General features: G+C 41.7%; 3 protein-coding genes across 4 annotated transcripts; all 3 read left to right on the forward strand.

Moving 5' to 3' along the window:
* The first annotated feature begins 1,553 nt into the window (after positions 1–1,553).
* cdc14ab (cell division cycle 14Ab) lies at positions 1,554–146,800 on the forward strand. Of its 2 annotated transcripts, XM_078218227.1 has the most exons (16): positions 1,554–1,922; positions 2,104–2,194; positions 2,472–2,547; positions 8,597–8,689; positions 45,078–45,157; positions 71,454–71,520; positions 76,326–76,388; positions 76,883–76,970; positions 78,931–79,161; positions 84,454–84,592; positions 97,279–97,441; positions 127,463–127,578; positions 129,831–129,878; positions 132,968–133,093; positions 139,151–139,472; positions 144,702–146,800. In XM_078218227.1, the coding sequence occupies exons 1-16, from the start codon at positions 1,877–1,879 to the stop codon at positions 144,729–144,731; spliced, it is 1,779 nt and encodes a 592-aa protein (XP_078074353.1). In that variant the 5' UTR covers positions 1,554–1,876; the 3' UTR covers positions 144,732–146,800. The 2 variants fall into 2 exon arrangements, with proteins under 2 accessions (XP_078074353.1, XP_078074354.1); XM_078218228.1 differs by lacking the exons at positions 139,151–139,472; positions 144,702–146,800 and adding an exon at positions 138,471–138,594 and having other exon boundaries at positions 1,746–1,922.
* Positions 146,801–164,747: 17,947 nt separating this feature from the next.
* gpr88 (G protein-coupled receptor 88) lies at positions 164,748–165,761 on the forward strand. The gene has a single exon (XM_078219185.1). It carries the CDS (start codon positions 164,748–164,750, stop codon positions 165,759–165,761), a length of 1,014 nt encoding a protein of 337 aa, XP_078075311.1.
* A 43,174-nt stretch (positions 165,762–208,935) lies between these two features.
* On the forward strand, positions 208,936–215,794 carry LOC144497255 (vascular cell adhesion protein 1-like). Its single transcript, XM_078218229.1, has 9 exons — positions 208,936–209,057; positions 209,484–209,762; positions 210,042–210,338; positions 210,443–210,709; positions 210,806–211,069; positions 212,150–212,413; positions 213,076–213,339; positions 214,167–214,421; positions 214,516–215,794. The coding sequence occupies exons 1-9, from the start codon at positions 209,000–209,002 to the stop codon at positions 214,668–214,670; spliced, it is 2,103 nt and encodes a 700-aa protein (XP_078074355.1). The 5' UTR covers positions 208,936–208,999; the 3' UTR covers positions 214,671–215,794.
* The last annotated feature ends 32,468 nt before the right edge of the window (positions 215,795–248,262 follow it).

Consider the following 248,262-nt stretch of genomic DNA (forward strand, 5'->3'; position numbering starts at 1 on the left):
TCTTGCACGTTATACAGACAAAGCTTACCGTTCATAGAGAAGGAAATGAGGGAATGCAGAATGTAGTGTTATAGTCATACCTAGGGTGTCGAGAAAGATCAATTTAATGCAAGGTAGCCCATTCAAAAGTCTGACGGCATGAGGGAAGAAGCTGTACTTGTTTCAGTTGGTATGTGACCTCAGACTTCGTATCTTTTTCCTGACAGAAGAAGGTGGAAGAGAGAGTATCCGGGGTGCATGGGGTCCTTAATTATGCTGGCTGTTTTGCCGAGGCAGCGGGAAGTGTGGACAGAGTCAATGGATGGGAAACTGGTTTGCGTGATGGATTGGGCTACATTCACGACCTTTTGTAGTTTCTTGCAGTCTTGGGCAGAGCAGGAGCCATACCAAGCTGTGATACAACCAGAAAGAATGCTTTCTATGGTGCATCTGTAAAAGTTGGTGAGAGCTGTAGCAGACATGCCAAATTTTCTTAACCTTCTGAGAAAGTAGAGATGTTGGTGGGCTTTCTTAACTATAGTGTCAGCATGGGGGACCAGGACAGGTTGTTGGCGATCTGGACACCCTAAAAACTTGAAGCTCTCAACCCTTTCTACTTCATCCCCATTGATGTAGACAGGGGCATATTCTCCTCGACGCTTCCTGAAGTCGATGACAATCTCTGTTGTTTTGTTGACATTGAAGGAGAGATTATTGTCACCGCATCAGTTCACCAGATTCTTTATCTCATTCCTGTACTCTGTCTCGTCATTGTTGATACCACACAAGAACATTTCTGAGTCCAAATTACTTTTGTATATGTGAACACCATTATTCCCAATAAGACTATCAGCAGGACACTATTTCCCACTTTTTGAGTCTGAGAAACTTCCTTTAATTCCTACCCTCAGTTTTATGTTTTGTTAGCCACTTTTCTACCTACTTTGATAGGCAGGGACAGTGCATTTTGCCATTAGTCTGTTATATGGCACTTTTCCTCAAGCCCATGTATAAAACATGTTTGCCATTTCAATCATTCATTCAAAGAATTTAGCAAGGTTATTGAAAGATTACCTTTATTTTGAAACAAAGGTAAAATACAGTGGATGCTGGAAATCTGAAATAAAAACAGAAAATGTGCAGGTCTGGCAACAGTTGGAGGGGAGAGAAATAGGGAACACTTCAGGTCAAGGACTTTTCTTCAGAACCCAAGGACCTTCCGAAATCACTGATGTTTTTATTGCCTCAGTCTCTAAATTTATAGATCTTTCATCTATAAAGAAACTAGCAACTAGTCTTGAGCAGATGCCTCGCGTTCACGACCTGGTTATCAGGGGCTTGGGAGCTGCTGTTGGGCTGGTGCCTTAGTGTTAGGCAACCGTGTTTTGGGCTCCAGTGGGGGGACTCATCCAAAAGGCAAGAGGCGGCGCGTTGCCCAGGTGGCGCGCCCCCTGCAGGTCAGCACCCGCCAAGAGTTCGCCGTCGCCCCGCCCTTTTGTGGAAGTTTTCCGATCCGGCGATTGGTCGGGCGACTGTCATGGTAACGATAGACAGCTAGCATGTGACTTGCTGTTGACTGTGTGTGTGTGTGTGTATAGAGGAGGGGACGATGTGCGGACTGGCCTGAGCTGACGGCAAAGGAGTCGCGGAGGGGGGGGGTAGGGAGGGGGTGACAAGCACAGGCTAAGCGGGCAGCCCACAGTTCAGTAGGGTGGCGAACTACTTTCCTGTGGTTGGGAAGAAGTCCCGGAGCCGGGGCACTGCGAGCTCGTTGGGTCTGCGATCTTGCTTAAACAGATTTGAAATTGGAACCGTCCCGGGCGCGCGCTGCTCCTGCTGGCCTCCACCGCGCGCCCTCCTGACACCCCCCCCCCCCCCCTTCCCTCTCCTCCTTAAAATGGCCGAGGAGCAGGAGCTGATCAGCGCCTCCGAGTTCAGTAAAGGTGAGTGTAGTAGTTGTAGTACTACTACTAGTAGCAACAGCAGCATTGGTCTCGGGTGAGAGTATCCGTATTGACCCGCCGCCGTGCCATTGGGCTTCGGGTTGTGGAGATGCGCTCTGTTGCTGACATAGATTTAATCATTTTTCTCTCCCCCCCCCCCCCCACTTTTTTTTGAATTTAGATCGTTTGTACTTCGCAACTCTGAGAAACAAGCCGAAAAGTACAGTCAATACACATTACTTCTGCACTGACGAGGAACTAGTTTATGAAAAGTAAGTTTCTGGTCGGGGGGCAGTTTGTGCAAGGAGCTCCTGTAACTACACTGCATAATATGAGACCACAGCTTGTTAATGGACTTCTAGAAGCACAAGGGAAATTAAGAACACAGTACACTATTCTTATCCTGGGGTAGCTTTGATTATTCAAGAATGATAGTATATCTGATTGATTCTTATTTATTTATACCGGCCGCAGGTAAGTGGTAGAGGATAAGCTTCTCCACTTGAAACAATAATTGAATCTTTATCTCTCACTGCATATCTTTTTCAGTTTCTATGCCGATTTTGGACCGCTCAACTTGGCTCAACTGTATCGATATTGCTGCAAACTTAACAAGAAATTGAAAGTAAGTATGGTGGAAAATAAGTTATTGTGTGAATTTAAGATGGAGGCTGTTAATATTTAACCTATGACAAATATGTGGATAAACCTGCTGTGAAATCATAGTGATATGTTTGTCACTTCTCAGTAAAAGCCAGAAAATTAAAATAATGTGATGGAATGATTAGAGATAACTGCTGAAGGTTTGAATTGATGGTAAGTCAGTGATTTTTGGGAAATAATTCTGAAGGAAAGTTATATAGTTGAAAGATCAGATCATTTGTTATGGTGGATGTATGATTAAAGAATATTATCCAAATAGTGGGCCAAGATGAGGGGTTTCAAGTCTTCTGACTGGCTCACAATCAACCAATGGGGATGCAGAAAGTGTGTAAGTAGACAATTTGGGTTAGATTTACAGATATGACATGAAAAGTGGAACTGAGATGACAACTACAAAGGCATTTGGTCTAAGTTGCAAGGAGCTGGGTTGGTCATGTGGCTGGTATAATGGAGGACTGAGTACTGGTGAAGGAGTTTTGGGACCTCAACCAGATTTGATATTATTACCAGTTTAATCATAAAACTTTGTCAATCCATACTAGCCCATCTGTTTTGATGTCCTTAGAAAAACATAGAAACATAGAAAAGCTACAGCACAAACAGGCCCTTCGGCCCACAAGTTGTGCCGAACACATCCCTACCTTCTAGACCTACCTATAACCCTCCATCCTATTAAGCTCCATGTACTCATCCAGGAGTCTCTTAAAAGACCCTATTGAGTTCGCCTCCACCACCACTGACGGCAGCCGATTCCACTCGCCCACCACCCTGTGTGTGAAAAACTTACCCCTAACATCAAAGACTATTTCCTCGGGTGGATGGAGCTATTACAAGGGGGCATAACTATAGGGTTCGTGGTGGGAGATACAGGAAGGATATCAGAGGTAGGTTCTTTACGCAGAGAGTGGTTGGGGTGTGGAATGGACTGCCTGCAGTGATAGTGGAGTCAGACACTTTAGGAACATTTAAGCGGTTATTGGATAGGCACATGGAGCACACCAGGATGATAGGGAGTGGGATAGCTTGATCTTGGTTTCAGATAAAGCTCGGCACAACATCGTGGGCCAAAGGGCCTGTTCTGTGCTGTACTGTTCTATGTTCTACCTCCCCTGTACCTACCCCCCAGCACCTTGTTAAAGACTCTTGAATTATGGTTCTAGCTGTTCATTGCAGATCATCTTTGTGATACTCTTCACTCAACCTCATGTAATTCTGGGCTTCACACTGATGAAATATATTAATTATGACTTTGAGAACCAGTTGCAATATGTGCTGCTGAATTGAATACAACGATTAACCAAGACTGATGTATTAGATGACTTTTCAAATAAATATAACTTAAATGAAAAACCAAGCAGATTGTCCATCACCTAAAATTTGACTCCTGAATTACGCTGGAAATTGAACAGGGGAGATGTTTTGGAAAAATAAATCTCAGAGCAATGTCCAGGAAATAAAATTAGCAACTAATATCTTTACTGTTTCTCTGATTTGAATATTAGTGTTCTCCTGTCACTGACTCATAAGTGACAAAATGGGATACAATGTAATTATCTAGGTCATCAATTGATGCCTTTTTAATGATACTGTCACTGGATTGTTTACAATTTGAGTTGTGCTTTTAAAAAAAAAATAAAAGGTAGCACTGTGAAATGGCTAAAATAAATGTTTGACGAAGAGCTGAGGAGCTATGAAACAGCATCAAGTGTGCATTGTTCAGATATGCTGTTGTACTTAATATCATTTTCAGTTTAGATTTTTAAAAATCTAATTAGCTTGGTTTTCATTTGCAATTTAGTAGATTGGGTGGGTGTAATATTTAAGATGGCACACTTTTATTTGAGTTTAAAAGGGTCACAAAAACTCTTGGCTGATTAGACAAGGGAAAAACAATCTTATATAATTCACATACTTTAGATTGACTTTCTGTGTTCATCTTTTAACCATTGTACTTTATGCCACATGGCTTTGGAGCAAGGGCATACTTGGCATCAACATTTTAATTGCTGGAGCAAAATTCTTTGTAAAGCTATGTTAATGCTTTGACATTTGTGAAGAATGGCAATAAAGTAATTAGTTTTATAAATGACACAGGTGTGGCCATATTTGAAATGAAGAATGGATTGCTCCAGCTGTTAAGAAAAAGATCCTACATGGGACATCAACCTGTGGTTCAAAAGAAGAAGAATGACTTGGGTGTAAATTTGTGAGCTCTTGAACAGGAAATGCTGGAAGCTGTGTAGCCTATGGATGTGTGAGGAGGGGTAAAGAATTGATACTGTAATTAAATCAAAGCTATTGTTTTGCTACTTGCACACATCACTGAAATGAAGTAGTGCAGATTACTCCTTTCAAGTAAATGAATAACTTCTGTAACTTGGTGTGATCTTTTTATGGGGGAAGGTGGGTTGTGTTTATGTTGAGTTTGTTTAGATGAAAGTTTCTATGGTGATGCATCTGTAGTGGAATTCTGTTAATCCTGCTTTGGTTAATGTGCCAAGCCTTAGCTAAGAACTGGCTTAAGCAATAAGGTTACTGTGTTTTGGCTGTCACCAATTGTATAACAAAGCACAGGTGATTTACATCAACAACAAACAGTAACCCTGGCTTAATTCTGACATTTAGTGCTTCAGTTATGTGCATTGTACGGCTACAGTGAACATTTGGCAAACATCGTTAAACATCCATATTTTGTGTGTTTTCAACAGGAGTTGTAATGTGGAAAGGGAGAAGATTTGTGCTCGAGTATTCAGCTTAGATGATGGCTGAGAAGTCATGATTCTGTAAATTCTTTTGAAATCCATTTAATTTTTAGGACAGCAGAGCTAAACTATTTACTCTTGGACTCCTAGGTTGGTTTTATTGTGGAAGGTTGTAGTCCATATTAAAATATACTGATATTTGGGAAAGAGCAAAATATTGTGGATGTTGGAAGTCTGAAATAACAACAGATATGCAGGAAATATTCAGGCCTGGCAGCATTTGTAGGGAAAGAAACGTTTCGTGTTGATGACCCTTTGTCAGCTGGGAGTACTTGGAGGTGTAACAATTTTTAAACAAGATGGAAAGGAGTGCAGGAGGTAATTTAAAAAGGCAAATGGAATTTTGTCTTTCATTGCTAAAGGGATGGAGTTTAAAAACAGGGAGGTTATGTTGCAGCTGCATAAGATGCTGGTGAGGTCACATCTGAAGTATTATGTACAGTTTTGGTCTCCTTGCTTGAGAAAGGATATACTGGCACAGAAGGAGGTGCAGAGGAGTTATGGTGAGTGGGCGGGTAACTGGAGCTGAGTCCATGAAAAGATCAACCAAGATCTTATTGAATGGCGAAGCAGTCTCAAGGTGCCAGATGGCCTATTCTTGCTCCTAGTTCTTATGTTATGAAATGACCAAATAAAAAGTCTTAGTGGAAAGTGGGAGAGATTAAATGGCATAAGGGATGATGGTGCAAGACAAGCAAAGAAACAAGATCGGTCAAGAAGTGCTGTATATGGGAACAACAGAGTCATTAACATCTGGTCACTAAAGAAAAATAAATGGTAGCAGAGGCATTGTTGAACTTTATGTTTTAGTCCAGAAGGCTATAAAAGTGCCTAGTTAAAAGGTGAGGTGCTGTTCCTTTGAACCTCAGTGGAACAATTTAGGAGGCTATTATTTTGTCACAAGTCACACTGCAACAAAGTTACTGTGGAAAACCCTCTAGTTGCTACACTCTGGCGCCTGTTTGGGTACACTGAAGGAGAATTTAGCATAGCCAATGCACCTAACCAGCATGTCTTTCAGACAGTGTGAGGGAAACCAGAGCACCTGGGAGAGTGTGCAAACTACACACAGACAGTGACCCAAGCTGGGAATTGAACCTAGGTCCCTGGCGGTGTGAGGCATCAGTGCTAGCCACTGTGCCATTGTGAATTGAGAAATGTAAGGTGATATGTTTTGGCTGATAGTAATGGTGCAGTTCTAAAGCCTGGGGGTTCACATGCAAAGTGACAGGACATACAACCAGAGAGTTGGCAAAACGAATGAGATCTTGGGATCCACAAGTACAGAAATAGGGAGATTTTGCTGAACTTGTATGAAGCATCCTGTTCTGGTTGGCGCACTCTAGGAAGAATGCGAGAAGCAGCAGATGAAATTTACCCGGGACGAGAGAATTTAGCTGCAAAGATGGGTTTGATGGTGGGGAGATTTGATAGAAGTATACCAGACTATGACTGGTTTCCGTGGACAAGGGAAAAACTGTTTGCCAGTAGCTGTTGATACTGGACTATGGAACATATTTAAGCTTTTGGCCAATAGTTGTGAACATTTTTATGTAGCATGTCATAGTGACCAGGATGGTGGTTATAGAGATGATTAATGGAAGTTGGATATGCGCATTGCTGCAGGAATGGAACAGGAATAATTGGTTTCCTCTACAGAGAACTGAATCCATTTGATGGGCAGAAAGTCATTCTGTTGTAATGAGTGTAGCTTGATAATGCTCTACCTTAATTCTTCTTCACCTCTTTTGATCCATCCACTGTCTGTCAGACTGCTTGCCCAACTTCCAGTTCTGCATGAATTGCAGTTTCTTCCATCTGGATTCCTGCCATAAACTTTACTCTTGCCTTACCCCACCTCAACTATTTTTGCAATTTGAATCGGACTGTTTGCAACTTATTGATTTTGAGTTAGGTTTCAGACTGGCTTCCTCCCATCGTAAAGACCGTCTCTTTCCAAACCCTATGTTGTCCTGGCTGACCTTCCATTCAGCATCCTGTATAAATTTCAGTTCACACAAAAAGCTGCTGCATTTATCCTATTCCACATACTTTATGCTGCATCATAGATGATACATTTAATGTATTCTTTCTGAGATGGTACTTCACCAACCACTGTGGGATTATGCATCATGGGGTAGAAAACACAAATCTAATTGCTCACTAATTTTGCTCTTGTTTTCATAAAACCACTTGTTTGTAATATGGAGCAATTACAGCAGGAAACACAAAGTGGTGTCCAGAGCAGTTGGATGCTAGGTGTGCTCTGGTTGGGATAGATCATGTCTTCCTGTCAAGAAAATATATATATATTTTTTTGCAGGTGGTAGTGGAAAGGTTATTGTTTTTGCAGTCATGGTTTTTTATTCATTACTGGCTGGCCAGCATTTATTCCCCGTCCCTAGTCGCCCTTGAGAAGGTGGTGGTGAGTTGCCTTCTTGAATCACTGTCACGCCACATGCTGTGGGTTGACCCACAATACCGTTAGGGAGGGAATTCCAAGATTTTGATCCAGCGACTGAGGAACGACTATCTATTTCCAAATCAGGAGGGTGAGTGGCTTGGAGGGGTGCTTGCAGGTGGTGGTGTTCCCATGTATCTCCTGCCCTTATCCTTCTAGATGGAAGTTGTCGTGGGTTTGGAAGTTGCTGTCTAAGAATCTTTGGTGAATTGCTGCAGTGCATCTTGTAGATAGTACACACTGCTGCGACTGAGCGTCGGTGGTGGAGGGGGTGGATGTGGTACCAGTCAAGTGGGTTGCTTTGTCCTGAATGGTGTCAAGCTTCTTGAGTGAATTTTGAAGAACAATAAACAAAAGCAAATGATCAGTGAAACAAAATAATCAAGGAGGTTGGCAGCCTAGTGCTATTTAATTATGTGGAAATATAGTGAGGTAAACACGTTTTATCTGTTACCTTGTATTGGACAATTGCTGAGTTGGAGCCTTTTTCGTATTGTACAACTGTGTCTTTGGTTTAAAATGCCAAAATGGTTACAGTAGTTAATACGCACAGGTTCTCTGGGAAGGTTAATTTGATTTTCCAGACCTGAACTCAAAAGAGACTGTTAATGTATAAGACATGTTATGGGGAATCTTTGGAAGGTTTTTTAAAATGCAGACTGACAACCCATTTAACCAAACTGCATCGTAATGTACTTGCAATGGCCAAGTTCAAGGTTTTGCAATTTTTAGATGTTTTGTTACTATATTTGTTTGATTGAACATGAATAATTTTTTTTCCTCCGTAGTCATTTACTTTGTCAAGGAAAAAGATTGTCCACTACACCAGCTTTGATCAACGAAAACGAGCTAATGCAGCATTCCTAATTGGTGCCTATTCCGTAAGTGATGGTTTTATTTATATTTGCACTTTCATTTTCTGATTTGAAGGAGTTGACTGGCAAACCTTGTCAGTGTCTGCAGATGGGGGTTTTCAACACAAAATCAGTATACAGCTTAAATACTGAAAAATCCAAAGCACCTTTTAACCCTTAACTTTTTATGTACTCTTTGTTCATTAATTGCTTCACTTCTAATTTTTTTTTCTAAAGTCTGGTCTATTGAATATTTTACCTCTTACCCCAGCTCAATCCACTTTTCAGTTGCTACACTCCAAATTCTGTGGTGAATTATTTTTACAATTCTACCGTGCTCTTATTTTAGGATCTTTCTATATATTTAAAGGAAGCAAAGGTGTAAAGTTCTCCAACTTATAGCTCATTCACTGAGCGTGGACTTTGCTGGCCAATAGTTCCCATTCCTAATTGCCCTTGTGAAGGTAGTTGTGAGTCGTCATCTTGACATCTGTGCAACTTACTAGACTATTTCAAAACAGAGTTAAGAGTCAACCATATTGATTTTGGTATGGAGTCATGTTGATCAGACTTGTATGATAGATTTCCTTCCCCAAAAGTGAGCCTGATTTTATTTTTAAATGAACTTTTAAATTTAATTAACTTATGTTCCAACTGCTTGGATTCAAACTTTTAACTATTATATTATTAAACTAGAAAGAGTGCAGAAGAGATTTACTAGGATGCTACCAGGACTTGATGATTTGAGTTATGAGGAAAGGCTGGATAGACTGGGATTTTTTTTCCCTGAAGTGTAGGAGGCTTCGGGGTGATCTTACGAAGATCTTTAAAATAATGAGGGGCATAGATCAGTTAGATAGTCAGCCTCCTTTCCCAAAGGTAGAGGAGTCTAAAACTAGAGGGCATAGGTTTAAGATGAGAGGGGAGAGATGCAATAAGATCCAGCGGGGCAATTGTTTTCACCCAGAGGGTGGTGAGTGTCTGGAACAAGCTGCCAGAGGTAGTAGTAGAGGCGGGTACAGTTTTGTCTTAAAAACATTTAGACAGTTACATGGGTAAGATGGCTATAGAGGGGTTAAACGCTGGCAATTGGGACTAGCCTAGTGGCTTTAAAAAAAAAGGGGTGCATGGACAAGTTGGGCTGAAGGGCCTGTTTCCATGCTGTAAATCTCTATGACTCCAAGATAACTCGCCAGTAATGTAACCACTGTACTACCATACAGCTGTTACTTGATTGGTATTGGTCTGAAGATGGTGACTTGTACAGGAATAAGGTTTCATAAGCAGTACTACAACATTTTGTATATATCTGGTATCTAATAAAACATCTCAAAGCACTTAACAGGGGTGGAGAATTTTTTATGGAAAGAACTCCATAACCTAGAACACTGTGCATTGTCTATCTCATGCTATACTGGTGGCACATGAGGTAATCATTTCTTCCACTGCTTTTTGTCAGAACAAGAATTTTATGTTGAATGTCATTAGGGCCCATGTATGTATGTACCATACTTGATACTGCCTCAGACACACACACTGTTTCTTTCATTGCTTGCCTTGTACAAAAATGCAATACTGTACAACACTTTGTGGTGTTATGAACTTGCTAGCAGAACTATTGAGCATCAATTAGACTTTTGTTCCAAACTGTTGCAGTAAAGTTTTGCATTTCACTTTTGAATATCAACTCTTCTCTTAATGCTTTTTTTTTGGCAGTTTTTCGTTTCAAAACTGCTTTTGATAGCAATACTTCAGTTAAAAATGTAATATCTGTTGGTTTACAAATTAGAAACTTGACAATTCATTAAATAACCTGTATATCTCTGCTCTTCATACCTGGAGAAGCCCCAGGATCAAAATCTACTCTTGGTTCCTCATTCTTCTTTCGCTAAGGCACCTAGATTTGCTTTTGTCAAAAGTAAACCCATATTCCTTTTAACAAAAGTTGACATTTCCCTCCAGAGCAGCAGAGTTCCTGATTTTTAAATATTATTTCATAAGATATGGATGTTACTGATGAGGTCACCTTCTTGAACTGCTGTGATCCATGCATTTAGGTAACACCCACAGTGCTGTTGTAGAGAGAGTTGCAGGATTTTGACCCAGTCAAGTGAATGAACAGCTATAATTTCAAGTTGGAAGAGAGCTTACATGTAGTGGTATTCTAATGCATCTGCTACCTTTGTGGTGGGAGGTTTTCAGTTTGGAAAGTGCTGTTAAATAAGCCTTGGTGAGTTGCACCAGTGCATCTTGTAGATGGTACAAGCTGTTTCCACTTGTGTGCTGGTTATGAGCGAGTAAATGTTTTAAGGTGAGCATGGGGTGTCTGTGTCGAGCTTCTTGAGTGTTTTTGAAGCTGCTCTCGTCCAAGCAAGTGGAGAGTATTCCATCACACTCCTGACTTGTGCCTTGTATAGAGTGGGCAGGCTTTGGGGAGTCAGGAGGTGAGTTACTGACTGCAGACTTCTGAGCCGCTGACCTGGTCTTGTAGCCACAGTATTTGTATGACTGATACAGGTCATTGATGAAGCAGCTGGAGATGGTTGAGCTGAGAATGCTATCATGAGGAATTCTGCAGCCATGTCTTGGGGCTAAGATTGACCATAACCATCTTTCTTTGAGCCAGGAATGATGTCAACCAGTAGGGGCTTTTGCCAATTCCCATTGACTTTCTATAGGGAAGGCGATGGCCGAGTGGTATTACCGTTAGACTATTAATTCAGAAGACCAGCTAATGTCCTGGGGACCCGTGTTCAAATCCCACCATGGCAGATGATAGAATTTGAATTTAAATATATATATTTGGAATTAACAATCTACTGAAGACCATGAAACCATTGTTGGTTGTCATTAGTGAATCCATCTGGTTCACTAATGTTCTTTAGGGAAGGAAATCTGTTGTCCTTACCTGGTCTGGCATTCTTGTGACCCCAGAGCCATAGCAATGTGGTTAACTCTCAACTGCGCTCAGGCAACTAGGGATGGGCAACAAATGCTGGCCCTCCAGTGACTCCCATGTTTCACAAATGCATTTTAAAAATCTTCAATTTCGCTGGTGCTCCAGGGATGCTGCACTTGATCAAATGCTGCCCTGACATCCAGGAGTCACTCTTCCCTCAGCTCTGATATTTGTCTCTTTTGTCCATATTTAGACAAAAGCTGAGTACCCCTGGCAGAGCCCAATCTGAACACCTATGAGCAGGTTATTGCTGGGCAAGTGCTGCCTGATAGTGCACTGTCTCCGACACCTTCCACCCTTTTGCTGAAGGTTGAGAATAGAGTAATGGGGCAGTAATTGGCAAGATGAATTTTGTCCTGTTTTTTGTGGGCAATTTTCCACGTTTTTGGATAGATCCTGTGTTTGTTTTTAAACCCCCCTTCCAGCCTGTTGTCAACTTTGTGGTTAAACCCCTGAGCAACCAATATTTATGGGTGATTAGTGCTCAATGTTGCTTGTAGAATCAGAATTTATTTATTTAGATTACCTGTTTGGTGAGATTTAAGGCTTCCGGCGTGTTTACAATAGCAATAACTATCCTTGCTGGGATGCCAAATAAAGAGAAATTCCTAGCTTGAAGACTGATATTGGATAAGCTGATGGCAAGAAAGTGTAAAAATCTGCTTGCCATTTGTCACATTTGGTATGTTTGTCTTTGACTTGACTTTCCAGCCTTGGAAAGTGACGTCACTGTTCCTGATCCAGATCTGATCTCTAGACAATTGCTTTTCCACCTGCCCTGAGAATTCCTGTAGAGATAGTTTGTGTATCTCGAGATTTATTGTTCCTGAGTGCACCACACTGATTTTCACTTGACCTTCTCTACACTTGGGCTGGATTGGCCCAAGTAGGTTTGTTAAAGACTTTACCAGGTGTGTTTTTTCCAGTGTGTTAACTTGTCATCACCTTTCAAGGTAAGTGTACTGCAATGGATATTCACTATATTTTTATGAAATATTTATATTCTGGCTGTCACCTTTTGAACAATAGAAGCTAATCTGGAGTATCGAAGAAATTTGTGTCTGTTATCTTTAAAAAGATGCTAATTGCCCCGGTGGACTGCAAAACCAAATTCAAAGGGAATTGTACAAAGGCTACCTCAAGTCTGGCCAACTGGAGCCAAATCGTCTGCCAGAACTAAGTGCAACCTTCCTTTCAAATTCTTAATGGTTGGAACATTAACAATCTCAGGAGTCCAGACAAAGGAATATACATCCTTTTGTCAAAGCCAAAATGGGAAGGTGGGAGTCGTGTGACATGACCTCCCCAACTGGGAGAAACCGCTATATTGTCTTGCTCTACAAATTAGTCTGGTATCTTTTCATCTACCAAACAGCTGTGCAGAAAAAGGCGCTCTGTTCAGGTTTGAAAGCCTAGCCCCATCTATACTATTTCCACTGGAACTTCTGTACCATCATCTGCATGACTGATTCATCTCTGCCCATTTCATTATGGAAGTCATCTCTACTGGAAAATTGAATTATTCAGTATCAGTTTTCAACATGCCAACTTCTGTGAAGGCATAAACCTGACTTTGATTCTGGACTCGCATCATTTTAATTCTTCTATGTCCTGCCTTGTAAATCTTTCTTAGTTTATTGTATGAATGCCCGGTGAGGGGGCTACAAAGCAACACAGCACCCCTTCCCTTGTTTTTGAGTGCATGTGATTAAACTAACCTTCTTGAATAAAATGACCCCCAAGTTCACCTTTTCTCGAGGTTGCTAAAGTGCCTTTAATAGAAATTGGTTTACACCAAAACTGGTATTGGTAAATATGCCATCGTTTGGAAAGGGGAAAAATCAAAGCACCGCCATAAACTCATAGCTCAATGCAAGAATAGGTAAAGTATAATCAGCTTTCAACCAACTGAAAATGATATGGAACAGTAAAAGCTGGGAGAAAAGTAAAGCTTGGGTTCTACAATGCAAATGTGCTCTCCACTGTCCTATATTGTTGGGAGGCTTGGAACCTGAAAAAATGCCAAGAAAGGGAACTGGATACCTTTGATACCAGACACCACCTGGGCATATGCTGGTGGGACTTTACACCCAACACTGAATTACGAAAATGCTCATACAATAGGAGAAAATAGAATGCTTTGTCTGCCTTGCACAACTTAGACTTGAGAGTTTCTAAGTCATGTTAACAAGTTATAATGTTGGGACATTTTTTAACTGGTAGTACTCTCCACTATCTTGTTTAAGGAAGAGACCATTTCAAATTTTAAAGGACAGGTCAGGTAGCTGGCAAAAAGCAAGTGGCTTAAAGGGATATAGAAAGACAATGCACCACCAGTGTAGACAAGCCAGCTTGTATTGGTGCTGGTTCCAAGCCTGCATAGTACGGAAGGATTAGCAGCAGAAAGGGCATCCAGCAGGAAAATTGACCACCAAATGATAGTTGATGTGAACAGAAGTAGCACCATCGTACAGGCCTTGCCCTGTAAGCAAAGTCCAGGTATCCCTGCCGGGACCCTGTGAAGCATGTGGTAAAGGTTGTCTTCCAAGTAGGGATGACAAGTTGAAGTCTAAATGTTGGTAGCCTGACGGGGAGAAGCAGCGAAACACCCTCATCTACAAGCAGAAGGGGGAAGGGGATAAAATTGGCAACCCATTTCACTATTGAACATGGACTATAAAATTTCTAACCAAGGCCATCATCCACCCCGACCAGACCTGTGCTGTGGCTGGCAGGAAGATCTCGGTGACAGCCTCATGCTTCTCAGGAATATGTATGCCTGATTACAGGACAGGAGGATAGACAACTGCCTTGTATCAGCCTGAACCAAGACAGAATGTTTCACACCTACATGATGGATGTGCTCTCCAAAATGGTGTTCAGGGAGGGAATCTGCAATTGGATCCAACTGCTCTACTCGCACATCAGTAGTACAGTTTCAGTCAGTGGGTGGGAATCAAAAATTTTCAGATCGAATCTGGTGTCCGGCCTCTCGCCTCTGTCCTGTTTGTGTGTGGTATAGTCTTTTAAGGAATCCATCAGGAAGAATATGGCATAAGAGGAGTGACTAGCTTTTGACATACCTCCTGCAGCGGAGGTATGGGTGAAGCTTCCCTGTACATGGATGATGTCGCCATCTTTTGCTTGGATCCATCGTCAGTGCGTAAGCTCCTAAATGTTTGACCAGTTCATGAGCCAAGGTAAACCGTGGCAAGAACTGTCAGTCATTTGGCAGAACACTTCTTCACCAGAACGTTCAAACCAGTATCAAGACTTGGCTTTACTGGTGGTGAGAAGGCCACATTCCGTCAGATCCTTCATGCATGCCTAGAGTCTCCGCACCACTGCAAGTTTGCCACCCTCAAAGGCTGAGTAGTTTTGGGGGGGGTGGGGGGGGGGAGAAAGGAGACAGTCGCATATCACCTAGTGGCATATGCCTTTGCAAAGGTCTGGAGAGGGATGCGGTGGTATTTGTCGAGGTTCATCCCAAACACCTCTGACGCAGGATTCTCTGCTTTGTGGGTGATCTGCCACTGCAAAGAATTGTCCTTGACTGGGTGTTGCAGACTGACGCATTCCAAGATCTGGGACTACATGCTGAGGGGTGCACTCGAGCTTGGGGCAGCTGCCACCAATGGGGAAAAGGCTGCTGTGTAAGGCCTTTCAGCCAATATACACAGGCAAGTACCGGGAAAAACCCCTTGGACTGTGTGTAACTTTATGGAATAACCACATAGTTTGTCAAGAATTTTGCGCTCATGAAAATGTTGAAATATGTCGTGTTCTTGAACTGAAGCACCTCAGCGAATCTTGATCTTTGGAGAAAATGTAAATTTCAAGGTAATTGGACATGTTTTGTCATGTATTTCAGATTTTATGAATAAAGTATAGTTTTGCAAAAAAAACCCACTTGGAGTACTAACAACTCTAGAAGGATTTTTTTTATACCGACATTTTTACCATGGCATTCGTACTGTATTAATTTTAGCTTGGACATTGAAACTGAAAAGTCACCAAGTAATCATAGTAGTCTGTCAGGTATGTTATTAGTTAGAACCTAAATTTCAATCTGATTTGAATCAGCAATAAATCAAGTAAGCTTAGCCGAACTTTAACCTCTTGATATTGCCAAGTACCTGCACTATTTTGATTGCCTGCAAGATGGGTGCCACTTAAGTTTTCTCATTGTTAGTCAGTGCCTCGTGGATCTAGTTCTTCAGTTACAACTTTAAGCTCATTTGCAGTCGTAATTTTTCTTGTTATTGTAGGTTGTAAATGTAACACTCTCCCGACTGCCTTGAATGTTGCATGTACATGTGTGATTGATGACAAAGGTTTTGATGTCTTCCAAAGTTACTAAATTAATGCAAAAGATTATTTGAAAATTGAGTTACTTGTGAATCTTTTTAGTTTCTACTTTTTTGAGCAGTGCAAAATAAATTCTGATATGGGAATTGCTGTGAGCTGAATATGCTGTAGTAGATTGTTATTTATTCGTCACAAGTAGGTTTACATTCAAACTGTAAAATCCCCTAATCGCCACACTCCGGCACCTGTTTGGGTACACTGAAGGAGAACTTAGCATGGCCAATTCATCTAACCCGCACATCTTTGGACTGTGGGAGGAAACCGGAGCACCCGGGAGAAATCCACGCAGACACAGGGAGAATGTGCAAACTCCACATAGACAGTGACCCAAGCCAGGAATCGAATCTGGGTCCCTGGCACTGAGGCAGCAGTGCTAATCACTGTCATAGGAAAAAAAATCATAGAAACCCTACAGTGCAGAAGGAGGCCATTCGGCCCATCGAGTCTGCACCGACCACAATCCCACCCAGGCCCTACCCCCACTGTGCTACGATCTTAAGGAAAAAATATCTTTGCTTCTGTGCCTCAGTTATCAGTTTAGATTTTTTAGTACTGGAAAGCCACTGTTTGAGCCATGCTGTTGAGCACAAGTTCAAGAGGTAGTAGTAACCTTTCAAAAACTAAACTCCCAGAATAATAAAAGCTATGAAATCACATTAAATCTTTGCCTGCATTCTGCATGAGATATACTGGGAAAATGGTCTTGACATTTTAAACACTTTAGTCTTTTGTTTATAGCATCTGCAGTGTAAAACAGAAGAGCTTTTCATAAAGCACAAGAGCACGTGAAGGAATGAAAATCTTTTTGTGATTGTTTATCATAATGCACAAAATATAAAATATTTTAGAATATCAAAACCTATTGTGTAACAGGCTACAAGAAGTACAAGGTATTGATTTTAATTTGATGATCTAACAATTAAAGTTATCTGGACGACTTCCTCTATTCCTGAAATAATATCTGCAATTAAAGCCAATAGAGAATTTAAATAATGGTTGAATTAACTAGTCTGTAAGAAACATATTATATCACTAGCTGAGACACAGGTTTATATTGTTATGACAATGATTTCAGACACATCATATCTTTTATTAGGACAATTTAATCAGAGGAAAAATGAACTTATGAATATTAGGACTCTTCAACATCCCAGGCATGCTCTGACATTTCAGTTGGATTAAGCTGATTGTTTTAACTCCATTTAACTGCCTTTGCTCTATAATTATTTAAATCTATCTCTCTGCCTTGCAAAGGGAGAAAATACTTCCGTTTTCTGCTGCTGTTTGTGGTTTTAAAAAGTACTTTCTGGTTTTGCTTTAATTGTAAGATTTTTGCCTACCTGAGAGTGTCGTTTTAGATGTGTATTGTTTCATCACCAAGACCATTAAATTCTTCCTGAGGTGCGATGGCCAAAACTGAATGTAGTACTCCAGATTTGGTCTGAATAATGTTTTTTGAACTGAAGGATAATTTCCTCTTTAAATTTTAGTTTCCCACCCCCCTGAAATAAAGACTGATTCCAGGTGTGGAAGGTCCAAAGATAAGCAGGTTCGGTGGATTGGCCATGTTAAAATTGGCCCTTAGTGTCCAAAGATGTGTAGGTTAGGATTAAGGGCTGAATACATAGGGTTGGCCATGATGGGTAAGATGCTCTTACGAAGCATCAGTGTAGATTTGATGGGCCGAATGGCTGCCTTCTGCATTGTAAGGATGCTATGGTAATAGGGAAGGCAAATGGAATTCTGGCTTTTATTTCGATATGAAAGTAAAGAGCTGTTGCTGCAATTCTACAAGGTATCTAGTGCGACCGAGACCACACTTAGAATGTGGTGTACAGTTTTGGTCCCCTTATTTAAGGAAAGATGATGGATTATGGAGGCAATGCAGATGAGGAATACTAGGATGACCCCTGATATGAAAGGAAAGATTTTAAGCAGGTACTACGTGGTGCTCAGAGAATGAGGTGAAATGATTGGGGGGTTAGACAGGACAGGGTAACTTTTGGGAGGATGTTTCCACGTGTGGGAGTGTGTAGGACCCGATGGCATAGTCGCAGAATAAGGGGGTGCTAATGTAAGACGGAATTGAGGAAGAATTTCTTTTTGAGTGGTGAATGTTTGGAATTCTTTACCCCAGGAAGCAGTGGATGCTGAGATCAATGGGCTTTTAATCCATAAGGGAATTAAAGGGTTAAAGAGATCATGCAGGACTTGGTGAGTGTTAGATCAGCCATGATCTTATTAAATGGTGGAGCAGGTTTGGAGGGCTGAATGGACTCCTATTCCTATTTCTTATGTTGTTTATTCTTTTTGATTTGTATTTTATCTGGCTTCTAGCATTTAAACTATGTCCTTGGAAGTTCAATCCATTTGTTCGACTTGTTGTTAGTTTCTCACCATTCAGAAAGCCTTTTTAATTTATCTATTCTGGATCCAAAATGCACAATTACGCATTTTCTCACATTTGAATTCAGTTTCCAAATTCACTTAAGAAATAGGACTATGAGTGGGGCAATACGGCCCATTGAGCCACCTTTTATCATTCCAGAAAAGCATGTCTAAGCTTCTATATCAACTCCCTGTTTCCAAATCCATTGATTCTCTTAGTACCCAAAAATCTATAGACCTCCTACTTGAGTATTCTTATCAAATGAGCATCCTCTGGGGTAGGGAATTCCAAAGATTTACAGCCTTTTTGGTAAAGAGATTGCTCGTCTGTGTGTCTTGCTGATTTCTTACCCTGAGACTATGATACCTAGTGTTAACCTCTCCAGCCAGGGCAAATATTTTTTAGTACCTACGCTCGAGTTTTTACATGTTCCAATGAGATTGCCTCATGCTTTTAAAATACAGAGTATATTAGACCATTCTGCATGATATCACTTCAGAAACACTGTCTCATCCCAGTATCAACAATATGAACCTCTGCATCCCTTCTAGGACAGGTATAAAACTCAATGGGTAAATAAACCAAAACTGTGCATAGTACTCCAGATGTGGTCTCACCAAAGCCCCGTATAATTGCAGCGAGATCTTTCTCATTCTTCTCTCTTGCATTGCAGGCTGACCTGTTGTTTTCATTTCTGTACCTGCATGTTGCATTTGTGATTCTATACCAGCAAATCCCTCTGAATACCAACATTTACCAATCCCTCACTTTAAAAAAAAAAGCTTTTCTAATTTTCCTACCAAAGTGAATTATTTCACGCTTCCCCAGATCAGACTCCATCTGCCACTTTTTTGCCCAGTCGCTTAACTGTTTTGTATTTTTGCACCTTCTCACAAATTGTTTTCCCATTTTAACCTTGTATCATCAGCAACCTTGGATATGCTGGCCTCAGACCCCATATCTAAGTTACTGATACAGATTTTAAGTAGCTGAGACCCAAGCACTGATCCTTGCAGCACTCCTAGTTATACACTGCTGTCTCAAAAATGACCCATTTGTTTCTTTTTAGGTTAATCAATCCACATTTGATATTAGACCTCCCCAGTTCCTGATACCATGAGTTACAATCGCTAAACCAATAGGGTGGTAATAGTAGGGGACTGCTTTCCCAACATTGACTGGGACAGCCATAGTATTAGTGGCTTGGATGGAGAGAAATTTGTTGAGCGTATTCGGGAGGAATTTCTCATTCAGTATGTGGATGGCCCGACTAGAGAGGGGGCAAAACTTGACCTCCTCTTGGGAAATAAGGAAGGGCAGGGGACAGAGTGTTAGTGAGGGATCACTTTGGGACCAGTGACCATAATTCCATTAGTTTTAAGATAGTTATGGAGAATGTAGGTCTGGCCCAAAAGTTAAAATTCTAAATTGGGGCAAGGCCAATTTTGATGGTATCAGGCAACAACTTTCAAAAGTTGACTGTGGGAGTCTGTTGCCAGGCAAAGGTACGCCTGATAAGTGGGAGGCTTTCAGAAGAGTGTTAACCAGGGTTCAGGGTAAGCGCATTCCTTTTAGGGTGAAGGGCAAGGCTGGTAGAATTGGGAACCCTAGATGACTTGGGATATTGAGGCCCTGGTCAAGAAGAAGGAGACACATGACATGCATAGGCAGCTGGGATCAAGTGGCTCCTTGAAGAGTATAGAGGGTGTAGGAGTAGAGTTAAGAGAGCAATCAGCAGGGCAAAAAAGGGACACGAGATTGTTTTGGCAGATAAGGCAAAGGAGAATCCAAAGAGCTTCTACAATACATAAAGGCCAAAAGAGTAACTAGGGAGAGAGTAGGGCCTCTTAAGAATCAACAAGGTCATCTATGTGTGGATCCACAAGAGATGGGTGAGATCCTAAATGAATATTTCTCATCAGTATTTACTGTTGAGAAAGGCATGGATGTTGGGGAACTTGGGGGAAGTAAATAGTGATGTCTTGAGGAATGTACATATTACAGAGAAGGAGGTGCTGGAAGTCTTTAAAGCGCCTCAAGGTAGATAAATCCCCAGGACCTGATCAAGTGTATCCCAGGATGTTGTGGGAGGCTAGGGAGGAAATTGCAGGCCCCCTAGCAGAGATATTTAAATCATCAACAGCCACAGATAAGGTGCCTGAAGATTTGGAGGGTGGCAAATGTGCCTTTAAGAAGGGCTGCAGGCAAAAGCCTGGGAACTACAGGCTGAGCGCCTAATGTCAGTAGTCGGTAAGTTGTTAGAAGGTATTCTGAGAGACCGGATCTACAGGCATTTAGAGAGGATGGACTGATTAGGGACAGTCAGCATGGCTTTGGGAGTGGAAAATCATGTCTCGCAAATTTAATTGAGTTTTTGAAGTGGTAACCAAGAAGTTGGATGAGGGCCGTGCAGTTGATGTTGTCTACGGGACTTTAGTCAAGCCTTTGACAAGGTACTGCATGGTAGGTTGTTGCATGAGGTTAAATCTCCCAGGATCCAGGTTGAGGTAGCCAAATGAATACAAAATTGGCTTGATGACAGAAGCCAGAGGGTGGTTGTAGAGGGTTGTTTTTCAAACTGAAGACCTGTGACCAGCGGTGTTCCTCGGGGATTGGTGCTGGGTCCAGAGATATTTGTCTTTAAAAACTGGATAAAAGCAAATTACTGCAGATGCTGGAATCTGAAACCAAAAAATAATGTTGGAAACTCTCAGCAGGTCTGGTAGTATCTGTAAGGAGAGAAAAGAGCTGACGTTTCAAGTCCAGATGACCCTTTGCCAAATCCCCTTAGGATTTACCTACCTTGTGCTTTGACAAAGGTCATTTGGACTCAAAATGTCAACTCTTTTCTCTCCTTGCAGATGCTGCCAGACCTGCTGAGATTATCCAATGTTTTCTTTTTTGGTTTATTTGTCTTTATATTGATTTGGATGAGAATTTAATAGGCATGGTTAGTAAGTTTGCAGATGACACCAAGATTGGTGGCATAGTGGACAGTGAAGAAGGTTATCTAGGATTGCAATGGGATCTTGATTAGTTGGGCCAGTGGGCTGATGAATGGCAGATGGAGTTCAATTTAGATAAATTTGAGGTGTTGCATTTTGATTTATTAATATAACATGTATTGGTATACAGTGAGAAGTACTGTTTCCTGCACACTATAGACAATAAGAAGTTTAACAACACCAGGTTAAAGTCCAACAGGTTTATTTGGTAGCAAAAGCCACACAAGCTTTCGAAGCTCTAAGCCCCTTCTTCAGGTGAGTGGGAATTCTGTTCACAAACAGAGCTTATAAAGACACAAACTCAATTTACATGAATAATGGTTGGAATGCGAATACTTACAACTAATCAAGTCTTTAAGAAACAAAACAATGGGAGTGGAGAGAGCATCAAGACAGGCTAAAAAGATGTGTATTGTCTCCAGACAAGACAGCCAGTGAAACTCTGCAGGTCCACGCAACTGTGGGCGTTACAAATAGTGTGACATGAACCCAATATCCCGGTTGAGGCCGTCCGCGTGTGTGCGGAACTTGGCTATCAGTTTCTGCTCAGCGACTCTGCGCTGTCGTGTGTCGCGAAGGCTGCCTTGGAAAACGCTTACCCGAATATCAGAGGCCGAATGCCCGTGACCGCTGAAGTGCTCCCCAACAGGAAGAGAACAGTCTTGCCTGGTGATTGTCGAGCGGTGTTCATTCATCCGTTGTCGCAGCGTCTGCATAGTTTCCCCAATGTACCATGCCTCGGGACATCCTTTCTTGCAGCGTATCAGGTAGACAACGTTGGCCGAGTTGCAAGAGTATGTACCATGTACCTGGTGGATGGTGTTCTCACGTGAGATGATGGCATCTGTGTCGATGATCCGGCACGTCTTGCAGAGGTTGCTGTGGCAGGGTTGTGTGGTGTCTTGGTCACTGTTCTCCTGAAGGCTGGGTAGTTTGCTGCGGACAATGGTCTGTTTGAGGTTGTGCGGTTGTTTGAAGGCAAGAAGTGGGGGTGTGGGGATGGCCTTGGCGAGATGTTCGTCTTCATCAATGACATGTTGAAGGCTCCGGAGGAGATGCCATAGCTTCTCCGCTCCGGGGAAGTACTGGACAACGAAGGGTACTCTGTCCACCGTGTCCCGTGTTTGTCTTCTGAGGAGGTCGGTGCGGTTTTTCGCTGTGGCGCGTTGGAACTGTTGATCAATGAGTCTAGCGCCATATCCTGTTCTTATGAGGTCTAGCGCCATATCCTGTTCTTAGAGCTTCGAAAGCTTGTGTGGCTTTTGCTACCAAATAAACCTGTTGGACTTTAACCTGGTGTTGTTAAACTTCTTACTGTGTTTACCCCAGTCCAACGCCAGCATCTCCACATCACTATAGACAAAGCATACAGTTCATAGAGAAGGAAATGAGAGAGTGCAGAATGTAGTATTCCATTCATAGCTAGGGTGTGGAGAAAGATCAACTTAATGCAAGGTGGTAGGTCCATTCAAAAGTCTGATGGCAGCAGGAAAGAAGCTGTTCTTGAGTCGGTTGGTACATGACCTCAGATTTTTGTATTTTTTTCCCGACGGAAGAAGGTGGAAGAGAGAATGTCCGGGGTGCATGGGGTCCTTAATTATGCTGGCTGCTTTGCTGAGGCAGTGGGAAGAGTAGATAGAGTCAATGGATGGGAGGCTGGTTTGCGTGATGGATTGGCTACGTTCACGACATTTTGTAGTGTTGTACCTGTTAATTCTCAGATACTTTCAACCAGTTTACTTACTCCAAGGTTTTACCCCGGTGCCCTTATTTGCAAGGTGGACAAAGGACAAACACAAGTAAAGATTCAACAAGTTTATTAAATAACACTATTAACCCTTAAATTACCCACATAAAACAAGAGGATACCCCAGCCGATTCAAGTATACTACCCGTAAAGATGGCTTGGTTAAACTGCAGGCCCGATTCTCTGAGTCCCTCTGGTCTGTTGTCACGAAGGTGAGTCTCGATGGCTGCTTCTTCCTTCCTTCCTTCTCTGGTCAGTCTTCCGAATGGACACGGCTGTCTCCCCTGTCGAGTCTTCGCTCCTTGTGCCTCTGAGTGTGTCCCTTTATCCCCAGCCTGCTTGCCTTTCCAGAAACTTCTCTGGCTTCTGGCCAATGAGGTCCCAGGAGGGGGTTCCAATACCCAGTGGGTTTCTTGATGTCTGCCTGACAGGACACCAGGGTCCGCCCCCCAGGTGTCCATCTCCATGTCGTTAAACTTGTTATCAGGTAAGGTTTCTACAGGATCTCTTGGTGACAGAAAGTCTGGCCCGATCTGGGCTTCTAACAATAGACTGATGCATTTCAATGAGGTGCCATGATCTCCTGCTAAGTCTCAAGTAGAGTGTAATGACCTTTTGATGGGTGGTTGATGGGTCAGGCCCAGACACATTTGTGTATTGTACAATTGGCCTGCCTGCGGTTTGACTGTGTTTGATTTCAATGTGCCCAATTCTTTAATTTAGGATATCCAATTTTATCAGCCTTAAAACTAGGCCCTGTTTATATCACCACAGTAGTTTCTTTCCGTCTTGGGCAGAGCAGGAGCCGTACCAAACTGTGATACGGCCAGAAAGAATGCTTTCTATGGTGCATCTGTAAATGTTGGCGAGAGTCATAGCTGACATGCCAAATTTCCTTAGTCTTTTGAGAAAGTAGAGGTGTTGGTGGGCTTTCTTAATTATAGTGTCAGCATGGGGGGACCAGGACAGGTTGTTGATGATCTGGACACCTAAAAATTTCAAGCTGTCGAACCTTTCTACTTCGTCCCCATTGATGTAGACAGGGGCGTGTCCTCCACTACGCTTCCTGAAGTTGATGACTATCTCCTTCGTTTTGTTGACATTGAAGGAGAGATTATTGTCATCGCACCAGTTCACCAGATTCTCTATCTCATTCCTGTACTCTGTCTCCTCATTGTTTGAGATCCAACCCACTACAGTGGTGTCGAATGGTGTTGAAGGCTGAGCTGCAGTCAATAAAAAGGAGGCTGACATAGGTGTCTTTGTTATCTCGGTGTTCCAGGGTTGAGTGCAGGGCCAGGGAGATGGCATCTACTGTGGACCTGTTGCAGTGGTAGGTGAACTGTTGTGGATCCAGGCAGTCCAGCAGGCTGGAATTGATTCATGCCATGGCTAACCTTTCAAAGCACTGCATAATGATGGATGTCAGAGCCACCAGATGTTAGTTATTAAGGCATGCTGCTTGGCTTTTCTTTGATACTGGGATGATGATCATCTTCTTGAAGCAGATAGGGATCGCAGATTGTTGTAAAGAGAGGTTGAAGATGTCTGCGAATACCTCTCCCAGCTCAACCGGGCAGGATTTGAGTGCTCATCAAGGTACCCCATCCGGGCCAGTCGCTTTCCGTGGGTTGACCTTTGAGAAAGCTGTATTAACATCTGCAGTGGTGATTTCTGATCTACCTTTTGGTAGATTGAACCAGGGCAGGACTTGCCCAGTTAATGGTAGGGTGTTGGGGAGAGTTATAGAACAAAGAGATCTAGGGATACATGTTCATAGCTCCTTGAAAGTGGAGTCACGGGGGGCAGAGTGGTGAAGGCATTTGGCATGCTTGGTTTCATTGGTCAGAACGTTGAATACAGGAATTGGGACGTCTTGTTGAAGTTGTACAAGACATTGGTAAGGCCACACTTGGAATGCTGTGTGCAATTCTGGTCACCCTATTACAGAAAGGATATTATTAAACTAGAAAGAGTGCAGAAAAGATTTGCTAGGATGCTCCTGGGACTTGATGGTTTGAGTTATAAGAAGAGGCTGGATAGACTGGGGCTTTTTTCTCTGGAGCGTAGAAGGGTGATCTTACGGAGGTCTGTAAAATAATGAGGGGCATAGATCAGTTAGATAGTCAACATCTTTTCCCAAAGGTCAGCGAGTCTAAAACTAGAAGGCATAGGTTTAAGGTGAGGGGGGAGAGATACAAAAGGGTCCAGAGGGGCAATTTTTTCTCACAGGGTGGTGAGTGTCTGGAACGAGCTGCCAGATGTAGTAGTAGAGGCGGGTGCAAATTTGTCTTTTAAAAAGCATTTAGACAGTTACGTGGGTAGGATACGTATAAAGGGATATGGGCCAAGCATGGGCAATTGGGACTAGCTTAGTGGTTTTTAAAAAAAAAAGTGGCATGGACAAGTTGGTCGAAAGGGCCTGTTTCTATGAGACTTTGATTTGTGTTTCTTCCATTTCATGCTTCACCTCTTTGCTATTTATTGACCCTCCTAATTTATTTCTCTGCAATCCTGACAATACAGCTCTAATCCTTTGCACAAGTTATTAATAAATATGATAAAGTTGAAGCCCCCAGACAAGATCCTTGGGATATGCCACATTTCATATTCTGCCAGTTAGCATTTATCCCAACTGTCTTTTGGTCCTAAATGTATTCAAAGTAACAAACTATAAATATTTTGTTGCAAACAAATTATTTTGTGTAAAAGCAACTCTTTTTTGTTTTGTGCCCTCAGTCATTCCCACTTAATATCATTGTCTTAATGGCACGATTAAATTATATTAAATGGAACTTTATCCAGTGGCTATTGAAAGTCCATACATGCATCAAATGCACTGCCTGCAGAAACCCTTTTATTAATTCATCCAGGAATTCTAATATTAATTTGTCTTTTACAAATGCATGCTGGCTTTCATTTATTCATGCATATCTTTTCCAGCTATGCCTCAAGTTGCAGCACTCTATACTGCTGTACTGTTCTATGTTCTATGTTCTATAATCACCTTCAGTACCTGCAAATTAACTTTGGTTCCTGTGCCTTTCTGCACCACAAAATTTTGTAATCTTCCATTTAAATAATATACAGCTTTTCTGTTCTTCTGCTAAAGTGGACAAGTTCACATTTTCCCATATTTCCCACATTTTCCTGTCTGCCAATTATTATACTTCATCATCTGCCGTTTTTGCCTGCTCAACCTTTCTGAATTCTTGTACACTTTATGATCTTCTCACAATTTACTTTCCTACCAGTCTTCATGTCATCAGCAAATTTAGCTATCATACATTTGGTCCCTTCATCCAGCTCATTTATACAGATTGTAAATAGTAGAGGCCCCAATACTGATCCTTGTGGCACCTGCTAGTTCCAGCTTGCCAACCAAAAAATGATCCATTTATCTTGAATGTGTGCTACCTGTTGGCCAACCAATCCTCTATCCATGATGATGTTACCCCCTACGCCATAAGCTCTTAATTTATGCAGTAAAAGTAACTTATGAAAAAAATCCCAGTATCATCTACAGGTTCCCCTTTTATCCATATCGCTCGTTATTTTCTCAAAAAATGATTTCCTTTTCGCAAAACCATTTTGACCTGCCTAACTGCATTGAAAGTTTCTAAGTGGCCACTATAGCCTCTTCAATCATAGGTTCTGGTATTTTTGCTGCTTTGTGCCTTTTCTTTCTTGAATAGAAGAGTTACATTTGCTATTTTCCAAACTGATGGAACATTTCCAGAATCAAAGGAATTTTGGAAAATTAAAACTAATGCATCCACTACTATTTTTAAGGCCTAGAATAAGGTCCATTGCTTCCTGGTGACTTGTTGGTCTCTCGATCTAATATTTTTCTCAGTACCTTAATCCCTTGTGATATTTCTCCCTCCCTTTCACCTCCATGATTAACAAGTATTTCTGGAATGTTATTTTTGGGACGTACAAGGAAGATGGACACAATTTCTGTTCAACACTTACACTATTGCCTTATTTTGCATTAATTCCCCAGACTTACCACCTAAAGGATTGACACTTGCTTTAATTTTTTTTCCTATGTAAATACTTAAATGTCACTTTTTTTCGAGCTGGCCTTTTCTCCCACCTTTATTATTTTTAAGTCATTCTTTGCTGCTTTTTAATTCTGACCTACCATTAATCTTTGCAGAATTGTGCTCTTTCTCAATTGATACTCTCTTTATCTTCCTTAGTTGGCAATGGATGGTACATTTGTCTCCTAGAGTCTTTTTCTCATTGGAATGGATCTTTGAATGGTATAAAATATCTCCTCAAATGTTGCCACAGCATTTCTATTTGCCTACCCCGAACTATTTTCCAAGTTCACTTTAGCAAGCTCCATCTTCATACCCTTGTAATTGCCTATCTTTAGGTCTAAACCACTAGCCTTAGACCCACTCTTCTCTTAACCAATGTGAAAATCAAATCATGTTATGATCACTGCTACCTAGAGACTTCTTTACTATAAGATTATTAATTAATCCTGCCTCATTGCACACTACCAGGTCTAGAATAGCCTGCTCTTTGGCTCTAGAAGTTGGTGCTTTAAGTAAAGCTTGATGGACCAAATTAACTTTCCTCATTTCACATTTTTAAAAATGTATATTGTTGCATTAAGACAAGTGATCTTTTTTCAGAGCTGTGCCCATCATTTGCAAACAAGTAGTTGTTTTCTTCCTTTTGTGTTTAAAAAGTTTCCTTTGGAGGAAATATGTCATTGTTTGGCTGCAAAATGCTTTTCCATTACATTTCTTCAGGGTTAGATTTCTATTTGGTAGCTGCCATTTGACATTCAGACTCCTGAATAGATCATGTTTATACAAGCACCAGAATCTCATTGACCGACTGTAATTCAAGCTATGCAACAAAACTTTTTAATATAGTAGCTATAAATAATGTATTTGCCGAATATGAGAAATAAAGCTATTGTTTGTCTGCTATTTTATGTTGATCTTCCATTTGTGAAGGAGAATTTAGTTCTTTAATCAAGTTCGTTTTGTTTGGTGAACTGAATTTTGTAATGGATAGTATGTGTGTCTTTACCAGCTGTTAATGCATGATGCAAGCTGATTGTAACTCAGCTGCGCACTAGAAAAGGATGGGAGGAAGCCAGTATTTCTATTGCAACAAAGATGTTTCTTCTGTATGGCTTCCTCTGATTTTGCTTATCCTTTAGTATACAATCCAATTGCCCAATGCAAATTTAACAAGTGATTGCTCAGTTTGTTATGGTATTAGGAAATGGGTATATTTTCACTATTGAAGCTAATATGGCTGTTTTTAAAATTCTCTAAAGGGAATCGACAGTGTAACCACAACAAGCTATTTTACCTCATCCGGAGCAGAGGTGAATTTCTTTTGGGGGCGATTTACAGGTGCTATTGGTGACATTTTAAACTAGCCTGACATGGGTGTGGGAACCAAAAGACAATATTGGAGAGGAATATCAAGATGCACAGGATAATTGGTGCCACAAGTCCTTTGCTGCCCCTATAGGGATTCTATGATTCAATGTAAGAAAGAGCTAAGGTATTAAGTGGAGAGAAAGAGGAAATGGAATAAAGTTAAAATTAGGGTTATAATGCATCCCTGGAGTGTGGTAAATAAGGTTGGTGCGCTGCAAGGAAATATGATGAGGCATAGATTACAAAAGCAGGGAAGTCGTGTTGGAGTTGTATAAAAAATTTTGGTGCCGCCACAGCTAGAGAACTGTGTGCAGTTCTGGTCGCCACATTATAGGAAGGATGTGATTGCACTGGAGGGGCTGCAGAGGAGATTCACCAGGATGCTGCCTGGGATGGAACATTTTAAGTTATGAAGAGCAATTGGGTAAGCTTGGGTTGTTTTCGTTGGAGCAGAGAAGACTGATCGAGGTGTACAAGATTATGAGGGACATGGACCAAGTGGATAAGGAGCAGCTATTCCCTTAGTTGAAGGTTCAGTCACAAGGGGACATAGGTTCAAGGTAAGGGGCAGGAGGTTTGGGGGGATGTGAGGAAAAACTTTTACCCAGAGGGTTGCCTCACATTCTTTAAAAAGTATCTGGATGAGCACTTGGCACATTATAGCATTCAAAGTGTTGGCAGATGGGATTAGATGGGAGCTCAGGTGTTCTAATGTGTTGGTATGGACTCGATAGGCCGAAGGGCCTCTTCTGCACTGCATGATTTTATGATGTGGTAACAACAGACCTGGCTCAAAGAAGGAGAAAACTAGGTACTAAATATTCCTCCACACAAGGTGTTCAGGAAAGTTCAAGGAAAGGAGTGGTAGCAGTATTGATTTAAGGAAAACATTACAGTGCTGAATAGTAAGATGTCCCAGAGGGATAGGTACCATTACACTGCTTGATATGTTCTATAGGCCACCAACTCGTGGGAAATCTGTAGAGGAACAAATTTGCAAGGAAATTATAGAGAAATTAAAGATGTATAGAGTAGTTATAATGACTAATAGACTGAAATAGTAATGGTGTAAAGGTCAGAGGGGCCAATTTCTAGAACATGTTCAGTTTTTTTACATCGGTATGTTTCCAGCTCAATGAGAAAGGAGGCATTGATATTTCATGTGTACATGGATTTCTAAAAGGAAAGGCATTCGATAAAGTTCCACAAAACAGACTTGAGGTGTGTGTTACAGAAAACAGTAGTGATATATGGTTGGTCGTTTTGAACACTGGAGAAAGCTTTATAGTGGGACTCACCGAGGTTGGTGTTAGGACCCTTGTTCTTTCTAATGTATAGTAATTACCTCAAGTTTGTACTTGGCCCAAATTCAAAATTTCTTAATTATAAGAACAAAGTACATTACAGGAACAGGTCCTTCGGCCCTCCAAGCGTGTGCTAATCATGAAGCCCTAACTAAATTTTTTTTAAAAACCTTCTGCCTTTACTTGGTCCATATCTTTCTATTCCCTCCCTATTCATGTACCCACCTAGATGCCTCCTTAAATGTTGCTAATGTGCCTGCTTCCAGCACCACCTCTGGCAGTGCATTCTAGGCAACCACCACTCTGCATGAAAAACTTCCCCCGCACATCTCCTTTTAACTTCCCCCCCCCCCCCCCCCCCCCCCCCTCACCTCGAACCTGTGCCCTCTTGTAATTGAACTTCCACCCTTGGAAAAAGCCTCTGGCTATCCACCTTCTCTATGCCTCAATTATGTAGACCTCTATCAGGTCTCCCCTCAGCCTCTGTCTTTCCAGTGAAAACAATCCTAATTCATTCAACCACTCCTCGTGACCAGACAACATCCTGGTGAACCTTCTTTGCACTCTCTCTCCAAAACTTCCACCTCCTTCTGGTAATGTGGTGACCAAAACTGCATGCAATATTCCAAATGCAGCCTCACCAAGGTTCTATATAGCTGCAACATGATTTCCCAACTCTTGTACTCAGTGCCCCAGTTGATGAAGGCAAACATGCCATATGCTTTCTTAATCACCTTGGCCATCTGTGTTGCCACTTTTAGTGAACTGTGGACCTGGACACCCATGTCCCTCTGTTAATTTTCCTAAGGGTTCTGCTACTTGCAGTATAATTTACGCCTACATTTGATCCTCCAAAATGCTTCACCTCGCATTTGTCTGGATTAAGCTCCATCTGCCATTTCTGTGGCCAAGTCTCCAATCTATCTATATCCTGTTGTATCCTCTGACAATCCCCAGCACTATATCAGCAACTCAAATGATGCAAAACTTGAAATGATTGTGAGGAGTTAAACCTCAAAAGACATAAACAGGTTAGTAGACATAGGTTGGTGGAATGGGTGGACAAGTGGCAGATGAAATTTAATGCAGAAAAATATGAAGTGATTCAGTTTGGTAGGAAAGATGGGAGAAAGAAATGGTTCAATTCTAAAGGGGTGCAAAAGCAGAGGGACCTGGAGGTATACTCTTTTAATAAAACAGTCGTTAAATTAAGCAAATAAGAAGGGGTGACATAATGGGGCACTATAACTAAAATAAAACATCAAAAAGCAACTTCACTCATTCAAATTAAAATGTCATTCCTGGGGGTGGTGATGCACCCCAAGCTCCTCTGTGCCATCAGTCGCAAAAGGACCTGGAGGTGTATGTGCACAAATCATTGATGGCGCCAGGCCAGTAGCAAAGCAGTAAATAAAGCATATAGCATCGTGGACTTTGACAATAGGGGCATTGAGTACAAAAGCAAGGATGTTATGGTAAACCTGTATAAAATGCTGGTTTGGCTTGGCTTCAACTGGATAATTGCATCCACTTTGGGCACCATACTTTTCAAGAATGATGGAAAGACAATAGGGAGAATGCAAAAAAGATTCACGGGAATGAGGAACTTCAGTTATGAGGACTGGATAAGTTGGACCTTTGGGGCTCTTCTTGGAGAAGAAAAAACTGAGAGGAGGTTTGATAGAGTTGCTCAAAATCATGAGGGTGTGGGCAGATAGGGAGAAACTATTCCCATAGGTGTAAGAATTGTGACGAATAAAACCATTTTATGCAGCAAGTCATGAGGATCTGGAATGCACTACCTGAGCGTGTGGTGGAAGCTGTTTCAAACACTTTCAAAAAAGACTTGAATCATTCTCTGAAGAGGAAATATTTGCAAGATTATGGGAAAAGACAATATTGCATTGGTCTTGCAGAGAACTGGCAAGGACATGTTGGGCTGAGTGACCTCCTTCTGTACTGTGGTTAAAGTGGGAAAGGTTATTTGAAAACTAATTTGTTAAACAATATTTCAGTGAACTAGTGGTCAATCTATAGAACCAACTCTCTAGAAAGAAAATTGAAGTAGTTGTTGAGTCCTTTCATTTGAGATTTCTTTTACAATTTTCCAGTAGATCAATATCTAAAATATTTTCTGCAAATGTTTTCTGAATATACAATAAAAACACCCTGTCACACATGGAAATAATCTGTTCTCTAGGTTCCCTCATCTTTTGGACTTACTTTTATTGTCTCCAAACAAAATTTGTGACTCCTTTAGGAAAGGCTAATAGTAAAAGCTCTGTTAATATGAATGGATTTGAAATCTGTTTATTTCTGGTTCAAAATCACATTTGAAGTTAAATGCATACTAAATTTCTATATAATGAAATGATTAGACTTGCATGATATTTCCTGTCACATTTTGAAATTGGAATCATAGAAAGGTTAGTGCAGTAAGAAGCCATTCAGCCCATCATGTTTGCGCCAACCAAAAAAGAGAAGAAAGAAACTAACCATGCATTTTAATCCCATTTTCCAGCACCTGGTCTGTTTTTCTTGACTATTAATTATAATGACATGGTGCATTTGCATTGCAAGCTTTACATCAGTGCAAGGTCATTTTGGCTTTGAACCAGCACCATAAATCTGGAGATGTGATTCAAACACTGATTTGAAACCCCCTATTGCAGTGTCATCTTGGTTCACAAATTGAGGACAATGGGACCACCTGAGTAATTTAAATTTGTTACTTCTGTTCCTCAAAAGTTTGAGATTTCTATATGTTGGAAGAAAATGCTAAAAATCCATGTATTTGGGTCCACATACAGCTCTTCTGGACAGGGTATTGTGCTCCTGCCAAACGAGAGTGGAACAGTGCAAGAACTACAGCTAATGTTCTTAATTTGTACTCTGGTGCTGTTCCATTTACTTTGAATTAATTCATTTTACGGATGTGGGTGTTGTTGGTTGGGCCAACATTTATTGCCCATCCCAAATTTGCCCTCCTAAGGTGCTGCTGAGGTGCCACCTTGAAACTTAGTCCCTTTGGTGTAGGTACTCTCACAGAACTGTTAGTGAGTTTATTACAGGATTTTGACCCAGCGACAGTGAAGAAATGTTAGAACCATAGGTTACAGCACAGGAGGAGGCCATTCAGACCATCTTATCCATGCCAGCCTGAGGACACCAGGTGCCCTTTTTCATCTCACCTTCCTGCACCTGGCCCATTGTCCTGTAGCTCACAACACTTGAGGTGCAGATCCAGATACTTTCTAGAGAGTTTAGGGTCTCTGCCTCCACCACCAACTTGGGCAACAAATTCCAGACACCCACTACACTCTATGTAAAAACAAAAAACCCTCTACATTTTCTGCCATTTATCTTGAATCTATGTCCCCTTGGTTCTAGAATTTTCTGCCAAGTCAAACCATTTTATCCTGCCCACTCTTATCTCTTCCCCTCATAATTTTGTACACCTCAGTCAAGTCACGTCAACTGCCTATCCAATTTTTCCTCATGTTCTTGCAAACCTCCTCCGCACACTCTCTCCAGAGCGATCACGTTCTTCCTGTAGTGTGGTGATCAGAACTGTGCACAAGACTCCAGTTGTGGCCTCACCCAGTGTTTTATACAATTCCAACATTATATCCTTTTATATTCTATACCTCTGCCAATGAATGGGAGTATTCCTTATGCCGCCTTTATATCTTGTCTACTTGAACTATTGCCTTTCGGGACCTGCATACGTCTTTGCCAAGATCTCTCACTTCCTCTACCCCTCTTGGGGAATTGACATGCCTAAATGCATGACCTTGCACATGTGTTAAAATCCTTCTGCCACTTTGCCCCCCCACTCCACCAACCCATTAATATCGTTTTATAGATTATAGCTATCCTCACTATCCATTACTCGACTAATCTTTGTGTTGTCTGCAAATTTCCCAGTCATGTCCCCCACATTCAGGGATATCTGTTCTGGGACCCTTGCTATTTGTCATTTTCATAAATGACCTGGATGAGGAAGCAGAGGGATGGGTTGGTAAGTTTGCCGACGACACGAAGGTTGGTGGGGTTGTGAATAGTCTGGAGGGATGTCAGAAGTTAGAGGGACATAGATAGGATGCAAGACTGGGCGGACAAGTGGCAGATGGACTTCAACCCAGATAAATGTGTCGTGGTCCATTTTGGTAGGTCAAATGGGGTGAAGGAGTACAATATAAAAGGAAAGACTCTTAGTACTGTAGAGGATCAGAAGGACCTTGGGGTCCGGGTCCATAGGACTCTGAAATCGGCCCCGCAGGTGGAGGAGGTGATTAAGAAGGCGTATGGTGTGCTGGCCTTTATCAATCGAGGGATTGAGTTTAGGAGTCCGGGGATAATGATGCAGCTATATAAGACCCTCGTCAGACCCCCACTTGGAGTACTGTGCTCAGTTCTGGTCGCCTCACTATGGGAAGGATGTGGAAAAGATTGAAAGGGTGCAGAGGAGATTTACAAGGATGTTGCCTGGATTGAGTGGCATGCCTTATGAGGATAGGCTGAGAGAGCTCGGTCTTTTCTCCTTGGAGAGACGAAGGATGAGAGGAGACCTAATAGAGGTGTATAAGATGTTGAGAGGCATAGATCGGGTGGACTCTCAGAGGCTTTTTCCCAGGGTGGAAATGTCTGCTACGAGAGGACACAGGTTTAAGGTGCTGGGGGGTAGATACAGGGGAGATGTTAGGGGTAAGTTTTTCACAGAGGGTGATGGGCGAGTGGAATCGGCTGCCGTCAGTGGTGGTGGAGGCAAACTCAATCGGGTCTTTTAAGAGACTCCTGGATGAGTACATGGAGCTTAATAGGATGGAGGGTTATAGGTAGGTCTAGAAGGTAGGGATGTGTTTGGCACAACTTGTGTGCCGAAGGGCCTGTTGGCGCTGTAGTTTTTCTATGTTTCTATTCACGTCCAAATTGCTAATATATAACACAAACAGTAATGGTCCCAATACCAGGCCCTGTGGAACACCACTTGAAACAACTTTCTATTTGCAAGGACATCCATTGACTATTACCCTTCTGTTTCCTTATACTAAGCCAACTTTTGATCCAATTTGCCACATTACCCTGTATCCCATTGGCCAAAAAGTAGAAGTCAATCTGTCATGTAGAACCTTGACACAGCATCCACTGCACTACTTTTATCAACCCTTCTCGTCACTTCCTTGAAGAATTCAATCAAATTTGAGGCAAGATCTTTCTTTATCAAATCCCTGCTGACCAGTCCCTGAACTAAATCCAGACTAAATCCCTGCTGGGCGGCACGGTAGCACAGTGGTTAGCACTGCTGCTTCACAGCTCCAGGGACCTGGGTTCGATTCCCGGCTTGGTTCGCTGTCTGTGTGGAGTTTTCACATTCTCCTCGTGTCTGCGTGGGTTTCCTCCGGGTGCTCCGTTTTCCTCCCACAGTCCAAAGATGTGCGGGGTAGGTTGATTGGCCATGCTAAAATTGCCCCTTAGTGTCCTGAGATGCATCGGTTAAAGGGCTTAGCAGGTAAATATGTCGGGATATGGGGGTAGGGCCTGTGTGGGATTGAAGTCGCTGCAGACTCGATGGGCCGAATGGCCTCTTTCTGCACTGTAGGATTCTATGACTTCTATGACCATCCCTGATAGTCCATGCCATTCTAGCTGGCATATGGGCATTTCCTTTGATCCCTTTTTAAACAATGGAGCTACGCTTGCATTTCTTCAGTCCTCTGGTACCTCTGTATCTAACATCTGCTATCTCCTCAATGCCTTCCTTCAGCAGTCACGGAAACAATCCATCTGGCCCTGGCGGCTTATCAACTCTGAAGGATTCCAATCCTTAGTATTTCCTCTCTTGATTATCCTGTCCAATATCTGTGTTCCTCCTGGACTATATCTGCATCATCGCCTTCCTTTGTAAACAGAGACAAAATATTCATTTAAAACCCTTCCCACAGCCTCTGCAAATTCATGCAAGTTCCCTTCTTCATCTCTCTGAAGGTCCCATTTTTTGCTTAACTAACCATATACCATTAATATATTGGTAGGACATCTTTGGGTTTTCTTTAACTTTACTTGCTAATCGTTTTTCATGTACTTGCTTTGATTTCCTTATTTCCTTTTTTATTTCATCCCTGCAGTTCCTATATTCACCTAGGCTATCTGCACTGCTTAGTTCTTTGTGACTATCATTGCTATCTTCCCCTGTATTCCTCTAGATATGATGTGGAGATGCCGGCGTTGGACTGGGGTAAGCACAGTAAGAAGTCTCACAACACCAGGTTAAAGTCCAACAGGTTTATTTGGTAGCAAATACCATAAGCTTTCGGAGCAATGCTCCTTCGTCAGATGGAGTGGTCTCTGTTCTCAAACAGGGCACAGACACAGAAATCAAATTACAGAATACTGATTAGAATGCAAATCTCTACAGCCAGCCAGGTCTTAAATGCACAGACAATGTGGGTGGAGGGAGCATTCAACACAGGTTAAAGAGATGTGTATTGTCTCCAGACAGTACAGCTTGTGAAATTGTGCAAGTCCAGGAGTCAAGCTGTGGGGGTTACTGATAATGTGACATAAATCCAACATCCCGGTTTAGACCGTCCTCATGTGTGCGAAACTTGGCTATCAGTTTCTGCTCAGTGACTCTGCGCTGTCGTGTGTCGTGAAGGCCGCCTTGGAGAACGCTTACCTGAAGATCCAAGGCTGACTGCCCGTGACTGCTGAAGTGCTCCCCCACAGGAGGGAGGGGATTTGTACATTTAGGATCTCACTTTTTAGTGCTGCCCACAGGTTTTCCACAGTGCTTCCCAGTCCACCTCAGCCACATCTGTTCTCATTCCTGCAAAATTTGCTGTCTCCCAGCTCTTACTTAATCTCTGTCTTTTCTATGGCAAATCTAACTGAACTGTAGACACTATCCTCTACTTCACCCACTTGCCCTTCTTTGTTCCCCAAAATTAGGTCTAGAATATATTTCCAAGTCAGGATGATGAGTGACTTGGGAACGCCACCACCTGAATATTCCCCTCCATGTGACTGCTGACCTTGTCCTCCTTGATGGTCCTGGGTTTGGAAGGTGCTACCTAAGGAAACTTTGTGGGTTCTTGCAGTGCATCTTGTAGGTGATATACACTGCTGTCGCTATTCAGCAGTGATGAAGGGAGTGAATGTTTGTGGAAGGAGTGCAAATCGAGCAGGCTGCTTTGCCCTGGATGGTGACTAGTTTCTTGAGTGCTGCTGGAGGTGCACTCATTGTGATGGTGGTGTGTCTTTAAGAAATGTATTTTTAATCAAGTTCTCTGCAATTGTAAGCAGGCCCTGGGCTGTCTGCTTAGAAGTTATTTTTATTGTTGCTTAAATGGTTTAAATAGAGTTTTGTTTATTATTACTCTGGGCCTCATGCAGTGTCCAGGATTTTTTATGACCCTGAATTGTTGGAGAAAGAATGATTGACAGGTCAGGTGACAAGAGTTCTTTCCCTTTTTAGCATTGGGTTGCTGGCTGCTGTTTTTAGTTCGAAGAGTTTTCACACCAGGCTGGATACAGGCAGGCTTTCTCTCTCTGTCCCTCGTATTATAGATTCTGTTGGCTAGCTAGAAGCAGGTCCCCTTGCTTTCCTGGAGTGAGAATTCTGACTCTTGCAGTGGTTTGCTGGCTAAAAACTAGAGGCCAGCAATGGCATTATCTCTACCTCGAGGTCTGTTGGGAAGTCAGAGTTCCAATTCCCCAACCAAAGGACTAAAGTTCCAGCATCATGTGAGCATCCTTATTTTCTGTGTTTAAACCTGTGGCAGGTGTATGTTTATAGGGAAATTTGTTTGGTTGGAACATTGCATTTAGTTGTTAAGGTTTATACAATATCATGTTTTTTTCTTGTTTGTAATTGGTTAAAGTTATTGCTATATGTTTATTCTTAAATAAACTTTGTTTCATAAAAGCTCCCTAGTGGGTCATTTGAATCATACCTGAAGTGAAACGTCTCATACTTACCCTAGCTTAATGCAAATTACAAAACTTCTGATCCAGGCAGACTTCATAAAACACTTGAGCTTCTGACCTGGATTATAACATCATTCAGGCAAAGGAGAGTATTCCATCACACGCAGTTAAGCATCATCTACATTGTTTTTGGTCTGGAGTCAAATGTAGGTCAGACCAGGTAATATTGGCAGATTTGATGTCCAATCGACCATAAAAACATAAGAACGAGGAGCAGGAGTAGGCCATCTTGCCCCTTGAGCTGACTGATCTTTTTGTGGACTTGGCTCCACTTGTCCACCCGCTCACCATAACCCTTAATTTCTTTGCTGTTCAAAAATTTATCTATCCTTGCCTTAACATTTAATGAGGTAGGCGCAACTGCTTCATTGGGCAGGGAATTCCACAGATTCACAACCCTTTGTGTGAAGACGTTCCTCTTCAACTCCGTCCTAAATCTGCTTCCCCCTTATTTTGAGGCTATGCCCCCGAGTTCTAATTTCACCTGCCAGTGGTAGCAACTTCCCTGCTTCTATCTTATCTATTCCCTTCATAATTGTATATGTTTCTAAAAGATCTCCCGTCATTCTTCTGAATTCCAATGAGTTTGGCCCTAGTCTACTCAGTCTCTCCTCATAAGCCAACCCCCTCAACTCCGGAATCAACCTAGTGAATCTCCTGTGCACCTCCTTCAGTGTCAGTATATCCTTTCTCAAGTAAGGAGACCAAAACTGTGCACAGTACTCCAGGTGTGGCCTCACCAGCACCCTATACAGCTGCAACATAACCTCGCTGTTTTTAAACTCCATCCCTCTAGCAATGAAGGACAAAGTTCCGTTTGCCGCCTTAATTACCTGCTGCACCTGCAAACCAACTTCTTGTGATTCTTGCACAAGGACACCCAGGTCCCTTTGCGCAGCAAGCTGCAATTTTTTACCATTTAAATAATAATCCATTTTGCTGTTATTCCTACCAACATTGTTCTCCATCTGCCAGACCGTCATCCATTCACTTAGACTATCTATGTCCCTTTGCAGACTTTCAGCGTCCTCTGCACACTTTGCTCTGCCACTCATCTTTGTGTCATCTGCGAATTTTGACACATGACACTTGGCCCCAACTCCAAATCATCTATGTAAATCGTAAACAACTGCGATCCCAACACTGATCCCTGAGGCACACCACTAGTCACTGATCGCCAAGCAGAAAAACACCCATTTACCCCCACTCTTTGCTTTCGGTTAGTTAACCAATCCTCTATCCGTGCTACTACATTCCCCGTAACACCGTGCATCTTTATCTTGTGCAGCAGTCTTTGGTGCGGCACCTTGTCAAATGCCTTCTGAAAATCCAGATACACCACATTCACAGGTTCCCCATTGTCCACTGCGCATGTAATGTTCTCCAAAGAATTCCACCAAACTAGTCAAAACATGACCTGCCTTTCATGAACCTATGCTGTGTCTTACCATTGGGACAATTTATATCCAGATATCTCACTATTTCTTCCTTGATGATAGATTCAAGCATTTTCCCTACTACAGAAGTTAAGCTAACCAGCCTATAGTTACCCGCTTTTTGTCTACCTCTTTTTAAACAGTGGCGTCACATTTGCTGTTTTCCAATCTGCGGGACCACCCCAGAGTCCAGCTAATTTTTGTAAATTACCACTAGTGCATTTGCTATTTCCCCCACCATCTCTTTTAGTACCCTGGGATGCATTCCATCAGGGCCAGGAGACTTGTCTACCTTTAGCCAACACTACCTCTTTCTTGATAGTTTCTAGATCCTCACCTGCCATAGCCTTACTATCATCAATTTTTGGCATGTTATTTGTGCCTTCCACTGTGAAGACTGACACAAAATACCTGTTCAATGCATGAGCAAGAAAACTCCTGCTAATTACTATCTACTGTTTTCCCCCTTCCCCCCATAGCTGATGAATTAGTACTCCTCATGTTGAACATTATTTGGAGGAAGAAGGGCACACAGTACACTTTTTGGCTGGGGGGCTGAATGTCCATCACCAAGGGGAGGTGGTGGTATTGTCAAATGTGGGATCACCACATTATTAAGTTTTTCATCCGACAGTATAATGTGAAAATTCTCCATCAGCATTTGTCTTTGTGTAGTATTTAATTTTATTCTTTATTTGCAGTGGCTTTGTAATTGAAACCTGCTGTTCCTTCATCAATAATTAGTCTATGCCAACCCAGTGCTCTTTCAGCTCGCTGGGTATTTTGGCGTATGTTTCTAATTTTGGTTTAAGTCTCCTAACAATGTTATTTTCATGGTGCAGGGAGTGGCATACTCCATGCACTGAACTTTCAAATAGTGCCTAGTAACCTGAGCGTTGTTTTATTTGTAACTCTGGGTATGTTTGTAATACAATTAGTATTTCATGTGGTTTTGTCCCCAACTGAGAGTTAAACATTCAGACTCTTGGGTCTTTGTCAAATTGCATGTGTGCTGCCCATTTACAATCTTGCCAAATCACAAATAATTCTTATGTAAAAAGTTTCTTCTTATTGCTTGAGTATTGATTGCTCTGCCCATTTTTCAAAAGCACCCATTCATTGCATGTCTGTCTTGAGCTCAGCTCTCTATCATCCATATTGTCTATACATCATATCAGTATACATTTCAAACTCAAACTGATGCACTGCCCAAAGCTAAATCACCACCATTTCCAAGTGAAAATGCCAGACGAGGAGCTATTTTAATTTGTCTGTTTCTCTTTTTTTGTCTTTCTGTCCAGGATACAATCTATTTTTCAAAAACTGGTGTTGAATTCCATTCCGTTTCCTTTTTGCCAAGTTCTTAAAATTGTCATGGCACCTATGAGAGACATTTATACATACCAGTTCCTTGGCTTATCATTACCATATCTTGACTTGCACCCGTTTTTTCATGTTTGTTGCCTGTTGCTTTGATCATATGTTATAGTCCATTGCTACATTGAACAAAATCAGCCGAGTACACTGCAATGACATTTTTGCTTAAATCCTCATGCTCCCGAACAAAGAACAATACAGCACAGGAACAGGCCCTTCGGCCCTCCAAGCCCGCGTCGTTCCCTGGTCCAAACTAGACCATTCTTTAGTATCCCTCCATTCCCACTCCGTTCATGTGGCTATCTAGATAAGTCTGAAACGTTCCCAGTGTGTCCGCCTCCACCACCTTGCCTGGCAGCGCATTCCAGGCCCCCACCACCCTCTGTAAAATACATCCTTCTGATATCCGTGTTAAACCTTTCTCTCTCTCTCTCTCCCCCCACCCCCCCCCCCCCTCACCTTGAACCTATGACCCCTCGTGAACATCACCAAAAAGCTTCCCACCGTTCACCCTATCTATGCCTTTCATAATTTTATACACCTCTATTAGGTCTCCCCTCATCCCCTCTCTTTCCAGTGAGAACAACCCCCCCAGTTTACCCAATCTCTCCTCATAACTAAGCCCCTCCATACCAGGCAACATCCTGGTAAACCTCCTCTGCACTCTCTCTAAAGCCTCCACGTCCTTCTGGTAGTGTGGTGACCAGAACTGGACGCAGTATTCCAAATGCGGCCAAACCAACGTTCTATACATCTGCAACATCAGACCCCAACTTTTATACTCTATGCCCCGTCCTATAAAGGCAAGCATGCCATATGCCTTCACCACCTTCTCCACTTGTGACGTCAACTTCAAGGATCTGTGGACTTGCACACCCAGGTCCCTCTGCGTATCTACACCCTTTATGGTTCTGCCATTTATCGTATAGCTCCCCCCTACATTAACTCTACCAAAATGCATCACTTCGCATTTATCAGGATTGAACTCCATCTGCCATTTCTTTGCCCAAATTTCCAGCCTATCTATATCCATCTGTAGCTTCTGACAATGTTCCTCACTATCTGCAAGTCCAGCCAATTTCGTGTCGTCCGCAAACTTACTGATCACCCCAGTTACACCTTCTTCCAGATCGTTTATATAAATCACAAACAGCAGAGGTCCCAATGCAGAGCCCTGCGGAACACCACTAGTCACAGGCCTCCAGCCGGAAAAAGACCCTTCCACTGCCACCCTGTGTCTTCTGTGACCAAGCCAGTTCTCCACCCATCTAGCCACCTCCCCCTTTATCCCATGAGATCCAACCTTTTGCACCAACCTACTATGAGGAACTTTGTCAAACGCTTTACTAAAGTCCATATAGACGACATCCACGGCCCTTCCCTCGTCAACCATCCTAGTCACTTTTTCAAAAAACTCCATCAGGTTAGTGAGGCATGACCTCCCTCTCACAAAACCATGCTGACTATCGTTAATGAGTTTATTCCTTTCTAAATGCGCATACATCCTATCTCTAAGAATCCTCTCCAACAACTTCCCTACCACTGACGTCAAGCTCACCAGCCTATAATTTCCCGGGTTATCCTTCCTACTCTTCTTAAATAACGGGACCACATTAGCTATCCTCCAATCCTCTGGGACCTCACCTGCATCTAGTGACAAGACAAAGATTTGCGTCAAAGGCCCAGCGATTTCATCCCTCGTCTCCCTGAGCAGCCTTGGATAGATTCCATCAGGCCCTGGGGATTTGTCGGTCTTTATATTCCCTAAAAAACCTAACACTTCCTCCCTTGTAATGGAGATTTTCTCTAACGGTTCAACACTCCCCTCTGAAACACTCCCAGTCAACACATCCCTTTCCTTTGTGAATACCGACGCAAAGTATTCATTTAGGATCTCCCCTACTTCTTTGGGCTCTAAGCATAATTCCCCACTTTTGTCCCTGAGAGGTCCGATTTTTTTTCCCTGATAACCCTTGTGTTCCTAATGTATGAATAAAATGCCTTGGGATTCTCCTTAATCCTGTCTGCCAAGGACATTTCATGACCCCTTTTTGTCCTTCTAATTCCTCGTTTGAGTTCTTTTCCTACTTTCTTTGTATTCCTCCAGAGTTCCCTTCATATTCTCATGTTTGTTTTTGCAGTTTCTAAAAGCCTCGAGTTATTTTCACCTAATTTAATGCACACTTACAGGGACAGGTTTTAGTGCAGATACCTGCTACACGTACTGTTTGAGCTCTGTGTTGGTTGCTTTGATATGTAGATCCCACCTCCTTTACATAATGGAATAAACCAACGGTCCAATATTTACTTGTATGGTGGCACTCTCAGGATGTGAACCAAACATTTCATATTTGACGTGTGACCCCATTCGGGTAGACTGGTAAAGCCTCTAGTCAGACAAGGCTGATGAATTGTTAAACTGTCTTGTTTCGCAGCAGTTGAGCATAGAACAAAAAATATGATTGACATTTAATTTAATTCAATCAATGCAACTTGTCATTCTATATTAAATAATGAACATGTTATGTTTTTCCCTCAGAGCTGGGGGATGCATGTCATGCTTCACTTCAGTTTCTTCTGTGGTAAAATGGTCAAACCAGATCTCTCTTTGCTAATTGGAGCTGCTTTTCTGGGTACAATTCTAAAATCTGGGAGAAACTTTGAAGTATAAGTATATGAGTCAAGCAGGGAAAAATGCTTTTTTTTCCCCAGCAATTCTTTCAGAAGTTCTTGAACAGGAAAGTTTCTGTTGTTTGTACCAGGTGAAAAAGGTGAAAGGCCTAACTGGAGGAAAGGGTACTTTCACGAGCGTGGAGAGAAATTAAATTGGAGAAGATTGAATAGGCATTTGGCAATTGCTCCTCCAGTAGTAAAATGAAGAGTTTAAGTAATGGAAACTTCCCTGTAAATTTATTGCAATTTCAATGAGCAATGAGGGAATAATTTAAGAACTCCAAAAGCAATGATTTGGTTGACATTTTATGGATAAATGTTTGGACTGGTGATAAATAGGATGTAAAAAAATTGACCTAAAGGATGTGTGGCAATTTGTGGCTTCAAAAGAACTGGTTGTGCTGACTGGATCTACACACTGTGATGCCTTAATGTTAGTTTAATTGAACTACTTTTGTGCATCTCCAAAGAACTGACCGGCTGGAAAGAAGTGTTACTTGTGACCTAAAACAACTCATCGATTTGTTCCCTTAGCAATCAAAAATAAAGTGCTAAATGTTCCCATAATAGTAAACCCATAACTGAGTAACATTACAGAAGAGCTGTGATTGGGCCTTTTTAATGAAATTTTCTTAGTTTTTCATCTATTTTGCTTGTGTGGAGCATAAACACCAGGCTGTCTCTATTAGCCCAATAGCTAGAGGAAATTTTATTCTGTTTAATTTCAGCGAAACTCCACACACCCACAAGAAATAGGAGCAGAATTAGGCCACTCGGCCCATCGAATCTGCTCTGCCATTCAATCACCCCCATTTTCCTGTCTTTTCCCCATAACCCCTGATCCCCTCATTCATCAACCTATCTGGGTTAATGGTCTACTCAATTTGCATGCTGTGGTCTGCCTTTAAACACATTTGTATTTGGATATCTAAGAACTTTAGCATTCTGAGCTTTCTGTATTTACTGTTCTTAAAACATTGGTCAGTGGTCAAGATGTGGTCGTGTTAATTGTGTAGTTAATTCTGCACACTTGGTGAACATTAACTACTGAAATTGTAGCTATTAGGTTATAATGTGTAGCTTTAAATAAAAGCTTATGAAGTACTTAAAGTTTAGGTTTTATCCTTCAATACCTGGCTTTCTGGAATAGAACAACTGGTGCTCATTTGACCCCAAAGAAAACTGCCCACAGATTTAGAGGCATCTGTCGTAAATACTTCCTCTTGTTGATGCCAATTTAATTCTGGAATCCAGGAGCAGTGAAGTCATGAAGCGGGCTGATTTGACAATCCGATTGAAGAATTCTCACAGACAGCAACAAGTGAAGCAAAAAAAGCATTGATCTATCATTTTACAGGGAGCAGAATAAGACTTGGACCTATATATGGGATTAAGGTAGAACTATGGGGGGGCCTGGAATTTACAGCCATCATGACAGTGAAATGGTCAATTGTTCACCATCATAGCTGTGCAAAAATGACAGCAACTTCTGTTGCCAGCACTCGCATCAGAAGAGATCGATAAAATGATTACAGAATGCCACATGAATGCAATGGTTTTTATTTGAATATACTGATCGATAGCAAATGTTCTGATCTGTTGAGGGCGCACAACCCCAAGTTTTTGATCTTTTAATACTGACAACACATTGGTTAATGCAGATTTGTAAATCCAGGACTGAATTTGTGCAATAATTACAAGGACTGGTAGATAATTGTGAATCAGACGTATTGTGTTCTTTCTTTAACAAGGTCATTTACCTTCAAAAAACACCAGAAGAAGCCTACAGATCTCTGGTAGCGGGAAAGAACCCTCCTTATCTGCCATTCAGGTACGAGTACCATGTTGTTTAACATGTAATTTTTCCATGGTCGTCTTATTTTCTGATTGCATTGTTAAAAAGATTGGCAATGCTATTTATTTCATTCTTTCACCCCAACTCCAAGGATGCCACAAGACCATGCAATGGCTATGCCTATGCTTGGAAGGGAAGGTAAACAGTTCCTGCAGGATTGTTTCATTGGGATAAAAAAAATAAGAATGGTTCAAATTGTTTTCTTTCCACCCTTGCTATTTCCTGCTTGGAGACACTCCTGCCTTTTACCAGGTATTTTCCCACAAAAACAAGGACTCTATATCTGGAGCGCTGTAAAAGTAGTGGCCGCCTTATTTAAGGAAGGATGGAAATACATTGAAAGTAGTTTGGACAGGTTTACTAAACTAATAGTTGGAATGGGCAAGGCTGTCCTGTGAGGATGGTTTGGGCAGGTTAGACTTGCTTCAACTGGAGTTTAGAAGAGTAAGAGGCGACTTGATTGAAACGTACGAGCTCCTAAGGGATCTGGACAGGGCAGATCTCCTCTTGTGGGAGAATCAAGAACTAGAGATCACTGTTGAAGGCCCAAGTGGCCTATTCCGGCTTCTAATTATGCTAGTATTTATTTAGTGTCTTTAACACTGTTAAATGTCCCAAGGTAGTTTGCAGGAGTGTTCTCAAACAAAATTTTACACTGAGCCTTATAAGGACATATTGATCAAAAGCTTAGTCAAAGAGTTGTGTTTTAGGGAACATCTTGAGAGCCAGCAGGGTTTAAGGAGGCGTTGTGGGGAAATTTGAAAGTGGCCAGTTGTGTCTCAACTTAGACAATTCAAAAACGTAACATATTTATTAAAAATAAAACGAACATACAGCTGACTGGAGACTTCCAAAGGGTTAAACAGCTCTGGGAATAGAGCTACGGAGCCACTCAAAGATCTGAAGTACATGGTCAAACACAGATTAATTATAGTTTTTCCTAATCAATAATTCTGCTTTTCATTAGCTTAAAATCAATTTCATTTACTAGTCATACATCAATACAGATCTCTGTCAAGTACCTCAGCCAACCATATGATACTTAATAGCATGGTGATATTTTATTTGTCCTTCAAATCCAGACGTGAGCACCCTTCTTGCTTCTAACTACATCCCTGTTGCCTGGTAATGTCAGACACGACCATCAGGTCAAAGTGAACATTCCCACCGGCTCACTGCCAAGTTGAATAGACATGTGTTCCTGCATCCAGGGGCATATCCATCCTTGTGTCTGGGCAGTGAATGCATCTATTCATAAATCTTGTAGAATACGTTCCCTCAAGGGAATCCTCCCGATAACACTACTACGGACTAACCGGTTCCCAGACCTTTGGCTTTAAATTATTGACATTTATCACCATGCCTTTCGGTAACTTTGCTTCACCAAAGTGAACAATATATTTAAAATATTAGCATATATGTTTTAAAAATCATAACGACTTGTTTTGATTCACTTACTGCATTCACATATGTGTAAACTGTTTGTGTTAGCTTGCCTAATACTCATTACTGATCCCTTGTTCTCTTAAAGACTGCATTCTGCCTATGAATCATATTAGTTGGTTAGGAATCCCCCTCTTCAGGAGGGGATTTTAGAGCTTGGGACCTTGGCAACTGAAGACATGGCTTTCAATGGTAGCATGTTTAAGATTGATGTTCAAGACACCAGAATTGGTGGTGCGCAGGTACGCATTTACATCCTTATTTCCTCAGGACATTTGCAACCAAATACATAGATGTTTAGATATACACAAACTAATATATAAATGTGTCTCAAATGTTTGATAAAATACTTCCTTGCAGACCCTGATTGGTTTAATGTTCCCACCTAATTTATTTCAGTTATAAACAATCCTTTGAATGTGGTTACTTTTGCTATTGTGATGCTTGGTAGTTTGAAGTGTAAATTGATTTATGAATTAAGTTTTAGAAAGTATTTCTCAAATGATTTTAACATTTTGAATGGACAAACCAGCAGTGTTTTTATTTTGTCACCGACGGTGAGACTTGCATCTGTTGTAAAGTTTTCATAAATGCTCACGCGCATATTCAAGCAGAAAGAGTCTGTTGTAGTTACATTTTGCAATTTGTAAAGTGTTTGTCATGAATGTTTACAGAGTTCTACAATTACACTACATCAAAATTCTCTATGCATTCATGTAATGTAAACTGTTTCAGAAAATAAAGGAGTTGGATGAATAGCTTAAGTGAACTTGGCAACAAAAGGTTATCTCCAGGATGCACAAGTTGTTGCTATGCTGAGAGAGTTTTTGAACTTCCTGTTCATGCGATTTGAACCTAACGTGTAAAATCTGCATCAAATGTTGCCATGCTTGCTTGCTTTCCAGGTTTTTCAAGTTCACGTTCTTAACAATGTTATGCTTAGTCAGACCAGGAAGTAATTTATAATAAGTGAAATGGGCATGTTGAAACTTGCTAATTTCATACAACTTGACGTAAAAGGGCATTTTTCATTCTTGATATCCATGGAGTGTCTGTTATTTTCCATGTTTCACAATTGTTTAGTTAAAGGTTTCCTTGGTATCCTTAGAGAATCAAGAAAATGGGATTACTGGTCTGCAAAAAGTACTGAATTTTAGGATATACTTACAAAATCATAGAAGCTCACCAGCATAATTAAATAAGTAATTTAATCATTTGAAGAATGATGATGGATTTATGCTACTTGTGGCATTTATCTCTCCCTGTAATTTGGAAAATTGTAATATTACCTATAATTTGTCATGTATCAAAAGCCATTCAAATGTACCTTTTACCATTTTGTAAAACTCTAATGTAAGAATAGGACATTGAATTAATGGTAGTTCTGAACATTGTCTCTGGACCCCATGAAGTCTCGTGGTACCATGGGGAAGGAGATCTCCAGCTGATTGCAATGTACTGTTTCTACCCTCAGCTGATGAATCAGTACTCCTCCATGTTGAACACCACTTGGAGGAAGCAGTGAGGGTGGAAAGGGCACAGAAGGTATTCTGGGTGGGGAACTTCAATCCATCAAGTGGCTCAGTAGTACTACCACAGACCGAGCTGGCCAGTCTTGAAGGACATAGCTGCTGGACTGGGACTGTGACAGGTGGTGAGGGAACCAACAAGAGGGGAAAAACATACTTGACCACTTCACCTGCTGCAGATGCATCTGTCCATGACGGTATCGGTAGGAGTGATCACATCACAGTCCTTTTGGTGACGAAGTCTCCTCTTTACATTGAGGGTACTCCCCATCATGTTGTGTGGCACTACCACTGTGCTAAATGGGACAGACTTCGAACAGAGCTAGCAGCTCAACTGGGAATCCATGAGATGCTGTGGACCAGCAGCAGCAGCAGAATTTATATCTCCCTTCCCCCTGTAGAGTTCAGGAAGACATGCGGAGCAACAGCAGGCTTACTTAAATGAGCTGTTAAACCCGGTGAGACAACAAAACGGGACTATTTGAATGACAAACAGCATAAGCAGCAAGTAGTAGGCAGAGCTAAGTGATCCCACAACCAATGGATCAGATCTAAGCTCTGTAGTCCTTCCACATCCAGCTGTGAATGTAGTGGACAATTGAACAACTCGCTGGATGATGGGGCTCCACACACATCCCCATCCTCAATGATGGAGGAGCCCAGCACTTCAATGCAAAAGATAAAATTGAAGCATTTGCAACAATCTTCAGACAGAAGTGCTGAGTGAATAATCCATCTCTGCTTCCTCCAGCAGTCCCCAGCATCTCAGACATCAGTCTTCAGCCAATTTGATTCACTCCGTGATATCAAGAAATGGCTGAAGGCATTGAATACTGCAAAGGTTATGGACCCTGACAATATTCCAGCAATGGTACTTAAGACTTGTGTTCCAGAAATTGCCATGCCCCTAGTCAAGCTGTTCCAGGGCAGCTACAACATCAGCATCTACCTGGCGATGTGGAAAATTGCCCAGATATGCCCTGTACACAAGAAACAGGACAAATCCAATCCTGCCAATTACTGCCTCATCAGTAAAGTGATGGAAGGAGTCATCAACAGTGCTATCAGCACCAACTCAGCAATAATCTACACTCAGATCCTCAGTATAGGTTCTGCCAAGGTCACTCAGCTTCTTTGAAAGAATGCAGAAAAAATAAATAAATATCCAGTAGCTCATATGCATTCAAAGCTTTTCCTTTTGTCTTTTTACTGTGCTCCCCTTTTTATGATAAGAAAGTTAACATTTTGCAGTTTTGTTTCTCATCAGTATCATGAGGATTAGAGGCATTTTAGAAGCAAGGGGATGGGGGAGTTGAAACTTGTTCTGCAGGCTTTGAAAAATGCCAAGTAGAGTAATAAAGGTTTTAGATTGAGATTTGGATGAATTGGCATATGTACTTGTATCTCCACTGTCCAACATTGGAGCCCTCATTGTAATAGAATAACACCTCATCAACAGACCCATATGCCGGAATCATACTCCCACGTTAAAAATGCATCCATGGTGGTATGATGTGAGAATAGCATGAAACATGACTGGTCTGAGAAAGCATGCACCTGGCAAGCAGTGCCCTGTGGAGCTCGGAGGTGAGCGCAGAGCTCGGAGAGAGTTGTGCCAGTATTACTGAGTGGTGCCAGCTTGATGTCAGAGGGTGCATCTGGGTGAAGATTATTTTCTGGTTTGATAGTGGTGCACTGTGATGACATTTTAAAATGATGCCTGGATCATCAGGCCTCTGATTTGATGGCGTGGTGGGCAAATCCGAAGCTGTCTGCCTGGAACCCATACCTGCAAAGTGCCACACTAGGTGGAAAAAGCCACTTTTCCTGCATGACATTGGCCTTACTAATATTAGAAAAAAATCTCAAAGTTAATGTTTCCAGTCAACTCCGAAGATGTCATATTGGACCTCGATGTTAACTGTTTCTCTCTCCAAAGGTGCTACCAGACATGCTAAATTTTTCCAGCATTTTGTTTTTATTATAGTAACCTAGAGACATGTACTGGGGAGTTTAAATTCAGTTAATTGAATTAAGCTGGTATTATTATGTAATTACTGGATTGTCGTTAAAACTTATCTTCACTTCACTTGTGTCCTTTCTCAGGGAAGGAAATTGACTCTTGAAGGGTTGTGGTGAACCACCTAAGGGCAAATGGGGATGGGTGTTAAATGCTAACCTTGCAGCTCTGAACATTTAGCTTATTTTTTATTTGCCCACTGACGATACTATGCCTTTAAGAAATATGTTTGTCCTGTCTCTTGTAGACGGCCTGTTTTATACTTCAGCTCTGATTACAGTGCCAATAATCTACAACTGGCAGTCCACAATCTGAGCATGCAGAAGAATAATTGCTCCTAATTATTGGGCTGTTTGTTTTGATCTGTGTTAGTTAATGCAATTTTGTTGTTTTTAGGGTTGCCTCCTGGGGTTTCAGAATAGGGTTTAATTAGGTTGATTGACAAGAACAGAGTCATGGGACGAGGCTAGGCTTACAGAACATGCAGTTGCTGTTTGAATTTGAAAGGAGTAGCAGCCCTGTCTCTGTTTCTCTCCCTCTCTCTGGAAATTGAAGTCTGCCAGAAAATAGGTACCTTTCTCCAGAGATCTGCAAAAGGCAAGAATTTCTCGTTCTCTTGCGCTCTCATTGAGTGTCAGAAGACCGGTGTCTCACTCTGTCCAGAAGTGTTATAAGGCTTGAGGACTGGTAACTCATGTAAGCCTGTGTTTTTTTGCTAACTGAATTAATAGAGGTAGCTAGCAGTTAAGAATTATATCTTGTGTTGATTCAATTGGTAAAAGTTATGCTAATTCTTTTGTTAAATAAAGCCAGTGAGCCACCAGCACCTGCGAGCTTTGCTTATCAAGGGGAGCAGCTGCAGGGATGTCTCAACCCTCTGGCCAGGGCTGGGCAGGTGAGAGCGAGGCCCTCACTGGTGGGCGCCTACCTTGTCACCATGGGGTGTGGTGTGATGTCACAAGGGGGGCCCCTGCAAAAAGGGAGAGCGTAGGGTTCCCAAAAGTGTAAGTCAACCTCTGCCGTGAGGTAAATTTGGCAGTTACTGAAATCATTGTAAAGTGGGTCTTTGATTAGTAGTTTACTAATTATTTCTTGGTGCAGCCTTTGGGAGAGGGGTGCCCATGCTTTAAAAATAAATCTTGTGTATTTTGGGGAGATCAAATCTATATTTGCAGGCCTGAGCAGTCACCTGGAACAGTGTAAATGATGGAGGGATCCAACTGCACCCCTGTGGTGTAAAATGCTATAAGAATATCAAGAAACGTTCTGATGCAACAAAGTATATTGGCTAGTATACAATTTTTCCTGTCATATATGGGTATCAATATTCAGTAAACTGACAACCACAATGAGTTAAAGTTTAACAAATGAAAGATGCATAAAGGCTGACAGTATTAATCAAATCTGATATATTTAGCTCTGAAGTTTTGATTTTTGAAGCCAATTTTGGGGGGGTGGGGGGAGATGTAGATTGAAACGTAAAAAGTAATTGTTAATAGCATATAAATTAGTGGAAGAAATTGTGGAATTGATCATGTAATTTTGCTGGATACTGATACCGATAGTAAAATCGAAGAAACCTATTGCAGCATGCACATTTAGCTTTTCAATCTGCATTTTTCCCCCCAATAAGTTTAGTGATCAAGCTTCAAAAACAAAAAAATCATACTTAACTGTACCAGATAATATCTGTTGGTACTGTTTTAGTTTACCCCTCTTTGAACAAAGAATATTTTGATGTGATGTTTTGTTTAAACTGCAGCAAAGAAAATCTCTAAATGGTACTTAAATTAGGCTAGTGTTCTATAAATAAATGAATGAATGTCCAGGGAGAGCACTTTAATTTCAGTTACTTTTGGCTTTGTAAGGCAGGAGGTTTTTAAGTGCAAATTTTACACTTGCAGGGAGGAGTTTTGTTCAAGTGCCATTACATACCTGCTGCATTCTCAAGGTGGCTCCAGTTTCTAGCAGAACTGCTCAAGTTGCTCCATGTAATTGATGCTTTGAGATGGCTTAACATACACACAACTAGTTTGTGGTATGAAAACTATGATTTTACATCAAGAAACTTGGGGATAATGATTGTGGTGGGTGGGTGTGGGATTGGGGTAGTGAGTAGGAAAACACATGTTTTTAAACTATGGATAAAAGCAAATTACTGCAGATGCTGGAATCTGAAACCAAAAGAGAAAACGCTGGAAAATCTCAGCAGGTCTGGCAGCATCTGTAAGGAGAGAAAAGAGCTGACGTTTTGAGTTCAGATGACCCTTTGTCTTTGAGATTTTCCAGCATTTTCTCTCTCGTTTTTGTGTTGGGAGAGAACTGAAACCCTTGTAAACTTTCTCTTCCTGTCCATAATTGATGTGTGGTGGGAAAGGAAGTAAGTTTCTCAATCTGCTCCTCCACATCCCTGCTACTATTGGGCGGCCTATAGAAAACACCCAATAAAGTTATTGACCCCTTCCTGTTGCGAACCTCCACCCACAGATTCCGTAGACAATCCCTCAGTGGCGTCCATCTTTTCTACAGCCGTGACACTATCCCTGATCAACAGCGCCACTCCCCCACTTCTTTTTTGCTTCCTTCCCTGTCCCTTCTGAAACATCTGAGACCCGGCACTTAAAGTATCCCGTCCTGTCCCTGAGATAACCAAGTCTCTGTAATGGCCACCACATCACACTTCCAAGTAGTGATCCACGCTGTAAGCTCATCCATTTTGTTCACTAAACTCCTTGCGTTAAAATAAACACATCTCAACTCTTCGGTCTGAGCGCTCCCCTTCTCTGTCACCTGCCTATCCTCCCTCTCACACTGTCTACAAGCCCCTTTTATTTTTAAGCTAACCTCCTCTCTCCCAGTCACCTAATTTTGATTCCCCCCCCCCCCCCCCCCCCCCCCCCCCCCAACCATTCTAGTTTAAACACCTCCCCAGTAGCCTTAGCAAACCTTCCCGCGAGGATATTGGTCCCCCTGGGATTTAAGTGAAACCCGTCCTTTTTGTACAGGTCGCACCTGCCCCTAAAGAGGTCCCAATGATCCAGGAACCTGAACCCTGACCCCTGCTTCAATCCCTCAGCCACGCATTTATCCTCCACCTTATTCCGTTCCTTCCCTCACTGTCTCGGGGCACAGGCAACAATCCCGAGATTACTACCTTTTGCGTTCCTTCTTCTTAACTCCCTACCTAACTTCCTATATTCTCCTTTCATAACCCCTTCCTCTTTCCTGCCTATGTCAGTGGTACCAGTATGCACCATGACCTCTGGCTCCTCTCCCTCCCACTTCAGGATTTCTTGGATGTGGTCAGAAACATCCCTGATCCCGGCACCAGGGAGGCAAACCACCATCCGCGTTTCTCGACTTCCTCCACAAAAACGTCTGTCTGAGCCCCTCACTGTAGAGTCCCCTGTCACCACTGCCTTCCTCCTCCTTTCCTTACCCTTCTGTGCTGCAAGGCCGGACTCCGCGCCGGAGGCACGACCACTGCTCCTTCCACCAGGTGGGCTGTCCACCCCAACAGTACTCAAACAAGAGTACTTATTTTTAAGGGGCACAACCACTGGGTACTCTCTACCACCTGACTTTTCCCTTTCCTGACTGTGACCCACTTGCCTGCTTCTTGTGGCCCCGGTGTGAGCACCTGCCTATAACTCCTACCACCTCCTTGTTTTCCCTGACCAGACGAATGTCCTCAAGTTGCAGCTCCACTTCCCTAACTCGGTCCCTTAGGAGCCGCAGCTCGACGCACCCAGCGCAGATATGCACTTCTGGGAGGCGAGGAGACTCCACAACCTCCCACATCCGGCACTGAGAACCGCAAACTGGCTTCACATTCATAATGCCCCTTTTCCTCAGATTCCACAGGGAAAGAACTGAGATTTAAAAGTTGAAAATTAAAAAAAAAAATTTTTCTTTTCCTTCCCCCTTTCTTTAAACCTACCCTCCCTCGACCGTTTCCTCTTAAGCCCGTTGAGCCAAAGCCCTTCAGCTCTCACTCTGCTACCTGCTCACTCCGCTGCCCGCTACAATGCTGCCCGCTGAATAGTGCGGCCTGCCTATTAAAACCTCACACGCTAAATGACCCCTTCCCAGGTCACCCCGCGGCCTACTTCCACTTTTACCGTTAAAAGTAATAAACTTTTAAAAACAAAAACCCCCTAAAAATCAGATACAGCAAGTAAAACTCTTACTAGTAAAAAGCTCCCTCCACAAGTCGCTCCTCTCAGCTTGCTCCGCTCGAAACAAAGGGGTCAATTTTAAATATGACCCCTTCCCAGGTCACCCCGCGGCCTTCCTGTAATGAGGCAACCAGAACTCCAAGTGGGGTCTGACCAGGGTCCTATATAGCTGCAACATTATCTCACGACTCCTAAACTCAATTCCTCGATTGATGAAGGCCAGTACACCATACGCCTTCTTAACCACAGCCTCAAACTGCACAGCTGCTTTGAGCGTCCTATGAACTCGGACCCCACGATCCTTCTGATCTTCCACACTGCCAAGAGTCCTACCATTAATATTATATTCCGCCATCCTATTTGACCTGCCAAAATGAACCACCTCACATTTATCTGGGTTAAACTCCATCTGCCACTTCTCCGCCCAGTCTTGCATCCTATCAATGTCTCGCTGCAACTTCTGACATCCCTCCACACTATCCACAACACCTCCAACCTTTGTGTCATCAGCAAACTTACCAACCCATCCCTCCACTTCCTCAGCCAGGTCATTTATAAAAATCACAAAGAGTAAGGGTCCCAGAACAGATCCCTGGGGCACTCCACTGGTGACCGACCTCCATTCAGAATATGATCCATCTATAACCACTCTTTGCCTTCTGTGGGTAAGCCAGCTCTGGATCCACAAAGCAATGTCCCCTTGGATCCCATGCCCCTCACTTTCTCAATAAGCCTTGCATGGGGCACCTTATCAAATGCCTTGCTGAAGTCCATATATACTACATCTACTGCTCTTCCTTCATCCATGTGTTTAGTCACATCCTCAAATTCAATCAGGCTCGTAAGGCATGATCTGCCTTTGACAAAGCCATGCTGACTATTCTTAATCATATTATACCTCTCCAAATGTTCATAAATCCTGCCTCTCAGGATCTTCTCCATCAACTTACCAACCACTGAGGTTAGACTCACTGGTCTATAATTTCCAGGGCTATCTCTACTCCCTTTCTTGAATAAAGGAACAACATCCGCAATCCTCCCATCCTCCGGAACCTCTCCCGTCTCCATTGATGATGCAAAGATCATCGCCAGAGGCTCAGCAATCTCCTCCCTCGCCTCCCACAGTAGCCTGGGGTACATCTCATCTGGCCCTGGCGACTTATCTAACTTGCTGTTTTTCAAAAGCTCCAACGCATCCTCTTTCTTAATATCTACATGCTCAAGCTTTTCAGTCTGCTGCAAATCTGCACTACAACCACCAAGATCCTTTTCCACAGTGAATACTGAAGTAAAGTATTCATTAAGTACCTCTGCTATTCCGGTTCCATACAAACTTTACCGTCACACTTGATGGGTCCTATTCTTTCACGTCTTATCCTCTTGCTCTTCATATACTTGTAGAATGCCTTGGGGTTTTCCTTAATCCTGCCTGCCAAGGCCTTCTCATGACTCCTTCTGGCTCTCCTAATTTCCTTCTTCAGATCCTTCCTATTAGCCGTATACTCTTTTAGATCTCTAACATTACCTGAACCTTTTGTAAGCTTTACTTTTTCTTTTCTTCTTGACTAGATTCATTACAGCCTTTGTATACCACGGTTCCTGTAACCTACCATAACTTCCCTGTCTCATTGGAATGTGGCTATGCAGAACTCCAGACAAATATTCCCTGAAAATTTGCCACATTTCTTCCGTACATTTCCCTGAGAAAACCTCTTTCCAATTTAAGCCTCCAATTTCCTGCCTGATAGCCTCATAATTCCCCTTACTCCAATTAAACACTTTTCTAACTTGTCTGATCCTATCTCTCTCCAATGCTATTGTAAAGGAGATAGAATTATGATCACTGTCTCCAAAATGCTCTCCCACTGAGAAATCTGACACCTGACCAGGTTCATTTCCCAATACCAAATCAAGTACAGCCTCTCCTCTTGTAGGCTTATCTACATACTGTGTCAAGAAACCCTCCTGAACACACTTAACAAACTCCTCCCCAGCTACACCCCTTACTCTAGGGAGATTCCAATCAATATTTGGGAAATTAAAATCTCCCATCACGACAATTCTGTTATTATTACACCTTTCCAGGATCTGTTTCCCTATCTGCTCCTCAACATCCCTGTTACTATTGGGCGACCTATAGAAAACACCCAATAAAGTTATTGACCCCTTCCTGTTCCTAACTTCCACCCACAGAGACTCGGTAGACAATCCCGCCATGGTGTCCATCTTTTCTGCAGCCGTGACACTATCTCTGATCAACAGTGCCACTCCCCCACCTCTTTTGCCTCCCTCCCTGTCCCTTCTGAAACATCTGAAACCTGGCACTTGAAGTAGCCAGTCTTGTCCCTGAGTCATCCAAGTCTCCTGTAATGGCCACCACATCATATTTCCAAGTAGTGATCCACACTCTAAGTTCATCCACTTTGTTCACAACACTCCTTGCGTTAAATAAACCTTCGGTCTGAGCGCTCCCCTTCTCTATCACCTGCCTATCCTCCCTCTCACACTGTCGGCAAGCTTTCTCTATTTGTGAGCTAACCTCCTCTCTCCCAGTCACTTCAATTTGATTCCCACCCCCCAACCATACTAGTTTAAACTCTCCCCAGTAGCCTTAGCAAACCTCCCCACCAGGATATCGGTCCCCCTGGGATTCAAGTGCAACCCGTCCTTATTGAACAGGTCACACCTGCCCCAAAAGAGGTCCCAATGATCCAGAAACCTGAATCCCTGCCCCCTGCTCCAATCCCTCAGCCACGCATTTATCCTCCACCTCATTCCATTCCTACTGTCGCGTGGCACAGGCAGCAATCCCAAGATTACTACCTTTGCGGTCCTTCTTCTCAACTCCCTTTCCAACTCCCTATATTCTCCTTTCAGGACCTCTTCCCTTTTCCTACCTATGTCATTGGTACCAATATGTACCACGACCTCTGGCTCTTCTCCCTCCCACTTCAGGATATCTTGGACGTGATCAGAAACATCCCGGATTCTGGCACCAGGGAGGCAAACTACCATCCGAGTTTCTTGTCTGCATTATAGTCTTTCTTGCTCTATTAGGCCAAAGAATGGGACTACAGGTTTGGTGTGATTTTCACAATGAACTTCTTGATTAGTGAAGGTTGATTTTTGCTTCCTTTCAAGGTTATTAAGAAAACAAAATTACATTTTGTTTTTCTTGTTAAGCCAAGGCACTATTGTGCATGTAGTGTTTTACTACTGAGCATAGATGTGGTACACTGGAAAGAATTTATTGGCAGATATAACCTCATTAGTACTATGCTACAATGTGGGGATAATTTTATTTTAACATTCAGAGATGTGAACCAAGTAAGCAAATCACTTAAGACACAAAATCATCAACTTTGATACTGTAATTCATGCAATTGGATAATGGATGCTGCTTTTTGACAGTTTTAAATGCCTGTCCATCCTTAACCAGTTGCGGTTTCCCTTGCTGGAGACTGTAGAACCATAGAAACATTATGGCACAGAAATGGGCCATTCAGCCCATTGTGTCTGTGTGGCCGAACTGCAAATTCTAATTCCACCTTCTAGTACCCAGTCTAAACCTTGCAGGTTACAGTGTTTAAGGTGCAGATGCAAGTATCTTTTTAAATAAGTTTCTACCTTCACCATCAGACATAGCCCCATATCCCAGGCAACAAATTCCAAGCACCCACCATCCCTGGGTGGTAATTTCTTTTCCCGTGTCCCATCTAATTCTTCTACCAATCACCTTTATTCTTTGCCAGCCGGGAATTGACCTTTCCTGGAAGGGAAAAGGACATCCCTGTCTACTCCTTCACCGCCTCAGCTTCAAGGAAAACAGCCTATCCATTCTTCCCTCGGCTGTGTTTTTCAAACTCTGGCAGCATTCTCGTAAATCTTCTCTGTACTTTTCCAGAGCAATTTTGTCCATGCTGTAAGGTGATGAACAGACTGTGTGTAGAAAACCCCAGCTGTGTCCTGTACTTTAAAAAGGACAAACAAATCAGGGGAAGGAATAAGTGAGCATGGTTAATTGAGAGTCGACGCAGTTGTTGGGAATGAATGATAATTGCATCTGATCTTTTGCTCATTTGTGCACTTTCCAGCTGTGGGGGGTCACACTACCTATAACAGCAATCCTACCTGATTTATTTTGATAGAATCTCTATAAAATCCCTACAAAGAGGCCATTTGGCCCATCAAGTCTGAACTGAATCACCGAAAGAGTATCTTACCCAGGCCCACTCCCCCACCCTATCCCCATAACCCTGCGCATTTGCCAAGGCTAATCCACCTAACCACATCTTTGGACTGTGGGAGGAAACTGGAGCACCTGGAGGAAAACGGCACAGACATGGGGAGAGCGTGCAAACTCCACACGGTCACCCATGGTCAGAATCAAACCCAGTTTCCGAGCGCTATGATGCAGCAGTGCTAACCACTGTGCCACCATGCTGCTCGTTTCTTCTTCTACCAAAGGATACAGACTAATTGGATTGTCCTTATTATCACACTGCTTTAGCTGCTAACTATGGATAGACCACGGATTTATTCTAGCACATCTGATCTGTATTTGCCTCATTTTACATGCCCTAAGCTAGGAGTGTTCAAACGTTTTGTCTTGGGCTGTTAGGGGGGTTGTGTGAACCTTGTGCTGTAGCAACTACATAAAAATCCCAATTAATTTTCATATACTTCATTACTGATACCAACTGATCTTTGTTCTTTGATTTAGGATTTATCTAACATAAAGTTATATAAAAATGAGCCGATATCCACTGATTTTGCATTTTGTTTGCTCTTTTAATTTTTCCCTTCTAATTTGACTTGCAAGTTTCAATGCAGTTATCCTTTTTGTAGAATTGTTGCAATGTTTCAAAATGTTTTACTTGGACAAAACTTTGACTTCTGATTATGAAGAAATTGTGCTTATACACTTTAATGCATAAATTATGATTTAGATCTCCTGAATATAATCATTCATTTGTGGGGGGGGGAAAAAATCTTTTTTTTTAAAAGGTTAACTTGCTAAAAATTATTATTAGAGGTATGACCTATAGGAAAGCAGATGTGCAAGTAAGAGACACGTTAGTCATGATTGAGACTGGGAAGGAACAGTGCAGTGACCTGTGGGTGTTAGACCAGCAACAGTGAAGTGTAGTGCCTGGGTTGCAGTGGTAACTGGGAGTAACCAGAATATGTCACAATGGTTACTATCTAATTACGTATTTGTTTGTGTTGTGATGAAGAATGAAATGCAATGGTTGGTGCCGTGTGGTTGCTTGTCTTAGAACTCTAGACTTCAGCAGGATAAGATGGACTACTTTTGGTTAGATGGAAACTGAACTCTCAGGATGTTTTGCAAATCACTTTTCCATTCTCCCAAACTATCATTTAAAGCTATTGTAATAAAGATCGTAGTTTTCAATGTCAGGCTCTCAAAGGCTAAATGTTTCAGTTTGTTCATTGGTTTAATTTGATTTCAACTACAGGCAAAATAAATTGACCCATAAAGAGCAAGCAAGAAATGCATGAGCTCTGATTACCCAAACTTTGAATTTAGGAAAATGAGATTTAATCCATGTCGCAAGCCATAATTTGTACTGCTGGTTTAAGACCGAGCCTCTCATCTGATTTTCCACCGCAATCTGAAGCTCAAATTTGGGTTCATTTATCTTAAGTAGATCTTGTACTGAGACCTGCTCAAAAGCAGAGCACTTTAAATGCTTGCTGAATATTGTTACATTTTGTTTTCTTTCCAGCTTGTACAGTAATGGAGAAATACATGTTCATGCAGAAAGGAAAATGAAACTAGTGATGCTGTTCTGATGAGTATTTCAAGAAGTATGAAAAAAAAATCACCACTGAAATTAATAAACTTGTGTTTTTATCGGGTAATGTGGTTGCTAATCTGAACATAAGGTCCCACAAACATTAGAGAAATAAAGATCATCCGTTTTAATTACACTAGATAAGAAATAAATGATAGGCAGGAAAGTTGGAGGGCTCACCTACTATTCACATTATACTATGGGATCTTTTATATTCACATGAGAAGATAGGCCTTGGTTTAATGTCACGTGTATAGCACTATCTTTTTAGGATTGCATGAAAGTGTTAGTGCTCTATTCTCTGTGCTATCACTGAAACGCTCAGCCTTTCAATGAAGATAGAGGTTCCCGAGCTTTAAATATTGCATACCTCTTTTCCGATCTATCAGTTGCCCGTGTACCCCTATCAACATACAGGTTTTAATATTTTTATCTCTCTATTCCTAAGAATGTTTTTTTTTAAGTTTATTAGTGTCACAGGTAGGCTTACATTAACACTGCAATGAAGTTACTGTGAAACTCCTCTAGTTGCCACACTCCAGTGCCTGTTTGATTACATAGAGGGAGAATTTAGCATAGCCAATGCACCTAACCAGCACGTCTTTCGGACTGCACGACAAAACCAGAGCACCTGGAGGAAACCGAAGCTGACATGGGGAGAACGTATAGACTCCGCACAGACAGTGACCCACGCTGGGAATTGAACCTGGTCCCTGGCGCTGTGAGGTAGCTGTGCCACCTATGAAATGTATAAATGATAGTACACAACCTATTGGCTCTATAGTTATATTTGTTATTGATGTGATGAATGAGTTTGTTCACACAGGTGCACAATGTTTTGAGTGATAGGTAGTAGTTTGAGTTGCAAGTTGCTCAACAAATTGGACTTTGTAGCATAACGGCATTTTTCTGCGTGAACAATACTTTTGTTAACCTTCTGCACTTGTGCTTTCCCCAACCCCTACTATCCCTCACCTTTAACTTTCAATCACAGTTTTCAAAGTGTTGCCACAGTCCTACTATGTAAATGTTCACTTTTCTATCACTGCACATAACCATGCTGTGGAAGAGATTAAGTGATTATAATAACCTCCATTCCTGTACAATCTTACAGTACAGCATGAGACCTCAACCCAAATCCAGATTATTTATATCTTTAAAAAAAGTGACATCGTTCTCACAAGTCAGAAAACAGTTGTTCATTATGGTATTTATTCCTTAGTTAATTGCATACTCAAGTTTCCATTGTCCATTTAATCCCATGTATTCATTCAATTCTGCCTCTGTGCGGACTGGTTTGATTGGTCAGTTTAAAGGATGAGCATGTTGGTGGGTTTGTTTGGTAGTTGGTGCATAAGGAGGCACCCATGATGGTAGTTGGGGGGTTTGATGAAGAAAACAGTGAAATATCAAGCAGATCCAACAACAAACCTTTGCTGGATAAGTTATTTGTGTGAGGGAAGGGATTGATGGGATGGCATGGGAGGGATGCAAAATAGTGGATAGTTATTTGATGCAAGTTATTTGATCATATTCTTTATGCTAACAATGAAGATTCACTGAATTAGAATGAAAAAGGTTGTTGGGTGAATCAAAACAATACATCAGCATCAATAAGTAGGATGATAACAGGCTATATCTGCCAGAGTTTCTATACAGTCTAATTACGAGGAGTATGTCACTGTACAAACTTAGATTTAAGGAAGGAGAAATTATAATATTGCCACAAAACTTGGATCCTAAACGTGACGATGTCATGGACAAAATTGATAGGAAGCTGTTATCTGCAATAATGTTTAAGGAAATAGCATGTTTATTCTTTGAATACTGTTGAGCTCATCAGATGTATAATTGCCGTTTCAACTTTGTGTGACAGAGGGGCTGCAATAGTTCCAAGCTCTCATTCTATGACTATAAACAAGTGACAAAGCCAGGCACTTCACAAAGTTTGTATTCCCTCATCTATTTTTACACACGGGCCTGAATTTTTAGGATGGCGAAGTGCTCAACCCCTGCCATCCAGAAATTTGGTGGGGAATGCATGCCTGCTAACTCTAGGGGGGACCTCCTATCTGAAGTAAACTTCAGAAAGAGGCACCCCCCCACTGTCCTGCAATCGAACATGAAGACTTTTTCTGTTTTGCACCCCAATCCAACTGCTGCCTGCCAGCCTAAAAATTGATTTGGGACAGGAAAAGGCCCTTAAGTGGCTAGGGACATGGATGGGCTTCTCATCCGAGTCCCTGCCTCCTCCATTGTGAAATTGCGACTGGGTCAGGGCATGTGGTATCCCAAAGGTAATTCCATCCATGTGATTTTATGCCCCTCTTACTAGGCTAAACAACTTTTTCCAAACTGAAGTTTTAATTCTGTTAAAGTCTTGGATGAAAAGAATAAGTAGAAGTCATGTATACTGTTTTTTTTTAAAATTGCAAACATTTTGTCTTAATTCAGCAAACAATTCAATTGGGATGGTCATAAGTTGATGATATAGGCATCCAAGAATCATCCATTTGCAGAGTTAAAATTGGGCCCAAGTTGTCTTTAAATCCATGTCAGCCTTGCCTTATTAACCCATGTTTCTTAAATCATTGATTTCAGTCTCTTTCCAAACCACCAACTTGGACTGAAACAAAATGTGAATTCTTCTCACTCTATTCAGCCCCTACCGCCTGCCTCACCATTAGTAAGATCATGGCTGATCTGATCATGGCCTCAACACCACTTTCCTGTTGCCTGAACCTAGCCAATGACCCAGCCTCCACAGCTTCTGGTGTCAAGAATTCGAAAGATTAGTGACTCTCTGAGCAATTTTTCCTCATCCCTGTTTTAAGGGGGGGATCCTTTGTCTGTTCCCCAGATTCTAGATTCTCTCACGAGATGAAACATCCTCAACATTTACTCTATCATGCCCCCCGGTATCTTTCAATAGGATCATCTCTCATTCTTCTAAACTCCAACCTGCTCAAGCTTTCCTCACAAGACCACCCCTTCATCCAAGGAATCAAACTAGTCAATCTTCTCTTTACTAAAATAAGGCGGCCAAACTGTGCACAGTACTTGAGGTGTGGTCTCACCAATGTCTTGTATAGATGTAGCAAGACTTCTCTACTTTTATATTCTATTCCCGTGGTGATAAAGACCAATATTTCATTTGCCTTCCGGATTACTTGCTAGCTTTTTGAGATTCATGTACAAAGACAATTGGATTCCTCTGAAATCCAGAATTCTGTAAACATCCATTTAAGTAATATATTGGTTTTCTATTTTTCAAACCAAAGTGGACATTTGCATTTTCCAAGTTATAGTAAATTTGTCAGATTTTTCCTCGCATGCTTAATCTATCTGTATCCCTTTGCAGACTTTTGTGTCCTCACAACTTGCTTTTCCATCTATCTTTGTGTTATCAGCAAATTTGGTTACAATATACTCTGTCCCTTCATTTAAGTCATTAATATAGGTTGTAAACAGTTGAGGCCACAGCACTGATCCCTCCCTGTGGGACCCACTAGTTACAGTTTGCCAACTTGAAAATGGCCTATTTCACCTTTCACCTAACTCTAATTAGTCACTCTTCTATCCATGATAATCATGCCCAGCAACATAGCAATGGGCACTTTGTCAAATAACCAACATTCATCTGTTGATTTCCCCTTTATCCTGCTTGTCGTTACATCCTCTTTTCAGAAAACCATTTTGACGCACTCTGCCTAATTCCTTAATAATGGATTCCAGCATTTTCCCAATGACAAGATTATAGGCTAACTGGTTCATAATTTTCTGTTTCTTCCTTTCTTGAATTTGGGTGTATATTTGTTTTTCTTTCCAATTTGCTAAAGCCAGGGAATTTTGAAAGATCGCAACCAGTGCATCCACTATTTTGGCAGGCCCATAGGATGCAGGCGTTCATATCCAGGGACTTGTAAACCGTTACTTCCATTAGTTTCCTGTGATTTTAAGCTTCCCTATTCCCCTTGATTTTCTACTATACTTTGGGATATAAAATACTTGCTTAAACTTTGTCATTTCCTTTTTCCCATTATTAATTCACCAGTCACATACACGTTGGACAAGATATGCACCACCACAAGTAGCCTTGAGATGAAACACCCCGATGCCTTGTTCATCATTGCTGGGGACTTCATTCAGGCCAAGTTCGAGTGTCCTACAAAGATGCCACCAAACATCTCCTGTTCCACCAGAGGCCCAAACATTCTAGACCACTGCTGCACAAATATCAAACATGCTTACCGCTCTATCGCCCGCCCACACTTCGGCAAATCGGACCACAAGGCTGTGCTCCTGCTTCAGCTTACAAGTAAAAACTGAAATGGGAGAATCTGTTAAAGTTGTGCAATGTTGGTCTGAGGAATCGGATGATCTACAATGGGACTGCTTTGAGTCAGTAGACTGGTCAGTAATTAAAAACTCAGCGACCACTACAGTAACTGACTTCATTAGTAAGTGTGTAGAAGATTGTGTGCCAAAGAAGCAAATCTGTGTGTTTCCCAACTGGAAACCATGTTACCAGATATCCACTGCTTGCTGAAGACCAGGTCTGAGGCGTTCAAGTCAGGCGATCCTGATCTATACAAGAAATCCAGACGTGATCTACGGAGATGCATCAAAGATGCCAAAAGACATTACCGGACCAAGCTAGAGACCCAGGCTAGCCACACGGACTCCCACTGACTATGGCAAGATCTGCAAGACATAACAGGTTCCAAGTTGAAGGTGTGTAAAATCGCTGGCATCAATGCATGCCTCCCTGATGAGCTCAACACATTCTATGCCCCTTTTGAGCAAGAGGTCAGTGAGAGCACGCCTTCCACCCCAGAAGCCTCAGACGTACCTGCATCCGAGGTCACCATCGCAGATGTCAGAGTAACCTTCTCGAAAGTCAACCCATGGAAAACGACTGGCCCCGATGGGGAACCCGGGCGAGCACTCAGATCCTGCATGGACCAGCTGGCAGAGGTACTCGTAGACATTTTTAACCCCTCTCTACACAAATCTGAGGTCCCTATCTGCTCCAAGAAGATGACCATCATCCAGGTACCGAAGAAAAGCCAGGCAGCGTGCCTTAATGACTATCGTCTGGTGGTTCTGACATCCATCATTATGAAGTGCTTCGAAAGGTTAGTCATGGCCCCCCAGAAAGCCTGGATCCACTACAGTTCGCCTATTGCCGCAACAGGTCCACAACAAACGCCACCTACCTGGCCCTACTGAGAAACACCTAGATAACAAAGACACTTATGTCAGACTCCTATTCATTGACTATAGCTCAGCCTTCAACACCATTATTCCTACGAACATGTCTTCAAACTCCATGGCCTGGGCTGGGCTCCTCCCTCTGTGACTGGATCTTAGTCTTCCTAACCCACAGACCGCAATCAGCTAGGATAGGCAACAACATCTCTACAATCATTCTCAACACCAGTGTCCCACAAGGCTGTGTCCTGAGCCCCTTTTCAAATTTGCTGTTGACATCAACCGTAGTGGGTCGGATCTCAAACAATGACAGGACGGAGGACAGGAAAACGAGAATATCATGAAGTGGAGTGACGACAATCTCTCCCTCAATAGCAACAAAACAAAAAGGAGATAGTCATCGACTTAAGGAAACATAATGGAGGACATGCCCCGTCTACATCAATAGGGGCAAAATGGAAATGATTGAGAGCTTCAAGTTTTTAGGTGTCCAGATCACCAACAACCTGGTCTCGATGCCGACGCTATAGTTAAAGCCCACCAACGCCTCTACTTTCTCAGGAGGCCAAGGAAATTTGCCATGCCCACTATGACTCTTTCCAACTTTTACAGATGCACCATAGAAAGCATTCTTTCTGATATCACAATTTGGTATGGCTCCTGCTCTGTCCAAAACTGCAAAAAACTACAAAGGCTTGTGAATGAAGCCCAATCCATCACTCAAACCAGCCTCCCATCCAATGACTCTGTCTACACTTCCCACTGCCTTGAAAAAGTAGCCAGCATAATCAAGGACCCCATTCACCCCGGATATGTTTTCTTCCACCTTCCATCGGGAAAAAGATACAAAAGTCTGAGGACGCGTACCAACCGACTCAAAAGCAGCTTCTTCCCTGCTGCTATCAGATGTTTGAATGGACCTCCTTTGTATTAAGTTGATCTTTGTCTGTACCCTAGTTATGATTGTACCACATTCTGTACTCTCTCCTTTCCTTCTCTGTATGGTATGCTTTGTCTACATAGCGCGCAAGAAACAATACTTTTCACTGTATACACTAATACATGTGACAAATCAAATCAACATACCCTAAGGGATCAACATTTACTTCTGCTTCTTCAATCCTTTTTACATACATGTGGAAGCTCTTGCTGTCTGTTTTCATACATATTACCAGTTTACTCAATTTTTCTTCTTATCCTTTTACTGGTTTCTAAAATTTTCCTGCTCTTCAGGTCTTCACAGCATTGTATGCCTTTTAATTTCATATCCTTACAGAGCGCATTCTTCATTCTTTCTCAGTTGAATATATTTACTAGTTATGAAAGATCTGCCATCTTAGCTTTTTAACCTATTTTGCAACCCACAGTAGCCAGTTCTATTGTCATAACTTTGTAATTGCCTATTATTGAGGCTGAAACTAGTACTGTAAATTTCTCCCCCTCTGGCTGATTGAAATTCTAGCATGTTATGATTACTCTTTCCTAAAGGATCCTTTTCCTATGAGTTCTTTAATCTGCCTCTTTCTGTTCTACCTTGTCTAAAGTAGTCTAGTTCTTGGCTGGTTCCACATGGTTCTAAGAAATTGTCCTGAATTCATTCTATGAACTCATCCTCCAAGACTGACTTTGCTAAGGGGAGAGAGTGGCAATGTCACTAGACATGTAATCCAGAATCCAAGGCTTAATACCCTAAGGACACTTGGTTTGAATCCCATGACAGTCAAAAATCTGGAATTGAAACTCAGCTGCCTCACTAATGACACCTAATTTGGGTTGACACCTAATTGTCCTCTGAAATGGCTGGTACAGAAAAGTTAAAAAGGAATATAACTGAACAGACCACCTGGCATTAGACCAGGATGCTCCAAAATCTTCCTTATTAACATTTTGGGGCTTCTGATAAAATTGGGAGAGTTGACCCAAAGATTCATCAGGCAGCAGCCTGACATAGTCACTCTTTCAGAATTGTAACATACAGCCAATGTGCCAGTCACTAACAGGACAGATCCAGCACAGATGAACATGTGAAACGGGAACAGAACAGACGAGGCCCATCAAGCCTGCTCTGTCAATAAGATCACAGCTGACCTGTTTGTGTTTTGAATTCCACATTTCCATCTACCCTGGTTGTGATACAGTGGTATATAGGTGAGAGCAATTTGCTCAACATTGTCCCTGGACCTCCTGAAACCTCAGGGCATCAGATCAAACATCAAACAAGATGACTTTTTTGACCCTAGTATAATAGGTTCTGAGATGCTGTTAAATCCAACGTGCGATTGCTCTCACCACGAGTGCTCAGGGACATTTCTGTCTGACTGGGCTGCAGCAGGTGATGTAAGAGCCAATATGAGGGAAAAACCTGCACCTGCAGGCTACCAGTCCAGGTACCTCTGTTGAAGACAGTATTGGTAAGAGTGACCATTGCAAGTCTTTGAAGTTTATGTCCCATCTTCACACACAGGATAACCTTCATTGTGAAGCAGTACAACTGTGCTAAATGGGATAGATTCAGATCAGATTTAGAAGCTCAAAATTGGGCATCCATAAGGCACAATGGGTCACTAGCAATAAAATTGCATTTAACTGCAATCTGTGATCCCATGAGCATGTTGCTTACTCTACCATCACTATAAAACCAAACTCTAGTTAATAACACTGTAGGAGCAGCACTAAGTATGCCTAAAAATGAGATGTCACTCTGATGAAGCTACATACAGCACGGGGCAACTTGCATGCCAAATAGCAGAAGCAGCATGTGATAAACAGAGTTGAGCAAACCCACAAACAATCTATCATATCAGAGAGTTAGACAGGGTAGATTCAGAAAGAATGTTCCCAATGCTGGGGGAGTTCAGAACTAGGGGTCATAGTTTGAGAATAAGGGACAAACCTTTTGGAACTGAGGTGAGGAGAAACTTCTTCACCCAGAGACTGGTTATTTGTGGAATTCACTACCACAGAATGTAGTTGAGGCTAAAACGTTGTGTGATTTCAAGAAAAAATTGGGTATGGCTCTTGGGGCTAAAGAGGGGGAAAGGGGGAATCAGGATATTGAATTTGATGTTCAGCCGTGATCAAAATGAATGGCAGAGCAGGCTCAAAGGGCCGAATGGTCTACTCCTGCATGTTTCTGTTTTTATCAAAACCCTGCAGTGATGCCACATCTAATCCATGAATGGTGGTGGACAATTAAACAACTGATTGGAGGAGAGGTTTCCACAAGTATCCCCAGCTCAATGATGGGGAAGCCCAACATCAATGCAAAAAACAAAGTTGAAACTTCTGCTACCATTTTCAGCTAGAAGTGCTCAGTGGAAGGTCCACCTTGATTCTTCCTGAGGCGGGGTTGCAGGCATTACCCTAAACATGACAACCGCGCCCAAACCTCCACATCAAACTCTTGTTAAAGAAAATGTTTAAAGAACAACGTACATTGTGTCAAATCCACACAATATTACTTTATTTTGTGCTTACAATGGCCATTGGGAGTGATCAGAAGGATCAGCTCAAAGTTGTCCTGTTATACCCGTCTTTTATACGGTTCATACAAGCATATTCAAGTCTGTACAGATCTAATCGTATCAGCTGTCTTTTGTACAGATCTAATCAGACGAGTGTCTTCAATTCCGTAATGGTCTCCAACCGTTATCTTGTAATTGAATTTGTGTCTATATATGCCCTGTTTGTGAACCCAACTCCCACTCACCTGATGAAGGAGCAGCGCTCCAAAAGCTCGTGCTACCAAATAAATCTGTTGGACTTTAACCTGATGTTGTGAGACTTCTTACTGTCCACAGATGCTGTCAGATCTGCATTTTCTGTTTTCGTATTGCCAATCCCTGATTGATTGTGAGAAGATGGTGGTGAACTGTTGCAGTCCATGTGGTCCAGTTATATGAAAAGTGCCATTAGGAAGAGATTTCCATCATTTTCATCCTGCGATAGTGAAGGAACGGCAGTTATAGTCCGAAGTCAGAATGCAGTGTGATTGGAGGAGAGCCTGTGGGCAGTGGTGTTTCCAATGTGTCTTCTGCCCTTGTCCTCCGTGTTAGAGATTGTGAGTTTTGAAGTACTGTTGAAGAGCCATGGCAAGTTGCTGGGGTGCTTCTTGTATATGGTGTATGAGTGCCAATGGTGGAGGAAGTGAAATTTTGAAATAAAATGTTGGGAACCTGAATTTTTGGAAGCTCTTTATAGTTCCTTAGTTGATTTCTAATGTTAGGGAGAGCAAGATAAATCAGTTTTCAGAGTTTGAAGAAATCAGCAACAATATTGTTCTGTAATATTGTCTTGAGTTTGCATAGAACCCTGGGGGTTGGTTAGCTCAGTTGACTGGACAGCTAGTGTGTGGTTCAGAATAATGGCACAATACTAGGTTCAATCTATTTTTTGGCTGAGGTAGAATTGGGCGAGAGGTGGACTTTCTGCCCTGTAGTAAATTCATTGCCTAAGCTGTGGTTCAATGACCCTGGAATAATTGAGAATCCTACTTTTGAGAAAACTAGAGATGCTATCTGTGCTAAGCTAAGAATGTAAAAACGCAAATTCATATTTTAGTAAGATTTTTCTGGAAAATACCTTTTACTAGTTTTCCAACCATTGAAAATGTAATGTTGTTATTAATGTATACTCTCTTTTTTTTACCTCTGGCATTGATTACTCTGATTTAGCGCAAAATGTTTGCCTTAATTTAACTTGTGAAAATTAACCAAGGCACAAACTGTTTTTATAAGAACTACTTGATTTCCCATTGGGTTGTTCATGTAATAGAACATAGAAAAGCTACAGCACAAACAGGCCCTTCGGCCCACCAAGTTGCGCTGAACATGTCCCTACCTACTAGGCTTACCTATAACCCTCTATCTTTCTTCCATGAACTTATCCAAAAGTCTCTTAAAAGACCCTATCGAATCCGCCTCCACCACCACTACCGGCAGCCGATTCCATGCACCCACCACCCTCTGAGTGAAAAACTTACCCCTAATATCTCCTCTGTACCTACTCCCCAGCACCCTAAACCTGTGACCTCTTGTGGCAACCATTTCAGCCATGGGTAAAAGCCTCTGAGAATCCACTCTATCAATACCTCTCAACGTCTTATACATCTCTATCAGGTCACCTCTCATCCTTCGCCTCTCCAAGGAGAAACATCTTGGATCTAGATCGACCTAGGACACACTTTTGATTTTGGTTGATAGCCTGACCTGTGCTTATCCAGATAATTGCAGGTGCCGAATTGGACTGATTTCATTTTTTGACAATTATTTTGCATTTGTAATGAAATATGGTGCAACAGAAAATAAAAATAGTGATGGGAAGTAATCAGGATTGGGAGCATCTATAGAGAGAGAAACAGTTAACATTTTGAATCAGATTGAAGATGTCAATTTCAGCTCTCTCCACAACTGGTGCTGAATATTTTTAGCACTGTTTTTATTTCAGATTTCCAACACCTGCAGTATTTTTATTTTATGGCTTTAGTTCTATTGGATTTCAATTTTGCACTAAATTCCATTTTCATTTTTTTTCCTTCTGTCCTCTCCTCTCCTGAAGTTTGTGCCTCAAAGTATCATGAGAACTGGAAGTCTTTTGATACTTGGTCATGCTTCACATAAGTCTGGACATTGGTAGGTGAAGAGACATTTGGGGAAAACATTGCTGCTCAAATCTGATCCTATTATCACCCTAGATTGACACATGCCCATTATCCAGCAGGGTTTATTGGATAGTGAACAGGGAATCCCAACTGATTGTCATATCCAGACAGTACCCTCCATGATCAGCTGACTAAACTGAATTGTTTTGAACCTGAGACATTTGTGGTCTGTTTAAATTAGTGCTGAACCTATGTTGCATTTGCTTAGAGTCATCAGGTCAACACTGAATTCAATTCTTCTGAATTTTATGACTGATAATGAATAAGCTAATGGAATGTTGGACCATAATGCGTACTTTTCTTGACTCTATATGAGCTACTTGACAACTATTTTGAAGTCTCAACTGTTTCTGAAGTAAATTGATGACATCATTATAAGAATGTTGCTTAATTTTTCTTTTATTTTGTAGGGATGCCTCCTTTGGAAATTCCACCTATCACCTAACCATTCTCGATTGTTTACATGCAATCAATCAGGTAAGTGGCCCATCATTTCAGGCGTGGGCAGCTTTTTTTTGTTTCTCATCAATTTCATCAGTTAAGTAACTTGGACTCGGAAAGAGGTGGTGATTGATCAAAAATAAGCATTTTGTGAACAACCCAGTGGTAGAAGTAAGCTGAAAACAGAGTACCAGTACCATTTTTTTTTTTCTTTCTCCAAACATGGAACTTTCAGTACTGAAGTCCCAGTTTCCTGATCTTATTCTCATAGTCCTGGGCTCTCAGCTATGTGTGGTTTTAGTGTTTCTCTTCCGAACTGTCTTTGGGGCCATGATATCCCACCCCAACAGGAAGATCAAAACTGGATACCATATTCTAAATTCAAACAAAACCTTGCAGTAAGCTGGGTATCCTCTATTAAGTGGTATTAAAAGACCTAAAATTATTAATTGGTTTAAAGTCTAAAGCTTTGTTTTCCTACTTCCACAACGTTCAATTGTACATCTGCGAATTTGAGATTAGCATGTTGTTTCCTCTTCAAACTGGCAGTGATGTTCTCCCATTTGTGTGTGAAAGATGCATATTATTCAAAAAAAGCCAACTAGATGCCTTTTAAAGTAAGTTTGAGTTGATAAGCAGGAGAACAGAGCCATGGAGTGCTCCTCCTGCTATATGTGGGAAGCTGGGAACATTTTCAGTGCCTGAGGGCAGCATGTGTGCAGGACATGTCTCCGGCTCCAGCTCCTGGAAGTCATGTTTTGGAGCTGGAACAACCGCTGGGGACACTGGAGCATCCGCAAGGCAGAGAGTATTGTGGATAGCACGTATAGAGAGGTGGTCACCCTGCAAACTCCAGAGACAGGAAGGGAATGGGTGACCACCAGGTAGAGCAAGAGTGGCAGGCAGTGCAGGAATCTCCTGTGGCCATTCCCCTGGAAATGGATATATTGCTTTGGATATTGTTGAGGGAATGGCCTCTTGGGAAAGCAGCAACTTGCACTACTATTGGCTCTGCTACACTGAAGAGGAGTAAAAAGCATGGGAATGCAATAGTTATAGGGGATTCAATTGCAAGGGAAACAGATGGGTGTCTTCTGTGGCCACAAATGAGACTCCAGGGTGCAATGTTGCTTGCCTGGTGCTAGGGTCAAGGATGTCTGAGTGACTACAGGACATTCTGGAGGGGGAGGTCGAACAGTGGTCCTGATGCACATTGGCACAAACAGCATGGGCTTTAAAAAAAAAGGTCCTATAAACAGAATGTAGGGAGTTAAGAAGCAAAGTGATAAGTAGGACATCAAAAGGTAGTGATCTCAGGATTATTACCAGTGCCATGTGCTAGTCAGATCAGAAATAAGATATAACAGATGAATATGTGGCTGAAGATAAATGCGAAGGGGAGGATTTCAGATTCTCGGGACTTTGGGACCAGTACAAACTGGACAAGTTGCATCTGGACAGGACCGGGACTGATGTCCTGGAGGGAGTATTTGCTCGAGTGATTGGGGAGGGTTTAAACTAAAATAGCAGGGGATTGGGAACCTATGCAAGGAGTCAGAGGAGGGGGAATTGAGGAAAAGTACAAAAGGGAATAAAAGAAAAGTGATGGGCCAGAATCAAACAGGGCCACAGTGAAAAATAATGGGAATGGGACAAAGAACGTTAAAAAGATAAGCATTCAGGCTGTGTTTTAATGTGTGGAGCATTAGCAATAAAGTGGTGAACTTAATTGTGCAAATAGGTGTAAACCAGTATGATATAGTTGGGATTATGGAGACATGGTTTTAGGGTGACCAGGGACAGGAACTGAACATTCAGCAGTATTTAGGAAGATGGTGGGGTTGCATTGTTGGTTAAAGAGAAAATTAATGCAATACTGATGAAGGATATTTGCTCCCAATGATATGGAATCAGAATGGGTAGAGCTGAGAAACGGAGGCAAAAAAATATTAGTGGAGGTTGTATATAGACCCCCAAACTGTACTGGTGATGCTGGAAGTGGTGTTAAACAGGAAATTAGAGATGCATGTGATAAAAGAACTACTGTATGTGTTGACTCTAATTGGCATATAGATAGATTGGGCTAATCAAATTAGTAACAATGCCAGAGAGGAGGAATTCCTGGACTGTGTAAAGCCACCATAATCCCAGATGACCGTAAGATGCTCTCCCCTTTTGAAGGGGAGAGCTGACTGATGGTAATTTAATCTGAGGATCACCTTGAGAAGGTGGAACAACTTGGCAAGTACAGGAATTGAACCCACACTGTTGTTGCATCGCTCTGCATCACTAACCAGCTGTCCAGTCAACTAAGCTAAACAGTGTGGTTTTGTGGACCAATACGTTGAGGAACTAACTGGAGAACAAGGCCATTCCAGACTGGGTATTGAGTAATGAGTAAGGGATGATTGGCAATCTAGTTGTGCGAGGCCCCTTTGGGATTAGCAACCATTATATGATAGAATTTTTCATGAAGATGGAGTGTGACGCAGTTGATTCTGAGGCTAGGGCTCTGAATCTAAATAAAGGAAACTACGCCGGTAAGAGGCACAACTTGGCTATGGTGGATTGGAGAATGTTATTTAAAGGGATGATGGACAAGCATTAGCAAATAATGCTAATTTGCATGGGTGAACTGCAACAATTGTTTATTTGTCTGGTGCAGAAATTAAATGTGAAAAGTGGCCAAAACATGGCTTACAAGGGAAATTAGAGACTCTATTAGATCCAAGGAAGAAGCATACAAATTGGCCAGAAATAACAGCAGACCTGAGGATTGGCAGAAGCAGGAAAGGGGGACAAAGGGACTAATTAAGAAGGGGAAATGGAGTATGAGAGTAACCTTGCGTGGGAGACAAAAACTGACTATAAAAGCTTCTAGAAAAATGTGAAAAGAAAAAGATTGGGGAACAAAGAAATGGCTGGCCAACTAAATACATTATTTGTGTTTGTGAAGACAGAATCAATATACCAGCGATGTTGGGGACTGCTGGACTTAGTGGGAGGGAGGACTGAAGGAAATCAGCATTAGTAGGAAAATTGGTGGGATTGAAGGTCAATAAATCCCCAGGGCCTGGTCATCTACATCCTAGATACGTAAAGAAGTAACCCTGCAAATAGTGGATGCATTGGTGGTCGTCTTCGAAGGTTCTATAGACTCTGGAACAGTTCCCATGGATTGGAAGGAAGCTGATGTAACCCTGTAACTTAAAAAGGGAGGTAGAGAGGAAACGGAGTTATGGACAAGTCAACCTAATGTAGCTAATGGGGAAAATGCGAGAGTCCATTATAAAAGATTTAATAGCAGAGCACTTGGAAAACAGTGGTAGGATCAGACAGAGTCAGCATGGACTTAACAAAAGGAAAATGATGCTTGACAAATATACTGAAATTCTTTTGTTGTAACTAGTAGAGTTGATGAGGGGGAGCCAATGGATATGGTTTATTTGGATTTTCAGAAAACTTTAGGCAAGGTCCCACAAAAGAGATTAGCATACCAAATTAAACCACCTAGGATAGGGGATGGTGTATTGAGATGGATAGAAAACTGGTTGGCAGTCAGGTAAGAGTAGGAATAAATGGGACTTTTTCCAAATGGCAAGCAGTGATGAGGGGGGGATACCACAGGGATCAGTGCTGGGGGACCCCAGCTATTTACTATATATAAATGATTTAGATGAGGGAACTAAATGCAATATCTCCAAATTTGCAGATGAGACAAAGTTGGGTGGGCTGTTGAGCTGAGAGGAGGATGCAGAGATGCTTCAGTGTGATTTGGACAAGTTGAGTTAGTGGGCAAATGCATGGTGTAATGCGGATAAATGCGAGGTTATCCACTATGGTAACAAAAACAGGAAGGCCGACTATTATCTGAATGGCTTTAGATTGAGAGAAGAATGTACAGTGTGACTTGCGTGTCTTTGTACACCAGTTGCTGAAAGTAAGCATGCAGGTGCAGAAGAAGCCACATGGTGTGTTAGTGAGAGGATTCGTGTACAGGAGCAGCGATGTCTTGCTGTATTTTGTTATAGAGCCTTGGTGAGACTACACACAAGTTACAGCATGGGAGGCCATTCAGCCCATCTTGTCCATGCTAGCCCTAGGACAGCAGGTATTCTTTCTAATCTCACCTTCCTATACCCAGCCCATAGCCCACATCTTACAGCAGTTAAGGTGTAGATCCAGGTAATTTTAGGATCTCTGCATGCAGTTTTGGTGACCTTATCTGAGGAAGGATGTTCTTTCAATGGGGGGGGGGGGGGGCGGTGCAGTGAAGGTTTACCAGACTGATTCCTGGGATGGTGAGACTGATATAGGAGAAAAGATTGAGTTGGTTAGCATTATATTCCCTGGAGTTTAGAAGAATGAAGGGGGATCTCATAGAAACCTATAAAATTCTAACAGGATGAGAGAGGGTAGATACAGGAAGGATGTTCCCACTGGTGGGGGAGTCCAGAACCAGAGGTCACGGTCTGAGGATATGGGGTTAACCATTTAGGACTGAGATTAGGGGAAATTTATTTCCCCAGAGAGTGGCGAATCTGTGGAATTCTCCACCACACACAAGCCGTTAAGGCCAAAGCATTGTTTGTTTTCAAGAAGGAGTTAAATATGGTTCTGGGAGTCAAAGGAATCAAAGGATATGGGGGCGGCGGGGGGGAAGCTGGAACCATGAATGGCAGAGCAGTTTTGAAGGGCTGAATGGCACACTCCTGCTCCTGTTTTCTAAGGTTCTATGTACTTTGCCCAGCACACTATGCTTTTATATTTATGTAGCAATCTTATTTTTTTGACTTGTTTAACATTTGAAAGATGTATAACGATTGTTAACTATTTTTCAGGCTCTCCAACATGGCTTTCTTAATTTTGAAAAATTTGATGTGGATGAATATGAACACTATGAGGCAAGTACTCCTCCTTATGGTGTACTTGATTAATTGTAGTTTTATTTCTGTGGAAAATTAATTCATATTTTATTTGTTTGAAGGAAAATGTTGAATTAATGGTGGATGTAATTTATTAAAGGGGACTAGTGTAATAGGGACTAATCCATCTTCTCTCTGGATGGGCTCCCAACCTATTCTTGGGGCCTGTACAGAACTACTTTGGTTGTGGCCCGTCTTGACTATGTACTAATATGTTCTAGACCTCATGTTTCCACTTAACCTCCCGACAATGCCTTTCCTCTGAACAGTATATCATCGATCAGAAATTCTGTGGAAATCATAACTGGTGTAGCTAATCATTCTGGCTGCTGAATGTCAAAGTCAGTGTTTCCATAATACATATATGTGTACCTTCCACTGGATTTGTGTTTCTCACATGCAACACTGAGAACTTTAAATCTCTAAGCGACGTCACCTAAGCCTTGTTCGTGATGAGAATTTCTTCTCTGCAGCGTGTAGAAAATGGTGATATTAACTGGATCATCAGTGGCAAGTTTCTGGCTTTCAGTGGACCCCATCCAAAAAGCAAAGTTGAAAATGGTGAGGAAAATATTTTTTAAAACAGTCTTGAAGGTTGTATCAGCCATTTTTTGTTGTTGCAATAATCTATGCACAAACTGTAAATATTAATATTTTGCAAACTACTGAATGCTGTTCAAATTTGAACAAGTTAATTCTTCAAAACATTTTTCATATTCTTCAGCTTTTTGTGTTTGTAAGGCTGTGTAATATGTGCAGGTCACATGTGTGAGGGGATATGGAACTATTTAAAAGGCTAGATTTTATGATGACTCTGCTGCAATATGTAATGGTTTGCTTAAAGTGAAAAGATTGTGATTAGGTGTAGTTAGTCTGGTTTGATGGGATTTGGGTTTGGGTAAGTTTTCTGTTTATACTATGGATAATTAAATTCAAAATCTATGTGCAGTTTAAAATGAACTAGACATTGGGATTATGATGCTGGGATAATGATGTTGTGAAATTCCTCTATTGCTATTTTTGTTATCGTTTAAAAATAGAGGTTTTCTGAAGGTTCTATGCCTCAAGTTTAAAACTGGTTTGTCACAAATGTAATGAGTCAATTTTGAGTTTAGTTTTAGTTTTCTGGCACCAGGTGGCACTGTTGAATAGGTAACAGGCTTCAGTGTTCCAAAATAATTGGTTTCTATTAATATTATGCTAAGGTTGGTTTAAACTTAAGTCTTTAAAGTGTGTATATAAGAAAATGTATACAAGGAGATTTGACACTTGAGGAAATTGTACTTTCTTGTGTTTAAGTATGTTTTGTCACATTAGGGCAATGATTGTCCATTTTATGTTAATTTAAAAATACAGTTGTGTGGAATTTAGCCACTAGTTGGTGCAAGAATATTTTGGAACTTGAGGTAAAATCCATTTTAAATTTGATTATTTATTTATTCTTGGTACATGGCTGATGCTGGCAAGGCTGTGCTATTGGCCAAGAACATAGTGGACCAGTTTCTTGAGTGGTTATCATAGAATCCCTAAAGTGCAGAAGGAGGCCATTCAGCCCACCGAGTCAGCACTGACTCTCCAACAGAACATTCCACCTAGGCCCTTTCCCGTAACCCCACTTATTTACTCCGCTAATCACCCTAACCTACATGTCTTGGGACTTGGAGGGGCAGTTTAGCATGGCCAATCCACCTAACCTGCATATTTTTGGACTATTGGAGGAAATCCATGTTGGCATGGGGAGAACGTGCAAACTCCACACTAATAGTCACTTGAGGCCAGAATTGAACCTGGGTCCCTGCTGCTGTGAGGCAGCTGTGTGAACCACTGCCACCAGTTTTGTTTTTATAAATGAGCAGCTTGCTACCTCAGAGGGCATTGAGCCAATCACAAGGCATGGAACTAGAATAGCTTGTTGGCCGAAGGATGGGAAGTTTCTTTTTATGAAGGGCATCTGAGAACAATTTGGGCTTTTATGAACCAGCGACTCAACTATTTGTTTGGTGCTAGCTTTAATTTGTATGAATTAAAGTTTATTGAATTCAGTTTTTCAGTTTGCTGCTGTGGTATGCAGATTCAGTATTTTAGCCACTGCACTGTTGTACCAAACGTGTTTAATATGGGTGAATATTGCCATTTAAGTTATATTGGTAGTATTCTCCGGGCACTGCAACTGTTTCTGATGTACAGAAAGACGTTATCAAAATAAATATATCTTTAGTGTTAAGGGATGCTGACCCTTGCATATACAGTAAGCAGAGCTCACTGTATATGCAAGGGTTCACAGGAGCTGGTATGCTCCTGTGAACATCCCCTTCTGGATTTTTCGTACTCATTCTAATCTGCTAATTGGATTCATCTTTTAACACTGGCAACTCCACTAAAGATCAATTCAATAGAAAGAAGGCAGGGTGCTTTTTCAGGATATGGAAAAATATTATTAATCCACAGTATTATTATACAAGGTTTTGATCAACTTTTTTGTATTTGTATTAATTTGGGTTCTTTTTAAATAACTCATTAGGTTATCCTCTCCATGCACCAGAAGCATATTTTCCATACTTCAGGAAACATGGTGTTACCACAATCATAAGACTTAACAAGAAGATTTATGACGCTAAACGTTTCACGGATGCTGGGTTTGAACACTATGACCTTTTCTTCGTCGATGGGAGCACACCAAGTGACTCCATCGTGAAAAGGTTTTTAACGATATGTGAAAATGAAGAAGGAGCTATCGCTGTACATTGCAAAGGTATAGCTTGTTGAAGTGATTCCATTACTCTTTTTTTGGAAACAACAGTTAGGTTAATTATTTCTCTGACGACTGTCTCTGTCTTTGGTTGTAATGGTATGATAAGTCTGCAGGTTTCTTCCAAGGCCATTACAATGCTGCCCTATAAAATAATATAAGGCAATGCTGCTTGTTCCATTGTGTAGAATGGATCTTATTCAAATATACAGAATAATTGTAGAATACCAGTCCCATAGGTGCAGGTAATAATCAGTGATTCAGTTTGGTGTTTTCATTTGGGAGCACTAACCATTATGTGGCAGGAAAAGCCTAATCAAACTGACAATGGAGTTATGGAAATAAAAGTATTATTTCAATATAAACAAAGATTTGCCAGAAGTACTTAATATTATGTGCTAACTTGCTTTATTACTTGCACTATGTAAAATCTACTGAAATCATCACTATACTATTGAAGTGACTTAGTGAAATGTATACAGTTTTGACTGGTAATCTTTTCAGAAATTGAAATGACCTAATATCATAATTTAAAAGTAGCAAAAACCCTGTTTTCACCCTGAAAGTGCTGAGATCTGTTTTGAGGTGCTCAAGACTGTTGTTTACTGATTGGGAAATACAGTAAAACCTGCATAAACATATGTTTATTAAGAAACCCAAGTAACTTGCATGTTAAAAATCTATAAATACCACTCTGAAACCAGGGACGGTTGCAAATTGCAAACTAAGGACAGTCTTCAATGTACCAAACCTCCCTTTCTTTTTTTGTTTGTCCTGCCCTTGTAATGTTGGTAGATGGAACTGAGAAACACTGATCATTACTGAAGTTGTACTCTGTTCCAAGAGTAGCAGTTACTTAGAAACAAAGAAAATGGGAGCAGGAGGAGCTTCAAGCTTGGTATGCCAATCATGATCATGGCAATAGCCTGATCCCACATTCCCTCCCATATCTCTTTGATCCCCTTCTCTCACCCTCTCCCATCCCCCATGTGCTATATCTAACTGCTTCTTAAAAACATACAACCACTTCCTGTGGTAGCGAACTACACAGGCTAACCACTCTCTGGGTGAAGAACTTTTCCCTTATTTCTGTCCTAATCTGTCTACCCTTTATCCTCAGACGATGACCCCTGGTTCTGGACACTCCCACCATCAGGAACATCTTTCTTGCATCTACTCTGACTAGTCTTGTTAGAATTTTAGATTTCTGAGATCCTTCCTCATTCTTCAGAACTCCAGCGAATACAATCCTAACTGACTCAATCTCCGATTCTTTTACGCCGTTCCTGCCATCCCAGGAATCAGTCTGGTAACCCTTCTCTGCACTCCCTCTAGAACAAGAACATAGTTGTTAGAGACCAAAACTGCACACAATATTCCAGGCGTGGCCTCACTAAGGTGCTGTATAATTGCTGCAAGACCCCACTGCTCCTGTACTCGAATGCTCTAATATGAAGGCCAACGTACCATTTGCCACTTTTTATGCCTGCTGCACCTGCATGCTTGCCTTCACGGACTGGTGTACAAAGACACCCTAAGTCACATTGCACATTCCCCTCTCCTAACTTATGGCCATTCAAATACTAATTTACCTTCCTTTTTTGCTACTGAAGTGGATAACCTCACATTTATCCACATTATACTGCATCTGCCATTCATTTGCCCACTCACTCAATTTGTCCAAATCACACTGAAGCATCTCTGCACCCCCCCCCCCCCCCACAGCTCTCACTGCCACCCAGCTTTCTGTCATCTGCAAATTTGGAGATATTACATTTAGTTCTCTCATCTAAATCATATGTAGTGAACAGCGAGTGTCCCAGCACTGATCCCTGTCGTACCCTACTAGTCACTGCTCGCCATTTGGAAAAATATCCATTTATTCCTACTGTTTCCTGTCTGCCAACCAGTTTTCTATCCATCTCAATACACCACCCCCAATTCCATGTGCTTTAATTTTACATGCTGACCTCTTGTGTGAGGTGCAAAACTGTTAAACGAACATAACTGTGAATGCTAGCAAGGAGGGGCATTCTTAACAATGTTGTAGCTGACTATAATCTCAGCCAGTTGGGAAATTTTTAGTCACCCTTTTTTGAAAATTAGGAACCGGCAAAAAAGAGGGGGCAATGATGCCTGTTAATGTGTCAGTAATTTACAGGTTTAACTATATTGCTTTTTAGTTTTTAATGATTAGTTTATTCATGAACAAGTGGGATTGCTTTCATGATGTATCTATAAATTAATATATAATCCACATATTTGAAAATCTTGCATATCATATTTCTTTCTATAAAGCCTTGCATCTATTGTCACCTTTTTATGTTTTCTCATTATAAATTCCTGTGCTAATTTTATGAAGGAGGCTTACTATAATTAAGTTCTCACCATTGGTAGCATAATCGTGCCTCTCTGCATCTTCCAGCTCCTTCAGGCTAAGGGGGAAACAGCCACATTTGGTGAACAACATAGCATGATTTTGGTAAAAATAATGATGACTTGCTAAGCAATAAAAACAGCGTGACCAAGGTTATAATAAATATTTAAAAGATATTGGTACTCATGGCAACATTTGAGGGGCCAGAGCTGAAGTTTATCCTGTTGGAATCAGGAATAGATAAATCTTTTCTATAGTAAAATAAATTTGGTGGGTAATTATCATTTAAGCAGATGTAGCAATGAAAAACTTTACCTAGTTAGTGTGAGACAGCTAGCATTAAGTGCAATAAGTAAGTTATGTGAAATGTCACTTTCCGCCTCCACCCCTTTTTCTCCTGTTTTGGGATATGCACATATAAGCTTATTTTTCGTGTCACAAGTAGGCTACATTAACGCTGCAGTGAAGTTACTGTGAAAATCCCCTAGTCATCACACTTTGGCACCTGTTCAGATGCACTGAGGGAGAATTTAGCACAGCCAATCCACCTAACCAGCACGTTTTTTCTCCTTTCTCCCCTACCCAGGATGCATGCATGCACCATATTTTCTCTGTTGGGCTTGTTGTACCCACAATGCTTTCTCTGTTGGGATTGATGTTCCCCCAAACTGAAAAATAAAATAAGCATATTGTTATAAGAGTCAAACCATCTGAGTTTGTTCACAGACAGCCTTTGCTCTCATTGAATTGAAATATTGCAGATTTCTTCCCACCAGAGACTCGCGATTTAGGTGGCTGCTGAGGAAGGCATTGTCTAAGGTGGCCTCTTTTTGATATTTAAAATGAGGACCCATCTGTCCTATTAATTGGACTTAAAGATTTGGTGGCACTAGTCAAAGAGGAGAGTTTTGCCTCTGTCCCACCGAATATTTATCCCCCAATATTGCAAAATGCTGGAAATCAAATTAAAACAGAAAATGGTGGAAACACTCAGAAGGTCTGGCAGCATCTGTGGCGTGAGAGACAGAGTTAACATTTCAGGTCTTTGACCTTTGATCAGATTGTGATGAAAGATAACAGAACTGGAACTTTAACACAGTTTCTCAGCCAGAGAAACCAGAGATTAATATTGCCAGATCTACCAGATGTTCCCAGCATTTTCTATTTTTAGTTCACTAAAACAAGTTATCTGATCGTTACCTAATTGCTACTTGTGATATCTTGCTGTGTAGATGTTGATGTTTGTTTTTCCCAGCATTACAACAATGAGTACACTTCCTCAAACAAAATGTTCATTGGCTGCAAAACTCTTTTATCATGAAAGGTTTTCCTTAACTGCATGTCCTTTCTTAAGCTAACGTTATCAGCATTGTTCTGGAGCCCTATCAATCCATCAATAATTAGATTAATTCCCAGAAAGATATCATGACCAGAGGCATAAAATTGCATGTACAAAATTTGTAAAAGCAGTTGTGCTTAAAATGTGTATTGTAAATAGCAAAGTAACTTTCATTGCTTTTAATGGTGAGAAGTGATACAGACATTTTGTGGAATACACATTATTCAAAACTATTTTTAAAAAATACTTTGCTTTATTTTTGCTCAGAATCCATTAAAGATTGCAAAATATATTTGCTGTATTTCCTATTACTCAAAATACTGAAATGACCTATGATTGCTGGATGGTTTTGATTGGCACGGGGGTCAGAAAATAATTTTTAAAATCTTTCCTTGTTTTTGCCCTTCATTACACTTGATGGTGGAGTGAATGAGTGTAGTCATGATGCTTTAGCCATCATACGTGAGGGGTTGATTTGATAGACCAGCTAGTCGTCTCCTGCCTGACAATTTTATGTTTTCATTGAATTATACTTGTTTATGTTGAGTGTATGGAAATTTTAGTTGAATCCATACAAACAATGACTTTGAAGTCTTGAGATAATCTATTGGTTTTATAACGCACCGTTTTTGTAGAGATCCTGTATTCTTGTGCACATTTGCACCTCAAATGTAACCTAAATGTATACTTCAGCATTTTGTGTCTGAACACTAGATTTGCATTTATCAAGAGAGGAATTTCCACAGTGCTTCCCTAGTTGCCTGCTGTAACTTTGGCAGAAATGACATAATGAGGAGTGTTTCTGCAATGTTCGAGCAGGCAAAACCTGTGGAGATTACAAACATTTGTTCAGTTTGTTGATGGAAAGCCAAAACTACAATGCAACAAGTGCTAAACTTGGACTGCAAATAGTACCTTTCATAGAAGTTTATATGTTGTTGTTGGACTGAAGTTTTATATGAACAATGATGACTTCAATTGAATAATGAACATTTAAATATTGTGCCTTGTTTTAATGTTGTACTGCATAGCATTCAGGATTGAACCATTCGGCGAACAACAGTCGCCACACAAGGAGTGTTCCCCTTAAGATGCATGGTGGTGCAGCAATGTAAAAGGACCATGTTGTCCAATTTGCAGGCCATGGACACGAAATGAGAGGAAGGATTGCTTGCGATGTACTATATATGGTCAAGTTCTTGAAAATGCACTTCCTATTGATCAGGAATTGTATGATTAGTTTGAAACAATGCCTTACCAAAACTTCAAAAATCCTTGGATCCAAGTAGTTTAGTAAATTACTCCCCAACTTTGTTTGTAAAAACATTATTTCCCCACGTTTTTGGGATGTATTGCAAAACGTGCTATTCATATTATGCTGTTTCTGACATAATAGAGCAGTTGCCATGACAAATGCTTGGTGGTGGTATTAACTCTTTAGATTTGAGTTTCACAATAAGCTGCATTAATTCAAAATCAAATTTCATATAATTTGGTTTAAATCAATCCTAGTTTAGCAATTGTAAAATAACTTGCTTCTCAAATATGTAATCACATAACCAATCTTCCTTCATTTCAGCTGGTTTAGGAAGAACAGGTACATTAATAGCCTGTTACATAATGAAACACTACAGATTCACTGCAGCAGAAGTCATAGGATGGATTAGGATATGTCGACCAGGATCTATAATAGGTCCACAGCAGCACTTCTTGGAGGAGTAAGTGACGAGTTTATCTTGTAATTGAGAACGTTATGTAGCAATGCAGAAAGTATCATTGTATAGATTGAGAGCACTTTTTGCTCTGAAGGCAGCAATCAGCTCAAGAAAACAACTGAATTTTGCAACAAAAGCAAGGATTTCATTTTTAAAACCTGGGTTGTAACAAACTCAAAGACGCAAATGTAATTTCTGAAGCAGAATATTATATTAAAAGTTTTTAATTTGAAAGATGTTTTGGATTGTTTGGAATTAGTTGCATCAGTTCATCCTTGTGCAGACTTATTCCAACCCCACAAATATATAATGGTGTTGAGAAGACTGACTTTTGTACTGTACTGCTTGCTCTAAAGCAGGAACTTTAGAGGAGCCATGACTGGATAAAGCAATTTCTTGTGCAAATGTTAAAGCATGTTCAAGATTGCAATTGAGCTTTCCCAGATCTTTCAATGTATTTGTCCACACCTATCCTTGGATGGCCATGGAATTCTCTCCTTTTGCAAATGTTGGAGTCTGAAATCCAGGTAGTCATCTCATGTGATTTTCACAGAGCAATCGGGAGAAAGCCAATCCTGTTGTTATTGAGTGAGGGAAATAAAGCCTAATTATCCTGCGAGTGCCGCAATGATCATTTCTGAAAATTCTATCACTTTTTTATGTGAGTTTTTTTGAATGTATCCTAAAATTTTAATGTTAAAGGCATTAATGTTTCTTGGAGTGTTCCGTTTTAGTAGATTGTCTTCTCTATTGAGTGAAGCTGTTGAAAGGATATTGGCATTGTATTTTCAGTTTGTCAGGTACTTTTTAGATGTTACTGGTTGTGGTTGAACCTTTATGCCAATTTACCTAACCAGTGAGTTGTTGGCCCACATTTTAGGGAGGGAGGTGACCGACAAGTCAGAATATTGACCTTGACAAGGAATGGGTGTTTCTGGTCACTTTTTGGGCAGCATGCAGTTCTTGTTAGTACTGTACTGAAAGTCTTGCATTCTGGATGCTGCTTTAATGAACTGAAATCAGACTCCCTGTTCCAATGTTCAGTTGGACTTTGAAGATGCCACAATTTGACTATGCAGTCCTACTTAAAATTCTTTCCTCTGTCAACACCACCAAAATAAATATCCCTGATTAACTGGTCATTTACGTTTTTGCCTGCTTGTGGGTATTGCCAGTGCAGAAAGGCTGCAATTTTCAAAGTGTTTTGAGATTTTTGTTATCATTGATTATATATGCGAGTGTTTATATCTTTTTATAACGTTTACTTTATTGAAGTGTTAGCAAATCAACTGGTATGTGTTGATTTGAACCTATTTTCCACTTTTCCATTACAGAACAATTGGCTGGTTTTTATTAACTAACAATAGATTCATTTCTGACTAAAGCACTCTGAAAATGTTTGTGCTTTAAAAATAAAAATTGTCCAAACATCTGAGTGGCATTCTTCCAGTTTAAGTTAGTGATGCTGCATAACTGGTCAGTTGGGAGTGAGCTGAATTAACTAAAACCAGTACTCCCTTCTTCAGTTACTCCTAAAATGGATCCAGCCAAATGGATTGCGTTTAAAATACACTTACCACTTAGACAAAAATTACCCAAAATGTGGGAGATTTAATATCCAAAATCAATTACATCTGCCTTGATCACCTGAAGTCTGTGAAATCGGTAAGCTGAATTCACCAAGGCAATATTTTAAGGTGGAGGTAGATTCTTGTTGGGCAAGAGCATCCAAGGTTATGGGGGGTAAATGGGGAATGTGGAACACACAGATAAGCCATGATCTTGCTGAATGGTGGAGCACGCTCAAGGGGCTGAATGGCCTACGGACTGTTCCTATTTACTACGTTTGTATCTTGGTTACTGCAAGATTCATTAACATGGAGGTGTAGAGTTTGAAACAAGTTGCTTTGTGTGATTCCTTGCAACAGAAATTACAGCCTGGAATTGTTGCCTGTGAACCCGTGCATTTCCATTATTATTGAAATATATTGTCAGTTTAGTGTATACATGACTGTTGAGGACCAGAATCCTAAACTTGGTAAATAATTTGTGCTTTTCTATTTTGGTTCAGCATTCTAATTACTTTTTCGGTTCAACAATGATTGCACATCTTAAGAGCTTATTCATAACCTCTAAATCTCGCTCAGCTCCACCCTTGGCTATTTTAACATCATGCACAGAACAAATGTTATTTTTCATGTTAAATTATACATGCTATTCTGCCCACAAGCTATTTTATCTAACTCATTTTGTAGGTCTCTGCCAGTGCCTCGAATTCAGTATCTCTCCCAAGTTTGGTTTCCTCGTAGTTTGAATTGTTCCTGAATTCAGGTTGTAAATATAAAATAGAAACAGTTGAAGCCTCGAGGACTTCATCCCAATTCCCTAAGAAATCCAGTCCACCTCTGACATTGTTCACCTAACGTGACACTGCTGTTTGCTTCCAAGTGCACTGAACTTGGGTACTTCTGTCACAGCATTAAGATTGCCTGATGTTTCCTAGACTTGTAGAGAGGTTCAGATACATAGTTAAGACATGCTCATATTTGCTCTGTTCTGTATGGTGGGTTTTAGTTATGCATCGGAAACACAGATGTTTGCTACCAAAACAGAATTATGGTGTTCATGAAAGCATTAGTTCCATACACACTACTCTGGCACTTCAATAAGTGTATTTGAAAGGTTCTTCTCTGGCAATAAACTGTGGTGTTTATTTTACATTAATGCAATGACTGTACCATTGCAGACATATCTTTGTTTTAGTTTTGTATATTGACTATGTTAATATTGCCACACAATGCTGGTATCAAATATTCTGTGGAATGCAAACTTTTCGGGCAAATGTGAAAAAATAGAAAACCACAGTAACGATTTGTTCAGTTTTTGCAATATAGATTAATGTGAAACACTTTAGGTATTTTTTGTGAAACTGCTTATGGATATTTATTACATTGTAGCATACATTAGGGGTGATGATCGCGCATACATTAGGGGCAGAGGAGGAAAGAAGAATGTGATATCGAAATTGGCTTACAAAAGGGTCCTTTCAGATTAATTTTCCAGCTGGGTGTTTAATGACATCATATGGCCTGATTCCTTGCAGTGTCTTCTCTTTGGGCTATGTAACAGGGTGACACAGTAGTTAGCACTGCTGCCTCAGTGACAGGGACCCTTGTTCAGTTCAGGCCTTGGTGACTGTGTGGAGTTTGCACACTGTCCCTGTGTCTACGTGGGTTTTCTCTGGGTGCTCTGGTTTCCTCCCCTAGTCCAAAGATGTGCGGTCTAGGTGGATTGGCCATGTTAAATGCATGGGGTTACTGGGATAGGGTGGGGAGGAGGGCCTGGGTGGGATGCTCTTTTGGAGAATTGGTACAGACTCGATGGGCAGGATGGCCTCTTTCTCCACAATAGAGATTCTATGGTAACTGCACTAAAATGAGGAAAGTTGTCAAAAAGATCTGTGGAATTAAAAAAAAAGTGATATCCTATGACAACTTTAAGTGATTTGTAGTACTTTGCATGTCCTGCTTTCGGTCTTGTGTTAATGCGATGCTACAAATGCATTTATTTTGGCTTTAACATTTCTTTATCATTTGGTTCAACTTCTAAGTGCTCTCATTTTTAATCTTTACATTTAAATATTGTATGTAATGATTTACACATTAAGGTAAATTGTACATTGTTTTTATTATTAACTGTCTGAATTACTGTTATTTTCAATGATTCTCCAGAATGCCAGAATTGAGGTTTTAAATATATCATTGCTAGTACCCTAACCATTCTATTTGCAGTTCAGTTGGGAAGCTTCTTAAGACTATGAAAATTGCAGTCAGCAAGCTGAATTTCTTTGTTGTGCACTTTATGTTCTGCACTTTACATCTTTAAGATTGGAAACCTGGTGGTTAGCCTCTGTTTTATGGTAACATATTCTCAATCTGTCATACATTGCCCTGAATGTGACCATTATGTTAGTGGTAAATTTGGTTGGAAAGAACTTAGAAATATTTATGTTTGACTTTATTTTTGTTTAACGCCATTTATTGATTTCTGCTCTGTCAAAAATTCAGAATACTGCAGTGTACCCTTTAAAATGTTCTTTTTAAATCTCTTTACTCTCATCCTGCTATCATGTATCTTAGAAGGCAAGCACAACCTCTCTCTCACCCTAAGTACTATGTGCAAAGAATTTGGATGCAGAGTTTTGGCACTTTTTATTGGCACTGGTTGGTACAATCCCAGCTGATATTATTGAAGGGTCAGAATCGAACCCTGGCTCAATAGAGCGTAACTTTTATTTTTTTGTTTAGAGATATGGACGAATGGTGTCACAGGACTGCCAACTAACATTTAACAAAATAATATAACATTTTTTTCATCTGAAAAAGATTGACTATAACAAGATATTCTTTCACCCCACCTATATCTTAACAAATGCATACAGATTTTTAAGGATAACACAAATTACAAAATATATCTTGTACTATAATGTTCTCAGTAAGTACACAATCTATGTAAACCAACTGCGGTCAACCACACCACACTCTGAAACCAAGTAGCAGATGCCACCCAATAGAACTTCTGTGGGTTTCTCATCAAATGCCTCCCCAAAGTGCTCGTCATGCTGTGAGCCAACTGGTCTCATTGGAACTCTGACTTTCATGCTGTTTTCAAACTTCATCCTTTAAGAACACACTTTGAAATCTTCTCCCCCACAACGCTTTTAAAGTGCGTTCACCATGGATCCACTTCCAGGATTTCAATCTCTCCCATTCCTCTGCTCTAGATTGCTACATGCATTCATGTTTCCACACAATCTTACCCAGCTATGCCACTGCAGGCTGTTTTAAGGTGCCACCAGCCTTGGTGTTACTTCAGATGTCTGGCTTCTTCTTAGCTGACTTCACCAGTTCTGCACCTTTCAGCTCTGCCTTTAACTAGGAGCCTCTTTCTTCAGTGAACAGTATATTGTTCAGATTGTCTCTTTGACTTAGCTTTCCTTGGACTTCTCTTTTCATTCCCTGGTTTCTAGAACTATCTGTTCTTCAGCTTCTGGGACTTCTCTTGTTTGTTTTACCAGTCTGCCAGCAGTTTTCTTTGAGAGCTGCATTCTTCTTAGGTACCTGGTTCCAACTGAACCACAAGTGCTTATCCTTTTCCAGTGAAGGCCCATGGTTGCTAAGCAGCAGCCTAGTCTTCCTTTAAATCTTGTTTGTTTTCACGTCATGAACCCTTTAATAATAGCCCAGGCATAGTTTAAAGTGACCAAAACCCAATGTACAGTTGCTTTTTTAACATGAAGATAGCTAAAGTTTCAACCCTTTCTTACATAAAAACATCAAATTGAACTTATTTAAAAGTTATACCTTGTTTCTAATTGTCACAAAATACAAATATGGATGAGTTAAAGCTAGCTCTGTTTCCAGACGCTATATTTGGAGCTGAACTATATTTTGCTGCTGGAGACTGCTTTCCTTAATGTTGCTTTGAGTTTGTTCAGTGATATAACACTTTGGCATGTTATATCACAAAGTCACATTTGCCTCTACTGCAAGTTATTTACCCAAGAGAATGTGGTCTGATGTATTATCACATTTCATTAGGCACCTTAGTGTTTCTTACCTTGCACTATTAAATTTTCTTCAACATAGCATAGTTCGAATATTACAGATGAGTACACATTAAATTTTCCCCTCTAATTCAAGAAGATCAACTCTGAGAAACAACCTGTGGCTGCACTGTGAATAAAACCATTTTAAAATAAATTTAATCCATTATGAGCTTCATATAATTTTGACTACATATTAATCTCCTGTTTGTTCCATTACATTCTGATTTTGGTCATATGCTTCAGATTCTGTTCATTTGTTCTATTTGCATCTAAAGTATCCTCTCTTGGCCATCCCCTTTCAATTAACTTGGTTACCTTGATAATATGCCTCGTCTTGCTCTGTTACTGTGAAGTATTCCGATGTTGGAGTGAATTTTCCCCTGGGTTCTGAAACTACTCCATCACTCCTATAATTAATAATTGTTAGTGCAAGAATTGTCTCCATGTAGAGCTCCTTTTGTATGTTGTATATATTCTATTTTAATGTAACTCTGTCAAGTCAAGAGAAATAGGTGGGTACTCTGCATAGAGTGGTGGGAGAGATGAGAGAAGATAGCCAGCCTGTCTGTTGAGAAATTGTCCTAATTGCCATTCATTTATCCCATATGGTAGCTACACTTGATCCTAGCCCGAATACATTTTAGAACTATTGGGAATATCCAGACTGCTGATTCTCTTTCTAACTTAAAAATAGAGAGCTTTTCAGCTATTAAATATTTTTATACTTACTCCTTTTTGCTGCTTCCACTTTCTGTGTGCGTGCGTGTCCATGTCCATGCAGGGAAAGGTGGGGGGTGTTGTTGTCTGTTTAATTTCCCCTACATTCCTCCTGAGTGGTTATAAATCTGTGCTTCCCCATCAGCAGTGGCTTAACCTTATCTGCTATACATCCTATCTAGTTTTTCTTTACCTAAGGACCAAAGAATATATGAACACAGATAGAAAAAGATGTGAGAAAATAAAAGTTGGGGAATTGGGAAATAGAAGAAATTGCTTCTTGAAAAAGGCAAATTTTGCATATTCTGAGAAGAAAGGAATCTGCCATTTGGCACCAAATTGAAGCACCTATGCTTGCGGTTAATGATTTCATCTCCTCATTTGCCTGACTAATTCTATTTCTCACGGAGCAAACCTTTTGCACATTGGATATGTCAGCTCAGCAACTTTTTCCAAAGAATACTCTCTGTATAAAAATGTTTAATGTAGAAAAGGTATTGATTGAATTTATTGTCAGGAACCTTTTAGTCAGTCATATCCAACACAACTAAATTCACAAATTAGTGGTAGATGAAGATGGCGGTCAATTTCTCCCCTTGATTTACAGGTGTGAAACATGATTTGGTTCTATAAAAATAAGTAATTCAAAGTTTGGGTAGTTGCCCTTTCCCACCCCCAAAGAAACACATTTAAAATATGAGCTATTTAAAAACATACATTTCTTGCTATTCATTTAAGCAATTCAGCATTCACAAAATTCCAGAAAAGGAAATTAAAGGCAGAGTTGTAAGAGTTAACCTAGCAATTAAACAACATTATATCCTGAGTTAGCAAATACACAGTTGTGTATCAAAAACATCAGGATGGATATTTGAAGCAGTTGCATGGATGAAGCAAAGAAACAACATTACATTACCTGCTGTTTTACCATCACAAGCATACTCTAGACAAGAGGTGTGCAATTAATAGATATCAAAGCAATATCTCTTGAGAAAATTGAGTATTTTGAGTCATCGTTACAGCAGGAAATGAAAACAAAAACAATATCTAAATTCATCTAAGCAAAAATTCTTTGTTCAAGAAAAGAGCAATACTGCAAAACCATTAGCATCCATAAAAACATATAACAGGTCTAAAGGTAACTTATTTCCAAGTTCTCTTCCAACAGACTATACCAGTTTGACAGACTCTACCAGTTTGGCACATAACCACCACAGTGGAAGATCGCAACAAGGATCTGAGAAATGCCAGTTCCAGAACATGAAGAGTACAACATTCCTAAGCTTGAGGCTTACTGACTGCAGTTTCCACAGGCAAATTATGTAACCAATCTGAGTCTCCTAAATGCTGCAAGGAATATAGTTAAATCAATAGAAATAAAGATTAAGTAAATCCAAGTTCAAAATCTCAATTCTGCTGTAGTGCTATGGATATGCTGAAAAGTGCTCGTGTTTTCACTAAAAATTATTATTTGAAGGTTGAATTCTTAGTGGTAATATTTGTGTTCGCCATTATTTATTACTTGTAGTTTGCAAAAGACTAGGCTTTGATTTTGTTTTAGTGCTGGTACATTACTTCTTGAAAGGATATTATACACCATCTGTTAATTTCTTGGGTAATAATACCTCTTTCACTTAATGTTGAGCATGGCTGCTTAGACTGTACAGCATGCACATTACAATATAATACATTCTTTCCAGTTATGTAGCTGCACAGAAATGATCCAGCTACTCCCCAACCCAAGTGTGTGCAAAATGCCTTCTACAAATACAGGTATGCTTATCTAATCTGTATGCTAATCTTTTATTAGTCTACAACGACCCAGACATGAGGGAAGGAAACACCAGTGGTGGAAAGATTTGGGAACCATGGGTCTAAAGTTATCTTATCACTTGCAATGCTACACTTGCCATGTGTCATGCCTTCCATTACTTGTGTATCCCAAAATATTATTGTAATTAGGCAATGAATTGCTATCAAATTCTCATTACTGTATATTTCTGATGGAGGAGGTTGCTTTTCTTAATTCTAGTGCAGTATATTGTGAGATAACCAAATAAAATTTTCAGTATTTATTCAAAGTAGGCTGTGAGAACACAATTTGAGTTCTGGTGCTGGTTTGCAATTTTATGTTAGCTGGCACAGGGATGTAGTGTTCATTGTAAATCTTGGTATCTATCCAATTTTCAAATTGCCTCTACTGCAACTTGATCATTTAGTTTACACTCGTCCAGATGTTTAGTCCCTTGGTGCCATGGGCACTATATAGCATCTGATCATATGTTGGTTCTGAGTTGATAAATTATTCCACAGAAATTTTAATAGACCGGGATAATAGCATTACCACTAAATACATACATAGCCATGCAGATGAATAATGGAAGATTGACCATATTTTAAATGGAAGCTATAAAGCAGTTACTGTCTCTTTAAACTTGAAAAATGAAGGTAATGTGGAACTATCATAATTCAGCGTGGTGAGTTTTTAAAATATCTTAATTCACCTACCTATCTAAATTTGGTATCACTGAAAGCTCCTATATAAACTAGTTTTTATGGGAAATATCCATTGCAAAAAGAACCCTAGAGCGGCATGGTGGCATTGTTGCCTCACAGCGCCAGAGACCCAGGTTTGATTCCCAGCTTGGGTCACTGTCTGTGCGGAGTCTACACATTCTCCTCGTGTCTGCATGGGTTTCCTGCGGTTTCCTCTCTGTCCAAAAATGTGCAGGTTAGGTGGATTGGCCATGCTGAATTCCCCCTCAGTGTATCCTAACAGGCACCATAGTGTGGCGACTAGGGGAATTTCATTGTAGTGTTAATGTAAGCCTACCCATGACAAATAAACTATGTTGGAACTTCCAATGCGTTAAGAGGTGTTGCACGTTTTCTAAAACACAACACTCAACCCATCATAATGTTAACTGCCATGCAGAGTATTCCTGTATTCTTCACAAGTGCTTTCTGAAAACAACTTTTCTATAAACTAAAAAGTGCAAACAAATAAAATTGCATATTTCACAAGATTAAAGATATCTGCCAAATTGTCTTCTGAGGCTTTTAAATGTTTCATGAATTGTTTTACTTGAAGACTTTTACTCTTTTCTAAATAATCTGGGTTCAAACTTGACTGAATTCAGATTCTGCATCACTTTCACACAAGATGCAAAGAACAGTACAGCACAGGAAACAGGCCCTTCGGCCCTCCAAGCCTGTGCCGCTCCTTGGTCCAACTAGACCAATTGTTTGTATCCCTCCATTCCCAGGCTGCTCATGTGACTATCCAGGTCAGTCTTAAACGATGTCAGCGTGTCTGCCTCCACCACCCTACTTGGCAGCGCATTCCAGGCCCCCACCACCCTGTGTAAAAAAAAAAAACATCCCTCTAATATCTGAGTTATACTTCGCCCCTCTCACCTTGAGCCCGTAACCCCACGTGATCGTCACTTCTGATCTGGGAAAAAGCTTCCCACCGTTCACCCTATCTATCCCCTTCATAATCTTGTACACATCTATTAGATCTCCCCTCATTCTCCGTCTTTCCAGGGAGAACAAGCCCAGTTTACCCAATCTCTCCTCATAGCTAAGACCCTCCATACCAGGCAACATCCTGGTAAACCTTCTCTGCACTCTCTCTAACGCCTCCATGTCCTTCCGGTGGTGCGGCGACCAGAACTGGACGCAATACTCCAAATGTGGCCTAACCAGCGTTCTATACAGCTACATCATCAGACTCCAGCTTTTACACTCTATACCCTGTCCTATAAAGGCAAGCATACCATATGCCTTCTTCATCACCTTCTCCACCTGTGTTGCCACCTTCAAGGGTTTGTGGACTTGCACACCTAGGTCCCTCTGTGTTTCTATACTCTTGATGGCTCTGCCATTTATTGTATAACTCCTCCCTACATTATTTCTTCCAAAATGCATCACTTCGCATTTATCTGGATTAAATTCCATCTGCCACCTCTCCGCCCAATTTTCCAGCCTATCTATATCCTGCTGTATTGCCCGACAATGCTCCTCGCTATCCGCAAGTCCAGCCATCTTTGTGTCATCCGCAAACTTGCTGATAACACCAGTTACACCTTCTTCCAAATCATTTATATATATCACAAATAGCAGAGGTCCCAGTATAGAGCCCTGCGGAACACCACTGGTCACAGACCTCCAGCCGGAAAAAGACCCTTCGACCGCTACCCTCTGTCTCCTATGGCCAAGCCAGTTCTCCTTGTATCCCATGAGCCTTAACCTTCTTAACCAACCTGCCATGTGGGACTTTGTCAAATGCCTTACTGAAATCCATATAGATGACATCCACGGCCCTTCCTTCATCAACCGTTTTTGTCACTTCCTCAAAAAAACTCCACCAAATTTGTAAGGCACGACCTCCCTCTTATAAAACCATGCTGTCTGTCACTATTGAGATTGTTCCGTTCTAAATGTACATACATCCTGTCTCTAAGAATCCTCTCCAAAAACTTCCCTACCATGGACGTCAAGCTCACCGGCCTATAATTTCCCAGGTTATCCCTGCTACCCTTCTTAAACAACGGGACCACGTTCACTATCCTCCAATCCTCAGGAACCTCACCTGTGTCCAAAGAAGCGACAAAGATTTCCGTCAGAGGCCCAGCAATTTCATCTCTCGTCTCCCTGAGCAGTCTAGGATAGATGCCATCAGGCCCTGGGGCTTTGTCAGTTTTAAGGTTCCCTAAAAAAAAACCTAACACTTCCTCCCTTGTAATGGAGATTTTCTCTAACTGGTCAACACCTCCCTCCGAGACACTCCTGGTTAACACGTCCCTCTCCTTCGTGAATACTGATGCAAAGTATTCATTTAGGATCTCCCCTATTCCCTTGGGTTCTAAGCATAATTCCCCTCCTTTGTCCCTGAGAGGTCCGATTTTCTCCCTGACAACTCTTTTGTTCCTAACGTATGAAAGAATGCCTTAGGATTCTCCTTAATCCTGCCTGCCAAGAACATCTCGTGACCTCTTTTTGTCCTTCTAACTCCCCGTTTGAGTTCTTTCCTACTCTCTCTGTATTCCTCCAGAGCTCCATCTGTTTTCAGTTGCCTGGACTTGATGTACGCCTCCCTTTTCATTTTAATCTGATCCTCAATTTCCCTGGTTATCCATGGCTCTCGAATCCTACCTTTCCTATCTTTCCTTTTCACAGGCACATGCCTATCCTGCAGCCTCATCAATTGTTCCTTAAAAGACTCCCACATGCCAGACGTGGACTTACCCTTGAACATCCTCTCCCAATCAACGTCCACCAATAGCAGTACCTTTCAGTAGTTTCCAGATTTCCAAACTTATTTGATGAGCTAGAGAATATTTTTAAAATCTTTTATTCATTTAAACATTCTTTTGCTGAAAAAACTGTATTTTAGGGAGGGAAAGAGACTACTGTTTAGAAATTGCAAATTTCACTTAGCATCTTGCATTTAAGTAAATGTACTTGTGTAGTAGACCACGGAGCAGTATTGCCATTGAAGTAGCATTTCTTGAGGGTCATCTATTCAACTTTCTGTCTAAAAGGCCCTAAATGAGTTAATAACAAAGCTTTAAAAAAATCAGTTTCCAATAGCATTGCTATCTGTTTTGAGTGTACTGGACTTTGAGCAGATTTCTCCAGTTATTAATGCACATTTTTGCTGTGCCCAATTTTATTTGCTGAAGTTTGCATCTTGAGAACTGCATTTTAAATATCTTTGATCCAAATCTATGAACTTTTATTTTAGAGCAACGATCTTTCCTATTTCTGAATTGCATATGATGCTTATATGGCTTCGAGTGGAGTCTGAAAATAGTTGAACCAAATTGCTAGTGTGACTTTCAGCAGCATTTCGATATTTTCTGCACCAATTCTTTTTTGAAAGGTGGAGGCCAGTAACAGGCTTGTTTGTGATTTGGGCACTTCCAACTGTCAGCAAAGTTACTGATCTTGAAGATCTATACAACATCGCGCACACCTTTTTGAAAGTATGGGGTTTCAAAGACACTGCTTGTACTGAAAAATCTCTGCAAGCCAAATGAAATGTGTGAACAAAATTATTAAAATGAGCCAAAGTTGCCTTCAGATGCTGGTTGTGCAGCACATAATGCTCAAAAAAGTTAGCTATTAAATGTTGACTAATTCCAGGAGGAATCACTGCAAGCACCATCTCACCCACCTCGCTTTTTCAGCAAGATGAGCTGCCCGAAAACTCTGTGGTTAAAAATTGACAGTTTGTGTCGGTCATCTGCCAATGTCTGTTTAATCCCTATAAGATCATGCAGTTTTAATTTGACCATTTTAAATACAACGGTCTGAATAATAATGAGAACCTGTTTTGACCCCTTTAATTTGTCTCCAGGAAGCAAGGCCACATGTGGCTCGAAGGTGATATTTATAGGTCCTTGAAAAAACGGCAGAGTACTGACAAAGAATGCACTGGATTATCCCGGATCATTTCTGGCATCGACAGTCTCTCCCTTGGTGGGAACATGAAAGTGCATTCCATAGACAAGACAATAGAGGTAAGGATGTTCATATCATAATCCCAGTCTTTGTCATTCCTACTGTCTGCAATGTCATACGCTTGAAGATGACCCTCCGGTGTTGTTTTTAAAGAAAACCTGTAGTTTGGCAAAATATGTATATAGAACTTCTGCTAAGAACATGCAGCTCTTGTGTAATGGGCCATTTCAACTGCAACATCTATTTGTTTTTTTGGCTTTAAGATGTGATATTGCTGACAAGGCTCAAATCATCCATCTCTAGTTTCTCAATGTGTCAGTGGGCTGGCACCTTGATGGCACAATTTTTTTCCAAGTGACTGGTTTGCTTGGCATGAAGTGGAATTTATTGCCCTCCTCTGTGGCAAGTGTGGTGGGGAGAGCATTTAATCATACAGGAGGATGGTGAGTGGGAACTTTGCCATCTTCCTGCCTCCACCCCAATTAAGTCCATAGTGGGGGAGCCCCTGAATGGCCTTTCCACCCTGCTGCCAATTGAGGCCTTCAAGTGGTCAATTAGTCCAACCTTCTGCCCTTGCCGCCAGTCCCCCTGCCATCACTCATCCATGGCCTAGGATCCAGTGTTGATTCTTGGCCTTGGCTGGTTGTCATACTAGCAGCAGCCTCCATCTCCCTCGTAGCGGTGTTGGCTTCTAGACAGCTCCTGCTGGGCTGGACTTCTGCCCTTGGGTCCTTGATCCGAGGGATGGCTCACCACCATCTAGTTAAGTACCTTCCCCTAAAGAGGTGATGAGGGGTTTTCTCAGTGAGCAAGACCCTCTTTACCTCCATTAAATTCTGCCCAAAGAATCAGTTGGGAGTTGTAAGTAAACTCTGCAAGAGTGATGGGTTTGCTTCTATTTGTTTTCTTTGTTTCTTCACAATTTGAATACTATGATAAGATGCCAATATGATAGGTTAGTAAGGTCAGAGCATGTGGAGTCAGGGAATAAGTAGTAATATGAGTTGCCAACTTGCTTCGAGACAAAGAAGAGGGTAGGGTTAAAGGGTAACTATTCAGTGGTAGAAGGTAGAAAGTGGGAAGAGGAACTAGAAAGCACAAATAGACAAATCACTAGAAGTAGCAATACAGGTTAATAAGGGCATTTAGGGGGAAAAAAACAAGCATTAGGGTTTCATAGAATCCTACAGTGTAGAAGGAGGCCATTTGGCCCATCAAGTCTGCACCAACCACAATCCCACCCAAACCCTATCCCATTACCCCAGGCATTTACCTTAGCTAGTCTCCCTGACACTAAGGGACAATTTAGCATGGCCAATCCACCTAACCCACACATCTTTGGACTGTGGGAGGAAACCGGAGCACCCGGAGGAAACCCACGCAGACACGGGGAAAACGTGCAAACTCCACACAGACGGTGACCTGAGGCCAGGAATCGAACCCGGGTCCCTGGCACTGTGAGGCAGCAGTGCTAACCACTGTGCCTCTGTGCTGCTGCACCGTGCTCTCCATTTCTAGGGAGATGAAATTGAAAAGTTGTGCTTAACCTGTATTGAACCATGAAATTGTGTGTGCATTTTGGTCACCATATTATTTTCAGAGACATTGGGGCACAAGAGAGTGCAAAAGATAGGAGAGGATGAACATGCTCAGTCCCTTTTCTCTTGAATGGAGAAAGCTCGGAGGTGACCTAATTACTGGTCTTCAAAATTATGAAAGGTTTTGATAGAGTAGACATGAAGAATGTTCTCTCGAGGGGAAGATCAAACCAAGAGGCTATAGTTACCATGAGATCAAACATGAATTCACCAAAACCTTCTTCACCTGGGAATGTGGAAGTATTACCACAGGGAGTAATTGAATTAAATAATTTAAGGTAGAGCTAGCTAAATATAAGGGAGAAGGGAATAGCAGGTTATGCTGATAAGAGTTTGAGGAAGGTTGGGAGGAGGCTTAAGTGGAGCATTAACACCAGCAATGACTGGTTGGACCAAATGATCGTTTTGTTTTATTTTCTTTGTAATTCTGCACAATTATTGGATCTAGAAAAGCACATCTACAAATATAGGTCAGCGGTAAATTCTGAACTTTAGGAGGTCTTGTGGCTCAGTCAGTAGTGTCTCTGCCTCCGAGTCAAAACGTTGGCTCCCATTCCCAAACTGGTAGGCTACAGAACAGCCCAGCCACTGTTGCAGGTAAGCTAGCGTGTATCCACACTATCCCCCACCAGCCCAGATACGTGATAAATGCGAACAACCAGCAGGGCATTTGGCTGTAAAGCAACCTGCCAAATTCAAAAGTAGTGGTTGATATGAAGGTGAACCATCAACATTGTGACCCCCATGTAACATGGTGAAAAAACAAAAAAGGTAGAATTTGGAACTTTGTGATGTTTAACAAAAATCGAATTTGTTTACAAGCATAATTTTAACTCCTTTTGCTCTATACACATCCTTGTACCCTCTGTACTCTTAAGAAAAGTCATAGAATGTTACATCAGCATTACACAAACTTTTTACCCAAGTGTTTTCTCTACAAGAGTCACTGAGTCTAGATCTGCTCTCCTGTCTACTTTTTCAAGCAACTATCTGAATCCCCTTTCTAACAATTCTGTGCTATAAATTCTATTTTTTTTTATTCATTCAAAGAATGGCTAGGCCAGCGTTTACTGTCCATCACTAATTGGCCTTGAGAAAGTGGTAGTAAGTTCCTTTCTTAAACTTGTTGCACTCATTGTAGGGGAGTACTGTTGGGGAGGGAATTCCAGGATCACGACCCAGCAACAGTGAAGGAATGGGAGTATATTTCCAAGTCAAACTGGTGAATGGCTTGGAAGGGAATCTCCAGGTGATGGTATTCCTGTGTATCTGTTACCCTTTTGCTTATAGCTGGGTTTGAAAGGTGTTGTCTGAGGAGCCTTGGTGAGTTCCTGAAATGCATCTTGTAGATGGTACGCACTGTTGCTACTGTGCATTGACAGTGGAGTGAATAAATGTTTGTTTGTGGAAAGATGCCAATCAAGCAGGCTGCTTTATCCTGGGTGGCTTCATGAGTGTTGTTGGAGCTGCACTCATCCAGGTAAGGGGAGAGTATTCCATCACACTCCTGACTTATGTCTTGTAGATGGTGGACAGGCTTAGGGAGTCAGGAGGCGAGTTACTCACCACATGACTCCTAGTCTCTGTAGCCACTGTATTTATATGCCTAGTCCAGTTAAGCTTCTGGTCAATAGTAATCCCCAGGATGTTGATAGTGGGGGTTTAGGCATGGTAATGGCATTGAATGTCATGGGGCAATGTTTAGATTCTGTCTTGTTGGAGATGATCATTGCTTGGCACTTGTATGACACGAATGTTACTTGCCATCTGTCAGCCCAAGTCTGTATATTGTTTTAGGTCTTGTTGCATTTTGGTATCTGAGGAATCGCAAAAGGTGCTAAACATTGTAAAATTGTCAATGAACATCCCCACTTCTGACCTTATGATGACAGAAAGATCTTTGATGAAGCAGCTGAAGATGGTTGGTCCTAGGGCACTACCCTGAGGAACTCCTGAAGTGATGTCCTGAGCCTAGATGACTAACTTCCAACAACCACAACCATCTTCCTTTCTGCTAGGTATGATTCCAACCAGCGGAGAGTTTTCCACAATTCCCATCGACTCCAGTTTTGCTAGGGCTCCTTGATACCAAAACTCGGTCAAATGTGACCTTGGTAAGAACTAGGAACAGGAGTAGGCCATCTGACCCCTCGAGCCTGCTCTGCCATTCAATAAGATCATGGCTGATTTTTTTTGTGGCCTCCGCTCCACTTACCCGCCCGCTCACCATAATCCTTAATTCCTTTACTGTTCAAAAATGTATCTATCCTTGCCTTAAAAACATTCAATGAGGTAGCTTGAACTGCTTCACTGGGCAGGGAATTCCACAGATTCACAACCCTTTGTGTGAAGAAGTTCCTCCTCAACTCAGCCCTAAATCTGCTTCCCCTTATTTTGAGGCCATGTCCCCAAGTTCTAGTTTCATCTGCCAGTGGAAACGACTTCCCTGTTTCTATCTTATCTATTCCCTTATCTTATATGTTTCTACAAGGTTTCCCCTCATTCTTCTGAATTCCAATGAGTTTGGCCTCAGTCTACTTAGTCTCTCCTCATAAGCCAACCCTCTCAACTCCTGAATCAACCTAGTGAATCTCCTCTGCACCCCCTCCAGTGCCAGTATATTCTTTCTCAAATAAGGAGACAAAAACTGTACACAGTACTCCAGGTGTGGCCTCACCAACACCTTATACAGCTGCAACATAACCTCGCTGTTTTGAAACTCCATCCCTCTAGCAATGAAGGACAAAATTCCATTTGTCGCCTTAATTACCTGCTGCACCTGCAAACCAACTCTTTGTGATCCTTGCACAAGGACACCCAGGTCCCTCTGCACAGCAGCAAGCAGCAATTTTTTACCATTTAAATAATAGTCTATTTTACTGTTATTCCTACCAAAATGGATGACCTCACATTTACCAACATTGTACTCCATCTGCCAGACCCTCGCCCACCCACTCAGACTATCTATATCCCTTTGCAGACTTTCGGCGTCCTCTGCACACTTTGCTCTGCCACTCATCATAGTATCATCTGCGAATTTTGACACACTACACTTGGTCCCCAACTCCAAATCATCTATGTAAATTGTAAACAAATGCAATCCCAACACTGATCCCTGAGGCACACCACTAGTCACTGATCGCCAACCAGAAAAACACTCATTTACCCCCACTCTTTGCTTTCTATTGTTAGAAAGTATTCTGAGAGACAGGATCTACAGGCATTTAGAGAGGATGGACTGATTAGGGACAGTCAGCATGGCTTTGGGAGTGGAAAATCATGTCTCTCAAATCTAATTGAGTTTTTTGAAGTGGTAACCAAGAAGTTGGATGAGGGCCGTGCAGTTGATGTTGTCTACGGGACTTTAGCCAACCCTTTGACAAGGTACCACATGATAGGTTGTTGCATAAGGTTAAATTTCACGGGATCCAGAGTGAGGTAGCCAAATGGATACAAAATTAGCTTGATAAGAGGTTGGTTGTAGAGGGTTGTTTTTCAAACTCGAGGCCTGTGACCAGTGGTGTGCCTCAGGGATCTGTGCTGGGTCCACTGTTATTTGTCATTTATATTAATGATTTGGATGAGAATTTAGTAGGCATGGTTAGTAAGTCTGCAGATGACACCAAGATTGATGGTATAGTAGACAGTGAAGAAGATTATCTCTGATTGCAATGGGATCTTGATCAATTGAGCTGATGAATGGCAGATGGAGTTCAATTTAGACAAATGCGAGGTGATGCATTTTGGTCGATCGAACCAGGGCAGGACTTAATAGGGCATTGGGGAGAGTTATAGAGCAAAGAGATCTCTGGGTACAGGTTCGGAGCTCCTTGAAGGTCGAATCACAGTTGGACAGAGTGGTGAAGAAGGCCTTCGGCATGCTTGGTTTCATTGGTCAGAACATTGAATACAGGAGTTGGAACGTCTTGTTGAAGTTGTACAAGACCTTGGTCAGGCCACACTTGGAATACTTTTTCTAGTTTAATAATATCCTTTCTATAATAGGGTGACCAGAACTGTACAGAGTGCAAAAAAGATTTACTAGGATGCTACCGAGACTTCATGGTTTGAGTTATAAGAAGAGGCTGGACAGACTGGGACTATTTCCTCTGGAGTGTAGGAGGCTTGGGGGTGATTTGAGTTCATAGAAATCATAGAAACCCTACAGTGCAGAAGGAGGCCATTCGGCCCATCGAGTCTGCACCGACCACAATCCCACCCAGGCCCTACCTGCTAATCCCTTTTTTTTTTTACCCGCTAATCCCTCTAACCTACGCATCCCAGGACTCTAAGGGGCAATTTTTAACCTGGCCAATCAACCTAACCCGCACATCTTTGGACTGTGGGAGGAAACCGGAGCACCCGGAGGAAACCCACGCAGACACGAGGAGAATGTGCAAACTCCACACAGACAGTGATCTTATAGAGCTCCATAAAATAATGAGGGGCATAGATCAGCTAGATAGTCAATATCTTTTCCCAAAGGTAGGGGAGTCTAAAACTAGAGGGCATAGGTTTTAGGTGAGAGGGGAGCGATATAAAAGGGGCAATTCTTTCACCCAGAGGGTGGTGAGTGTCTGGAACAAGCTGCCAGAGGTAATAGTAGAGGCGGGTACAATTTTGTCTTTTAGAAAGCATTTAGACAGTTACATGGGTAAGATGTGTATAGCGGGATACGGGTCAAACACGGGCAATTGGGACTAGCTTGGGGTTTTTTAAAAAAAGGGGTAGCATGGACAAGTTGGGCCAAAGGGCCTGTTTCCATGCTGTAAATCTCTGACTCTTTGATATACCTTGGTTGAGTCTGTTCAAAAGCAATGCTGGAAACTGACTGAGGGCAGAAAATGGGGCTAATGGGGATACCTGGTGCCTGTAGTGTTGAAAAACACTGCACAAAGTCAAAGTTGAACACAGGATTAGCATTACCAACAGGCTTGGGCTGGGAAAGTAGACTAAATGATAAACGTTTAATTTAAAAAAAACTGAACAGTTTCCTTTTGCAGAAAGATTGGCAGTTTGAAAGGCTTTGATTTTAATTGCCTAATTAATCGGTTCTTTTCCTGTGTGTCCTTGTGACCTTGTGTGTGTCCCCCATTTCACAATTCGTTGCAGTGCTGCAGATAGTGAGTTTGACAGTTGTGGGGCCTACTCCAAATATTCTGGACAACTGGTATTTCTGGACTATCTATTAATGTTCATCCTGCTATGGTCTTTTCCGATTCTTGACACAATTTCCTAAATCTCAATATAGTATCAACAACAAATTTCAATATTATTTCCTCACCCAGATGATTGGTGAAGATTTTCAGATTGGTGGAATTAATAAATTATGTTGCAATGTACCTGGAATCTTGGTTTTGCACCATATAATTAAATGACTTGGATGAAAGAATAAAGAATTTCTTATCCAAGTTTGTCGATTACATTACACTAAATTGGGGGGCAAGTAAGATGCATAAATGGGAACTGGAATTACAAGGGCTCAAATTAACTCCGACAGGTGGAGTTCGATGTTGACTCTGAGAAAGGAAAATTGGAATGCATTCTTAAATTAAATGTTGCGGCAGAGCAAGGGAATTTGTACATTGTGTACACAATCATTTAAACTAGTGCATGAATACAAATCAAAAGGCCATTGGAATGTTGACCTTTTACCAGAAAAGAATTGTAAGAAGTTGTCAGTCCCCTTCTGGTGTACCGCCTTTAGTTTCGGGCATTAAATCTCAAAAATATTTTGATTGTGAAAGGGTTATTGATGCTAGGACTTCAACAGTTTTTATTGTAAGAGCAGGTTGAATAAACTTGGTATGTAATCAAAGTATTTAAAATGTTGAAAAAATTCAAAAGGGTGGGCATAAAGAAACTAATTTCTTAGGTGTGGTGTTCCAGAAGAAGAAAATCTTAATTTAGAGCTGGATGATTTAGGAGTGAAATCAGGAACCACACTTTCACAGGATAATGGAAACATGACCCTTTCTAGAAAGGATATATATGCTGGTGCAGTTGAAATTTTCAAAACTGGGAATCTAGAACAAAAGTGAGTGGTTGAGGTTCAGGGACAGATTAGTCATAGCATAATAGAATAGCAGGCAGGTCTGCAGAACTGAATGGTGTACTCGTGTTCCCATGTAATAATTAAGAGATGCTTCAACATAGACCTCTATTGTACACCACTCAGCACATTTCTCAGTCCAGGAACCTTGCCTTTTGTTTTCAGTCCTCAAACCATCCCTATGTATGTGTTTACTTTTCTCTTAATTCTGTACACTTTTGTCCTTACTATTGGTTGCACCTGTATTATAATGATGTACATATATAAATGCATCTTTCACCTGAATTTCCCCACATAAGGGCAATAAACTAAAAACATTCCATGTACAATGTTGAGTTTTCATATTTATAAGCAATTTGAAGGCAATGTTACTTGCACAAAGTAGATTTGAGTAATTTTTATTTGTCTCTTTCACTTGTGGAAGAAAGCTGAGTTTTGCAAAGTGGAATGCAGCATTCCATGTGTATGACTTGTACATAACATTTTTGTTGAAAATTCAAAAAATAAACTTTGTGCCAAATTATTGCCCTAGAAATCCACATGCAACATTTGATTTTTGCACTGTGTAACATTTAATGTTGTTGACTGGAGGGCTGCTGTGCAACGTGACTGACATTGGTTGCTAGTTAGTTATGCAGGATTCAGCAATGGAATGTATGCACATTAGTCTTTCGAAAGTGGACACAGTAATGATGTATGTATTGGTTATTAGTACCAAGAGATGAGAGTTTGGTTATTAAGAGGTTGTAGTGATGAAATGGGCTTGTGTATGTACTTGTTTATTCGGACATAACCTTTGTGGAAATACTTAATGAACAAGCTGGTTGAAAATTTTCGATTTCTGTAACTAGCATTGGCAAATTATTTTTTTGTACTGTAGACACTGTAATAATTAGCAGCAATAGTGAGGAAGTTGCCATGGTTTCAGCTTGTTCTTGTTTGTGAGAGTGCGAACAGCTGCTTTATCAAAATAGATACAGCCGGTGGCTAATAGCAAAGTAATTTGGAACAGAAGAGTTGGAAGTCTCTGACTTTTACTGTTCCTTATTTCGTGCATGAAACTAGTTAAGTTTAGTTCAATGTATATTGAAATTATTGGTGATTGTACTTGCTGTTCCCACTTTTCGCTGCTCTCAATTGATCATATGCTCAGTGGTCATCTCCCAGAATGAAATTACTGTTATATTTGTGCTGAAGTACATATTAAAAAGAATCTCCCAGTCAAAGTGCCCTCCCCATGTGACAGAATTTGATCCAAAAGCAGTAAAGTAAGGATTACTTTTTTTTAAAAAAAGTATTTTCTTTAAAACATCTCTGGAATCTACATTGTTTTTAAGAAGGGTTAGGCAAAGGACTTTTAAGAGTTTGCATCAATTGAAAAGGGATCAATTGCAATTTTCTTGGATAATAAATATTGGCCAATGTGGCTTGGCAACAGCACCAATAGGAAGGAGGTTAGGATGCAGAAATCATGTGCCCTGACGCAAAAGAGAGCAGTAGCAGAGAGCTAAACAGTAAAGGTGCTTTGTATGCACATGTACTGGTGTGCACCGGCTGCGCATAGTAGTGGTATTGTCAGAGATCCAGGGTAATGCTCTGGAGACCTGGGTTCAAATTTCACCATAACAGATGGTGGAATTTGAATTCACTAAAAATAACAAATTTGAAATTCAAATTCAATGACCAAGAAGCCACTGTTAATTGTCATTAATACTTAATTCTCTAATACTTAAATCTGCTGTCTTTACCTGGTCTGGCTTACATGTGACTCCAAATCCATAACAATGTCATTGACTTGTGAACTGTCCTCTGAAATGGGCCACTCGGTTAATTCGAGGACATTTGGGGATGGGCAACAAATACTAGCCTTGCCAGCGATACCCAATTCCCATAAAAGAATTTTTTTTAAAGTTGGCCTATTACCTTTTCAGAATCTGGAGGGCCCATCCAGCCACCTGAGAGAGGAAGACTTCTCTCTTTCCTGCACAACTCCTGCATTAGAGAATCTTGGGGCGTGTTCTCTTCCATTTCTCAAATTGCTTCTAGAATTTGACTACTTTTTCACACGCTTTCACAACTTTAGCCCCTGCTGCAGCCAGAATGCACCTTGTCTTTAAGCAGGCTACTTTTAAATGGTGCTAACTTTACAAAAACTTCAGCCTCCTACTGAGATATATAGCCATCGAACTACGCATTCAGCATAAGACTGCATGCCTCAATCATTATATTTAGCAGGCAGTAAAATTTATTGCAGGTGATTCTCTGACTACAGCTAGATAAATAGGAATAGAACCAAGACAGGGCAACCCATCCAACTAGATGATAGAGGACAGGCATTGAAGGAGGATGGTATTGTCAGTTATATAAAAAAGCTGCAGAGAGGGTAAGGGTAAGGCAGGATAGTTTCAGTCACAAAAGCTGAAATTTGTGGATTTGATTATGGCTGTTTACATGTGGAAATCTGGGACGATTCAAACAGGGAGTTGAGGGAAAGATGGCACAGATCGGAAGGAAACAACGCGTTTCAGCACTTGAGAGGAAAGGAGAGCTGGAGATGAGGTGGTCATTAGTAAGGACAGATCATCTATGTTTGGGATTTTGTGGTGTTGGGAGATTTTAACATATTTCAAGGAAAGACGGGCAGTACCTGATGAGAGGGATCTGCTAATATCAGCTAAGATGGGTTCGGAAAAGAAGTTGAGTTGTTAAACAGTTAAATGAAAATAGGATCAAGGGAGCAGGAGTTTGGTCTTGTAGTGAAAATGAGCTAGGAGAGCAGGTAGAGAAAGATGCAGGTTGAGGGTTAGACAGTTCAGTAGCTTTAGGGAAAATTCTACTGAGTTAGGGGAAGGGAGGAGAAGCAGCAATGGCAGCTGGACAAATATTCTCCATCTTAGTAACAAGGTGCTTGCACTTGAAGTGAAGTTGGAGGGAAAAGAGAGAATGCATTTGTAGTGAAGATGTGCTGCGTATTTGTATTCCTGGTTTAATGAGCAGTGATGACTGAGATCTAGCCAGACTTGGCGATTGTTCAGGAACTTGCCTCTTGGGTGTGAAGGAGAATAATGGGGAGAAAAGCATCAAAGGTGAGGTCGTGATTGAGCAGATTGGTAGCTGAAGAAATATTATGGTGCATGGAAGGCAAAAAACTGGATTGTTTGGATTTTGGAAGTGTTTTAAATGAATTAGTTTTCCAGCAATGGATAAGGATGTGAAGTTGGAAGGGGCTTATGAGTGGAGAGAGACGCAAGGAAGAAATCAGAAGTGGCCTCATCAGTGACACAGTAGAAGTGACGAGGACAGTTAAGATAGTAGCGATGGCTCTGAATATGGGTAGGGAAGTTTGTGGAGCGATTTGGGGAGAATAGAAAGGCAGTGAACTTGGGAGAGAGCATGATGAGTTGAGATGAACTTTGGAATAATGAAGAAAGAAAAGTCATTTGCTAAGAAGCTGAGGGAAGGAAGCTGTGAGGATATATTGGTGAGAAAAGTGGTTCCATACTTTGGTTGGCGGTTAAGAACAAGGCAGGGGTGGTGGGCAATTCCAGCGCAGCGAGCCTGGAAGACTTAAGTGGAAGCTGTTTTGTAGGCTCCCCACTGGTGGTCTTGGCCTCCGTGCGTCCGTACATCTCCGGTAAAAATTTCCGGCGCCGTCGGCTCCGCACTGGAAATTGACACAGAGCTACATAATGTATGGAAGTTCTAAATTTGCATGTATTATAAATAGCATTAGCAGGCCAGGCCTGGGATTGAAATCCCACCCCCCACCCTTCCCCCGGCCAGGAGCAGTTCACTAGCAGGGTTTAGTATAGCTCCCCACTTGTGGGGAGCTAGCACTCCAACCCTGCTGGAGTAAGGGGCAAAGTGCCAATGCCCAGGAGTATCTCTGCACCGCCCACCAGGCCTGGGGCATGTTCTCGGGGGGGGGGGTCTCGCTGCTATTCTGCATTTGGGCTGAGTGCAGAGAGGAGGAGGCCGGCGACTGTGGCTGGCCATCAGTGTGGGGGGGGGGGAGGAGTCGGCCTGCTGGGGGTTGGTGTGTGTGAGCGTGCGCACGGTGCCCCACTGATTTTTGGACCGATGTATGCTGAGGCACTCTGCAGTGCATAGAGTGCGGGAGATTCATTTTGTAACTCCCGCTGAAAAAAGCCAGTGTGATTTACTCCAGTTTTTACGCTAATCCAACACTTTGGAGAATCGCCCCCAAGGGTTCTAAACCTTCGGATACATTATTGCTTTTTCTTCATTAGTGAGGTGAGGGCATCTCTGGTTGTCCTGTGAGATCAGCTGCCTTCTTGATGAGGCATTTCCAAAGTCTAACAAAAAAATAAAAAGAGAGCAACTTGAATGAGAGTAGCAAGAAATATAAAAGCAGACATAACTTCTAGAAGTATAAAAAGGAAGAATAGTTAATTAAACACTGCTCCCTTAACTGATTGGACTGGGGAATTAATAATGGGAAGAGAAGAGATGCCAGAATCTTTGAATGAGTATTTTGTATCTGTCTTCATTGTGGAAGACACTAAAAGCATCCCAAGAATAGCAGAAAACACGGGGCAAAAGGGAGGGCAGAACTGTCACTTGACAAAAACGTACCAAAAAAGCCAACGCCGCTAAATCCCCTGGACCTGATGGCTTGCAGAGTCTTAAAAGAAGCAACTACACACATATTAGATGCATTGATTAGAATCTTGTAAAATTCCCCCGATTCTGGAAAGGTCACAGCAAATTAGTAAACCGTAAAAATAACTTCTCCATTAATGAAAGAGGGGAGACAGCTATAGGACAGTTAGTCTAACAATGTCATTGCAAAATACTTGAATCCATTATTAAGGAAGTAGTTAGTCGTTTAGAAAATAATAATTTCGACCTGAATCAACATGCTTTTTTGGAAGGAAAATCATGTTTGACAAATTTATTGGGTTCTTTGAGGCTCTAACAAACAGGATGGATAAAGAGGAAACATTAGATTGGGTATTCGAATTTCCAAAGTATTCAGTAAGATGCTACATTAAATGTTGTTGCACATGGTGTTGAGAGTAATATATTAGCATGGATAGAAGATTGGGATTGGCTAGCTGACAGGAAACCAAAAGTCAGGATATAACTTACTAGTTGCCATAAGGATCCCTGCTGGGGCCTCAACTTGTGTCAATAACTTGGAAAGGGACAGTGAACTGTAGCCAAATTTGCTGCTGATTCAAGATGTGTAATAAGTAATGATGCAAAAATATGTAGGAAAGCAATTTGTGAGGAGGGCACAGTGTGTCTGCAAACGGGTATAGATAGATTGCGATTGGGCAAAAACTCGACAGATGGAGAATGATGTGGAAAAATGAGTTTGCCCACTTTGTTTTTCTATTCTCCCTCCCAATGTTAAATGGAGAAATGCTGTGATATAGAAGGATCTGGGTGCCCTTGTTCATGAATCGTAAAAAGTTAATATGCAGTTATAACAAGTAATCAGGAAGGTAAATGGAATGTTCACCTTTATTGCAAAGGCAGTGAAGTACAAAAATAGGGAAATCTTGTTAGAGCTGTACAGGGCATTGGTGGGATCACATCTAGAGCACTGCATACAGTTTTGGCTTCCCTATTTAAGGAGCAATATACTTGTATTGGAGTCAGGTCAGAGAAATTTCACAAGGTTGATGGTTGTCTCGAGGAAAGTTTGGGCCAATACTGCTGAAGTTTAAAGAATGAGGTGTCATTTTATTGAAGCATGTTAGATTCTTGGGGGAAATGCAAAATACTGCTGAATCTGAAATAAAATCAAAAACTGCTGGAATTACTCAGCATCTGTGGAGAGAGAAGCAAAGTTAATGTTTCAGGTTGATGACCTTTCATATTCTTAGGAGGCTTGACGGGATAGGTGCTGAGGATGTTTCCCCTTGTGGGGAATTTTGATCTAGGCAGCACAGTTTCAAAATAAGGAGTCTTCCAATAAAGTTGAAGAGGAGGAATTTCTTCCCACAGGGTTTTTGGAACTTTCTAGCTCTGAGATCAGCAGTGGCCTGGGTCATTGAATGTATTCAAGGTTCAGTGGGACAGATTTATGATCTACGAGGGAGTTGAGGGTTATGGGTAACAAGCAGGAAAGTGGAGTTGAGGTCACAATCAGATTAGCCCTGATCTGTTTGAATGGCGGGCGCATCAGGCTCGAGGGGCCAGATGGACTTCTCCTATTTCTATTTATCATTTTCTTTAAAGAAAGCTAATTAGGGATTGGTTTATTTTACTGGATTATAGATTCGCAATGAATGGTAGAGAGGGAAGGAATCTAGAAAACCAGGTAAGTTATTAGAAATAAAGCTTATACTAAATATTGTGAGAAATGCAATGCTAAAAATGATAAATATAAATTTTCTGGAGAGACCGAAGAACTGAAGATAGCAAAAGTAGCTTTTAAGTTTTTTTTTATTATGAATTATTTCAAAATTTCATTAGACAAATAGATCTCCTGTGACAAAAACAGAAAATGTTGGAAAATCTCAGCAGTTCTGACAACATCTGTGGAGAGATCATGGAGCCAACATTTCAAGTCTGGGTGACCCTTCGTCAGACCTTTTGTCTATTGTGTCTCCACAGATGCTGTCAGACCTGCTGAGATTTTCCAGCATTTTCTGTTTTTGTTTCAGATTCCAGCATCTGTAGTATTTTGCCTTTATCTCAGATCTCCTGTAACATTGTGAATCAACACTGTGCATTGAAATTTAATAGAAAGTAAGTGTGAAGCTAGCAAGATGTGCATGCAGTATACAATTTCTAATATATTCAATTTTTAATGCTATTTTTACTGTAACAGATTTGTTAGCGCGAATGTGACTTGAAGTCATTTTTTTTTATAAAGCTCTCTGGAGCAGCTGGCAATCTAAGGAATGAATTTGTTTTCCACCCACATGAGGTAGCAAGTATGTATCACGTGCTAGTTTAAGCAACATACGTGGTATAAATAGAGCATGTGTCATTGCAGTTGTGACATGTGAAAAGACTATTAAAGAATTAAAGGCGGTATAATTTGTGCACTTGGTGCTTGTACTAAAAATCGTTTTATTCTCCCCATTTCGATGTCTGATTGTGATTTCAGGTTAAATGTTTTTGTCAGTTAAATGTGCTTCAACTCTAAAAATTGTTTGCATTCTAAATTTACAGCCCTTGTATTTTACAGGATTGGCTTTATTTCCCTTTCCTTGAGCTCTCTTCCAATCCTAACTATAACAAATACCTGTACGGATTTGGTGCCTTTGACATCTCATGGTTATTTATTGAAGAAAAAATGGTACAGAGCAGGAGAGGAGGACTTGAAGAATATGGCTGAAAAGGTTGTCCGAGCTCCTGAGTCTTCTGAAATTGAGGAGAGGGGTAATTGAATAGAATGATTTCGGAAGATTTCGGGGAGGAGATCATCATAAAAAGCTGGTAGTGGAAAACAAAGGGTTGTACAGGACACTGGCTGGGGGAGGTTGCAGAGCTAATGTGAGCAAGACCATGGAGTAATCTGAAAATTAGAAGATGATACTGATTTCAAAGCACTTAGAAATGAACGTGTGGAAATCTGTGAAGGAGAGTAATGAAAAGGTGCAGATCAAGATGTGGAAAGCAGAATTTGGACTGAGTTAGCATTTACTACTTGTAGCACGAAGTTTAGAAGGATACCAATCAAAATCTTGACCAAGTTGAACCTGAAGATCAGCAAAGGGTTTTGACTGTAGTGAGGATGAGGTAAGGATAGATAGAGATAGGTTATGCAAACTTGGAAATAAGTGAGTATCTGGGGTCTGAAACTCATTTCAAGATGCAACAAAATCCAAAATTTTGCAGCCTGTCTGATTTAACTGATAAGAGTCTGGAGCATGTGTAGCTGTTTGGAGGCTGCTAAACAGGATAGCTTTGTTTTTTGATTCATTCAAAACTTAGCTAAACATGGTGTTTTGTGATTATAGGCTAAGAAATTATTGCACAATAACCCCATGTTCAGGGAAAATGTTGACACTAATACAGTTTGAGAAGGAGCAAATGGTTCTAATTGGTGGAGAAATGATTGTACAGATGAGTATATTTTTTGAGGGTTATGAATCTGTGGAATTCTTTTCACCAGAGAATGGTGGAGACAGTGTCATTGAATATTTTAAGGCTGAGTTAGAGATTCTTTCTTTCGACAAGGAAGTCGAAGGATATAGGGAGTAAGAAGGAAATAGAATTGAGGCCACAATCCGAACAGCCATGACCTTATTGAATAGCAGAGCAGGCTTGAGGGACCAGAGAACGTACTCCTGCTTTTAATTTGTATGTTCGTATGATTTAACTATGTTGTGACACATAAGGAATGCAACCAAGCGAGCATGGCAAAACAGCTAATGGAGGAGCATCAACAGTTGAAGGAAAGCTAATATGAACGAAAGCGAACTAGAAGTATTAAAACCGACAGTAAGGATGGAATCTTCCTATCCTACCTGCAATGGGCTTCATGGGAGTGGAGAATCTAGAGGGCAAAAAATTGGGTCTGCCGGTATGAAGAGTTTGCATCCCCTGAGAAATCTTTGGCGAGTAGAGTGTCCCACTGACTAGTAACATGAACACCACAATTCTGTTAGCTTTAGGATAGTGATGGAAAATGATGAGTGGTGTCCCAAGGGTAAGGTGTTGGATTGGGGGAAGGCTAACTTTAGTGGGATCAGGCAGAAATTGGCAGCTCTTGATTGGGAGAGGCTGTTTGAGGGTAAATCCACATCTGGCATGTGGGAGTCTTTTAAGGAACAGTTGTTAGGGCTACAGGACAGGCATGTGCCTGTAAAAAAGGATAGGAAGGGTAGGATTCGAGAACCGTGGATAACCAGGGAAATTGAGGGACTGGTCAAAAAGAAAAGAGAGGCGTATGTTAGGTCCAGGCAGCTAAAAACGGAGGTAGCTCTGGAGGAGTACAAAGAAAGTAGGAAAGAACTCAAACGGGGAATTAGAAGGGCAAAAAGGGGTCACAAAATGTTCTTGGCAGACAGGATTAAGGAGAATCCCAAGGCATTTTATTCATACGTTAAGAACAAAAGGGTTGTCAGGGAAAAAAATCGGACCTCTCAGGGACAAAAGTGGGGAATTATGCTTGGAGCCCAAAGAAGTAGGGGAGATCCTAAATGAATACTTTGCGTCGGTATTCACAAAGGAGAGGGATGTGTTGACTGGGAGTGTCTCGGAGGGGAGTGTTGAACTGTTGGAGAAAATCTCCATTACAAGGGAGGAAGTGTTAGGTTTGTTAGAGAATATAAAGACTGACAAATCCCAGGGCCTGATGGAATCTATCCAAGGCTGCTCAGGGAGATGAGAGATGAAATCGCTGGGCCTCTGACGCAAATCTTTGTCTTGTCACTAGACGCAGGTGAGGTCCCAGAGGATTGGAGGATAGCTAATGTGGTCCCATTATATAAGAAGGGTAGGAAGGATAACCCGGGTAATTATAGGCCGGTGAGCTTGACGTCCGTGGTGTGGAAGTTGTTGGAGAAGATTCTTAGAGATAGGATGTATGCGCATTTAGAAAGGAATAAACTCATTAACGATAGTCAGCATGGTTTTGTGAGAGGGAGGTCATGCCTCACTAACCTGGTGGAGTTTTTTGAAGAAATGACCAGAATGGTTGACGAGGGAAGGGCCGTGGATGTCGTCTATATGGACTTTAGTAAAGCGTTTGACAAAGTCCCTCATGGTAGGCTGGTGAAAAAGGTTGGATCTCATGGGATAAAGGGGGAGGTGGCTAGATGGGTGGAGAACTGGCTTGGTCACAGAAGACAGAGGGTGGTAGTGGAAGGGTCTTTTTCCGGCTGGAGGCCTGTGACTAGTGGTGTTCCGCAGGGCTCTGTATTGGGACCTCTGCTGTTTGTGATTTATATAAACGATCTGGAAGAAGGTGTAACTGGGGTGATCAGTAAGTTTGCGGACGACACAAAATTGGCAGGACTTGCAGATAGTGAGGAGCATTGTCAGAAGCTACAGAAGGATATAGATAGAAATCATAGAAATCATAGAAACCCTACAGTGCAGAAGGAGGCCATTCGGCCCATCGAGTCTGCACCGACCACAATCCCACCCAGGCCCTACCCCCACATTTACCCACTAATCCCTCTAACCTACGCATCTCAGGACTCTAAGGGGCAATTTTTAACCTGGCCAATCAACCTAACCCGCACATCTTTGGACTGGGGCTGGAAATTTGGGCAAAGAAATGACAGATGGAGTTCAATCCTGATAAATGCGAAGTGATGCATTTTGGTAGAAATAATATAGGGAGGAGCTATACGATAAATGGCAGAACCATAAAGGGTGTAGATACGCAGAGGGACCTGGGTGTGCAAGTCCACAGATCCTTGAAGGTGACGTCACAAGTGGAGAAGGTGGTGAAGAAGGCATATGGCATACTTGCCTTTATAGGACGGGGCATAGAGTATAAAAGTTGGGGTCTGATGTTGCAGATGTATAGAACGTTGGTTCGGCCGCATTTGGAATACTGCGTCCAGTCCTGGTCGCCACACTACCAGAAGGACGTGGAGGCTTTGGAGAGAGTACAGAGGAGGTTTACCAGGATGTTGCCTGGCATGGAGGGGCTTAGTTATGATAAGAGATTGGGTAAACTGGGGTTGTTCTCCCTGGAAAGACGGAGGATGAGGGGAGACTTAAGAGAGGTGTGTAAAATTATGAAAGGCATAGATAGGGTGAACGGTGGGAAGCTTTTCCTCAGGTCGGTGGTGACGTTCACGAGGGGTCATAGGTTCAAGGTGAAGGGGGGGAGGTTTAACACAGATATCAGAAGGACATATTTTACGCAGAGGGTGGTGGGGGCCTGGAATGCACTGCCAGGCAAGGTGGTGGAGGCGGACACACTGGGAACGTTTAAGACTTATCTAGACAGCCATATGAACGGAGTGGGAATGGAGGGATACAAAAGAATGGTCTAGTTTGGACCAGGGAGCGGCACGGGCCTGGAGGGCCGAAGGGCCTGTTCCTGTGCTGTATTGTTCTTTGTTCTTGTTGTTTGTTCATTTGCATTCATTACCATCTCATAAATGCTCATTAAATATGCTTCTTGCTGGAATTATATGGTACCTTCCAGCCTTGCGTCACCCCAGTGGGAATTCACTCGGCTGTTTCATGGTTGAAAAAGTGTGGCGGTCAGTCCTCACTTTGCTCACAACTTCAAGGTGAGTGCAACATTCATAGCCAACCAGCCATTGTGCTGCGCTGATCTTGTTGCCAGGGGAATGCCACACTGCTGGGATGTAGGGTTGATCTGCTCCTGGGGGAGGGGAGGTCTACATCAACATGATCCACATCAACAGCAGTGGGTTCTGGGGAGGGGATTGGAATGTTGACCACAACAGTGGGATCCAGTATTACTAGGGGAGGCTGGAGAACAACCGGATAGAGCTCAACCTGCATGTTGCAAGGTTCTTGGTAAATTGGAGGGGCCCAGACAGCGACGGGGCAGTGTCGAAGCTGGTCTCAAATTGATAGTGACAAACCACCACCACCTTGCACACAAGAAATAATGATGCATGGGAGGGATCAGAGGTAGCATAGCAGAACGAACTGCTCGACAAAGGGGCCCTTTCTGGAGGCACCCTTCAACTTGAGCCACAAGATTAAAATTGAGTTAGAGTTGAGAGAAAGTACAAAGACTTCCTTGTGAAGGTTGCCATCGGAACCCATGCCTTTTGCCGTGCAGTAGTAGGAAATGACTCAGTGGATTCACATAACAACATTAACACACAGGAATGTGAAATTTGGGAATGCAGGCAACCGTTAAGGAGATGCAACTGCTGCATATATGCCATTCCATCAATGAAAGACTTTCATATGATTTCATATGATATACATAACAAGACAAAAGATATCCAGTCATTAATTTTGAACAAGTTATGGCACATCTGAGATTGGTGCAGGTCAGGTCATGCATGTTATTAAACCTTTTCCAACCTCTTGTGGGATTGAGATGTAAAGTCTTGTGGATAGTAACTTGGTCACCGCAATGTGTCTGTTAGTTCCTCTGGTGCAAGGATGCATTACCAACAAGGCTAGCAGAGCAAAATCTGCTTTGGACCATTATAGTGACTTTTGGCTCAAGACTGTGAACTTCACTTTTTTGTCCATTATTTATTAATACCGTGAATCCATCATTTCACAGAAAGAAGGATAAAATAATAATGGAGCCTGGGCTGAATGATGCCTTCTTGAGGGTTCTAATAGAATGGAAGAGGAGAAGAGACATGTGCCATCAAGTGCTGCTTCGGGAAGAGTGGGCCTGAGATTTCAGATGAGCCCTAGCAACAACCTGAGAATTGAAAAGATACACCAAGACTACAGAGGCATCTCACTAGACCAAGGGTCTACCAAAGAAAATTCTCCTATCTGCAGATGAGCAAGAGACAATGTTGTGCACATCTACACTTGTCCTGAGCTCTAGTGGATTACATCTGCTACATTCTTCTGAAAGAACTAACACACCCCAAGGAGTGGGAGGCTATCTCCTTCCATGACCTTGAAGGTGACTATCACGCTAAATTTATTTGCCTGTGGATTGTTCTAGGGATTTGCAGGAAACCTGTATGGCATCTCTCAGTCCCGCCAAACACAGATGCATCAAGATAGTTAGAGGTGCCATGTACAGAAAAGCTCATCAATAAGTGAAGTTTACACTTGATAAAGATGGCCAGGCTGTTAGATTGAATGGGTTTGCAGCTATCTCGCGTTTCCCTCAAGTTTGGACTGCAATCGACTGTACTCGTGTCGTTTTGAGGGCTCGATGGCAGAAGCTCCTAATGTTTAGCAAAGGATTGCATTGCTTTAATGTTCAACTGGTCTGCGATCATCAGAAGAACATAATGCACCTGTATGCCAAATATCCTGGAAGTTCCCATGACTTGTATCAAGTCACTTCCAGATGCCTCTGTTATTTGAATGGCCTGAACATCTACAGAGATGGTTGCTTGGGGATAAGGAGTACTCAAACAATGGCTCTTGACACCTGTACTTTGACCTCGGAGGAGAGGTACAACACAGTTCACAGCTTCATATAGTCCATAATCAAGCAGAGCATTGTAGCCCTGAAGATGCGCTTCCAATGTTTAGACCACTTTGAAGCTCTGCAGTATACTCCAGATAAGGTGTCTCGCATCATTGTGTATTGTGCCCTCCATAAACTGGCAATGCAAAGAGCTGATCCCTTGCTAGAGGGAGGAGGATAAGAGCTCCTCAGGATGAAGAGCAGGAGGACCAGGAACCTGAAGAGGAAGGTGAGGGTCAGCTTCCATGGAATGATAAATCAAGGAAGCATGACATGGAAAAGATGTGCCTGTACCACTTTAATTACCAGCAGATTCCAGGAGGAGTGAAGTGAAGGCAATGGGGGAAGGTCACATTTCCTCCTGTTCCTTATGCCACTGCATTGCAAGGGATTCCAGCCAGTCACATTGAGAACAGATTCAGCATTCTGAATCATTCGGCCATGATCTCCATGAAGGCCAGTGGTGCATCTTGTGTGCTTGCTCTGGGAAGTTAAAGTTGACACTGAGTCTGCTACATCAGCTAACTTGATGCCATTGTCACCACATTAATGCAAAAATACAGTGGCCAGTGAGATGAGGGCATGGTTGGGGCAATTCATCCTCCCATCCAGATCTTGCCCTTTGGCACTGCCACAGAGGAGAGATCACTGCAGCTGATCCTTCAAGGTTACTGTCACAAATGGTCTGTCGTGAGCAGAAAGGATTGTAAACACTTCGCTGACTTCAGGGTACGGAAACTACAGGAGGTTGACATCACATGAATGTGAATCTCTCAAAGGTAAACTATCACCAAATGGGAGGATAGCTAACCCTTGCAATTTCTTTTTAGCATATACCCACACCCAATCTTTTACCCTTTCAAGAATTGCAGAGTTTGGAGAGAGTGGTGGATGGATTCCCAAGCTGATTGTCAGTCTGTTGAACTGCTGGTGTTACACATCGTTAAATTTGAACCCAGAGCATTTGGTCCAGCAGTAGGGGTGCTGCCACATGGTCTCCTATAACTTTGCAATAAGAGGATACATATGTAAATAATCACAACTACTTCAGTTGGCCAAGCCAGTCACTTTAACATCAAATGTATTAACAAAAGTGTAATGTTTATACAGTGGTTTCATACCTGTGACCCAAAAGTGACTTCATTTTCCTAACCCTTACCACTATGCCTGGGTGCAGCTCCGACATCCACAGAGATGATAGAGGTAGCCTACGGACTGCTATATCCTGATGCCTGACATGATCTTTGCGTGGCCCAAGACCTGGAGGACCCTAGCCTTGTATGAGTCTACTGCTCAGGGGCAGATGCACCCTCTTCAGCCTGAGCAGCTGGAATGGATGGGGTCATAATCAGTTGGGATTCTGAGCGACTGGATACCTGCTCATCCTCCCTGACTCCTTGAGGGGAAAATCATAGTGAGGAAGAATTCATAGTGTATTTGGGACAGTTTCCCAGAACAATAGGTTGTGGATCCAACCAGGGATAAGCTATTTTTGGATCTGGTAATGTGTAATGAGCAAAGTTTAATCAACAATTGCAGAGTTAACGATCCCCTAGGACAATGATTACCAATCAGTTTGCTGCTGCGCACTTGTGTGCTGCATAGATCCTCCAAGTGTGCTGTAAAAAAAAATTCAAAACTTTTCAATCAGAATTCATGTAATTAAACTAAAACTAACCTTTGTCTTCAGCTCTGTGGTTGCATCTCCAAGAACTTGGGCCTCCCATGTCCGAGCCGCCACCGTTTGGGAAACCACATGCATGGTTTAAATTTTTTATATTGGCTTGGTCCATGCGCATGACCACCAGGACTTGAGGATGAAGACAAAGGTCCATGCACCTGCACAATTAATGAGAACCCAGAGGTGCAAAAACGCTGGGAGAAACGAGAGGGAGAGGTTCTAAAATAGGCAAGAGGACAAAGAGAAGTTAGAAACAAAGAAAGGGAAGATGACAGTAAATAAGAGGTGTGCCTCAAAATCCTTTGAGTATAGAGATGTGCCATGACATAAAGATTGGGACCCGCTGCCCTACGAAACAGTGATCATAACATGGTAGACTTTAGCACTGAGTTTGAGTGAGAAACTTGGGTCAGAAACAGCTGTCCAAACTTAAATAAGTGTAATTACAAAAGAATGAGGGCAGAGTTGGCTGATGTGGACTGAAAGGAGTTTAGCAGAAAAGACGGTTGATCAACCATGACAGACATTTATGAAAATAGTTCATGACTTGCAACAAAGACGTAGCCCGATAAGGAAGGAAAATTCTCGGAAGGGGGTTGAATAAACCATGGTTAGCTAAGAGTTAATAGTATTAAATTGAAAGAAAAAACATTAAATGTGGTAGAGGATTGGGAAAGTTTTAAAAACCAACAAAAGATGAGCCAAAAAATAGAGGAAAAAGATAAACTAGCAAGTAATATGAAAATGGACAATAAGAGCTTCTTCAAATGAGAGGCTGAAGTGAACATAGGCCTCTCAAGAGAATGAAACTGGGGAAATAATAATGGGGAGCCAGGAAATGGCAGAGGAGTTAAACAAATACCTTGCATCCGTAAAGACACTAATAGCATTCCAAAAATACTAAATAATCCAGGGGCAAGGTGGGGGGGGGGGGGGGGGGGGGGGGTTGTGGAGGAACTAAATACGATGACTATCAACCTAGGGAAAAACTACAAGGGAAACTAATGGGGCTAAAAGCTAATACGTCCCTGGACCTGATGGGTTGCATCCTGGGATATTAAAGAAAGTAGCTACCAAGATGGTGGATGCATTATTAGTAATCTTCAAAGAATCCCTAAATTCTGGAAAATTCCCAGAGGACTGCCAAAAAGGGGAGTGAGACAAAAAAATGTTAAATGTTAGATGTCATTTTGAAATAATAAAGTCAGTTATATAGGATGTAATAGAAGTACAGAATATAGCAAAGCAGAGTCGGCATGACTCTGAAGGTGAAATCATGCCTGACAAATTTATTAGAGTTCTTTGAGGTAGTAACGAGCAGGATGGATAAAGGGGGAATAGTTGATGTAATATATTTGGTTTTCCTAAAACTGTTTGATAAGGTACCGCACGAAAGGCTACTTAATAAGATAGGAGCCCATGGTGTTGGGAATAGTATATTTGCGTGGATAGAGCATTGGTTCACTGATAGTAGACAGAGAATTGGGATAAGAGGGCGGCGTGTTAAGGATGGCTTCCTGTAACTAGTGGAGTGTCGTGGGGATCAGTGCTGGAGCCATAATTATTAATAAGTTGGACAAGGGAAGTGAATGTACTATTGCCAAGTTTATGAATGACACAAAAATAGATGGGAAGGCAAGCGTTGAGAGTGACATGGTCTACAGAGCGATATAGAAGTTAAGTGAGTGGGTAAAAACTTAGCAATGTAGTAAAATGTGAAGTTATGCACTTTGGTAAGAATAAAGGAGCTGAATATTATTTAAATTGTGAAAGACTGCAGAAAGCTGCAGTCCTCGTGCATAAATCACAAAAAACTAGCTTGCACATTCAGCAGACAATAGGGAAAGCAAATGGAATGTTGGCCTTTATTTCATAGGAAATGGAGTATAAAATAGGGAAGTCTTGCTGAAAACTATGCAAGGCACGAGTTAAACCTGGAATACTGTGAACAGTTATCATAGAAATCATAGAAACCCTACAGTGCAGAAGGAGGCCATTCGGCCCATCGAGTCTGCACCGACCACAATCCCACCCAGGCCCTACCCCCACATATTGTACCCACTAATCCCTCTAACCTACGCATCCCAGGACTCTAAGGGGCAATTTATTTTAACCTGGCCAATCCACCTAACCCGCACATCTTTGGACTGTGGGAGGAAACCGGAGCACCCGGAGGAAACCCACGCAGACACGAGGAGAATGTGCAAACTCCACACAGACAGTGACCCGAGCCGGGAATCGAACCCGGAACCCTGGAGCTGTGAAGCAGCAGTGCTAACCACTGTGCTACCGTGCCGCCCCAGTTATGTCCACTTACTAAAGAAAGATGTACTGGGCATTAGAGGCAGTCCAGGGAAGGTTCACCATGTTGATCCCAGGAATGGTGGAGCCTGTACTCATTGGAGTTTAGAAGAACAAAAGGTGACTTTATTGAGACAAGTAGGTTTCTGAGGGGCTTGACATGGTGGATGCCGATGTTTCCCCATGTGGGAGAGATTAGGGCCAGAGGGCATAATCTCAGTTTCCCATTTAAGACAAAGATGAGGAGAAATTACTTCTCTCCCAGTAGTGGATCTGTGAAGTTCTTTACTGCAGAGGGCTGAGAGTTGTTAAGTATGTCCAAGTCTGTGATGGACAGATTTTTAACCATTAAGGGGATCTAGAGACATGCATGAAATTAGAGTTGAGGATTATCATATCGGATAACCATGATCTCATTCAATGCTGGAGTAGACTTGATGGGCCGAATGATCTACTTCTGCTCCTATGTCTTATGATCTTATGGTAGTAGAGGCACCTGGAAGGAGATCTTCTCATCTAGCCACTAATTGTTTCCACCAGAGTGTGTAGCCATGGCGAGTGAAAAACCAAAGTCTCCATGGCAGTCACCAACCTTTTCACAATGACCTTGAGGCATTTGCATGCTGGAGTCACAATAACCGACAGAACGCAGACAATTCCTGTATCCTTCACTTTAGTTTGCTCAGTGACTTTCATCTCTGTTTGATGTTCTGCCAGTAAGAAGTTTAACAACACCAGGTTAAAGTCCAACAGGTTTATTTGGTAGCAAAAGCCACACAAGCTTTCGAGGCTCTAAGCCCCTTCTTCAGGTGAGTGGGAATTCTGTTCACAAACAGAACTTATAAAGACACAGACTCAATTTACATGAATAATGGTTGGAATGCGAATACTTACAACTAATCCAGTCTTTAAGAAACAAAACAATGGGAGTGGAGAGAGCATCAAGACAGGCTAAAAAGATGTGTATTGTCTCCAGACAAGACAGCCAGTGAAACTCTGCAGGTCCACGCAACTGTGGGGGTTACAGATAGTGTGACATGAACCCAATATCCCGGTTGAGGCCGTCCTTGTGTGTGCGGAACTTGGCTATAGATATTTTTTTAAAAGTTAACAAAGTGAGCATTTGCCCTACAGAAAGTGAAGCTGAGAAATTAATGGAAAATAAGATGGCAGATGAATAGACATTTACATCAGTCTTCACTATTGAAGATACAAATAACATCCCAGAAATAGCTGAAAACTAGGAAATGGAAGGGTGGGCGGAACCCAAGAAAATTACAATCACTAGGAACAAATTGTTGAAGCTTAAGGCTGACAAATCTCCGGGTCCTGATGGTCTTCATCTCTGGGTTTTAAAAGAAGTAGCTAGTCAGATAACTGATGCATTGGTATTAATTTTCCAAAGTTCCTTAGATTCAGTCAAGGTACAATTAGATTGGAAAATAGCAAAATGCGACTGCTTTATTCAAATGGGAAGGGAGATCGAAAGCGGAAAGCTACAGGCTAGTTAGCTTAACGTCTGTCACGGGGGAAATGTTGACCATTATTAAAGATGTTATTAGGACACTTTGATAAGTTTAAGGTAACCCAGCAGAGTTGACAATGTTTTGAGAGAGGGAATTCAATTTTAACCATAGGATTGGCATTCTTTGCAGTAGTGATATGTGCTGTGGATAAAGAGAAACTGGTGATTGTACTGTACTTGGATTTCCAGAAGGCATTTGATAAGGTGCTACATCAAAGTTTATTGCGGAAAATAAAAGCTCATGGTATTAGGGGGTAACATATTGACATGGATAGAAGACTGGCTAACTAATAGGAAACAAAGCAGGCATAAATGGATCATCTTCTGGTTGGCAACGTGTAACAAATGAGTGGTGTGCAATAGGGATCAGTGCGAGGGTGTCAACCTTTTACAAATTATATAAATAACCTGGATAAAGTTCCCAAAGGTATAGCTGATAAATTTGCTGATAACACAAAAGTAGGTAGGAAAGTCAGTTTTATGAAGAACACTTGCATGATTACAAGGGGATATAGCTAGGTTAAGTGAGTGGGCAAAGATCTGGCAAGTGGAATATAATTTTGGCAAATGCAGGTCCAGTAAATAATTGGGAAAGTAATAGAATTGTATTGCTATTGCAAGGGGATTAAATACATGAGTATGGAGGTTATGCTTGTATTACACGGAATGGTTGAGAGTACATCTAGAGTATTATTGGTTTCCTTATTTAAGGAGGATGTAAATGCATTGGAAGCAGTTCAGAGAAGGGTTGCGAGATTAGTACCTGGAATGTGTGGATTGCCTTGAGAGGCTAGGCTTGTATCACTGAAGTTTAGAGTAAGAGACAATTTGAACAAATAAGATCCTGAGGGGTCTTGACAGAGTGGATGTGGTGGGAGAATCTGGAACTAGAGGTCACTGTCTACAAATTAGGTGTCACCCATTTAAGACAGATGAGGAGACATTTTTTTTCAGAGTCATAAGTCAATTCATCACAAGGTGGTGGAAGTCAGAGTCTTTGAATATTTTTAAGGTAGAGCTAGATAGATTCTTGATGAGCAAGGGGGTGAAAGGTTATTTGGGTGTAGGTAAGAATGTGGAGTTGAGGTTACAATCAAATAAGCCAAGGTCATCTTGAATGGCGAGCAGGCTTAAGGGATGGAGTCGCCTACTCCTGTGCTTAGTATATTGTTTGTTTTTGATCTTGACCAGGGCACTTCGGTTGTTAGGAAAACCAGACTAGTTTAATTAAATAGGGAATGTTTTAAGCAGTGAGTATGATATTGGATAATACGGTACATTCTTGCACCTTGAGGCTAGTGATGGAATGATAGTTGGTGAGAGCCCGAAGTCCAAATGAGCTTTTTTCACTTTATTCCTCTTCCTTCAGAAATGCATCTAGTTTCAGAAATGCATTTGCCATATTTGTTTCAATGGCCACCTTTGATAAATTATTCCATAAACTGTTGAATGGAAAACTTTTTTTATCCTGACTTTTTTCTAAAAATGAGCTTTTGTGCCTTGCTCTACTTTGTTCTCCCTTTTTGTAGCCTTGAAAATGACCTTAAACAGTCCGTCACTCACTCACATGCTTTCTATTTGTCTCATTTGCATTCTCTGTCTTGCATATGTGTTTCTATCACAGTTTCCTTCCCAACAGATCACTCATTAGACTTGGTCTCAATACCTCCCAATGTCAATCTCTCACTGCTGTACTTTGTATATATCAGGTGTATTAAATTTCATTTTGAAAGTGACCTTGATCCAATATCTTGATATATGGTAGAGGCCACATTCAGCAAGTGTTATTTGCACACACTGATGTGCAAATTGATAGGTGCCGTTTTTGGGCTACACCTGATGTGTGCCAGTGACACAGCTAATATCATATTGGTCTTCACTGTTCACTGGAAATCAGCGTGGGATCAATTTAAATGAGGAAAGGGGGAACCTATTTCAAGATCCTTCTGCAAAATACGTGAGGTGGAGCTTGTGTGTGCAAACCTCACTGAAACTTTTCCCTGGACTCTTCCCAGTTATCATCCTCTCCTCAATGCTACTTTTGTATCTCATCTCTGTCTGCAACCACAAGCATTAATCTCTCAATCCCTGCCCTCTGGTCGTCTTTTCTTCCCCAACAAGCTCCCATGTCCAAATCTCTCTTTCTTGGTTCTCCCATTTTCCCCATTACCCTGCCACAAGTCCCTTGACCTGACCCCCAGATCTCCTCTCCCTACATACTTTATCATCTTTGAGCCCTCACACCTCTTTGCTCTGTTCCTCCCTCATTGTAGGTGCTAGTCCTCCACTGATGGGAAGGTGACGACATTGTGTGGGGTGGCTGCTACTGTAGCATATAATGTAAAAGATGTAATGCTGCCATGTTATTAGAGGCAGTGCTTGCGAGATTCCTGTTCCATTCCAGGAGAGACAGCACATCCTCAGCACAGTGAAACTGAGCCACAGGATGTGTTTGACATCCTTGGTCTAAACCTTGAAATTGTAAGATAATGTAAAGATGCATTTGTCACCTGCCATAACATCACATTCGAGTCAGATTGGCTCAAATACTTTTCTGAAACATTTTTTTTGAAAACAATAGCATTAAAAATTAGTGTGTTTGGAATGTATCGATCAAGGTATAGTAAGGGGAAGTATGAATTAGCAATTGAGGAAGATCACAGGAAGGAGAAGTATGAATTGCTAATTGGGAAAAGGCAATCAGAAAACCCCTTTTGGTAAAACAGAGTAAATAGTAAAATCAGCTGCCATCTTGTACTGCCACTAGCCAAAGAGTTGACACTTAAAGAAATCAGACTTTTAATATAAACAAAAGGTACAACAGTCATGTAATTCATATTGTTACGTTTGTCCAAAGAGTTGTTCTGTGTGTTTATTCATGTGCTTACACTCCCTAGAACGTCATCTCCCTCAGTGTAATACAGGACATACAGAGGATGTAGCTTGCAATATTGAATTGTGGCTGCTCAGTGATTGGCTAATCTTGGGGTTGGATATGTATTTTAAAAGCATTTAAATACACCCCTAATTTTCAGATTGGGAAAAACAAAAAAGTCTTTATTCCACATTGCAGCATTCGGTTTAGGAATTTGATTAATTGGGAAAAGAGGGGTGAACATTCTCTGACAGTTGTCATCATTCCATAATTCCATGTGGTGGTCTGCGGGATCTTGATGGATCTTATGTAATCTTGTATGTTAATGCCTTGGATGAAGAAATATAGAGTTACATCAATCACCAAGTTTGCAAATGGCTCAAGTTACATTGCACAATAGGTTGTGCAGATGGAACAGGATGATAAAAAAGTAAACTGCACAAACGGTAGACTTGAGTTCAGTGCGAGGTTATCCACTTTGGATGTGAGAAAGATGAATTGGGGTATTTTCTTTGAGAGACTAGGAGCTGCGGAGGAACAAGAGCATTTGGGTGTCCATATACACGTCACTAAAAGCTCATGCACAAGTACAAAATAAATTATCAAAAAGGCAAATTGGCCACTTGCTCTGGGGAAGTAAAATGATCCCATGATCTTAATGAATGACAACTGTACTAGAGGGCTAAATAGGATATTATTGTTCCTATATTCCCAGAGTTAAACCCCCATTATCAAGGTAATTGGCACTGCTATTTGTTCTCTATTCTCTCATCCCATGTTTCAGTCCCTGGTGTTGTTTCTTCATGACCACAATCTAGAACCTGAACTATCTGCACAGTGCAGGCAATCAGCTGGTATGATAATTGCTCCCCTACCCCACTTTCCAACTATATCTCCAACACTGTTCAGTTGCTGTCTTCTTTTATGTTAAAGTGATGTTTCTTTTACATTTGAAGCCTCCCCCACAAAATGTAAAGAGCACTTAGTTCTGTTTTTTTTAAAGAACAATTACGCAGAAGATGGAAGTCCAACAACAACAAATTGTATGACTCAGGGAGATAAACTTCGTGCCTTGAAGAGTAGGAGACAACCGCGATCAGCAACAACAGGAACATTAAGGTAATGTATATGATTTATGCATCACAAAACTATGTGCAATAAAATCCTAAAAGTGGGCATAAAATATTCAGGAAACTTTAGGGAAGAATTTTGAAGACATTGTCTTGTTGACATTTACATTTTTTAACTTTAGAGTACAATGCCTTTTTTTTTTAGGGCTATCAGATGCATACATTTTGGTGTTAACTCTAAAATGATCAATATTCTTGTATATAAAAAACAATTAGTGGACTGTAAAATTGTCCCTTTACTCAAACTTTTATCATCTGTAAAATGTAACGCCAACCAGTTTTAGATATGGTAGTTTCAACATTGTACTGAATTGCATCAGGTATGTAGTACAGAAACAAGCTATTGAGCTTAACTGGTCTATGTCAGCGTTTATGCTCCACATGAGGTTTCTGTCCAGAGCAGTCCAGGCAGCAGAACCATATCTTCAGGAGCTCGATACACCACTTGACAACTGACCAGGTGGACGCATGTGCCTCTTTGTAGCAGGTCCCGGCAACAGTCTCGGGCCTCCCCACTGGCATCATCAGCGAGTCAGCCTTGCCCTCTATGAGCCATCCCAGCAGCCTCAGGTGGTCCTTGAGCCCGGGGATGTCCGAGCTCTGCGAGATGAAGCCATCGTGCATGCTGCCTGGGTGGCATGCATGCACGTGCATGATGTTCAGAAGGCAGTCACACTATCTGGACGTTGAGTGAATGGAACCCCTTCCAATTGATGAAGGGCATCCCATGGTTGTACAGTTCCCGCAGGGCGACGTGCGTGTTGTCAATAGTCTCCTGCAATAGCATCCCAGTGATGTCAGTGAAGCCTGCAACTCGAGCATCCTCTTGGGCCTGCCCACATCAAATTGGATGTAATTGCCTGCCCTGTCATACAAGGCATCCATAACCTCACAGATGCACTTGTGCAGAGGACTGCGAGATACCACCAAGTTTTCCGTTGGAGGCCTGGAAGGACCCGATGGCATAAACATTGAGGGCCACAATGACCTTTGACCTCCAAAAGGAGTATATAAGAATATCTCCAGAGGTGATAAGGTCAGTGACAAGTCCTGGAACCAATGGCTAGATGCTTAGTCATGAGGTCATGATGTAGGAGGAAGTGCCCAAGAGTTGACGCTCAGCCTCTTGAGTAGACATCAGTGTGCCAGACAACATCCTTGTCATCAGGTTTGGTAACATTGTCCCCCAACCCTGCACAGCTCACTTCAGCCTCCTTCCCAAAATCCACGAATAGGATTGCCCTGGTAGACCCATCGTATCAGTCTGTTCCAGACCCATGGAACTCCCTTCTTCCTGTCCTGGCTCCATCCTCTCTCCTCTTGACCAGTCTTTTTCCACCTATATTTGTGATTCCTCTGATGCCCTATGTAATATCACCTCTGAAGATATTCCCTCCACAGCTTCCAACCTCATAGTTCAAAGAATTATCCTCCGCTATTTGAGTTCAACAACTTTAGATTGTGACTTTGCTCCTGCATTTTGGTTTTTTTTTGATACAAAACAACTTTTGTCCCAATGCAACACCCCTGCCCTCCGCCCTCCCCTGTGGATAAAATTCATATGTAATTTATCAAGTCCACGAGACTGAGTACTCGAGATTAAGAATGGCTGCAATGATCATCCATGAGCCCAATTGTTTTGATACAAAACTTACAAACAGAAAAAAGTCAAGTTTAAGATATCATGAATAATTCCATCGCTTGGATAGTTCTCCAAAAGTTTTAATACCATTTCCTGGTGAAGTGCATGCCACTTTCCTTTATCATTTTGCAGTCTACCACTTAAAGGAAAGATAGTTACTTAAAATTGCAACTATTTCAGGAAATAGTATGTTTTCATGCACTATTGAATGCTTTGTTAAAATGCAGCAGCTGCACAAATAATTCGTTTTCCTGTCCTTTCATCTTGTTCCCTGAAGTAGGGTTGCACTTTCTTTTTCAGAAAAATTGTTACAATTTGCATAAAGAAGCACAATTGAAGTGGAATAGATGATGTCATTTTCTATCCTTAACATGTTTGCTAATGTTTCTTCAAAGGTGACTACTGTGTACATTGTGGTGATCAAAGAACTGTTCTTAGTCTAATTTCAAAAATAATATAGTTAAGTGATTTAGCAGAGACTAATGATCAGTAGCTCCCATTTTCCTGCTTGGAACGAAGCAACATTTGAATTTTTAATTTTTCTGAATGTCTATTATTCTGAAAATATATTTTAAAATTTATTAACTGTTATTTTATAGGTTAGATGATATGAAAATTCATTCAAGATCTCCTTCACAACCATTCAGGTAAGCAGACATGTTTAATTTTTGTAGTTTTTCCAGGTTAGCTATGTTTTTAAATGAAAATGCAAGTTACCACAAAAAATATAATAGTGGATAATGAGTTGAACTCTTTATTTATATTTTTTTTAAAGTTAGCTACCTCCAACTGGCCAAAGATAATTAAAGCAATGAAATTTCATTTCCAAGTCCTCCAGTTTCCTTCCACAATTCAAAGATATGGATGTTGGATGGATTGGCCATGCTAAATTTCCCCTTGGTGTCCAAAGATGTTTAGGTTAGGTGAATTAGCCATGGTAAATATGCCTGGCATTTCCATGGCATGACTGTTATTTGCCCCATATGAGCCCAAGCCTGCACATTGTCAGGGTCTTGCTGCATTTGGGCATGACTCCAGGGTCATGAACGATGATGAACATTGTACAGTTGCCAGCGAACATTCCCACTCGGACCTTATGAGGGAAAGAAGGTCATTGCTGAAGTAGCCGAAGATGGCTGGATCCAAGGTAATTCTGCAGTGATGTCCTGGAGCTGAGATATCTGACCTCCAACAACCACAATCATTTTCCTCATGTTAGGTATGACTCCAAACAGTGGAAGTTTTTCTATCGACTCCAGTTTTGCCTGGGTTCCTTGTTGGCACACTTGCTCAAATGCAGCCTTGATATCAAAAACAGTCACTCTTGCCTCACTTCAGGTGTTCAGCTCTTTTGTCCAAGTTTGAACCAAGGCTATAATGAGGTCAGGAGCTGAGTGACCCTGGCAGAACCCAAATTGAGCATCTGTTAACAGGCTATTGCTAAGCATCCCTAGCGATAGCCCTGTTGATGACTCCTTCCATTAATGTACTGATGATTAAGAGTAGACTAATGGTGATGGAATTGGCTGGGTTGGATTTATCCTGCTTTTTGCGTACAGAACATAGTGGGCAATTTTTCACATTGCTGGGTAGATGCCAGTATTGTAGCTGTACTGGAGCAGCTTGGCTTGGGACACAGCAAGTTCTGGAGCACAGGTCTTCAGTATTATTACTGAAACATTGTAAGGGTCCATAGATTTTGCAGTATCCGGTGCCTTCAGCCATTTCCTGATACCAGGTGGAGTGAATTGAATTGACTCCAGATTGGCATTAGTGACACTGAGGATTTCTGAAGGATTAAGCATGGAATTTAATCTTCCATGAATCTACTGATGGCAAACAACCCTAGTTCTTTACCACCTTCTCTCAACTGTACATATGATGTCAGACTGCTCTCTGTTTTGAAATCTTGGATCGGTTACAACTTCCGGCCATCAAAAGGAGTGAAGCTATTTTTTTTTTGCCTTGCATAGATGATACTTTCTTATCCTTTATCTCTAATTGCTTCCCTAGTTATTCTGCTGGAACCATCTACAAGATTGACATTTTGTAATCCTGAACTGAGCTTTAAATTCACGCTACACCTATGGCCTCTGATAGAACATGCTGACTTCAGTTTCGCTGACTCTGAAGTCCTTGTATGCCTCTTATCACTTCCAGATTTGACCATACAAATTCCTTGCTTTAGCTTTCCTTTCATGCTCTCCCCTCAACTCCTAGTTTGTCCAAAATGTTGCTTTCCTATTCCGCACATTCTCAATCTTTGGCCAAAGACGCCCACCTTCGCTGATCTCCTTTTGCTTTCTGTTACCTGTCATATTAAATTAACAATCTTTGTCCTTGCCTTTAAAGCCTTCAAAGGTTCTGCCTCACCTAACCCCTGCAAAGTCCTCAAGCCATAACATTTTCTGAATGTTTTATTCCTCTGACTTTCTCCTTTTGTTCATTTCTCTTATTTGCATCATGGTAGATCCATCACTTGTGTTTGATATGCTTTCTTGACCTCAGTGTCCATTCTGCAGCCATGTTTTCTAATACATCAGATGTCTTGCTTCTTGTCTAGGTGACCCATTTTAAGTAGCTACATGTAAAGTGGTTTTATGCCAGAAGCATTGTACAAATTCAATTTTCATTACTATGAATTGTGTTTTTTGCAGAAGGACCAGGGAACTAGGATTTTTAAAAGGGATAGGTTGATTGTTTCTTTCTGGCATGACCATAGGTAAAGCCAAAGAAGATTCTGTTTCCCTTCTTTTCTTCCTCATCCCCTCCAAAGTTCATATGGGATAGCTGCTAGCCTCCACTTGGCATTATCTATTTAAAAAATGGTTTAGAGGTGGATTTGTGAGCCAGTTGATAATTTTAAAATATATATCTTTATATTTGTATCAGAATATGGATGAAGCTGGCAACCTGTAAATATTGTCAATTCTTAATGGCCCAGAGAAGGTGGTGGTTAGCTGCCTTGGACCATTGCTGTGAGACCTTTGTGACTAGAGGTGAACTATGCATCACATTGCTCATCTACATCAGTTGAAGGGAAGATAATCCCCAAGATCTTGCATTATACAAATATCTTTCATGGCTTCAGGTATCACAATGTGCATTGTAGCCAATGAATTACTCTTGAAGTCACTGTTCTAATGTTGGTAACTTAACAGCCAATTTGTATGCAGCAAGATACCACAGGGCAATGTGATCACAACCAGATAATCAGTGTGGATATTTTCTGAGCTTTATTTTTAAACCAGTAAACCTGTAATAAGCTAATGGCTCAATCACATTTTATCAAGCTCAAATTAGAATTTTGAAAAATCCATGGATTGTTCAACAGACTGTCTTTTACTGTTTTTTTTAAGAACATTTGAAAATAAGCTTCAAATAATAAAACAATCTTGCTCTTTAGACTAGGATTTTCCAGCCCGTCACGCTGACAGAATCTTTGGGTCGAGCCCACAGCGGGTTCTCCAAATCAGGACCTGCAAGCTGCCATTAATTTCAGCAGAAGATCCCACCAGTGGTCTCATCTCCTCTGGGGAAAGCCTGCACCTGGAGGGCTGGGAAGTTCCTTTGGCCTTGGTGTTTTTGTTTTTATAAGTTATTTATTATGAAGATCATGTGAATTATCCTGAAGTTTAGTTTTAGAAAAATGAATGCATTGAATCAGAGCAAATAACTACTCTGTTCTTGACTATGGTAATTCAAGGTTTTTTAATTTTGTTGTCTGTTTTAACAGAGTCAATTCTTCAAGTACTAGCCAGGGATCAATGTCACCTCTGAAATCTTCAAAGATCTCGATGAATTACCCAAGTACTAGAAGAATTAGCAGAGGTTCCATGCCCATGAACAGTAATCTCAAAAGGTGAGGTTTTTGACATTACTTTGTTAAAAATACTATCTCAAACTTTTAATTACTTAGCATAGAAACTTAAACATTTCGCCTTCCTTTATCTAAATATAATTAAATTTACTTTCTAAGTTGATTTTTTTTTTCATCTGAAAAATTGATGTTTGGTCTTTTTTAACCTGAATTTTTTTTTAATTTTCCGGAATGTGGCTGTTGGAAGCAAGGCCTGCATTTATTGCCCATCCCTAGTTGCCCTTCAGAAGGTGGTGATGAGCTGCCGCCTTTAACCGCTGAAGTCCGTGAGGTGTAGGTACACTCAGTGCTGTTAGGGAGGGAATTCCAGGATTTTGACCCAGCAACATTGAAGGAATGGCAATATATTTCCAAGTCAAGATGGTGAGTGACTTGGAGAGGAACCTCCAGGTGGTAGTGGTGGTTCCAGGTTTTTGATCATGTCGTTCTAGATGTTAGTGGCCGTGTGTTGGGAAGGTGCTGCCGAAGGAACCTTGATAAGTTCCTGCAATGCATCTTGTAGATGGTACCCAATGCTGCCACTGTTTGTTGGTGGTAGAGGGATTGAATGTTTGTAGAAGGGGCAGTAATCAAGCAGGTTGCTTAATCCTGGATGGTGTCAAGCTATTTGAGTAGTGTTGGAGCTGCCTCATCCTGCCACTCCTGACTTGTGCCTTCTAGATGGTGGACAGCTTTGAGGACTCGGGAGGTGAGTTACTTGCTGCAGGATTCCTGATCATTGGCCTGCTCTTGTAGCCACGATATTTATATGACTAGTCCAGATAACAAGGACACCTATTTCAGACTCCTATTTATTGACTACAGCTCAGCCTTCAACACCATTATTCCCACAAAACTCATCTCCAAATTCTGTGGCCTGGGCCTTGGCACCTCCCTCTGCGACTGGATCCTGAACTTCCTAACTCACAGACCACAACACCGCCTCCAGGATCATTCTGAACACCGGTGCCCCACAAGTTCTCAGCCCCCTACTATACTCCTTATACATCTTTGACTGTGTGGCCAAATTCCCCTCCAATTCGATTTTTAAGTTTGCTGACCGTAGTGGGACAGATCTCAAACAATGACATGACAGAGTACAGGAATGAGATAGAGAATCTGGTGAACTGGTGCGGCAACAAGAATCTCTCCCTCAATATCAACAAAACGAAGGAGATTGTCATCGACTTCAGGAAACGTAAGGGAGAACATGCCCCTGTCTACATCAATGGGGACAAAGTAGAAAGGGTCGAGAGCTTCAATTTTTAGGTCTCCAGATCACCAACAACTTGTCCTGGTCCCCCCAAGCCGACACTACAGTTAAGAAAGCCCACCAACGCCTCTACTTTCTCAGAAGACTAAGGAAATTTGGCATGTCAGCTACGACTCTCCAACTTTTACAGATGCACCATAGAAAGCATTCTTTCTGGTTGTATCACAGCTTGGTATGGCTCCTGCTCTGCCCAAGTCCGCAAAAAACTACAAAAGGATGTGAATGTAACCCAATCCATCGCACAAACCAACCTCCCACCCATTGACTCTGTCTACACCTCTGGCTGCCTTGGCATAGCAGCTGGCATAATTAAAGACCCCATGCACCCCGGACATTCTCCTGCCGGGAAAAAGATACAAAAGTCTGAGGTCACGTACCAACCGACTCAAGAACAGCTTCTTCCCTGCTGCTGTCAGACTTTTGAATGGACCTACCTTGCATTACGTTGATCTTTTTCTACACTCTAGCTATGACTGAAACACTACATTCTGCCCTCTCTTGTTTCCTTCTCTATGAACAGTATGCTTTGTCTGCATAGCGCATAAGAAACAATATTTTTCACTATGTTAATACATGTGACAATAATAAATCAAATCAGTTACGCTTCTGGTCAATGATAGCTCCCAGGACATTGATAGTGGGGAATCAGCGATGCGAATACCATTGAATGTTAAAGGACGATGGTTGGATCCTTTCTTTTTGGACATGGTCATTGTCTGGCACTTCTTTGACGTAAACATTACTTGCCACTTGTCAGTCCAAGCCTGGATAGGTGTTTCTGCATTTGGACATGGACTGCTTCAGTATCTGAGGAGTCATGAATGGTACCGAATATTGTGCAGTCATCGGTGAACATTGCTATTTCTGACCGAAACCACTCAAGGTGGTTGGGCCTCAGGAACTACCCTGAGGAACACCTGCAGTAATGTCCTGGAGCACAATTTTCTTCTTGCAAGGTATGACTCCAACCAGCATTGAGTTTTCCCCAATTCCCATTGATTCCACTTTTGCTAGGGCACCTTGATGCCATACTCAGTCAAATGCTGTCTTAATGTCAAGAGCAGTCACCCTCACCTCACAGCTGGCATTCAGTTCTTTTATCCATGTTTGAACCAACCAGGAGCTGAGTGACCCTGGTGGAATCCAAATCTAGTAGGTTATTGCTGAGTAATTGCCGCTTGATAGTGCTGTTGATGACCCCTTCCATCACTTTACCGATGATCAAGCGTAAACTGATGGGGAGGTAATTGGCTGGGTTGGATTTATCCTGCTTCTTGTGTATAGGACGTACCTGGGCAATTTTCCATGCTGGGTGGATGCCAGTGTTGTAGCTATACTGGAACAGCTTGGCGAGAGGCGTGGCAGATTCTGGAGCTCAGGTTTTCAGTATTATTGTCAGAGGCCGTAGCCTCTGCAATGTCCAGTGCCTTCAGCTGTTTCTTGATATCATGTGGAATGAATCGAATTGGCTGAAGACTGACATCTGTAATGCTGGGGACCTCCAAAGGAGGCCAACATGGATCATCCACTTGGTATTTCTGGTTGAAAATTGTTATGAATGCTTCAGCCTTGTCTTTCGCACAGATGTTCATGGGCTCCTCCATTATTGAGGGTGAGGATATTTATGGGTCTCCTCCTCCAGTAGTTGTTTAACTGTGCACCAACATTCACAGCTGGATGTGGTAGGACTGCAGAACTTGGATCTAATCCTTTGGTTGTGGAAGTGCTTAGCTCTGTCTGTTACTTGCTTGGTGTTAATGATAGAGTGGGGAATATGCTGGGCCTTGAAATTACATTTTGTGGTTAAGTACAATTCTGCTGCTGGTGGCCTGCAGCTTCTCATGGATGCCCAGTCTTGAGTTGCTAGACCCAAGTCCATTCTAATTAGCACAGTCAGCGTAGTGCCACAGAACATGATGGCTGATATCCCCAATGTGAGATGAGATTTAATCTCCAAAAGAACTGTGCAGTGGTCACTCCTAACAATACTATCATGGGCAGAAGCATCTGCAGCAGGCAGGTTGGTGAGGATGAGGTCAAGTATGTCGTTCCCTCTTTGTTGGTTCCCTCACCACCTGGTACAGACCCAGTCTAGCAGCTATGTCCTTTAGGACCCGGCCAGCTCAGTCTGTGGTAGTACTGCTGAGCTACTCTTGGCGATGCACATTGAGGACTTTGTGCCAGAGGAGGTGGTAGAAGCAAGCACATTAGCAACATTTAAGAGGCATCTGGATGGGTACATGAATAGGGAGGGAATAGAGGGATACAGACCGAGTAAGGGTAGGTTTTTTAGTTTGGTTAGGGCATCATGATGGGCACAGGCTTGGAGGGTTTGAAGGGCCTGTTCCTGTGCCGTACTTTGTTCTAAGACCCCCCACCCAGGGTACATTCTGTGCCCTTGCCACTCTGTGCTTCCCCCAAGTAGTGCTCAACATGGAGGAGTGCTGATTCATTAGCTAAAGTGGGGCACGATGCATGGTAATCAGCAGGAGGTAACCTTACCCATGTTTGACCTGGTGCCACAAGACTTCAAGACTCCCAGAGCAACTCTCTCCTGATAGTATACCACTGTGCTGCCGCCACCTCTGTTGGGTCTGTCCTGCAGATGGGACAGAACGTACCCAGGAGTGGTGATGGTGGTGTCTGGGACGTATCCCTAAGGTCTGATTCCACAAGAATGGCTGTATCAGGCTATTGCTTAACTAGCGTGTGGGACAGCTCCATCTGGTTCCGTTCCTTTTGTAGCAGTTGAGTGACTTGCTAGGCCATTTCAGAGGGGACATAAGAGTCGACCACATTTCTGTGGATCTGGAGTCACATGTAGGCCAGATCAGGTAATAACGGCAGATTTCCTTCCCTAAAGGGCATTAGTTAACTAGTTGGGTTTCTTATGACAATCAACAATGGTTTCTTTTAATTGAATTTAAATTCCACCATCTGCTGTGATGGGATTTGAACCTGGGTCCCTAGAGCATTACTCTGAATCTCTAGACTACTAGTCCAGTGACAATACTACTGTCAGTGATGTTTGGTTCTTGATATTCAGCTTTGCTCTTGAGTGTGTTTTAGAAATAGAACAGGAAGGTTTCTGATTCAACCCCCGATTTCTATGGTCCACCTGAATGTGGTTGTAATGGGGTGCAATATTAGTTTCCCAGGTTTGAAAGGGCAGCAGAGGTATGAATTGACAAGCCAGAATTCCTGCTCTAGTACTGTCCAAAAACCAGTTTAGTTTAGGGCATAATTAAGTCAATTCACAATAGTCTAAATGGCAAATTGACAATTCCAGACTCTCCAGCTCGCATGCAATGAGGCTACATCGACATGGTATCAGAGTTCAGAAAGTTCCTGTGTGATTAGATTCTAGTCAAGGATTAAAATGGAAGAAAGAAAAACATAGATGAGTTTGCAACTCCAAATTGGTTGACATAGTTTCCAGTGCATTTTTGCAGTTAACCCTGCCACTGTATTTTTGCTGTCGTGTAAACCTACATATTGAAATAGTTTTATATTGACAGCTCATTTTACTTCTCAATATCTCTAAAGCACTTCACATGCAATATATTATTTGGAGTATTATTACTTTCACTGTGTGGGAAAACATGTTTTGATACAAAATGTGTACACATGTAGGATTAGGTTTGTATAACCTCATCCGCAGAAGGACATTGTTGTGTCTCATGTGAGTTAGCCAAATGGAATAGGGGAAGATCACTTATGGACACTGTCCCTACAGAAACTTTCAGTGATCTTGTTTTCCCTTTCTCAACTTCTCTGCCCACTTCCCACATGCTGTGCACAAAAAAATAGACTTCCAGAATTAGTCATATATCCATTTCATTTTTTCCCTCATTTTTAATAGCAGTTACATCATGGAAGATTGTACATCATGATCTTTTGCAAAAGTGTTCTTTTTAAGTTTAAATGTCAGTTTTGCCTTTTGAGAGCTTTTGAGTTTATCAAGATAATTAATGGCTGCTTCCTGAGCAAGGTTTTAATTTTTTTGTTTGAAATTTATTCATTAGGATCTGTTAACCTGATTTTATTTGGCTTTGGTCAGTAATCCTCAGTTTGAGCTTCGTTAGTCTGTGGAATTGTCTTCCACAGAAAAACAGTGGAGGCTGAGTCGCTGAGTTATATTTTTGATGGGAGTTGAGTGTTGTGCGGGGAAGATGGGTAAGTGGAGTTGAGACCGCAATTCAATCAGCCATGTCCCTATCGAAATGGAGGAGTAGGCTTGAATGACCAAATGGCTGCCTACTGCTCCTAAATCCTCAATTCTTATTTACTAAACTCAGGAGTCAATCCATCTTTTTTGGTGAGTATTAAGGCAAATTGAAAGAAATAAAATTAAAAATACCCTTGAGGTATATTTTTAAATTTTGTAACTTTGTTTTCCCTTAAATGTTGCTTATGATAGTTGCAGGTTTTCTCATTATGATGGATTTACTTTGAGCTGTAGATCTTATTAATGCCTGAATAGCTGTCATTGCCTTTTTCTAGAAACCACATTTCTCAATGGGGCTGTCATAAATGTGACAGTTAAATAGTATAGTTTAACACTTAAAAATGTATATAATAGTGACCTGCATGTATAGCTATTGAATTTAATGATTAAGTTTAAGAGCCTAAAATGTTCGTGACCAAATTTTATAAAACCACTTTTTAGCATGCAACAGTATATTTCAATGTCTTTTCCTCATGCATGGCATTTTTGTTTCTTCATAAATGTATTTTTTTTCCATGTATATTATGTCCTGTTTTCCCCATTATCTGTTTCCATTTAGCTTCTCCGTAAACTCCAGGCTAGGCAGTTCACTAGGGAATCTCTATGCTGTCCTTGATGAAACCGAGAACGCTATGACATCAATTCCTAGGACAAGTTTTACATCTGGTTATCCCTCCTCCAACCAGCTGTATAGCAGTTCGCAGCTTCCTGCGAGATATTACCATGAACTGAACAACAACTACCACAGCAAATACAACAGTGGCACTACCTGCAATATTCCCATCAATAATTGTACCAGCCCGAAGGATGATTACAGCGGTAGATCCACCTGCAGTGGCCTTGGTCCTGTCACCATGCGATACCTAAGCCGTTCACACCCCGTAAGTTTGTGCTCTTGCACTTTCCAAGCTGTCATAAAAGATGTTTATGATTTTGCCATGTTTGAGGTGGAATGGGACCTTGTGTAACTTAATGGGAGTGACTGTACCAGGACTAAAGGGTAAAAAGTTGCTTACATCAGAATTCTATAAGGAATATGCTTGTCATGGCTTAACTGATCTCAGCCAAAGCAGCCGTGGAGGTATGATAATTTACCAAATTTCCACACCTGATTATTGTCCACTGACTACAACTGGAAATGTGGATATCAGTAATGACAGAATTGGGCTCCACAGTATTGCCTCTGAAGTCAGATGGCCTGCTAACACTCATCATCAAGCTCACACAAGGATTCGATATCAAAGAACTACTGAAATCCATGTCAAGTGCACCCCAGTAGAGAGTTTGAGAACATGGACAAAATTGGGAAGGGAGATATTAAAGATCAGGACTAATAATTTTACTTCCATTGGGCGTTTTATTCTGCTTTGCTTCACTGATTTCTATCTCACTATTGTAGTTTTATATCACAGCACTTTTTAATAGAATGGAAATTAAGTTACACTTCTCTCTTTAAACAGTTACTGTAGATAGTGGTAGGCATCGAGTGCGGTACACTCATAATTTAATGGAGGTACTTCTGTTATATATTCTAGCTCAAGAAGCTGCTTTAGGCAATTGTCTTTGTAGATTGAAGATCAAGTATGACAGTCTAAATATACTAAATAGATGCAAAAAGGTTTGTAAAGACCCACTCAATTCAAGGAGAGAAATATCTTGCATCAAATTGTTCTTTTACTTTGTTGAGCTGTCTTCTGTGAATATAGTTCTGGTTGAAAGAAATTATATGCTGCTCATTTTTCAGGGAATCATCAATTCTTGGATTGACTGCTTCAAACTGTGTGAATGATTTGACAATTGTAAATCTCCAAAATATATAGCCGTCAAATCATTTTATATGTAAAATAGAGGGAGGTCAGTTCATAATGCTATCCATACTCTAGAAAGATATTCCCAAGATTAAATGCAATATTTCTGTTGATTATGTACTAAAAGTCATGTAAATGTCTAAAGTTATTTAACACATTCTGAATCATGTTTTTTTACATCACATTTTTCTTTAATTTCAGAAAAAAATCAATGAATGTATTATTCATTTATTTTAAGTCATCAACCTTTTGGTGGACATGTGATCTGTTGTCTCCATCATAAGGTTTTATGGCTTGAAGCCTTAGATATTCTTCCATCACCATTGTTTTCCACTAGAAATAGAATACCACTTATCACAATTTATCATGCTTGTAATCTAGTATCTTACTAGGTGTTTGAAAGCATTATTTATGAAAAATGCTTATACTTTGCTTTTCGTGCATAACAGCTGCTATTCAAGTAGGAGTTGGAGATTTGCTTGGAAGTGGATTATTCCTCCGGGTTCAGTTTTGCAGCAACATCTATTCTGGCTTTGTCGTCTTTTCGCATCATTTTGGCCTTGCTAAAAGCTTAATGTGGGCTGAATCAAATGAAACATACTATACATTTTCAAAGTTTGTGTTGCTTGCACCCATAACAATCTTATGCTGGAAAATCTGCAATCTTTTATATTGATTCAAATCCTCTCTACCCGAAGCTGTGCCCACCCACACAACCTGGCCACACACTCAGTCTGAAGGGTGAGTTTCCAACAGTTGTCCATTCATGGAGTTTTGTCACGTGCACATGCATCTGTGGTTATATAATGCAACCTGACCTACAGTGACCAACAGTCAATTAAAGTCATTGACCAAGGTTGGTTTATCCTGCTGCAGCAGTTGGTTTAATTTCCGGTATAATTCAATCATTTTTCTGATAGCACGAGTAGGGAACTCCTAGCTCCTGTGCTTGCTGATATTTATTAGCTGCCAGTCAAGCAATGTCTTGATTTTTTAAATTCTCATTCAGTTTCAAATCCCCCTGTATCCTTGCCCCTCTATGTAATCTCCTCCAACTCTCCCAAGATTTTTGGGCCCTTCTAATTTTGTGCTTTCCCAATCATAATTGCTGCACTATCCATGGCCTTGTCTTCACTTGCCTACTCCTCAAGCTCTGGAGTTCCCTGCATATCCCTCTCTCTCTTGTTTTAAGCTCTTCCTTAATGTTGTATTTTCTTTTGATGGCCTGAAGTGGTCATTCCAATTGATTAAGTTGACTACAATGAGAACTAATTTTCCATGCAATATTATTCATATTTCTATGGTGCAGAAGTCTGTAGTACCTATCATTTTGACAATAATGAAGAAAATAAATCCCACACAACAACGAAAACCGTCTACTTTGTGCATTTGCTGTGATAAAAGGGTTAAAGTGCACATGTATACATACCCCATGTGAATGTGTATTGAGATTGTGCCACATGACTGCCTAGTGCTCTTATTTATTCCTAATCAAAAGTGCAATTCACATGACTAATGAATTGAACAGCATTGCTTCAAGCATTAGACTTGTTAAAATAAATTGTACGAAACCTTTCACTCATACAGTAATATTTTCTTGAGACTTTGTCAGGTTTAAGTTTCTGCATTGTCCTCTCTTTTTCATTATTTTTATATGCAGCTTGTAAAATATGTTATGTCACTGAAGACTCTGGCTCCAGTGCATCTGTCATTCAGGTACATTGCCATCTGAGCATTTTTTTAAAAACTGTTCTACCGTTGGAAAGTGTTCAGGTGTAAACTTGTCCTGTGTATTTTGTTTTATAGAACGTATTATTTGTTTTGCAGAATCTTTGCTTCCTGTACTAAAAAGAATGGATGATTGCTGAGGCAGATTTTTGATTTGTTTGGCTGTAAAACCTTGAGTAACAATACGGGTTATAGGATTTATTTGTGTTTAATATAGTAAAGACTCATTCTACTTATGCCATCTTGCTGCTAATGAGTGTTTCTCTCTGCTCTGTTTGCAATACCACTACATAGTTATCTAACGCTTTCACAAAATACTGTAATCTATTAGCTCATTCTCTGGTTCCAGTTGGGCTCAGCTTTCCTACCTTCCACTTAGCATAACAGTAGAATTCATTTCTATGCAAGAGGAATGTTAACTATCTGTCTTCACTGTAATCATTTCCATGCTTTGTTACATGTTTGGATTTTTAAGTTGTGTTCCTTTAGTTTCAGCATTGCTACCCACTCTCAGGATTACAATTTGTGCCTCTAAAAGCCACTGTGACATTAAGTAACCAGTAGCTATGCAAGTTTAGCAATACCATGAGGTCTCAGCCCTTGTAACTACTTGTTCTACTTTATGTATTATGTGCCACCTCTTCTCTTTAACTGGCAGCTAAAAGAATAGCCATCAGACTATGATTCAGGCTGTAAAATTAGGCAAGTTTTCTTTCTTTCAATAAAAGAGAGACTTCATTTATATTAGCATGTTTCACGACCACCAGACATCTCCACCTGCTTCATAGCATATGAAATACTTTTGGAGAATAGTAGCTGAAATGGAGCAGCCAGTTTGCGCGCACAATCCCACAAACAGAAATGCAATAATGACCAGATAATCTGTTTTTGCAATGTTGATTGAGGGATAAGTGTCGCTATGACACTGATAACAAATCTGCTCTTCAAAATAGTGCTGCAGGATTTTTTACATCCATCTGAGCAGGCAGATGGGACCTCACCACTTTAATGTCTCATCAGAAAGATGGCACCTCCAATAGTGCAACACTTTCTGCACTGGAATGTCAGCCTTGATTCCCCCCCCCCCCCCCCCCCCCCCCCGCTCCTCTGGAGTGGAATCTAAACTCAGAACCTTGTGACTTAGTCAAGAGTACTACCAACTGAGCCACAACTGGCATTCAAACAGCATAAACCTATAAATAAGCACACCAAGACAAATGGCTTCCTTTTGTGCTATATCATTTTTAGTCTATGAAATGGAGCATATATCCTTCAGTATTCTCTTCTTGTGTAAAAGAAACACTCCCTCTTGTGCTAACTTCAACATAAAATTGGCCAGTGGAAAAAACAGTTGCTACTTATGTAGTTCTACTGTACCATTGAGCCTTTTGTCGATTTTTAAGTTGCTCTTGGTGAACTGAATACAGGTAGTCAAGTATGAGTGCACAATCAGAAGCTCTAGGCTAGTGTGCTTGCCCTTCACAAAGGGATTGCAAAGAATTATAGATTCTCACTCTGTCCTGGATTTGACTTGTATCTTTATTTAAGGTATTGCAGTCAGTCAAATGTTTACCTTAAACATCCCTTTCTTTTTATTATTTGATCCCCTTCTAAGAAACTGACCACTGATCAAACTTTGATTGCAAAAGATTATCTCTTGTGCCCATAGCATATTTAACTATGGTGATTCCCAAATAAACCGCCTTTAAACTCATTACTTTTAGCATATTATTTGTATTCTGATTGCAGAGACAACTGAACACTAACCAATTTTAATCCTATATGCTGTTACCAATTTATGTTTTGTTAGACTTTGTATTTGCTTGTGCTTTAAGAATGAGCTAATTAAATGAATGAGGAAAGGTGAAGCAAAACTGCTCCTGTTTGAGGATATTAAGTTTCAATCATTAATGAAATTACATTATATAGTTCAGAAACACAATTGCTGTTGTTGCTCATTTTAGATGTAATTATAAAGGATTTGCTTAATTAGTAAATGTAACTAAGACGCCTAAATACCTTAATTAGTATTATCTTGCCTCTCCCTTTCCCATTTTTCTTCAATTTCCCTTCTCAGTAGAAGTTACTGATTTCTTACCACGGTATAATTTCAGAGTTGGCAGATATCCGTGGGATACCCAAGCAGCTGTTTAACAATTGGATATTTGGGGATATCAAAGCCAAGTCCTGTCATTTCCTTGTCCAACGTCCATTTTTATGCACAGATTCCTGAGTGACTCAAGCAAGAGTTCTTTCCATTTTTAAAAAAAATTCCCCATCTCCTCTGTCAGCAATTCCATCCAGGGTATTGAGACTGATTAATTATACAGTGCCCCTAACACTGAACCTGGCTGGAATTGATATTGGGATCAAACTGTAGGCCTTCCTGGTATGTGAGATTGTACTGAGTGATGAGGATAACCAATACATTCTTGATGTTTATGCGAAGCGTGAACTACTTCTTTAATATACAGTACATTGATTTCATTCGATCACTATCATCTGCTTTAATTTTTCCTATAACATCCAGTAGAAATGTAAATGTTCTTAGCTGAAGTTATTTTTCTTTTGCAGTCACTTCAATCTGAATATGTTCAATACTAAAGCATCCCTACTTCGCTGAAAATGGAATATATTGTGGCTGAAAAAGCAAAGAAACTGAAGTGAAGACTAATCTTCCTGGGCTAGAAACTAGACAACCTTAATGTTTAAAGATTTGTAAATGGCCAGTAATTGCTGCATTGCATTGGCAGTACTTTTGAGAAGGACTTTTTTGCAGTTTGCATCCAGTATTGGGAGCTGATAAATCAAAAGTAATGCAAAACTTTAAGATTCCAGTTGATGGCTACTTTTTTTTTGTTGTACTGTTATTTATGGGAATTTAACGTTTAAAATTTTAAAACGACTAAAATGTAACTATCATGTGATGCTTGGCAGCTGCAATTCTTTGTGTTGTTTTACCAGCACCATTCTCACCAGTAGTACAAATCCTTGTGTCACAAGCTGGTTCATGGTGTTACAGGTCTTGGTGATGGTGCTGAGGTAAGCAATCGACAGCTCGTTGTTAGTGCAAATAAGGCCAGGCTTTATAACTTTGGACTCTTGCAAAGAACCCTGTGGTGTCCTGAATGAAAGTTAAATTTTGGGCGTGAGCCACTTAAAAGGTGTGTTATAGAAAAGGACATGTGGAAAGAGCTTCTGTACCTGTTTCACAGCTTTAAATTGTAACCTAGTAGCTGTAGCAGTGGAGATTAGAGGCCCAGGAATCTGGAAGTTTGAGTTCTAGTTTCAGCTGTCACCTGCACTTTCGGCACTGATTGTCACTCATTCTAACCAAGTTGTTTAATGAAGTATCTTGTGCCAACAATATCTTTCATCTTGTGCCTGGAGAGGCACTCACTGAAGGAAGCATTGATGTTGGCTGTGAGGAAGTCCATTGTTCAAACTGCTGCAGCCTTCTGGCCAAGTAAAACAAACCCAAAAATTGGGCATTGGGATAAAAGGAAGAATGAGGTTTAGTGTAGAAAATGAAATTAAATATGAACATAAACTATGATCCCAAATTCGATGGTCAGAAATCGGTGATGGCTTATTTTCTCCTATTGTTTAGAAGAGTACTCGAATAAGAACACAATATAACGTTTTAAACATTTCTGATGCAGTTGCATTTTAAATACAAAAGATGGTTATATACAGCTTTTTTAAAAATAAAAGGCTGAATTTACAACTGTTAAACGGTCACACCAGGTCCTATTTTGAACTGTTAGTTAAAATATAAAAACATCTCTCAAACCTATTGTAAATGTACAGCTATGTTTTAATGTAAAGTGTGAAATTTGACACTTGTATGCAAAGTCAACTTGGATTTATTTTTGGTTCCAAGACCAGCTTTATAAATTTTTTAAATTATTTTCATTTTGATAGATATATATATTTGGTATCCTAAATAAAAGTATTGTGCTTTCCCTCTTCATCCCAGTGTTCTAATGTATTGACATTTCAGTGCTATGGTAAAAGTACCATTCAGGTAATGGTGATAAAATTCAAAAGTAACTTTCTTTAATCTGTTCTTTATAAACTGTGTATAATTCAAAATATGGAAGTTTTGACAGCATTGTATAATATTTTTTCAGTAATTCGAAGTCTATAATGTCCATATTTTGAAATAAATTACTTCTGTTGATAAAGTGACAGCTATTTGTAAAGATACTTCAGAAAAATCCATTAAATTGGTAGTTTAAACTAACCAGGTCTCTTGGAATGTGTGAGGCAAAGCCTTTTGATTTTTAAAAATATTGGTTTTAAAGAAATATTTTGTAAATTAACTTGAACAAAATCTTGTTTGTAGTGTTATCAATATATTAAAAGTATTTTAATATAATTGCAGCTGTCAAAAGAATCATTGTGAAGAGTTTGTTTATAGTATACTTATTGTAATATTTGCTGTTTGAAATGATGGTTGTACATTTTAACAGTACATATGGGCAGCAGAAATGTTTTGTCAAGATTCTACCTCTTGAAAAGTTATGTTTGGAAGATATAGAGCTTAAAAGCACATATATTTTTCATGCTGTGTATAACAGAGTTTTTAAAATGTTTATACTTATCTTTCTAACTATAGGCCAGTATTCCTTTAATTGTATCCAAATAATTAAAGTTTCATTTCAATTATTAAGTAAATGTGTCCTGTGTTTACTTTTGCTGTTTCATTAACACTGTCTACTGTTGGCTACTATCTTTAGAATTTCAGTGAATAAATTTAGTTGCCTGGAAATCAATTGCAGTGATGTATATTCATATCATTTAATGAGGTCTGGTACACTGCAGCCTTGCTAACTGCTTGGCCTAGGTAATTCAACCCTCCAGCCTGTTCCACCATTGACGTAGATCATGGTTGATCTGTAGTATCTTAACCCCATCTAACCTTCATGGTCTTAATACCCTTGTCTAATCTATTATCCCACTTCTAAAATTTTTGTTCTTTCCATATTTTTGAGGCTATGCTCCTTTTGGTCTGAACTTTAATATAGCAAAATGTCCAAAGGTATTGCACAGGAACATAGTCAAATATTGATAGAGCCACAGAGATAGTAGTTTAAAAGGTGATCAAAAGGCTGGTTTTAAGAAGCTTCTAAAGAGGAGAAGCCAGCAAGTTCAGGGAGGAAATTGCAGAATTTGGGACATAATACAACTATAGAATTGGAAGGAGGTGGCCACTGAGAAAGACAGGCATGATAGAGGATTTTGAACACAGATGAGAATTTTCTGGGAGCCAATGTAAGTCAAAGTGGTGATAATTGAACATGATTTTGTGCAAGTTAGGATACAGACTTTAGAGCTTTAATTTCAGATTAAATGAAGTTTATGGATGTTAGAAACTAGATTGGACAGCTGATGGGATGAGATGGAGGTGAACTGTCATGGTGATGGAGAGGAAATAACAGATGGAGCTCTGGAGGAATACAGAGAGAGTAAGAAAGAACTCAAACGGGGAGTTAGAAGGGCAAAAAGAGGTCACGAAATGTTCTTGGCAGATAGGATTAAGGAGAATCCTAAGGCATTTTATTCATATGTTAGGAACAAGAGAGTTGTCAGGGAAAAAGTCAGACCTCTCGGGGACAAAGGAGGGGAATTATGCTTAGAACCCAAGGGAATAGGGGAGATCCTAAATGAATACTTTGCATCGGTATTCACAAAGGCGAGGGACTTGTTGACTGGGAGTGTCTCAAAGGGAGATGTTGACCCGTTAGAGAGAATCTCCATTACAAGGGAGGAAGTGTTAGGTTTTTTAGGTAACATTAAAACTGACAAATCCCCAGGGCCTGATGGCATCTATCCTAGACTGCTCAGGGAGACAAGAGATGTAATTGCTGGGCCTCTGACGGAAATCTTTGTCTCTTCATTGGACACAGGTGAGGTCCCTGAGGATTGGAGGATAGCGAAAGTGGTACCGTTATTTAAGATGGGTAGCAGGGATAACCCGGGTAATTATAGGCCAGTGAGCTTGACGTCCATGGTAGGGAAGTTGTTGGAGAGGATTCTTAGATACAGGATGTATGCGCATTTAGAACGGAACAATCTCATTAGTGACAGACAGCATGGTTTTGTAAGAGGGAGGTCGTGCCTTACAAATTTGGTGGAGTTTTTTGAGGAAGTGACAAAAACGGTTGACGAAGGAAGCGCCGTGGATTTCGTCTATATGGATTTCAGTAAGGCATTTGACAAAGTCCCTCACGGCAGGTTGGTTAAGAAGGTTAAGGCTCATGGGATACAAGGAGAGGTGGTGAGATGGGTAGAAAACTGGCTTGGCCACAGGAGACAGAGGGTAACAGTTGAAGGGTTCTGTACTGGGACCTCTGCTATTTGTGATATATATAAATGATTTGGAAGAAGGTGTAACTGGTGTTATCAGCAAGTTTGCGGATGACACGAAGATGGCTGGACTTGTGGATAGCGATGAACATCGTCGGACAATACAGCAGGATATAGATAGGCTGGAAAATTGGGCGGAGAAATGGCAGATGGAATTTAATCCAGATAAATGCGAAGTGATGCATTTTGCAAGAACTAACGTAGAGGGGAGTTATACAATAAATGGCAGAGCTATCAAGAGTATAGAAACACAGAGGGACCTAGGTGTGCAAGTCCACAAATCCTTGAAGGTGGCAGCACAAGTGGAGAAGGTGGTGAAGAAGGCATTTGGTATGCTTGCCTTTATAGGACGGGGTATAGAGTATAAAAGCTGGAGTCTGATGTTGCAGCTGTATAGAATGCTGGTTAGGCCACATTTGGAGTACTGCGTCCAGTTCTGGTCGCCGCACTACCAGGAAGACGTGGAGGCGTTAGAGAGAGTGCAGAGAAAGTTTACCAGGATGTTGCCTGGTATGGAGGGTCTTAGCTATGAGGAGAGATTGGGTAAACTGGGCTTGTTCTCCCTGGAAAGACGGAGAATGAGGGGAGACCTAATAGAGGTGTACAAAATTATGAAGGGTATAGATAGGGTGAACGGTGGAAGCTTTTTCCCAGGTCGGAGGTGACAATCACGAGGGGTCACGGGCTCAAGGTGAGGGGGGGGAGGTATAACTCCGATATCAGAGAGACGTATTTTACACAGAGTGGTGAGGGCCTGGAATGCGTTGCCAAGTAGGGTGGTGGAGGCAGACACACTGGCATCGTTTAAGACTTACCTAGATAGTCACATGAGCAGTCTGGGAATGGAGGGATACAAACGAATGGTCTAGTTGGACCAATGAGCGGCACAGGCTTGGAGGGCCGAAGGGCCTGTTTCCTGTGCTGTACTGTTCTTTGTTTTCTGTTTTGTTGAAATGGGATCAAAAACTGAAGTCTGGGTCCAGAAAGATATTAAGATAGTTGCAAATAGTCTGGTGCAACCTGAGAAGGTGCCCAGGGAGAAAGATGGAATTAACTATTCATCAGATGAACTCTTTACTATATTTTAGATTATGCATTGTGACAATACTATGCCTTTAAGAACTGTGTTTGTCATGTTCTTTGTGCAGGATCTGTTTTAGCAGTTTTTTAAATTACCAATGCCATTCTGTCTATATCTTGAATTAGAAGCGAAAGAGAGAGTAGCAAAAGCGAAGAAGGCAGTTGCATCAGAAATAGTAAAAGGGAGGAACAATGAGCAAAAGAATTGAAACTGCTTGAATTACAGACAGGTCAAAAAGAAAGGAAAAGAATAGCCTGAGCAGAAGAAAATGAGAAAGCAAGAATAGCCCTGGCAGAATGAAGAAAAAGAGAAGGATTTTGAACTTCAGAGAGTGGCACTGAAAAGTAAATGTCAACTTAAAATGGCAGAGGTTGTGAAAGTTGTGAATAGTGATGAAGACAGTGAGGTAGAGTGAACACGTCGTAGTCAAAGGCCTGGTGGGGATCTGTTTAAATATGTCTAAGCATTGCCATGGTTTGATGAGAAGGATGTAAAAGCCTTTTTCATTTCATTTGAGAAAGTAGCTAAACAAATGACATGACAATTGACCATGTGGGTATTGTTCATTCAAACAAAGGTGGTGGGTAGAGCTAGTCTGTGTTACCATCCAAGGAGGTATCTAGGGACTATGATGACGTGAAAGAAAACTATCTTGAGTGCATATGAACTAGTGCCAGAAGTCTACAGACAACGGTTTAGGAATCTAATGAAGGAACCTAGTCAAATGTGCATAGAATTTAATTTTGACAGGTCGATAAGGTCCTTGAAAATAGACCAGATGTTTGATGCTCTTGGGAAATGGTTTTGTTTTCAGAGTTTAAAAATTCACTTCCTAAAATAGTGAAAACTTGTGGAAGAGCAGAGGATTAAAACTGAGATTAGCAGCAGAAATGACAGATGGTTATGAGTTTGTTCATAAATCAATGTTTGGTTTCAACCTGAGGGATAGAAACAGGGGAAATGTGAAATCCTCAATTGGTGAAGGAGATCTCCTGGGAGATGGTAAAGATTATTTACCTCAGGTTAATAAGGAAACACAGGAGGGTGGAAGAGAAAAAAAAAACACGTTTTCACTAATAAAGTAGAACACAAATTTGCATTGTTGGTGGTTTTAAAAAAGCACTGGGAAGACAGACATGGCGAAACAGGATAAGCCAGTGGGGTTTGTTAAGTGGTAAAAGAAACTGCTTTTGAAACTAGAGGGGCAAAATAATGTACAGCCTGGTCAAAAGTTGGTTGATAATGTTACCAGATCTCTAAAGAATTTACTTGTGTGGGTAAGGTTTACTCGTGTACCAGGAGGAATAGTTAACATTTTAAGAGATGTAGGAGCAAGTCAATCTTTGGTGAGAAATGAGGAGGTATGTACTTCAGAAGGAGTATTACCAGAAAGGTGGTAATATGTGAAATTCAGGGTGAGAAGAGCAGTGTTCCATTATATAAGGTGAGGTTGGAGGGTCCAGTGAAGCATGGTGAAGTGGTAGCAAGAGAAATTACCTTGTCCAGGAATATAGTTTACCTTGGGTAACGATACAGCTGGATCACAGATGGGAGTGATGTCTACTGTGACTGAAAAGCCAGTGGAAAATCAAACAACTGAGTTGTTAAAGGAAGCATATCCTGGGATTTTTCCTGATTGTGCAGTAACAAGCTCACAAAGCCACAGGTTAAGACAAGAGGGAAAATCAAAGAGTGAAGATAAAGAAGTTGAAGTTCAGTTATCAGAAACTATTTTTGATCAAATGGTTGGAAAAGAACAAGAACAGGTGGAGCATGAGGTGGATATTTTTAGTTCAGGAAATTTAGCAGAATTGCAACAGAAAAATGTAAAGATAAAACAGTTGTATCAGAAAGCATACACAGAAGAATGAGTGTATACCAGAATGTTATTACCTTAAAGATGATGTCTTCATGAGGAAGTGGAGACTTTTACATATTCTGGCGGATGGGGAGAAATTGAATTTGTATTACTGGTCGGTTATAGAAAGGAGGTGTTGTGGGTAGCACGAGGTACCAGTAGAAGGTCATTTGGGAGTGAGGGCAAACTAGAGCAAAATTAGAAAAAAACATTTTTATTGGCCTGAACTGCATAAGGATGTTGAATTTTGCCACACATGTCGGGTAATAGGAAAATCTCAAGTGGTGATAAAACCAGCATCTTTAATACCCATTCCAGCAATTGCAGAACCTTTCATGTGGGTCTTAATTGATTGTGTAGGACCCATCCCTAAAATGAAAAGTGGGAATCAACATTGGTTAACCAGAATGGATGTGCCTACTGGATTTCCAGAGACCATTCCATTACACAATATTACAGCTAAAAGGATCAAGGAAGAGTTACTTATTTTTTTACTAGATACAGACTACCCACAGAAAAGAACAAATTTTACACCGAAGTTAGCCAAGGAGGTTATGGATAGATTAGGAGTAAAATAATTTAAATTATCTGTGTACCATCCAGAATCACAGAGCATTAGAATGGTGGCATCAAACTTTAAAGACCATGTTGAGTGCCTATATTCAAGATTATCCAGACGATTGGGATAAAGTAATTCCATTTGTACTCGTTGCAATTAGAGATGCACCTAATTAATCAACTAAATTCGGTCCATTTGAATTGATTTTTGGTCATGAGGCAAGAGGATCACTTATATTGATCAGATCAATTAATGAATCAGCTTTGAGACTACATTATTGGACTGTCAGATTTTAGGGAGAGATTAAATGGAGCAGGTGAGTTGGCCAAAAGCATGTAAAATGGCACAGCATGTGATGAAACAGGAAGCAGATAAATAAAAAAGATTATAGTTTTGCGAGCAGGGATAAAGTATTAGTGTTACTACAGTGAACCTTTAAAAGCACCTTTCTACGGTGAACCTTTAAAAGCAAGGTTTAGAGGGCCTTATCAAATCGAAAAGAAATTGAGTGAAGTGAATTATTTAAGAGCACCAGATAGAAGGAAAACTCGTGTGTCATGTGAATCTGCTCAAACGGTATTTTGATAGGGACTTTGATAGGGACGGAAGGCAGAAGAAGGATGTGTTAAGTGGTTACAACTCACCGAGTGAAGAACCAAATCCAGATGATTTTGAATTTGACATTCCTCAACTTCCTCATTATCTAATTTAATTTATCAGAAATTGGAATAAGTTATCTTCCAGACCTGAAAGAGTTATTAAAATCACATGGAAAATAAGTTGCCTACTGAAATAGTGATTTTAGGCAATATTGTTTTTCAGAGTGTTACAATCAAAATCTTAAACCTGAAATCTTGTGGTATCATCCTTTCACCCATTCACTGGAAGTTCCAATTTATTTTTAAAAGTTGTGGATCTCTATTGTACGATAGAGATAGCACGGTTAACGATGTTCATACACTTGTTCCAACCCAGCCATAAATATCCACGCTGCGTAAAATGAAATACTTTTGGCAGCTACCACTCCCTCTCTGGTGTTAACAAAGTGACTGCGCTTCAGGTCAGAAGAGGGACAGATTAGATGAAGGGTGAACTTTGCTCTGTGCGTGATTTTGTTTTGCATTTCCGTGTGCTTAAATCCGTTCCCACAACGGCTTGTTTTGTTCTGTAGCCCTCCATCCATGCAAGTTTGGGACCTTTGCCGTCAGTCTGTATTCGAACCAAAGTCCCAGAGGTGACAGGGTTTTCATTGGGTTGGGTTATACCAATTGAAATCTATGGGAGGAATTTGAAGCACTTGGTTGATTTCTTCAAGGGCGCAACTACCAAACTCTATCGGGGCCAGCGTTTTTTTTAAAATTCCCACATTTGACAGGAGTATGTGTAATTGGGCAAGCCACGACCTCCCCGTAATTTAAATGTTTACTCCATTCTTAAAGCTACAAAGCCAATATGCAGAGTGGACCGGGCAGACCCGAATCCATTCCTTGCTCCAAACAACAAATTCAGGTTGAATCCAATTCATGGTCCCCACAAGAGAGACAAACAAGATCACTTGTCACACTTGGTCTGTTAGTTGTTAGATAATTCTATGTTTACTCGGTATACAAGAATATACTCTTAATTAGCATCTGAAGATGAGTACATTAAATTGCTGATACTCTTATTTGGCATCTGACACACATGAAGGTCTGACTTAAAAATGATAAGTTACTGTAGTGTTGCTGTCATAATCTGATAGAAGGTTCGCCACTTGGCTACATGACACCAACGCTTTAGAGTTTCAGTCGTTGCATTCGCCTCATCTACCGAGGCATTCGTGTGGCTTAGCACTGCAGTGCAACCAATTTTACACCCGACTAATGAATTCAATAGTTATATCACAAGGACATTTACCATTGCGATATTATAAAGGTGGACGGGATGGAAATGTCTTGCTGCACAGTATGACTTGCAGCTCTCCGTCCTGGCAACGATGCATCATTTATCTGCAAAGTGTCCTTTCCTGCCTTAGTAATTTACTTGTTTGTTTTTCAGGTGGAACCTGAATCACTCCATGGAGCATGGTGTCATCAGCAAAGAGAACATCACTTCTGATGACACCTACCCAGTAACTGATGGAGCAAGGAATGGAATAAGGCTAAGCTTCCCGGGGAGCCCCTGTCTTTCTGTCGCCTCGCTAGATGAGGTGAATGCAGACTGGGGTTCATGTCTTCTGTAGAAAAATTATGTCTCGTTCAACGTTTCCTCAGACATGCCACAAGAAACAACTTTTGAGCTTGATGGGATGGCCCACTCATGGGAAAAGTTGCACAAATGTCATAAACTCCTGTCTTAACTCCACGCCGGACATCACAGGAATTTCCAGATTCCTGGACAGTGTGCCTAACTGCGGCTTTCTTTACAGCAAGTTCAGCTGCTCCAATAAAATCTAGTGCTGCCTTAGAAAAGATGGGAAGGACTCTTAATCCCAACTATGTATTCCACTGTTAACATTCATTCAAATCTACCCAAAGTGAAGAACTAAAATGCCAATCTGATGGGTTTACATCCACGTGAGTCCTAATCAACCCCTTGACTCAAACCTATTTTTGCTTCAAGCGATTCACAACAGCGTGGCCGAAAATGCATATCAAGCAGCACTGTTGTTTGTTATCTACCAAAATTATTAAGCGGGGGCGGGAGAAAAAGATAACTGCAAAAGTTCACAACTAAAACTTCTGGCCAATCGCAGTGCCTGGTTAGTGAAAGTGCCCTTCATGTAACTCCTGTAACCAAATAAATACGGCTTATTTGGAATTGTCCTTGCCAATATTTACACGTCATTGCTCTAAGGTAGATTAGCTGGTCATTTCTCAGTACTGTCTGTGGGATCTTGCTGTGCCCGAAGTTTGTCGCCCGCCTGTCCTGAGAGACCAAACTTGATTGTTCCAGCGGTTTCAACAGACTCTCCAGAAAGTGGTTGGAAACCGCGCTGGGGTTGCCCACGACCCCCCAGTCTTCATGCTGAAACATACCAGTACACAACACTAACTTCACTGTAAAGATACCTGCGCATGTACATAAAGTGCTCCCCCTGGTGTTGCTGCACAAATAAATAAAGTCATGATGTGGAGATGCCGGCGTTGGACTGAGGTAAAGACAGTAAGACGTTTAACAACACCAGGTTAAAGTCCAACTTTGGACTTTAACCTGGTGTTGTTAAACTTCTTACCAAATAAATAAATGCAGCCAACAACATAAAGGGCAAGCCCTTACATATATGTCAGCTTTTGTTTTATTTAATTTGCTGCAAGTTCACGTGCTAGGTAAACACGTAGAATGTGACCACAGCGACTCCCTGTCTTTTACAGTCTCCTGGTGCGCTTTGATTCAGTGGCAAATCAATTTACACATAGATTACATTTCATAAGAAACATATGACTTGGAAGATAAGATTTTGAATGGGGTTGGAGAGCAAAGGGATCCCGGGAGCACAAATATACAAATCACTAAAAGTAGCCACACAGATTAATAAGGCCATAAAATGCTAAATCAAGCACGAGGACTTATTTCTAAGGGGATGGTCTTGAAGAGCAGAGACGTTATGTTAAACTGATGTTAACCTACGGTTAGACCACACTTGGAAGACTGTACAATTTTGATCACAATATTTAACAAGGACGATTCCAGATTAGGGTGATAGTTATCAGGAAAATAGGAACAGGATGAATCTATTTTCTCTTAATCAGCCTAAAATGACTCTTATAAAATCATGAAATGTTTTGATGAGTAAATGCAGAAACTTCTTGCTTCTGGGGAAGAGAAAAACTTGACGCCATCAAAAAAGGATAGTCACGAAGAAATGAAACACGGAACTCAGAAGAACTGTCTTTACCAGCCGAGTGGTGAAAATGTGGAAGTTGCTACCATATGGAGTAGTTGAGGCGAATAATATAAATGCATTTGAGAGGTAACTAAGAATGTGAGGAAAAGGGGAATCTGGTGTAATGTTGATAGAGTTAGATAAGGAAGGGTCTCGAGCAGAACATGAATAATAGCGTGGACTGGTTTCTCCAGATGTGCTGCCTCCTTGTCACTTGTAGCATCTGCAGCCACACAATTCTTGGCTTCACATGTCACAACATTAGCTGGCACAGTGCATTGCTGACCCTTTCTCTGTGGCACTGAATTCTACTCTACCCATACTTATAGAATCACTGCCACTCCCAAGCTGCTGAAGACAGTTCCCCACCCGCCCCCCATCCCCCAGAGTCTCATACTTCTTAGTTAGCAGCAAGCAGCTAAGTCCCTTTGGGGACCATTTGTCCAATGTTCATTGCGTCCCTCAGTATTAAGTTGGGGTGATTTGTAACATTCCACCATGTTACCGCCTAGCTCTGAGAAATTATAATGAGTTTGTCCAGCTACTGAGGACATTTTATTTACTTAAAAACTTCGAATCCAGATCAGATAGGGCACGGCGCCTTTTCAAAGAAGAAGCCTGTTCCTGGAAATGAAGCCAAGAGTAGTTGTGATACGGTTGTCTATTTTATGCTCTATAACGGGGGTGGTGGATCTCACCAACTTCACATAGGTTCTGAACTCAAAATGAATATTTCGGCGGCTGCTTTCCCAATTGACATTAAAAACAATTTGAAAACAGGGAATCAAATAATCCAGATTATAACCGCCTGCCCTTAAATCCTGGCGTTAGATCTGCAGCCCAAAGCCCAGAGAAGAATGGATAATGTTTTGAAGATTCCCTCTCAGACAACACTGTGTCCCATAGAATAGCTGGCTTGTGCTGGAGGATGCGGAGAGAGCATCTTCTAAACCTTTTGGTGAAAATGATGCTCCTCGATCTTATGGATGTCCATATGATTATATTAATTTGGTGTAGATTCAAGAGAAGGTCATAACTGTGGCCTCTGTCCAGGGATGAGCAGCTCTGAACATAAACATGGGGGGGAGCAGTGAGGTCTTTGAGGAGGTGAAATCCTCCACTCCATGTGGCCTCCATAGTAATCGCGAAGTGATTTGTTGAAAGTAGGGACTGTTTTAGGAGTGCTCCCACTTATCAATGACAACATCTTCCGATAAAGCAAAGATCAATGCATCTGATTGCAGAGGTCCATTAGTTTGCTTGTTCCTGGACTTGATATTTTTCCATGTCCGATTCGGCCAACATGACATATGCATCAAAATGAGGTTGACTGATAAAGGCTGTCTGATCAGCAATTTTCCAATCCAGGTTAACTCTGTTAAATCTGAGGGGACTGAGGAATCCAAACACAGAGATTTACAAGGATATAAACTGATTTCAGTCGGCTGTTAAAGTACAACATGTTCGGAAAGATCTCAAAAGAGCACCAAAGTGATTGCCAAGTTGCCAGTTACTGTTTGAAAGTTTGGCTTTTTGAGTTTTAAACATTAATTTGATTTACCAAAGAATGGAATGAGAACATACCATCTGGACAAGAAGCCCATTCCTTCCACTTTACCTTTTTTTTATTCATTCGTGGGACATGGGTGACGTTGGTTGGCCAGCATTTATTGCCCATCCCCAGTTAAGAGTCAACCACATTTCTGTAGATCTGGAGCCACATGTAGGCCAGACCAGGTAAGGACAGCAGATTTCCTTCCCTAAAGGACCGAATGCATACGATCTCCCAAGGAAACGTTCCCCCAAGTTGCTCTGCATATTGTGACGTTAGTGTACCTCTAAGAAGTTTTTAAAAATCATGTTCTCTACAGTTGTAAGCAGACCTTTTCAGTTTTTTTTCATTGTTGCTGCGCTGTCTGCGAGAAGTCCTTTTATTGCTACTTCAATGGCTTAAATGGGGTTTTGTTTATTTTTACTCTGGAATCTTTTGTGACCTTGCCTTGTGAGGGGGAAGATTGATTGACAAGTCAAAGTCAGGTGGTTCCACCCCAGGGAAAAAAAATCTAAGAATTCATTTTCAGTTTTAGTTTAGAAGGGGATGGACATCAAGCTGGAACAGTAAGAAGTCTCACAATACCAGATTAAAGTCCAACAGGTTTATTTGGAATCACGAGCTATCCTTCATCAGGTGAGTGGTTTGTCTCCCTGGTTTGTCTCTCTCTCCCTGGTTTTGGAAATTCTGCTGTTAGCTGGAAGCAAGGTTCCTCACCTTCCTGGAGTAGAAAATCTGCTGTTGGTGTTTGGCTTGTTTCCCTGGTGTTTTGGGAAGCTGTTCTAACTCAAAGATTGTCTGTATGCCTCAAAAGAACTGCAGCATTCAACAAAAAGACTACATTCCAGTATCACATAAGCATTAGTCTTTGCTGTGTTAAACCTGTGGCAAAGGTTTTGTTTATGGGATTTATTTCATTGAAACAGTATTTAGCTGTTAAGGGTTATACAATATCATGATTGTTTTTTTCTTGTTTGTAATTGGTAAAAGTTATTACTAATTTTCTTTCTATACACGTTAACCGTATACTTAAATAAACTTTGTTTGATAAAAGCTCCCTAGTGGGTCAGTTGAATTATACCTGAAGTGAACTATCTCATGCTCACCCTAGCCAAATACAAAGTGCAAAACTTATGATCCAGGCGGACTTCATAAAACACTTTGGAGTTTCTGACCTGAATTATAACAGTATCAACGGCATACTAGAGATTTCCTTCACTTACCTCCTAGATCATTGCCTTCATGATGTTGATGGCAGAAGTAAGCCACCATGGGAAAGGCTCTTCTATTTCTGTCAGTATTCACTTTTCTTCATTAAATTGAGATTAATATTCCTTGAATGACCCTTGCTGTTTTAGTCCATGAACACACTGTTTAGATCAACTCTGTTTATTTTCCAACCAAGAGTTAAAATTATGCCTCGAAGGACTCTGCTTAATGGCTACCTTCAGAATTTTCAGTGAAATTCTTCTGCAATAAAGCTTACCTGGAAATTGTTTGTCATGGCAACTCAGCTGGATTAAATAAGCGAACAGAAAGTGTTATGGTCAGGGGCGAGGGAATGGATGGGGGAGTTGCTGAGAACATGTGCAGGAAAGGGGGAAACGAACAATGCATTGAAAGGAATGACCTACAGATATAACGCTGCCTAATGTGACACTAGCATTTTTGTCTCCTAACCTTTAGATATTTCTTAACTAAATCTCATTCAATCGGCAGCATTGATCACTATGGACATTATCATGATATGATTGCGTGATTGCAATACTGCAGATGGAATTGGAATATTTAAGATATACAGTGTACCAGTGGTGACAGTGCAATTCAACTTCAAAATTTATTTTAAAAAATCTATTTGATCTCTTATTTTAATAAATTGAGAGAGGCATTGCCAGCAGAGATATTGATTTTTATAGACTGAAAATGTAATTTAATTGGATGTGTTTTATAATCAGTCTGCCAAAGTCACCAGTTCTCCTGCTGATTAATCTAAATTTATCAAAATGTGAAAGATCTCATTAATTATTTTGCAACAGGATGATACTCAGGTGGTACCTGTATCTCAATTATTTCATAGCTGCTTGTAACACCGTTGGTTATTCCAATTATATCCAATCTTTAACCTGCTACAGAATCATTCTAAAACAAAGGCTGGAATCAAAAATGACCAGCCGAGAAAATTGTTTCAGAAACAACACAGGAGACAAAGATGAATATGGAAAGCTACTGAAATATATTTCTCAATTACATACCTTCTATGCTGTTAATAGTGAATTTTAAAAGTTGATACCTAAATACAACCAGGGAAGATGTAACAATCCGAGATTGCCAATAGTAAGTAGGATTTGAACAAGATCTTCGAGGGTAATTAAAATTGGTAATCCTAGAATATTTCTTTCCTGATTTGAACTCAAAGAACAAAGAAAATTACAGCACAGAAACAGGCCCTTCAGCCCTCCAAGCCTGCACTGACCATGCTGCCCAACGGAACTAAAACCCCCTACTCTTCCAGAGACCATATCCCTCTATTCCCATCCTATTCATGTATTTGTCAAGACGTGCCTTAAATGTCACTATTGTATCTGCTTCCACTTCCTCCCCTGGCAGCAAGTTCCAGGCATCCACCACCACCTGTGTAAAAAACTTGCCTCGTACATCTCCTTTAAACCTTATCCCTCGCACCTTAAACCTATGCACCCTCGTGCTGACTCTTCCGCCCTGGGAAAAAGCTTCTGACTATCCACTCTGTCCATGCCCCTCATAATCTTGTAAACTTCAGTCCAAGTAGATGGATTTTGATTTGTTGAAAGTGGACCCACTGCAGTTTACAGTTACATTCCTACAATAAAGGTTGGAATCATTTCAATGATGCCATTGTGAACAATCACCAACTCATGGCCATGCTTGAGACCGGAGTAAACACTCAGCACTCAAAGAGATTGTTTTTAAATCTCAAAGCAGCTGATAATTACTCTTTTCAATACAGTCCTTGTTGGGTTATACTGGTGGCCGTACTGAGGGAGAAACCAGAGGAAAGACTGGTATCATTACTTGTGGAAAGACTGATGATGAACTGATGCAAAGACTGGTGCAGAGACTGGCGGAGATAGTGGTGGAGAGACTGGTGAAGAGACTATGGAGGGACTGGTGGGGGGACAGTTGGAGGAACTGGTGGAGAGAGTGCTGTAGTGTTGAAGAAACTGGTGTTAGAAACATAAAAACATAGAAAATAGGAGCAGCAGGAGGCCATTCAGTGGATGGTAAACTGATAGAGAAGATCCTGAGGGACAGGATATATGAGCATTTAGAGAGGTTTAGTATGCTCAAGAATACTCAGCATGGCTTTGTCAAGGGCAGATCATGCCTTACGAGCCTGGTGGAGTTCTTCGAAAATGTGACTAAACACATTGACGAAGGGAAGGCGGTAGATGTGGTTTATATGGATTTTAGCAAGGTGTTCGATAAGGTCCCCCATGCAAGGCTTCTAGAAAAAGTGAGAGGGCATGGGATCCAAGGGGCTGCTGCCCGGTGGATCCAGAACTGGCTTGCCCAAAGGAGGCAGAGAGTGGGTATAGATGGGTCTTTTTCTAAATGGAGGTCGGTCACCAATGGTGTGCCTCAGGGATCTGTTCTGGGACCCTTGCTGTTTGTCATTTTCATAAATGACCTGGATGAGGAAGCGGAGGGATGGATTGATAAGTTTGCCGACGACACGAAGGTTGGTGGGGTTGTGGATAGTCTGGAGGGATGTCAGGAGTTAGGGAGGGACATAGATAGGATGCAAGACTGGGCGGACAAGTGGCAGATGGATTTCAACCCAGATAAATACGTCGTGGTCCATTTTGGTAGGTCAAATGGGATGAAGGAGTACAATATAAAGGGAAAGACTCTTAGTACTGTAGAGGATCAGAAGGACCTTGGAGTCTGGGTCCATAGGACTCTGAAATCGGCCCCGCAGGTGGAGGAGGTGGTTAAGAAGGCGTATGGTGTGCTGGCCTTTATCAGTCGAGGGATTGAGTTTAGGAGTCCGGGGATAATGATGCAGCTATATAAGACCCTCGTCAGACCCCACTTGGAGTACTGTGCTCAGTTCTGGTCGCCTCACTATAGGAAGGATGTGGAAAAGATTGAAAGGGTGCAGAGGAGATTTACAAGGATGTTGCCTGGATTGAGTGGCATGCCTTATGAGGATAGGCTGAGGGAGCTCGGTCTTTTCTCCTTGGAGAGACGGAGGATGAGAGGAGACCTAATAGAGGTATATAAGATGTTGAGAGGCATAGATCGGGTGGACTCTCAGAGGCTTTTTCCCAGGGTGGAAATGTCTGCTACGAGAGGACACAGGTTAAGGGTGCTGGAGGGTAGGTACAGGGGAGATGTTAGGGATAAGTTTTTCACACAGAGAGTGGTGGGCGAGTGGAATCGGCTGCCATCAGTGGTGGTGGAGGCGAACTCAATAGGGTCTTTTAAGAGACTCCTGGATGAGTACATGAAGCGTAATAGGATGGAGGGTTATAGGTAGGTCTAGAAGGTAGGGATGTGTTTGGCACAACTTGTGGGCCGAAGGGCCTGTTTGTGCTGTAGTTTTTCTATGTTTCTATGTTTCTATTCAGCCCTTTGAACCTGCTCCACCATTCATTATAATCATGGCTGATCATCCAACACAATAGCCTAATCCCGCCGTCTCCCCACCGCCTCCACCCCCCCCCCCCCCCCCCCCCATATCCTTTGATTCCCTTCACCTCAAGTGCTATATATAACTGCTTCTTAAAAATGAACAATATTCTGGCCTCAACTACTTCGTGACCACTCTGTGGGTGAAGAAATTTCTCCTCATCTCTGTCCTAAATTGTCTACCCTACATCCTCAGACTTTGACCTCTGTTTCTGGACTCCCCCACCGTGCTGAACATCCTTCTTGCATTTACCCTGTCTAGTCCTGTTAGCATTGTGCAGGTTTATATGCAACACCGCCCCCCCCCCCCCCCCCCCCCCAGCCACCCCTCATTCTTCTGAACTGCAGTGAATACAACATAACTGACTCAATCTCTCCTCATACATCAGTCCTGCCATCCCAGGAGTCAGTCTGGTAAACCTGCTCTGCACTCCCTCGAGAGCAAGAACATCCTTCCTCGGATAAGGAGACTAAAACTGCACACAATATTCTCTGATAAGGAGACTAAAACTGCACACAATATTCTCTGCACTCTTTTCCAGTTTTACTTTTGTGCCAGATAGGAATAAACAATTGTTGCAGTTGACCTATGCGCTCCTTGAATGTTTGTCATTGCATATCCACCATCATCATTTTAATAATGGTTCCCAATCTATCATAGCCAACCTGCGCCTCATATCATCATGGTATCTGTTATTAAGATTCAGGACCCTAGTCTCAGAATCGACAATGTCACTGTCCATTTGGATGAAAAATTCTATCATGTTATGGTTGCTCATCCCCAAGGGGTCTCACACAACTAGATTGCCAATTATTTCTTTCTCATTACACAATACCCAGTCTAGAATTGCCTGCTGTCTAGCTATCCTCAACATATTGGTTCAGAAAACCATCCTGTATACACTCCAAGAATTCCTTCTCTACAGTATTGTGACTGATTTGATTTGCCCAATCTATATGCAGATTAAAATCATCCATAATTACAGATGTTCCTTTATCATATGCATCTCTAATTTCCTGTTTAATGTAATTCCCAACATCACCACTACAGTTTGGGTGTCTACATACAACCCCTACTAAGGTTTTTTGCCCCTTGGTGTTAATTAGATCTTCCTATGCAGATTCCACATTGTTGGAGCTAATATCTTTCCTCAGTATGGTGTTAATTTCCTCTTTAACCAGCAATGCAACTCCATCGCCTTTTCCTTTTTGTCTGTCCTTCCTAAACACTGAATACCCCTGGATGTTCAGTTCCCATCCCTGGTCACCCTGCAGCCATATCTCCATAATCCCAACTATACCATACATGTTTATATCTATTTGCCCAATTAATTCATCCATTTTATTGCGAATGCGTTAAGGCACACAGCCATTAGGCTCATCTTTTTAACATTACTGGTCGCGTTCCCACTATTTTTCACTGTGGCAATGTTTGAATCTGGCTCTTGGTTTCTCTGCCTATCATTTTTCCTATTCCCCTTTCTGTCTTTGGTTTTTGTCCTTGATTCCCCCTCCTCTGACTCTTTGCATAGATTCCCATCCCCCTGCCATTTTAGTTTGAACCCTCCCCAATCACTCCTCCCTAGGACATCAGTCCCGGTCCTGCCCAGGCGTAATCTGTCCAGTTTGTACAGATCCCACCTTCCCCAGAAATCTGAAACCCTTCCCCTCACACCATCACTTTAGTCATGTAGTCATCCTATCTATCCTGTTATTTCTATTCTGATTAGCATGTGGCACTGGTAGTAATCCTGAGATCACTAACTTTGAAGTGCGACTTCACAACTTTATTCCTAACTCCCTATATTCTGCTTTTAGGACCTCATCCCTTTTTTAACCTATATCATTGGTACCAATGTGTACCATGACCACTGGCTGTTCACCCTCCCCCTCCAGAATGTCCTGTAACAACTCCAAGACATCCTTGACCCTACCACCAGGGAGGCATCATACCATCCTGGTGTCTTGTTTGCGACCACAGAAATGCCTGTCTATTGCCCCTATAATTGAATCCCCTATAACTATTGCATTCCCACACTTTTTACTCCCCCCCCCCCCCCCTCTGCAGCAGAACCAAAACATCGATTTATTTGTCACAAGGCTTACATTAACACTGCAATGAAGTTACTGTGAAATTCCCCAAGTTACCACAGTCCGGTGCCTGCTCTGGTCAATGCACCTAACCAGCACAGCTTTCAGACTGTGGGAGGAAACCGGAGCACCTGGAGGAAATCCATGCAGACCCGGGGAGAATATGCAAACTCTACATAGAGACCCAAGCCAAGAATCGAACCCAGGTCCCTGGCGCTGTGAGGCAGCAATGCTAACCATTGTGCCACTGTGCCACCACAACCATGGTGCCACGAATTTGGCTGTTGCTGTTTTCCCCTGAGAGGCCATTCCCCTGAGCAGTGTCCAAAGCGATCTGTCTGTTTTTCAGGGGAATGGCCATAGGATGCAATCAATGTGGGGCTGGTGCTGAATGCTGTTAGTGTTGCTGAGCTGTTTGCTGCTTCGCTGTGGATGGAGGTTCAGCCCTTTCCCCAAATGCACAGAGCTGAGTGCGCAAGCGTGTCTCCTGCACTCTCTCTCTCTCTGCACCTTTGCAGTTTAGTTGGTGGAAGCTGAGACTCTGCACTTTCCCCAGGGAGCTCCCTGCACCATGAGCAACTTTTCCAATACTTCAAGCTGCTGCCAGGGCACTGAAAACGTGAACATCTCCTTGGCAGTGGCCTATGGCTTGTTGGCCATAACTGGGAGCCTGGGCAACTTGCTGGTCATTTACCTGGTTTACTCGGTCAGGAAGCTCCGTAACGCCAGCAACGCCTTCATTGTGAATGTGTGCGCCGCTGACCTGCTGGTGTGCGCCGTCTGGATGCCCCGGGAGGCGGTGCTGCTGTCCCAGCCCCAGGGCCAGGCTGCTGCTGCCTCCGCCGCCGCTCCCCGCACCTTCAGCGGCGCCTTGCTCTTCCTCGGGCTGCTCGTCTCTCTCTTCTCGCACTCGCTGATCGCCCTGAACCGCTTCGCCCTCATCACCAAGGTACCGGCCGCTTACCGCAACATCTACCGCAGGAGGAACACGGCTGGCATGATCGCCAGCTCCTGGCTGCTGGCTGCCCTCTTGCTGCTGCCCTGGTTCATGTTGGGGCAGGAGCCCCGGCGGAGCGGCCACTGTGGCTGCTTCCTCCTCCCGGTGCTCAGCAGCCTGCCCGGGGGCTGCTCCATCCGCCTGAGCCCTTACACTGCCTGCCTCACAGCCGCCAGCATCCTCACGCACACTGCCCTGCTCCTCTATTCCTACTTCAAAATCTTCCGCAAGGTGCAGCTCAGTGTCAAGAGGGTCAGTGTGCTGAACTTCCACATCATTCATAACCTCTCCTACCCCTTGGCCAGGAAGGACAAGAGGCTGCGTTTCTATGTCTCCTTCGTGCTTTGTGTCTTCCTCCTGACCACTGAGCCCTTCCTCTGGGTCACCCTGTTTGGCCTCTTTGAGCCTCTGCCCAGCCTCCTGTACAATGTGTCCTGGCTGCTGCTCTCTCTGCTCTTTGTCATCAGCCCTTACCTGTACACCCGCAAGAACGAGGAGTTCAGGAAGTCCCTGCGATCTGTCATCGGGACTGACTTTTGCAGGGCGTCCGCCGGGGTCCAACCAATGATCCGAGTGGTCTCCAGCTGACCCCCCTCTCCCTCCCTACCCCACCCCAGCCCAGCCCAGCCCACCCACCTCTCCTCTCTCCCTCCACAGCCAGGGGTGAGAAAACTCTTGCTGGGTCAAAGCTGGATCCTGGAACATTGCGGGGCAAATGTCTTCAGATGGCCGGGCAAAGTTCCTGGACTTCAACACATCTAGTTTACTAGCTGAAATCGAGTGGTCAAGGAAATATAGTTGTACTTTTGTACGGTGTATGTCCTGATAATGAGCCAGGCGTGACTTTATGTGTGTGGATATGCATATAGGTGTATATGTGTCTAGACGGATATGCATACCTGCTCAGTCTTTTAACATGTAAATACAGCCACCACACACACAGCTATGAAAAGAAGTCTAGAAAACGATCCAATCATTTTCTCCTAGGAACTAGAAGCAATTTTCAATCTTATTTTTTCAAACTGTGTCTGAAGGGTGGTTTCATCAATGTGTTGCCTGTAGGGATGAAGTGCCGTTCATTACCTCCCCACCCTGTTAGTCTCTCTCCAGTATTCGCTGTTTGGAAGCATTGAGGTGGAACAGCAATGCAGAGGAGTTTGAAGATGACTTATTCCCAGTTTTCCAGCGGCCTCTGCCAGGATCTTCTCAGCAGGAGTTTCATGGAACAGCAGAATCATCATCAAGCCTCATTTCAGCCCCTGAAAGCAGACAGTGAACGCGGCACAATCAAAAATAAAACAATTCACAGCGACACCCCCGCCTATAGACATTTAGAAGTCTCACAACACCAGGTTAAAGTCCAACAGGTTTATTTGGTAGCAAATACCATAAGCTTTCGGAGCACAGCTCCTTCGTCAGATGGAGTGGATATCTGTTCTCAAACAGTGCAAACAGACACAGAAATCAAATTACAGGATACTGATTAGAATGTGACTACCATATAGACATTTAGACAGCAGTTTGCACAAACTGTTCTTTGACATGATGGGAGTCCATGGCTCTGTTCGCTCTCCGAATCCAAGAGGGGCACTGGAAAATCCATCCCAATTCTTACCGATCACCAATATCTCTGCCAGTGGGAGCAGGTTCCAGTATTGAGGTGAAATTGGGAACAGGCAGCACAGGTCGAATGGGACATTTTCAAAGATTTCCTAGAAACTGGAAGTTGGATTTTCTAGCAGTGGGTATTATATACATTAATCAGGACATATCATAGAGGGAAGCCTAGAATGTGAGTGAATATATTCTTCTCCAGGAACTGCACAGGCCCTTTGATAATGTGATGTCTGTGTAGCAGCAACTGGATCCAGTGGGAGAGAGATGGCACTGGCCTGCCGTGGTTCACCAATCGCTGATTTGCTGAAGATGAAGTGGGCAGTAGCCGGATAGGTGGGTGCATCCTCCCCAGGCCCAGCTGTTTGCAAACACATACTGAAAACACTACTCTATTCAGCTCTGTCGAAGGGTCACCCTGACTCGAAACGTTGGCTCTATTCTCTCTCCACAGATGCTATCAGACCTGCTGAGATTTTCCAGCATTTCCTGTTTTTTCTATTATGGATGAGGCTGCTGTGAAGTTGGGCTGCACACCGTTTCCCTACTAGTCCTGAACTGGGTGGTGCCACGAAGATCTGGAGCCCCGCGACTATCAGAACTGTCCATATGTTGTAATTCTGTTGTTTAAATTACACCTTAATGATTGTTTCTAATAGTTTATGGTTGGTAAATAATGACGGGTCTGTCTCAGATGAGAATGTTCTATTTCATCTGGGATACAAGGCAAAGCACATCTCACTAGAAATGTATAAATCAAAGATTTGGTCCTTGCCCTATGTGAGCACAGAATACTCAGATCTCACTCGAAGCATCAGAGCTGGAATCATAGAATCCTTACAGTGCAGGAGAGGCCATTCGGCCCATCAAGTCTGCACCAATTCTCCAAAAGAACATTTTACCCAGGCCCAAACACCGTAACCTCTTGTCTTTACCCTACTAATCCCCCTAACCTATACATCTTGGAACACTAAGGGCCATTTAGCATGGCTAATCCACCTAACCTGTGCATTTTTGGACTATGGGATGAAACAGGAACACCCAGAGGAAACCCACACAGACATGTGAAGAATGTGCAGCCTCCACACAGACAGTGACCCAAGGCCAGAATTGAACCCGGGTCCCTGGCACTATGAGACAGCAGTGCTAACCACTGTGCCATCCCCAAGGGAAGGAAATCTGCCGTCCTTACCTGGTCTGGCCTATATGTGACTCCAGAGCCACAGCAATGTGGCTGACTTGGGGCGGCACGGTAGCACAGTGGTTAGCACTGCTGTTTCACAGCTCCAGGGTCCCGGGTTCGATTCCCGGCTCGGGTCACTGTCTGTGTGGAGTTTGCACATTCTCCTCGTGTCTGCGTGGGTTTCCTCCGGGTGCTCCGGTTTCCTCCCACAGTCCAAAGATGTGCGGGTTAGGTTGATTGACCAGGTTAAAAAAAAAATTGCCCCTTAGAGTCCTGGGATGCGCAGGTTAGAGGGATTAGCGGGTAAAATATGTGGGGGTAGGGCCTGGGTGGGATTGTGGTCGGTGCAGACTCGATGGGCCGAATGGCCTCCTTCTGCACTGTAGGGTTTCTATGATTTCTATGATTTCTATGACTTTTAAATGCCCTCAGGTATAGGCAATATATGTCAGCGATGCCCACACATCCCATGAACAAATAAAAATAGCCGCATTTAAAAGTAAATTGAATGAATACTTGAAGGAAGAGCAAATGACAGGGTTCTGGGGGAAGGCAGCACTCATCTGGCTCTTCATGCCAGAGGATCTGTGGGTCCCACCGATGGTGCACCCCTGCCGCATGTTTCCCAGCGGTATGGGTGGGAGGGAGAGCAGGGAATCCTGGCATTGGGGAATGGAACTAACTGATTTGATTTATTGTCATATGTATTCATATACAGTGAAAAGTATTGTTTCTTGCACACTATACAGACAAAACATACCGTTCATAGAGAAGGAAATGAGAGAGTGCAGAATATAGTGTTACACTCATAGCTAGGGTGTAGAGAAAGATCAACTTAATATAAGGTAGGTCCATTCAAAAGTCTGATGGCAGCAGAGAAGAAGCTGTTCTCGAGTTGGTTGGTATGTGACCTCAGACTTTTGTATCTTTGGGATCTTGTAACTGGAGAGCTAACATTGAGCCAACAGAGCACAAAGGGCTGAATGACCTCCTTCCATTTTGCATGTAAAATTCTATAATTTAACTTTACAATTCGGTGTGCCACCAGTAATTCAGTTTAACTGGTTCAAACTCCTGGATTTCTATTACTAAAATAAGCTGTTATTCTAAGCAGGTGTTAGGAATATGACATTAGAAGGACTCACATTGCTCTCACTCTCACAGGGAAGGCGTGCTGTGCTTTGAAGTCTTCAGCCAGTGTGACATTGAATCTTCTTTGAATTTGAGTACAACATTTCCAATATTTTCTCCCCTGATGTCTCAATAATGAACCTGAACCTTTTAGACCAACAGACCCCACCTCCCGGGTTTAATTTAATTGAGTTCTGCAGCAGAGTTCGACTGGAATCAGGTCAGGAGTGTGGGTGAGGGAGTGGAAATGTTGTACCTTAGACTCCTGCTTGACACTGCACCTGATCGTGTTGCTGAGAATCAGCTACAGTCGTCCCTGGTAAATATTTGTCTGACAGTCACTTTCCGCTGACTCCGCACAGAGACCCCACTCAGCAGGGTGCCAGTGTCTGCAGGACTAGCTCAGATGTGCTCATCTTTTAAAGTTTATTTATTAGTGTCACAGATAGACTTACACTAACACTGCAATGAAATTACTGTGAAAATCCACTAGTCGCCACACTCTGGCACCTGGTCGGGAACACTGAGGGAGAATTTAGCATGGCCAATGTACCTAACCAGCACGCCTTTCAGACTGTGGGAGGAAACCGGAGCACCTGGAGGAAACCCATGCAAACATGGGAAGAACATGCAAACTCCACACAAACAGTGATCCAAGCTGGGAATCAAAGCTGGGTCCCTGCGCTGTGAGGCAGCAGCACTAACCACTGTGCCACCCCACAAGCTTATGTGCTTATAGAGGAAGTGGCTAATCTATAGAAACAGTTGGGATTCTCAGGAGGCTTGCACTGTTCACTCAGCACAATACTAACAGTAATGAGGCATTTGTAAGTCTTCTTCCTGGACTTACTTCTGATAACAGAGGGCGGAATTCTCCCAAAATATTTTGAATTATTGCCCCAAGCAGGAAAAGCACGGAGATTCCTGCTGGGAGGGTCGCTGCGGTTCAGTTCACAATCACTCAGGAATTTTTTCTGGGAGCCTGGGAGATTCCCACACTTGGAATATATCTTGGAGTTGGAAGCTAAAGATGTCGCAAAGTCGGTTTCTCAGAGATCAACCCCGACCTCTAGTCATCCCCACACCCCCCTCACACCTACCCCTCACACCCCCCTCCCTCACCCCCTTTCCTGAAATCTACCCCTTCCCCTCACCAGTTTACCCCACCCCCCACACATTGGATAACGTCCCTTCCTATTCACTGGTTAACATCCCCTACTCGCTAGTTAAACCCCCCACACGCTAGATAACTCTTCTCCCCCGCCCCGCCCCGCCCCGCCCCCGCACCATGAGCGACACCCCACTTTGGGGTTTTCTGTATAGTGCACAGGAAACAATACTTTTCATTGTATATTAATACAATGTGACAATAATGAATCAATTCAAAGTCAAAGGTCCTCTCCATTCAGGAGCCCCCCACCCCCCATGAGGCCCCTCTCTTCAGGAGCCCAGTTATTCAGCCTGGAATGCTGGATCTGTGGACAGGGTCGATGCCCTAAATCAGTGTTTTTCCAAGTGAGGGTCAGCATGTTGAAAACTGGCTCTCCAAAAATGATCCTCAAAGATTGCCTGAGCTTTCTTTCTGTTTTCTCCCTGGGTAAATTCTGGCTGCAATACCGTCTGTGACCACACGAGGCTAGAATCAATGATTAGACCGAGGCTGCTTTGGTAAGGTAATGTTACAAGCGGCTATGAGGCTATAAAGCCACTTGTCCATTCATTTACACTTAAGCTTTAAGGCAGTTCCTCAAGTGCTCCTAACATTTTAACGGGAATATATTCAAGGAAATCAAGAACAATAAAACACATTATCACATCTAATGGACGCAGTGTTATGTACTCACAACTGAAAGCCTCCTAACCTGTGAGTCATGCTTAGCAGAAAATAGTCTGGAAAACAAGAACCGACATTGAATTATTTTCAGTTTCATAAATGTTAATACCAGCTTCCTCTGTCACGAATTGGGTATTTTGGTCTGTGCAGCAATTGGCGGCTTCGACCTGGTAAAAAAAATCTGAAGCATTGCTGGATGATGAGCATTACTGGGGGTTTTCTGAAATATAAAAAGCCTCCAACATAAAAAAAACCCTGTGGTCCAAACCACTTTCCGTTCATATAGCACAGTATACTAAAGAATAGGACCAAACATCAGACACAATCAGGGAGAGAAAACTGTTGCTGTTGGGAAAGTAGTCACGGAATGGGCCATATTCACAAGTGATAGGGAAGTTGCACCGTCTGACTTCAGAATGATAGATCTTTTCTAAAGGGGAATCTAAAGTATGCGTTACTTTGTTTTAATGATGTGTCACGGATTTCATAAAATTCCCACCATCCAGTTGTGTAGTGAGTGGAGAGCAAATTGCACCCTTATTTTTCAGGAAGGTACTGCACTTTGTAATGAATCCATGCACCTGGCGGTTTACTTTAGCACTGTAGGTGTGTATGTACTCGAATGCAGATGCATATTAGTGTGTGTATGAAAGAGAGTGGCCTGACTATCACACTGTGTGAACATTTTGAAAAGTCTTTGTCTACTGCGTTTACATTTTCGTGCCTTTTAAACCTTTTCTCTCTAGATTATTTGCCGTCTTGTATTTTAATCACTATTCAAGGTACTAGCGCCTTGAAATATAAACACATTTTCAGTGACGTGCCTGGTAAAACAGACAACAAACTTTCATTTTGTATTTTCTTTTGAGTAGTGTCTTGCTTTCTGCCTCCAAAATATCTCAGACCATCTCCAAAAGAAGTCTATACATGGAGCTGTACCGAGGTCGCATTTGCAAAAAAAATAGTTATTGATATTAACTCCGCAATCAACTGGGTTACGATTTGGGGTAAACACAGTAAGAGTTTTAACAACACCAGGCTAAAGTCCCACAGGTTTATTTGGTCGCAAATGCCATTAGCTTTCGGAGCACTGCTTCTTCGTCAGATTGAGTGGATAATGACTTTTGCTATGATGCCTTGCGGTAAAATGCTTTTTGACTCAAGTGAACAAAATTCCTTAAAATCAATAATAATACATTCAAAACATCAGCATATATGTTTTACAATCATAATCACTTGTTTGAATCAATTACTGCATCTCGTATGTGTAAATTACTTCTTGTTAGCTCATAAACGTATTTTAAAAGTCATTTAACTGAATGCTGTTAGTTCTGTCAGTGTCTTAATATCTACAGGTTTAAAAATCTTACCATCCCCATTCAGGGTTCCACTTATGATCCGCTGCACTCTTAACACAGCGTAGAATGAGAGGGTGCTGCACTGTCAGAGGTGCTGACTTTTGGATGAGACATTTATCCCATTTTGTGCTCTCAAGTAAAGTGGCATTATTTCAGAAAGGACAGGGAAGATATCCCCACTGTCCTGGCTAATATTTACCAATGAACATCATAAAACAGATTATCTGGTCATTGTCACACTGCTGTTTGTGGGAGTTTGGATAATGCATTTCCTATGTAACAACTTAAGAAGTACTTCATTGGTTGTAAAGCAGTTGAGTATGTCCTGAGGCCATAAAAGGTGCAACATAACAATGCAAACCATTCTTCTTTTCTTTTTTACAGAATGCCTTAGCATTACTGATTGCGGGAAACAACATTTGATTTGGGGTGCAGCTCTTGATTTCTGGAAATGTACATCTGTGGATATCTGACATAAATGTGATTAAACATTTAGGCAAAGTACCAGGGAGCAATTGATGCCAGTGGATGCAAGGCCAGCAAAATGCAACACCCGCAGGAGAGGAGCAGGAGATAGGAACGTAAAAAGAGGCCTCCACATTACTCCCATCCTTATCCCTGAATCATCTATTATTCCAAAGTTTTGGAGTTTCAACAACCTCTGAGAGAGGACACAGGAATAGTTTTATTGGCACAGTAAACAACAAATTGTATTTATATAGCGCCTTTTACATGATAAAACATCCCAAGGTGTTTCGCTGAGGCACATAAGGAGATGTTAGAACAGGTTTGATCACAGAGGTAGGTTTTAAAGAGTGTCTTATAGGAAAAAAGAGAGGTAGAGCATTGGATAAGTTTCAGGAGGGTATTCCAGAGCTTATGGCCTTGCTGAAGACAGGTTACCAATATTGGAGTGACTAAAATTTGGATGCTCAAGGTGCCACAATCAGAGGAGCGGAGATATCTTGGAGCTAAAGGTAAATACAGAAATGTGGAAGGATGAAAACACGAAGGAATTTGAAAACCAGGGTGAGAACTTTAAAATTGAAAAGTGTTACTTAACCGGGACTGAACAGAAAATGTTAGAAAGGCACAGCAGGTTTGTAGAGAGAGAGAGAGAGGAGACAAATTAACATTTCAAGTGTCTCAAAGAAGGGTTCATACCCAAAGTATCAACTTGCCTGTCCTCTTTGTGCTATGACTGACTTGCTGTGAGCTTCCAGAAGTTTCTGTTTACCTTTCAGATTTCCAGAATTTCCTGTGTTTGTTTTCTTGGTGTTCAATTCCATTCCTTTACCCTAGAATTGAATTAGCTTCATCTGATAATTTATTGCATCTCAATCCCGGTTTGTGCCAGTAAATAAGAAGCTTGATCAGTGTAACTAGAAATTGTTTTTTGATGTTTTGTTAAATTTCTTTATAACTGGAAGCAAAATGTAAGGGGTATTCAGCTAAGCCATTACAGGATATTTCTTGGAAGAAAAACAGAAAGCTAACTGTTGCAAATTACTAGGGAAAGCACAATTAGAAGTTTAAAGGGCAAAATGAATTAAATGACCAGAAGCGAGGAGGTTTGTTCATGATTGTACAATGTTCAACACCATTTGCAACTCCTTAGATGGTGAAGTAGCCCGTATCCATTTGCAATAAGATCTGGACAACATTCAGGTGTCGGCTGACAAGGGCAAGTAGCATTCACACCACACAGTACCAGGCCCTGACCATCTCCAATAAGAAAGAATCTAACCTTTGCCCCTTGACATTCAATAGCATTACCATTGCTGAATCTGCCACTATTAACATCCCGGGAGGTGGTTACCATTCATTTGGAACTGAACTGGACCAGCCATATCAATACTGTGGCCACAAAAGCAGTTCAGAGGCTGGGAATTTTTGCAGCAAGTAGAATAAGTAGTCACTTCCTAACTCCCCAATGTCAACCCACCATTTACAAGACACAAGTCAGGAGTATGATGAAAGACTCTCCACCTGCCTGGATGAATGCAGTTCCATCAACACTCAAGAAGCACAACACCATCCTGGACAAAGCAACCCGCTTGAGCAGCATCCCATTAACCAGCTTAAGCATTCAATCCCTCCACCGCTGATGCATAGTGGTAACAGTGTGTACCGTGTACAAAGTGCATTGCAGCATCCACCAAGGCTCCTTCAACAGCACCTTCCAAACCTTTACCATCTAGAAGCATAAGGGCAGCAGATGCATGGGAACACCACCACCTGCAAGTCCCCCTCTTAGCCACACATCATCCTAACTTGGAATACATTGCCGTTCTTGCACTATCACAGGATCAAAATCCTGGAGCTTCTTTTTCTAACACCATCATGGGTGTACCTACACCATATGGACTGCAGCGTTTCAAGAGGACAGCTAACCACTACCTCCTCAAGGGTAACTGGGGATGGGCAATAAATGATGAACTATCCAGTGACACTCACATCCCATGAAAAAATATATTTTTTAAATGACTGTAGATTTCATAATCGCATGTTAAGCATATTTTCCCATGGTCAAAGATTGACTATGTAGCTAAAATTGACAAGGGAAATACAACCTCACATCGAGATTACAATACAAATACAGGCCATTCATTTCAACCTGTCCCTGTGAGTATCTAGCCTCTACACAAGCCTTGTGCAATTGAATTTTATCTTTCCAGTTTTGAAGGTGCGGAATTGTCTTTCTGGAGGAGCTTGTTCACTAAAGGAGATTTTTAAGATTATGTTGTCTCACAGGAAAGCTCAGCCAGTTTGAAAATAGCAATGTGTTTCACAGTGTAGGGGTTGTGAACTTTGGTCTGAATGTCCACTTGGAGAGGGAAATTGGCCACAACAACTTTTTTTTGCAATAGGCAGAATCGTGATGTGTGTTTTATGTTGCATAATGTTCTGTTACATATTTTATCTAAATATCTTTCGAGCCCAAATCTGTTCTAATGAAAATATTTGCATGGTTCGCCTTTTAAAGACAGGAGAATCAGGTGGAAGCTGGTGCAGTTGTCTGTTTTCAGAGGAAGGGTTTCCTCTCTTGTGATCTCTGGATCTCACCATTATTTACTTAGCATTTGGGCCAACAAAGGTGCCTTTCACATTGTATGAATGAATGTTCAGCATGTTATCAAACCTGAGAAAATATTGGGCACAATATGAAATTACTTTTTAATCTCCCAATTGGGTAAGTGTCCGTGTCACATTATCTAATAGCCCTAACCAAAGTCACAAATGATGATTTTAGTGGTTGTGACCACGGTGCATTTTCCCATTTCATTTCCCCTGAGCTTCTCTGTAACTTTGAACTTGGTTGGCTGTGCCATCCTTCTTCAATGCCACTTCTCCATGTCGCGCTGAATGGAACTTCCCTCACTTCATACACTCTTACCGATCCAATTATAGCCACAGTATCTCAAGCAATGAATCCTCTTCCTACCCCTTACTATTACATCCAGAATTCTCAAGCATCTAACCCTGGCTCCAGCTCCTGTTTCTCGGTTACATGCTGTCCCTTGGCACAAGTGCATTGAAGTGCCCAACTTCACCCCAAGACTACATCCCAGGGTTCTAAAAGAGATAGCTGAGGAAATTGTAGAGGTATTAGTGGTGATCTTTCAGGAATCACTGGAGGCAGGGAGGGTCCCAGAGGACTGGAAGGTAGTTAATGTAACACCGCTGTTTAAGGGAGGGAGGGAGGCAGCAGATGGAAAATTATAGGCCGGTTAGCCTGACTTCGGTCATTGGCAAGATTTTAGAGTCCATTATTAAAGATGAGATCGCAGAGTACTTGGAAGTACATGATAAAATAGGACTGAGTCAGCATGGCTTCATCAAGGGGAGGTCATGTTTAACAAATCTGTTAGAGTTAGAGGAGGTAACAAGGAAGTTAGATAAAGGAGAACCAGTGGACATGATTTATTTAGATTTCCAGAAGGCCTTTAACAAGGTGCCGCATAGGTGACCATTAAATAAGTTAAGAGCCCATAGATAGAGGATTGGCTGACTGACAGAAGGCAGAGAGTGGGGATAAAGGGGTCTTTCTCAGGATGGCAGCCGGTGACTAGTAGTGTGCCTCAGGGGTCAGTGCTGGGACCACAACTTTTCACAATATACATTAACAATTTGGAAGAAGGAACTGAAGGCACTGTTGCTAATTTTGCAGATGATACAAAGATATGTAGAGGGACAGGTAGTATTGAGGAAGCAGGGGGGCTGCAGAAGGACTTGGACAGGTTAGGAGAGTGGACAAAGAAGTGGCAGATGGAATATAATGTGGAAAAGTGTGAGGTTATGCACTTTGGAAGGAGGAATGGAGGCATAGACTATTTTCTACATGGGAAATGCTTAGGAAATCAGAAGCACAAAGGGGCTTGGGAGTCCTTGTTCAAGATTTTCTTAAGGTTAATGTGCAGGTTCAGTCGGCAGTTAGGAAGGCAAATGCAATGCTAGCATTCATGTCAAGAGGGCTAGAATACAAGAGGAGAGATGTACTTCTGAGGCTGTATAAGGCTCTGGTCAGACCCCATTTGGAGTATTGTGAGCAGTTTTGGGCCCCGTATCTAAGGAAGGATGTGCTGGCCTTGGAAAAGGTCCAGAGGAGGTTCACAAGAATGATCCCTGGAATGAAGAGCTTGTCGTATGAGGAACGGTTGAGGACTCTGGGTCTATATTCGTTGGAGTTTAGAAGGATGAGGGGGGAGGTTCTTATTGAAACTTACAGTCCTGGATAGAGTGGACGTGGAGAGGATGTTTCCACTAGTAGGAAAAACTAGAACCAGAGGGCACAACCTCAGGCTAAAGGGACGATCCTTTAAAACAGAGATGAGGAGGAATTTCTTCCGCCAGAGAGTGGTGAATCTGTGGAACTCTTTGCCGCAGAAGACTGTGGAGGCCAGGTCATTGAGTGTCTTTAAGACAGAGATAGATATGTTTTTGATTGATAATGGGATCAAGGATTATGGGGAAAAGGCAGGAGAATTGGGATAAGGAAAATATCAGTCATGATTGAATGGCAGAGCAGACTTGATTGGCCGAGTGGCCTAATTCTGCTCCTATGTCTTATGGTCTAATTTTACCTCTCCACAACTTCTCTCAATCTCTGCACTGCTACCGAGTTGTCAGACTGCTGTGTGACACCCAGTCTTGGAAAAGTTGTGAATCTCCAGTTAAACATTGGCAGGACAGAAGTAATTTCCTTTGGTTCCTTCCACAAACTCTGTATTCTGGCCACCTATTCCATCCCACTCTTGCTGAACTGATTGTTCACAACCTCAGTGTTGTATTTAACCCTCAGGTGGGTTTTAAACCCTACATTTTCTCTATCACAAAGGAGATCTACTTTCTGTTGCATAACCCTCTTCTATCCCCTCTCAGCCCATCTGATATTGAAACACTCAATAATGCCTTTGTCATCTCTTGACTCACCTATTTCAATAATCTCCTCTATGGGCTTCCATCTGCCATGCTCTGTAACCTTCAGCTCCTTCATAAGTTTGCTTCTTTTCTCCTATCCCATTCACCTTCCCAAAGCCTGATCACCATATACAAGGCACAAGTGTGATGGAATACTCTCCAATTCACTATCCAGACAAAGTAGCCCTCTTGATAAGCACCCCATCTACCACCTTCAATATCCACTCCCTCCATCTCTGATGCACAGTGGCAGCAGTGTATTCCATCTACAAGATGCACTGCAGCAACTTACCAAGGCTCCTTGAACAGCACCGTCCAAACCTGTGACCCCTACCACTTAAGGCAGCAGATGCATGGGAACTCCACCACCTGCAAATGCCCCTCCATGCCACACATACCATCCTGACATGGAAGTATATTGCCATTCATTCACTGTTGCTGGGTCAAAATCCCTCCCTAACAAGCACTGTGGGTAAACTTACACCACATGGACTGCAGCAGTTCAAAAAGGTTGCTCAGCATCACCTTCTCAAGTGTAATTAGGGTTGGGCAATAAATGCTGGCCTAGCCAATGTCAACCACATCCCATGAAAGAATACATAGGAAAATCTGTCACTCCTTGTTGATCTACATCAGTTCCTGGTTCCCTAATTCAATAAAATGTAAATTTCTTACTATTGTATTTAAATTCTTTAATAATCTGATTCTTTCCTCTCTCTGTAACCTACAACCTTCCAACCTCATGACTTGGTTACACTGACTCTGGGGTTTCATGAATCAAGTCCTCCACCCCCTTCATTCCATTATTGCCATGCCTCCAGTCAGGAAGGCCCTGAAATTTTCTCTGCCTGGAAATCTCCTGGTTCACTGGTTAAGATCCACCTTAAAATCCATCTCTTCGAAAAAGCTTTTTGTCACCCATTTCTAATGTCTTCTTTAGCACCTTGAAGGTCATTTTTTCCCTAACCTTGTCTTCCCGGACATTCCCTATAATGTGAGGAGAGAAATTTAGCTATACATATTCTACTACTATCCATGAAAAATATACAGCCGAGTGTAAAGACATGGCCTTGGATTTCATGGGCACCACGGTGCCCCCCACTCCATCTAACTCCAACTAAAAAGATGGGGAGTGGGGGGGGGGTTGAACCCACCCAACCGAAAAATGGTGGCTCCGCAGCCATTTTAACTGTTGATTGGCCTGCAAAACTGGAGACAAGACTTTGGTCCTTCAGGGACTGGACATCTTGCCTCAGAGAGCTGCACGCCAATTATAGACCAGCGTCTCTCCAGTACTCAGACCAGTTGGGGGGTGGGGGGGGGGGGGGGGGGGGGGGGAATGCAGGGGGCATTCAGCTACTGGATTTAAACTGATGAATGTGTAGGGGTGGTGTCACCATGTGGTTTGGGGATTAGAGTACCAGACTGCATTAGGCAATGGGGAAGGGAAACCTGAGTGGGCCTCCACTGACCTGAGAAGGCCCATTAAAGAGGATCCTTGTGTTTACCACCAGCCTACAGTAGAATGAGGCTGGGGGAGAGGGGGTGAGTGCCCAACACCACCCTGCTGCTGGTTAAATCAGGACGGAGGTGGGTGAGTAGGTGACAGACAGGCTGCCCACTGAAATTAATGTGCCTCCCAACTTCAAACCGACCAGGAGGGGGGTGGTAAATCTAGTCTATTGTTTCATGTGCTTTCACAGAAGTATAACAGTCAATACTGATGAAAAACCTTGCCTGGCCTTTACCAACCTTATCTTACCACCTTGCCTTCAACCTTTCTTTCTCCCAGAGTGTCTCCATCTGTATGGTAGAACACAATAACAACAACTTATATTTATGTAGCATCTTCAGCATTCTGTAATATTTTCGAGACGTTTCACAGGAGCATTATTAAAAAAGTCCTGTTTTTCTGGGCTGTGCAAGTGTACTGTGGGACATTGCCGACCTGAATCTCCCTTCCCCCCTTCGCCTGCTTGCCCCGCCAAATCCTAGCTGTGGGCCCGATCAGTGTGGGAGCCAGGTAGGAGTCATAAGTCCACGAGTGAGCTTCATCGAGATGCCCAAATAGCATCTGCAAACCACTGGCTTAGTGCCAATGAAGGCCTGGCCTAAATATACTCTGGCCTCAGGTCAACATCTTTGCACAATGTGTAGAGTGTAGGGGTCTACCTGACTTTCCCACACATTCCCAACAACAGGAACTTTCCCCTTCCTGATTTTCCACACTTCCTTGCCCATTTGCTACATTTATACATCCTCTGGACTTATCGTTTGATTTATTACTACCTCCTTTTGCTTTGCACCATCATCCATTTCACAGTGGGTGTTGGCAAAAGTTTAATTTCTCCTGTTTCCTGCCTCCCTGTTTATTATGTCAGGGGCTTTGCTGAGAATATTGTTTTTGGAAAGCGGCAATAACTCTTCACAATATTTTCAGGCTTTTCAAAGACGAATTAGATCCCTCTACACACTCACTTATGTTTAGGAATCTGCATTCCTTGACATATTTCCAACCACACTTAACAGCAGCCCATTAAAAGGCTGTTGACACATTACTCCTCGCTATCCTCAGATGAAGCGCCAGCATCGAGCCGTATATGGACTGGAATTGCTTGCCTTTACTATAATGAGGCTGGCCATGAGGGGGTGATGAGGCAACCATCCAATTGTATGGTACCCTGAACCAAACAGCAAAACAATACAGATCCATTGATAATTTTATCAAATTAAACATAGCCCCAAACTGAACCTTTGTATAGGCCCTGCTGCCAGATACATGTCGTGCTTGCTGACCACAAATGAACCCAATACAGTCAGCCTTCCTGCAGTGCCTAGATCATACACAGATCTACAAATAGTCCCTACCATCCTCAAGAGAGGCGTGGAAATAATCGAGACAAATGTTTATTCCTGTTCTATTAAAATATTCTCCATGGTGCTATCCTATCAGTTATTTTCATTTCCGATCCAATTTTTATTCCCAAAGTTTGTTGCGGGGTCAGGCAGTTTCATTTAGTCAAGAGTTAATGTTGGAATTGTCAAATTCCTCTGGTTCTTACTGATAATGATTTAAGTACCAGTTCACAAAGTCCTCTGAGAACATTCAGTCTCACCCAACGTCACCCACAGGAGATAAAGCTAATCGCAGAACACTGCAGCATCCCATCTGAAAGACGTACTGACACTAGGAATGTCAGGCTTGTGAGTCCCTTCTGACCTTGAGCTCTGCTGGATTTCTCTTTGGCCTCTTGCTCTCTTTCTTTCTCTATGGACGTTAATTTCATCCACTCTTTAACCTGGCACCCATTATTTTCTTTGGATTTTTTTTCTACATTACAGGTGCTGTATAAACGCAAGTTGTCGTTATTTACATGTCACTTTTCTGAAAGCCCACATTGCTTTGTTTGTTCCTATCTTTCCACTCAGCCAGGCCTTGAGCATTTTCCAAGACACTTTACAGCTTTTTGGTCTTAGCACTAATTAATAATTTTAGATTTAACCACTGCCTTCATTTTCTCAGATAGCATGAGAGGGTCACTGTGTCAGAACTGCTGGGAATGAGGAGGTGTGAGCTTCTGCTTGGAGCAGGCATCCGTATTGAAGCACAACCTGTAGAGTGGGGATCTGCCTGACTTTCTCTACCATGTTCCCAAGCACTTTCTCCCTTCCTGATCTTCCAAGCTTCCCTACCCATCTGCTGATCTGCTACATTTACACAATCTCTAGACTCACCTTCTGTTTCATTATTTGTCTCATTACTACCCCCCTTGGCTTTGCACCTTTGTCTATTTTCTCAAAAATATATTTTATTCATCAAATATCTGAAAGAACATTACAAACATTTCTAAATGGCTATCACACAAAGTGCAATCATATTCAGGTTTTCTACAAACATCACATTTCACTCTTGAGGTGCTTCAGAACAACGAAACGTCACAGACATTTCAAAATAGTCACTACAAAAGGTGTAACGGCATTTGAATTCCCTACATAGATCAAATTGCACTCTGAGATGCTTCCATACAATTGTGATGCATGTAATATTCACTGGATACATTCAATGAGTTATACAGCTCAAGGGGTTCTATACAATTCTCCCCCTCGGTCCACTATGGCTGAAAGGTCTTAAACAGCAACCTTTTCCCATCACTCCCTTGTGGCAGCTGCCCCAAGCTTTAGTGCTTCCCTCAGCATGTAGTCCTGGACATTGGAAGGTGCCAGTCTGCAACACTTGGTCGGGGACAACTCTTTGTACTGGAAGGCCAACAAGTTTCAGGCAAACTCAAGAGCATGTTTCACTGGGTTGATGATCCTCCAGCAACAGCTGATGTTTGTCTCAGTGTGCGTCCCTGGGAGGCACACAAATGGGAAAAATTAAAATACCAAGGAATTGGAGTGTCCTATTTTCTTAGTGACCCCATTTCCAATCACTGGCTGCATTTTCATTGTTTTAAAAGGAATCAAATTATACCAATGCATTTTTAATTCGGTGTAATGTCTTCATGTCTCCCCAACCAAATACTTTCCATCCCTGGGAGGCCTGCGGGCAACTCTTTATGCTGGTGGTGCAATACAGTAAAGAAGACCTTTGGCCATATTTCTGGCTCTTGTTCATACATTAAGAATGCCGGTATATTTAGGCATAATAAGATTTTACACCTTTTAAAAGAGAACGTCTCAAAATACAGTTTCAAAATTTTTATGGAACCCCCGTTTAAAAATGGAAGATAATCGCCTATTTAAACCTGAAATTTTAATATGCAAAGCGGATAATGTGGCCGTAGTAGACGTCACTGACCACTACGAAGATAACAACTCACTCGAAAAAAGCGTGGACAGAGAAGTGATAAATATAAGCATCTATCAGAGAAGATCATCGAATTAATTAGGTGTCACAACATTAAATTCTTCAGATTTGTATTTGGAGCCCATGGTAAATGGTACAGTCAAAACAACGCCCTGATGAAATTTCTTAACGTTACTATTTTCAAGACTTTTGCTAAGCAAACCTCCAGACTTGTTACAAACTGTCAAGATGATACATAAAATAATGGATAATTATAGTCTTGTTTAATCCTTTTTAAATATCCTTTCCTAGTAATAACAGGGGTGATTCTCCCATCCCAACTCGCAACTTTTCTGGCGGGTTGGGGTGGGAGATGCACGTCACCGGCCTTGTTCCGGGATTTGCGCATGCATTGGGAATGCTTGCGCATCTCCCAGAGCCGGAGAACAGTCGGAGACCAGACCACGCTGGAAACCGGCGGAAAGACAGGCAAGTCATTTGAATATTTTAAAATATGTTTTAAATGTATTTTAAATGTCATTATCAGGAACTTTCCAGTCCCGATAGAATCTCCCACCCCCGCCAGGAGTACTTCATTCCGGCAGGGTTCAGAGTAGCTCACACATTCGAGGAACTAGTGGAAGACCCCGCTGTTATGAAGGGGGGGGGAAATCAGGGCCCCCCAGGGGGTTGGGCAGCAGGGGGGTGGTGCCTCCTGGACATGGGCACCCTGGCAGTGCCATCCTGTGCCCTGGCACTTCAAGGGGCAAAGTGCCCATGCCCAAGGTGGTGGGGCCTATTGTGGGCGGGGCCTAGGGGTGATCGGTGGGGGTGGGGTTCCCACTGCCACTCTGCATGGCGATTGGTCCGGGATGGAGGGAGGGAGGGCAGCGATTGGGGTGGGCTGGGGGGGGGGGGGGGCGGCGGCGATCGTCACTGCTGGGGGTGGGCTGGACATCGGGGCGCTCCGGGGCGGGGGTAGTCAGGGCTGGCCCAGGAATTGTTGTGGGGGCTGTGACCGGGGTGGTGTGGGGGGGGGGGGGTGGTGTGCGCTGGAGGGGCAGCACTGTGGGAGTCCCGGGCTAGCCAGTGATCGAGCTGGCCAGCAAATGGGGAGACTGACAGATTGGGACCACTGCGCATAACAGAGTTCCGGAGCTGTCAGGCTCTGACGCGAATAGGCCCCGCTCCCTGGGTTTCTAATGAGATTCACGATTGTGATCTCTAAAGTGCACGGAGTGGGGAGATTCGAGTGAGAAGTTGAACTGAGAAAACAGTCCTGAGCTAGAATAGTTTTCCCACCAATTCAGCATTTTTGGAAGAATCGCCCCAAACATTTGCTGTTTTTTAGTTTTATTTATATCTCTATTCTGCTTCACACTTATCAAATGATGATGGGATTGTACCGGAGTCCATTTGAACTTGTCTCCAGTTCCGAAACCCTTTTGATTTAAAGTGGATTCTGTGGCGACAGTGACTTATAATTTTTATTAAATCTATTTCATCCTTGATTTTTACAATGTTATCATCTCTAGCCCTGGTTTTGCTAGGCACAGAACATTTTCTTTGTAGGCATACCACAGAAATGTAGTGTCAAATTTATCAATATTATAGATAGCTGAGGTTAATTAGACTTTAAACTAATGAGATTATAAGACCAGGGAGGTTATGCTAAAACTGTATAAAAATCTAGTTAGGTCACAGCTAGAGCAGTGCATGCAGTTCCGATCATTGCATTCTAGGAAGGATATGATTACACTAGAGAGGATACAGGGAGAGTTTTCGGAGGATATTGCCAGGAGTGGAGAATTTTAGCTACAAGAGAAAGCTGGATAGGCCGGATATGTGTTTTTGGAGCAGAGAAGCTGAGGGGAGATTTAAGTGAAGTGGAGGGGATTAGATAGAATTGATAGAAAGGATTCATTTCCCTAAACAGAGAAATCAGTAATTGGGGTAAGAGAGTTAAAGTAATTGGTAGAAGGATTACAGGGGAGTTGAGAAATCTTTTCATCCAGAGCGTGGTGAAGGGCTGGAAATCACTGTCTGAAAAGGCACAAGAGGCCCTCATTGCATTTTTAAAATACTTGGAAATGCATTTGATGCATTGTAACCGAAGAACTAGAGCAAGAGCTGAAAGGCAGAATTAGGATAGATCAACAGGCACAGACATGATGGGCTGAATGGCTCCCTTCTGTGCTGTAAATTTTCTATGTTATCACCTGAACTGTTAACTCTGTTCCTCTCACCACAGATATTGCCTGCACTACTGAATGTTGTCCTGCAATTTCTGCTTTTATTTTAGAACGCTATCATCGACAGTATCTTGGTTTAGTTTTGTCGGTCTCAGTGAAGTGCACTGGCTCATACTGAAGCAAGCACCAAGCAGAGACAGGACAGTTCACCTTTTGAGTATAAAAGACACCTTTTAAGACAGAAGTCCAATTCTGGCTTTGAAAGTTTTATTTATTGAGCTTTAAACATAAATGTGAGTAGCAGGAAAGCAAACATTGGATCTGATGTTAAACAAAGTTTCTTCTCTGATTTTAGGCTTTTAACACATTAACTTGGTACATAATCCAATCACTTTGCTGGTCAACTTTAATCTATACATAACTATTAAATCATATATTATATAACTGTTAGGGAGCAGATCAGAAACTCCAAGGTATATTATGAAGTTAGCCTAGACCCCAGCTTTTCTTTTTGATTTTGGCATCAGGGTGAGCATAAAGTGTTAGGCCCGAGGTATGATTCCATTGACCCACGAGTAAGTTTTTATCAAAACAAACTTTATTTAAGAACATAGTTAGAATATAACCAGGAGAAGGTGCAATGCCTGCTCCAATCAGCTTGGATCATGTAGATCAAGCCCAAGACAGGAAGTGGGAAACCGGTCTTGTCAGCTTGGATCTGGAATGTCTCACTTGCTGAGAATTTGAATTGGACTTTGATTGGATTGAATTGGATATATAAACAAAAAAAAACCACCAAAAGAATTAGCATAACTTTTACCAATAAATACTTAAAACATGACAAATCTTTATTGTTCCAATTTAACTGTATCCCCATGGACACAAATCCCTTCTTCAGAACCAGTTAGTACCAAAAACAGGTATACTTACATGGATGCCAGGTTATCAGCCTTTTAACACCTCTGGACTGAGATCCAGACAGACACCTGTCTTCTGACTCTCATACAACAGACTCTCAGAAAGTTATATCCTCAAACAGCAGAACTTCGGAGAAATAAATCGAGCCTCTGGCAAATTCCAGTCTCCAAACTTCAGAGAGAGAAAGGACTATCTCTCTCTGCAGCTTCCAAACAGCAACTAAGCTCGAGTTCTGTGTAAGCCTAGCTCCACCCAGTCACCTGATATTATTGTCAATCAACCCAATCAAGTCCTACTCTGCAAAATCCCAGGGTAAATCACTAAAATCAGCAGAACAGCATTTGTCGCAATTAAACAAACATTCTAACAATTAGGAGCAATAATGCTGCTACAGTAACAATACAGGGTTATAGATATAGGGTAAAAGCAAATTATTGCGGATGCTGGAATTTGAAACCAAAAGAGAAAATGCTGGAAAATCTCAGCAGGTCTGGCAGCATCTATAAGGAGAGAAAAGAGCTAAGAAAAGAGCTATAGATATAGGCCCGAGTGGCAGCGGACCCCCCTGCCCTCCACCAGAGAGCCATCTGACTCGCCTCCCTCCCCCCCACCAGAGTGCCATCTGACCCACTCAACTGGGAAATGTGGCAGGCCTCAGCAGGGAGCCGTGGCAGGTCTCAGCTGGGAGACGTGGCAGGCCTTAGCTGGGAGACGTGGCAGGCCTCAGCTGGGAGACTTGGGAGGGCTCATGCTGGAGGAAGCCATTTAGTATTACAGCCATTTCTATTGAAAGAGTGTTTGGCAGAATCCTTATAAAAATTCATAAACATTTGTTATAAATAATGTGTCCCTTTAAGAAACAGTAATTATTTGCTGTCATCAATCATCGTTACTGTAGCACTCTTCCTGTCCCTATGCTTCCTTTTTGCAAGAACATTCTGTACTTGCTAAAATGTGTTCCAAACTTTCATCAAATACTGTAAAATCCTTACTTTGAGCAACACCACAAAATCTTCCCAAGTGATTCGTAACACTGGGATGGGCTAAGTGCCTCTTTTGTACAGAATTTATTTTTAAGAATTCCAGATAAAAGATTACTGCATAAGGTAACATGGTGTTTGCGGTAATACTTTTGGATGGATACCTGACAGGAAACAGAGTTTCAGAATAAATGGGTCATTTTAGGGTTGGCAAACTTGGCAGTAGAGTGCCACAGGGATCAGTGCTGGGGCCACAAGTATTCATGATCTATGTTGATGACTTGGATGAAGGGACAAACTACTATAACCAAATTTGCCGATGATACAAAGATAGGTCTGAAAACTAGTTGTGAGGAGAATGTCTGCAAAGGAATATAGAGTGAGCAAAAATATGGTAGATGAGAGTATAATGTGGGAAAATGTGAAGTTGTCTACTTTGGCAGGAAGAATTAAAAAGCAGAATATTATTTAAATGCAGACAGACTGCAGAAATTTGCAGAGGGATTCAGGTGTTCTGGTATACGAATCACAAAAGGCATACAGGCACAGCAAATAATTAGGAAGGCAAACGGAATGTTGGCCTTTATAATAAGGAGGATGGAGATGAAATAGAGATGTCTTGATACAGCTGTACTTGGCATTGGTGAGACCATACAGTTCTGGTCACCTTATTTAAGGAGAGGCATTGGAAGTAGTTCAGAGAAGGTTCACTAGGCCGATTCTTGTGATGAGGGGTTTATCTTATGAGGAAAGGTCAAGCAGGTTGGGTCTATACTCTTTGGAGTTGAGAAGAACAAGAGGTGATCTTATTGAAACACATAAGATGTTGAGGAGGCTTGACAGGGTAGGTGCAGAGAGGATCTTTCCTCTCATGAGGTAATCTAGAATTAAAGAGCAAAGTTTAAAAATAACGGGTCTCCCATTTAGACAGATATGAAGAGAAATTTCTCCTGGAGGTTTGTTAAGGTTTGCAATTCACTTCCCCAGCCAGGATTAGAGGGTGGGTTATTGAATATATTCAAGGCTGAGTTAGACAGATTTTTGATAGACAAGGGAGTCAAGAGTTAAGGGCAACATGCAGAAATTGGAGTTAAGGCCACAATCACATCAACCATAATTTTATCAAATGGGGGAACAGTCTTGATGGATAGAATTGGCGTACTCCTTTATTCCTTCTGTTCTTAAGTTCGCACGTGTTCCGGATTCATATGTATTTATCAATCCATAAAATACTATCATAAGGGGCAATATTTGAACATTCTGTTACTTGCCCTTTACCACAAATTATTCTGTGGAGTTTATGCAAAAATTACAATTTTAATATTTAGGAGAGATTTGACTTTATGGCTGGGATTTTCCAGCCATTCACTCCCCACCACCGCTGCAAGTGAGCATGGAGAATTTGGCACTCAGCCAAATCTCCGTTCACTGCAGCAGGACCAGAAAATCTCGCTGGTGTGAATGGCTGGAAAATTCATAGAAACCCTACGGTACAGAAAGAGGCCATTCGGCCCATCGAGTCTGCACCGACCACAATCCCACCCAGGTCCTAACCCGATATCCCTACATATTTACCCACTAATCTCTCTAACCTACGCATCTCAGGACACTAAGGGCAATTTTTAGCATGGCCAATCAACCTAACCCGCACATCTTTGGACTGCGGGAGGAAACCGGAGCACCCGGAGGAAACCCACGCAGACACGAGGAGAATGTGCAAACTGCACACAGACAGTGACCCAAGCCGGGAATCGAACCCAGGTCCCTGGAGCTGTGAAGCAGCAGTGCTAACCACTGTGCTACCGTGCCGCCCCTATCTTCTGTCCTATATGTTGTGAAAGTAGCAACTTCTAGCTCTCTGAAAAATAAAGCTTTCAATCTGTTTCACTTGCTGCCTTTCATCCTAATCAGGGAGGCGATGATTGAGAGCTTCCCACCATTGTTCCATTCTGTTCTATCATTTATAACCAGACTCTGACGTTATCATGTTTCTTCGAATTTTCTTCTCTCTAAGCTCCAGGAAATCTCTCTAAGTAATGGTATTTCTCTATCACTTTATAGGATATGTACTCCTAAAACTATCAATGACCTATGCCTTTTCTTCAGGCTCTCCTACATGCAGCCGACAATTCCTTTTATGAAATTATATTGCAACCATTCCAGAATGCCTCTTTTTCCTTTAACTCCATATTTCATATGAGTGGTGTCCCAAGGGTAAGGTGTTGGATTGGGGGAAGGCTAACTTTAGTGGGATTAGGCAGAAATTGGCAGCTGTTGATTGGGAGAGGCTGTTTGAGGGTAAATCTACGTCTGGCGTGTGGGAGTCTTTTAAGGAACAGTTGTTAGGGCTGCAGGATAGGCATGTGCCTGTAAAAAAGGATAGGAAGGGTAGGATTCGAGAACCGTGGAACCAGGGAAATTGAGGGATTGGTCAAAAAGAAAAGAGAGGCGTACGTTAGGTCCAGGCAGCTAAAAACGGAGGGAGCTCTGGAGGAATACAAAGAAAGTAGGTAAGAACTCAAACGAGGAATTAGAAGGGCAAAAAGGGGTCACGAAATGCCCTTGGCAGACAGGATTAAGGAGAATCCCAAGGCATTTTATTCATATGATAGGAACAAAAGGGTTGTCAGGGAAAAAATCGGACCTCTCAGGACAAAAGTGGGGAATTATGCTTGGAGCCCAAAGAAGTAGGGGAGATCCTAAATGAATACTTTGCGTCGGTATTCACGAAGGAGAGGGATGTGTTGACTGGGAGTGTCTCGGAGGGGAGTGTTGACCCGTTAGAGAACATCTCCATTTCAAGGGAGGAAGTGTTAGGTTTTTTAGGAAATATAAAGACTGACAAATCCCCAGGGCCTGATGGAATCTATCCAAGGCTGCTCAGGGAGACGAGAGATGAAATTGCTGGGCCTCTGACGCAAATCTTTGTCTCGTCACTGGACACAGGTGAGGTCCCAGAGGATTGGAGGATAGCTAATGTGGTCCTGTTATTTAAGAAGGGTAGGAAGGATAACCCAGGAAATTATAGGCCGGTGAGCTTGACGTCCGTGGTGGGGAAGTTGTTGGAGAGGATTCTTAGAGATAGGATGTATGCGCATTTAGAAAGGAATAAACTCATTAACGATAGTCAGCATGGTTTTGTGAGAGGGAGGTCATGCCTCACTAACCAGGTGGAGTTTTTTGAAGAAGTGAGTAGAATGGTTGACAAGGGAAGGGCCGTGGATGTCGTCTATATGGACTTTAGTAAAGCGTTTGACAAAGTCCCTCATGGTAGGTTGGTGCAAAAGGTTGGATCTCATGGGATAAAGGGGGAGGTGGCTAGATGGGTGGAGAACTGGCTTGGTCACAGAAGACAGAGGGTGATAGTGGAAGGGTTTTTTTCCGGCTGGATGCCTGTGACTAGTTCCGCAGGGCTCTGTATTGGGACCTCTGCTGTTTGTGATTTATATAAACGATCTGGAAGAAGGTGTAACTGGGGTGATCAGTAAGTTTGCGGACGACACGAAAATGGCTGGACTTGCAGATAGTGAGGAACATTGTCAGAGGCTACAGAAGGATATAGATAGGCTGGAAATTTGGGCAAAGAAATGGCAGATGGAGTTCAATCCAGGTAAATGCGAAGTGATGCATTTTGGTAGAACTAACGAAGGGGGGAGCTATAGGATAAATGGCAGAACCATAAAGGGTGTAGATACACAGAGGGACCTGGGTGAGCAAGTCCACAGATCCTTGAAGGTGACGTCACAGGTGGAGAAGGTAGTGAATAAGGCATATGGCATGCTTGCCTTTATAGGACGGGGCAGAGAGTATAAAAGTTGGGCACTGATGTTGCAGTTGTATAGAACGTTGGTTCGGCCGCATTTGGAATACTGCATCCAGTTCTGGTCACCACACTACCAGAAGGACGTGGAGGCTTTAGAGAGAGTGCAGAGGAGGTTTACCAGGATGTTGCCTGGTATGGAGGGGCTTAGTTATGATGAGAGATTGGGTAAACTGGGGTTGTTCTCACTGGAAAGACGGAGGATGAGGGGTGACCTAATAGAGGTGTATAAAATTATGAAAGGCATAGATAGGGTGAACGGTGGGAAGCTTTTTCCAAGGTTGGTGGTGACGTTCACGAGGGGTCATAGGTTCAAGGTGAAGAGGGGGAGGTTTAAGACGGATATCAGAAGGACGTATTTTACGCAGAGGGTGGTGGGGGCCTGGAATGCGCTGCCGGGCAAGGTGGTGGAGGCGGACACACTGGGAATGTTTAAGACTTATCTAGATAGCCACATGAACGGAGTGGGAATGGAGGGATACAAAAGAATGGTCTAGTTTGGACCAGGGAGCCGCGCGGGCTTGGAGGGCCAAAGGGCCTGTTCCTGTGCTGTATTGTTCTTTGTTCCTGTTTTTCCTGGATTTTGGAAAGCTGCGATTAACTTTCATTGAATAAACAAGCAAGCAGACAATAGCAGAAAGATGTCTAATATACTCTGAATCATAAAATCATAGAAGCAATACAGTGCAGGAGCAGGCCATTCGGCCCATCGAACCTGCGCCGACAACAATCCCACCCAGACCCTATTCCTGTAACCCCACATTTACCCTGTTTATCCCCCTGACACTAAGGGGCAATTTTGCATGGCCAGTCAACCTAACCTGCACATCTTGTGAAGATTTAATTGTTCTTCATATAACAAAAGATAATAGTTTATGCTAAAGCTCTGGTCGAAGGAGTGGTACAGTAAGAAGTCTCACAACACCAGGTTAAAGTCCAACAGGTTTATTTGGTAGCAAATGCCACTAGCTTTCGCAGCGCTGCTCCTTTGTCAGGTGTGTGGGAGTTCCGTTCACAAACAGGGCACATAAAGACACAAACTCAATTTACAGAATAATGATTGGAATGCGAGTCTGTACAGCAAATCAAGTCTTAAAGGTACAGACAATGTGAGTGGAGAGAGCATTAAGCACAGGTTAAAGAGATGTGTATTGTCTCCAGACAGGACAGTTAGTGAGATTTTGCAAGTCCAGGCAAGTTGTGGGGTTTACAGATAGTGTGACATGAACTCAAGATCCCGGTTGAGGCCGTCCTCATGTGTGCGGAACTTGGCTATCAGTCTCTGCTCAGCAACTCTGCGTTGTCGTGAGTCGTGAATGCCGCCTTGGAGAACGCTTACCCGAAGATCAGAGGCTGAATGCTCGTGACCGCTGAAGTGTTCCCCAACAGGAAGAGATTGGTGATTGTCGAGCGGTGTTCATTCATCTGTTGTCGTAGCATGGTTTCCCCAATGTCCCATGCCTTGGGATACCCTATCCTGCAGCGTAACAGGTAGACAACGTTGGCCGAGTTGCAAGAGTATGTACCGTGTACCTGATGGATGGTGTTCTCACGAGAGATGATGGCATCCGTGTCGATGATCCGGCACGTCTTGCAGAGGTTGCTGTGGCAGGGTTGTGTGGTGTCGTGGTCACTGTTCTCCTGAAGGCTGGGTAGTTTGCTGCGGACAATGGTCTGTTTGAGGTTGTGCAGTTGTTTGAAGGCAAGAAGTGGGGGTGTGGGGATGGCCTTGGTGAGATGTTCGTCTTCATCAATGACATGTCGAAGGCTCCGGAGGAGATGTCGTAGCTTCTCCGCTCCAGGGAAGTACTGGACGAAGGAGAGGTGCCAGAGGAATGGAGGACAGCAAACGTGGTACCATTATTCAAGAGGGGAGGTAGGGAAAAATCAGGTAATTACAGGTCAATGCTAGGGAAATTATTCGAAAAAGTTCTGAGGGACAGAATTAATCTCCACTTGGAGAGACAAGGATTAATCAAGGATAGTTAGCATGGCTTTGTTGGGGAAGATCATATGTAACAAATCTGGTTGAATTTTTCGAGGTGGTAACTAGGTATGTAGATGAGTTGACATAGTCTACATGGACTTCAGTAAGGCTTTTGACAAGGCCCTCTTGGAAGACTGATCAAGAAGGTTAAAAGGAGCCCAGGGCAATTTGGCAAATTGGATCCAAAATTGGCTTACTAGCATGAGGCAGAGGATTATGGTCAAGGTTGTCTTTGTGCCTGGAAGCCTGTGTCCAATGGTGTATCACAGAGATTGGTGCTGGGTCTCTTGCTATTTTGTAGTGTCCATTAATGATTTGGGGATCGGTTAGCTCAGTTGGCTGGACGACTGGTTTGTGATGCAGAGTGCCGCCAACAGCACAGGTTCAATTTCCATACTGGCTGAGGTCATTCATGAAGGCCCGTATTCTCAACCTTGGCCCTCACCTGAAGTGTGGTGATTCTCAGGTTAATCACCACCAGTCAGCTCTCCCCCTCAAAAAGGGGAAAGCAGCCAATGGTCCTCTGGGACTATGGGAACTTTTCCTTACATTAATGCTCTGGATGTGAATGTGGGAGTAAGTTCACAGATGACACAAAAATTAGTAGTCTGGTAAATAGCGAGAACGAAAGCCTTAGATTAGAGGATGATTACACACGGGCTGGTCAGATGGGCAGAATAGTGGCAAATGGAATTTAACCCTGAAAAACGTGAGGTGATGCATTTTGGGAGGGCTAACAAGGCAAGGGAATACACAATGAATGGCAGCATCCTAGGAAGCACAGAGGACCAGAGGGATCTTGAGGTGCATGTCCAAAGATCCCTGAAGGCAGCAGGACAGGTAGATTAGGTGGTTAAGAAGGTATATGGGATACCTGCCCTTATTAGCCAAGGCATAGAATATAAGAACAGGGAGGTTATGACAGAACTGTATGAAGTGCTCGCTAGGCCACAGCCAGAGTACTGTGTGTAATTCTGGTCGCCACATTATACGAAGAATGTGATTGCACTAGAAAGGGTGCAGAGGAGATTCACCAAGATGTTGCCTGGGCTGGAGCATTTCCGCTATGAAGAGAGACTAGTTAGGCTGGGGTTGTATTCCTTAGAACAGAGAAGGCTGAGAGGAGTCCCAATTGAGATGTACAAAATTATGACATAGATAGGGTAGATAGGAAGAAACTTTTCCCTAACCAGGAAGCATAGATTTAAGTCAGGGGCAGGAGATTAAAAGGGGATTTGAGGAAAAGCCTTTTCACCCAGAAGGTGGTGGGAATCTGGAACTCACTGCCTGAAAGGGTGGTAGAGGCAGAAACCCTCAGCGCATTTAAGAAACATTTTGATAAGTGCTTGAAATGCCATAAAATACAAGGCTACAGATCAAGTGCTGGAAAATGGGATTAGAACAGATAGGTGTTTGATAGCTGGTGCAGACATGATGGGCCGAAGGGTCTCTTTCTGTGCTGTCAAGCTCTGTGACTCTTACTATTACTATAATTATGTCTTTATTTACTGTGTTATTGTTTCTTCCCTCATTAACTATGGAGGTTATCCAGCTTATCTTTAGAGGTTTCAATTAGATGACTTTTTCATGCAGGTCAAACACAAATTATTTCAAAAATATAGACTGATAAATATATCTGAAGCATTAACTGGAGCTTCATCAATTAAAGAACCATCTGTTAAATTCAACATACTGCCAATTACACATTTGAATTGTGTGGGTTGTTTCCACTGATTATTTCAGTAAAATCTAACAACGTCAGCTAGAATATTCGTCAAAGAGAACCTCCTCTAGCATCAGAAGCCACAACTCAATTTTACATTGAGCAGGCACTCAATTGCCCACTGGCGGCTTTTGCCCCTCTAAGAAAGGATGTGCCTCCTTCAAGTGCTTCCAGCCAATTAGAAGGCTGATAGTTTTTGATTTTTAGCAGTTGTAGCAGTGTCATCAAGAATAGAACCATAGAATGGTTACACACAGGAGGCCATTCGACCCGCTGTGTCCATGCTGGTGGTGGGAAAGTGATGGGCGTGGCATGTGTAAAATTTCAGCTATTTTTAACCCCTCATGTAAGAGGGGGTGAATTTCCATGAGGTTTCTCCTGATATCCATTTAAGTCATTCCTCTAGAGTTTTTACAAACATTCTCATTAAGGGCAGGTGGACAGATGGGAGAAACCCTGCAAAAATTCAACTTCCATGACGGAAATAAAGAAATGAATGTGAAGTTAAGCATTCGGCAAGAATTATGCTCCATTTTACTCGGAGCCTTCACACATGAAGATAAACCACTTGAATGAGGGCTGCTGTTACCTGATGTGTCCTGTCTTAATGAAGGAAAACTGGTAGAAGAAAGGTTATAAAAAGGAGTTGGTCACGTAATCTTGTACATCAGTGGAGTGTCAAGAGGCTAGAAGCTAAAGGACACATTAAGAAGGGTTGTGCGATCATGGAGCTTACCAATGATTTAACACAGAGATCATGGCCAGGAATTTTCTGCAAGCTGCTCCTCCAGTCACAGTCACCTTGGTAGAAATGTGGCAGGAATGTGAGGAGGATTCCGAAACACTTCCAGCAGGGTGGGAGCAGATCCAAGGAAATTGCTGGCCCCATCAACTTTTACGAATCGGCTAGACCTAGGGTGAAAGGAATGGGGAATAAGTGGAATATGAGAACAGAATGGACACTTAGGACTACTACTCATGTGGAGAAGAAGCACCTACATAGAATGATTGGGCATTAAAGTCTGCTTTGTGCATTGTAATTTCTATGCAATTGTAAGTAAGTAATCAATCTGCAGATTGTGATAGAAAACCAGTCAGTGATTAACAGAGCCTCCTCATATTTGCACTCACATAATTGACTGGTACTCACAGTACATCTACTGGAGCTGGTTTCTCTGTTCTGATTCTGCACAGTGGCTGCCATTTGGGCCGGTGACAGCCAGTTGTTAGGCAATTTCCTTTCTTACCACACTTTCCCCTTCATTCTCAAACAAGCAAGCTTCATAAATAATCTTTTAAGTGCCATTTAAAAGAGCACTGATCTGTAGAGAATCATGTCACAACTCCTACAAAGGAATCCATTAGCAGAACAGCTTCAGTTAAAGCATCTAATTTTATACCTCTCTATCTGATAACTTGTAAAATAACACTGGTTTGTAATAAGGCATAGATAAATTTTTTCTAAGCAAGCACTCTCTCTTACTCAGTCTTATGGCTCAGTAAATTGGAATTACAAATCTGTAGAAGCTTTGATTCCTGGGCAGAAAATCATTTTTATCTCAATTCCTCAGCAACATTTTTCTTTTCTAACTTGTTTGTGGACAAAGTTGCTCTGAAGCAACAGCTCTGGTCCAATCTGGGATGCCCCTTGTGATTTCCGCAGGAACCTCAGCTTTCATTTGAATGGCCATAACCCATTGTATTGCCACTTGAGTTACCTGGTTATTAGCTAACTCACATTTCAACAATAGACTGAGGATCTCAAGGCACTGCTGCAGCAGGTGTATAAATTTGGGGTATGTACCTGGCAAAAATTGTTGGAGTAGTTCTATGGTGTACAGGGCTTACTCCCTGCAACTAATTAGCTGCTTCAGAATTTCAACATTATCCAACAAAGACACAAGCAGGTGGAAAGAATCTTGGAATCTGGTATCAGGAGGGCAGGAATCCTGAATCAGGAATTCTGACATCAAGGTGGGCAGCACAACAACTGCAGCACAATGTGACACTTACGTTTTCCATACTGACTATTGATGGGCCCTGTGAAAGAGATTTGTCAACTTTTACCGAAGTTGGTGAAGTGGGCCAGTGGAAATTAAATGCATTCCGTAAGAAACAAGGGATTTACAGTTTTGACAAGGTGTGTTGACATTTTGGAGAAAATAAAATAGGCCTTTTCATCCTCATGGCTTTTCAATGTTCTTAAAAATTCTTATTTCTGCTAACATTGCCAGTCTGAATGAACAGCATCTGTAATACCAAGTCTCCAAGTTATTTTATGATTTGATTTCAAGTTTTGCTAAGAAGTAGTATTGAGTTCTTATTCTGCCTGGATACAGCCTGGATTCCTACTGCACATTGTGTTGTTATTTCCAATTGATACTCACTCCTTTCCTATGAACATTTTTCACACTCTATATTTGAGTAAAAAATAGCTAATCCTTGAGTTTAACAAGCAGTACTGGCAGACAGGGAACAGGACTGGCTGACAAGGTAAAAATTGCTGTGCTTGGTAATTTGATCAAATAAGAAAAGCAACGTGCTGTAATCTTCCTGACATTTCCTGCATTTCACTAAACAAAATCCCTATCAAAATGTTTATTTAGGAAATGTTGCTTCCTTTGAGAATTCATGAGTTCGTAGAATTGAATGCAGCAAGTTTGGCCACCTCCCTTCCACTACCACCACAATGTTTCATATGCACACAACGCCAACAATGAAAATTAGTATAAGCTGGGATTTTCCAAGTAAAGCCGATGAACACACACCTTCTGGTGACTCCAATTCTCAAGGGGCTCCAGCCAGCTTTTGAATAGCATCCATGCAGAGCACCTTTAAAGCAATAAGACCGTAAGACATAGGAGCAGAATTAGGACACTCGGCCCATCAATCATGGCTGGTACTTTTCTCATCCCCATTCTCCTGCCTTTTCCCCATAACCCCTGATCCCCTTATTAATCATGAACCGATCTGTTTCTGTCTTAAAGACACTCAATGACTTGGCCTCCACAACCTTGTGCGGCAAAGTGTTCCACAGATTCACCACTCTCCGGCTGAGGAAATTCCTCATCTCTGTTTTAAAGAATCGTCCCTTTGGCCTGAGGTTGTGCCCTCTGGTTCTAGGTTTTCCTACTAATGGAAACATCCTCTCCACGTCACTCTATCCAGGCCTCACAGTATCCTGTAAGTTTCAATAAGATCCCCCCTCATCCTTCTAAACTCTAATGAGTCCAAACCCAGAGTCCTCAACCGTTCTTCATACGACAAGCTCTTAATTCCAGGGATCATTCTTGTGAACTTCCTCTGGATCCTTTCCAAGGCCAGCACATCCTTCCTTAGATACGGGGCCCAAGATTGCTCACAATACTCCAAATGGGGTCTGACCAGAGCCTTATACAGCCTCAGAAGTACATCCCTGTTCTTGTATTCTAGCCCTCTCAACATGAATGCTAACATTGCATTTGTCTTCCTAACTGCTGACTGAATCTGCAAATTAACCTTAAGAGAATCTTGAACAAGGATTCCCAAGTCCCTTTGTGTTTCTGATTTCCTAAGCATTTCCCATTTAGAAAATAGTCTATTCCTCCATCCAAAGTGCATAACCTCACACTTTTCCATATTGTATTCCATCTGCAACTTCTTTGCCCACCCTCCTAATCTGTCCAAGTCCTTCTGCAGCCCCCCCTGCTTCCCGCAATCAGAAGCTTTGCAAAACTCTTGTTTCAATATTTTATAATTTACATTTCAATGTTTTATAATTTACATTTCAATGTTTTATAATTTACATTTGCGGTGGGCACTTGTGGAATTTTAAGGAGCTATCGCATTTTGGAGGTGGGTCCTCGGTAAAACAGAAATATAGAGGCAATTATAGAACTGGGCCAACTACAGAACATGGGATTTATTTTTACGGTGGGGTTAGTGCAGTGGTTGGATGCTTGTGGCATACCCCTTACAAACATCTGATTCTTGAAAATTCATGCACTTTCCAATTTTAAGTACATTTCTTACACATAATAATAAACATTTATGGATATGTCCAATGCTTGATATAAAAATATACCCCATTAAGCTGGATTGCAAACTATAATAGAGAATCAATAATGTTGTAGTCAACTATTGCAATATTAGTTAGATCCTTGTTTCTTGCTTTGAATCGTAGAAAGCTAGCTATGGTGCAGAAAGAGGCCATTCAACCACTGTGTCTGCATTAGCCAAAAAATTGAAACAAGTAACTAGCTGCTCATTTTAATCCCACTTTCCAGCATCTGGCCTGTAGCCTTACAGGCTACAGCACTTCTGATGCAGATCCAGATACCTTTTAAATTAGTTCAACATTTCAGCCTCAACCAAAACCTTGGGCTGCCAATTACAGACACCCATCGCCTCTGGGTGAAAAAGCTTTTTCTTATATCCCCTCTAATTCTTCTACCTATCACCTTAAATCTATGCCCCCTTACCAAGTCTTTCCTGTCTACCCTATCCAGGCCCCTCATAATTTTGTACATCTCATTTAGGTCACCCCACAGCCTTCTCTGTCCTAAGGAAAACAATCTTAGACTATCCAATCTCTCCTCATAGCTACAATTTTCGAGTCCTGGCAACATTCTTGTAAATCTCCTCTGCACTATTCCTCTATTGCAGTGACCAGAACCGTACATAAAATTCCAGCCTAATCAGCATTTTATACAGTTCCAGCATTACATCCCTGCTTCTGTATTCAATACCTTGCCCAATAAAGGAAAGCATTCCATATGCTTTCTTCACTGCCTTGTCCATCTGTCCTGCACTTTCAAGGACCTGTGGACATGCACTCCAAGGTCTCTCACTTCCTCAACCCCTCTCAACATCTTCTTGTTTATTCCTTTGCTTTGTTTCCTGTCCCTAAATGTGTTATCTCACACTTTTCTGGATTGAATTCCATTTGCCACTTTGTTGCCCACTCAACAAAACCACTGATATAATTCTGGAGTCGACAGCTATGCTCCTCACTATCAACTACACGGCCAATTTTTGTGCCATCTGCAAATTTTCCAATCATGCCTCCCACATTTAAGTCTAAATCATTAATATACACAACAAACAGCAAGGGCCCCAACATTGAGCCCTGTGGAATACCACTAGAAATTGTTTTCCATTCGCAAAAATATGAGTCAACCATTACCCTTTGTTTCCTGTCATTGAGCCAATTTTGTATCCAACCCGCCACCTTCCCCTGTATTCCATGAAATCTCATTTTGTGGACCAGTCCGCCATGTGGGACCTTGTCAAATTCCTTACAGAAATTCATATGGACAACAACCACAGCACTTCCCTTATCAATCCTCCTTTTTATTTATTCGAAACTTTCTATTAAGCTAGCAAGACACAATCTTTGCAAACAAAACCATGCTGACTATCCCTGATCAATCCGTACTTTCTAAGTGACAATTTATCCAGTCTCTCAGAAACAGGAATAATTTGCCTACCACACGACTGATTGGCCTATCTCTTGCACCAATTTTACATAACTGTACAACATTCCGAGACCTCTAACCATCTGGGACCTCAACTGTATCTAGCAAAGATTGGAAATGATCCTCAGAGCATCCACTATTTCCTCCCTGGCTTCCTTCAACAACCTGGGATACAATCCATCTGGCCCTGGTGATTTATCCACCTTCAAGGATGCCAGTCCCTACAGTATTTCCTCTCTCACTATGCTTATTGTATCTAATATTTTACAGTCCTCCTCTTTGACTAGAATGTCTGCATCATCCCTCTCCTTAGTGAAGATAAAGACGAAGTACTTATTGAGAACCCTGCCCACAGCTTCTGACTCAACTAACAAGTTATCATGTACATCTCTAACAAACTGTACCTTTTCTCATGTTCTTTTCTTGCTCTTAATGCACTAGCAAAACATCTTAAGATTTTCTTTAATTTTACCTGCCAATATGTTTTTGTACCCTCACTTTGCTTTCCTAATTTCCATGTTTACTTTACCTCTGTACTTTCTACACTCCTGTTGGTGATATCAGTATATTAATTGGTCCTCTTTCTTAACACAGGCATAAAAATATTTAAAATATCAGACAGTAATGTCAACACTGCCAAAACAAACAGATTAACTGATTGTTTACGTCATTTGCTATTTGTGGAGTCCTGTTGCAGGTATATTGGCTGCCATATTTTCCAACTGTTCTTCATTATACAGGTACAATATCTCAAAACCGGCAACATTGGGACCAAGACCATGCTGGATTTCCAATCTTGCCAGATTTTGGGTTGGATGGTTCAAGCCATAGCAGTTGAGCTATGCTGGTTCGGGAGGTTAAGGGTCACTTGCAGCGCAGGAAAAGAAGTGTGCAAACAGCAAAGGTGATAACTTTTCCAATGCACATCATGTCAATGCAGCACCTAGCGGAATTGTCCAGGTAAGATTTTTGAAACTTTTTGAATGCCCCATTAAAATTGATGCATGGGGCATTCTAAAAATGTCTGGTTTTTGGACTGCCAGATTTGAGACACTGTACTGTTCTACAATTATTCATTAGCATGTAACTTCAATTCCAAATGGTTTACCAAGCAATGTAATTCATGTGTGAAAGGGCTAATACTGGGATGTAACTAAGATACTAGATTTAAGCAATGGATTGAATAAGTTATGAATGTCAAATCTATTATAATTATCATTTTAGTAGCAAAATGGGATCCTCTGTCAGCCTACGCTATACATTATGGTCACAGATTTTGTCCATCACAATGGAGCAACTCTCCCCACTGCTTCTAGCATGGCCTTTGCTGGTCAGGGTGTTAATACTGTTGTGCTGTGCACTGGAATCATTACAATGGGGAGATTGTGATATCAATAGCTTTAGGCTGATTTTCTGCACTTCCACAAACTTCGACTACACAGGTCCAGTGAACACCCTGTGCTCATCACTCACAACTGACCATGTGTTTAGCTGTATGAGGAACCTCCCGTGAATGCTATTTAAAAGACCAATCATCCAACTTTCAAGGTGCCTTTGACTTGACTGTTGCACTGCTAAAGTTTGTGGAAATACTGTGGTGTGTTTTAGGAGTTGGGTCAGACTGACTTGCTAAATTTGGAACGGAGTGTTGCAGGAGAGTTTTGTGACCTATCCACGGAAAGGCTGTGATATTAATAGGGTGTAGTTGTAATGCAACATGATAGGGAATGGAATGGAGGCTGCAGAGAGGGGAAGCAGAGGGAGGATGGCATTTTCCACAGAAGGTCGTACCCACCAAGGGTTTGCAGGAAGCTCTTCTCCTACCTCCACCTGAATGAACCAGGAGTAATGCCTAAGGTTTCTGAGGTTCACCAAGGTGTTGGTCACTGAACAGTGTCACCTCCTTCAAAAGGGCTTGAAGACTCAAGCAGGGTGTGGATGGCAGTGCTGGATCATCCCAAGAGGGAGCCGGTGACTTTACATTCCCTACATCATTTGATCTGGGTGGTCACAAAGGCCTTATAATGGAGGAGAGGGGAGTTAGTAGTTTTCTCTCTAACCAGAAAGAAGCAGGATGAGCAGGCAGATGGCTTTGCCAGGGTAGTGATATTCCCAGTAGTGCAGGAAGCCATTAACTGCATGCATGTGGCTACGTGGGCAGAGAAATGTCCTGGAACCACAAAGCATTCCACTCCATTAACAGGCAGCTGGTGTGTGACCACACCCAAGCTATCATGTTCGTGAATGGCCACTATTCTGGCAGCAGCCAAAATGCCTTCATCTTGAGACACTCTAGCACTCCTGATGTCTTTGGACCACCATGAAGAAGTGGGGAGTGGCTGTTTGGAGAGGAGATATCCACAGTATACAAAGCTGATGATTTCCTTCCATCACCCAATCAGATGAGGACAATTGACCTACAATAAATGCAATGCTGCCACCAGGAGCATCTTGACAGGACGCTATCATTACTCTCAAGCTGCCTGGACCCCTACAGTTTTCACTGGAGGGTTTCTCCAAATTTGTGGTGGTTTACTGCATCCTCCATAATCTTTCCTTCATGAAGATGCAGTCATTGTCACCGGACACACAGGGGCCACCTTGGAGAAGGAGGAGGATGATGAACAGGAGACAGTAAGAAAGCATCTGTGACTCCTCCTTTCTGTACTGGTTGCCTGGGAGTGCCTACTGCAACTCCAGTTCCCTTAGATTGTGATATCTTCACCATCATAGCTCCACAATTTCTCACCTTCTCAGCTATCTGCAATGTCCCATCACTTGGCCAAAATCCTGCAATAAAAACCATGTTCGAAAACGTATGCATAAAAACTTACACAACACATCCAGCAATACATGGAAAAATGAACTATTCACCAATGTGCATTCTCTTAATGTCTGTCTTGCAGGTGCCTTTGTCTGGCCTAGTGTTTGTATGCGGTGTTATCCCAAAGGCTGCAGTGTGGGTGGTGAATTACACTGGGAAGATTGCAAAAGGCCTTGCAGGGTGACTTCAAGCTGCTCTGGGCCCAGAGAGCCTGGCTTCAGACAGTACGACCTCAGCAGGTGCAGTCGCAGTTTGGGCTGGCTGGCTGATGGGCAACAGCAAGGACATTGGTGAAGTGACAGTGGTGGAGTACGAATGCTGTCATCTTGAGAGAGGATAGCAAGTTGGTGCTTCACACTGTCATTGCCACTCTCTCAGGGCAGTGTCTCAGCAATCCTAGTAATCTGTTGGAGGATACATTGCTGGACTGCTGTGAGAGTCTGCATTCCCATCTAAGCACTAAGATCCACAGCCATAATAGCAACTGTCTGAACTTGGATGGCAGCAAGTCTGACCTTCGTCTGAGCTTCCCTTGCAGCACTGACACATTGAATAGCTTCTATCTGTGATACTGTGGAAGCTGAGACAGCAGCCACCAGATGCTCCATTACTGCTGAGTCCACAGTTTGTGTCATGGAGTTGGTTGCTGTTTAGACAATGGAAAAAAAAGGCAGGAATTCAATGGTCACGTAACCTGCACTTTTCAGGATGAGGGTGTTGTCTTTGAATGAGAACTTAAACTGAGCTCCAGTCTGTTCTCTCAAGCAAAAGGAACCCCTGGTACTCCTCCAAAAACAGCAGAGGCATTCTGCCAAATGATCCAATTAGCACACACCGAACAGCATTAAAACCAATGCTGGTTATGCTATCATTATGCTATCATTATTCTGTAAAGGGAAAAAAAATACAAGGAGAGCACACTTTAAAATGGCTGCTTGGCACATAAAGAGTTAACTGGGAAAGAAGCCAAAAAGCAGACACCGGCTCCCACTTATCAGAAATCACTTTAAATCAAAACCTAACAGACAAGCCATTTCCAAATCACAGACAGTGACTCATAGCAAACAAACCCCTCAGGAAGCCAAGCCAAGGGTCAAGACATCTTTTAAGATAAGGAAAACCCGAAACAAAGAGGATAGATTAGCCTTGGGGAGAGCGGGAAAATATGAATGCGAGGAAACCAATTAACACCTGAATGAGCCGAAACTAACCATTGATAGATACAGACATGAGGAAATGTACCCATTCATAAGAACAATACTGTTAAATGTCTATATCTGTTTGTGCCTGCTAAAAGATGTGATAATGTTCGAATCACCGGTTTACCCATTGTGTAAAGGGTATAAAAATGGACCGCTCCCGACATTCTAGTGAGAAAAGGTGTTCTACGAACTTGTGCCTTATCTCCCGGAGCTCCGTTAAATAAATCATATTTTCTGAATCTCGAAGTCTGACTACTAGTGGATTTTTCCCACAACAATTCAATTGCTATTCAAAGTTAAAGTGAAGTTTATTTATTAGTCACAAGTAAGGCTTACATTAACACTGCAACAAAGTTACTGTGAAATTCCCCTAGTTGCTACAGTCCAGTGCCTGTTCGGATCAATGCACTTAACCAGCACATCTTTCAGAATGTGGGAGGAAACTGGAGCACCCAGAGGAAACCCACGCAGACACAGGGAGAACGTGCAAACTCCACACAGACAGTGACCCAAGCCGGGAATCAAACCCGGATCCCTGGCACTGTGAAGCAGCAGTGCTAACCACTGTGCTACCATGCCACTGTGCTACTGTGCTGCCATTCATGCTCAAATTAACTGCTGCATTTCTATGCATTACAACATTGATGGCATCTCAAAAGTACTTAACTGGCTGTAAAGTACATTGGACCATCTTAAAGTCATGGAAGGTGCTTAAACAATAGAAATTACTTATTTTTCTTTGACTATAAACTATAGAATAGATTGCTAGCTCATTGTGACTGTGATGAGTCATAGGCAACTGTGGCCTGTGAATATTTTTAGGAATAAGAGGGGAATACCTCAAGTTTTACCTGTATCAGCCAAGGGTTGTTTTCTATATTTTCCACCTCTTTCAGACTGAAAAGATTGCATTTAAATAATGCCAACAATTATAGAGTGTCTCAAAGTGCTTTAGAGCCAATTAAATATTTTTGAACTGTAGTTTCTTTTATTCGCTGAAGGGATGTGGGATTCACTGGCTGGGCCAACATTTCAGAGGGCATTTGAGAGTCAGCCACATTACTGTGGATCTGCTGTCACAAGTAGGCCACTGTTATGGTTCAGGTCAGAAACTCTAAAGTGTTCTATGGAGCCCATCTGGATAAGTTTTGCCTCTTGAGTTTGACGAGGATAAGCATGACATGTTTCACTTCAGGTATGATTTAAGTGACCCACTAGGGAGCTTTTATCAAACAAAGTTTATTTAGGAATTTAGTTAGCACGTATAGTGTGAAAATTAGCAAAAACGTTTATCAATTACAAACAAGAGACAAACAATCATGGTAATGTATAACCCTTAACAAAGATATCTACAATGTTCCAATCAAACCAATCTCATGGACAAAAGACCCTTTTTTTAACACAGCACAGACTAATACTCACATGATACTGGAAATTGAGTCCTTTGGTTGGAGAATTGAAAACTCTCAGTCTTGATTCACTCAGAACAGGTTAAAGTCAGAACAGCTTCCCAGAACATTAGGGACTTTAGGCAAACTACTAATAGCAAATTCTTTCCTTCAGGAAGGCAAAACCTTGCTTTAAGATCACCAGCAGAATTTCAAAATAAAACAGGAAGAGAGAGACTTTGGTTCAACTTGCTATCCCTGTTAAAACCCAACTGCAGCTCAGAACTAAAAATGAAACCTTAAACTTACTGGGAAAAAATTTGTCCAAAAACACATGACTGTCCTCCTAATAATGCAGGATCGTAAAACCAATCCCACAAACAACCCCGTTTAAACCACTTACATAGCAATAAAAGGACTCATCATAGTCAACCCGGCAACATAATGACATCAGCTAAGACTGTGAGCTGAGAAACACTGACTGTGAGAGCTGCAGAGATCATCATTTTTAAAAAAATCTCTTAAAGGTACACTAAGATCAGGTAAGGACAGCAGAATTCTTTCCCTAAAGGACATTAGCGAACCAGATGGGTTTTTATGACTATCAGCAATGCTTTCATGGTCATCATTAGACTTTTAATTCCAGATTGTTTTTATTAAATTCAAATTTCACCATCTGCCATGGTGGGATTTGAACTCTGGTGCCCCGATTTTGTCCTGGGTCTCTGGATTATTAGTTCTGTTGCAATATCACTGCCTCCCCTTCTATTGTAAGAAGCATGGCAGCCAGTTTGCACACATCAGGCTCCCACAGTGACCAGATAATCTGTTTTGTGATATTCATTGAGGCACAAATATTGCTCAGGTCACAGAGAATAAGTGCGCTGCTTGTCTTCAAATAGTGCCATGGGATTTTTTACATCCACACCAGAGGGCAGATGGGGCCTCAGTTAACTGAAATTGGATAGTTCTTACAAAAAGCTGACGCAGGCATAATGGGTTGAATGGTCTCCTTTGGTGCTATAGAACCCCAAAGACAAAAGCCTTAAATTATTGCATTCGAGTCCTGGGGTAGGACTTGAACCCTTAAACTTCTAACTGAAAGAGAAGTCTGCTACCAATGGAGTCACAGCCAACATTAGCAACATAGCATATAGTATGGTGTAAAGTGTGGTATTGCTTAAGATAATTGGGTGAATGGATAGGGTGAGTTTGATGGGCCCAATAGCCTTGCTCATCCTTCTTTTTGTAGGCTTGTATTATCTCTAAGAATTGTAACCATCATTTTAGACCTACCAGCTCACAATTTTAGCATGTGACATTACTTATTTTGTTTTTGTTATTATTATAAGTTGGAAACTATTGATGTATTTAATTCAGAAACTATAGCAAACTTGTGTGCTGGGCTCGGAATGTTGTAATTTATAGAGTCATAGAGGTTTACAGCATGGAAACAGGCCCTTCGGCCCAACTTGTCCATGCCGCCCTTTTTTTTTAAAAACCCCTAAGCTAATCCCAATTGCCCGCATTTGGCCCATATCCTTCTATACCAATCGTACCCATGTAACTATCTAAATGCTTTTTAAAAGATAAAATTGTACCCGCCTCTACTACTACCTCTGGCAGCTTGTTCCAGACACTCTGTGTGAAAAAATTGCCCCTCTGGAAACTTTAGTATCTCTCCCCTCTCACCTTAAACCTATGCCCTCTAGTTTTAGACTCCCCTACCTTTGGGAAAAGATATTGCCTATCTACCTTGTCTATGTCCCTCATTATTTTATAGACCTCTATAAGGGTCACCACGTCAGCCTCCTACACCCCAGAGAAAAAAGTCCCAGTCTATTCAGTCTCTCCTTATAACTCAATCCATCAAGTCCCGGTAGCATTCTAGTAAATCTTTTCTGCACTCTTTCTAGTTTAATAATATCCTTTCTATAATAGGGTGACCAGAATTGCACACAGTATTCCAAGTGTGGCCTTACCAATGTCTTGTACAACTTCAACAAGACGTCCAAACTCCTGGATTCAATCTTCTGACCGATGAAACCAAGCATGCCGAATGCCTTCTTCATCACTCTGTCCACCTGTGACTCCACTTTCAAGGAGCTATGAACCTGTACCCCTAGATCCTTTTGTTCTGTAACTCTCCCCAACGCCCTACCATTAACTGAGTAAGTCCTGCCCTGGTTCAATCTACCAAAATGCATTACCTCGCATTTGTCTAAATTAAACTCCATCTGCCATTCGTCAGCCCACTGGCCCAATTGATCAAGATCCCACTGCAATTGGAGATAACCTTCCTCACTATCCACCATGCCACCAATCTTGGTGTCATCTGCAAACTTACTAACCATGCCCCCTATATTCTCATCCAAATCATTAATATAAATGACAAATAACAATGGGCCCAGCACTGATCCCTGAGACACACCGCTGGTCACAGGCCTCCAGTTTGAAAAACAACTCTCTACAACCACCTCGACAGAAGCCAATTTTGTATCCATTTAGATACCTCACCCTGGATCCCAATCTATTGCATGGGAATATAACAGTCTAACATCTTACCAAATACTTCAGTAATCAGATTGAACCTACTGTTCATGTGATCTTTTTTCTATATTAAAGTGGAATAAATTTTTACTAACTCTTTATTTCTTACTAAGTAATTAAATAAGCATTACCTAATTATCTCCAAAAACGTTGTGTTGACAGAAGCTGGGCATTTTGTTTTAAGTTTAAGTACTTGCGTGGGCTTTATTTTAGTCAAACATTCAGCACAATCCATTGTTAGCCAGAAGATATGCAGCAGGAATACATCAATCACCTTTATCACTTTCCTCTCCTCAGCTTTGCTGCCAATGGCTCCCCCCTCCTCTTTGGTGATGCCTTTTAGCTTCTTGCTGGGGTAAGGTCAGTTACCCGACTTGCCAAGTAGCCATTATTTGTATGAAACAATTGTGGACAGCAAGAAGTCAGCTTTCACCCACGGCAGGATCACACCCAAACCAAAAATCGTATTGAGCATATGAGAAATTCCGATTGAATAGGAGGTCTGCATGATTTGTTTCCCCCTGCTCAGTGCCCTGAGTCAATTTTAGCACTCTTGACCAAGAACATATTCTCTAAACAAACTGTACAACACATTGATTAAGCTGATTGATCTGTGGTAGAGGAACAGGCTTCATTTTCTATCTGATGTTAGCTGAGTTGTTGTAGTGATGATGTGGAAGTGCCGGCGTTGGACTGGGGTCAACACAGTAAGGAGTCTAACAACACCAGGTTAAAATCCAACAGGTTTATTTGGTAGCAAACGCCACTAGCTTTGGGAGCGCTGCTTCGTCATCAGATGGAGTGGAAATCTGCTCTGGATTTCCACTCCATCTGACGAAGGAGCAGGGCTCCGAAAGCTAGTGGCGTTTGCTACCAAATAAACTGGTTGGACTTTAACCTGGTGTTGTTGTTAGACTCCTTATTGCTGTAGCGACCCAGACGGTACATTGAAGGTCCCTAAACTGGCTCTCATGTACGAAGACATAGCGCAGATTAGAGATAAACGTACACCGCGATCTTTCTGCACTTTAATGACTCGCTGAATTGTGTAATTTAATTACACTTGAACCCTGCTTCCTCAGCAAATTGAATGCTTAAATTATATTCCGAGGCTACTCCACACCAGATAACTGACATTTTACAGTTTACGTCACATTAGGTCCCTGGATTGCACGGACTTTTTCCGTGTTTTTTTTTCGTTGTCTGTTTTTCTTTAGTTTGATGTTCTTGGCTCCGCTCATTTGAGCGGGAAGTTCCCAGAACTTATTTTGGAAAGAAAAGTGAGGGTGTTGAGACACGTGGTTGGGAATTTCTTTTCGTTGTGGGGGGGAATTCCTAAATCAGGCAAACAACTCTTATAAAAAGGAGAGCGCAGCCCAGAGCTCCGCTAACGAATAAGCTTCCTCTGCTCAGGGGTGAACTTCACATCAGCTGCTTGTTCTGTGGGCACTGCATTATGGCGAGTGGAAGATATCTGTACCTTGTACTGACTCTCGTATTCCAGCTCACAGTCGGTAAGATTTGATATCCTCATGTTTTACTGCACATTATTTTTTATCACCTACATGTCATTATAATTAGTTCATAATCAAAAACGAATTTAAAAGATCCATTCTGGCTTTCTGTTCATTTAAAGATACATTTGTGAAATTAAAACACTACATTTTCAACATCAAATCATGATCAAAAACTTTTTATACCTTTGTAACCTTTTCTAAAGTCTAAATTGTAGGTTTATTTTATAAATCCCTACATGTTTTTATTACATATTTTTAGTGAATTTTCAGTAAATTTTTAAACATTACATTTGTAAACTTTAAAATATATTAAACGTTTGTTTTTAACGTTGGGAATGCGATAAATGTTTAAACATTTTGAGTTATAATTGAATTATATTTCGAAACGTTTTTAAAATTAAATTGTCAAATTCCCCTACACAGGATCTACATTCAACCTGAAACTGCTGCCAAAGTCAGAACTGTGGGCCCGGGTGGGGAAGCCACTGGTGCTGAGTTGCCAAAGCACGGGCTGCTCTCATTTTCCTCGCTTCACATGGCCAACTCTAATCGATCAGCCTTTTACGGGGAATATCAACACCCAGGGCTCGGTGTCCAACCTCACCATCCCCTCCGTGACAAATGAGCAAATGTACAACTGTATTGCAGAGTGCGATAGCCCGAAAACGTCACTGACAAGATCCCGCATGGTGAACGTTTATTGTGAGTATTAACTCATCACTGATTTTTAAAAAATATTTAATACACATTCTGGATGATTTGTTTTAAAATAGTAGAAAATGCAAGTATTTCTAATTCTCTCAAAAGTGACTGGTCGGTCTTGGTGTTTACTCGTCAGCGGTTTCAGAACTGTTTTCTGAATCTATTGGTGAATGACAGGAGAACTTGCGTTTGTAGTGGATCTGGAATGAATGGGTTAATGGTCAGGAGAGGTAGTAGCATCACTAAACTCGCTCTCCCTGTTTGATTCCGTGGCTGCAGCTTTCCCAGATGAGCTCGTCCTGGGGACAGTCGGTGTGCTGGAACTGGGCAAGAACAACACCTTGAACTGCACAGTTCCTGATGTTTATTCGGTTGCGGTGGAGGTGGAGCTGCTGAAAGGAGGGACGCTTCTAAATAAACACACGTTTCAACAAGCGCCGGTAACCATCACCAGTGAACTGGTGCCTGAGCTTGGAGACTCGGGAGAAGAGGTCAGCTGCCGTGCCCGGGTTTTCCATTGGGATAACCATAAACTAATCCAGACTTTGGAGAACAAGTTAACGTTACAGGTTCTGAGTAAGTATCGACCCAGAGATTTGACCTCGACTGTTCAGTAAAAATTTACAACTCGCTCGCATTGTGCTTACCAAAATCTTCCTCTCCCCCCCCCCCCCCAATAGATGCTCCCAGAATGACCAACATTTCTGTAACACCATCTCACACTGTGAGGGAAGGTCAGGACATCCTGCTGAGCTGTGTTACCAACAGCAACCCTCCTGCCAGGATTGTGTGGAGCAGAGAGTCGGCCGATGGCTGGTCGGTGATGGCAGAGGAGAAACCAACTCTTTTCCTGCCAGCAGCCCAGATTGGAGATACAGGAACCTACCGCTGTGAAGTCAGCAATGAGCTGGGGGGAGAGAGCAGAAAGCTGGAGATTCACATTCTGGGTAAGTGGACCCCTCTCCGGCTCGATTCCGTGGTGATGCTGATTTGAAACAGCTTCTTGTTGCTTACTCATTTCACTCCGCCTCTCTCTTTCACAGGTGTCCCCAGAGACACCCGTCTCTCTATCACTCCGTCCACTGTGAAGGAAGAAAGCCCTGTCAATGTTACCTGCACCAGCCACTCGAAGCCGTCTGCTCGGATTATACTGAGGAAGAAGACAGAAAGTGGACAGATGGAGCAGATCTCGGAAACTGGAACATTTACAATTGATGCAGCTAAGTTTGGTGATGCGGGGCTGTACGAATGTGAGGCCATTAATGATCTGGGAGCAGAAACCACAACGGCAAAACTGACTGTTCTAGGTTTGTACCCTACCTTTGAAATACTTTAATTGTATTTTATACAGTTTAAGATTGAGAAAAACCTTCGAGGTACTAACTGCTCCTAATAACACTAGTCTGTGAAGGAAGACTGGGTTTCTCCAGGGAGAGCAGCCTCTATAGGAAGGACTGAACCCTTGCTAACTATTATTTTTTGATAATTGGATGAGCTCAACAGAATGGAGGCTGTTAACACTGCCAGTTAGAACACATTCCTATCATTATTATCCACAACAGCATCAATTCCACGTTAGTTACAACCTGGGCTAGGTACAATAATGTCCTGAAAATAATTTACTGATCATCAGTCGCTAAAGTGCTCCCTGCTTTCACGTTTCCTCATGGTCTATGTCAAAGTCAGGCAAGTCTGTGACATTGTTTGCATCTTTTAGACAAATTCATACAAGCTCTGATACGAGTGAGGTAGGAACGCAGTTTCATACACTGGCCTCAGGACGTTCTCTCAATTTAACGGAGGGCACGCGGCCACCAACACAGGGCTGGATTTTGAAGGTGTTGAAGCCTACAGTAGGGGAAAGGGGTGAACCATTTTCAGTGCTCTGCAGAACTCGAGGCAGCATCTTGTCAGCGGCAACCAATCAAGTGACAAGTGGTGGCTATTTAATTTGACGTTGTTTCTGCTGGATGTCCCTTCCTGGGTCAAGGAGTTCCAAAATAGGAAACCCTCCTATCCTTATTGCCCACCAGAAAACCCCCTGATGGCCTCCCAATGTGATGAAGGGTCCTCCAACCACTGGTAAAATACCAGCAGAGGTGGAGAGAAGCCATAATTGGCCAATTAAATGGCTCAATTAGGCTCTCGGCAAGCGGGCATGGAGCCAAAATGGGGCATGTTACATGCCATCTTCCTTGCCAGTTTCCTAACCTTCTGGCTTCCCAATCCATCCCATAAAATCATGATATGTGACCTTTAAGTCATGCCCACCATCCTTGGGCATGACATTGCTGATTATTTCAGAATGTAACGAGTGTCGGATTATTAATAATTGTAACCAAATCTCTCCAGATTTGAATAATAATGGGAAATATCCTTTTTTATAGGTGGCCCCAGAGACACCCGTCTCTCTATCACTCCCTCCACTGTGAAGGAAGAAAGCCCTGTCAATGTTACCTGCACCAGCCACTCGAAGCCGTCTGCTCGGATTATACTGAGGAAGAAGTCAGAAAGTGGACAGATGGAGCAGGTCTCGGAAACTGGAACATTTACAATTGATGCAGCTAAGTTTGGTGATGCGGGGCTGTACGAATGTGAGGCCATTAATGATCTGGGAGCAGAAACCACAACGGCAGAACTGACTGTTCTAGGTTTGTACCCTATCTCTGAAATACTTTAATTGTATTTTATACAGTTTAAGATTGAGCAACACCTCAGAGATACTAACCACCCCTAATAACACTAGGCTGTGAAGGAAGACTGGGTTTTTCCAGGGATAGCAACCTCTATAGGAAGGACTGAACCCTTGCTAACTATTATATTTTGATAATTGGATGAGCTCAACAGAATGGAGGCTGTTAACACTGCCAGCTAGAACACATTCCTATCGTTATTATCCACTATCAGCATCACATCCGACCACATTAGTTACAACCTGGGCTAGGTACAAAGTAAGGTCTCCCTATTTTTCTAAGGAATCTACTGATCACCAATCACAGAAATGCTTCCTCGTTTCAAGTTTCACCTATGTTAGACCTTTCGTGTCAAAGTCAGCCAGTCTGTGTTACTGTTTGCATCCTTTAGACAATGTATGGAATATTCCAAACTCATATAGACTCTGGCACGAATGAGGTAGGAATGCAGTTCTGTATTGCTGGCCTCAGGACCTTCTCTTGTTTTAATGGAAGTCATGCAGCCAGCAACTCAAAGCCCAAAGTGACCTCTGAGCCGAACCCACCATCCACAAGCTGTTTGGTGTTGGCAAGTCTAACTGGAGTGTGGGATTGATAATGGGAAATATCTTTATTTACAGGTGCCCCCAGAGACACCCATCTCATTGTCGCTCCTCCTATTGTGAAGGAAGGAGATCCTGTCAGTGTTCGCTGCACTAGCCACTCAAACCCATCTGCACAAATGGTACTGAGGAAGAAGTCAGGAAATGGACTGTCGGAGTCAGTCTCGGAAACTGGAACATTAACAATTGATGCAGCTCAGTTCAGCGATGCAGGGCTATATGAATGCGAGGCCATTAATGATCTGGGAAGGCAAATCCGGAGCGCAGAACTCATTGTTCAAGGTTTGTAAAGAAATTAATGAATGTATCACAACATATCCTACTTGGGGCGGCACGGTAGCACAGTGGTTAGCACTGCTGCTTCACAGCTCCAGGGTTCGATTCCCGGCTCGGGTCACTGTCTGTGTGGAGTTTGCACATTCTCCTCGTGTCTGCGTGGGTTTCCTCCGGGTGCTCCGGTTTCCTCCCACAGTCCAAAGATGTGCGGGTTAGGTTGATTGGCCAGGTTTAAAAAAAAAATTGCCCCTTAGAGTCCTGGGATGCGTAGGTTAGAGGGATTAGCGGGTAAAATATGTGGGGGTAGGGCCTGGGTGGGATTGTGGTCGGTGCAGACTCGATGGGCCGAATGGCCTCCTTCTGCACTGTAGGGTTTCTATGATTTCTATGATTTCCTTGGGAAAATAAAAACTCTTCCCGTAAACCAGCCTCCCATCCATTGACTCTGTCTACACTTCCTGCTGCCTCGGCAAAGCAACCAGCATAATTAAGGACCCCACGCACCCCAGACATTCTCTCTTCCACCTTCTTCCGTCGGGAAAAAGATACAAAAGTCTGAGGTCATATACCAACCGACTCAAGAACAGCTTCTTCCCTGCTGTCATCAGACCTTTGAATGGACCTACCTTGCATGAAGTTAACCTTTCTCTACACCCTAGCTATGACTGTAACACTACATTCTGAACTCTCTCGTTTCCTTCTCTATGAATGGTATACTTTGTATAGTGCGCAAGAAACAGTACTTTTCACTGAATGCTAATACATGTGACAATAAATCAAATCAAAATTTTCACACTAGTTTTAATATAAACGTCTTTCTTTTTACCTCACAGTTCTGAATCTTTGGGCACATCCTTCCATGTTGGTCAATGAAGGTGAGAATGTCACCATAGGCTGCACTGTTCACAATAGTTCCGCAGCCAAGTTCATCTGGAAGAAATTGGAGAAAAACAGTGAAGCCGTTCTGTGTTCTACTAATGATTATTTTACAATCATTGAAATAACTCAAAGTGATGCTGGATTTTATAAAGTTGAAGTAATCAATGAATTGGGGAATCAAACTGGATTTGTGGAAATAATGGTTATGGGTAAGTAAAATGTACTTTTAGCACTAAAGAGTATTAGTGGTTGGGATCGATATTTTACTGAAATTTATTTCTAAACCTCATTTCTTTTGTCTAGAAACACCCACTGATGACAATTCTGCAGGAATCCTAGTACCAGTCTGTACTGGGACACTGGCATCTGCAGGAGCACTTCTGAGTGCTCTATATTATATCTACCGCAGAAGCAACTGCAAGGGATCATATCATGTGCCAGGAGAACAGATTGTGTGAACAAAGGAAGGACTGGAGGAATGAACATTTCCATTGCTCTTCTTGAAGCTTCAATTCTCAATATCTCCTGTCAGGAGCAGGATTGTGGATAGGGAGACAAATGAAGCACAAGACTGTCCCTGTGATATGAATATGATTCAATAACATTACCAACAGCTGGCATCAAGAGTGGAAGGCGAGGGATACTTGAAGTTAAGACACTTTATTGTAAATGGTCCTCAGAATCTTGGAGTGAATAATTCTGTGATATTTATGGAACTGGAGTAGATATTATGTTGCTGGAAATAATTTACAAATTTTAAAATAGTTACTGGCAATAACAAGTGGCCTATGGTGTCTTATCACCCATGAATTCCAGACACAATCAGACTTCTAGCACTCAATGGTGAAACAGACACTCCTGCTGCTAACGAGTCCTAGATTGACAGGCCAGGTGAAGCAGCGTTGATCCCCGGTTTACAATAAAATAATTCCACAATCTGCAGGGTAACACTAACTGCACTGATTTTTGTTTTACGTAGCACTCCTTGCCAATACATATGGGGCTAGTTCTACAATTATAGAACCAGGCTAAATTTCTTTGTGGCTGAATCGAGGCATTGAATGTTGGATTGGCCTTGGGTACTGTGAGCGGGGCTGGGCTGAGACATCTTGGATGCTAGAATCAGTCTCTGAAGCTGGGATTGGAAATCTTGCCCATGATCGCTCATATACAACATAAATCAAACTCAATTTGCAATACTTTATAATCATAAAGTATTTGTGTGTGGAATTTTAAATAATCCAGTAATTTGAACTAAGCACCTTAATGAAAAGTGTTTACTTTTGTTCACTCAAAAAAAAACTAAATGGAGAATTTAAACTAGGCAAACTTATTAGCAAGATGTGTTTTTACACAACTGCTAAATTTCATGTGAATTTCCTTGTCAGCAAAATATGAAAATAATTAGTTTCCAAGGTGGGAGATAAATAAGGTTTTATCATTTGTACGTCTATGAAGGACTCACCAAATGAATTGATATTTTAATTGATTCTCAAGGTGATTGAATATGTGGAATTACTGAGTGTGAACGTTTGACAGATTATACTGCGTTTTTAATAAATTGAAAATTTTTTTTAAAGTGCTCTTTGCTAGTTATATTTTGTGAATACTGCTGGATGGGGAGTGAAATATAAGCTCAACAAAGTCACTTGTCTTTACAGGGGATGAGTCTTAGATGTGACGTAAGTCTGGCTATGCATTATGTGCAATGATTAAATTAAGTACTCAGAAAGTAACACTCACTCTTGAGTTTCAGCTGAAATAAACTATCCTGGTTCCTCAAATATTTCTGAAAACTGAAATCCCAAACAAATTGTGACTGATATTATCTATTAGACAGAAATTACAACCAGGTCAACGGCCTTGGAGTATTGGGTATTACTATAGGATAAAGACTTTTTTTAAATCAGTGAAGTTCATTGATGTTAATTTTATTTTTCAAAATATCAAACTACAGGAGGCAGGCTATTCATGGGTTTATAAAGTAGCATAAATAATCCATATAAATTGTGACAAGTATGGCTGTAGGCCACAGATGACACAAGGAAGCAAAACATGTGGGAGTTCAAAAGTTAGTGATTCAACCAATTTGCCTTTACACTACAATCTTTGATGTGAAGTCTTTCATCCTTCACATCAATTGTAGTATAAAGACAACCAGCCCCTAGGTGGTCTAGTACTGCTTGCTGAATTCAGGCTGGACTCAGAATAGTGACTTCACTGTATTTAATGTGTCAAAAGAATTCCAGTTAAACACATTTTGCTACACACCATCATCCCAAGGTGTCAGGATACATTTTACTGTGAAAATCGAGACAGACACAAAAGAGGAATTTTGCAGTCCAGACATTAATGACAGAGTTCATTTAATCAGATAAATTTCCTTTCAGAGTAATTCTGCCTCTCCAAATACAGAAAATGCTGTTCATGTTTTATTCAGAGAATTCAAAGCCCCTGCAAATCCACAAGCAACAGATCCTTGACTGCACTGAAGCACTAGGCAAATCTGATTTCTGTAAGACTTGTGCAGCTAAGTGCCTAGTGCTTTCTAATCATACATATTTACTAACTAATCAGATGCTCATAGGTCCAGGGAGTGAAAGAATGAATCATATTTAATGGCTGTTCTGATGTCCAAGGAAATAGGGGAAGGCAAAAGTCTTAAAACACCATGCCAGAATTCTACCAGCTCGCCTGCCACAGAATCGGAATGAGCGAGTGGCAGACAACAGAAATATCCATTGACCTTGGGCAGGAGCGAGACCGTAAATGTGTCTCTTGATGGGAAGTGGAGACGCAAGAAATTGCTGATGGAAAAGGGTGTCCTTGGTAGAATCTGGCGATCTCTTTAGTAATAAAGAGAGCACAAAGGAGTGTTAGGGAATAAGAGGGTGAAACTTAAAGAAAGATGGAGAGTAATGAAAGCACAAGGCAACTGAGAGAGAAAAGTACAAGGCATTGAAGGACGCGTATAAGCGAGAAATACCTCTATTTGCTTTATGCAAAGTAATATCTGCATGATCAAAAGATGAAATAAGTGGAATTGAAGCTAACACAATATTAGGTTTTATGGAAGTTGGGGTATTGTGTACAATTTTGGGATCCATGCTACCTGAAGGCAATGCAATAAAGATGCAGCACAAATCCACTAAGGTGCTACCTAGTATGAGGAAGGAGGAATTGAAAAGTTGTGTTGATTTTTGTTGGAACATTGGAGTTTGTGGGGTAATATGTGAGGAAGCATCTGAAATTATGAAGGGTCAGATAGAGTATATAGAAACTGATTGTTTCCGACGATCAAAGAGGTTGGAACAGGTGAACATAGATATTAGATCAAATGTAAGATTCGTGACAGAGAGCAAAAGTATTTTTACATGGAGCATTTGGAATGCACACCCAGACTTGGCGACTGAAGCAGAAACCATGTCAACATTTAAAATTGAGTTAGATAGATGTGTAAAGGAAAAGGGAATAAAGGGACGTGGGAACAGCCAGCGCTACTGTTCATATGGCAGATAACACTGATACAAAATTGTTGGGTGTAACAGTCTGCTTCCAGACTGTAATTTCTAAGTAACTCTTATGCAATTGGGAATGTTTGTCTTTATTTGGGTTCCTAGAATTAATTAAGTAAATCGACAATGTCTAACATTCCAACACTATACCTGCTTAGAATTCTGATTGTTGGCCTGTGTGTGGAACAGGCACGAAGTCAGACCAACTTCAGTAAAAAAAATTGGGCAAGCCTAATTTTCAGAGAAAAATGTCCTTCATTTGCCTTGCTCTGGAATGTGCAAAGGAGCCCAAAGTTATGGTTTCTGTTTTGCTCCGTGGATTTTTAGGGGGTTATCAATTTTATCTCTTAGGGGAAATTTTGCTTCTATTTTTTTTAAATCAAGGAGAAGGAATGATGTCAACATTTAATGGAATTCAAACTCAGGAGCCACAAATCATCAGCAGCATGACTGCAGTTACCAGAAACCAAAAGTAAAAGCAGAACATGCTGGAAATACCAGGCCAATTGGCACCTATAAAAAGAAAATACGCAATGGTGCTCAGGGCTTCAGACTGTCAAGAGTTATCGTACTTTTCTACTAGCCATCATCAGCTGGTCGGGCAGTAGGGGGGAGAGAAGGGGGGCATGGCAGCAGGGAGGAAGGGCTGATTAGTGTGTGTTGGGAGATACGTGAGGCTTCATGGAGCCTCCTGTCACCAGGGGAATATGGAGAGTTTTGCTGAAACCCATATAAATACCTAAAATATTAACATTTTAACAAAGTAATTTGAAAACATATTTTCATTTTATATGTTGTATGTTGATCTGCAATACATTGACTTTATTAATAATGTACTGAATGTTAATATATTCATTTTTGCTTTTTGCCTTTGTTGACATCTGGGGTCACATTAATTTTTGATGGTTAATATGGAGTCACATTGGAAAATAGTTTGGCAAGTACTGATTTTAGTTATTCACTAACACCAAAAGAAAGGTAAACAACCCTACAGTTTCCTGGTTTACTGCCAACTCCTTTTACAAAAAGGAAACTCACTGCAGCACACTCCAGTTCTCTGACACATGCAATATCTAAAATCCAGCTACAACATATTATAAATGAGAAAACCAAAACACACAGGTATTCAACAAACACAGTAAAAATTTGAAAGACAATTTTACCGAGGACAATATTCCATTTAGAACATTGAGCAATCATTTAGCAATAGACCACAGTGGTTAGAACTGCTGCTTAACAGCGCCAGGGACCCGGAATTGATCCCCGGCTTGAGTCATTGTCTGTGTGGAGTTTGCATGTTCTCCCCTTGTCTGCGTGGTTTCCTCGGGTGCTCTGATTTCCTTCCATAATCAGAAAGACGTGCTGGTTAGGGTGCATTGACCCGAACAGGCGCCGGAGTGTGGCAAATAGGGGAATTTCACAGTAACTTCATTGCACTGTTAATGTAAGCCTACTTGTGACTAATAAATAAACTTTAACTTTAGACAATGCTAAGAAATAAGTTGTTAACCATGAAGGAAGAGAACAGAACCTGAAGACATGGCAGTTACAGGACACAGATTTCGGCCATAAAATCAATCAAACCAATTGATCAAGCAATTACCTTACTTCACTCCAAACAAAAAGGATGTTTCTGGTCTAATCGTACTTGCCATTTTGATGGTGAATTGCCACATCAGTATTTTCAAGCCTGAAAATTCAGGTGAGGATTATTTCCACTGGGTTTTCAGCCCTGAATCGGTACATTTCAGTTTGCTATGCTTAACTAGGCACCCATGGGACCTGTCTGCATGATTCCTATGGAATTATTTAAATAAAAGCCCATGGTACTGGTGTACCAAATTCCCATGTTACACATGTAATGCACCAAGGAATAAGTTAGAGTTATTTAAATGAGGCATACCTCTGCAGTAACAGTGAACAGTCTAGCAAAACTAGAGTTAATGGGAATCAGGGGCAAATCACTCTACTGGTTGGTCATACCTGGCAGAAAGGAAGATGGTTGTGGTTGTTGGAGGTCAATCATTTCAGTTCCAGGACATCAATGCAGGAGTTCCTCAGTGTAATGTCCTAGGCCCAACCATCTTCAGCTACTTCATCAACTGCCTTCCATCATAATAAAGTCAGGAGTGGGGATGTTCACTAACGATTTCAGCACCATTCACAACTCCTCAGATACTGAAGTTGTCCATGTCCAAATGCAGAAAGACCTGGACAATATCCAGGCTTGGGCTGACAATTAGCAAGTAACATTTGCACCACACAAGTGCCAGGCAACAGCCAACTTCCACAAGAGAGAATCTAACCACTGCCCACCGTCACTTAACATGCAATGGCATTACCATTATTGAATCCCTCACTTTCAACATCCTTGGGATTACCATTGACCAGAAACTGGGTGAGCCATACGCTGTTGCTACCAGAGCAGGTCAGGGGCTAGGAATCCTACAATGGGTACCCACATCCTGACTCTCCAAAGCCTGTCCATCATCTACAAGGCACAAGTTAGGAGTGCAATGGAGTACTCTCCACTTGTCTGGATAAAGCAGCCCTTTTGATTGGCACCACTTCCACAAACATTTACTCCCTCCACCACCGACATACAGTGGCAGCAGTGTGGGGTCAGAAAGCTGACTACATCAATGATTTCCACGACAATAATGGTGATATTAGCTGTAAGAGCAATTGTGACAATGAGAATCAAGCATGGTTGGATTTTTGGTCAAGTTCTAGTCAAAAACAGATGCAGGTCACAAAGCTGCTGCAAGCTGTGACCTGATACTTCCTGTGCTGCCCAAATAAGGTTTCCAGGTACACCATTGGCTGAGTTCCAGGAAACTTTCTGGAAGAATGTGAGAAGTTTAGGATAAAGACATGTGTTTCAGCCCATTGTCTTCAGTGATAACTAGGAGAGCCACTATCGCATGTGTGCCCTGAAAGAAACATCTTCAGCGAAGACAAAGGGGCAGCACGGTGGCACAGTGGTTAGCATTGCTGCCTCACAGTGCCAAGGACCCAGGTTCGATTCCCAGCTTGGGTCACTGTCTGTGTGGAGTTTGCACATTCTCCCCGTGTCTGCGTGGGTTTCCTCCGGTTTCCTCCCACAGTCCAAAGATGTGCGGGTTAGGTGGATTGGCCATGCTAAATTGACCCTTATCATCAGGGAGATTGACTAAGGTAAATGCATGGGGTTATGGGGATAGGGCCTGGGTGGGACTGTGGTCGGTGCAGACTTGATGGGCTGAATGGCCTCCTTCTGCACTGTAGAATTCTATGATTCTATGAAAAATCTAAATCTGGAACGGACTTGATCACTTCATTCAGGACGGGTAGTATTCGTTTCAATTAAAGAATTAAAGTTCAGTGTAAGAGTTAGAGTTTCAGTTAAAGAGTTGCAACTGTTGTGAGCTTGAATGGTAAATAAAGAAAACTGTGTTTGAACATTTAAAGTTGACTTAGTGCCTTTATTCGCTATTTAAAACACACAGGTTTGTACAACAAGTATATGCCAGGTACAAGATGCACAGCAGGAACTCACCAAGGCTCCTTAAGCAGCACCTTCCAAATTCAGGACCACTGCCATCTAAAAGTAAAGGGCAGCGGACACCACCAGCTGGAAGTTCCCCTCCAAACCACTCACCATCCTGTCTTGGAACTATCTCGCCATTCCTTCACCATCGCTGGGTCAAAATCCCGGAACTCTCTTTACCAGCACTGTGGATTGTCTACATCACATGGACTGCAGCAGTTCAAGAAGGCAGCTCACCACCCACTTCTCAAAGACAAGTAGGGATGAGCAATAAATGCTGGCCTAGCCAATGACATCTACATTCCATGAATGAAAAAAAGGAAACTTTTAGTAGTATTGGACTTGGCAAATGTTCTTGATGTGTTTTTATTTTCACCACTGGATTATTTTGCTCTCACTGGCAGAGAGAGGTTTTGAGGACCACATGTGAATTCCCTATCGATGTCTGATTAATTGCTATTATTATTATGGAAGGGCAGCTGAAGAGAATGCAGGAAAGAGCGTGGGTCAATTTATGAAAAGGTTGAGCCCAGTGCACCCCAATGCATAGACTCCACAGGTTGTACAAATCCTATGGAGACTTAAGTGAGGAGCTTTGAAAAGTGGCATTGGACAGAGGCAGCTGTTCTTACAGCCTGTCTGTAGGCTATGAAGGTGAGATCACATGTATTCCAATCAGCTATGGGTTTTCTGGGCAATCTCAGCCTGGGTGCCATCTTTAGAATGTATTCATCAGGTGACAGACAAACCACCGAGGGAAGTTAAAAAATTAATCCAGTTTGTCCCTACAGCAAGGTAACATCAGTTTGTTCAAATCTAGAATATTACTGGCACTGCAAAACACAAAGGATGACACATATAGCATTCTGAGCTCATACAGTTAATTTTCTCAACTCCCTTTATACAAATATTGAGACTGGAGATGAGACAAGATGCAAAGGATCCTCCACATCAGTGCACAATTTTCTGGAAGTTGGGTGACGCATTGCCCTTTGAAAATATATTCTCTCTGAACTCTGCAACACATAATCGAGTGAAGAGATGATTTGTGGGTGACAAGACATTGTCCTTCTGCTATGGATACCCCTCCCACCTAGAGCTGCAACAACAGCAGCTGAAATATGTTACAGAAAGACACATGCCTCTATATCAGAGTGATTAGTGGGAGCACCAATATGGTCCTGAAGAGACTCCCTTAGTGTCTGGATAGATCAGCAGAGGCTTTACCATATGCTTCAGATCAGGCGGCTGACATAGAATTTTGTCACTTGAAATGAGCTGGACATGGAGATTCCTGGAGAATTGATCTTCCCTACTTTTGAAGCAGAACAAATGGGAGTGGAACATCAGGAGGGCAGAGACCCCAAGGACTCTTCAGTGACACCTGCCAGAGTCATCACAACTTAGGTCAACAATGAAGTATTCTCATCATCTTTTATTATTCATTCGTGGGACATGGGCATTGCTAGCTGGTCAGCATTTATTGCCCATCCCTAGCTACCCGAGAGCAGTTGAGAGTCAACCACATTGCTGTGGTTCTGGAGTCACATGTAGGCCAGGCCAGGTAAGGACGGCAGATTTCCTTCCCTAAAGGACATTAGTGAATCAGATGGGTTTTTCCGACTACCGGCAATGGCTTCATGGTCATCAGTAGATCCTTAATTCCAGATATTCTTTACTCAATTCAAATTCCACCATTTGCTATGGCGGGATTCGAACCCAGGTCCCCAGAATATGAGCTGAGTTTCTGGATTAATAGTCTAGCAATAATACCACTAGACCATTGCCTCCCCATTAAGAAAAAGTGATAAGGAAAAGAGGAAGTTGATGTTGCAGAGAGCCAACATCAGGTTACGCAGCCTCCTCCTATGATGCTACGATTCAAAGCTTACTTTAATTATCAGTGTAATTACATTTCCTCTCCCACCCTCATAAATGCAACTCTTCGAACCCAGCCTTGCATATCACATCACATTAGGACCACTCTGCCCTCTCCTCCCCACATTACTGGTTATGTGTTTAGGTTATTATCCAATAGGTGGGGGAGTATGGGGGGGTATTGGACGGAAGATCTGAGCAACTGATGGTGCCTGTTTTTCATTATAACTGATTTCATATGTAAACTTTAGGCTTGTCATTGCCGTCAAGTCCAAAACTGGAGAGAAGTGAAGATAGGAACAAGGTTAAAATCTACTTCTCTCCTTGTAACTACATTGTTTTGTCTATAACAGTGCAATAAGTTTATTCATTCTATCAGTAAAGAGTAAAGCTCTAGTTATTCAGTAGGTTTTGCTTTAAGTTTCTTTCACGGCACTCCTTAACGTTGTTGTCATTATCAGTTGTCCCTAATTTGGAGGATGACGTTTATTCAGGTTCATGAGTTTCTGCCATGAGTTTTCATGTATCTGAACAAGTTACTCACATCTTAGTCTGCATATCTTTGGGCACACGGGGCAGGATTTCCCACAGGGCAGTGGGATCCAGAGTGCTATTTTTCCCCTTCACTCTGCATCATTAAGACGTTGGGACTCAAAACATGATGCAGCTTGATGAACATGTCACCATTTTGAATGATAAGCTCTTCCTGGTTATTGTCAATGCCACCGTGTTTAAGGAGAGCTTCAGAGAGCCTTTGAAGCAATTTCTTTATCCTCTGGAATGTTGGCCATTTGAGAGCTGAGAGAACAGGGCCTGGCAGAGGTGGTGGTTTTTATCTATCCGGACACAATTGTCAGCCCATCAAAGTTTGTAGGTGTTTATCCTGAATGCTTGTGGGGGAGGTGGCTTCAATGATACCAGTGTTTGTTCAGTGGCCCTCCCATTGAATAGGGAGGAAGGGGTGGAGGCATTGCTGATGGAATGTCTTCTGCATTCTTACATGCCCCCGAGTCAATTTTCACACAGTCCAGGTCTCACTGCAGTACTGGACTGAGATGATAACAACTGCTCTCTACACCAGGACTTATGTTGATTTGCAAAGGTCTTTGTTGTCAAACACTGCATAGTTTGAAAAAGACTGAATTAGCCTAGCTGATTGAATGTTGGATCTCCTCTTCAATAGTCACCTTTTGAGAGAAGTGACTTCCAAGGTATGGCAAGTGCCCAATATATCCCAAAGTCGTCCCTTCAACATATATGGGAGGTGGAATGTTTAGCTGACAGATCTGGGTAGCTACAGGAGTTTTGCTTTGGCAACAATCAAGGACAGGCCAGGTTTCTTCAATGAAGAATTAAAGAGATCAAGAGCGACTTGCAAATCTGCTGTAGAATGGGCAACAGCACTGTAGTTATCTGCAGACTGTAGATCACATATATCAACAGTGATCAGTTTAGTTTTGGTACAGAGGTGACCATGGTTAAAGACTTTTCACAGTATATAGTATATAACACTGACATCAGAGGGCAGTTGATCTTTGATGAGATAAATAGCCACTGTCCACAATACAGAATCACTACAATGCAGAAGGAGGGCATTCGGCCCATCGAGACTGCACCAACAACAATCCCACCCAGCTTCTGTCCCCGTAACCCCACGTATTTACCCTGCTGATCATCCTGATACTAAGGGGCAATTTAGCATGGCGAATCAGCCTAACCTGCACATCTTTGGACTGTGGGAGGAAACCAGAGGACCCTGCGGAAACCCACGCAGACAAGGGGAGAATGTACAAATTCCACACAGTCACCCAATGCTGGAATTGAACCCGGGTCCCTGGTGCCGTGAGGCAGCAGTGCTAACCACTGTATGAGCGTGTCGCCCAATCTTCCTTGTATGAATTGTACTCATCTGTCAGGGAGATTGTAAATAGTGGGAGTATCAGACAGCCTTGCTTGATCCCAGTCTAAATTTTGAATGGGACTGTTTCAGATTTCCCACTCAAGACAGTTGTAGTGGCACAGTGGTATTGTCACTGGACTAGTAATCCAGAGAACAAGGGTAATGCTCTGGGGACCTGGGTTCAAATCCCACAATGGCAAATGGTGGAATTTAAATTCAATAAAACATCTGGAATTAAAATCTAATGGTGACCACGAAACCATTGTAAAAATCCCGTCCTTTCGGGGAGGAAATCTGCCATCCTTACCTGGTCCAGCCTACATGTGACTCCGGATCCACAGTAATGTGGTTGACTCTTAACTGCCGCCTTAAGGGCAATTAGGGATGCCCACATCCAATGAAAGAATTATTTTAAATAATGAAACATTTGCTGTACTGTGATGTAGTTTCTTGGACATCCAAATCTTTGGAGCACAACCCACAGAGCCTAGTGATTTACTGAGTCAAATGTTTTGATCAGGTCAATGAATTGTTGCTGCTCTCAATATTTTTCTTGGATCTGTTTAGCAACCAAGACCATGTCAGAGGTTACTCTGAAAGGTCTAAAGCCACACTGCGTCCCTAGGAAGATTTCTTCAGCCACTCAAAGTAGGTGAATCAGATAATGCCTGTCAGAAATTTCCCTGCTATGTTTAAGAGGGGAATACCTTGATAGTTTCTCACTGTATGATGTAGTATAACAGCAGTATACCCAAAGTTTAACAGTTGCATGTGTGTGTACCAACACTGCATGGACTGCAGTGGTTCAAGAAGGTGGCTCAGCACCAGCTTTCTCAAGACCAATTAGAAATGGGCAACAAGAAATGGGCAACAAATGCTGATCTAGCCAACGACGTGCACATCCCATGAAACATTATCTCCCTTCTTGAAGCTATAATTCTTACATTTCCAAAATTTGTAAAATGAGTGCATGGAGTCTTGATGTGAGCAAAAGCCCATCAGCTTTGTAGACCTCAGCTGGAGCTGCAGGCTTTGTTTATCATCCATTTGGTTGCTTGTTGCAGCTCCCCCATCAATTGTGGTTCACCAACGGATTCTACCACAGGGCACTGGGGATAGCCTGGAGAATGTCATCTCTTCACTGCAAATACACAGTTGAGGAGTTGTTCAAAATGTTCTTTCCAGCTTTATCAGATGGCATTGTCATTCTTAAAAAGAATGTAGAAGATTTTGGCCATTTTACTTGCGTCCATAGATGACCTTGGTCACTTTGAAAAGGCTTTGCATACCATGATGTTGTTAGGATGCTGCGTAGACTTGAGGGATAGTATAATGTATTACTGTAGCGGAAGATTTTCGATCTTGCTACAAGTTAAAAGGGGAACCTCTTTTCTGCAGTTGTTGCCTACGGAAAGAAAATGTTTAGTCAATAGTGTTTTACAGCAATTTGTTACAGTAAGTCAGAAAATGTGAAATTATTATAAATTCTTTTCAGTTGTTCACTGGAAGTGTTGAATTTCTCTTTAAAAGTTATCTATTTCTATGGAATTGAGAAGAATGAGAGGAGCTCTTATTGAAACATAGGATTCCAGCAAGGCTGAAAGGATGTTTCTCCTTGTGAAGGAATATAGAACTAGAAGGCACAGTTTAAAAATAAGGGGTCATGTTGTTAGAACTCTCTGATTTTTTCTTCCCACAAGGTAGACCATTAGATAAACTGAGAAACTCAAGTGAATGTATTAGAACTGGCTGATGCCACTGGGTCCAACAAGATCATCCTTTTTAAATTGTAAATTCTTTACCCATATTCCCATATCACCCTTTGACAAAGGGTCATCTGGGCTTTGACAAAGGGTCACCTGGACTCGAAACATCAGCTCTTTTCTCTCCTTACAGATGCTGCCAGGAGCATCTGTTAATTCCTGCTGGGAATTTCCAGCATTTTCTCTTTTGGTTTCAGATTCCAGCATATCACCCATCCCTTTTATTCTTCCACAAGTATATCTATTTCCACTTGAGCCACTATGGTATTCATTGTTTTAAAAAAAAGTTCTTAGAGCAATTAGGGGAAGTTTTATTTTTAACTGCCCAATGAGGAAGCTTTGAAAGTTGTAAAGACACAAAAAAAGTTTAAATAATGAAAGTACTGTGGTTTAGCCTAGCATACTTTGCTGGTTTAGAGATTTGTGTGACCCTTCCTGGCCAAGTAACATAATGAGATCATCTGGCTCATAATGGTAACAAGGGACTTTTTGTTTGACAGAAGTTCCTGACCATAAAGAAAACCAGGAACTGGACATTCAATTACCTTCCTCTCAATACAATCATGGTCTAGGAATCAGTGCCAATGACATCCAAAATAAACATTCTTATATATACTTCAGTACAGACAAAACATGAATATGGTTATAAAGGTAGTTATTGGGACAATTCTCTCTTGTTTTAGTTTTTAAGATGTTTATTAATCTTATCTTCTTGACTCAGTTTTAAATCAATTCGAATGTTGCCTTCTTTGTCAATTGAGGCAGGATCCAATCTACTTTGAGTAGCAATGCAGCCCTGATGTTAACTGAGAGACAAGTTAGGGGTGCAGGAAATCACATGTCTCATGGAAAACACACAGCAATTTCATTGTTTATCTGCGGCATTTTAACAGTCTTACATTTGCTTTCTGGGTTTGGCATTGAGTGCACAGCATCAGACACAATGTGGACTCGCATGACGGGAGCTGAACTATAGTATTTAAAGGTAAAATTTAATGAAGAGATTTGGAGGATTTTGGGAAGTTTAGCACAAAGACAGCAATATCGTGAAGGACTCAAGAAACTCAGAGTTTGTGCCCCATTTTAATGACACCTGCTTGATATACTGGTGGAATCAGTGAGGAAGAAAAAATCAGAGAGTTCTAACAACATGACCCCTTATTTTTAAACTGTGCCTTCTAATTCTATATTCCTTCACAAGGAGAAACATCCTTTCAGCCTTGCTGGAATCCTATGTTTCAATAAGAGCTTCTCTCAATCCTGTTACAATCTCCTTAGAGATAAATAACATTTAAAGAGAAATTCAAACTTTCAGTTAACAGCTGAAAAAATGGCACATCATAATTTCACATTTCGTAACTTCTGCTGTAACAAATTACTATAAAAAACTATTGACTAAACATTACTTTCTTTTCATTGGCAACAACTACAGAAAAGAGGTTCCCCATTTAACTTGCTGCAAGATCAAAAATCTTTTGCTGCAGTAACACTTTAAAGAAGGGGTTTAGAGGAGTTAGGAAGTGGACACATCATCCTCCAGGAACAAGTCTAAAATTATTCTCAGCTCCTGATGGACTGCATTTTTTATTTTTCCAGTGGATAACTTTACTGTGAAGGCTCCACTTCTTCTGGCACCAAGCTAGGCAAAGTTTCCAGCTTCTTTTAAACCCTCACAAACTCAGTCTTCAAATTGACTATGAGTCTCACCTATATTCTGCGTGGTCATAGAGCCAGCATTTGCTCTGCTTAACGTGTAAGACTGACTGCTTCTATGTCTTGCTTCCTAACTTCGGATGGCTGCAGAACACATTAGACCAAATTGCAAATCGTCTGTGATATTGATGTATTTATAGGGAAGTTTGTAACCTGATCACAAAATGGCTTCCTCAATCTTCTTCTCCTTGGCAATGGGTAACTCATTAGCTTTGTATCTAATTAGTTATCCTTGATCCCAACTTATTTTCATCTTATAAGTAAATGAACAAATGAACATACAAATTAGGAACAGGAATAGGCCACTTAATTCCTCAAGCCTGTCCTGCCATTCAATAAGATCACGGCTGATCTAGCTACCCTTGATAGCCATTCACCCCTTGTTAATCAAGAATCTATCTAGCTTTGCCTTAAAACTATTCAGAAACTCCGCTTCCACTGCTTTTTGAGGAGGAGAATTCCTTATGACTCTCAGAGAAAATATTTCTCCTCATCACTGTTTTAAAGAAGCAACCCCTTATTTTTAAACCGTGACCCCTTGGTTTTAGATTCTCTGAGAAGAGGAAACATAATCTCCACATCCACTCCGTCAATACTCCTCAGGATTTTAACAGTTTTGATCAAGTCACCTCTTACTCTTCTCAACAGTGGATACAAATCTAACCTCCCCAACCTTTTCTCACAAGACAACCCACCCCTTCTTGACCAATAAACCTTCTCTGAACTGCTTCTAACACATTTACATCTTTCGTTAAATAAGGAAATCAATACTGTACACAATACTCCAGATGTGCTCTCAGCAATGCCTTGTACAACTGAAGCATATATTCCCTACTTCAGTAATTAATTCCCCTCACAATAAATGATAAAATTCTATTAGCATTCCTAATTACTTGCTGTACTTGTATGCTAGTGTTAGGAACCTTACTGATGTTCAATGCAAGGGCATCCCAAATCGCAGAAGGGAACGCTGGTTCTTAACTATATATTTTTGCGATTTTGAAAAAATATGAAGAAAGAGATTAAACTCAGAGGAAGGGGGTCTTGTTGTAAATTATTCAACTAACAAAACATTTATTAAACTTTAAAACACACAGCAAGAAAGGCACCAGAACAATATTTACAATGAACTACAATGATGGTTACCCAGATGGTATAAATTAACCCCAATCCAAATCTATTTACTTTCCTAAACTCCGTGAATACACCTTCCCAAAAACTACATCCCATTAGTTATAATACCATGAGCTAAACCCAGAAAACAATTACCACACAGAATCTGTAGATTTATTTTGGAAAGTCTTTCTTCCAGGGCATAGCGACAGCATTGCTGTCTCACAGCACCAGAGACCTGGTTCAATTCCAGTCTCAGATCACTGTCTGTGTCAAGTTTTCACCTTCTCCCCATGTCTGCCTGGGTTTCCTGTGGGTGCTCCACTTTCCTCCCACACACCAAAGGGTTAGGTTGACTGGCAATGCTAAATTGCCCCTTAGTGTCAGGAGGAACTAGCAGGGTAAATATGTGGGGTTACGGGGATTGGGCCTGGGTGGGACTGTTGTTGGTGCAGGTTCGATGTGCCGAATGGCCTCCTTCTGCACTCTATGGATTCTATGTTTCTAATTTAGAGTAGAACTCATGGGGTCTGACACAGACAGACTTCTGCTGTTTGCTGCACAACAGCTTGATTCCGAGATATAGCTCTGCTTTGCAATTGGATGTGGCTATGATCTAGATCTCTAGACTGCTAGTCTCCACTTTGCTCAACAATGTATCTGTTTCACCCAGCTGCTAGACCAATTAGCATCACACAATTTCTCAGTGCAGCCAAAACTTTAACATTTTTGAAAATTCAATTCTTTACTTTTCATTTCATTCCAACTTCAAAATAGCTAGCTTTTTGTGATTTGTGCACCAGGACACCCATTTGGACAACAAACTTTGTTATTCTTCCTGCCAAAATGGACAATTTCACACTTGCCCAGATTAAACATGATTTCCCTTTCATAAAACCATGTTGAATCTGCCCAATTGCCTTGAATGTGTGCAAGTGCCCTGACACAACATATTTAATAATAACTTTAACATATTCCCTATTGTAACAAATGTTAGGCTAACTGGCCTATTATTTCCTACTTTTGGTCTCCCTCCTTTTTTGCTATCTTCCAATCTAATGGAACCTTGCCCAAATCTGGCGAATTTTGGAAAATTAAAACCAATACATCAACTATCTTATTAGCCACTTCTTTCAAGATCTTAGGGTGAAGTCCATCTGGACCAAGGGATTTGTCAGCTCACAGACCAACAATTTACTCAATACCAATTTCCTGCTGATTGTAATTTTCCTGAGCCTGTTCTTCCATTTCCCGATTTACAGCTATTTCTACAGATAGTTTATAGCATCATTGTTTACAACTTGACACCTCCAACCTCTTCTGGACTTTGAGAAACTTAAAGTCTACTTGTGGTATGTGCAGGGACTTCAGTCATTGACTTCAAGCATAAATATTTTGCACTTTCTTATTTTCCTTTTATCTCTAGCAATCAAACTATCCAGGCTTACAGACGGCAGATAGGTCACACATAGCCTTCTTCATTTATCCTAAATTGAAAGATGCTATCCTAAAATATAATAATCTTATCAATCCATTAATTGCAATAATTCTAATGAGTATAGGCCAACCTTCTCAATCTCTCTTCATAAAACAATCTCTTCATCCCAGGAATCAGCCCACTGAAACTTCTCTGAACTGCTTCCAATGCAAGTATATCCCTCCTTAAGTAAGGAGTTCAAACTTGTACACATTACTCTATGTGCTGTCATGCCAATGCGCTTTACAGTTGCAGCAAGAATTACCTACTTTTATACTCCATCTCCCTGTAACAAAAGCCAACATTCCTAATTACCTCTGGTCCCTGTATGTTTTTGTTCTGTGAATCGTGTACACGTTCCATTGAAGAATCAAAACGCAACAAGAAAGACCCATCTGTGTCTCAGGGTGTTAGTTAATTATAGTATTAGATTAAAAGAAGTGACTTACAATGTGCACAGAACACTAACAAGTCTGAGGATTGGGGATGTTTTAGTAAACTATCCAGAAATGTTATAAAAGATTGTATGAGCTTTTTCAAGTGTATAAAAGGAAGAGAGTAACTAAATTATATATTAGTTCCTTAGAAGCAGAGAAAGGGGAAATTATCATGGGATCAAGAAATGCCAGGGGCATGAGAGTTGGTGCAGATTTGATGGGCCTTCTGTACTGTAGAGATTCTATGATTGAACAAATATTGTGTGTCTGTCTTCAAAGTAGAAGACACAAGTTTCACACTGGAAATAGAGAGTGATCTAGGGGCTTAAAAGTAATTAAGGTAATTAATACGAGCAGAGAAAAAGTATTGGAGAAATTTAACAAACCAAGATCCAACAAATCCCTCTATCCTGATGGCCTACTCCTAATGTTCTAAAAGAGGTAGCTGCAGAGTGGATCTGCTAAATGTGATTATCCAAAACTCCTCAGACTCAGGAACAGTCCCATTAGATTACATGTAACAATGCTTTTCAAAAAAGGAGGGAAAGAGAACTGCAGGCAAGTTAGCTTAACACCAGTTTCTGGGAAAATGCTGGAATGTATTATTATGGAAGTCTTAATGCATTTAGAAAAGCATAGTATGATTAGAACAAGTTAACATGATTTTACGAAAGGGAAGTCTTGTCTGTCAAATATATTAGAATTTTGGGTGGTGTAACCAGTAGGATAGATAAATGGAAACTGGTAGATTTAATAAACCTGAATTTCCAAAAGATATTCAATAAGGTGCCATACAAATATTAATGGGCAAGATCAGGGTAATATATTAATATGGATTGAACACTGCTAAATGGATAGAAGTCGAAGAACTGGCATAAACAGGGAATTTTCAATTTGGCAGGCTGTGATTAGTGGAGTGCCACAATGATCGGTGCTGGGACTTCATCTATTTAAAACCTATATTGGTGGCTTAGATGAAGAGACAGAAAGTAATGTATCTAAGTTTGCTAATGATACGAAACTAGATGAAAAATTGAGCTGCGTGGAGGTCACAGACAGACTGCAGAGCGAAAGAGTTAGGTGAAATGAGTGGGCAACAAAATTGCAGATGGAGTAAAAGGTGATGAACTGCAAAGTTTTTTTTACTCTGGTCATAAGATTAGAATATAATTTTTAAATGGTGAGAAACCTGCTGAGATTCTTCGGTGTGCCTGTACAAGGAACACTGAAATTTAGCATGCAGGTACAGTGAGCAATTAAGAAGGCAAATGGCATATTGGCCTTTATTGTAAGGGGATTGGAATACAGAAATAAAAAAGTCTTGCTACAGTTGTCCAGATGTATTCCACATCTGGAATACTGTGCAGCTTTGGTTTCCACTTTCAAGAAAAAACCATGCATTGGAGGCAGTAGAATGATGATTCATTAAATTGGTCCTTGGGACAAGAGAGCTGTTCTTTGATGAGAGGTTGAGTACATTGGGCCTATATTTTCCAGAATTTAGACGAATAAGAGGTGATCTTGTTGAAATATACAGGATTCTGAAGGGGCTTGATAGGGTGGACACAGAGATCATTTCTCTGGTTAGGGAATGGCAAACAGTCTCAGGGACTCATCATTTAGGACTCAGGTGAGGAGAAATTACTTCGCTCAAAGGATTGTGAATCTTTGGAATCCTCATTATACTCCATTTGACAAATTCTTCCCCATTGACCTAACTAACCAATCTATATATCTATGTAGGCTTGTTTGGGTCCTCACAATTTGTTTAACATCTTTGTATTGTCAGTAACATCAGAGAGGACTAATTTAGACTTTGGTGATCTTTTTTCAGAGGTGGAGTGTATTATGGCAGAAAGGATTGCGTATTCTAACAGATGAGACTCTGCACCAGCAGGATTCACTGGATGGAGGGAGATCTGTTAAAGGACAAACATATTTCTTGAAGCTCGTCAAACTGATGCACTTCCTTGCCACAGGCTCTCATCTAGACACTCTCCTATTCTCAAATCTCAGGAGGATTGGTGGAGTGGGTAAAGGGTTGTGGGTAGGACGATTTCTTGCAAGGAGCAGCTGTACGAAAGAGAGATTTAAAAGTCTTTCCAAAGAATTACATTTTCATGTTTGTGCTTGGTTGCATTAATTTTATTCCTCAATATTTATATTTGATGAGCAGTTAGGAGAAACAAGACAGGACAATGTTGATTTTTTTTCCTGAAATTGTAGATAGATAGGTAAAGAGAGGATATTCCATGCCAAACATTATCTGCACAGTATTCTCCTTTTCATGCTGTAGATGTGGCCAGTGACTATGTGAAAATGTTGTGCTCGGCTATACAACGGTAAGTTTGAATATGACATCAGATGGAGCTGTTTCTATTGAGTACTATAATATTTTCAAATGTTATGAGAAGAGAAACTATTTGTGGAATAGGAATAAAATTTTTGCTCTACTTTGTAAGTAACTCGAGGGGCGTCTACTCAGTGTGGAATGGGACTGTTCCACCCTGAATGTGAAGGGGATTGTGGAGGTGCTGGTGCGCGGGGTAGCCGGGGTGGGGATTTGTGAGGAAGGAAGGTCACCAGTTTACCCACAATCCTCAAAGATATACCCATGAAAATAACACACAAAAAACTGGGCAAACCTGCATTACTCTTGAATAGCATTAGTTGCTCACTGTCTCAATCAAGGATTTCAGAAGAAGCAACCCTACTCAGAATGCAGGCAGTCCTGAATAAAGGCTTCAGAATCTTCACATTCCCACACTGGGGCTTGGGTATTTCCGCAATGAATAGAAATTTAAAGTTCATGCTAAGGTTGCTCGCAGTTCCAACACGACTTGGAACACTTACAGTTTTGTAAATTTGATTTCTCAGGAGAGCATAACTATTGCAGGCAGTAAAACCATTTAAGTGGTAGTTTGGAATGGGTTTTTGACCTAGTATTCTTAAAATTATCTAATCTGATGCAAGAATCCAAGGAAATACCAAAATTAGCAAAAACCTGTTTGCAGATATTTGGACTACTAATGAAGAATTTTATTTCTCTGGTGTGTATAGGATTCCTTGTATCAAGGAATCAGGATGTGTGCCTTTTGCTAACAAAATGTGCAGTGTGCTTTGTTAACAATTGAAACCTCTGACCCTATCTCCTGTACCTTTAAAACTTGATTACCTGTAAAGACTCGCATTCCAACCATTATCTTGTAAATTGAGTTTGTGTTTGTAAATGCCCTGTTTGTGAGCACAAGTCCTCACAAACCGGATGAAGAAGCAGCGCTCTGAAAGCTTGTGCTGCCAAATAAATCTGTTGGACTTTAACCTGGTGTTGTGAGACTTCTTACTGTGCTTACCCCAGTCCAACGCTGGCATCTCCACATCATGCCTATCTCCATGGACATGCTTTGTGTTGATGGATATTCTGGAACATTTTTACAGTGTTAATTTTAAAACAAACGACATTCAATGAAGTATATTCAACAATTTTTTTAATAAGGAAACACTAAAATTCAGACTGAACAGAACAGTACATGACACTACCAAAGATTGTCCTTGGATTTACCTGTTGGTAATGGGGCTGGAGGTGTGATACCCACTTGACTCCATCACTAACCCATTGGCTTTTCCTGTTGACATCCTAATTAGGTATGTGGAGCTCATTGTCACTGGAACAGTAATCCAGAGGCAGAGGCTCTAGGGACACCAGGTTCAGATACCATCATGATAGCTGCTATAACTAAAGTACAATTAATGAATAATAAAATCTGGACCTGAAAGGTAGTCTCAGTAATGGTACACACGAAACAATCAATTGTTGTTAAAGCCCATCTGGTTCACTAATGTGCTCTAGGGAAGACAATCTGTGGTCCTTAGCTGATCTGGCCTCCATGTGACTCCAGGCTCTCAGTAAGATGGTTCACTCTTAACTTTTTTTGACATTATTATTCATTCCTGGGATGTGGGTGTCACTAGCTGGCCACCATTTATTTCCCATCCCTAATCACCTCTGAGAAGTTGGTAGTGAGCTGCTTTCTGTACTACTGTAGCCCCTCTGGTATAGGTACACCCACTGTGTTATTAGGAAGAGAATTCTAGGATTTTGACCAAGAAATAGTGAAGGAACAGCATTATAGCTCCAAGTCAAGATGATGTGTGACCTGGAGGGGAACTTGGAGATGGTGGTGTTCCCAAACATCTGCTGCCCTTGTCCTTCAAGATTTTAGAGGTTGCAGGTTTGGAAGGTGCTGTTGCAAGAGCCTTGGTGAGTTATTGCAGTACACTTTATACATGGTACACACAGCTGCCATTATGGGTCAGTGATGGAGGGAGTGTCAATCAAGTGGCTTGCTTTGTCTTGGATGATGTCAAACTTCCTGAGTGTTGCTGGAACTGCCCTCAATCAGGCAAATGGAGAGTATTCCACTACTTGTGCCCTGTAGCTGGTGGACAGGCTTTGGTGAGTCTGGAGATGAGTTACTTGCTGCAGAATTCCGAGTCTCTGACCTGACCTTGTCACCATAGTATTTATATTGCTTGTGCTATTCAGTTTCTGCCCTGTGAAACGGGCTAGCAGGCCATTCATTTGTACGAAACCACTACATAATATCCTACCAGAAAGACTAGAGTGGTTCAAGAAGGCCACCAGCTCCTTGAAGAAAACTCGGGATGACAACAAATACTGGCGTTGCCAGTGTTGCCCACATCCCTTGACAAAACATTGCTATTGGAATGGAGGAAAACAAAGTGCTGCCATGTTGCTTAAAATGTTGCAGTCAATTAAAGAGGGGCCACAATGATTGAAAAAGTAAAAGCATTCATATGGCTAAAGGTGGAAGCAGTAAGAAGGAGTCCCAGATCCATCTATTGATGTTTTACAAGTGCCAGATGGGAAAAACCTTTGTAGTTTGAAAGCTGTAAGGCCAATAGGGATGACTGAGGCCTTGTTGAAAAAGGCAGCTCTGTGCAATCTCCATAGGGATTCAGTACAGAGAGAACTCTCGTGACCTCACAAAGATGCCAAAGATAAAATATGACATTGTTTCCATACCTGGAATAAGCAGTAGATATTTCGCTGAACTCTTTGCTGATCATGTTCAGTGTCATCATTTGTGTCAGGGAAATACGAAACATTTGAAAACAGTGAAACGTTATGTTAACTAATGATGACTGTCAATTCACGTTGTAACCACAAGGCGCACTCCTAATCTTGGAAAGACAGTTGAGTTAAAAGGACAATACATTTGGCTGCATGCAGTTGTAAGGGTGAATAAAGCCATATTTCTTCACTTTTGTGTTTTCTCCATTTGCAAAAGGGAACGTTCACATAAAACTATCAGAGAAATGCAATCCCCCTGACTCTGGACAAACAGCACCATTACTCAAAATCTGAGTTGACTCTGTCAATACAAGTGATATCAATTCATTATCAAACACAAGATCTGCCTGTCAATCCCAAAAGACACAGGCTTTCTTAACCGCAGCCTTGTTGAAAACCTAGATGCACAATAATATACTGAACTTTCATTGTGAACAGACCTTGTAACTTAGAATCATAAGGCCCGATTTTGGGCGCGAAAACTTGGTAAAATTGGGCGTGAGGCGAGTAGCGCGATCCGCGCTGCCTCTGCGCCGGTTCCCCCTTTACCAAGACCCGAAAATGGCCGCAATCGGGACCACGCCCAAAACAGGCTCGACAGCTATTTAAATGCAGTTGCATGCATTTAAATTGACTTAATGGGCTGCACGCCCAACCTTACCGCACTTCCCCCTTTACCACTGTGTTCGCCCATCCAGAATCGGCGCGAAACAGACATGCTCCACAAAAGTCCAATTCGGGCGCTCCAGTTAGTGAAGAGGTAAGTGCCGAATGTCCAACAGCTCTCTGCTTGAGATCGGTGTGTGTGGGGGGGGGGGGGGGGGTATCCGCTGCCACTCTGCCTGAGATCAGTGAGAGGGAAGGGGGGGGGAATCTGCTGCAACTCTGCCTGAGATCAGTGGGGGGGGAAGGAGCCTGCAATCGGTTTGGGTGGCAGGGGAAAAGGGGGTCAGTACTGTTGGGGCATGGGGCAATGACTGTGGGGGCCGGGGGGAGGCATTATCCGGCCCGGAAAGGATGTGGCAGGCAAGCAGCATTCTATCATTTTTTTTCTGCGCATGCGCAGTTGGAGGCACCGATCGGAGCTGCAGAGTTTCGGAAGTATTAAGCCCCTCCCATAGGCTTGTGCAGCGTGATTCGGAATCGCTGATATTTTTACAGGCAGAGTGTGTATGGGGGCGCCTGAGAACGGGTCTTAAAGTCAGATCTGAAACACTCCAGGTTTCAAGGCTGCCCAGCACTTCGAATCAAAATGGTAAAATAGGGCCCATAGAATCCCTACAGTGCAGAAGGAGGCCGTTCAGCTAATTGTGCCTGCATTGACAACAATCCCACCCAGGCCCAATGCCCATAACCTCGTACATTTATCCTGCAAGTCCACCTGACACTAAGGGTCAATTTGGCATGGCCAATCAATCTAACTCGCACATCTTTAGTCTGTGGGAGTAAACCGGAGCAGCTGCAGGAGACTCTTGCAGACACAGTGACCCAAGGTCAGTATTGAACCCATGTCCCTGGTGCTGTGAGGCAGCAGTCCTAATCACTGTGCTACTGTGCTGCCCCTGAACTTGCTGAAACATTCAATCAAGCTGGTGACACAGGAATATTTTGTCAGAAGACACATTTGGATTCCCCCTAATACCTGTTGCTCCTTAGCTGCTCATACATTGCATTGCTAATAATACCTTTCAACAACTTGCCTGCAACTGGAAAACTGATCTGTCTATACTTACTTCTGATTTACTGTCCATTCAGATCCATATGGGTTTCTATCCACCTCATGGGAACGATCCTTGATCTCAGTGTGCTGTAAAATACATTAGCCAGTGGTTTATAGTAGTTTCCATTTTATATTAGCACCATAATGTAAATACCACCAAGGCCAGTAGCTCTGTCTATTGACGATGTCCATGTGCTTCTACAGAATTTGTTTCCATATCACCTCTATCCAACATCATTGGTAACTCATTAAATCATACAGTGCAGAAGGAGGCCATTCAGCCCATCGAGTCTGCACCGAACACAATCCCATCCAAGCCCTATCCACATAACCCCATGCATTTACCCTAGCTGGTCCCCCTGACACTAAGGGGCAACTTAGCATGGCCAATCCACCTAACCCGCACATCTTTGGACTGTGGGAGGAAACCGGAGCAAACCCACGCAGACAGGGGGGAGAACATGCAAACTCCACACAGACAGTGACCCAACCAGGAATCGAACCCGGGTCCCTGGTACTATGAGGCAGCTGTGCTAACCACTGTGCCGCCCACTTTGTCATATTTAGTAATCAAGACTGATGCATAATGATAATTTCAACTTCAACCATATCATCAAGCTCCACTCAAATCTATCTCAGTTGAGGCATGTTGTCTTTTAAAACAACATATTATGGAAAATCTGCTTGTGTGCGTATTTTGAGATTATGATGCATCTGCAGGAAATGATCTGAGTAAGCTGTTGTACTGGTTTAAAAGATGTGAAAACAGACTCATGTAATTTCCACTGGATTTCGCACCTAGCAAGTGATGTTTTTAAACACATACAGAATACAGAGAAATACGAATCCCTCAGAAAATATTTAGGCATATTAAAAGCTAAACTCACACTAACCTCTTATCACCCACTATCTACTTACACAATGAGACTTATTCACAAATTCAGAAATAAACATATTTCTAATCATTTCAAAACACAGGGTTATTCTACACATTATCTGCATACTATAAATAGTCACAACACTTATGCAGGCATTGTACTTGTAGGTAGGGCTTTGAATGTCAACTATGTGCCCTAATGCTACTTTGCCTGTCTGGCAGTAAATAGCCTCAACTCCTTCATCATTGCACACAAGTACCCAGCATCTCCTTTCGTCCATTGGTTATCTTATTGCCAGAAGCCTGTCTGTGAGGTTCAGTAGCCTACTGAGCACATCCACAGGCAGATACGGGTAGAAATGACTGCCTGGTATTGAAAAGGGGTTTCCACACACTAGCCAGACAATGGGTTGCAAAGCCAAGGAAGAAGCCACTGGGTGAACCCATTTCAGTTTTTGGGGGTTATATACCTGATCAATAATGGTTATCTTTTTAATAAATGGGCATAGGTAGAAATGGAGAAAATGATGGCAACATGTGGGGAGAGAAAAAAACAGTGAGTGAGGGAAAGCAGAAATAGCAAGAAGAAACAGCTGTGAATGAGCACAACAGAGTAAATTCCTTGGCCGGTCACAATGCTGTAGTGAAGTCCAGTGCAAGCTGGAGGATCTGTAGCTCATCTTCCGATTAGGCACATTATAGCTCTCATGACTCAACAATGAGTTCAACAACTTTAGACTGTGACCCTTCTCCTTAATCTTAACCTTTTTTAAAATATACCATATATTTTGTCTCAATGCAAAAACACTCTTACCCACTCCCCCACACCTGGTTACCTATCTCTTGTTATGATTGCTGCACTTCGTTGCAATCTCTTCCAGCTACAGGATATCTAACAGGTTTTCCATTTCCCTCAGTTCTGAATAAAAGCCAATAAAAGCCAAACAGACTCTCTCTCTACAAATGCTGCCAGACCTGCTGTTTGTTTCAAATTCCAGCATCCACAGTATTTTGCTGAGCTTAGACAAAATTCACATTCATTGATTGCATGAGCCTACTGCAGTACTCCAAGGTGAAAACTTTGTTGCTTCAAATTATCAAATCAAGATCCCAGTGAACCAAACTGTAAAACATAAAATGCAGAACAAGGAAAGGAATGAGCAAATGTGTATGTTTTGGTTACTAGCGATAGGAATGGAACTGGGGAAGGAGAAAAGGCTGCTGCAATTCTTATGGAAACCAATTGTGAAATTGGTAAAAATGACATTATCATATGCTTTCTGCTGACAAGAATGAAGCTTTTTAAAAAAAACCCAAAGAAAAGAAATTTGAGAAAGAGTAAAGAAAAACCTTTAACCTCCATGTATGTGAAATGTCTATCTTGCTCCTTGTCTCTACCACAAGTTGGATCAACAAACTGACAACAACATCACAGAATCAGTGAAATATATGTTATAGCACAAGGGAGGCCATTCAGCCCACTGAGACTGCATCAACTCTCTTCAAGAGCAATTCAGTTAGTCCCACGCCATAGCTTTCCTCGCAACCCTGCACTTCTAAAAATCTTTCAGTGGTTTATCTATTTTCTTTTAGAAAGCCCTGATTGAATCTGTCTCCATTATTCTCTCAAGATGTGCAATCCAGATCCTAAATATTGCACAAAGTAATGTTTTCTTGCGTCACAATTCGTTCTTTTGCCAATCACCTAAAATCTGTGTCCTCTGATTCTCAAACACCTCCAGCAAAAGAATAGTTTCTCTCCATCTACTCTGTCTAGACCCCCAGGATTTTGAAAACTTCTATCAAATTGCCTCTCAATGTTCTCAAAGGATAATAACCCTAGTTTCTCCAATCTATCCCCATCACTGAAACTGAATCCCCACTACTGAAACTATTCTTGTAAATCTTTTATGCACATGCTCTTAAAATTTTGCATCCTTTGTAATGTACAGTGCCCAGAATTGCACACAAAATACAGGATGCCATTCAAGTGGGTGCTGTGGAAAAGAATACGAGTGTGATAGGGGACAATATCGGGAACAGATATTGTTCTTTGCAGCTCCAAAGGTTGCACTGTCTGTCCTGTGCCAGGGTTAAGGGCATATTCTAGTGGTTAGTGAAGAACTTGGAGTGGAAGGGAAGTTGTCAAGTTCTACATTGTAATGAATAACTTGGGTAGTATGAGGCATGAGATTTTGAGGAGTTAGGACTGAAAATTAATAAACAAAACCTTAAATATTTGGATAACTACCAGAGCAATGCACAATTTGATATAGTGTTAAAAAGATCAAGGCGTGGTATTCATGATTCAAAGAGCAATGTTAGAGACAACGGGTTTTGATTCATCAGGTATTGGCATCAGTACTGGGGAAAAGGGGAGCTGTGCTATTGGGGTGGGCTTCTTCAAGCCAATATTCTTCAAGCTAAATATTCTTCAAGTTAACTAAAAAAAAATTGATGTTAAACTCGATGTCTTGAAAAGAAAGATAAGATGGAAAAGGTAGGAGGGTAGCCCCCCCCTGACAAAACTGGATGACATATGGACTGTGGTGAGGAAGGATCTTGGCTTGAAAGAACAGAAAGTAGAATCGGTAAAGAATAAAGGTCAGAAAACATTGGTGGGGGTAATTTATAAATTCCCCAATAGTAGTCATATTGTTAGAGTTATTATCAGGAAATAAGAAGAACTTGCAACAAAAACAATCTTCATAAAGGCTGAACAAATCAAAATCAGAAAAAATAGTATAGAGGACAAGTTCATGGGATCCATTCAAAATAGTTTTCTACAACTAAACATTGTGAAGCCAGCCAGGGTTAATTAGTATTCTTATAGTAAGGGATACTCTGGGAAAGACTGATGATAAGATGATAAAATTTCACACTGAGTTTGAGAGTCTGAAACTAGAGTATTTGAATGTTAATAATTACATAGTTATGAGGAATGAGATGGCTAAAGTAAATTATAAAATTGGATTTAAATCTATAATGGTTGATGAGCAATGGCAAACATGTCAATAAATATTTCACAATTCTCAGTGAATCTGCATCCCAAAGAGACATAACAATCCCCTTGGAAGCATGATTAAAAGAAGAGGTTTATAATATTGCCAAGAAGAGTAGTAAACCTGAGGATTGGCAGGATTTTAGATACCAGCACAGGATGTTCAGAAAATGGATAAACAGGAAGAAAATAAATGAGAATAAACTGGCAATAAATATAAAGCAGTAAGAGCTTTTACAGTCATGCAAAATAGAAGATAGCAATGAAGTAAACTTGGCTCCCCAAGTGGCTGAGACAGGAGAAATTGTAATGAAGAATATAGAAATGGCAAAGACAGTAAACAAATAACTTGTGTCTGTCTTCACAGCAGAAGACACAAAAAACATACTGGAAATAATGGGAAATGAATGGTCTAATGAGAGTGAAGAACTTAAAAGTAATTAATATCAGTAATGAAAAAGCGTTAAAGAATTCAATGGGACTGAAAGTCAGTAAGTCCCCAGGACCTAATGGCCTGTATCCTAGAGTTATATAGGAGGTGACTATACAGAGATAGTGGGTGTATTGGTTGTTAGCTTCCAGATTCAGGAATGGGTCTAGTGGATTGAAAGGTCGTGCAGGGAGGGGTAGGAATGGAGGGAGAGCAGAAAGGAGTAGTGTTGAGGAAGAGAAGGGAGAGGTGGTGGTGGTGGTAAAGAAAGAGACAGAGAAATGGGCAAAAGACAAGTGGAGAAAACTGGGAAGAGGAGACAGAACCGACAAAAAGAGATAGAAAGGCCTTTTTTACACCCCCGCTCTACAACCTTGTAACCTATAACCTGGCTAAAAAAAAAAGTGACCTTCCAGCCCATTGGCCTAAGAACCTAAAAATTAGTAAGAGTTTATTTTATTATGTCACAAGTAGGCTTACATTAACATTGCAATGAGGTTACTATGAAAATCCCCTAGTTGCCACACTGGCGCTTGTTCAGGTACACTGAGGGAGAATTTAGCATGGCCATTGCACCTAACCAGCACTGTTAGCATGGCCATTGCACCTTTCAGACTGTGGGAGGAAACCCATGCAGACACGGGGGGGAAATGTAAAATCTCGCACAGTGACCCAAGCCAGGAATCAAACCCGGGTCCCTGGCGCTGTGAGGCAGCAGTGCTAATCAGAGCAAAGAGTAACAGTCTCTTGTGTTTGCTTCGCCATTTAATAAGAACATGGTGGAACTGTGACCTCAACTCCACTTTCCTGCATGAACCCAATATCCTTTGATTTCCTTAAGGGTACATAAATCTATAAATCTCAACTTCTACTCAACAATTGAACATCTACAACCCTTTGGGATACAGAATTCCAAAGATTTAAAACCTTGAGTGAAGAAATTTCTCTTCATCTTGGATCTAAGTGGATCATACTCTCATCCTGATACTATGCCCTCTGGTTCTAGACCCTCCAGATAAGAGAAATAACCTCTAAGCATCTACTCCGTTAAGCTCTCTCAGAATCTTTTGATTTTCAATGAGATCATCTCGCCTTCTTCTAAATTCCAGAGAGTATAAGATAACATCCTAATTCCAGGTTTCAAACAACTGAACCGGTGTTGCACCCCATCTAGGGCAAGTACATCCTTCCTTTGGTACCAAAACTACACATAATACTCCAGTTGGGGTCTCACCAAATCTCTGCAAGACTTCCTTATTCTTCTCAATCCTTCTTGCAATTAAGGTCAACATAATATTTGCCTTCCTAATTGCTTGTTGTACCTAGAATCATCTTTTCTCATAATAACAAATGCAAAGTACGTACTTGGTACCTTAGGCAAGCCCTCTGATATATTCAATTATCTGAGAATCTGAGAGTTGAATATAGTAGTACATGTCTTCCATTCTTCTATGATTCAAATGCAGAAGTGCCCCAAGATTATATACTTGTGAAAGAAGCAAACTTGATGAGTCAAAAAACTTTTCCTTGTAAATTACAAATTATAGAAAAGTCACACCCATTCTGTGAATGAGTAGTCACTTAATATGCTTCACATCATTCCACCCAAGCAAAAAAAAGCCAAGCATTGAAATTTAAAAGAAAATGGAACCAGTGCCAACTCCCTGAAAGAGTTAATTTCAGTCACCTGTCCTTTTCCCATATCCTTTTTGTTTTATTTATGTATTAATTTCCTTTTCAAAAGCTTTATGAAGTCTGTTTCAAACACTGTTTCTGATGGGGATTTCCACAAACAACCATGTGTAAAAATTTATCTCCTCCAGTTCCTAACTCATCCATTGGTGGAAATAGTATCTCAATCTACTTATCAAAACCCTCCATAATTTCCAATACCTCTGTCATTTCCTTCTTCTAATCAAAAGAGTCCTAATTTCTCGGACACTGATATTTCAACAAAAACCCCTCAAAACTTCTACCAAAATACTCACGGGTTTTACCAGGTTCTTTTCTTGCTTACAATCAGGCCTCAATGTATCCCAAACAACTAACAATTTTAACATATCTGCGTGATTTCGTGTGAAACTCGCATCTGTATGAACATGTTTTCTCATCTTCCCGAAACTAATTGCTCTTTCAGATTTCAATCTGTTTTAATCTCTGTTATATTTAGATATCCTCCCTAGATTTGAGTACCATTGATAGCTTAACTAGCCTCATTACAGCTACAGAAAGATTATTTAAAAATAGACAATATTCATGACTTTTCCTGCTGGAATAAGTACAGATAGTTGAGGGGTGGAATCATATTTTTTTCTGCACATAATCTTTAGCAATGTATAGCACTGGTCTCCATGAACTATACTATCCCCCTAATTTTCCTTCCCTCTTCCTGAAAGTGCTCAATCAAACTGCCATTTTGTTTACAGAGTCTCACAGCTCTTTGGTGTCTTTTTTTCGCAGCAAATCAAATGTAAAAAAAAGAAATACAAAAATTCATGGGCCAAGTTATCTTTTCCTGTTCCTTGCTTTCTTAAATTCCATCAACTGTAAGCCTGGGAAAAAGCACACTTAAATTGATTACGTGATTCTATCAATCCACGCAGATGTGAACAGCCAACTTGGCCTAGCCAAGGGCAACTAGGGATGGGCAATAAATACTGTAAGAAGTTTAACAACACCAGGTTAAAGTCCAACAGGTTTATTTGGTAGCAAAAGCCACACAAGCTTTCGAGGCTCTGAGCCCCTTCTTCAGGTGAGTGGGAGTTCTGTTCACAAACAGAACTTACAATGACACAGACTCAATTTACATGAATAATGGTTGGAATGCGAATACTTACAACTAATCCAGTCTTTAAGAAACAAAACAATGGGAGTGGAGAGAGCATCAAGACAGGCTAAAAAGATGTGTATTGTCTCCAGACAAGACAGCCAGTGAAACTCTGCAGGTCCACGCAACTGTGGGAGTTACAAATAGTGTGACATAAACCCAATATCCCGGTTGAGGCCGTCCTTGTGTGTGCGGAACTTGGCTATCAGTTTCTGCTCAGCGACTCTGCGCTGTCGTGTGTCGCGAAGGCCGCCTTGGAGAACGCTTACCCGAATATCAGAGGCCGAATGCCCGTGACCGCTGAAGTGCTCCCCAACAGGAAGAGAACAGTCTTGCCTGGTGATTGTCGAGCGGTGTTCATTCATCCGTTGTCGCAGCGTCTGCATAGTTTCCCCAATGTACCATGCCTCGGGACATCCTTTCTTGCAGCGTATCAGGTAGACAACGTTGGCCGAGTTGCAAGAGTATGTACCGTGTACCTGGTGGATGGTGTTCTCACGTGAGATGATGGCATCTGTGTCGATGATCCGGCACGTCTTGCAGAGGTTGCTGTGGCAGGGTTGTGTGGTGTCTTGGTCACTGTTCTCCTGAAGGCTGGGTAGTTTGCTGCGGACAATGACACCATCCACCAGGTACACGGTACATACTCTTGCAACTCGGCCAACGTTGTCTACCTGATACGCTGCAAGAAAGGATGTCCCGAGGCATGGTACATTGGGGAAACTATGCAGACGCTGCGACAACGGATGAATGAACACCGCTCGACAATCACCAGGCAAGACTGTTCTCTTCCTGTTGGGGAGCACTTCAGCGGTCACGGGCATTCGGCCTCTGATATTCGGGTAAGCGTTCTCCAAGGCGGCCTTCGCGACACACGACAGCGCAGAGTCGCTGAGCAGAAACTGATAGCCAAGTTCCGCACACACAAGGACGGCCTCAACCGGGATATTGGGTTTATGTCACACTATTTGTAACTCCCACAGTTGCGTGGACCTGCAGAGTTTCACTGGCTGTCTTGTCTGGAGACAATACACATCTTTTTAGCCTGTCTTGATGCTCTCTCCACTCCCATTGTTTTGTTTCTTAAAGACTGGATTAGTTGTAAGTATTCGCATTCCAACCATTATTCATGTAAATTGAGTCTGTGTCATTATAAGTTCTGTTTGTGAACAGAACTCCCACTCACCTGAAGAAGGGGCTCAGAGCCTCGAAAGCTTGTGTGGCTTTTGCTACCAAATAAACCTGTTGGACTTTAACCTGGTGTTGTTAAACTTCTTACTGTGTTTACCCCAGTCCAACGCCGGCATCTCCACATCAATAAATACTGGCCAGACAGCAATGCCCATGTCCCATGGATGAAAAAAAAATTCCAACAAAAATCCCCAGATGTTTATACTAACATCCAAACAGATTGTAGCAAATTTTTCTGTATCTATAAACCAGTGGTTCCCAAACTTTTTTCACTGGGCCGCACTTTCGGAATAAAAATTTGCTCGCGCCACACCAAATTTTTTATTGATAAGAAATACATTCAAAAACAAAAAAAAAACTCCTAGCAGTGCTTGATTCATAACATAGAACAGAACTACTTTATAATATGATCATGGGACATCCAGAAAGTATAAAACAATGCATCACTTGATGCTCTTGCTCTCACTTTGGTAAAATATCTAACCATGTTTAAATGTTTCTTTGATTGTCCTTGAATCTTCCGCCACACTTGCCATCCTCTCTCGCCGCACCAGTGTGGCGCGCCGCACCCTTTGGGAACCACTGCTATAAACAATGAGAGTCAGCAGTCCGTTTGATTTTGACCTCTCTTATGTCTTATTCTGCCCTTAACCAAAAGCTAATAAGTATTGCCAAACCAATATCAAACAGTTCAACCCCACTGTGACTATGGTTCCCAACTCTAGATACCCAAAAGATGCGAGGCAGAGGGTTAAGGAGCATGGTGGGTGGATAAGGAGAAGAGAAGCAGCACCAGGGTCCATGATTTCTCTCCTTGATCCTGCCCCCAAGATCATTACCGTCAACTGAACTTAATCTTTAACCTGTTCTGCTTCCTATACTTAGGCTCTGACCTCAGTCCGCATGCTCTCCCACTTCTTTCTTGCCCAACTCCTTCACTATTTGGTCATTTACAGAAATGAATGACCAATTTCTTTAATCATTAACAAAAAAGGCAACAAATCTGTTTTGTGCCCTAATGCTACTTTACGGCTCCTACTAAATACCAGAGGGACCTCTTGTGACCAATGCTTGTATTACAGTCATTCTAGTCATTGCACAAGTCAAATATCAAAATAATGAATCATTTTCATTTATTCTGCATCGAGCTTCCCTCCTTACCCTGACCACCCATTGCTTATTTTTGAAAATCCCTAGATGCAGTCAGGAATGTATGTTTGTGACATGAAGAATCTTCTAAAACGTTTTATATTATTTTCCAAATGTAATAACCAGAGGACCACTCTGAAATCATGATGCAACCAATATTTTGATTCTAATTAATTTTGAAATGTGATGGGTTTGAAACTATCATCAATAACTGCCTCATCTTCTAAACCAAAATTACAAATGGAGTAGGAATTGTTGGATTATGGTGTTTCACCATCTGAAGAGTCCCACCAATACCAGCTATCCTGTAGCCATTTAACACTAAGTGGGGCATTAAGTGGCTAATGGCAAGACTGCTGCTCCCATCTTCCCACTTGAAGAAAGATGCTGGCCATTGAAATATCAGAATTGAGTGGTGCCATAGGTGGCACTATA

Source organism: Mustelus asterias, chromosome 8, assembly GCF_964213995.1.
Source record: "Mustelus asterias chromosome 8, sMusAst1.hap1.1, whole genome shotgun sequence".
NCBI lineage: Eukaryota > Metazoa > Chordata > Chondrichthyes > Carcharhiniformes > Triakidae > Mustelus > Mustelus asterias.

What these genes read in the sequence shown, in the direction of transcription:
- cdc14ab (XM_078218227.1), top strand. Translation starts at nt 1,877, where the DNA reads ATGGCCGAGGAGCAGGAGCTGATCAGCGCCTCCGAGTTCAGTAAAG. An exon ending in TATCGCTGTACATTGCAAAG is followed by an intron (nt 79,162 to 84,453) that starts GTATAGCTTGTT and finishes CCTTCATTTCAG; the next exon opens with CTGGTTTAGGAAGAACAGGT. An exon ending in ATGAACAGTAATCTCAAAAG is followed by an intron (nt 133,094 to 139,150) that starts GTGAGGTTTTTG and finishes GTTTCCATTTAG; the next exon opens with CTTCTCCGTAAACTCCAGGC.
- gpr88 (XM_078219185.1), top strand. Translation starts at nt 164,748, where the DNA reads ATGAGCAACTTTTCCAATACTTCAAGCTGCTGCCAGGGCACTGAAAAC.
- LOC144497255 (XM_078218229.1), top strand. Translation starts at nt 209,000, where the DNA reads ATGGCGAGTGGAAGATATCTGTACCTTGTACTGACTCTCGTATTCCAG. An exon ending in GGCAGAACTGACTGTTCTAG is followed by an intron (nt 212,414 to 213,075) that starts GTTTGTACCCTA and finishes CTTTATTTACAG; the next exon opens with GTGCCCCCAGAGACACCCAT. An exon ending in CGCAGAACTCATTGTTCAAG is followed by an intron (nt 213,340 to 214,166) that starts GTTTGTAAAGAA and finishes TTTACCTCACAG; the next exon opens with TTCTGAATCTTTGGGCACAT.